This window comes from Sander lucioperca, chromosome 6 (genome assembly GCF_008315115.2).
Source record: "Sander lucioperca isolate FBNREF2018 chromosome 6, SLUC_FBN_1.2, whole genome shotgun sequence".
Lineage (NCBI taxonomy): Eukaryota > Metazoa > Chordata > Actinopteri > Perciformes > Percidae > Sander > Sander lucioperca.
The window spans coordinates 18,614,151-18,821,650 of record NC_050178.1 but is presented as its reverse complement, the minus strand read 5'-3'; the positions used below and the strand labels follow the sequence as shown (position 1 = coordinate 18,821,650).

The following is a 207,500-nucleotide window of genomic DNA, read 5'->3' as shown; positions in this document are numbered from 1 at the left end:
TGAATGAATGATGAGACAAAACAGCAACAAACAGTAGATGCTTCCTCATTTTTGTCATTATTCATATAGGGTTCACCAAAATGTCAAATTATCAGGAGGCCCATGCACATCCATAAAAATGTTTTGCACAATTATCTGCACAAAACTACTATACTTTAGTAAGACCATTTGTGGTTGAAACATTGTCAATATGTCTATGTGGAAAAGAAGAATTGGGAACACAGAATTGACTTAAAGTGCTCATATTATGCTGTTTGGCTTTTTCCTTTTCCTTTATTGTGTTATATATCTTTTTTGTGCATGTAATAGGTTTACAAAGTGAGAAAGCCCAAAGTCCACCCCAAAGGGACTTACCATCTCCAACAGAAAACACTGTTCACAAACTGCTCCAAACAGCTCTATTGTAGTCCAGCCTTTACTTCAGAGACGAGTCACTTTGTAACACACGTTATAATGCTCGCCTAGCTTCTAGCGTGGCACGCCCTCATACTCTGCTTCTGACTGGCTAGTAGTCCTTACCTAGGTACTGCTCATGTGCAACTCCCAACAAAGATGGAACAGAAGTGAGATACCTCACAGTGCAGATCCATTTTTGCGACACGACTGAAGCGTGGTGTCGCGACGTCATACATCCATGGTTGATGCTCCTTGACCGGCAGCTGATTGGACGAACGCGTCACGTGGGTCTGGCTACTCCTGAATTTCAAAACGACCATCATGGCGGCTCGTTCAGAATACAATCTCGTATTTTACGAAAATAGTTCATCGAAACGTGTTTCTGAAAACATTTTAAGCGAGAAATAGGCCATGCAGTTGCTGAATCTGTCTTCATTTCAGATCGTCAAAGGTCAGTTTGAAAGATTTTCGTCTCCTTCTATTGGATAGTCGCATCGCATTCAACGGGTTCATTTGCATAAAGATGGGCATTGGCCAGCTTTTTTGACGCAGCGCTGCCTTCCCGGAATGCTTTGCGGGCTCGTTAAAGTCGACTGACATCACCCATAGGAATAAAGTGGAAGCGTCGCGCGGCCAGGTGGATCTGCACTGTCACTCTGTAGCTAAAACAGAGAGCTCAACACACAGGGTGAAAAGAGGAGCTGCAGCAATGTGCAGTACAACAAAAATATGGTGTTTTTTGAAAATTAAACCATGTAAACCTATTCTGGTACAACCTCTAAATACAATTATGACCCTGAAAATGAGCATAATATGAGCACTTTAAGACCAGGCTGCTTTGTTCTCCACTGCACTGCAAGGAATTAGTACATGTCTCCTGCAGACACATCTACATCTGTTGAACTGTGATATAAAAAGAAAACCTACTGTTTTCTTTTTATATTTTTTTGTTTGTTTTTTTTATCAGTTGGGTCTGGCTGTGGAACTTTCTTTGTTGCCATTTTCTGATTTTGATGTTCCTGTACATTAAAGTTTTTCCAGAAATGGTACTCTACTTAGAAGTGCGAGTGTCTCAGTACACACTCTGAAAACAAATCAAATGTAACTACCCGTATAAACCTGCATGTTTGCAATTTTCTGGTTGAAAGTTTGAACGCTGTTGCACTTCTGACCGAACAGAGTACACGCTTACATCACTTCACTGACCACTGGAGGTCAGCAAAAACAAGTTGTTTTTTTTGTGATAGTAAGCTGGTCTCTAATGTTATCATCTGTTCAGTTTTACCATTAGCCTGATACGTTGGGATCCAATTTCTGTCGGCATTATTTTGAGAAATAATATAACAGGTATTGAGCTCTTCCTTGTGTGTTTTCTGTGTTATTTCTGTGACCGTGTGTCTGTACTCTGTGTGTGTGTGTGTGTGTGTGTGTGTGTGTGTGTGTGTGTGTGTGTGTGTGTGTGTGTGTGTGTGTGTGTGTGTGTGTGTGTGTGTGTGTGTGTGTGTGTGTGTGTGTGTGTAGAACTCCGGCACACAGCAGGTGTCAGACTTGACGGTGAACATCAGCGATCACGTGGATGCTGATCAGTTGCACACATTTGACAGGTTGGTGTCTCATTTTTCCATAATGGTTCGGGGACTCATTTTATTAGACCTAGTTATGCGTTTGTCTTTTTTTCCATGCACATTCTGATCAAGTTTGTCTTCTGGCATTTTGATTATGATGCTGTTATTTTATGAACACTCGGTAGGGAAGGGAAACTAGTAGATGTCTCTTGGTTATACCTGACGTACCTGAGTGCTTTTAGTTTGTTTTGCTCCATCATCAACTATCAAAAGGACACTTGTGCCGTAGATCCAACTGTACAGACAATATTTTATATTACTTACATTATTTTATATACAAATTATTATCGTTATTATAATATTTCTTTTAACCAATCACAATCGTCTTGGGCAGAGCTAAGCTCCGGAGGCAGAGACGGTGATTCTGCAAAATAGTCTCTGGGAGGAACTTGTTTTGGTGGAACATTTGCTCTATTTAAATTAGCTGGATACATGGTTAAACCTAACTTGCTCTTACCAGTGTATCTCCGTGTGTACTTCGTCCACAGCAATTCCACCAATGAGTCCCAAAACGTCCCAGTTACAGAGGAAATGCCGTAAACGTATTCTTTTTAAATCTTTACAATCATTCCCCGAAAGAACCAAGCAGGCCTGCCTTGTTGCACCATCCAAATTTTCTTCAAAACTTAAACTTGCAGCATGTAGCTCGCTAGCTTGATTGTTTGTTGTTGTTTCCCGAAGCGAAGGGATTTTGAGAACGGCAACACACAGATTAGTCAGGTTAGGTCCATACATGTTGGATGTCAGGCTTTATCCTGAACATGTACTTCCATTGATCCAGACTATGTTAAAAGCAACCTATTCTTTGCAGTGTGTTCAAGGATGTAGACAGTCTGTCAGAGAAGGTGAAGACTCAGCTGCTGCCCCCCCAGGACAGACCGACAGGACAGAGGATGAGTCGGAGGGACACGGAGGATGAGGAGCAGAGACGGAGAAGAGAGGACAGCGATCCCCTCCGCATCCCCAACAGACAGCCTCGTCAGGGACCCCCACCACACTGGTCAGCCTCTGTCTAAACTGACCTGTACACACAAAGGATTCCCCTGTGGAAATATGCGCTTAAATATCTTTAAATATTTAATTACATCAATATTGTCCTATTTTAGAACAGTATGTTGGCAGTTTTCTCATTTGCATTAACCAAATAAAAAAAAAATAAGACTTAACAATAAGGAACTAAAGCATATCTGGATACAAAATAGAGAGAGAGAGAGAGAGAGAGAGAGAGAGAGAGAGAGAGCGAGAGAGAAAAAAAAAAAAAAACTTGATTATATCATCTTGGGCTTTTGGAAATCATGATGAGTATTTATTTTTTTTTTTTTTCAAACTGATTAAAAGATTAATCCAAAAAATAGTCTGGAGATTAATCAATCATGAAAAATATTCATTTGTTGCAGCCCGACGAATAAAATTGGACTTGTTTGGATAAAACTAAAATTATATTTTTGGGTGGATTCTCCCTTTAAATGTCATGTGTGATAAAGTGTGACAAGCACATGAAGGACGTGACACACACACACACAACACACTGTCAACAACAGCAAAGAGTAAATAAGGGCTGTGTGTGTGTGTGTGTGTGTGTGTGTGTGTGTGTGGATTCAATCACTCTGCTTTTCACTCCTTGTCTCATCTGCCTCCCCTCCTCCCCCGTCCTCTTAGCTGTGACCCGATCAGATGAGATGTGAGGTGATCTCAGCACTTTATCGACCTCACTGCTGTTGCCTCTTCGTCTCGGGGGGGATGGGGGGGGGGGGGTGTAAGGATGAGATCAAAACAATGACAGATGAAGTAAACCAACATCTGAGAGAGAGAAAAGACGTAAAGGGAGAGAAAACAAGAAACACAGATAAGAGGCAGAAAGATGGAGAAAGTAGTGAAATGGAGAGAGAAGAGGAACGATGAATGAGAAAGCAAAAACTGAGGCAGGGCTGCAGGGAGGAGGAGGAGGAGGAGGAAAATGGACAGAACGGAAGATGGAGAGATGGTGTGTTTCATCCAGAAAGCAGACTGTCTGTGTGATTCATTATGAATAATTAGAATTGCTAATGGGATAACTTGGGTTATAAATGGGATACGTAATGTATAATGTTAAGTTATAGGATTAGGTTTGTGATTCATTTCATTTGAGTGATATGTGCGCGGATTCAGGGTCGCTGCATCAGCAAAGAGCGTAAGAGGAGAATCCAATCCAACCGCTGCAACTAACGGTTATCTCCAGTAATTATTCATTGTTCCTCGATTTAATCGCGTGGTCAATGAAATGTGGCGTTTTCAAATGTCTTGTTTTGCCCGACCATCAGTCCAAAACTCAAAGATCTTCAGTTTATCATCACATAAAGGAAAGGGAAGCAGCGAGTCCTCACATTTGAGAAGCAGGAGACTGAGAATGTTAAGCATTTTTTACTGAGACAATGAATCCATTAGCAAAATAGTAGCCAAATTATGTTATATATTTCCTGCCAACATTTAGCATACAATTGATTTAGCTTTAGTTCTACCAAAGTCATTTTTAAGATATCAGTCTCTTAGTATTAATGCTCTTTCTACCAATTTATCAACTGCCTTTTTCCCCCCTCAAACTGCAACAAGATCCGAAATCCAACAAAAGTGTGCATCAAATGTTAGACTTTCATCGTATCTAAGGTCGGTTATACAGTCCTGTTATTTTCAATTAAGAAATCATTAACAAACTTACACCCTTTCTGATCTTTTAAACAGCAACAAATCATTGTTTTGTGTTCCCACGTCTCGACTATTGCAATGCCCTGGATTCTTGTCTAGGCCAAAAAGTTGCTGCATGATTAACATTTGCTGACTAAGACTTCACAGCGTTCCTATAGGATCTTATTTGTCTAAATAATAAAATTGTGAAAAATGCCCATAAATTATAGCCTGGTCCTACCAGACTCTGGTACATTTCATTTGTCCAGAGAGTCTGGCCACTCTCCATTGACAAGCATTAACTTCCTTGAAGGCGGGTACTCTGTTGAAGTTTAAAACTATTGGATCTGCCCAGAGCCACTCTGGATCTGTCCTAACCAATCGCTAACGTTGGGTCATGACGTCGGCTTAGCATCACTAGCGTTAGCCTTAGCCTATTCCTTCACCACTAACTGCTGGAAAATCAAACTGTTCCCGAACCCCGTGGGGATATTCTGCAGCGCTGGCACAACGGACCGAATGGCTTCGCTCGCATCTTTCTCCGCCGCCATTACGGAACTACAACTCAAACTAGCGCACGACCTCAACGTCATCGTTCTCAGCCTCTCCCTCTGTTCGCTGATTGGACCGATAAAGATTTGGCCGGAGACAACCCACGAATATACCGCAAACCCAGACGGAGTGCTGTAGGGATATGAAAATTGAGCGGAAGTACGTAGGAGGGCGGAGCCAGGCTACATAAATAACTCTTCAGTCTTTAAATTGCTTGTTTTGTTTGACCAACAATCCAAACACACAGATATTCCATTTACAGTGATTCAAAATAAAGAAAAGCAGCAAATATATTTACATTTGATAAACTGCTACTGTAAATAATCAATGAAAGAACTATTTTCCTTCCAGGGCCGACCCCATGGTTCCTCCGTTTGCAGCTGGAGGAGCAGATCTGGATCCCTTCGGGTCAGTCTCTCTCTCTCTCTCTCTCTCTCTCTCTCTCTCTCTCTCTCTCTCTCTCTCTCTCTCTCTCTCTCTCCTTCATACTAAATCCTTACAAATGATTTGTTTTATGGAAGTCATTTTGCAGATATATAGCGTGGTTTTTGTTCTAAGCTGGGATTTGGGGGATGAACAGTCTGTCCATGCAGTACCAGACCGACAGCAGAGGATTACTGGCGCTCGGCCAGCTGAATGTGAAGCTCTAAACACAATTATCACAACGTCACGATGAAGAGAAAAGCAATCGAGTAGCAGTCTTACTAGTGTTTAGTTTGAACATGATTTTTTTGTATTGCCCTTTAGTGGTCCTTCCCTATTGAAGTGTCCTGCACTACTTTTTAAATCACAGACAGTCAGGGTTGATTGTTTGCACGTGATTAAGTCAAAGATATTTCTTAACCTCATCACAATAAGTATTTTTTTTTCTTACATAAGTAAATGAAAGAATTATATTTTTCACTTCAAAACAGCTTTTTGTTGGCAGGTGGCACCAGGTGGTTCTTGGCCCCCCGCGCCCTCCATTATAATCATGGGACGTACAACCTTTTGTGTATTCAAGTCATTTTACATCCTTGAAAACAGGCGCAAACAATTGAGACAAATTAAAACCAATCTTCAATCCTCAATCCTTAGTCATGCCAAATAATAAAACACCCAATAACTGAAATTTAAGAGGTAAAAGCGAGGGAGAGAAAAGATAAAATACACATTACCTTCTCACGTATGGTCCCTCTCTGTCACTCTTTCAGGACCCGTGGCGGTGGCGGGATGATAGTTGACCCGCTGAGGTCGGGGTATCCTCGCTCTGGGTTGGATCCCTCCAGCGGGATACCGGACATTCTGCCTCCCGGAGCTGTTCCCCCTGGGGCTCGCTTCGACCCGTTTGGACCCCCCGGACGACGCAGGCCAGGGTGAGACGCACACACGCACACACAGACACACAGACAGACTTGTTTGGATAGAACTAAAATTATGTTTTTGGGTGGATTCTCCCTTTAAATGTCATGTGTGTGTTAAAGCGTGACAAACAAGAACACCACAAGCACATGAAGGACGTGACACACACACACACACGTTTGTTTCACTATCTTTGTGGGGACCCATCATTGACATAATGCATTCCCTAGCCCCTTACCCTAACCTTAACCATCACAACTAAATGCCTAACCTTAACCCTTACCCTCATCCTAACCATAACCTAATTCTATCCCTGATCCTACAATAAAGTCTTAACCCTCAAACAGCCCTTTAACCTTGTGGGGTCCAGCATTTTGGGCCCACAAAGCTGTCCGGACCCCACATGTATACTGTATTCCAGTTTTTGGACCCCACGAATATAGAACACACACACACACACACACACACACACACACACAGAATCCGGGGGCAGCTTTGAAGGACTGTTTCCCTGAAAAGAACACACGTGGTCTGTCCTCTTAAAGAAGTCTATACAAAATCTGTGGCCGTTCCATTGATTTCCTATGGGGAGAGCGGTGCTGCCCAACTGCTGCGCTACCCTTGGCGTTGCACAACGCTCGGAATTGCCGCCGAGCGCTGCGCTCAAGGTTCAAATTATTTCAACTTTGACCTCGTGGCTGCTGACCTTTTCAAGACTCAACCAATTCCAGAAGCAGTGATGACGTACTGTATACCCGCGCTGCTCTTTGCCTCCCCTACCTCGCCGTTTTACCACGGATCATGTGTAGGCGGCTTAAGAACCTCTTGAAGAACTAAAGAACATATTTTCTCAACAACACTTTTCTAGACTAAATAGTTATTCGATTAGAAAAAGAAAAAAGGACAAGATACCTAGATATGTATGTAATATTGTTACTTTTATGTAGGGATGTCCCGATCAAAGTCCTTTAATGTTGGCTGTCTGCTGATACAAAGTCTGATCTGATACTTATATGTACTTAAATGTTGATTCTGTGTCTGATACATAACGTGCACAGCTTTCTAAATCTGACACACATTATTTATCACAAGCTTCGTCATCCAAATACTTGAGTTTGAGAAAGTTTAAGAAAGTTTAAGTGGGAGAAATTGGCGTGAAGCGATCCCCTAGAGGGAAGATGTCTCACTCTGTTTCTGTAGTTCCAACAGTCTTTGGCAGCGTACAGACACACACAGACCTGCAGAGACACACAAACCCAACGACAGCCATGTTTAACGTTGGCCTGCCATCAAGTAACAATTAACATTAATTAGCGACAGCTGATGTTGACTTACGCATGTCATTTTAAACGGCAAAAGCAACGGCCACTGCCGGCTTACAGTTTTTCCTCAGTCGCTTTGCTCCATTTCTCAGATCAGAATTGAAATTCTCAAAACTACCTGTTCAATCTTCACATCATTGTGTCACTTGTGCACATCAAAAAAGCAGTTTCTCATTTCTTTGAACACGCTGCAAAATGCTTTGGTACATCCATGCAAACGATTATGTACAATTCTCTGCTGTTTCCTACATTATCAACTCCTTATGTCATGTTGATCAAAATGTATTATAATGGGTCTCTGTTGAATAGTCTCACCCCCCACAACATTTAGGTATTAGTTCATAGCATAAGTCTTTACATGCAAAATGGTTGAACAAGTTGTCATAATATGTCAAGCATATTTCTATACATTTCCATTAGACTTTTTTTTCTAATTCTGTCCTGAATTGGTAAATTGCTCCCCCTTGACTTTCTCTAACGAAGGTGTATCTCATGAACCATCAACTGGCGAGTGTGTGTGTATGTATATATATATATATATATATATCGCCAGAGCACAATGAACGTCAGGATGTGTAGGAAGACTGCACTGTAATTCCTACAGTACTGCATGTACAGTTTTCCCTAAGGAGATGTCCTATGTTCACATTTCTTTGTGCTATGCAGTGCTGTCTTTTCCTTTCTGTATCGCAACGACATGGTCTGTCAACAAATTACAGTACAAACCGTAAAAGCGTAAATGTGAATCTTGTCCAGTCTCTTGCAATCAAACTCCCACACACGCTAAGGTGTAACCTACAATTTACAATAATTGTCATCAAAACTTTAGCCATAGTTTACATCAGAACATCCAAGGACTTGTCATTCTGATGGCACTGACATGTTCATTGACACAGATATTTACTTTTGAGAGATGAACTAAGGATTTTGAGCAAGAGACTGGCTTTTGCAGGTAATCCATGGTGTTTTGCCATTTGTACGAATTGTTTTGAGAAATGCACTTACCCTTTTGCAAATGTCGAAGATGATTCGAGAAATGTACCAAAGCGATGAGAAAAACCGTAAGATGAGAAGCTACTGCTCTTACCAGTGTATCGCCCTGTGTAACGTTACTTCGTCCCAAGCGATCATGCGGCGCCGGATGTTCCATCCAATTATCCGGTAAATAAACGGTCGTTGATCCGGACTATATAGCAGCTAACCAGACGCAGTTGCTAATGGGACAGTTGTACTGGAAGAGTTGCCTAAAAGAGAGAGAGAAGTAACTAAATGAAAATATGACAATGACTTTCCGTGTGTGTGTTTTTCAGGCCGGACCCAGACCACATGCCCCCACCGGGCTATGACGACATGTTCATGTAGTACTTCCTGCTTTTCTACTTCCTGTTTGAAACTCACATCATCCTGTCCTCCAGCCAATAGGAGCCAGAAGGAAGTTCTCATATTCACCTCCTCGATGGTTTGATATCTGGTTTAGTGGCATGAAAATAAAAGAAACGTCTGCCTTTTGAATTTTCTCCTGTTTTTGAAAAAAATGCTTATTTCATATGTGTTTATTTCATATATGTATATAACTTATGTAGAAGTACCCCACTCTTGGTAAATATACATCAGCAAAACGCATTAGCGCGTACTTCCTCTGCTTCCTAAATGATAAAAAGCCAGTAGATTATTATCTTCCCATCAAACTGAATCTTTTAGTTATAATTTATTCATAAAAAGGACTTTAAATTCCTGTTGTGGATACCTCCGAAAAGCTTGACATATGGTTTTTTTTTTTTTTTTTTTATATTGATTTGTTTGGATTGTTGTTGATTAAACAACACAGTTGATAAAATATCTCATGTCCAAAATAAAAAATCTGACTTGACATTCCTTTTGTTTTTCTTGGAAAGGTGTTGGTGCAGAAAATAAGCCAGTACTGAAATTATTGTAGTGAGTGTATTATTATAGTGAACAATTTATTTCATGCCAGGTACAGCAAAGCCAATAAAATGTGGACCTTGGATGTAAAACATCAGCCTTGACATGATTTTATGAAAGTGCGTTCAGCAAAGCAAACATTTTCACATTGTGTTAATAATGCAAATTGGACTGCTATTTCTGCACTTTCTTCCACAATTTTGACAAGCAGCACTTTGTTTTTGTTTGTATCTTTAATAGAAAAAAAGAGGGATCCCAGAAAGTACAATAATGATCTCCACAGACACGCACACACATACAGAATTTGCATAGAAATGCTCACACCTGACATGCATACCTTCACACTGATGAAAGAAACCCACACAGGCTGCAGTGTGAAATTTGATGTAAACAAGATCATTTGAATTTATATGACCACATAAACATTCTCAACAGGCAGAAGATGAAGGGGAAATGTGGCGAATGGGATGAGAATAATGCTCACAACTCACTCGCAGATACACCTGGCATGTTTTCTTGCTACATTTCATTAGTGGTTCTGACAGAGGCATGCTAACGTGGCTGGCATGGAGGCAACTATTTTCAATCCAAATCTAACAAAACGACTGACCCTGATAATGACAGAGGGAAATAGTTTTTAAAAATGAGGATTTAAATAAGAGAAAAAGGGGGAAAAGTGAGAACTGTCAGTTTTAATAAAAAATATTCAGTATAGTACAGTGTAGTACAATTTTGAGGTACTTGGCTTCTGTTACTTTATACTTCTACTCCACTACATCTCAGAGGCACATATTGTACTTTTTACTGCATTACATTTACGTATATATTTATATTCGATATTCAATTGCAGATTCAGGTTATTATTACTTCATAATCAACAAATAAATGACGATGCATTAGTATGAGTTAAGTTGCCCCACTATATAAAGTCATTAGAATGAGTTCCTCCTTTACCAGCTGAAACAATGTGAACACATTAATGCATCAATACTTATAGTACAATAATATACATTTATCTGAAATGGGCCATTCTGCATGATGAGTACTTTTTTAAATTATTTTTTGGGGCGTTTGAGGTATTTAATTCCACAGGACAGCTGAAGATATGAAAGGGGAGAGAGAGGGGGGATGACCTGCAGCAAAGGGCCGCAGGTCAGAGTCGAACCCGCGGCCGCTGCGGTGAGGAGTAAACCTCTATATACGTGCGCCTGCTCTACCAACTGAGCTAACCCGGCCACATGATGAGTTCTACTTTTGGGACTTTAAGTACATATTTTGATGCTCATACTTTTATTTGAATGTCCTTCTTCCACCAGTGATCACAACCTACCCAGCACGAACAAACAGACGTTTAAAGGCCTGCGGCTCAATATAAAAACACACTACATAAAATAGTTTGTCCTATGTCAAAGTACCATATGTGATATTTGTGAAACAGAAAGACTAAAACAAGTCGACAGAGTGACCAAAACTAAACGACTGACAGATGGGGTGACAGGTGGGTTGAGGAGTACCTGTAATATCCTCCAGCTTTGTGTGTCTGTGTGGCTCGATGGTGTTTTAAGCCCCCAACGTCTCCTTCCAGGCAGCACTGCGACCGTTGACTTCAAGGCACCTAACCCTAACCATAACCATTGCCTAATCCTAGTGCCTTCCAGGCAGCGCTGCCTGGAAGGAGATGTTGGGGGCTTAAAACACCGATAAACATCTGTGTGCGTCTGTGTGTGTGCGTCCCAGCTGGATTATTGTTGTCCTCAAACACACTCTGATGTTGTTATGGATTAGTGCCATTAAACTATCTTTAAACACAGTGCTCTGTCTCTGGGGACTGCCGGCAGCTCCTTCCACCTAATGGCTGTGAGACCTTTATACACACAGGTGTGTGTCTGTTCCTAATCATGTCCAATCAAGTGAATTGACAACAGGTGGACTCCAATCAAGGTGTAGAAACACTGGGGTGCCTTGGTAGCTCACCTGATTGAGCGTGCGCCCATCTACAGAGGCTAAGTCCTTGCCGCAGCGGCTGCGGGTTGGATTCTGACCTGCGGCCCTTTGCTGCATGTCATTCCCCCCTCTCTCCCCTTTCAAGTCTTCAGCTGTCCAATCAAATGAAAACCTAAAATTCCCAAAAGAATTTCTTTAAAAAAAAAGGTGTACTAACATCTGCTCAAGACAACCCCACCATGCAGGTTCACATTGTTTTGAGTGAAATTAATTGTAATAACAGATCCTCTGGCGCCTCAGCTTTTGGGTTTAGTGCTAATTAGCTCATGTTAGCATGCTTACACACTAAAGATGGTGATATAGTAGGCTACCTGGTAAACATCAGCATGGCTGTAGACTCTTGTTAAACACTGGCTTTGTCTTTACTGCCGTGATAGAGGACAGAACTTTAAAAAACAGAAACATGGAGCCAGTTTACTTACACTTGATCAACAAAGAGTTAGTCCAATTCAAGATGACAATATACATATGTACACATATGATGTGATTTCTCATCCCAATATCAAGATGACTTCGGTCGCCCAAAGTAAATCCCCATTTTATAAAACACACTGGCTCCTTTTCATTAACCTGGGTGTAATATTTGATACTGACCTTTCGGTGGAAAACAAATTACAAAATACAAAATACAAAATACAAAATTTAATTCAATCATGTTTTTTATCAGCGGAGGAGCATCTAAAAAATCCAGGCTTTTCTCTGTCGAACCTGATTACCAGAAGGTCATTCGTGCTTTTATTTCATCTCCGGTAGATTATTATGATTCATTTTAATCAGAGTTCAACCGAAAAAAACTCTCACACCTTCTAAAAAAATGCCTAAAAATGACTAGACCTATTTGTATATGTTGTTGAGTTGTGCATTTTCCCAAATGTTTACAACAATGTTCAAACCCAGAGAAATGTGTACTTTTATTCAAGGTAACGATCCGTTACATTTGGTCTCCTGTCGATGTGGTCATAAATGGACTTTTTATCCAGTTTTAAGCCACATTTTTACAATACACTTTTTAGATCTTGGGGGAATTGTTGGATCTCTATAAATTATAGTGTCCCAAGATAACTTCTGTTATGATTTGACACTATAAATACAATTGAATTGACTCAGATCTTGGTCTTTTTTAACTATATATTTTAACCGGATGAAGGATTTCAGTCCTCAGACGTCTGGATCTAAAGTTATCAGAGAAACAAGCTGAGCAAATGTTAGCGGCAGCTCGGCTCACAGCCCCTCTGCATGCGTCCTTTGTTTGCCGAAGAAGCACAGACAGTTTTCTAACACTGACCGGCAGAAGCTGACACAGCAATGACTACAATGGTGGCGAAGACAACAACTCCCATGATCCAACGCTACGTCACCAAACTGCCTCTGTTGTGATTGTTCTGATTGAGAGACCCCTAGAGGTAGAAAATGACATAACGTATGTTTAAGTAGGCTAAAGGATCTAAATACTTCTTCTGATGTTTAGAATGTATTTAAGTTCAGCTGGAGTTTAAGAGACAAACAACCAGTGAGACACGTGGGCACAATAGGTTTAAAAACAACAAACAGGGATTTTATTGGTCACGTTAACAAAATCATACCTAAAAATCAGCATCATTGTTACTTACAGTATACAGCTCCTCAGTACAGGAACAAGGCATCTTTACATCTTTAGAGCGTCACACATAATAACATGCAGATTCACTGCCTCCACACAAAGCAGCCCGTTTCTCCAAACCATGACGTAAAAACTGTGTATTCAATGGATCAATTTCATTAGTGAGAACATATCATTACTTTTCTCGTTCTTCTGTTATAGAACATTTAAAACTCTCTACATTCATCTTTTATTTGATTCTTAATTTAGATGTTTTTAAAAGGAATTATAAGTAAGTTGAGTAGAATTAAAAAAATTGATATTGTGAGTTGCCAAAAATAAACACTGATGATATTGTAAGTGTTTATGATTATGATATGGTATGATCTTAACAACATACGCTGCAGTGACACACTAGTAACTGTGCTCTTCACAACACCAAAGAGCAAACCAGGGCTAAGTGCAACTCAAAGCATTTCATTTCCACTTTGATTGTTTCTGTTATCAGGAGGGAAAACTTCTTCGAATGAACACACAAGTTCACTCTTCACTCTTTGTGGAGCTGATGTTGTAATAACATGCTGTGTGTCTAATTGAAGGTATTCAATCTGTGCCACAAAAGGTAAGAATCTTATAAAGTCATTCTTAAAACATGGATTAAAACAAATGTTACAATTTGATATAATAATTCTGTAAGGAAAAGGATAAATTTGTGAAGAAGAAGCTTCACATTTTTTGTCTAAAAGTGCCGCCTTACAACTGCGTAAAGTTTCATACATCCAGTATACAAAGGGCTTCTGAATCAAGAAATATTTAAGGCTCATTATTTTACCAATTCACACAAGAAAAGGCTCCAATTCTTGTTAAAAAAAAGGGATGCCTTTTAACCAATTTGTCTTCAACATTTGCATTTTAGGACAGAATGTGTTAAAAAAATGGGAAGACAAAACCCTTTAACTAACTAATAAAACACTATTTCAAGACTAAAAAGTGAAAACACTGAGCCAAATTCTAAAACAACCCCTGTCTGCATTTTAACAGATTAGAGACCCTGGTTTTCACTTAGGTTAAAAGGATATGTCACTTTTCTCAAGTACTATTAAAATGTTGTTTCTACATTTCATCAAATATCTACGTATACTAATTCATATTTTCTGTACAACCGAATGAATCAGTTTCCTTCTAAGAACTATGTACTCTATAAACATTTCCAGCAGCTGACAGTAAAACTGCTGTAGAAAACCACTTTAAAATACAAGTGATATATCCCTTTAAAGTCCATTTTGCCACTAATTTTCTGTGCTAAATGTCACTTTCATTGTCATATATTGATTGAAAAAAGATTCACATCTTCACAAACACACAACTTCTTTCTCAGGCTACGTAGTCCTTTTTTTTGTCATACATTTCAAAGACTTTAATATGCATATCATTTCATTCTAATTTCTAAAAAGCGATATTTTACCTGGATGGAATAGTTTCTTTTTTTATATTATAAATGTTACATTTAAATTCAGCTGCTGTAACACATGGTGCCTTTCTGTTCTGCTTTTATTTTGAAGGCAAAAAAATGTTTAGTTCTGCTCGAGTACCCAAAAATGAATGAGTGAAATATCGCTTTATCTCATTAAATATACATCCAATAACTCGTTTAAGACAGAATAATAAAAGAAAGAGCAGGAATGTTTATACAATAGTGTTTCCAAGGCGACTGCACTGATATAATGTGACCGGCAGATACTGTGATATTGCGTGACACTGCTGCTGCTGCGACTACAGCATTCATTTGTACATTCATTGAGTCTCTAAGTGAAATGCTACTGCTGTGTGTGTTCCTTTTGTGTATATTGCGTCTGTACATAAAGGGAAGCATCCGGCTCCAGCCTGTGAGGAAGGAGCTTTCAGTCTTTTTTTGTTCTTCAGTGTTTAAGCGGAACAAAACTGGAGGGCTTTTTGGGTGTAAACTGTCATTTTGCTCTATTTTCAGTTGCTTGTAGTTATTCTTTTTTTACCAGGAGCTTGTTTTCACAGCGCTGGCAACCTTCTGTGGTTGTTTTTTCCGCAGCAGCACGCCGTGTATGATTAATGAGCCTGAGCTCGGGGTCAGAACCCTGCAAGCGGCTGCTCAAAGTGTCCTTGAGTAAAGCACTGAATCCCAAGCAGCTGCGGGAACCCTGTTGCTGTGACTGACCTTTGACCTCTCGAACCCCTCAGTGTGGAGAAGGGCGAGGCGGGGATGTTTTTGTTCAGAGGCGGCCACTCATTACGTGTGTGTAACTGCAAGAGGTTGCTCATCAGACGGATATATAACTACACGTATATGTGTATGCTTTGTATTCCTTTGGAGCAGAGGTTTTCAATCTGTAAGGATTTGCACTAAAACTCAAAAGTCATAACTCAGTCAATTCTGAACACACATACCGAATATCCTCGGAAAGTGTAAGTCACACTTACACTTTCCGAGGATATTCGCAGTGGACATTATCTTCAATGTGCACTGCAAATAAACTCCACTAAAATCCACTTAAAAAACAGACCAAAAAAGACACTCCTTATCCAATGTGGTATCATGACTTCGCGTAAATATACACGGCAACTTTCTTAAGCCAAGTGGCGTGTTATCTGTATGCTTTTTCAGCTATCCGCGTGTATGTCTGCGCTGTATAGAGCGGGCGTACACATACACGACACTTGGCGTGTTATCGGCACTTGGCGTGTTATCCCGAGAAGAACGTAATATCGCGAGAACAACGTGTTATCGTGAGAAGAAAGCTACGGTTGACTTTAGGAAAAGACGAACCGGTTGGGTTTAGGAAAAGAAGAACGGGGTTGCCTTTAGTAAAAGAAGAAAGCGACGGTTGAGTTTAGCAAAAGTCACACGCGGGACAAGGAAACGTCACACGCGGTCACACGCGGGACGCGATCCCCGGTCTCCTGAGGGCACGTCTTGTGTTTTACCCATCCTCCCTACGCAGATTTTCGCCCTTTCATACTACTCGCTACGGCGTAAATTCACACGCGATCGCAAGGTAATGTTAGTCAATGGAGGCCAAATGGCGTTGATAAACACGCTAAAAAGCAAGTATGAGTCTTTATAACACGCCAATAATGGCGTACGAATTGGCGTGTCATACATACGCCATTTCATGAGATCAGTTTGTCTTATCACTGAAGAACTTGCCTGAGAATCATCACATTTTCAATGTACTTCAGTATCAAAGTAATTCCGCGATAGTTGTCTGTACAACCATGGGTACACTGCAAACACCAACTGCTAATAGCTAATTCAGCTTACTTTCAATGGTGCCAGGGTTTTTTTGTTGTCTGCTTTGTCAGATTCCCTGCAGCAAGTTCTCACAACCCAGCGAAATGTTGCCCATGGCTTGGTGTGAAATAAAGCTTTGGTTCTTGGAAATCTTCCACCTGTAAATGATTTCTACTAAAAACGTGCTATTTATTCCCACAAAGGACTTCTGTTTCCCCTCCCCCCCAATCAGGTTTATATATTTCCCTCATTGGGGAATCAAGAGGTTATAAAGGTGTCTAACATTGTCTCCTCTGCCGTGCCTTCACAAGGACTTTCCATGACATCCGAGAACTGCTCTACCAACAGTCCTTGATATAAATAGACTATTTCTATGGTAACAGAGTCATCGTGCTGCCGACAGAATAAAGATTGATTTTCTTTGTCTATGGTCAAGGTGCTCGTGTTTGTGTCCTGACATTCAGATGCGTCACAGAAGAACAGAAACATAGTTTAGTTTCCTTTCAGACGCTCCAGACTTCCACGTCCTTACTCTCCTCCTTACAAAACGAGCATTTTAATTATGCCAACGTGGGCTTCTGGATTTTTCTTTTTACTATTTTACAACATTTTATGGACTAAACATTTCATCTACAAAGAAGACAATAAAAAAGCTGCACCCCTAGAGGAATCAATAATGAAAATAATTGTTAGCAACAGCCCTAATATGTCTACTGTATGTAACTAAATCAATGCTGCAGAACCAGAGATATCGTCTGTTTTACTCCACAGCTTCCTTGTCAAAACCTGGTGCCTATGTAACCCACAATGTAACTCAACCTGTTGACATTTGTGTGTGAGATTCAGGTGTGTTACGCTAGTAGCAGCTAATGTAGCCTGCAGCATCTAGCCTGCAGCAGAGAGGAGCAGCTATAGAGGTGTGGTAGGCTCACCGCTTTCTAACTCCATGTGACGTCACTTGAGGACATTTATCACTCCACACAGCTCCGGTCTCACGCCAGTTCGTAAATAGTCAAGTTATTTTGATTTATTAATTTGTGTACAGATCACAATTTTCTCGTTTATTTCGTGTACAGGTCACAATTTTTGAACGTTTTCAAATTTCCATTTCACGAACTGCCATGACACTGGGTTGCTCTGGGGGATGCAACAACGGGGAAATTAAACGCCACAACGGGGAAATTAAACGCCTCACGCCAGCGACAACAACGGGACGGACTGACACACGGGGACGCGATCCCCGGGCGCAGCGACGCGATCCGCGGGCTCTGTGGCATGCAACAACGAGGACATGAAACGCCACAACAACGGGACAGTTGAGGTTAGGAAAAGAAGAACTGGGAAAGGTACCATCACACGCAGGACACGCCGACAACAACGGGACGGTTGTGGTTAGGAAGAGAATAACGGAAAGGAACTACAACACGGCGGACGTGATCCCCGGTCTCCGGGGTGAAAGTCCTTTATTGTTTGACCCAGCTATCACCCCGACCAACCTCCCTACGCAGATTTTTTTTTTTGCTTTTCATACTACTCCCTACCGTTGTCGTGCTGTGATTACGAAACATGCTTCCCATTTAAATACATTAAATTAAAATTCGTAATCACCACACGAAAAAAACGACATAATCGTGTCCTGTTCACGAATCAATAGAATCAATAACGTAACAATTTCACGAACTGCCATGAGACTGGGCTGACAATCTGTAAACAGACTTTGATGTGTAAAATCGTCTTTCTTCCCCTTTAAGTTTTTACACAAAGGCAATCAACAATCTCTCAGCTTCATCCTGACCTGATTCAATCCATCCGTCTCACTCAACTCAGTCTAAAACCCTTCCAGACATCTTTTCTTCCAGCCGGATGCGCCCGACCTGCAGCAGCAATCATTCCCTCTATCATGTTGTGTTCCTGCTGCTGTGTTGTTTCCCCACCACTAATGAGGACCTGCAGGTTGAACCCGATCCCTCGACAAGAATCAGTGTAAAAGGGCTTTTTCATGCTCCTTAAAACCATAAGATGAGTTGTGCCTGTCTGTGTATGCCTATGGTAATTATTCTTGGAAACCCTGAATGTGTCGTAGAAAGTGTTTTAGCGTCATGCAGAGTCACTCCCTGTCTTCCTCCGCAAGCTGAAAATCCATCTTTTTAAGAATCCCCTCACGTCATGCAGCGTCTCTGCTGCATACTATCAGCTCTCCCACATCTTTTTATCTCCTTCCCTCTTACACAGAAACGTCTTCTGCATGAGTTTACTTACTCATTTCTGTTTCTTTTCCTAAACAATACAAATGTATTACGCTCAAACCATAGACTGAAGAAAAACATGGATGTATCGCTCACAGGTTTTTTATTAATGGAACAATGTTTTTTAGCTCACTTCCAAAACAGACATGAGAAGTGGAATTAGGAAGTGAAGCTCTACCAAATAATCATTTTTTCTAAAGACAATTTCAACTCTGAAGGGTCAGTTTACCCAAACATCTTTTCACTCACTTCTAACGGTACATATTTATCTATCATGATGACAGTTTTGGTTTCATTTGCTGAGATTTTGAGCCACTGACAATTCTGCTGCTGCTGCAGCAGCAGCCAATCCCAATGGGGGTAAATGTAATTTGGTTTGTCTGTCATGGATATTAAAGACAACCTTAGTTTACTACTTCAGGTTGGCTTGTTTGGGCAGGTAAGAGTAACGCATCAGACACTTGAAAATAAACCTGCAGTTCATTAGTGTAGTAGAAAACTAGAAAACAACACCAGCACACAGGTAGTTGTGGGCATTAATGCCTAAACTGCTAGATGTTACTAGTGTATGTTTTAGAAAGCATTAAATAAGAAATATAAAGCTATTTCTAAAGTTCAGCGTGAGCTCACAGTTTTCGTTATAGTTAGACATAAGTAGATGTGAAAGTGAGAAGGTGAGAAAACTGCTGGCATGACTCAGGGAGATTTAAAGGTAACAGGCCAACAATCACCTCAGGTTCCTATAGATAACAGAGCTTAAAGACTCGGCATCGTTCCTTCACTTATATACAGCAGGATTACCTTGACGGTACAAAAACTATTAAAAACATTTCAACATGTCCTTCAAATTTAAAGGACATATCCGGCGCAACATCAACCTAGGGGTTAATAACATGTGTACTGAGTCGACCGTTCTTTGGGATATGTTTACATGCTAATCGAATGTGACCAGTTTTGGCGCAAACCGCTAATTAGCTTACAACGCTAGTCGTCGGGGCATGCGAAAGTAAAAATAAATTGCTGTTTCTATACTACTAACAAGGCTCAAAATAGCACCACACTTCCACTGTAGCATAATGAGGGTCCCTACATAAGTGTACAGACAGTTCATTAAAACGATAGTTTATAAAGACTGTAGTGTACCGTTCACTATACAGGCAGGCGCCATCTTGGGTCACGATCAGTCAAACGATGAATGCCGTGCTTGAGCTATTTTAATGGTTACTGGTTGCACAGCGTTCGCCGGATTTCTCCTTTAAAGACAAAATGCATCGTTTGTAACTGCATTTCAGAACGACACGCGTTTTCAGATTTTACGCAGCTGTGGTTAAGGTTTGGTTAGGTTAAGGGAAAGATCATGAGTTGGGTTGAAATAAACTGTACTGCCTTACAGTTTTGGAGCGACCGCGGTTACGGTTAAAAGAAACCAATGTTGACTGTCGGTACGGCGAACATTTTCAAACATTTCCACCCCTTTCTCCAAAGGTCCTGCCTGCAAGTCTTTATAATTCCCAAACATAAGGCTGATGTTTCCTTTCTAAGATTTAGTCACGGAGCGGCCTCACATAAATGCACGTTCCACCAGAAGCCTGTAGAATGAGTATTTTCTTACTCAAGGACACCTCAGCAGTAACGGGCGAAGTCATTGAAATCAACCAGAGATTATAGAACAGTACTGACCAATATGGATCATGTCATTATATTGTTTAACATCTTTAACAGACACTCCTGTTGTTAGTTGCTTTTATCTCAAAATAAATGAATTTGAATTATTTCTTAATTACCTGCAGAACATTTTAGTGAAGCTTGGTGTGCTTTCTTTTTAATCGTCAGTCATCATATATTTTAAAGTTAGCAATTGATCTATTGTATATCTACTAGAACTGCAACGATTAGTCCATTAATTGATTAGTCAATCGAAAGAAAATGTATCAGCAACTAATTGATTTAGAAAATCCAATATTTGTTTACATCATTTTTTTAAGAAGAAAAGCCAAAAATTCACTGGTTCCAGCCACTAAAATAGGAATATTTGCTGGTTTTCTTTCATTTTGGATGGTTAGTCAGACAAAACAAGACATTTAATTTATTTTTCTACTATTTTCTGACATATAAATCTACAATTAATAAAATCATTAGTTTCAGCCCTGATAGGTTCTAACTATTACATATACCTCAGAGTCGTTTGTTATTGAATTCATCTGAATGTTAAATATTGCCCAATATAAGCCCAATTGTTCAGCTGTTCACGGCTCGGTTTCGTATGTTTCCATTAAACTGTTGCTGCTGACAGAAATAAATTGATCAAACTGTGACGAGGTTTTGCATACCTGCGTTGCGTATTTTGGTTTTTGAGCATTTTAGCTTTTGCTGGTCCTCTACATCAGACACGTCTACACGTAGTATTTACAGTATATTTGTACTGTGAAATAAAAATGTGGTACATATTTTAATAAACAGCTTGAGATTAGTATGTTGGTGTGTGTTACACTTGAGATGTCCTTACAAGTACAGAGCCACAAACTCGCTTGTGAGGTCAGTTGACAAGTGAGGACATTTTGTGTGTGTGTTTGTGTGTGTGTGTGTGTGTGTGTGTGTGTGTGTGTGTGTGTGTGTGTGTGTGTGTGTTTGGCTACATTGCCCTTGGCTAATTGGCTCACTATACAGACCTTAATACATTAGCATAATAATATTTGTGTATACACAATTTACAGTGTGTGTGTTTACTCATTAAGGCATATAGTATCCTTACATGACATAAATAACATCTGATTACATATAATACAAAGGAGTAGGCGCTGTGTCATTAAAGGTTCATTCCACTCAAAACCAGCTTCTTCTCCCCGGGCTGCAGTCAGTCACAAGACACCTTGATGTTTGTTTTTCTGAATTCAATTTGTTATTTTAAGCACATTTCTGAATTATTATTATTATTATTTTTATAGATTTAATGGGCTGAGTACCTTAGGTGAAATTGTGAGGTTTCCTTATGACAGCAGCGACCAGCATGTAGCACGGTAGCTAGTTTTATTGTCCACTCAACACTCAGGACCTTTAAATATCAGATAAATATAATCGTTCGCACAACGGAGCGGAGAATAGTGGATATTTACTTGCAACATGATACAAAGACTCCCTCTCTGATGCTGTTGGAAAGTGATGCGAGCATTAAAAAAAAAAATGCTTATTAGTAAACATGAGGCAACAGTTTTTGGGTGATGCAGCATGAGACATTAGAGATGTGACATGATACTTTTGAGATCTGGGTTGTAATTATTTCAATGTAATGTTTGACTAATGATTTACTGAAAGGAACATTCATTTATTCAGCCACCAGAAGTGAAAGTGTTGATCACTTGCAGAATGACATGTCTTTTCCAGCTGTTCCTTCAAACACATGTCCAATCCCTAAACTAAACTACCCAATAATCGATTTAGCCTGGTGGAGACATTGCTGTGATGAAAACTCTCATGTTGTTGTTGAGGAGGTCAAAACACACAAAGGTTTTTTAAAAAAAAAAAAGAACTTAAAGTCAAGGAAGAAGATTATCACTGACTAACAAATCCTGTAAGAAGACCTTTTGGGCTGCTGATGCAATGCTTTCTGGGTAATGTGTGTCAGCCTCTCAACAGTGACTCATGTCTGTTCTCATTCTAACACCTCCTCCTATTCTGTACTTTATTGTATTTCCTTATGAAACATGTCTATTTTTTATTGTGCAGCTCTGTCCTTTTTGGTGAATTAAAGCCAATCAAAAATGTTGCACTAAGAATATTTTGAAAATGGAAATATTAAAGCTGTGTTATTAACTGGGTAGAGAGTCTCAGAAAGCAGCAGTTTGTTCAGTCAACAGTAAACACAAAGAAGCAAGCTGTGTGCATGTGTTCAACTTATCACCTTTTTTGTGCAGTCTAGTTATGCTTAAAGGCAGACTGATTCTGGGTTTTTGAGGCCAATACTTGGCTTAGAAATGTAATAATGATATATCGACGGGTGTTTTAACATAAAGCCATAACTTAAACTTAAACCAGGGATATCGATCAGTGGCCAATTTATCTGTCAGGCTCTAGTTGTCATAACGTTTATGTCCATTTATTGCAGATGTTGGTGGTGAGTGTAAATGAGTGAAATATTACTTTAAAAAATGTTGCCTCTGTTTATTTGTGCGAGAACTAGCATCACACTTCCATTCACACTTTATTTAGACAGTCCAGTAACGCTTTTCTATCAAATGACTAATGTATAATAGATTTCCAGTGATGTTCACAGCAGCATGATGAGTCAGATAGTATGTGTTGTGATTGGGGGCTTAAAATAAGGCTAGGTTTAAACGTTGAACATCTTTTGATCGCCTGATAGATGAGCATCGACACTGGACTTCATAAATAAAGTATTAATCTTGCTTTCTGCAGCGACGAGAAACCTCCTGGGCTGTCGGACACAATGTGCTTTCTCTTGTAAAACTCTGATAAACGTACTATGATTTATATCAAAACTGTAATCTTTGATACAACCATTCACCTCCAAATGTGCTCTTTCCCACACTAACATAAGCTTACCTCTCTTCTTCTACCAGTTGAGCCCTCTTTTCTTTTTAATACATCCTTTATGATTGGTTGGAATAAATATCCCAGAAACTTATCTGTCCCAAAATGCTGGGCCAAAGCTGGGTCATTCCAGCAGAGAGCCTTGTGCTCAACATGTGCTTCTTCTGTTAGCACAAATGGGGCGACCTGCACCATTTTGTAAACCCACATTTTGCAACTCACTCAGAGGAGGCAGATTGCAGAGTGAAAATCAAGGACAGCTAGTTCACTCCATGTACAGCAGGTGAAGAAGAAGAGGACGAAGCAGCAGCAGCAGCAGCAGCAGGAGGAGGATTTCTGCTTGGTCCTGGTTCTGATTTGGAGTCCCGGCTCGGGCCCGGCTGTATGTTATTCCGTGTCTCTGCATGTTCTGCCAAACACTCCTCCACTCCGTCCCCGCCCTCGCCGCCTCCTTCTGCCTCTCCAGTCGCCAGCTGTTTCATCCTCAGGTTGATGGAGCCGTAAGTCCTCTTGGGTCGAACAAACGCTGCCCTGCGTCGGTACATCTCTCCCCGGCAGATGGACACCATGAGCAGCACGGACAGGAACATCCCCCCCAGTGTCAGCAGGCCAAGGCCCGCGATGATGCACTTGTCCAGGTGGGAGCCCAGCTGGGCGTAGTACATCTCCAGCTTCTCCATCTGGCGGGCCGACACCGAGTCCGGGTCGACTTTGGCCTCTCGCGGGATGGTGTAGGCGATGACCACCAGGACGATCCCGCTCACCAGGAACACCAGGGCGAAGATGAAGCCGTAGTCGGCAGTGTGGTCATCAGCGGGGTTGAACTCGGTAAAGTCCAGGCCGTCCTCCTGCCCGCCACCTCCTTCCTCCTCATCGTACGGCCGCGGAGAGAGCTCCTGATGCTGCTGCTCCCGCTGAAAGAAGAACACAAAGTAAAGAAGACAAAAAAGGATAAACGAAAGCAGCTTATGACCAAGAAGAAACCCAATATGATGAAGACATTAAAGTGGCCATATTATGCTCATTTTCAGCTTCATAATTGTAATTTGATATTGTATCAGAATAGGTTTACATGGTTTAATTTTCAAAAAACACCATATTTTTGTTGTACTGCACATTGCTGCAGCTCCTCTTTTCACCCTGTGTTCAGGTTTCTGTTTTAGCTACAGAGTGAGACCTCTCACTGCTGTAACATCTTTGTTGGCAGTCGCACATGCGCAGTAGCTAGCTAAGGATTATATGAGCTAGCTAGCTGTTTCTCCAACTTCGGTCTGTACAAGGCAGGATTAGCCGGGAGACTTCTTCTAAACGAGGGCGCACTTCCAACTTTGCGTGGAATACCTGCAGAACAGGGACATGTAAGTAGTTCTATACAATTTATTTTGTAGATTAGGATGAATTTGTGTGTGTTGTAGCAGTGTTTTGCCATTGAGAATGAGCTAACATGCTAGTGCTATGCTACTGGTTAGCTCCCTAGGCTCCTCGTTTCGGCTAGTTTCGTAGAAAGCCGTGCAGATTTTGAACAGCTCACCCGGAGACTGAAGGCAGGACACATTCAGAAACCGTATCTCACTCTAAACAGCATGGATGGTTTTTTTTTCAAAGTTTGTATGCGTGTGGAAGCACCAGAGACACAAAATAACATCCCAAATCCCAGAAAAAGTGTTTTTTTCATAATATGTGCACTTTAAAGACAGGGCCTTAGCGTCAATATTTAAAGAGTCTCTATTATGCTTTTGGGGATTTTTCCTGTCTTTTAGTGTATTATAGTTACAGATATGTTATAGATATAGTTTTTTTGTGTGTATGTAATAGATGTATAAAGTACAAAAACACACATTTCAAGCGTAGTTTCTGTCTCCCCCATGAGGAATTCTAAGTAATGACAACAAAACTGTTGGCGCATCCACATGATACAAGCCTTCCGTGATCGCGAGTCCTCCATTTGCCTCCCTTCCTCACACGGGAGAGACGTGAGGAAATCATGGGAGGAGAGAGGCAATGAGAAATTGTGTTGTAGAGGGATGAGACGTCCTTTCCTCTGAAGCATCACATGAATTTGTCAGCTGTGTGGACGGAGTTAGCAACTCCTTCAGCTGCACGGCTTCCGGGAAGGCTGCTCTCGTGTATCCTCGCCTATAGCTCCTCAATGATCCTTCCTCGATGCTTGCTCCTCGGGGCAGAAATAAGAGCTTTGAGACGGCCTTCACTAAGGAGGGACAGAACAACTTCCAGTTCAGCTGAGGACCGAGGAGTCGAGGCGCTATTAAACTAGGGTTATGAGATGCAGCCAGAGTGTTTCAGGCAGAGGAGCTACAGCAATGGGCAGTATGTTTTTGAACATCAAGCATGTAAACCTATTCTAGTAGACCCCAAGAGTACAAATATGACGCTGAAAAGGAGTATATTAGGGGCTCTTTAAGTCACATTGTGGAGTAAGTAAATAGCTCATTAGACCGCTGCCATGAATACAAAACATGCAAATCCCTTAATTTAGAAAAAAGGTTTCTTTGTAAATAATAATTGTTAGAATCATTAATGACAAAAGACAATTAAAATGTAAAAGTGCTACAGTACTATTTCAGAAAAGGTAAATATTGAGCCAAGGACCAGATGTCAGATGGCTTTCAAAGCATATCATGTTTTCTGTTAATGTTTCTGCTTGAATCTTGTGTAACCAAACTCTTCAGTGTTTTTTTCCCCACTAAGTGAATTTCTGATATGTAATGACTTCCCTGTGTAACCTTCAATGTTGTCCTGTTTGGTTGTAAATCACTACTTTGGTAGGAGTATATATTTTGATCGATATGAGGCTTGAGAGCTTGAGGCTTTTCAGCGACACGTTGGCTCCACAATCTGCTGCTGTCCTGGTTTATCCTGTCCATAATGCTTTGTTTAACTTGGGATTCAGCGTTAGCTTGTACTTAGGATTCCGGTCTGCTTCCAGCAGTGCAGAGTCATGGAGAGAGAGCACTGTTATGTATTTGCGGTCATGTTTTCTAAGTATGAAAGACTGCCGTTGCGTTGTGGCTTTTCCAGTGGTGGAAGAAGTACTCCGATATTTTAAGTAAAAGAATCAATAGCACTAAGTATAAAAAAAATACGGTGTTACAAGTAAAAGTCATGCATTCAAAAAGTTTACTAGCATTACAGCAACACTAAAGCACTTTTCCCGCTTCAGTCCCCCTACAGGTTGGAAGAGGAATTGTCCAAGTTAAACCACTCATTATGCAGAATAATATCACTGTTAAATAGTGGAGTAGGAGGCTACTGTACTAAAGCAGTAATACTGTTGTTGCTATGGTTACCAGCAGTTTAAAATGTGAAAATGGAGGTTAAATTGTTGACCAAGCTACGTTTGAGGCCAGTTTTTAAATTGTAAATGTGTAGCGTAAATAACTAGCTATTCACTTGTCAAATTTGTATTTCGACCGGCTCATTTTGAGGTTGCTACAGTTAGCTGCTAACGTTAGCTACTTTGCTAGCCCCTCCACAGTCCACCCTGCTCTTCTTCTTCAATTTTTAACGTTCGTAGATGGGTTTGCCCGGGAAAACATTTTATAATGACAGAAGACATCTAAATCACAAAAATACTTCTAAATATACAACCAACGGCTGGTAACAACACTAAACTTACCTTACTGTTGTCTGAAGTTGAGGGCGGACAACCATGTGGTTCAGTCACCCCCTGCTGGCAGTGCTCATGCTCCTCGTCCTGCTGGTAGGAGGCGTTCTCGAAGCCCCGGGCGACGCAGCCCACTGTGGCCGCTGTCCAGGATGCTGAGGCCGGCGTCGGAGACACGCCTCGGCGGACTCCTCCACCCCGCAGCTCCCGGAGCTCTACGCCGTTGAAAGAGGACTCCATCGAAATCTGTTGGATTTGCTCATGTCTTCACCATCCCTCCGCTCTGCATTATCCTCACTGAATAGAGACAAAATAATGACAGAAGGGACAAGAGAAATAAATATAGGCTACTTTTAATTTTTAAAACTAAGTAAAAGCCTGCTACTACTATACTGGGGTATAAATCTATACAATAGTGATCAGCAGCCTGATATTTTATATGCAGCCGTGAGTAATCTTATTATATTTATCGTTTGTAACTGAGGCCATATCTGTATTTTGTGTATGAAATGTGATGCCATACACAAAATTATTAGTATTATTTGTAGCCTATTAATGATAGTATTAGACTATCTTTGTATCTATCTATTTTACAATGGTTTACTTTAAAATATTGTACTTTATACTCCACTACATTTATTCTAAAGCTAGCCTATAGTTTTCATATCAAGATTTAATAGGCTAACATATCATTAGTCTATAAAATCTTCATTGTACCATCTTGACAGCATTAATAGAACAGTAATATTCTTTCTTTTTTTTTTAAACCACTCTCAATGGGACACTTTTGCACACACAGGTAACAGTGAGACAGATGTTACATCTCATCAACACTTTAAAAATTCCAATTCCAACACAAACACACAAACACACACACACACACACACACACACACACACACACACACACACAGGTAACAGTGAGACAGATGTTACATCTCATCAACACTTTAAAAATTCCAATTCCAACACACACACACACACACACAGGTAACAGTGAGACAGATGTTACATCTCATCAACACTTTAAAAATTCCAATTCCAACACACACACACACACACACACACACACACACACACACACACACACACACACACACACACGTAACAGTGCGACAGATGTTAACATCTCATCAACACTTTAAAAACATGCATGTAGTGATTTCCTTTAAAATGTTCACAACAAAATGAAGTAAGTCTGTGAATGTTAACACCTGGGCTGGGTGTAAACCTCGTGCAAGCGATTTTCAGCCGCCTATGTGTTCACACAGCGGTTTCACACCCGGTTTTAACCTACAGTCAGAAGCCTGAGTGAATATTAAAGCAGAATTAAAGCTGCATTACAAGACTAGCCTATATCATCCTGACACTGTTAGCCTTTACTATAGCAGCTATCATTTAATATACCCTGAGGTTTTATTTCATCAAAAAAAAATTGTTTAGGCTAATTTCTACCCTCCCGGAAAACATTTTTTGTTTCTACAGCCGGTTAATCTCCGGGGAGCTCCAGGCTAAAGTAGCCCACTGACACAGATACCATTTATCAGCACATCAAGCCCCGTGGCCCGCAGAGGAAGACAGCCTGAGTGCCCATGGGCAAGCTGTCCGGCCGATACCACCGTGACCTTGTCATGCGCCACACAGCCCAAAACAAGGACCTGTGTGTGTGTGTGTGTGTGTGTGTGTGTGTGTGTGTGTGTGAGAGAGAGAGAGAGAGAAAGAGAGAGATAGATATGATCAACCGGGACTGATAAGCACCACACCGACTGACACGTATTATTATCCCGATCTGATGGCAGACAACACGGACCGAGAGGGGAGGGAGAGTCCGGGTCAAAGGGGGATCTAATTCTGACTGAAATTATGCAACCGAGCAACATAGTCTAAGTGCCGATTAGCGTACTCTCCGGAGGGAAACACCGGGGATGGATTCGGTATCAAGGCTATAGGCAGCATCCAGCCCGCTCCCCTGAGCCGAATCCGAATAATCATCGCGGATATAGCATCGATCATCTGCTGGGATATCCATCAGAGGTTTTCGCGTAAAGTGATCGGGATGACAGCGCGGGGTCTTACCTGGTGCTGATGCCGCGAAGAGGCGGGAATCAAGACGCATCCGGAGAGATGGATGCTGCTGGATCATGTGTGAGGAGGAGGATGCAGTGAGAGGGAGAGAGAGGGAGGAAGGGAGGGAGGGAGTGAGGACCGAGGTGAGACTGACCATGCGCAAAAGCAGCCTGTGGTTCTCTGTGCTGGTGTCCGGGGAGCTGGTGGAGAGAGGTGTGGTGGGGAATATTAACAAATAAATACATTGTGCAATGCAAGTGTGACATCAATTAATCAGAAGATAAAACGAGTATATTAAAAGTAATATCTGTCTGGAACAGAGCCAGGGTTGTGGAAAGTGCAAATAGGCTATAATAAAAGGCAATTGTTTTACTACATTTCCTAATTTTGTTATGGCCCCAAATAATTATGAAGGCTTATGAATGTGGAATCTCTATAGCCTAAATCATTTTACAAGTGTATGTGTTTTTTTCTCTCTCATTTATTCTGTTTTTATCACTAACAGATTGATGTAAAAGTATATTAATGTTGTAGTTGGTCAATGTGGAGCCATGTTTTAGCTTCTTTGTAGATGAGCAGTATAATACTGCATTATATTATATTAAATTATATAAGCATAACATAAAAAATTTTTTATGGAAAAAATAAAAAGTAACTTTGAGTCTCAGATAAATGTAGTGGAGTAAAAGGTACAGTATTCCGCTCTGAGATGTAGTAGAAGCATAAAATGGAATATTTATATAAAGTATTTCAAAATTGTACTCATTCAAGTAGGCCTACTTGAGTAAATAACTAGGTACACTCCACCACTGCTAACTACCATGAGATAATAAATAGTTAAAATTACCACAAAGTGTGACATCTTCTTGTGTCTTGTCAAATCTATTTTGCAGGTAAAAGCAACGTTTAACTGTTCAGTTCAACATAGGAAACAGTTGGGATGAAGACAGTGGACGCCCCTCTGATTTGAACAGAAATAACATCTGTCCAACAGTTTGAATGAAAATCCTGTGAAACACAGAGAAAATGTCCCTTTAGAATAAACATATCAACATATACAGTAGGCCTACTGCTTTGAACTCCACATAATAAAATGAAGGGTAGTGGTTTTGGTTGTTTAATCTCACAGCGAAAAAATGTGAAAGATTTTTTGGAAGATTCATAAAAAACCTGCTCCGTCTTGGTGTGTGTAAAAGAAGAAACCATGCCGGTTACCATGGCAACACATACCTAGTGCAGCAGCATGGACATGTTGTTATAGATACCAAATAATGTTTAACAATAGTCATACGGAGAGAAATCCATCATAGAAGGGACAGCTAGTCTCGGTGTAGGCCTAAATCATTTAAAGATGTAACTTTTCTGCATTAAAATGTCAATAAACAACTAGACCTATGTGCTATATGCTGTTGAGTTGTGTACTTATACCTCCTCCCAAATGTTTCCAGAGAAATCTGTAGGCTACTTTTATTCAAGGTAACCGGCCATTACATTTGGTCTCCTGTTAATGGCGTCATATCCTCTCTATGCATCATGCGTTGTGGTTGTCAGCCAGAATCTGTCATAAATGGACTTTTTTTCCAGTTTTAAGCCACATTTTTAGTATACACTTTTGAGACCTTGGTTCCTTTTTAACTATATATTTTAACCGGATGAAGGATTAAAGTCATCAGATGTCTGTATCTAAAGTTATCAAGCTGAGCAAATGTAAGCGACAGCTCGGCTCATAACCCCTCTGCCGACAAGCTGGACAGAATCGGAAAAAAAAATAGACTGAAACTGTTTTATTTTGTGTTTTACTGGTTTTAATCAGCAGTCCGTTAGTTTTGTAGCCTGGTTGATACCAGATCCTTCTCAGTTGTAACTGAGAGTGGGTCTGGACAAGCTTTATTCGCAGCCCATTTCCAAAGGGCCATCACATAGCAGCGACAGCGGCATCAACGGGTTGCTGCGCTACGGTGGCCGTCATAGTTGAATGTAAACAAAAAGCTGCTCGCCGTCGCTGCGCTATCGTCATCGTGTAAAGCCCGCCTCAACGGTTTTTCTGGTGTCTCGATTTGGAAAAATTGCAAATGGGCTTGAATGGGCTCTTGGCCAGACTGACTTGCAGAGCAAATCTCAAATTTGCCGGAAGTTCGTCAGGGTTTTCCCAGGCTATTAGTTTTGGAGAGGAGGAAACCTCTGTGGATAATAACCTCTTGAACAGTGAACACTAAAGGAATCCTAATCGGAAGAAAGCTGACTGCAATGATGACAATGGTGCTGAAGACAACAACTCCCATGATCCCACGCTACATCACCACATCACTATTCAATTCAATTCAATTCAATTCAATTCAATTTTATTTATAGTATCAAATCATAACACGAGTTATCTCGAGACACTTTACAGATAGAGTAGGTCTAGACCACACTCTATAAAGCCCCAACAATTCCAATAGTTCCCCCAAGAGCAAGCATTAGCAGTGGCTATTGCGACAGTGGCGAGGAAAAACTCCCTTTTAGGAAGAAATCTCGGCAGACCCAGACTCTTGGTGGGCGGTGTCTGACGGTTGGGGTTATGACGGTACAGGATGTAGCGTGGCACAGCAGAGCATGGGTGGACGCGGTGGACGCAGCAGGACGTAGCCGGGCATTGCAGGGAATCGCAGAGCGTAGCAGGGTGTAGCAGGTCCATAGCCACAGCTGCACCCAAGACCCAGGTCTTGGTGTCGCCCTAATCCGAGGCGATGTTCTGGGCGAAGAAGAAACATAAGGACTCCGGGGAGTAAACTCCCCAGAGCTAGGTGAGTAACAAGCACTTCTGAGACAGGATGTGCATAAAAGGAAACAAAAGAAAAGAGCGTGTCATAAGAAGGAACTTCCTCGGCAGTCTAGAATTATAACAGCATAACTAGGAGAGGCACTATATTATTGATTATACGATAGGTAAATCTGATGACTGTAAAGAGAAGCAGAGAAAAGCAGGGGTGCTGTGTCTGCAGCTATACACCCTGCCCCGCCAGTCTAGGCGTTCACTGCAACTCCTCACTCCCTAACTATAAGCTTTATCAAAGAGGAGAGTTTTCAGTTTAGTCTTAAATGTAGTGATGGTGTCTGCCCCCCGAACCCAGATTGGGAGCTGGTTCCACAGGAGAGGAGCCTGATAGCTGAAGGCTCTGCCTCCCATTCTACTTTTAGAGACTCTAGGAACCACAAGTAACTCTGCATTCTGGGAGCGTAGTGCTCTAGTGGGACAATAAGGTACTAAGAGGTCCTCAAGATATGAAGGAGCTTGACCATTTAGAGCTTTATAGGTCAGAAGAAGGATTTTAAATTCAATCCTGGATTTTACAGGAAGCCAATGGAGAGAAGCTAATACAGGAGAAATATGATCTCTTTTCTTAGTTCTTGTCAGAACACGCGCTGCAGCATTCTGGATCAGCTGGAGAGTCTTAAGGGACTTATTTGAGCATCCTGATAATAAGGAATTACAGTAGTCCAGCCTGGAAGTAACGAATGCATGGACTAGTTTTTCTGCATCGTTTTGAGACAGGATGTTCCTAATTTTAGCAATGTTACGAAGGTGAAAAAAGGCTGTTCTAGAGGTTTGTTTTAGATGGGCGTTAAAGGATAGATCCTGATCAAAAATAACTCCTAGATTTCTGACAGTAGTACTGGAGGCCAGGGCAATGCCATCCAGAGTAATTATATCTTCGGCTAATGAGGTTCGTAGGGGTTTGGAGGCCAGCACAATAACTTCGGTTTTGTTTGAGTTTAACATCAGGAAATTGTAGGCCATCCATGATTTTATATCTTTAATGCAAGCTTGAAGTTTAGCTAGCTGGCTGGTTTCGTCTGGCTTGATTGACAGATATAATTGGGTGTCATCCGCATAACAGTGAAAGTTAATTGAGTGTTTCCTAATAATATTGCCTAGAGGAAGCATATATAAGGAGAATAGAATTGGTCCAAGCACTGAGCCTTGAGGAACGCCATGGTTAATTTTAGCGTAATTGGAGGGTTTATTGTTAACATTAACAAATTGCGATCGATCAGAGAAGTAGGACTTTCCAGTCTCTGTAAGAGGATGGTATGGTCAATAGTATCGAATGCAGCACTAAGATCTAATAAGACAAGTACGGAGACAAGTCCTTTGTCTGATGCAGTTAGAAGATCGTTAGTGATTTTCACCAGTGCCGTCTCTGTGCTATGATGCTTTCTAAATCCTGACTGAAAGTCCTCAAATAAGCTATTGCTATGTAGAAAATCACATAACTGATTAGCGACTACTTTCTCAAGGATCTTGGAGAGAAAGGGAAGGTTAGATATAGGTCTATAGTTGGCTAAGACCTCAGGATCTAGGGTGGGTTTTTTCAGTAGAGGTTTTATCACAGCTACTTTAAATGACTGCGGTACATAACCTGTCAATAAAGACATATTTATCATATCTAGCAATGAAGTGTTAACCACGGGTAATGCTTCTTTAAGTAGCCTCGTTGGGATGGGGTCCAAGAGACAGGTAGATGGCTTTGCTGAAGAGACCTTTAGCATTAATTGTTGAGGGTTTATAGGATAAAAGCAATCTAAGTATATGTCAGGTCTAGTCGTTCTTTCTAGCAGTCTGTCAGTTAAAGGTGACCCATTAGAGGTTGGGGGCAAGAGGTGATGAATAGTATCTCTAATTGTTATAATTTTATCGTTAAAGAAACTCATGAAGTCGTCACTACTCAGAGCTATAGGAATAGATGGCTCAATAGAGCTGTGGCTATCTGTCAGCCTGGCTACAGTGCTGAAAAGAAACCTTGGGTTGTTCTTATTTTCTTCTATTAGTGATGAATAGTAGTCTGATCTGGCCTTTCTTAGGGTCTTCCTATAGGTTTTCAGACTGTCTTGCCAGTCTAAACGAGATTCTTCCAGTTTGGTGGAACGCCATTTATTTTCAAGTTTGCGCGAGATTTGCTTTAATTTACGAGTTTGGGAGTTATACCAAGGTGCTAGTTTCCTTTGCTTCATCGTCTTCTTTTTAAGGGGAGCAACAGAGTCTAAAGTCGTCCGTAGGCAGGCCGTAGCACCGTCTACGAAATTATCAATTTGAGAGGGACTAAAGTTTACATAAAGATCCTCTGTTATATTACGGCACGGTAATGAGTTTAGTGCTGTTGGAATATCTTCCTTGAATTTAGCTATAGCACTGTCAGATAGGCTTCTAGCGTAGAAGCTTTTATCTAATTTCGTATAGTCGGGTAGTAAGAATTCGAAAGTTATTAAGAAGTGGTCTGATAAAATATATAATAGGATTTTGCGGGAATACTATTACGTCTTCAATTTTGATGCCATATGCCAGCACAAGGTCAAGGGTGTGGTTAAAACAGTGCGTGGCCTCATGCACACTCTGACTGAAACCAATTGAATCTAGTAGTGAGTTGAAAGCAGTACTAAGGCTATTGCTGTCAACGTCCACATGGATATTAAAATCACCTACAATATAAGTACTTTGTCTGATTTTAGGACTACACATGATAAAAACTCTGAGAATTCCGATAAAAATTCAGAATATGGACCTGGTGCTCGGTAGACAACAACAAATATAATTGGCTGTACTGTTTTCCATGTTGGATGCTGAAGGTTAAGAACGAGATTTTTTCAAAAGAGTTATAATTTAGTTTAGGTTTAGGATTAATTAACAGGTTTGAGTCAAATATGGCTGCAACTCCCCCTCCTCGGCCTGAGCCTCTAGAAATTTGAGTATTAATATGAGTGGGAGGAGTGGCTTCATTTAGACTGACATACTCTTCATGGCCCAGCCATGTTTCAGTTAGACAGAATAGATCAATTTGATTATCGGATATCAATTCGTTTACTAGTATTGCTTTAGAAGACAGAGATCTGATATTTAGTAGACCGCATCTAATTTTCCTATCCTGTTCTATCATTGCAGTGGTAGTTGTAATTCCAATTAGGTTGTCAAGTATTGCCCCTTTTTTGGTTACCTGTGATTTAACTGATCTGAGTCGAGTTACAGACACTGTCTCGTTTTTTGGGGCAGGTTGTGGCTGACGTGAACTGGATGCTAAATTGACTATGTTTGTAGTCAACTTCTTATTACTTAGGGGATTCAACACTTTGTATGGTCTATTGTTGATTATAACTGGAATAGTACTAGTACTACATGTTACCCTGCAGAAAACATTTTTAGATTCATTCACTTGTAAAGTGCCATTAGGATCAATACCTGGGGGGCATGAATCTGTGATATTTTCAACAGAATGTCAATACTTAACTTTCAGTGTGGTCGTTATGTTGTCAGATAGCAGCCTGGCTCCATGTCGGTTTGGGTGGAGACCATCATCCACTAGTCTTGCATTGTCAGACCTTCCTCCACAGCGCTGCGAAGGAGGGTCTGGCTAGTCCACACAGCATTCCGGGATGGGAGAAAAACATGCTCTGGTTTATTGGCATTTCTTTAAACCAATCACAATCGTCTTGGGGCGGTGCTAAACGCCGGACCGAGCAACGATGCCGCTGCAAAATAGCCTCGGGAAGGAAATTGTTTTGGTGGAACGTGTATGTTGAAAAGTTGTTTTAGTCGTGCAACAGAAAACTCAGATTGGACAGATAGTCTAACTAGCTGTCTGGATTTACCCTGCAGAGATCTGAGGAGCAGTTAACCATAGTCCTCATAAACCCACCAGAGTTTAGAATGCCAACACAAAGAAAGAGGAAGGTGAGGGACATCCGGCCTAAAAAGAGTGACATCCGGAGGAATTTCCGGCGGCACCTGAACAATCCTGGAAATGAAACGTCGTCGGTATGGACTACCATGTCACCCCGCATCTTTTCTTATTGTTTTGATGGCGAGACCCATAGATTTTAAAACACAACAATTTTATTATTTTGTTAAGTAATCAGCTGATTATGTTGACTAATTAAAGAGTAAAACCATCTCTACCTAACAAAGAGCTTAACAACCCTTAAATAGCCTATATGTAGCAAATTTCATAAATTGTGAATATATTTCACTCAGAACCTAAAATGTCAGAGCGGCAGGCTCCTGGTTAGGATGCAGACCACATAACAGCAACATCCACGGGTCGATTCCTTTGTTGTTTCTCATACCCCTCTCATCAAAGGCAACAATGACCCAAAGATGTCCACCTCATGGTGGCGCTTATATTCAAGAGATCTTGAATATCTGAATCAAATTTCATGGAAATTGACATTGTTTTCAGTCAAAGTTTTGTACAAAACGTATAATAATGTGTACAGGATTAGACCAACACTGGTACACAAGGTTTTGCTGTTAGACGGATGGCTTGCGTGCATTGGAAAAACCTGGGAGCCCTGAACAAACATTTAGAGTGTGGCACCAACAGGAGAGTTTAAATAAAAAAGAGGAGTGGAAACTCAAAAAATGTAATCAGAAAACATGAAAGATGCCAGACTGGCAGGGTTTCTCTGTATCTAACAGATACTGATCTCACAGCTCTGTCTCTCTCTCTCTCTCTCTCAGAGAAGGAAACACCGGCTGTCGGCTCGAAGTCATCCTCCGTGTAAAAGGCAGCGGCGCGTGAAATGTTGAATAATCTCATGTCACGGCGGCTGGGATGGTTTTCTCCCCAGCCTCGGGCACATTATCAGCCTCTCACCTTGTGGAGACGTAAGGTCAGAGGAAGTGTGGCGGCACAGAGAAACCACTGAGAGGCTTCTCTTCCACAGCTGGCCTCTATACTCAGCCGGGCTAATTTTAGATCAGGCCCTTGTATTCAGTTTAACAGGATGGAGAGATGGTATTGTATTCATGAAGCATTATGGGGTTCTTTTCTTCCTCACAGTGTTCAATTACTAAGAACCTGCTTCAGGATTCTCTGAGTCTTCTTTGCTATTACAGTCGAGGATTCAGGGATCTGTATTACATGCACACCACTGGAAGTGACACGCATGATAAACACAAAGTACAAACACTGCCACAGATACAAACTATGCACTACACTACAACCCAAACCTTAGTAAAACTATGCTTATATTTAAAATTATGTTCAGTTTAAATCAGACTTAAGTTTTTCTGTGATGACAATAATGTAAAAGTGTATATTCTCTAAACAGCTTCCCTCTAAAGTCACTCTGTCGATGGAAACTGATCCTGGTATTGGTATTCTATGGTACAGAGGCTATTCTGTAAGTACGTATAAAGTACTGTGTACTGTGGAGTTGGTACTTACTACAAGTATTATGGACAAGAGCCCAAGAGCCAAGTTCAGGTGGAGTAACAGATTCATGTGTTTGAAGGTTTATCAGACGCCAAAATAATGCAACTATTTGATCTTTTGTTGCGACAATCCTGAGATGAACGGCAGAAATACAATGTTCACGTTACAAAGTCATCTACTAGTAATACGTGCAATTGCATGTATTGGCCAACACATTGCTGTGCCTGATGACAAAAACCTAATGACACTGAATGACAGAAGCGTTATGTCATAAATGTTTATGACTTGTTTATAATGTTTATGACACGTTCATGACAGTGTCATGTCACTCTTATGTAGATACCTTCAAGTAAAGTGTAACCATTCTCAGTCTAATAAATCACAGGTGAATGTATGTAAAGACTTATGCACAACAATTCCTATGATACCCTACGGCATTACAGCTACCTCCAGTGCCAACGTGACAACTGGTCATATGACAAAGTTTAGCAGTCTTTACAGTTAAATCTAGCCGAGAAAAGGTGACTGTGAGCCGGGTACAGAGCACCGTGAGGTCGGTCGTTTCAGAGGCCGTTGCGGTTAAGTTTAGCCAACAAAAGGTGACTGTCCTGTGGCGACGACAGTTAAAGGGGAACTATGCAGTTTTTTTTTAGCTTAATTTACCTTAACTGAACAGCTTCGGAGTCATTGGAATGGTTATTTGACATTTTTTCGAGTTGAATGGTGGTCGTCTCGCTCCCCCCTAGTGCCTGTGAGCGGAAAAACCACCCTTGCAACTTTGGTCCGGTGAGTTGCAGGCCTCAGCGTCGGGAAGTATCGCAATATATCAGGTGTCGCGATGCAATGAATTGCTTCACGGCACTGCACACATACGCCCATTCAGGAACCGGCTAACAAGGTAGCAATGGAGTTTTTCACGCTATCGTCATGGCTGAGCCGGCAAAAAAGAATCAGAAAGCTAGGAAAGCATTGTCGGAGGAACAGAGAAAGAGGAAACGGCAGACTGACCGAGCGAGGAGTCAGACACAAGTAAACATAGGAGCTGACAAATATCTCTTCCAAAGCTGTAGGGGGAGCTCTATAGAGAAACCTGCGAGAAAACAGCGAAGAATTGCCAAAACTGCATAGCAACCCTTTAACTTTGTGCACCAAAACGACTAGTTAAGATTTAAAAAAAAAAAAAAAAGATTGTGGTGTGGATTAAAACAATTTAAGTAGTACTCCCAGGACAAGAACACACGTTTGGGTGAAAGTCGTATGTTTTAGGACCCACCCATCAACCCCTACCGCCTCCCTACGCAGATCTTCATGGTCTTATACAGCAGCAGTCAATGTGATGCATACAGTGATAAAAATGTGAAAAACATTTTTTCGTAGCAATACATGAGAACAGCCTAATTTTCACAATATGCCACGTTTCCTGAACTCACTCTGAATTAAATGGTTATTAAGTTTAATTATTACATATTTTACTCCGTCATCCCGTAAGTCCCCGGACCTCATGTTGAGAACCACTGGGTTTCTTTTCAACAGCAGCATAATAACAAGGCCACTGGTGACGTCTGATCATCTCTTTGGTATTCATTCAACGGCCTGAGAAGAAACACTTTGCACCTCCACGTGTCTCGTCCCTGAGTGAGTCATCTCAAAAGGGACGCATTACTTTTATTCACTGAATGTGTTGAAAGAGGTGTATAGTCATGGTAACAAGCAGGTAGAGGACCAATGGGAGCTCGACTGACGTCCCACTCACACAAAACAGGGAGGAAACACCACATTTACAATAGAAGTAGAGGTACTTTAGGTATTTTAGTAAGCAACTGAGATGCTAATAGTCCAGATGTTGCGTAAAGAGTCACAATCAGAGCTTCTGTAGCTCTGATTGTGACTCTCAAAATGGCCATACCTGTTCTATTAACATGACCTGAAATTAGTTTTTGGGCCAAACAACTAAGAATTAAATGTGAAATTTCATATTAACGTGTAACCCACGTTCTGTATTTGAAGGCCAGATTCATAAATAAAGAAAAACGGTCCTGATTTTTTTAGGACAAATAAAATGTCTACAGAGAAATTAACTCAGAGATTCAGGGGGATGGAAACTGACAGGATTGCCATGGTAACGCGGGTGATCAAGGCCCAGGAGGATGCATAATGTATGGGACCTCGGTCACTCTCCCTCCCTCTGAGGCTCCTCAACAGGAGGAACACACCTTTCCTCTGAGCTCAGGTTCAACTTCAGTCAGACATTTACCTGGCAACAAGGTTTAAAGCTGCTAAAATCACTATTTTTATAAACAATGGAGGAGTTCTTGTGATGTGAACGTGTGGCTTGGGGTGCTATCTGACTCAGAGAGGGGGACAGATGTTTCCCTCTGGAGTTAGTTGAGATTAAAAACAGAGCTTAGAGTAAAATCTTAAAATGAGGTGTATAATCTAGTCTGAATTTGGACCAAATAAAATCAATGAATGCAGGTTTTTAACTACCAAAACAGTATATATGCTATATATGCAATATGTTAAACATATTACAATACTTAAAACAAATAAATAAGTTATTAAGTTCTCCGGGAACCATCACCTTATCGTGGTGGAGAGGTTTGTGTGTCCCTATGAACCTGAGGGCTGTGTTGCCTGGAGCTTTGTGCTCCTGGTAGGGTCTCCCAAGGCAAAGTGGTCTCAGGTGAGGGGCCAGACAAAGAATGGTTCAAAAACCCTATGAAAAAACGAGGTAGAGATGATGTGACCCTGCCCGGAGGAAGCCCGGGGCCCCCGTCTGGAGCCAGGCCCAGATGGAGGGCCCGTCAGCGAGCGCCTGGTGGCCGGGTTTGCCACGGAGCCCGGTCGGGCACAGCCCGAAAAAGCTACGTGGCACCTCTCTCTCCAACCCATGGGCCCACCACCTGTGGGAGGAACCGCTGGGGTCGGGTGCGCTGCCACATGGGTGGCAGTGAAGGTCAGGGGCCTCGACGGACCAGACCCGGGCAGCAGACGCTGGCTCTGGGGACGTGGAACGTCACCTCTCTGTGGGGGAAGGAACCGGAACTTGTGCGGGAGGTGGAGCGCTACCAGTTGGATCTGGTGGGGCTTACCTCTACGCACAGTCTCGGTTCTGGAACCATACTCCTGGATAGGGGTTGGACTCTTTTCTTCTCCGGAGTTGCCCAGGGTGTGAGGCGCCGGGCGGGTGTGGGGATACTCACAAGCCCCCGGCTGAGCGCCGCTACGTTGGAGTTTACCCCGGTGGACGAGAGGGTCGCCTCCCTACGCCTGCGGGTTGTGGGGGGGAAAACTCTGACTATTGTTTGTGCGTATGCACCAAACAAGAGCTCGGAGTATTCGGCCTTCTTGGAGACCTTGAATGGAGTCCTGCATGGGGCTCCAGTGGGGGACTCCATAGTTCTGCTGGGGGACTTCAACGCGCACGTGGGCAATGATGGAGACACATGGAGAGGCGTGATTGGGAGGAACGGCCTCCCTGATCTAAACCAGAGTGGTTGTTTGTTGTTGGACTTCTGTGCTAGTCATGGATTGTCTATAACGAACACCATGTTCGAACATAGGGATGCTCATAAGTGTACTTGGTACCAGAGCACCCTAGGCCAAAGGTCAATGATCGATTTTATAATCGTTTCATCTGATCTGAGGCCGTATGTTTTGGACACTCGGGTGAAGAGAGGGGCAGAGCTGTCAACTGATCACCATCTGGTGGTGAGTTGGGTCAGAGGGTGGGGGAAGACTCTGGACAGACCTGGTAAACCCAAACGGGTAGTGCGGGTGAACTGGGAACGTCTGGAGGAGGCCCCTGTCCGACAGACTTTCAACTCACACCTCCGGCGGAGCTTTTCGTGCATCCCTGTGGAGGCTGGGGGCATTGAACCCGAGTGGACAATGTTCAAAGTTTCCATTGCTGAAGCTGCGGCGGGGAGCTGTGGTCTTAGGGTCTTAGGTGCCTCAAGGGGCGGCAACCCACGAACACCGTGGTGGACACCGGTGGTCAGGGAAGCCGTCCGACTGAAGAAGGAGTCTTTCTGGGATATGTTATCCCAGGGGACTCCGGAGGCAGTTGCAAGGTACCGAAGGGCCCGAAGGGCTGCAGCCTCTGCCGTGAAAGAGGCAAAGCAGCGGGTGTGGGAGAAGTTCGGAGAAGACATGGAGAAGGACTTTCGGTCGGCACCAAGGTGCTTCTGGAAAACCGTTCGCCACCTCAGGAGGGGGAAGCGGGGAAACATCCAAGCTGTGTACAGTAAGGATGGAACGCTGTTGACCTCAACTGAGGAGGTAATAGGGCGGTGGAAGGAGCACTTTGAGGAACTCCTAAATCCGACTAATACGCCCTCTATGGTAGAGGCAGAGCTGGAGGATGATGGGGGATTGTCGTCAATTTCCCTGGTGGAAGTTGCTGAGGTAGTTAAACAACTCCACAGTGGCAAAGCCCCAGGGATTGATGAGATCCGTCCAGAAATGCTTAAAGCTCTGGGTGTGGAGGGGTTGTCTTGGTTGACACGCCTCTTCAACATTGCGTGGAAGTCGGGGACGGTGCCTAAGGAGTGGCAGACTGGGGTGGTGGTTCCCCTTTTCAAAAAGGGGGACCAGAGGGTGTGTGCCAATTACAGGGGTATCACACTTCTCAGCCTCCCCGGTAAAGTCTACTCCAAGGTGCTGGAAAGGAGGGTTCGGTCGATAGTCGAACCTCAGGTTGAAGAGGAACAATGCGGATTCCGTCCTGGTCGTGGAACAACGGACCAGGTCTTTACTCTTGCAAGGATCCTGGAGGGAGCCTGGGAGTATGCCCAACCGGTCTACATGTGTTTTGTGGATCTGGAGAAGGCGTATGACCGGGTCCCCCGGGAGATACTGTGGGAGGTGCTGCGGGAGTATGGGGTGAGGGGGTCCCTTCTCAGGGCCATCCAATCTCTGTACGACCAAAGCGAGAGCTGTGTCCGGGTTCTCGGCAGTAAGTCGGACTCGTTTCAGGTGAGGGTTGGCCTCCGCCAGGGCTGCGCTTTGTCACCAATCCTGTTTGTAGTATTTATGGACAGGATATCGAGGCGTAGTCGGGGTGGAGAGGGGTTGCAGTTCGGTGAGCTGGGGATCTCATCGCTGCTTTTTGCGGATGATGTGGTCCTGATGGCATCATCGGCCTGTGACCTTCAGCACTCACTGGATCGGTTCGCAGCCGAGTGTGAAGCGGCTGGGATGAGGATCAGCACCTCTAAATCGGAGGCCATGGTTCTCAGCAGGAAACCGATGGAGTGCTTTCTCCAGGTAGGGAATGAGTCCTTACCCCAAGTGAAGGAGTTCAAGTACCTTGGGGTCTTGTTTGCGAGTGAGGGGACAATGGAGCAGGAGATTGGTCGGAGAATCGGCGCAGCGGGTGCGGTATTACATTCAATTTATCGCACCGTTGTGACGAAAAGAGAGCTGAGCCAGAAGGCAAAGCTCTCGATCTACCGGTCAGTTTTCGTTCCTACCCTCACCTATGGTCATGAAAGCTGGGTCATGACCGAAAGAACGAGATCCAGGGTACAAGCGGCCGAAATGGGTTTCCTCAGGAGGGTGGCTGGCGTCTCCCTTAGAGATAGGGTGAGAAGCTCAGTCATCCGTGAGGAGCTCGGAGTAGAGCCGCTGCTCCTTCGCGTCGAAAGGAGCCAGTTGAGGTGGTTCGGGCATCTGGTAAGGATGCCCCCTGGGCGCCTCCCTAGGGAGGTGTTCCAGGCACGTCCAGCTGGGAGGAGGCCTCGGGGAAGACCCAGGACTAGGTGGAGGGATTATATCTCCAACCTGGCCTGGGAACGCCTCGGGATCCCCCAGTCGGAGTTGGTTAATGTGGCTCGGGAAAGGGAAGTTTGGGGTCCCCTGCTGGAGCTGCTACCCCCGCGACCCGTTACCGGATAAGCGGACGAAGATGGAAGTTATTAAGTGAGTGGAATACTTTAGTGGATGGAATTATTAATTTGGTATAACATCATCTTTAGAACTACAAGAAATAATAACTCGGAAATAAATAATTCATACGTACTAAGTAAAACATTTCTTCAGTCAGTGAGGAACCAGTGAGGACAATAACAATTTCATAATAAGCTCCAGAGTTTTATCATAAAACCTACTAACTACCTATCAAAGCCTACTTTGTTAAATGTAAACTTCACATTTTATAATTAAAATGCTGGGTATTTTATAATCAGACTGTAGTTTTTTTTAAGACATAGAGACTCACATTTTACTTATTTACACTTATTTCTTCATTTAAATGAATCGAGTTCATTGATAGCATGTGCAGCTGGTTTTATACATTTTGGAGCATAGACATGTATATTTTTCATTTTATTGAAAATGATTGGTCGTTAGTATCTGTTGGGTATTTTCAGGATTTGACATATCTGCACTTACTATGAATCAGTTATTATTATGCATTATTGTAGATTCACATTCTGTGGTAAGTAGGGTCCCATGCTAAGGTTCCAGCACCCTCCAGTGGTTATGAACTAGACCCCATGAGTTGGATAGAAGCCACCCACGGATGGTATGTCCTTCAGACTGATGAGGGGCCTTTCAGACCCTGATTGGTCGGTTCGATTGCCTATATGCTCTAAGAATACATTCATAAAACAAATTCATTTGAAACATGAGTAATTTTAGGCAACGGAAAAAGTAATTTTTTTTAAATATACAAAGTTGAGAAAACAAGGTCCATTTAGTGTCTTTTCTGGAGCTTTCGATCACATCACGTTTCCAAGATTAAGAATAAACTTTGAAACGGGAGGGGTTTTGAAACAACATTCAGAAAAAGAAAAAAAAAAATTATATTTAAAGATATGTGTGCCGAAATGAGGAAGTCAAATGAAAGGATAAGAAGTCAGATGAATGAACACAAGTACATTTTATTGTACAAAACCTTTGACTGTCTGTAGAAAAAATACAAATTTGTGTTTTGAACGGAGGTCAGAAAAGCACTGAAGTGACACAAATTTGTTCCCTGGTTACAGATTTGTGTTCATAATTGTATTTTTTTTAGGCTGATTAATTAGCATTTTTACAACAAGTGGTTAGTTTTTTTACCATGTGCTTTCCTTGTGTGCTTTTAGCGAACCAGGTGTGAACAGAACAGTACATAATAAAGCATTAGATTAAATTCAATAAAACATCAAGTGTAGATACTACACACTCAAGGTACACAATTTCTTCTTCTTTTTTACAGCATTGTATAACATTAAATGGTTTATAACCACAAACGGGGATGATTAAAGGAGACAGTAAAACTAAATGTTAAAAGAATCCTTTTCCCTCAGCAGTTAAAAGCTCTGAGAACTCTGCAGATATACTGGAAGACGGGTTTGATGCTTGAGAATGTACAATAGAGCGTGATTTATCACATCCTGGTTAAGAAAACTATTTACACAAGTTTAAGTTTGAAACCACTGACATTTTTTTAAATATATTTTGAGCTGACGTGAAGAATGACGGGCTGCTTCTGTATGTGAATCGAACCGACAACTTCAGGATTTTCAGTCCCCAATATCTGAAGATCAACCTCAGGTAAAAACTTTTTTTCCCTTTTTCCACTACTTGTATATATTTATTTGTGTGAGCAAAAAACACCAAACGCGGCCAGGGTGAGAGGTTAGATTTTCAGCCAGGCTAAAAAAAAAAAAAAAAAAGCGCTCCATGTTGTCACGGCGAGTAAAATGATTAGGAAAAATTAAACTTCCTGATGAAGGTTGTCTGACTCAAAGCTCACAATAAATTGATTGAAAGAGTGTTTACTTCTTTGTGTACCGCTGTGAAATACTTGATTCATGAAAAAAAACAAACATGTATTTTATAAAAAGTTGTATACCGTATTGGCCCGAATAAAAGACAACCTATTTTTTCTGAAAATTACATATGAAAAAGGGTTGTATTATATAAGAGGACTAAACATTGATGTAATTCACAGCAGCAGATATTCTCCTTACATCTACAGAGTAACACCAACTACTGCACAGTGTTGAATTATGGGTTGTTTGGAGCCTTAATGTTGCTCGACTAGACAGTTTCTTCAAGTTTGTCAGAGTTAGTCCTAAAAGTGTTCAACCTATGAAAGTTTCAGCGTTTTGCTGCAACAGAGGAAATCCCTTCCCGCAGAGTGAAAACGAGTCACGAGTGTCTCCTGGCGTTTTTACTGCGGAAACGGACGAGACCAAATAATCCGTCCAGCTGCCAAAACTTACTGCTGGCAATGGATGAGGAGCTCAAAAAGACTCAAGACTTCTAAACGCCAACTGCCGTGGAAAACAATTCAGACAGCACGGAGAGATTTACATCCTTTTCACATTTTACTTTCACAAGAGAAAAGACTTCAAACGCGAGGACTCTCTTCTTCTTGGACCAACGTGAAAACTTTCATATCTTCAAAAAGTTTTATTTTGAACTTTTCGGCACCGTGTAATAAAGATTGAGCGATTGGAAGCTACCCTTTAGGTTCCCCCTTGAAGAGAAACAGCTGATTGTGCTGTCATCTAGCAGCTGCCAATGTTTAGCAACCTGTGAATTCAAGCACTCAGGATATTGCAACAGTAGTGCAATGCTGAGATGGGTGCGTCAGGTGCAGTTATCCCACAGAGGTGCAACAGTGACTGAAGATGCTCAAACTGTTGAGCTACTTGACAGAACTACAGAGTGAAAAGGTCAAACAAGTGAAGGCTGTCGGTGATTGTGTGTTCTGATTCCTGATGTGGCTCATATATCACATTCTAGATATTATTATATCTACTATATCAAAGTCAAACTGTTTTTGGGGGGTTGTGACACCAGAAGTGGGATTATTTGGATAAAACTAAATGGCATGATTTGTGCCATTATGTGCTGCTCCGGTTCTATGACCCTCAGGTCATAATATATTTAAAGAAATGTCACAATCAGTGATGAAAAAAAGTTTAGCTTTTTAAAGTGAGGAAGAGTTCTGTAATGAAAGTTAATTCATTACTTTAATGTTTTTACGTGTTTCGCCACCCGTCGGGCCCGTCAGTGACTCTGGCGCTCGGACACGACGTCCTGCAGTCTCTTCAGCAGCACGTCGGGACTGTTGCCGTTCTCCGGACACGCCCTCTTACTGGGGGAGTCGCACGCTGATGACATCATCACGTCCCCTTCCATGGTGAAGGCCCTCTTCCGGCTCACCGAGCCCTGCCGTATCATCCGGTTGATGTCGGATAGCTCCTGGACGGAGGGACCAGACCAAGGAGGAAGAAGCAGAAAGAGAGAGAGTTTATTAACTGTATATTTTGGATAAGCGCCTTATTGATATTTTATATATGTACTCTCTTACTCTGAACTGCAACACAAAAAATGTCCCTCAGGATGAATGAAGATCTATCTTGTGAGAACACATGCACCTTCGCTGAAACCTTCCTATTCACAACACTAGTAAGGTTTAGCAAAAATGCATGTGATGCATGGAGGAACTAGACTTGGATCATACTGAACGAGTTATGTGAGTTTGTAAACATGTTTTGATATAGTTTTGCTGTTGTTAACTGCGGCCTCCTATCACTTTAAGTCATCAAGAATTTTCTCTGTTGTTGGATTCTTTGTTTGAGGTGGAGGCTTGCAACAAACACGTTTTCTTCACGATTTCATGGCAACGCAGGGTTAGTAATTGATAGGGTTGGGTACCGAAAGCCGGTGCTAATACGGCACCGGTGCCTAAACGACCGCTATCTACCGAAACCGAATAGCTACGCAGATTTCGGTGCCTCATTTTGGTGCCAATTAAATGCCTTTTGCGCTGCTCTCTGATGCCCCGAAACAGACGTTAGAGGCAACAGAAGCATCGCTGCACGTGATGCTAGTTAACACTTCACTTGACAGCAGCTAACGTTAGCCTACTGTTAGCTAGCAGCTGGAGTAAACACGGTTAAAATGCTGACAGCTAAACGGTGTAAAAGTGTGACTGTATTTCACTGTAGAGGATTCCAACAGCGGGACGTAACAGTCGTAGTCGGAAAAACAACACAGACGGTGCGTTCACTTGAAACTAGTAAGCCTGGTGGTGCATTCAAAGTTATTGTAAAATACCCTATTCCCTTATTTTTTTAAAGTATCTGTTCACGCACCGTTTAGACACCGGCACCGTTTTAAAAGTATCGTTTTAGCACCGGTATCGGAAAAAACCCAAGCGATACCAAACCCTAGTAATTGATATACAAATGATCATTTTGCAGGTGAACTGTTCAGTAAATGCGCCACACGCCACACTCCCTACAGGTTTTTGTCTGCTACAGATTTCTGTTAGAGAAGAGAAACTCTGCAGAAATGCAAAGCACACAGAATTTATCCAGGCAACTGGTGAACATGGAGGAGGTGCATTAATAGCTTGCCTTACCAAGCAATTGTATTACAAAAAAAAGACTAGCTCTCTCTGCTGCTGTTGGTATCTTTAATTTCTAACCAGCCAAGCATACATGAAGCCTGCAGCTCAATTTAATAATCCAAATGCTGGACTTCTCTTTTCAGGACAATTACATATATGGCCTTTAGACAACATAACTTCAGGCTTGGCAGAACTTGCAGGAGAATAGAGTCAGCTGTGTGTTTGAAATGTCAACGTATCAAATGTGAGGAACACAATTTTCCCAGCTTGCAATAAAACACTCATATGTGTGTGTGTGTGTGTGTGTGTGTGTGTGTGTGTGTGTGTGTGTGTGCTTGCCTTGGACGGGCTGCTGTTGATCCTGTAGGTGTAGGAGTTTGGTGTGAGGCAGCCTGCAGAGTTCTTGTGAGGGGAAACGTACAGCGAGTGTCTCTGAGAAACCCGACGAGGAGAGAGAGGCTGAGCCCGAACCGATGGGAACGGAGAGAGAGGAGGGGCGTCCGCCTGGAGGATCAAACACACACACGCATTCACAGTCAGATTATGTAAGCGTTTGTTAAGTGGATTGTGCTAATTGTATTATACCGAACAGATTCCTGCAGGTTATCGTGTCGTACCCGGTTATCGTGGGTGGCGTAACGCAGCGCGAAGCCTTTCATCTTAAGGACGAAGACGTTGTTGTAGAACTGGATGAGGTCACCACGCTGCTCCTCCTCTGATTGGTCCGAGTTTGCTTCTCCTGAGACCGGATTGGGTTTCTCTGCAGCTGTTCAGACACACAGACACACACACTTGTTTTAAGTGATTTATCAAAAAAGAAAAAACCAAACATTTGTAGGCTCCAGCCGCTCTGATGTCAGGATGTCATCATTAGCTGAATCCTGTTGGGTTTTCTAATAATTAGTCAATTAATCAATCCAATGAAAGTTCCTCTGCAACTATTTTAATAGACCTCAATTTCCCGCCCCTCCTCCGAGAGACCTTGGGTTTCGGAAGTTAATTTCCCATTCATTTCTCCCATTGGCGTCTGGAAAAATCCGTATATAAAGAGTTAGTTTAGGGTTTAACCAAATCAGAGGCATCACTGTGGGATTGTGCGATTGTTCAGGATTGTGGGTAATGAAGTACTTAGCCAAGACATCGCGAATAAAAGACATTTATCTCAAAACAAGGTTGGTGCCCCATGAACTTTTGTCGTAGATGGTTTTAAGTCTACCATCGACGATTACGATTTTATGGCTTATACTCCAATTGTCAATGGAGAAATTGCATTGTATTTTTGTGGTTCCAGGTTCCTCTAACGGGAGAAATTGCTGCTTTTCTTAATCTTACATGAAAGTTAATTGAATATTTGAAGGACCACTTCAATGTAAAACTGAGTGGCTGCTCGATGATGAATGGGACAGGAAAGATGAAAGATTATCGTTGCATTAGATCGTACAAATTCAAATAAAAAATTATTCAAATTATTTTTGGTGTTGCTACTTTAAGTTGCCCACATGCCAACATCCTAATAGTCAGTGTGTTTATGAAGCATTCGTGTCTGAGATCTTACATTCGCCGCCCGAAACAGGATCCACCTCCATGTTCTCATCGGTTACCTGCTCCATGGGAGTGCGACGCAGTAACACACTGCGGTACACCTACACACACAAACACACACAGAGTAAGCTTCAATAAAATCAATTTAAAAGTCCAACTTTCTTTAAAAATATTTCAGTGTAGTTTTTCCATCTAGTCGAAAAACTAACTTTCTATAGCGAGCCAATCACAACTCAAACATTGTTGCACTTCTTACAACGACGTCATGATCACAGGGTTAGTTCACAGGTAGAAACTAAATCAATACCATTATTACCAACTTTTTACTATTAATTGTATGTTTTTATCACAATCTGTTTTTGACTCAGCACTTTGTAATTATAAAATGAAAGCACCACATAAATAGTTTTTATTATTGTCGGTTTTGTTGTTGTATGATGTTTTTCAGTGGTTTGTAAATTGCGTGTGTGTGCGTCTCTTACATGGCTGCTGGCCTGTGGTTGGCTGCGATAACACTTCATGATGTCGTGGAAGGTGTGCGTCTCTTTGGTGATCTGCAAGGAAAGAACAGAAATCACAGGATTACAACCAGTATGTTTGGCTTTCTTAAACGTCAACGAGAAAACGAGACACCTGGTTTCTGTAATCCGGGTGGAGGATTAGAGAGGACTTCTCCAGCTAGACTGCTCCCGGAGAATGCAGATTTCTTGTGAAAGGTAACCGGGTTTCTGATAGCCGTTTTACAAGTGTACATTTGCAGGACTGCAGACAGGAGGCCTGCACTATGAACCAAGATTTGGGGTTACCGAGGTAGCTTCAGATTCAACCCAGGGTTTTGTGTATCATGACGGTGTGTCACTTGTTACCGGGTTAAATCGCCGTGGTAACTTATGCTGAACACCTAACCTGGTCGGGAGCAGGTTATGTTGGAGATTAGAGATCAACTGGTGTTAAAGCACCGCCTACTGACCAATCAATACTCGATTGATAACGGCGTCACCGTTCTTAGAAGATCGGTGCAGGGGGGGGGGGAGGGGGGAGAGAGAGAGAGAGAGAGAGCGAGAGAGAGCGAGAGCGAGAGCGAGAGCGAGAGCGAGAGCGAGAGAGAGGTGCCTTCATAAAAGTTCAACCATTTACAGATGGACAAACCCGTTTACATTCCCTGATGGGTATCTTTATGAAAGATACAGATTTTAAGCGTAGGGAATTACGTATCTTTGTTAGCTTCTTCAGCCGTATGTTGCCGAATGCGACACAGGACAGTTAGGTGAGAAAAGCGAGAGAGAGAGGGGGGAGACATACAGGAAATCGTCACAGGTTTCAGAACCTTGGACCTCTGCGTTGAGGCATAAACCTCTCAGTATATGTGTGCCTGCTCTACCCACTGAACCAACCCGGCCACTGAATTATGTTTTTTTTTTATTTATATTTATATATATTTTGTTTTTGCTCCCACGGTCACTTAACTGCCAGGGTTGCAACTGAAAGAATTTTGGCTACAGCACAACAGTTTATGGAATGCCCAAGTGTAATCATGGTCAGATCTTGTTGTGCCTGACTGATGAGGAAGTGATATTGATAAGTCTTGGAATTTACGCATTTACAGCATCAGCAATTATTTGCCAGCTATCCTTCCTGGGTTAGGAAGCAGCGACTGAATTGCTTTTTGCCTGTATTACGTGCCTGTGTCCTTCATATTTCTGTAGGATTACCGTTTGCTCTTCTTGTGTAAAATATGCGGCTTTGATAGACTTGTCCATGTTTGCGATTGGTCATATGGAGCAAACCCCGCCTCTTTTATCATATTTTATGTGATATTACAGTTTACATTGTGGTAGAGGTGGAAACCTGTCAAGGATTCTGTTTATAAAGTGATTTTATTCCTCTGGCAGGTCCGTAATTACAGTCAGGGTTTCTGCACAACACAGAAACAGTGTTCAGGGAAGCTGCCTGAAAACACATTTCCCTCCAAGAACAACATATTCATTCAGAAATTTAAATCTTGTTAAGCTGCCATAAACATACTATATTTGCCTGTGAGGCGACAACGTTGCCTCGCATATGTTATTAATTCAAGCTGAAGCTTTCTCACTTTGGATATGATGTAGACGCTGCACAGCAGCAGCTGGTCGATGTGTCTGTCCCGCATCAGACCCGTGCAGTGGACCAGAGAGTGCTCAAAACACGTCCAAATTTTCCCTCGCAGCTCCGACGAGATGTCCAACTTCACACACAGATCCCTCAGACGTACACTGGCCAGGTGGTACACCTGCAGACAGACACACGCGGCTCAGAGGAATGGAACGCGTGGAGGAAAAACAACACAGACGGCAAAGGTGTATATTCTATCAGACAAACTGGAGGACCTGACATGGATATAATCTCCGATTTTATTTAATTAGGTCACGAACAACAAATACAAAACATAACAACAAGAAAATCTTATACCAGAGTCTTAGAAGTCCTAAAAAATAAACTTTTGAGTACACAAGTTTAAACAAACATTACCTTTTGGGACTCACAGAAAAAGCTACACTGGTTGGTAAAGGCATGAACACTGACAGGGTTTTTAAATGCCTCATTTTAGGAAATCTTTTATTGCGATGAACGACAACGTTGCTGCAAGTTTTATCAAAGATGCACCAGAGAAGTTTTGGGATGCTGAAATACTGAATCATACAAGGTAGATGGACCTTTGAAATTGTTGAATTTCTGACACCAAAAACTACTTTGAAATGTCTGTAGGACAGCACTGGCCTCAACATGTGCGAATACACTGCTTGGTTCCAATCATAATACTGTAACCACAAGCGTTATTAATGTGGAAAAACAAACTCCGACCAAGTTCAGAAATGTTTTTTCCCCCCACCATTTCAGTTCTAGCAGTGGAGAATAGAGCTGGAGCGTTTAATCAATTAGTCAATCATCAAGAAATGAATCTATTAATAAAGTATTTTGATAATTTTGAAATAATTTCAGTCATTTTTCAAGCCAAATTTTCCTCTCTTTTTTCCATACCTTCCTGAAGAACAGAGCGAGTGAGCCGGTACGTCGCGGCCGACTGATGCCTGCCTGGGGGTCGGAGGCTGGGGGAGCCGCAGAGGCGATGGGAGCGCGGCTCGGCGAGGCGGTCAGCAGGAACTGAGCAGTGATGGTACCAGAGGAGTCGCACGGCTGAACCGGGATCAGTGTGATAGTGCGGTCGCTATTCAAACCTGGAAACACACACACACACACACACACACACACACACACACACACACACACACACACACACACACACACACACACACACACACACACACACACACACACACACACACACACACACACACACACACACACACACACACACACACACACACACACACACACACACACACCACACACACACACACACACACACACACACACACACCTTGTTTCAGCTGATCCGTTTCATTGCTAAGCAGACGTGATAAGGAGTATGAGAATCAAGCAGCTGATGAGCCGTTGTGCAGCACCTCCTTCGTATTCTTGGTGTTCAGTTATGTAAACCTGCGTGTGTGCGGTCTACCTTGCAGTGGGAAACTGAGGACGGTGGCCTGGGCGCCCTGAGCTCCGATCCTCAGGGTGCTGCTTGAGCCGTACGTCAACCTTTTGGCCGGTGACGTCATCGGGCTCCCGATGGGGGCCACCCCTGGTGTCGGGGCGGCCGGGGGGTCGTCGCCGAAAAGCCGTCGTTTAGCGCTGCCAGCTGCCGGGGAGCTGTACCGGTCGTGGACCGAGAGCGGAGAGGGAGGCACATCTGAAAGAAGAAAAAAAAACAGATATTAAAGCTGATAGCTCATGGTAGGGCTGCAAGATATGCATTTGTGGTATTCTGCCAAAATACCACAAATTGCTTGTTGAATTTAAAACAAACGAAAGGAAATCATTTCCAACGTTCTCCTATATCGAACAAATTGAACATTGAAGTGAATATAAAAAAGGCACCACTAGAAGAAGACTGACGGTTACATTTAAAATGCAGTAGTCTGTGGCCAGGTTGGCTCAGTGGGTAGAGCAGGCGCACATATACTGAGAGGTTTATGCATGCATTCCTGCATGTCTTCCCCCTCTCTCTCCCCTTTCTCACCTAGCTGACCTGTCAAAAATTATGGGCGGAAAAGCCCAAAAAATAATCTTAAAAAGAAAATGCAGTAGTCTACGGATTTTTCGCAGCCTTTCGCGATATGGGCCAGTTAATATTGCGATGACGATAAAAAAAAAAAAACGATCTATTGTGCAGCCCTAGCTCATATGTTCCTACACAAACCATGTAGCTAAACAGCTGAACACCCACCTTTGCGTGCGCTGCCCAGGCCTGATCTGAACTCCCTGATGCGGGGGTGGATGATGGGGGAGAGGGCGACCAGAGGCAGGTGGGACTGACCTCCGCTGGTAGAACCAGAGCCAGAGTCCAGACTGGAGGAAAAATTCACCTAGAGAGAGATGAGGGAAGAGAGTTAATAAGTGGAGGGAGACAGGAAGCAAGACATTTGGAGCACTTCCCTGCTGTATATAAAAATGTGTGTGCGTTTCTCTGATGTGTGTGTGTGTGTGTGTGTGTGTTTCCTGCCCACCTCCTCGACGGTGGGGACCTTGTTCCCAGCAGCCTGCAAGACGCTCCACAGGGCAGAGTCTGCGCTCCACGCTCTGCTCTCCAGAACCTGCTCCTCGATCAGGTTCAGATGCTTCACCATGTCTCTGGACAGGCCTTCCTCTGAGCGGATAAACACCTCGATCACCTGAACACCCAATACATCCAGTTATATTCATATACTGACTATTCCGTAAATGGAGGCAAACAGATACAACTTGGTTCCAGGTGGCACAATGAGGAGGGTCAGTGAAATGACTTCATCGGCAGTTTAAAGATGTAAAAGTATGTATGTTTTTGTGTGTGTGTGTGTGTGTGTGTGTGTGTGTGTGTGTGTGTGTGTGACCTTAAAAAAGTAGAATGGGGTCAGCTTGAAGATGTTGATGATCCAGGGGAAAGTTCTCTGGGAGCTGTAGGAGAACAACACCACCTCCAGACAACATGCCATCAGGGAACAGTGGAAGATATCCTGCTCCAATAACACCTTAACACACACACACACACACACACACAGATTTATATTTAATTAAAGTACAAATAAAAAATCCCACCTCCATATGGCAGCCAACAAATAAAACACACCTGGAGACATCTTATGAAATGAGGGAGGGAAAGCAGAATTTGGGGCAATTTTTATGAAATATTTACAGTAGACATAAAAGCAAATGAAAGACTCCTGCACGGAAGTTCTTCGGAAAAAGTTCATGTAACAGAATAGCCTCATTATTGCTTTTAACCACATCTGATTGAAATAATAATGAGAATAGATACACTTAAAATAGCTGGTAAATGGAACTTTGAGTTCAGACTATGAAAGACTTTTCTGTGGCTGCTGCTTACACTCATGTCTTTGCCTTGCAGCCGTTTGGTCTCCTGCACCATGACGTTCTCCAGGATCTTGTGGTAGAGGATCTCAGCCAGCTTTAGACGGTTCTCTGCAAAGTCTGAAATAAAAGAACCTTTATTTATATACTGCAAAGACGCAGCTATGTACCGTTACATATACACATATATAATTTGTCCCAGGTTGTCCCAAGTGAGGCAGTAAGGTAGAAGTGTGTGCTGCGTGTGTGTGTGTTGTACCTATATGAGAGCCGGGCATGTCTTCTGAGTCCTTGGTGTAATGTTCTTTGAAGATCTGTCCCAGTGCCTTGACTCTGCCCAGGATGGACTCTGTGGGATTTCTGGAGCAAGACCTTCAAAACAGCACAGGACACACTGTTACTATGGAGACTGTATGATTATGTACCCAATCGCAACGTTTGTTTACAATAACTTCCAGGTAGAAAACCCCCGCGTCCCGTACAAACAATTTAACGGCGCTGAGCAAACCGGGACGAGAAACAGCTGGATATACTCTCATCTCCTTCGTCTAAAATGCATGCTTGATGCTTTCATTTGTTAACACTTTCACTGACGTTAGGCTGAAGGTCTAATTCACCTGTTGGGCCACAGACTAAAGAAAATGACACCACCCAAACTAGCAGTCAGTCCGACCGGAGGTGAGATGTTGCTGTTCCTAACGTTAGATTTGGTTTATCAAAGACCCGAGCAGAGCAACAGTACAGAAAATAAGCAATATAATGGGTTCTTTATACTTTCCTCTGATCTTGCACTACATTTGATTAGAATTTAAAACTGCTTGGTTCCTCAAATCTACAGGTGTCTTATCTACTCCATTGTTTTTCCACTCTGGTCTAATGATGTTCCGCGCAGCTCGACTGCAACAAACAAGACGAGGTGCAGAAGCAGGAAGCAAAGAGACAAAAAGAGGAACTGACTTGAAGATGTGAATCAGGTTTTCGCTGGGGGCCGTCCTCAACCCGGCCACCATGCTCTGCAGCCGGCTGACACTCTGCGTCGCCGAGGAGACGGGCGTGACCAGCAGGTCCTTCTCCTTCAGGTAGACTCGTCCCGTCAGAGGGGTGGAGGGAGCGAGGGAGCCCGACTGCAGACACACACAGAGTACTTTTTTTTTCTCTCCCAATTTTCACGTCTTCCTCTGTGCCATAAAAACACATCAGTGAGCCACACTGCTGCACTGGGTGACATGTTTCATTAGTAACAGTTTATTTTTGACTCCATTCCACACACACACACACACACACACACACTCTTTAGAGCAGTGTTTCTCAAATGGGAGTACGTGTAACCCCTAGGGGTACTTTGGAGTACTGCAGGGGGTCTGTGGAATTTTTGCAAAAATGCTAATTTCAAAATATGTCATGCATAATTCCTAAAATAATTATACTATAATAATGAATGAATTAAGTGATGGATTCTAAACATTTGAAATGTAGCATTTAAATGTTTTTGTTTAAAAAAAGGTTGTTGTTTAGTGAATCTATCACTGCCGGCGCTGTATTGTACTTCTTTATATAGACTTTTTTTTTTCTACCAAAAATGTCTTGCGCTGGTCAGGGGGTACTTGGCTTAAAAAAGCAATTCAAAAGGGGGTACAATATTGAAAAAAGTTTGAGAACCACTGCTCTAGAGCACCAGATGTGGATTCATCTGACGCTAGAAATAGTCCCAAACAAATGCACTATTTCCTCCTATTTGTTTAATAAAAAACTACAGTAACCTGACTATTTTAATAATGAAACTATATATTTGTGTATAAATTTGTGTAATATAAAGATTTACATCTTCAGTTGTGCCTAGAGCCAAGTGTTTGTATGTTGGTATATTCTGTGCATGTTGTTAACAGTGTGTGTGTGTGTGTGTGTGTGTGTGTGTGTGTGTGTGTGTACCTTCTCTACATGTTGCTGCAGCTGGCTCTGAGCGTTTGCCTGGCTGGCAGAAGATTCCTGAACAATCTTCCTCGGAGTCCCGATTTCCTCGTCGGCATCGGCTCCCAGAAACACCCGCTCATCAAAATCTCCCACTGTCAACACGTACTCCTCATACTCCCTGTTTATGGCTTTACTGCACGCAACACACACACATATGGACAGAGGGACAGTTAAACACAGCAATATCTCTAGTAGGTACTCAAATATAATACTTAATTCTGCAGCACAGATGAGGAGACAGAGTGAGGGGAAAGTGGGACAGGATAAGGACAGTAACTTTTTCCCTGAAAGCGACTCTTGACCTTTTGTCCCAGAGTAGCTTACTTGTTATCAATGAAGCTCTGAGGATCCAACAGTTCTGTCAAATGCTCCTCGTTGCCTTTCAGGATCTGATCGGGAAAAGAAGTTAAGACCAAGGTGAGTTTACAGTAACGGCTAGATGGAAGTAGTTTGTTGGCTTACACAGGTCAAAATCGGGGTTGGAAATCATTTTAAAAACTCAAGTACAAAATAGAAATGTGTAGATAGGAATAAAGTGAGTATGAAAGAAAGGAGGGCACTTTAAAAAACACAGGAAACAAACCTGAATGGATATATGCATGTGTGAGAGAACGTGTACCTGCTTCTGATACAGTTTCTGTATGTAGGGTTTGAAGTAGTGCTGCTTGATGCCTTTGGCCTCCACCACCAGCCCGTCGTGCAGCTCGCATAACCTCTCCAACACACACGGAGGAGGCTCGTCCGGCGAAACGTGGCCGTCGGCGCGGTACAGAGCCGGCAGACCTACACACACACACACACACATAAATGAGCATACATGCCAGTAGTACACAAACAGACTAGTGCATCTCAACGTGCTTAAAGAGGACTCCTGCCCACTCCGATCTTTATTTTGCAAATTAATGAGGCAGAGCTGGCAGACTTGTCAACAACCCCAGTGTGTCCCTAGAAAAGCAATGCCATTTCATTCACTTTTTGTGTGGAAAGACTTTACAGCTACTGCTGCTACTTGTAGCTTTTGCTGGACTTGTTGGAGCTGGCAGGAAGAGGCAGAATTAGGCGGCATTTCAAATTGTTGGGCGGATGTTTTCTTGAGAATATGGTCACGCTGTACGGATGTCATTTAACCTGGCTGGCATCTGATCACAATGCGGTGTGTGTATTTGCATGTATGTATACCTGCATCGACATACGTTATACCACGGTCTGGGTGAATACTCGATTCAGATTGGCGGCCGGGTGTTCATAAAAAAAGTGTTATAGGACACCTACTAAAGGAGTTCCCATCAAACGGTTAATTATGTCCAGTCTAAGTACACTTTTACACACAGACAGACACACACACAGTACCTCTGAACGTGGGGTTGATGAGGTCCTTCCTGTTGGAGCAGAGCAGAGCATTTCCAAACACCAGGTCCAGACAGCAGAGCAGCAGGTGGTACGAGTTGACTAGGTCATCACCGATCATACTGAAGTTACCTGTACAAACACACAGTGGATATACACACACATCATAAATACATATAAATGTGATAATACAATTAATCAGCAACTTTTTGGATAACTGATCCATCTGTTTGTATTGGGTTAATTATTTTCAAGAAAAAAAGGCCTACATTTAGCTTGTTCTAGATCTTTAGATGTGAGGATTTTTTTTTTTTTCTTTTTCTTTAAACACTATATTGAGATGCAACGTGGTTCATTTAGTGCTTAATTCAAACTAAAAACTGTATCGGAGACTTTACAGTAGATATCTTCACTGCTGTCAGTAAAAACCTTACAACGTTGGTTGTGTTTCTTGGTACCTTTGGTGTAGACAAACAGAGTCCAACAGAACTTGAACACATCGCTGATGTGACACGGCAGTCGCCTGCAGAGCCAAAGAGAGCACACACACACACACACACACTGTTAGACTGGACTGAGTGAGAGACTTTGTGTGTGGGGGGGAAATAAGAGACAACACAGTATTTGATGAGAGGAAGTATAGGCCCTAGTGTGTGTGTGTGTGTGTGTGTGTGTGTGTGTGTGTGTGTGTGTGTGTGTGTGTGTGTGTGTGTGTGTGTGTGTGTGTGTGTGTGTGTGTCGTGCCTGTGCTTCCTGCTGCGTGGTTGCCGTGGCGGCTCCCCTCCCTGCGGGTTCTGAAACATGTCCATGAAGATGGGCTCAAACTTGCGGAAAATCACCGTAGAAACCTCAAAGTTGCGCTCCAGCCGCTCCATGCGCAGCCTGAAGTTCTGGGAGAGGCTGGCCATGTCGGCCCACTTCCTCATCTTAGAGAAGAACTGGATCAGACTGGGGGGTGGGGGGGGGGAGTGTCAGGAGCAACAAACCAAAGCCAAAACATAACATATCAACACGGTTTCTAAGATTCTTCTTTTTGGGGCTTTTCCACCTTTAATTTTTTTTGACAAGACAGCTAGGTGAGAAACGAGAGAGAGAGAGGGGGGAGACATGCAGGAAATTGTCACAGGTCGGATTCGAACCCTGGACCTCTGCGTCGAGGCATAAGCCTCTCAGTATATGTGCGCCTGCTCTACCACTGAGCCAGCCCGGCCACGTATCAACACGGTTTCTGCAGGTTCCAGAGATTCAAATGTAAAAGCATTTAAAATCTCCTTCAATGGGCGCCCGGATAGCTCAGTTGGTAGAGCAGGCGCCCATATATAGGGGGCCAGGGGTTTGAATCCTACCTGCGGCCCTTTGCTGCATGTCATCCCCCCTCTCTCTCCCCTTTCATTTCTTCAGCTGTCCTGTCATTAAAGGCCTAAAAATGCCCCAAAAAAATCATAAAAGAAAAGAAAAAAGAAATCTCCTTTAATACCACCTGGAAAGACCTTTAAGGCCACAATAAAGAAACAAAGCAGGGTGTTTGGGAATGAAAGGTCTAAAAATGAAAGGTTAGAAAAAGAAAAGCATTAAAGGGTGATAAAGAAATCCCATTATTAAATCCTAACTGATGCAGATCTACTAAGCAGGCAGATGCATATGGGGTTAATTTAGTCAAATAAGTGGAACCATTTCATTTCTATCCATGATATGAAAAGCATTTAATTGAATCAAAAAAATGGTGGAACCCAAAATATCAGATATACTGTAATGTCTCATATTACAATAGAAAATAATGTGAATTTTTCACCCAGCTTTACTAATCCTTAAAATGTGAGCTTTCTCAACTGGTACTTTCACTAGACAGTGAACTGTTTTTGCATCCTCGGTCACAGATCAGACATTTGTGAAGCTGTAAATACAATGTATTCCATATTGGACTTTTTAAATACAGCTTTAGTTTGTAGGTTATGACGCAGTTCTTTGGATGTTCTACAGCTTTTGTTTCACTCCAGTAAACAAGAGGATTACCTCGGTACGCTTTCGCCTCACCAAGTCGTTTAAAACAGTGGTTCCCAACCTTTTTTCTTTGGCGCCCCCCCTACTCATGTCTAAGAAAAGTTGAGCCCCCCCCTGAAACCGAAGTTGAGGTAACTCTCGAGATAGAGCCTTACTTTCTTTTTTGATATAGAGGAGTTATCAGCACTTTTACGTTTCTCCGCCATGTTTCATTCATAAAATAGTGATGCCGTGGCGGCAGGACAAACGAGAATGATAGCAGCTAGCAGCTGACCTGATGACAGCAGGGTCCCAGGTTAAGAGGTCCCGGAGGTTTGCCTACTAAGTAGCCTGCCTACAATTTTAAGCGAGAACAAAAACATATAGTTTTTATACAGACTTTTGTATTAATTATATATTCTAGTGTATTATCCTAATTTGTTTAACATGTGCAAATTTTTTTTTACCTCAACCTCAAACCAGATAAAGACTTGCGCCCCCCCTGTGATCTTTGCCGCCCCCCTAAGGGGTGCCCGGACCCCAGGTTGGGAACCACTGGTTTAAAACATAAGCTCACATTTTTTCGAGTCCATCTTAACACAGTATTGGCATGCTTATATGCATATCCCTTCCTAAAGCAATGTCAAAGTAAGTGATAGGAAGTGCTGCTTGTTCTGAGCAAACATGAATGGTTAATCAGCCAATCAAATAGATATCTAGATATCTTCCAGTTTCAGACTTTTAGTACAAACGTCTTTCATTCTCAATCAAATGCAGCTCAGTAAGAAACACATTTGGAACTGTATTTTAAAGACATTTGTCATTTTGGAAGATACTGACTAGACATTACCTTTAGCTGAGTTTAAGACTGAAAGGTGAACCTATCCGTTACATTATCAACTAACCCCTTTAAAAAGGTTCACATGGTACGTGAACGTCTTTAACACAAGGTGGTGCAGCGTCGACAGAGACTGACCTGAGTTTGGCGGTGCGGAGGATCCTGGTGAGAGAAACACAGTTTCCCTCCATCAACCCTTTCCCCACTGTGGGAGTGGAGCCCTTTCTACAGGCCGCATACAGCGAACAGGCCAGCCAGTGGACCACCTCTCCCTACATACACACACACACACACACACACACACACACACACACACACACACACGTTATCTTTATTGTGCATGAACAGAAAGCTCGCCAGTTACTGATCCACTTTAAGCGATCAAACACACACACACAACAAGAGCATGAAAATCTGCAGACAACAGCAGCAAAACAGTATTATGTCTAAGTATTAAGGAAAAACACAATGTCTTGTATAGTTAAAGTCACTGTACAAATTCAACAAAAGGAAAACAGCTTCAAAATGTTTGGTTGCTTTGTGCTAAAATAATTTTATTTATAATATATATATATATATACAATTTAATTTTAATTTATTTGATTTATTGCAGAAAATACAGCTGGTTGTTTTCAATGAGGCTCAATAAGGAGCCAGTAAGTCATCATTTTGCTGCATTTGAATGTTAATGAAAACCGTAACAAAAAAGATCATAATAAGAACAATTAGACTGCACAACATCTACTGCAGGGGGCATTAATTATGTGCCACAATATCAGCAAATTATTAGTGTTTGTCTGACAAGTTTCAAAAAAGAGATACTGATTAATGTCAACGTTAATGTGTTTGGGTTTAAGACTGTTGATTGGACAAGCAATGTGCATATACTACCATGGGTAATGGTACATTTTGATTACATTTTTTCCTGTGTTCTGACATATTATAACCCTACATTTGATACGTGTCGAACAGCAACAGAATACATTTATTATTTTCTTCTTTTTAAACCATTTAATTACCACCCAATAGGCATATCTGATGTGCATCTTTTCTTTTCTTTTGCACAACTGACATAATCCGTAATGCTATTGGTATCAGCTACTTTGAAACTGAAAATATCAGATATTACAGGTAGGTCTAGGTAACAAAAAAACATGAATTCTTAATGAAAATAGCATTCTTTTTTCTGCCACCACAGTGACCAATGATATTTTATGACAATTCAAACTGGTAAATGTCACATTGTAGATTGATACAGGACCAAAGCAGCTGTGAACTGAGTGCATAAATAAAGGGCTATTTAACCAGTGTGTGGCTGCTGCTACTTCAACTATTATCACCTCAACAATAAACTGGACTGGTCTAAAAACACAGACGTCCTGTACAAAAAAGGGCCAAAGCCGTCTCCACCTGCTGAGGAGGCTGAGGTCCTTTGGTGTGTGCAAGAAGGAGCGCTACCGCAGGTCCTTCATTCCAGCAGCAGTCAAGACTCTTTAATGCAACATCAGAATGTAGCACTGCTAACTGTCTCTGCAATATGAGCCATCACTGGACAATATTCTGCACTATACACATTTATTTATCACTCTTTGTCACCTCCAACTGTGCAAAATGTCATTTCTATTCATCCGCACCTTACTCATCTGTATATCTGTGTTTATATACTGTCTGTTTATATAAGGGTTTTTATTGTGTACATAGGTTTGTTTTATTACTATTATTATAATTATAACTAATTCTATTTTTTTTTATTTCTTATACTTTGTATATTTTCTCCCATGTCTACTTAATGTGTATTTGTGTTATTCTGATGTGTGTACATTTTTTTCTTTCGAGCTGCTGTAAGCACATGATTTTCCCCAGTGTGGGATTAATAAAGTCTATCTTATCTTCACTCTATTATCTGACACCATGGAAGTGGTAATGCTGTTTCTGTAGTATCTTTGATCCCTGCTTTCGATAATGATGATGATGTAATCACTGGATGAAGGTCTTATAGGGGGAAGTGCAGACAGACATCCTGACAGTGACATGTCAAGTTTTACTATTTTCTGGCATAAAAAAATTGAAAAGAGCAATTACACAGTATAGAAATATGCCCTTGCAAGTGAAAGTCCTGCATTCAAAATCTTACTTGAGTAAAAGTAGAAAAGTACCCAAAGTAAAAGTACTCACTGGGATAATGCCGATTTCAGACTATTATATATTATTGGATTATAATTATTGATGCATTAATGTGTTCATCATTGCAGCTGGTAAAGGTGGGACTCATTTTAATTATTTAGTATACTGCCATGGGAACTTTCAATCTATAAAGAAAGTTCACAAACTAATTGAAAGTGTATAAAATAATTAGAATTAGCCCCACCTGAATGGAGTCACTTTGCATAACAAGAAGTTTTACTTTTGATACTTACATTTTGCTGATAATACTCCTGTACCTTTACATAAGTAACATTTCGAATTCGGGACTTTTTCTTGCGTATTTTTAGACCCTGGTTTAAGGTTTTAAAGTATGTTAAATGTTGATTACATTTTATCATTAATCTTAAAATGCAAAGTAACGTTGACTAAAGTTAGCCAATAAATTAAATGAAGTAAAAACGTACAATAGTTGCCCCATTTAGTGTAGCGGAGTAGTATAATAAAGCAGGAAAACAAAAAAAAACAAAAAAAGTGAGTAACGGTTACCTCCAAATTGTACTGAGGTACTGTGCAGCACTAGAGTAAATGTACTTAGTTACGATCCAGCGCTGGAAGTAAACAATCTTCAGTAACCATATTAAGCTTGGGGAACATGTGACTATATACTTACTGAGTAATACATGATTAAACCTTATTGAGAAGGATCATCAATGAATAATATAAAGATTAGCGTTAGATCATGAAAACACTCGTTAGTTGAAGCCCCTTTAACCCAGTGTTTGTGTCCCACGCTGCTCCTGTGAGTAGTTAACAGCACGATGAAAGTTAGTGATATTTCATTAGCTAAAGCTGTAGCTGTGAGTTAACAGCAGGTTGGACCATTACACAGCCGCGGAGGATGTCAGTTAGAAGACAGAGAGGACATAGTCAGAGGACATTCACGTTATTTACCTCCAGTGTGTATGTGTTCCAGATGGCAGTGAAGTTCTCCATGGTTTCAGTGGCAGTCTGCTCGTCCATGTTCAGCTCCTGACACAACGTCTCCAAACTCCTCCGGACCGAATTCTCCTCCATTCTCCCCGACTCAGAATCTGACGACTCTTCGCCCCGCATTCGTACAAACTTGCAGTTTTAAAAGATTAAAAATCCCCCAGAGTTTACATTCAAAACACGACCCCAACTTAAGCTTCCACCATGGATGACTGGCGTACTTCCGCTAACCATACCCACAATGCAGCGCGTTGGCGCGAAAACCGCTGAGCAGCGACCAATCAGAAGAGAGGCTAGCGTCGGACTCCGGGAGCTGTTCACCCAACCCCCTTCGCCTACCCCAACCATAGACAGTCAAGACAGGTCCTGCTTATTTCTGCAATATCCCTTCTCTTAACCCATCCGTGGTAATATCAGATGTGATCACAAACATGATCTGTTTATGTTTCTTCTGCTCTTCCCTGAAAGCTAATGAAGATGTTTATTATTATTATTATTATTATTATTATTATTATTATTATTAAACCTTTGTGTAAGTCCCATTAACATTACAAAATCTCTTTTTCAAAGTGTTGCAGGTCAGGTGGGGCCAGTGGATTGTCTAAGAAATTGACCAAGAAGGTAAATCACTTTTATTCCTTAAAGTTTTAACTGAACAAACATCCACACCACCAATAATAATGTCAGCATGTTTTATTCAATAAAATAGTAATATTTGAAGACTGATGGAAAGTATACATCAGCAGGATCAGTCAACAACATAAACAGTGCAAGACCACACTTTTTAACTCCAAAAAGAAACATAGTGTACAGTAGGCTACTATACTATATAGCAGATTTTCCAGAATTAAAGGAATTGAAGGGAGATCGATAATTATGTTGGGAAAACTGTAACTATTTTATTAGAATGACATGAATAAACGTTACTAAACGTAACATGAATAAACTTGAATGGGTAAACTTGTCCGTGAACAGATGCATTCTAATCGGCGATGGCGTATAACAATAAAAACTACAACTCCCATAATTCCACGCAACTTCCCAACGTCATCAAAAATCTGTGTTTACCATCCATTGTTTTGGTTGAGAGACCCCTAGCTACAGAAAGTTACATATTATAGGTTTAAAGCGACTTGTACAGAAATAAATCAAGAGTACAAATATAAAGTGCAAAATAGATACATGAATAATAATAATAAAAAAAACGCTATAGGAAAGAAAAACAAAAAAGAATTATTGCTGCTGTGAGTCTGGCCTGGGCATTTTGATGAGGAAGAAGACAAATGACAAATACAGTATATCATTAAACCCTGAAACTTAAGTCTTGTATCCACACAACCCAATTCCTGAGTATGCATTGGCATGTTTGTTCTGCATCACCAGGGATCAAAGTCATGATCTTGTTGAGCTAAATGGTCAGTGAACTACCACGCACAGCCTCACACTTCACACTATCACTGTGGCAATCACAAGAGTTGCTTGTAGAGGCAGATTTCAAACTACTGCCAAAAAATCAGTTATTAAGACAAAATTCTGAGAATTTGTGTACTTCCTCTAAACAACATAGAGATGTCTGTAATTTATTCTTACAAAGATTGATTGCTCCATTTGTATTGAAATAGAACAAACTGAGTAGGATGGTGCGATCTAGTTTCCATCAGCTGATAGCAAAGTTGGAAAAGTAGTTTACCTGTTAAAAAAAGAAAAAATCCAAATATTTAGACAAACCCTACACTTACAAAACTGCAAATGAAGTACAGTATAGTGATTAAAAAAGGGCATTAAACTCTCACCAGTATACTGTACGTCAGAGCTGCTTGTCAGACAACGGATTCGGGGGTGGGGGGGGCTACTGCGTCTGAGCCATCGATTTCTTGGTCTGAGCCATGTGCATCCTCAATCAGTGGCTGATTTTCATTTTCCTTTGGAGTCATTGAACCTGCAGGAAATAACACAAAATAATATTTAAGAAAATCCAAACTTTGTTTATCATATTCAGGCTGTTAACCCTCACAAACATTTTTTAAAGTATTATACATTTTTTCTGCTTGAAAAGACTTAACGCTCAGTTTGGAATTGATAATCAAATTTAATTGATCACTTTTAGGTTACTCATGTCTCAGCCCTGGTTACACTGCAGCTCCTGACCAGGGGCGTAGCACCAAATTCCAGACCCTGTACATAGGCATTCTCTAAGGGCCCGTATTTATATTATGTTTATGTTAGCCACAAAGGTTTTGGTCTGAGATGTACAGTTAAGGCCTAAAACATCTCTACCTTAGGCCGCTAACATTTGTGAATCATTTTATTATATATTCCTGTGATATGCCTTTTACGGAACCAGTTATTGCGTTACGCAAAAGATTTATAATATAATTTGGTTCAATAATAATCAGGACCAGAACAGGTCTGAACAGGTCAAAACATGAAAATCTCTTGAACTTGTGCTAACCACACACCTTATTTCAGGCATCTAACCAACAAGCCATTCAAAAACCCTTTTGGGGCGGCCTCTAGCACACCCAGTAAGAGCGTTTGCCCCATTTTGGCCTGCAGCGGCTCAGGTTCGAATCCGACCTGCTGCCCTTTGCTGCGTGTCATCCCCCATCCCTCTCTCCTTTTTCTCTCTAAAAAATAATCTTTAAAAAAAAACAAAAAACATTGGTTTGGAGTTGAGGGAACTGAAAGTGCAAAAATGCTAACTCATTTCTGGGTTTTAGGACTCATTCCTACATGCAGTCATAACGTTGCTATATATCTTTTGATGTATTCTTTATTAGAACCAGAGGCATTATATATAAATGGGATTTTGCATAAATCTAAATACCAACAGAATGGTTCATATCTGAGAAGACAAACAACTGTCAAGACTGGACGGATATGTTGTACAATATTATTTAAACTTACCTATAGTTCTTCGAAAGTATATCAGTACAACTGTTACCATAGCTCCCAACATGAATAGTATTATACCAGTTACTACATGTGATACTATCCTGGCCCTAATGGTCGTGTTGATGTCTGAAACACATCACAAAAAGTTAATGTAACACTCAGAATGTAACATATCATGTTCAGTTGATTAGTCTAAACAATCAGAAAAATAAAATGTGCTGCAAAAACACATGAACAGCTCACGGAGGAATCTTACCACAAACAGGCACATAAGTCATAGCATCAGTCTCGTGGTTTATTTCCTCTTGTGTGACAACACAGCGATAGTGGTCGGTCTTGGTTACAGTAGTTTGGAGGATGATGTAGAAGTGGCCTCCTCTTTCTGAGACCAGTGTCTCCTCAGCAGGAAGGATGTTTCCAGCACTGTCCTGCCACTCTACTCTAGGTTTTGGAGAAGCACCTCGAACTTCACACTGCAGCAGCACCCCATCCTCTCTTTGACCAAGCATTGGGACCATAGACTGTGCTGTGACCATAGACTGTAGTGTGACGTATGGCTCCGGAGATGCAGCTATAAACAAAGTACAATCAATCACTTTTGGAGGTATATAACTTTCCATTACATGTTATGAATATGATTAGAACCATGTATAAAAAGTACAAAAGTACAATCACTTATAAAGTACAATTACAGGATTAGATATGTAACACTGCCATTTTTTGCTCCCCCCTTTCTCTCATTTTTTCTTTCATACAGTATATAAGCATATTTTAATGGGAGGAAAAACAGAGAAACAGAGAGAAAGCACCCTTAAGTACACAAATCAATCAATGAATGTTTGTAATTAAGAGGCTGCTGCGGCACGCCGTACGGGTTGAGCAGAGGCTGCACAGTTTGACCAGTGGGCAGCAGCTGGGCAGCGGACAGCGGCCGATCAGACCGGCCTTCGCGGCCTTTAAACACTACCAGCCCACCAGGAAAAGTCCCGACTCCCGATTTCCACTCCGCTACTGCCAGGACCCATATTTTGCCATGACACACACGGTGAAAACAATACCAGCTCTGCTGCCGCTGCTAGTACTCATGGTTGTTCAGATGTAGGCCTATAGTTGCAGCTTGCCACCTGCAGCAGCCAGACAACAAGGTGGGGACGGGGCTCAGGTCATTAAATGGGTGGTCATGTCTTTAACTGTTTTAAGATGTACTTACCAACAACAAGCTTAATGTGGATTTTGTCTCTTTTCTGCTGAAGTGGAAACTCACAGGTGTAGTCTCCACTGTCAGCCACCTTCACATTTCTGATGCGTATGGAGGCGTTGCCGTACTTCAGTTCATCTGGAAAATGAAAGACTCGAACTTTGAACTGCTCACTCTGACCCGAACGGCCGTTATTGTAATGAAAGCCTCGATCATACGTGAACACCTCCATCTGATCATCTTTCCTCCAGTCAAACAGGTTTAACTCAATGTTGTCTTTGGTGCTGAGGGAACAGGGTAACGTAACATCTCTCCCTTCGTCCACGTAGATAACCGCTGACCCTGGAAAATAAAAAAGCTGATTGGACAAACGCGTCACATGGATCTGGCTGCTGCTTCCGGATTTTGGATTTTTCGAACAACCATTACTGGCGACTCATTCAGAATACGATCTCATATTGTAGTAAAATAGTTCACCGAAACGTGTTTCTGAAAACATTTTAAGCGAGATATAGGCCATGCAGTTGCTGAATCTGTCTTCATTTCAGATCGACAAAGGTCAGTTTGAAAGATTTTCGTCAGATTTTTACAGGCTTAGTCACGCTCATTCCGCTCGCCGTCTCCAACTGAACACGTCAGGTCGGCCAAAATGAAGGCCGACGGCCCCTCGGACGGACGACGGCACGGAACACACCAAACAGATTCGAGTCACCGACCTCGCCAGAGTGTCCAACAGCCGATTATCGATCCGGTGTGTAGCTGCCTTAACTGCTTAGAGCAGAGATCTTCAACAGGGGTTCCAGGGCCCCTAGGTGGTCCTCAGAGTTACTGCAGGGGCCACCAAAGTATTGTTAATCTTTTGAAAGTTTTTCATTACAAAAAATACTATATATTTATGTCTATAACATGAGACAGGTGTGTCGGAGGGGGATAAGCATAGATATAAAACGTTGTATATCTATGGGGATAAGTAAGTCAAAAGTTGCAAAGAAACTCACACACTGTCTAACTTATTTCTTTGCAACTTTTGAAAGTTCTTTCAAAAATGAAAATGTCTTAACATGAATCCAACAAGTTATTAGCAAATATAAATCAGCTTAATTGTGAGGAAAAAAAACATATTGATGATAGGCTTACTGGCTACTAAGGTAGCCATCCACAGATACAGTTCATCCTAAGGATTCACTGTCCAACATAAAAACATGATTTATAAAATTATACCAACAATTGCTTTAATAGCTTAGTATTCTATGCACTAAAAAGGTATGTGGAAAGGCTTTAGGCTGCCCACACGTTATTGTAGGCCCAGTTTAATATACAACTTAATTTTATACAATTAAATTAATGTTGAACCCAAAGTTATGCCCTTGAATTCTACCTTATGCCTATCACAAGACTAAAAGAGGAATTATAACTGCTGCGTAGCAGTAAGTCCGAGCCGGGCATTTTGAGAAAGAATAAGCAGAAGGAGGAAAATTAAAATAAAAAGAGCATGAATACAAAATGAGAAACACAGGAGAGTCTGTCACCAGAACTGCCTGGACCAAAATTATTCACAGTATTAACCCACAACCTCAGATACAAAGGGCAAGTCATCATGATCTTGTTTAGCTACATATCAAGTGAGAAACCATAGACGGCTTCACACTTCACACTAGGACTCAGGCAATCACCAGGGTTGCATGTAAAGGCAGATTTCAAACTATTATTTACTAGCCTACTCAAATTCTGAGAATTTGTGTCTGTCATCTAGGCATTGTAGAGATGTCTGTAACTTATTCTTACAAAGATTGATTGCTCCATAAGTGACATACTGATGTTTAAAGACACACTACATCTATGACATCAACATTTCTTCATTAGTTTTTATGAACATTGGAGATTTATTTAATTGTTTACAGTAGGCTACTCTATATAGTAGAAGATGCAGTGGAACAATTTTGGTGTTAAGTGAGCATAAATGAGAGTGATGGACTTCATAATGTCCCACAAAGCAATTTGAGGAAGTTTGTCACTGGACCTTTATGCAAAGTTTGGTGACTTTATAACATTTTATTATACAATTTTATAATAGCCTAATCAATATTAAACAATTTATAATAACAATTTAAATGATATATAGCCTATATACATATGACAAATATAGCCTATACATATTAAAGCTTTTTATTTATTTTTTTATATATTATTAGCTTTTTAAGACACAGTTTCTTTAGAGTTTTTTATTAGCCTACCTAATTAAAAAAGCTGTGCCTTCATAAACTACAAAGTTAATAATTCTTACCTTTTTCATCACAAAATGTTTTTCCAAACAAACACAGAAGACACAAACACAGCAGCTCCGGTAGAAACTTCATATTGTCGATTTAATAATTGCATGAATTATTGTAGCCCCTAACAGTCTCCTCTCTTATGTGTGTTTAATAGCGGGTAGAATGTATGGATGTATTAAGAGAACATGCATTTACTTTCGGTTTTTTTCTGATGAAATTAGCAGCAGGCTAGAAGCATCAAAGGCGGACTGCTGCTCTCCACAGGCCATCTGTAGAACTGCATTGACTGAGGATCCTTTAGGGCGATGGAGCAATGTCGTTTATCAGTGTTTTAAGTCTTGAAGTCAACGGTCACAGCGCTGCCTGGAAGGAGACGTTGGGGGCTTAAAACACCACCGAGCAGAAATGTTTCTGCTTCACAATCTTCCGCGATGAGAATTGATTTCAATGAATGATCTAACTCCAGTTTCTGGCAACTCTGCTTGCATGAGGCTTCTCTATTTGTGAAAATTGGTGCATTCAATTAAAGCCTCCTAAAAAAATAAAATATCTCGGTTTTCCTCCTTTCATTCTTTTTGCCATAACTTTTTGCTATTCCTGGTGTTATTAAGCTCTTACACTTGGCCGTTTCGTGCATCCATATATTGATAGCTCCTTTTGCTGTCCTATCAGCCTCTTCATTCCCCTGTACTCCTAGATGAGCTGAGGTAACTTCAGGTTCAACCCAGGGTTTTGTGTATCACGACAGTGGATCACTTGTTACCGGGTTAAATCGTCCTGGTAACACCTAACCTGGTCGGGAGCAGGTTATGTTGGAGATTAGAGATCAACCGGTGTTAAAGCACCGGAGCTCTGTGCGCGGAGAGAGAGAGAGAGAGAGAGAGAGAGAGAGAGAGAGAGAGAGAGAGAGAGAGAGAGAGAGAGAGAGAGAGAGAGAGAGAGAGAGAGAGAGAGGTGCGCTAATAAAAGTTAAAGCATTTAGAGACAGACAACCCCGTTAACATTCCCTGATGGGTATCTTTATGAAATATATAGATTTTCAGCGGAGGGAATTACGTATCTTTGTCGGCTTCTTGAGCCGTGTGTTGCCAATGCCAAAAAACATCGGTTTGAATTATGTTTTTATATTTGCTCTCATGATCGCTTCCCACTGCCGGGGCTGCAACTGATAATATAATAGGCTAAAGCAACGACAGTTTATGGAAAGCACAAGTGTAATTATGGTCAGATCTCGTGCCTGACTGATGGGGAAGTGATATTGATAAACGTTATGATTTTACGCATTTAAATTACAAGCGTCGGCTTTTTTTTGCCAGCGTTCCTTCCTGTTTTAGGAAGCAGCGACTGTATTGCTTTTTGCCTGTTAAACCGTGTCTGTGTTCTTCATATTTATGTAGAAGTATAGTTTGTTCTTCTTATGTAAAATATGCGGCTCTGGTAGATGACCAATCTGGTAGGCGATTGGTCATTTTGGAGCAAACACCGCCTCTTTTATGTGAACGCGCGCGCCGCTGGATTGGGAACTAGTGAATTGAAAAAGATGGATCATCTTGTATTCCAGCCAATACAGAAAAATAACTTGTTTCTTTCATCAAAGTTCAAACAAATAGAAACATCCAAAACAGTCACGACATGTTTGACATTTTTCATGTTTTATTCAAACGTTTGGACACAAATGATAAAGAGCTGCCTGGAATTACATGACACTCTGCAATTGTGTAACATCAGTGAACAACATGAACATACATGAACCATATTCATTCACAGTCAACAGTAAACAATCAGTGTCCAGTTTATTAGGTACACAGAACTAAAACTGTGTACCCAAACAGCTCTGCAGAAAAATTAAGCTTTTATAGTTCAGTTTGTGTTGAAACCGTTTAAAAAGGGTGTCAGGGCAACATAACAGAAAAAAAACTGACATCATCTTCATTAAGGAGGATTTACTGCAGAGCCGTTGCATAGACTTCATTAGTTTTAGCTCAGTGTACCTAATAAACTGGACACTCAGTGTATAGTTAAGTGAATAACTGTACCTGATACACTCTGGCCTAGCACCTTTAGGGATTAAAATAAGCAGTGCATTCTTGTCCCAAATGTAAACATAAACACAATATCAGAATAATAATAATAATAAAAAAAAGGCACATTGTATTTTACTTCAGCTTCAAAATTATTCACATTTCTTTCACAGCGTTACAGCAGGCTTTAACTACAAGCAGCAGGATAAGCAGGTAAGATTATGATCATGGTAATGTTTCCATATGAAAGCAGAATGAGCTACATGCACGTTCGACCACCACAAAAAGCTCACTTTTCACCTTTCTACCACCTGCCTAACTACAACCCTGATCTCAAACGGATTTTAACTTTGACCTTTAAACCAGGTGTTGCTGCCTCAAATAAGTGAGGTCCAGCCAAAATGTCCTCCGCTATAATACAGCAGACCCTAAACCTCAAACTGATTCTCACTGAATTTAGCCACTACAACACAGGCCCCATGTCCACCTGGTAAATGTGTCTTCATATGCGTCCTGAGTGACCACGTGATCGTGTCTCTTTCCCTGCTCCATATGCAAATACACATGTGCATAATCTCCGTTTGGGAGAGAAAGATGTTTTTTTTTTGGTTTTTTTTTAGAAGTCTATTAGTATGATTGTTGCTTCTAACTCAATCTCTGGTTTGAAGTTTAGTTTCTATATTATATCTGCTGTATTTTACGTTTAATTTACGCTTATATGAGTTGTGTGGCCTTGCTGCTAATGAAAACCCATCATTTTCAAATTGGTGCTGCTTCATAATAAAGCATTTAAAAAGACAAAATAACGGGAGACTTCTATTGTGAAGAATTTATAGGAAATTAAACCGTTTTACAGGCACTGCTTTGACAACTGAGTTCGCCACATACTGTGAGGTATGTCTGGTAATGTGAGACTAATAAATAAGAAAACGACATGACGTAAGAGCAGGAATGTTTGTAGTAGTATCCTACATATTGGTAATTCGGGGACGTTTTATCCAACTTAAAATAATGTTATTGTATACCAGCGGCTGCCATTTCCAGACATTGGGGATCAGAGCTCCGGAGAGATGGGGGATATAAGAGCAAGCAGTACAAAAACTAAACATCAACACATAACAGAGTATGATAACATCAGTGGTGTCTGTAACAAATACTTTGAACAGCAGCTGTAAAGCAAGTTATGTTTATGATCAGTTGGCTGCTCTAAAGGTCTCTGAGAGGACATGCAGCGCCTGTCTTTTCTGCTGGTGATTCTACAGGAAGGGAAAAAAAAAAGTTATATTCAAGAAAAGCCCAACTGACTTGATCCTACCCTGGTGTAAATACCAACAGATTGCTCGATGACTAAGAAGATAAAACAACTGCAAAGGCCCTAAACACGAGATCGGTATAAATAACCTATTATGTTGTCTGCTTATCGTGTACATGTTATACAAAAACAGGATTTAAACTTACCTTCATTACGTCTTCGTGGGATGTAACCCTTGAATACCAGCACAGCAAGAAGAACACCAACGCCAATGCCGATGAAAAGAGCGAGGCAAACTAAGCCAACAATCAGTCCAACACTTGGAGACCCTGAAACAGAAGACAAAAAGTTATTGTAAAACTCAGAATGTAACTTTAGATCACACACACAGCAGATTAGACATGAGGGTCTACATAAAGAGAACAAATAAAAAAAGGTGTTCATCAACTTGGCAGAGACGTAACACTGTGAAAACATCTGAAATTGGTTTCCCCTGTTTATTGAAGACAATTTTTTTCACGGTCTAAATCGGACGGGACAAAAAAACAAAGTAAGAAGCCAGTCTCAGATTTAACAATCGTTCTTATTTAAGCTGCCCGGAGACACCGTTTGATGAGCCGATATCAGTCACTATATCGCCCAGATGAGGAAGATAGAGAGAAACCCGCCTAAACCCAATCATCATGTTCCCCAGGAATTTCTAACAAATCAAATTCAGACTCTGACCGTCATGGTCAGAGTCTGAATCAGTTTTATCATCAGTGTCTGGACCTTCTGCACCTAGGAGAGACGTACTATACGGGGGTGGGGAATTTTCTTTAGAAAGGGCTGTAATAATCAGTCGATTGAGGAGAGTCCTAAAACAAGGGATGCAGCAGCACTCGCAACAAACCAGAACTGAAACAAAAGTGGCAACTGATATAAACAGTGATGTCATTAAAACGTGATACTTGCCAAAGGGATTGTTGACTCCAGAGTTTTGGGCCATTTTTCTGGACAGCCTTTTTAAGCCTGCTAGGGCTTTGGTGAAGCTGCCGTCTGGTCCGGTGTTGTCTGGAATCATACCCATGTAGTTATTGTATAATTCTTGGGTGCTCAAAGGCACACGCCCTTTAAAAGAAAAAGAAAAAAGTAGTCAAAAAATGTTTGCATTTCAGAACCTTAATAGTTAATAGGCGTGTACGCCTATTAACTCGATCATAAAGCCGTAAAGTAGGCTAACTTTCAACTCAGGACAGCGCCACTTCTCACAAATACAGATAGGATTGGAGATGAAAAGTTTAACTGACACGTAAGCGTGATCAGCTTGGTGGGAAATTAAGAATCAATGACACCTGTCTAGCACTGGTGGAACTCTCTGTACTGGTGGTGGATGTTGATGCACCTGCATCATTAGGTTTTGCTTTTTTAATATCAAATATGTCCATTTTAGTCTAACTTTGATTACCTAATGCACATGCACGCACTGTATAGTGGGAGGATGGAGGGGGGGGGGGGGGTCACGCTGTGATTGGTGGATAGGATATGGAGCAGTGGACTGACAGCGACATAACCAATCACACTATGACAGGCGCTCCACTTAGTTCCAACTGCAATGTTACATTTTTAATGAATGTAGCCTACTGGCAGTCTGGCACACGTGGGTGCTCAGTATTTTCCGTGGGTGCTCGAGCTCCGGAGCACCCACGGTATCGGCGCCTATGTTGGGAATGAACGTGCAGCAGTGATCTGAGAATTTGTGTATGCCATCTAGGCAACATAGAGATGTCTGTAACTTATTCTTACAAAGACTGATTGCTCCATAAGTGACAAACTGATGTTTAAAGACACACTCTATGACATCAACATTTCTTCATTAGTTTTTATGAACATTGAAGATTTATATATGGAGAATTTGCAGTAACTTAGTTGTTTACAGTAGGCTACTCTATATAGTAGAAGATGCAGTGGAACAATGTTGGTGTTAATTGAGCATAAATGAGATTGATGGATTTCATAATGTCCCACAAAGCAATTTGAGGAAGTTTGTCTTTGGACTAATATATATATATATATATATAGGCCAGAATCTGCCTTGCCCTGGAGGGGGGGTGGGGTCTGGGTGTCCTCCCCTCCCCCAAGGGAATTTTGAGCATCAACGAATTCATTTCCTGTATTCGGATACCCTTTTATGCACCAATTTACGGTGGAAATACCTTTATTTAACCTATGTGAAGAAGAAAATAACAGATGATAATTCAAAATATATGAAAAATATAATGGAAAGTACGTTGTTGCGTGTCACTGGGCATTTTTAACCCTCCTGTTGTCCTCGGGTCAAGTCTGACGCCTTTTCAAAGTTTTCTGTATCAGAAATGTGGGTTTCTTTCAACTAAATTGCCCAAAAATAACATGGGTGGTTCCACGCAGCGCTCTTCTCAATTAAAATGTCAAAGAATGTTGACTAAAATGATATAAAAAGTGACAAAAGCGCCAAAAACATTTTTTTTTTTTTTAAAAGCGACTAAAGGCATTGAAAGCATAGAAAACAGGAAAATAAAGCTTTGAAAAAAGCGTCAAACAAGGCACTAACAATGTTTAAAAAAGCGACAAAAATGTTTTTAAAAAAACCCGCCAAAAGTTTTTTAAAAAAAGCATCGAAAAAAAGTGTTGATATATTCACTTTTGAGGACAACACGAGGGTTAAGTGGGTATATGGAAATCCTGGAGCTTTCCTAGTAGTATACTGCGTATTACGTCGAGTACACCACTGATATTGACTATATATATATGACAAAAAGCTCTGTATAGCTTTCTAAGACCCAGTTCGTGTTTTTCTTTAGACGATAATGTTAACCATGTGGTCCCTGCAGGGACAGTAAGACCTACGGTACTTAATAAAAAATAAAAAAAGCCTCTCATAAAGTACAAAGTTAATAATTCTTACCTTTCTCATCACACAATGTGTTTCCAAACAAACACAGAAGATACAAACACAGCAGCTCCGGTACAAACTTCATATTGTCGATTTAGTAACTGTATTAATTATTGTAGCCTAACTGTCTTCTTCTTCTTCTTCTTTTTATTTCCGGCAGACTAGACGCATCTATGGCGTATTGCTGCCCTCCGCTGTTCTCTAATCGCTATTCACAACTTAATTAAAAGTCGTTCTCTAATCGCTATTCACAACTAGATTAAAAGTAATTATCTATATATTTTTATATACTCCAATACGTCGCAAGTACTCCATCAGTTTCTTCAATTTGTTCCAACTGTCCAAATTCAATAAAGTGCATAAAGTAAAAACAGTTTCTCCAGTTGCACCCAGTTCTCTGAACAGTTTCTTCCTCTGAGGAGAGTACTTCCTGCCCTGCACTAATACATGCTTCACTGTTTCCTTGTCTCCACATTCACACTTTCCATCAGGATGTTTACTAATCAGAGCCAGCTCACTCCTCAGCCCACAATGCCCAAGCCTCAATCTGGATAAAACTACTGCATCTCTTCTTTTACATCTATAAGCACCTCTTTCTTTCTCTACCATGCTTTGTACTGAATAATAAGTTCTCCCCTTCCTTTCACAATCCCATAAATTTTGCCACATTTCTTTTACTGACCTATTAATTATTTCTGCATAATCTGGTGACCCATACTGCACATTGATTTGAACTCTTTCCTCCTGCACTGCTTTCTTTGCCACCTCATCTACCTCCTCATTACCCTCCACACCCATGTGCGCCGGAACCCACATAAACCCACCTCATACCCTGCTTTATGAATTCTATACAACACTTGCATAATTTCAACAAGCAAATCAGGTCTGGACTTAGATTTGGTACCTTTAATTGTAATTAGGGATGCAGCTGAATCACTACATATGACAGAATGTTCCTGTTTGTTATCTTCAACCCACCTTACTGCCCATAGAGCTGCCACCAACTCTGCAGTAAATACTGATAAGTGATCTGGAATCCTACAGCCTTTTTTATAACCCTATTTCAGGTATACTAATACCAAAAGCCACTTTACCCAATGCTGACTCAACAGGTTTTGTGTTGGTAATTTTCCAGTCTGTCCTTTTAGTTTCATTAAATACTTCAACCCCAGTTTACGTCTTCTTATATCTAACGGCATCTCCCCTGTTTCTATTATTAGCGCTGGTATTGGAGTTGTACGAAACGCCCCACTACACACTCTAAGGGCTTTTGCTTGGACTATATCAAGTTGACTAATCACTGAAGGGGCTGCTGACCCATATACCATACAACCATAATCAATACTTGATCTTATCATTGCTCTGTATATCGAATCAGACCCAGCCACACACCTTAGAACATTAATTATTTTCCCACATTTAGACGAAACCATCTCAATATGTGATACGTCAGTTTTTCATCTAACCACATCCCCAAAAATTTAACTCTTTCAATAGTTGTATTATATATTTGTAACAGCCGTGTTGGCATTTTCTTCTTATGTCCAAATACCATGTATTTTGTTTTTTCTATTGATATTTTAAAACCCCAATCATTAGCCCATTCAGATACCCTCTCCAGCCTAACAGTCTCCTCTCTTCTGTGTTGAAAAGCGGGTCGGCCGAATGCACGGATGTTGTCTTGCCCTGCGACCATGCTACTTCCGGTTCTTTTCCTGATGAAATTTGCAGCAGACTAAGAGCAGCAAAGGCGGACTGCTCCTCTCCACAGGCCATCTGTAGAACTGCATTGACTGAGGATCCATCAGGGTGATGGAGAAATTGATTTCAATGATTGATCTAACTCCAGTTTCTGACAACTCTGCTTGCATGAGGCTTCTCTATTTGTAAAAATATGTGTACATTCAATTAAAGCCTCCTAAAAAATAAAATATCTCTATTTTCCTCTTTTCATTCTTTTTGCCATAACTTTTTGCTATTCCTGGTGTTATTAAGCTCTTACACTTGGCCGTTTCATGCATCCATATCTATAGCTCCTTTTGCTGTCCTATCAGCCTCTTCATTCCCCTGTACTCCTAGATGAGCTGCTACCCAGAAGAAGCAAACATTGCTCCCCAACCTAGATACTCGATTATAGCCTACACCGTCAACTCAAAATGTCTACTAATTAAGAGAACCTACATACCTAATACATACATACATAACCTAATACTGATGTAAACAAATATTTAACAGCAAACATTAACATTATTGCTGGTTTAGTTGTTGACAATAATTTTGGGAGTGATAGTTGATTTGATTTCAATTCAATCTGATCCACATGTGAGATTCTTATTTAACGTGTTAAGACCGTTTTGCATTGTGGTGTGGATGGGAAGAAAGGTTTCTTAAACAATGGTTAGATCATAAAACCACAGCTTTACCCTGAATATGAGCATACTGCAGCTGTTGAGGTAAAAGAAAACTTGATTGTTTTTAATGTTTTGTAAAAGTACATTTCAGTACCCAAATCATTTACCTACTGTTCCTGTGTGTTGAAGTGCACATAGATGATATACCCACTAGAGGACAGTGCTCAGCCAGAACTGTGAGCACTCCAATGTAAAACTATGTATTTTTGACAGACCTCTGGGTACTTATATTATGTAGTAATTCACATGGTGTGAACATGGTTTCTCCATTATATTGAAAGAAACTGCAAAATTACAATACCATCAAATTTTCCTTTTAATTACAAAATATATTGTATGCCAATGTTACATTTTGTGTAATAGGATTCAATTCACTCAATATTACTCAGGTATATTTTGCATTCACTTAATTGATTCAGAATCACAGCTTGTTTCTGTAACATATGTTGAAAAGTAATGCAAATGTGAATCATATCCAATATGATACAGATATACAATAAAATATGGATATAAAAACAGGAATTGCATGTTTGATAACAGGCCCAAAAATAGAATTTAATTCATACTACAAAGGTGCAAAAACAATCATTATGATTATGAAATTAAATGTGTATTAGCCTACTCATAAATAGCATTGCACATTGTATTACCCTCACAGTTAAATTAAAGCATTTGAATTGTACACTTAAAGGTCCAATATGTAACATATTTACTGTAACAAATCCAAAAATGAACCCAATGTGCCATCAGATATTAAGGAAACATGCTAAGTTGAAATACTATCTTTTCTGACAACAATGCTAATGCCAGTATTTTCACCTTTTGAAATTTCCATTACGTGACGGAATTTCTGTTTGTGTTTTGGCCTGTGTTGTTTTCAACTGCCCAGTTTGATAGCCAGGCCAGGTTGCCAGATATATCTGTAAAAACGTAAACCCAGCGCTACAGCTGTAATGTTAGTAAAGCCATGAAAGCAGCAAACAAACAAACAGGATCAACGGAGATAAATTCTGCCCAACCTGAGACAGTAACAAACCCCGGGTAAATATTGGAGTGTATGTATTTGAAAGATGGAGACAGCTTAGAGCCCAAAAGGACACTGAGTTGGCTAATTTCCTCCTGAATAGGTAAGCATTAGCTTCAGGCTAATTTATCACGGCTACAAGGGGCGGGCATTTTATGTCATTTCAACATTCGTGTACTCACATTGAATTATATAGCTAGAGTACCCGAGTTGGTTACTCGCAAAAACAATTGAGACATGGCCAGTGAAGTGAGTCCTGGCTAATGCTGCCATGCTAACCGTGCTAATCGTGCTAACTGCTAACGTTTCTGGAGGACCAGGCAAGTGGACCATGGCTGTTTACAATGTGTAGCCTGTTCAGTGGCTGTAGTCGAGAACGGTGAGTTATTTTAAGCCAAGAGAGGGAGGCTGTAAATTGGGAAGAGAAGACCGTGAGTTTGCAGTGTGTTTAGCGATTGTTGTCGTAATTCTGAGCCAATAAAGTGTGTCCAGTTGGCTGGAGAGGACGGCAAGGTAGTGTTATTTTTAGTTGTTCGTACTGTAATTCTAAGCCTAGGAAGTGTGTCTGTCCGTCAGGGTGGAGAGGACGTTGTGTTGTTAGTGGTTCCAGTACCGTAATTCTAAGCCGAAAAAGTGTGCCTGTCAGTTGTGTACAGAGTTCAGGGTGTGCACGGGCTAACATTAGCTACTCCACTGTGCTGTGAAGTAATGTCTGGCTATGTGAGACAAGCGTCTAGCAACATTGTTGTGGATGCTGCGGTCTCAGCCTGTCAACCAACATGAACTTCACGTCTGGGGAGGAGGGGGTGGGGGAAACGACTCTCTCCAGTATTTTGAATTTGTACTGCAGTAACTATTTTAAACACCAGCTGTCAGTATTACATATTGCACCTTTAATCTTGTTTTTATAATAACAAAAACTCCAGAGCCTTTTTTGTTTATGTTTATTTTATTTGTGGAAGCAACAGCAGAAAAGTAATAAAGGAACTTAAACCCAACGACCACAGCTGTAGCTAAAGACCAGCAGTTTATCTGATAATAGCATCAAGAAAATGTTCACGAAAGACCTTCAGAGTAAAAGTCTGAACTGGCACAAAACTCTTTGTTGGATATAAAATGCATATCTAAGCACACCTATAACAGGATATCCCCTAAATAAACTTTAAGACTACAATATTTTTATAATCTCCCCCCAGATGAATTGATCATAGAAACTAATTGAGCAGTTTACTACAGTGTTTGTTAGAAACCAAAAAGACCCGATGCTACTGAGTTCAATTAAGGTCTGAATCAAAATGCTCCCAACAGACAACAGTAAATACATTAAAGCTCTTTATATAATGTAAATTACACTAGAAACAACAATTCCCACTACTTAAATTTTCATGTTTAGATGATTTCCCCCATTATTCTACAATAAGTAAAAGTTAGAAATGAACCTGCACCGCTCACATTTAGAGACAACTGTTAATGAAGTGTGTGTGTGTGTGTGTGTGTGTGTGTGTGTGTGTGTGTGTGTGTGTGTGCGTGCGTGCGTGCGTGCGTGCGTGCGTGCGTGCGTGCGTGCGTGCGTGCGTGTGTATCCACATGTTTCTTGTGGGTGTATAGTAGTACCTGCATGCAGTGGTGGCGAAAGTAAAAGTACTAATACCAAACTAAAAATACATATAAAGTAAAAGTCCTGCAGTGAAAATGGAAGGCTTGTATCATGTGGACGCGCCGACAGTTTTGTTGTCATTATTTAGAATTCCTAACTAAAGCTGTCAGATGAATGTAATGGAGTAAAAAGTACTATATTTCTCTCTGAAATGTAGTGAAGTAGAAGTATAAAGTAGCACGAAAAGAAAAGTAAAGTAGCTCAAAGTTGTACTATTGTATAGTACTTGAGTAAATGTATTTAGTTACATCCCACCACTGCCTGCATGCTGTGTGTCCTTTCAGTGACTGCTGTATCTGTGAGAGTGATCTCTGTTCTCAGTTGTCTTTATCAGCAGTTTTGGAGCAGGAGAGCTGCTGTTGCTGTGGTAGCCATTAGTACTTTTGGTACCTGGAGAGAGAGAGAGAGAGAGAGAGAGAGAGAGAGAGAGAGAGAGAGAGAGAGAGAGAGAGAGAGAGAGAGAGGAAAAGAAGGACAGGATGATGGTGGGAGGGAAAACAAACAGGGAGGAGGAGACAGAGAGGAAGACAAAGATTAAGAGAGACGTGTATCAGTAAAGTATTTGACATTGCGGTTGTGATACCCCAAAAGACTTAATTTTCTAACTTCTCTAAAAAAAGTGGAATATGTCATTTAGAAGGCAGACAGTTGAACACAAACCCAAAAGAAAACTATCTGGCATTTACACTGCGTTTACTTTATAATTGTGTGCCAGTACAGAACGATTGTGAAGGTTATGGACAGGTTTAGGAGTCTACACCCTCCTCAGTGTAAGTGGAGCTCCATATAGTTACATACTGTAGTTGGAGATGGTCTGGATGTTGAGGATGGACTGATGTCCAATTCTGCAGAAAAACAAACAGAGAGGTTAGTTGGTGTGTTGTTTTGAAGAAGTAACTTCCTGTGTTCCAATACCCATACTACTATCTGGTATGCCAGAAAAAAGATTTAATATGTCTCAATTAGGGCTGCCCCTCTTAGTCGTGTCGTCGACTAATCGGTCATTTTGGTCTTAGTCGACTAAGATTTCGTTAGTCCCTTAGTCATTTTTTTAATGCTTTTTCATGCTGAATGACTTATTTCCAAGAAACGTGTAAGCAATCTAGTAAATACAAGATTTAAAGCGGTGTTTTTGCATAATTCTTTGTGAAGAAACTCTGTTTTACAGATGTTTCGATTAAATCAACTAACTAGTTGACAAAATCATACAGCATGAGTGTTAGTCGACTAAGAATTTCTTTAGTCTAGGATAGCCCTTGTCCCAAATTAATCATTGCATCGCGATGTAGTATGTCCCTATTGTATGCATATGCAACAGTGCATACTCTTGGCGCTTTTCCATTACATGGTACCTGCTCGACTCGCCTCGACTCTACTCGCCTTTTTTGGTTTTCCATTACGAAAAAAAGTACCTGATACCTGCTAACAGGTACTTTTTTTAGTACCTCCTCAGTCGAGGTTCCAAGCGAGCCGAGGCGAGCCGAAAAGGTGACGTGAAAGCGACAGACGGGGGTGTCCTGAACAAACACGCTATTTTTAAACAGTTTAGCCAGCTTTTCTTTTTTTTTTTTTCTGCCTCCAGCTTCTTTAGAAACTAAATGTGTCTTCTGGCAACAACACACACCTTCAACGTTCTATGTGTGTCGCGTTAGGTCACGGCAGTTTACTACGGCGCCGCTTGTTTACAGTTCTGCGGAGGCTCCAGGCAGAGCTTTCACCGTATCCTACGTACACACACATGCTGGCTCGACGCACACACCAGCTGACAAATGTATACATCAGGCCACATATTACATAGGCTACGGTGAAAGCTCTGCGTGGAGCCTCCACAGAACTGTAAAACAAGCTCAAGTGGCCTGATGTTATACTTGTGCGCAGGTGTGTGCGTCGAGCCGGCAAGACGACCAGCCACGCTGAGGCCGTACTAAAATATGCAATGGAAAACGGACGCACAGTGTGCCGAGTCGAGTCGAGGCGAGTCGAGCAGGTACCATGTAATGGAAAAACGCCATAAGTAAGGGCTGCTGCAGTACGTACTAAAAGTTAAAAGAAAAAATATGTGCTCACTTCTTCTTCTTCTCTTACCTGTCCTCCTCTCCCTCCAGCAGCTTCCTGTAGGTGGCGATCTCAATGTCCAGAGCCAGTTTCAGGTTCATCAGGTCCTGCAAGTGAAGAAAAATAATTTTTAGACCAATATGACTTCATATAACTGGAGAGTTATCTAGGGAAGGTTTAAGCTCAAGGCCAACTGGACTTGGAAAGGTGCTCTGAGGACGTTTCATCTCTCATCCGAGAGACTCCTACAGTTCTGACTGAACAATAGAGAAACTGTTTAATCTCAGTGGGGTTGCTGTCAAGATGATCGATACCACTTTGTTTGTTAGTGCTCAACACCACTTACCATGACCCCCTTACCATACTGTTCTATCATCTCTTCCCAGGAAACTAGACAAACACTCACATCTGGCCTGATGTGAGAATGCCAATGATGGTGGTTGAGACTTGGCCTTGGGTGTCTCCAACGACCACAACGACTGTCTGATGAACCAAGCAGTATCGATCATCTTGACACTGACCCAGAGGTTACACAGCTTGGAGGGATTTTTGCAGTTCCTAGAACATAACGTTCCTACAACCCTGTTTTTCTCATGTTCCTACTGGACCAATTTGGGGATTATTAAGTTCCTCTGGCCACAGTTCCTGTAACTCTTTCAGCTCCTACTTCAGGGCAGGGTCTTTTCCGTTTTCCCTTTTACGCATAGTGGTGGTTAGATGGCTGTGATTATAATAACAAAAGGTCAGTTCCTATGGCCACTTGGCCAGTGTGCAAATGGTAAAACCGGTTTTGGGGGAGAGTAGTTAGTAGAACTGTTTAGAAGTGGATTGTTCCTATAACTACGTTCCTGTAACTACTTGGTCGGAAAGAGGCTTATAAAGCTTGACCTTTTATTCTGCTCCTTCCTGTATATTCTCTGTCATCTTTTCTTTCGACCCCCACTCTCTCTCTCTGGCTCACCTGGTACTCTCGGAGCTGTCTGGCCATGTCTTGTTTGGCCCTCTGCAGAGCGTCCTCCAGGTCTCTGGTCCGGGCCTTGGCTTCTTTTACAGCCAGCTCTCCACGCTCCTCGGCCTCAGCCAGCTGGTTCTCCAGATTGCCACGCTGAGGGGGGACGGGGAAAACAAATCATCCATGCTGGATGTAATTCAATCTACAAAATCAAGTTATGAAGGGCTGCATATTTCCTGTTGCTGTACCTGAGCCTTGACAGCCTCGATCTCGCTCTGCAGCCGGCTGATCAGGCGGTTGACCTCGGCCACCTCTCCCTTCACCACGCGGAGCTCGTCTCCGTACTGACTCGCCTGCACCGACATCTGGTCGAACTACAGACAGAGGAGAGTCAACATTTAGCGGCATCACTGCCATCTCTCTTTGAACAAAAAAATTATAGTTTATTATGAGAATCTCAAAAATCTGAGAGATGGATATGTTTGGATATTACTCAAAAGTTAATGAGAAAATGTGTTATTTTGTAATTTGGATGATCTGAAACTTATAAAAACAGAGGAGAGGTCGTCAGTGGTCAAGAGTATATATACTTAACTACTGTACTTAAGTGCTAATTTGAAGTACTTAACTTTAGTATTTCCTATACTTTATACATCGACTGCACCACATTTCAGAGGGAAATATTGTACCTTTTTACACATTTATTTAACACTAAAAGTTACGAGCTACTTCTCAGTTTAAGATTTTGTAAACAAAACATACAATCAGTTTATAAAAGATGACGCACATTATAGATGAAACTGCAAAACAGTATATAAAGTATTTATAATTAGCTCCAACTCCAATTAACTACAACATTGAAGTACGGATTATATATCACTAATAATACGATACACCACTGAGGGGGGATTCTGCATAATGAGAACTTTTGATCTTGTTGCTAATACTCCTATACTTTTACTTAATGTTTGAACTTTTAATGAAGTATTTTCACAGTGTGGTATTGCTACTTGTACTTAACTAAATTAACTAAATACTTCCTCCAACACCAATCATCTCAAATGTCTTCTGTGTCTGCTTGTGTTTTATTTAGGACAGTTTTGGATTTCACTCTCAAATAACAACTTGTCGCCTCTCAGTGGATCGAATATTTAATATCTCTGTTGCAGCACATGCTGTAGGCTGATATAATAGATTACAACGCATTCTGGATATCTTTTCCTGTGCTCTGTTCCTGGGCGCTTATACTCAGCTTCCTGTTTCCTGGTCTTTACTTTGGTCTTGTACCAGGCCTCGGCCTCCTCTCGGCTGCGGGCTGCGATCTCCTCGTACTGGGCTTTGACCTCAGCTACGATCTGCTCCATGTTCAGGCTGCGACTGTTGTCCATCTGCAACACCACCGACGTGTCTTTAATGCTGGCCTGCAGCTCACGCAGCTCCTGGGGCAGGAAACATAACATGTTGTCACCGATGAGCCACGTAGAAATAAGACTTTGAGACAATATTGGATCAAATCTGTTTAAATTGACTATTTATTCAGATTTTTAAAATGTTGTTTCAAATTGGATATTGTTGTGTGGTTCTTTGTTGAACCGTTACAAAGATTTGGTGAGTACGGCATTATGATGTCACTTTTAAGATGACGGTATCAGTTCACTTGTAGTTTTTTGACTATTCAGACGTGTTAGGTATTGAAACGTTATAACCATGAACAAAAAGGAACAAAAAAACTACGAAATGTTTTATTTCTTCGCTAGGGCTGCAACTAACGATTATTTTTTTATTGTTGCTTATTCTGTGATTAGTTGTTTGGTCTATAAAATGTCAAAAAATGGTGAAAAATGTTGATCAGTGTTTCCCAAAGCCCAAGATGACGTCCTTAAATGTCTTGTTTTGTCCACAACTCAAAGATATTCAGTTTACTGTCACAGAGGAGTGAAGAAACTAATATTCACATTTAAAGCGATAGTGCGTAGTTTCTGTCTCGCCCATGAGGAATTCTAAGTAATGACAACAACACTGCCGTTGCATCCACATGATACAAGCCTTTGGTTATCGCGCACCGCCCCCACCTCTCCTCCACGCAGTTGCTAGTAGCCAAGGAGGACACAGGGGATTAAAATAACATGATGGACTCTTCAGAAGAGGTAGTTATCTTGTAATTATTATGTCCTCTTTGTCTCCAAAGCTGAACGCTGCTGTTGTTCTTTCTCAGCGATGACGTAAAACGCATCGCTCGAGCTTCTATGAGCGAAAGTTGCCGGACGACACCATTTTGTAAACATAGCCATGTTGAGAAATACAGAGATAGTTTGGTTGAGGTGGCTACATTGCTTTGTATTAGCTCATTTGGCAATGGCTTGAATGTAACCAACGTTCATTAATATATAAAAAAACCCATTACGCACTAAAGCTTTAAGAAGCTAAAAAAATGTAATAAAAAATGACTCAAACTGATTAATCAAATATTAAAATATATATATATATATATAAAAATGTAATAGCTGACAACTAATTGATTAATCGATTAATCTTTGCAGCTCTAGTCTTCACTGAGAAGTCAACACATTGTAACTTATGCAGTTGAAAAAAAAACAGCAAATACACACAAAACTGTGTACTGGGTAACAACACAACAGAAGTTTCTGAGCGCCTACATAAACTGACTAACACGCTAGTAATTAGTAAAAATGAACTTATAACAAATATCTCCAGCAATATCAGAATCCTGCAATCACAAAGGCCAAACTGAAATGAACATTGTTAGGTCATCAACAAACTACATGTCCAGGTGTGTTTCTGTGCAGCTGCAGAGCATCAAGCTCTTTAGGGGATACTATGAACAGTTTTCCTGTTAAGGGTTTTTGTGTTCCAAGAAGCCTGACAATACGTAACAACAACAAAAGAAGAAAGATTTCTGTTTAGCATCCCAGAGGCAGTTAGTGTTTGAAGTCAACTGTCCAATGAGTCGAGAGACAGAGACAACGAACCAAAGGAAAGTGTGGCACAGAAGGAAATAACTGGATACCAGAGTGCGCAAATAAAGAAAAAAAGGAAGGTGACTGTTTTGATAAAATCAGCTTCAATGTTTCAAAGCATTAAAAATGACCAGTACCTCCTCATAGACGTTGCGCAGGAAGTTGATTTCATCTGTCAGAGCTCCCACCTTATCCTCCAGATCGGCCTTCACCAGATAGGCCGAGTCTACATCCTGAACACACACACACAAACAAACACCACACACAGATGTAACAGCAGCTCGGAGAGCCTGCCAGTGGTGGAATGTAACTAAGTACATTTACTCAAGCACTGTACTTAAATACAAATTTAAGATACTTGTACTTAACTTGAGTATTTTTTTTTCATGCTACTTTCTACTTCTACTCCACTACATTTCAGAGAGAAATATTGTACTTTTTACTCCACTCCATTCATCTGACAGCTTTAGTTACTACTTTACACATTAAGATTTTTGCACACAAAACACATATAGTTTATAAAATACAATGTTCTATTATAAATCAAACTACTACATATACCCAACGATGTAACGACCTACACGTCCAGCTGAAATGATCAGCTGATCATTTAGTTGAATGACAGAACAGTTTGGATCATTTCCAGTTTCTAAAATGTGAGGATTTTTCTGCATTGAGTACTTTTACTTTTAGTACCTTTAAGTACATTTTCTGATGATACTTACATACTTTTACTTAAGCAACATATTCATTGCAGGACTTCTTACTTATTTATAAGTATTTTTACAATAGTGCTTTTACTTAAGTAAAGGATCTGAATACTTCCTCCACTATTGGAGCCTGCTAACTCCTGCTAAATGCTGATGTGTAGCAGGTATGATGAATGCGTTACCACTAACATTTGCCGCTAGCATACCTCAAAATAATCCAATAGCAAAGAAATGATTTTATAAAGTTTAAGTCATGGTACATTTTCCAACCGATAGTCGGGCCATGAAACCAGATTTGTCTTACATGGACTCTGCTGCTGTTTTCATGTGACACTGACATGACATAGATTTTGATGAATGAATGTAGAGAGGGAGACAATAAGTACAATAGAGTGGTTCATCTTACTCACCACACCTGTAAAGTAAGAATGAATGTGTGTGTATGCTGACCTTCTTTAGGATTACAAAGTCGTTCTCCAGGTTGTTTCTCTTGTTAATCTCGTCCTCATATCTGTAACAGAGACAGGACACAGATACAGTGAAATACCATGAGATATTACAGAACTCACGTTGACTTTATTTACCACCACAGTGACTTTATTCACTTGTGTTTGTAGTCCTCCACCAGGCCCTGCATGTTCCTCAGCTCCCCGTCCAGTTTGGTCTTGTCGTTGTTGACCAGGTCCATCTGGCGCCTCAGCCCCGCCATGTAGGCCTCGAACAGGGGCTCCACGTTGGACCGGCCCACCCCCTGGCCCTGCAGCAGCTCCAGCTTGGTCTCAAGCATCTTATTCTGCTGCTCCAGGAAGCGTACCTGAATGATGGAGGTGGGAAATAAATTAGATAGAAAGAGCTGTTTAAGGGTTTCCAGATCCCAAAATGCATCTTCTAACGGGCATACTGCATGTTTTGACATGATACATCTGGTCAGATTTGTGCTTGTTAGCTAGCTATCCATAGTTACTTATGAAATAATCATCTTTGACTTGTTAAAAAACTTTAATTAGCAGTGGGAAAGGTATGACAGAAATACAAAGCAACTGCCATTTAATGTCTGTTTCTGAAACAAGGCAGCCGTCCCGGTTTCTGGTCACCTGTTGATGTTAATCTGGTTCAATCCATCGTGCTAAAACGTAACAACATTGCTCAGTTGCTCATTTTTGTTTATGTCATTCAGTGAATTATGGGTCCAATTGCTTTGGACTGTTGGTCGAAGAAAATAAGAAATTTGAAGATGTCATTTTTAGGTCTAGGAAATTATAATGGACATTTGTCCCTGTTGTCTGACATTTTATAGACCAAATGATTGAAAACTTCTGGTCAATCTTCACTTTGATTAATAATAGAACACAATGAGCCTTAGGCCTCATTCACATGTACATGGGTATTTTGTAAACAGGGTTTTTATCTCCTTTGCTTTAAAGAAATCCCATCTACACAAGCACTGTTTTATTAAAAGAAATCTCCATCCTATGTAAATGCAAAAACACATTAAAGTGCTGTCTAGAGCATGCTAAACCAACAGCCGGAGATAAAACCCTAACCATAAAGCCATGTTGGCCAATAAGAGGCCTGAAAAATTACCAGAAGGCGACATGGCAGCAATGGAACACCTCGGTTCCTCAATATAGTGGAAAATTAACAGTACATTATGTGTACATCAGGGGCATAGCACAAAATTCTGGGCCCCTCCCTGCATCCACAGCTATTCATTCTAGCATCTTTTTTGGCTCTCCTACATGAGGGCCCTGGGTACTCAGTCCCATTTCCACTCCCAGTCCGACACCCCTGGTAAACATGTAAAAAGTCCTGTACGGTAAGCGGTAAGCATTATTCTAGCCATGTCCGCCGTTGCACAAAATATCGCCTCATTTGTGACAAAAGGTGGTCATTGCATTTCTGTGAGTGATATTTATTTTTATTTTTATTCTTATGTATGTGTGATATATGTGTGTATATGTGTTTGTTGTGTTATGGTTGCGTAAGCTACTGGATGCCTAAAATTTTCTTCGGGATGAATAAAGTATCTATCTATCTATCTAAAAGAGATACGCGTGCACACTCTGACGTTACAAGACAAAATCTATGTTTTCGCTGTCTACACGTCAACACTGGAAATAGAGTTTCTGTACATTTTCACCCTAGAAAGAGTTCAAAAGATCAATTATTAGTGACCTAAATGCAGTTTGCGTCCACAAAACCCAAAGAATACTTGTGTATGTGTGGACTAGGCTTCAGTTGTCCTTTCTTGAATATATGTTTATTCCAACACAAATTTAATGTCAGAGAAGATCTTGGTACAGCATGTGTGCATGGACATAGAGTCATATCAAAAATTGAAATAACATTACAGTCACTCAGCCCTATACAGTATGTCCCATGTTATACAGAATGACATAATCCCGCCACCAGGGAGGAGGCAAAACTATGTGTAACCCTTGCTTAAGACTATTTATCATGAGAGACAGCCTGCCCGAAGCAGTAACATCATCATCAACATCCTCATCTTTATCTTTTACCTCTAGACACATGGAGCCTCTTTACATACAGCCTGCCAAGTGTGAAAAATTCCTCGTAAGTGTCCTCATACCTGGCAAATAAAGCTGATGATTTTGATTCTGATTCATGTGACAAACATCATTCGATTTCCATGAAAGTGGTCCACACTTGATATAGAGCATCAAAATGCATGTTGCCATTTTGTGCATTTAGCCAATTAACAGGAAGTAGTTGCAATTCATCGTATCCATCGCCCCGCACTCTGCACACTGTTCAATTAGCATGCAAATGCGTGGCTGTGTCGACCTGGCGTCCTGCCAGTACCCCAGACATGCCAGGAGGTGCGAGGGCCCGTTCATCGCTGCTTGTAGCTTTAATTCAAATATATAATTAAAATAAAAGTTAGTTGCAGCAGTAGATTAATGTCCTTCCTTGGATAAACAGAGGTTAAAGAAACGGCATCATTCCAGCAAGATAAGCAGCTCGATCTCAACACCTGACTGTATCTGCACAGCTCGTGTTTCCTGCCTGCGGACGGGTATATCCACCACCTATTATACCTCCTTCCCTTTGACACAAAGCCCGTGTTCTGTTCAGAACAGAATAATCTCCCTCGGAGACACAACCACACCACGCTGACCTGGTTTATCAGGTAACAACACAACAACTCAATGGGACGGAAATGGGACAAGTAGCTTCAATATCCAGTGGTTAAATACCACTGATTCTGGGGTTTAAATGGCTTTTTAAATCCCAGATGCATTCACTGAATTATTGGCTCTTTTTTTTTTTTTTAAGTTTCTGTGTTTTAGTCAACTGATCAGGCTCATTTCTGCAACAATCCGTATCAATAAATGCTATCACATTTCCCTGTGATTTAAACTGGGTAATCATCCTGCAACAAATACAACTTTGTCTTCCATGTTGCATCAGGCTAATGACTTCTCTGCAAGAGGGGAGCAGCTCTTTAATGTTTAATGGTGGGGCCAGGCGGGTTGGATTACACTGGTAATTGATGGGTTTGTTTATTAGTCAGATTACTTGACTTTGCCTTTGAACAGTTCTGAAGAGTAGAAGAAGAGGTCTTACTGCCTCATTGTTCATCATTTCATTCATAGACCAGCCAAGGCGTAACTTTGGGTTCAACATTGGGGGGGCTGAGATCTCCAACTATATAGGGAGGTCTCGGGACATGTCTGCATGTATTGAGTAAAGCGGAAAAAACATTGAAAACGCAACAAAAATTTCCAAAAAAACACCAAAAACTTTGGAAAAAGCTCAGAATGGGTTATTGGGGGGGTTGTAAATTACACCTATGGTACCAACTAGGAAAATCTAGAGTGTCAACTGCTCTCTTGCATTTAATTGATTCTTGCCCAAACGTAGCTGCACCAAGCAGGTTCCAGGTTTGAATTTATTTCAATGAGTTCAGTCCAAAAGAGTCCAGGTTAAAGTCACTTCACCTCTCCTGCAGCTTAGAGCTCATACAAACAAAGACTCTTTTGTGAGTCACCTGACGTCACAACATCAGTCTCACTGACAGAGACGGATGGAGACGAGCTTCAAATGTTTCTGGGAGGTTTCACAATATTTTGTCTTAGAACACTGAAATGGATTTGGGGTTAACTTTTTCTGCAAAATTGATCAGGGTTTTAGACCACATATGTTTTTACTGCAAACACATTGGCAATCTGAAATGGATAACACCCTTGTGAGCATTTAAAATAAAAAATAAAAATTCCAGACCTATTTTAATCTCTTTGCAACCAATGCATGTGTGCAAACTCAGACATTTACACCACTCCTGTACTTTGAATGTAATTTAAGGATCTTTAGCTGCTCAAAATTAAAATGTAGTTTTCTACAGGCAGTTTAAATGGGAGGCAATGATATGAGGTCAAACATATATTTTCTATAAGATATTACCAGCTGGTTTGATCATTTATGCTACCTTTAACACTATTTTAATATACATTGTTTTAATTTCTCATATCATCAGTGATATTGTAAAAGGATACAATATCACTGTATTGTGACTAGTACTTTTATCTTTATTATGGTTATTATGATTGGTATTTCTAATATATGCACATTATATTTCTATTGTATTGTAATGGATGTATTTTATATGGCTTGTGTAATATTTGTCATCATTATATATTATTTCATTCAAATAGTTATACATTTTGTTACCTCTCAGCCTGTTTCTGTGCTGCTGTAACATGTGAGTTTCCAGCTTTGCACGTTGAATGAATAACATTCTGCATATTTTGCTCTGAACCAGAAACTCGGTGTAACGATCACAGGACATATCTTTATCCTTCCAGACCAATACTAAGTGTTTGAAAAAAAAAAATGTAAATTAGCACTCAGAAAAGCAGAGGTTAGTTTTGGACATTTGGACCTCCGCCCAGCCCAGCCCAGCCCAGCACTCTGTCTCTGTACGCCTGAAGTGTATCTCTGCTAATGTGAGAAGCCAACAATGGCTCTATTGTAAAAGTGTGTTACCGACTCCGTGAGAAAGCAGAGATGTTACCTAAGTACGCTATCAATGTCCGGCTCTATCACAGAGCGGCTCACTGCTTCTGCTTCTGTTGGAAATGGGTTCTCCAGCTACTTCTCACATTTCCTTCCCCAGTTAACAGCGAGGGTTTTACCCTTTCTACTCGCCTGAGGACTGTACTGTAGTTATTCGCCCATTCAGGCTCTTATACATGAGCTTAGCTTGTGTTATTATTGGGACCTTTTATAGGTCTTCACGTACTGTAGGTCAGATTGAGTTCTTAAATCGGCTATAATCAACATTTTTTAATCATAACAATGTGTGAAATGATGTGACAATGTGAAAGGGATTGCCTGTGGTACACATACTTTTACAAGGTTGGATACAGATGCTGTTTGAACAATGTTTAATTTTTATTTTATTTTAAGAAAAATGTGTCAACATTTTGGGGCTTATGAACACATTTCATAAAAACACATCAAATGCAAATAATCGGCAGAGACTGAGGTAATTTTATAGAGAGATTATGTAACTTTAGCTGGCCACTGTCTCCACAAGTGGCAGGTAGGTATAAAAGGAAGTGCTAAAACATTGTACAACAGTCATATAGACAGCAAACTCAGTAATATCAGCTAAATAGCTAAATCCGTCTAAAGTTTGGTCAAACCAGACCAAGACATGCTGTAGCAGCAATCAGGGGGTTGATTGTATGAGGTTGAGCGAACGCGTTTCATTGCTCAAGAATTCAACCTTTTTAAAAAATAAAGAATGTGTTATTTCTTCTTTTAACAGTTTCCAGTGAATTCAATTTATAAGTTGAAGTAGAAACAGGTCAATCTATAAAATGTGAGAAAATAGTGGAAAATTGCAACATCTTACAATCACAAATTCCTAAAGCCTAACGTGATGTTTTCAAATCACTTCTTTGGTCTGACCAACATCTCAATCTACAACAATATAATAGAGGAAAGCAGCAAATCCTCACATTTTAGGGGCTGGAATCAGAATGTTTGGCTTTTTTTGGCTTGAAATATACCATCATTTATCAATTATCAAAAATAGTTGCTGTTTAAGTTTCTGCAGTGGTGGCCGAAGTACTCAGATCTAATACCACAGTGTAGAAATACGGCAAGTAAAAGTCCTGCATTCAAGTATTTACTTAAGTAAAGGTACAAAATGATTAGCGTCAAAATACGCTTAAAATACCAAAAGTAAAAGTACTAGTCATGCAGAATGGCCCTTTTCAGAATGTATATTAAATTATTGGATTGTAATTATTGGTGCATTAATGTGTTCATCACTTTAATGTTGCAGCATGTAAAGGTGAAGCTGATTTTAAATACTTCATACACTGCTGGTAGTAGAATTTCAACAAGGGATCAATAAAGTTGGATTTTAATCTATAACATTGCACCTTACATCTAACACATTTGACTCTCGAGTACAATACAAAGTGGCAGGAAATAGAAGTACTCAAATAAAGTACACGTACTTTATGTTACTCTCCACCACTGATTTTCTGTAATTGATTAATTGGCTTCCTCCTCAGGTTTCTTTACCTTATCTATGAAGGTTGCGAAGCGGTTGTTGAGGCTCTTGATCTGCTCCTTCTCGTGGGCCCGGCTCATGGACAGGCTGGGGTCGATCTCCAGGTTCAGGGGGGCCAGCAGGCTCTTGTTAACCGACAGGGCGGCCAGCGGGGACCCGAGGCCGTGGTGGTGCCCGTTGGCCCCCGCGCAGAGAGAGCTGCTGCTCAGGGAGAGGCCACTGAAACCTCCCAGACCCGGACTGAAGCCGCTCAGCCTCCTGGACCCGCTGCTGCTCCGGACCGAGTTACTGGAGCTGATTCTCTTGGTACGACTCAGACTCATTGTGGAGGCAGAGGTGGTGGTAGGATGCAGGAATAAAGGGAGCGTGAAAGGTGGTTAGACACAAAGATGGAGGTATAAAAGCAGAGAAGCAGATGGAAAGACTGAGACAGATGGAATGGAAAACAGACAGCTAGAGGAAGGAGAGATTGGGAAGAGTGGGGAAAAGAGAGGGTTATTAAGAAGATGCAAGACTTGCAGAAAACAGGCAGAGGTGAGAACAACGGAGTCAACGAGACGCAAAGAAAAGTGTAGCAGGTAGGTACTAATGTCAGACCACAGTGGGGCGTCTCAGGTGTCTCGTGATCTTTTAAACCCCGGGGGGAGGGAGTCGATGGAGGAGAAGAGAAGCTGGAGCACCACAGAGCTGTGGTGTCAGATATCTAAGGACTTTTCAGACTTTCTGAGGGGGGGAATGTCAAGTTACTGTTCTTTTTTCACAAACAGGTGATGGAAGATGTTTTTATGCTAAAAAACAGAAAAAGGTCATCATTTACCATGGGTGATTTTAGACCCTTTTTAGGGGGGCTCAAGCCTCAGCCCCCCTAAAAATTATAATAATAAAAAAAGTTGTTTTTTTAATCAATTTTGGTGCTTCAAGTTAGAGTTGCAAACGTGTCTGTTAGTGACAGAGGACAAACAATTACAGGTTCAAAGGGCTTGAAACTTTTTGGTTTAGTATCCTGTGTGTCTGTGCACCTGTAACCCAGTCAAGGAAAGAGTTAACAGAAACGTAGTGTTGACCAATCGGAGGTGGTTGTGCCAGTCTCTATCTAATCTGTCAGAGGGAGAGCAGGAGTGCGGTTGTGAAGTTTAACGTTGGTAGTCCCAAGAGAAGAAGTTGGTAATTTCTTGGCGCAGATTAGAACCCAAATTGAAACGTAAACACTAAAGTTGCTGGACTCCATCATAATATCCAGGATATCACTCTGTACGGCTTCAGAGCATAAATACTGATCAACCTCTGTCTGCTGATGAAGACTGTGAGATGCAGTTGAAAGCTCAGGAAATACAAGTACACAGACTTTGAGTTGATACAGTACTTAGATTCTTTTTTGTCAAATTCAACCATTTTTGTCAAAGATATACAGTACAGTACATTTTTAGCACATTTGTATCAGAAAGACTTGCAGAATTATTTGGTAAGGTTGTAAAGACATGTTTTATAAGAAATAAAAAATACTCGTTAAAAATTATTAAACTTAAATATACTTCTCCCTCATTAACAAAACTGATTTTCAATATATATATATTTTCATTTTATATATATTTTAAATTCTGGACACAAGATGTCTCCTATTTCACTGTAAAGTCAAGTCTCTGTGATGTCGAGGTTTCAAGTTTCCACGTCACAAAATCAAAATCTGCAGATAAACGATTCTGCTCAGTGAAGCTCAAACATCTGAGCGAAGAAATAAAACACATTTTTGAGGGCTTTCACTTTTACACATAAGGGAAACCTGAGCAGTAAAACAAGCTTTTTGCAGTTCATCAAGACATTCCAGAATCCAGCCAATTAAAAGCTGGTCATGTGTACAAAAAAGTAACAAAGTAAGTAAGAAATAAAATAAAATATACAGTGAGATTCCTGGTAATCTTCTGTAATCTGCCAACTTTTTGTATTTTTATGTAAGTTCTAAAGATAGTGGTGTAACACGCTTCTAGTGAAGCCCTGTCCTGGTCAATCAAAGTGACAGATTCTAATAACACGACGATGATTGATGAAAGATCTTTAAAGTGTGTTCATTTGTCATTTGTTTGAACGTCTTCTCTTGGCTGGTGTGTCTGATGATGGTCCACTCTTCCTTTTTGCTCTAGTAGTCTCCTTCTTCTGTTTTCCTGTTAGTGTTCAATAGACATTAACAGAACAAAACTGAAATGTGTGGTTGGCCCAGTAAAACATATTAAAAAGGATTGGTTCACACTTTTTCCAGTCAGTGTTGAAACAATATATTTATGCTGAGCTGTCACGATAGCAACAAAAACAAGACATTGCATATACTAGAAACACTGTGACTGTAACTCTGCTGAAGCTATTAATTAGCTTCTTCTTGGCGTCGTAACTTTTTGGAATTCATCTTTGCACAAAAAGAGAACTGTGGATTTTGTCTTCCATCACTTTTATAAAAATTGCTTAAGCAGCCAGTGTGGACAGGAGTAGTCTCGCTTTGCCAGACCCTCCTCCAAAGCGCGCTGAAGGAGGGTCTGGCTGGCTACTCCACATAGCATTCGGGAATGGGATGAAAACGTGCTCTGGTTTAATGACATTTCTTTAAACCAATCAGAATCGTCATGGGTGGTGCTAAACTTGGCACAGAGCCGCTGCAAAATAGTCTTATGAGAGAAAACTCAGATTGGACAGATAGTCTAGCTAGCTGTCTGGATTTACCCTGCAGAGATCTGAGGAGCAGTTAACCATAGTCCTCATAAATCCACCAAATTTACAAATTCCAACACAAAGAAAGCAGAAGGAAACAGAAAATACATGCATCCGGTGGAATTTCCTGCAGCGCCGGAGCAATCCCTGAAGTGGAACGCGAAGGACATATACTAGGACAGGAGAGACCATTTAAGCTCCATTGTACAGACTGTGACGACAGGAAATTTTCAGTAATGAGAACGCATCATGGACAATTTATTGTTGTGTGCTACATGTGTGAAAGGGAAACTTTGGACAATCTCCGGAGTTCATATGCAAAACGGATCAATATTTCACAATAATATTTGAAATTTGTGTTTCAGAATTTTGTTTTTCTTCTTTTTCTCTCTCCCATTAATCATATCACGACCCCTGAGATTAATCAGATGACCCTTTGGAGGGGCCGGACTCCTAGGTTGGGAACCCCTGGACTAAACTAGCTAACTCTGTATAAAGTAGTTAAAACTAGCTCTACCTCCAGCAGCTACAACAGTACAACAGATAGAATCACTTATTAGTCATAGAAGATATATTCTTCTGCAGGACGAGTACTTTTACTTTTGATACTTTAAAGCAGTGGTGTAGTCTATCACTAGTATGTGATATGCAGGTATACGCTGTATACCCATTAGGAAAGGTCAAATATTTTCCGTATATCCACTTACAAAAGCCCGAGGATACGTAACGATGATTGTTTTGTGACAGAACTTTTACACTTCATAAATTCACCCCGTCTGTGTTGCGAGTCGTGTAGTAACAACAACAAAGTTGCTTGGCGGTCACTCACTGCGCAAATGTGAACTGAACTAATGTGAATGACTATAGACTATAGGAGATATAAAACGAAAGCGAACTCAAACTATACTCTATCAGTGTTTTCACAGAAAATGAGCCAGATGAGGCAGATGCTATACGCGGCAACGTTACAAAATACGCATGCGGTGTCTAAGGCATGGATACCCGACCCGAGCCCGACGGGTCCCGACAGGTCCCGACGGTACCCGACGGGCCGGGCTGGGTTCGGACAGATATTTAGAAATGATGGTCGGGTTCGGGCCGGGCTCGGTCACATCAGCGTGATAAGGCATTTGTTGTAAAATGGTGCTGCGGCTCCTTTAAGAGAGTTCAGTGTGTGTGTAAAGTGGGCAGAAGAGAGATAGAGAAAAGAGGAAGCAGACGTGTAGATGCGACTGGAGCAGAGTTGGTGAAATAAGTTTAAGTTTTGTACACAGTGTGTGCGGTGTCCGAGATAAACCCCAGACTGAAAACCAAGTTCATTCATCTGCTCACCAGAAACGGGATTTTAACCCCCTGGAGTAACGAGTCTCCCCTGGTTTTCTGATCACGGTCGGAATCGAAGCAAGCAGGAAAGGTTAACACATTGAACATTTTAAATTAAACAGCTTATTAACGTGCGCTTGTTCCCCCGTGTGCGCTGATGCGCTCATCTGTTGACATTTCCGAATGCCTTCCAGTTGCTTAATAAAAGCATGCTTTCCACACAAACAAACGTACATGTGTCATTAGTATGAGAAAAAAAACAACGAGATTTTAACTGTGTCGGGCTCTGACATAAATATCATAATGCCTGATGGGCTTGGGTCGGGTTCGGTCACGGCTCTGTCGGGCTCGGGCCGGGTTCGGACGGAAAAATTTGGCCCGATCAAGGCTCTAGCGGTGTCGCTCTGGGACGTGCTGTTCTGGGATGGGAGAGTATGAAGCTGGGATGGAAAAATCACATTATACTCACTACAAAAAACAAGACTACACCACTGCTTTAAACCTGATGTACTCGAAATACTGAAAAAAAAACAAAAAAAAACTGCGGGCTGGGATTGCCTCCATACAGCTCTCACAGACCGTTTCCCAATTAGAGCATGTGAGCCGAGTCGGGTGGTGAAAATACTCTGCTCAATATCACTCCACGCTCAACTCAGATTTCCCTATTCAAATTGCTCCAAAAAAAGAAAAATAAGCTGCATAGTATTAATCAGATGAACGGTGCCATGGTGGCATGGAGAGGGAGGGCGGGCGGGCGCCGTTCACTTGCATGTACTGTGCTGCAGTAACACAGAGACGGACTCCGGCATGCTTTCTTTAAACTCATGGTGTGAGCGCAACCGGAGCGAATTTTGGAGCAGGGGGGGAGGCGACGCTCCAACATTTTTAACTGCGCTCCATCTAAAATCCTCCCGCACGCTCGCGCTCTAGATGCTATGTCCCCAATACTTGAAATACCTAGGTTTTTTTTACGGCCACAAATAATTCAAGATTGTGATTGATCAAATTGAAATGATCTTTGAGTTCCACTCTAAAGCATAAATACAGTATACAGTATGTGTCACTGATGTCAATAAATCAAAATACCTTTCTTCTGAGGCGTCTTCCCTTGTCTCGATGCTTTCTGTTTCTGACTGGTTTTCAGCTCCACCTCCACAGGGTAGTGGTCGCTGATACTCAGAGCCTAGGAAACCAAAAACAGTTTAAATAGTGACATTATTAGTGTTCTCCTTTAAAATACAATAAGCTGTCAGTCAGTCGAACACAAACAGTAGTCTCACTTCGTTATCCGTCAGTTTGAACTCTGTCTGGAAGTTGAAGGCCTTGGCCGAGCCGGGGACGATGGTGTCCAGCATGCTCTGGCCGTACACCACGATCCTGTTGGTAGGAAGTGCATCACAATCTTTTAAAAATATTAAACAGGCAAAAAAAAAAAATCTGCTTAGATAGTACTGTAGCACTGAGATGTGCATTACCTGTCGTATGTGTTGTCATTACAGTTACTAGAGGTCGTGTCGACATCATCGGCTATCAGCCAATGATAGGGAGCAGAGGAGATGCGGATCTTGTCCTTCTTCTTCTTGGAGAGATAACGGCCATCTGCATTAAAGTCTCCCAAAATCATTATGTTCTGCAAAAGAATTAACAACACAACCAAAACTTCACGTTAATCATACTGTAGGTATCCAAAGATGTAACAATACAGTTGTTCTAAAGACGCCTATAACTAAAGTTCACCTATTACTTATTTATTAAAAGTATAAAAAGTATTACCAGCAAAATGTATCCACAGTAAAAAAGTACTGATTATGCAGAACGGCTCCTTTCAAAGTGTTATATTGTTATAGAACATATTATTATATTATTCTGTTATGAATACATTTAAGAGCATTTCAATTTTCTAGTTCATCAAAGTGTTAAATAAATGTAGTGGAGTAAAAAGTACAATACTTTCCTCCGAGATGTAGCGGAGTAGAAGTATAATGTTTCAGAAAATAAAAATACAAAAGTGAAGTACATATAACTGTTTATCACTCCCTACAGTCTACGATCCATCCACATGATGTTCACTACAATTTCATACAAGGTCACGCCCATTTAGAAATGTAAGACACTTGCTGCTTGAAATGCGGAAATTAATGAAATTAACCATGGAGTATCTTTGGCTAGGGTTAGTAAAACATTAAGGATTGGCTTAAAATAAGTACCCTGGTTTCCTGAGCGAAAGTCATGTATTTGTTTTAGGGATGCACCGAATAAATATTTTTGGGGTTCGGCCGAATACCGAATCCACTGGTTAAGATTCTGCCGAATCCGAAACCGAATACCGAATCCTACTCCCATCCTCAGTCCATTAACACAGTAAACACATTAACACATAAACACATTAATGTATGTAATGTACCTGAAGTTGCTGCATTTTGGCTGCTGTCTGTAGATTCCTTCATGCACAACTCATATTCTACGCAAATGTTTTAACAGCGGCGATGTTGTGTATTGTTTAGGGTCTTTGCCACCACGAGACAAATCGGCATTGCAAATTGAACATGTAGCTGGACTTGACTTCTTTTGACTGAAAGTACTGCCAAACAACACTTTTTCTGCTCACAAGTTCCATTTTCACTTTCTCACAGCCTTTGCATTGAACGGTCCACCTACGTAAAGACCTTCCCGTAATCAACGGAGCGCGTGTAGTGCAAGCGTAGGGTTCAGTTCGGTGGAAAAAAATTCTACGGTTTGGCAGAAACCGAACCCAGTCAAAAAGCCCAATATTTGGCCGAATCCAAAGCCGAATCCTGGATTCGGTGCATCCCTGATTTGTTTGACCCATCCACTACCCAAACCTGCCTCCTTACGCTGTATTTGGCGCTCCAATTCTTTGTCACTTCCTTGTTTGCTCTTGCGATAATGCTACGACCAAGAGAGGTCCGCGCCTAACAAGAAACGTAATTATGAGTCATTAGGAGCTGCTCGCACAATTGATGGTCGATTTCTGGGTGATGAAATTCTGCAGATGAAGTATTTGAATACATGTACTTAGTTACATTCCACAAGTAGAATGTGACTGTGGTTTACCAAATCCAAATAATTTAGGCTCAATATAACAAATTTGGAAATTCAGGAAGTGTAAGTAAAGTAAAAAAACGTAATCATATTCTTGATGCATTATTGTGTCTTCAGTCGTAAAGACATTAAAGACAAATTAAACTAAACAGTCTTTTCTTTTTTTTTCCATCAGACCCAGAGCAGCATTGGCTTTGACAGTATCAGTGATCATTCCTTGATATAAACAGCCATAGACTGATTAAAGGCTGAACTGTCAGAGAGCAGAACATTAAAGAAAGAAAACACCTCTGTCTCATAGGAACTAAGGTTCAATAACTAATTATAAATTCTGGACCAAACAATAGTGTATTACAATATCCTGGCCTATGGATTATTTCACTCACCCAAATAACTTCAAAATCAACATGAAGACAATGTTTGCTGCAACATGAAAAATTGTTCTGTTCAGTTGGAATAAGAGGACCTCTGTGTCAGGCAGTAAATTTCAGAGTTAGGAAGGCAACATTCTCACATATTTGCATTTATGTGGCACTTTCTAACAGAGTCAAGCAATCAAACCTACATCAGTTTTCCACTTCTTCCTGATAGCATCGACCACATCATGCAGCTCGTCCAGCTCCTTCAGCGAGTCGTCTGGTTTGGTGTGGACTGGGATCAGAACCAGGTCTTTCACCACTGGAATACACCGGTACAGTAAACAGACATTTAGACACATTTAGACTAAAAGTATATAATACTTATAGAAACATACAGTATGTAACACATACGCGTAGATGGACAGCTGAAGCGCAGGACGAAGGGCTCTCTGGCGAAGGCGTCCAAATCTCCAACTTGATTATCTTCATACTGGTAACAATCTTTCAGTGTCACATCAGCCTCTCTGAGACGCACACATATAAACACACACATAAGACATTGATGTGTTTGTATGCATGCTACACTTGGACTGTAAAAACAATGGACAAAGATTCCAGGTCTGAAAAGTGAAGCCAGTGCTGAAGCTCCTTAAACTTGCATTGTATCTAATTTCCAGCAGAGGGCGACTCCACTGGCTCCAAAAAAAAGTCTGTTTCTATAGAAGTCTAAGGGGAAATATCCTACTTCTCTCTTGATGTATTACCTCAGCAAACAATTTCATAACAAGTTTATGACCTCAACGGCTAGCTTCAAGTCTTCTTCAATACAGCATGATGTTTATTTGGTAAATTATGGTCCCATTTATTTTAAAATAGACGATAAAGCAGGGCATGCTTTAGGGGCGTGGCTACACACCGACCTGTCAATCAGGACAGAGGCTTAGCAATGCTAAACATGGCACGGTGGGCATTCAAATAGACCTGAACTTGTTTTGGGGTGTTGCCCATGTTTTCATCTCAAACTTTGACCCTCTCACTGTGTGTTTTCACTTCATCAAAGTGAATTGGAAAGTTTTGGTCACCTAAAAACTGCTTGTTCAGGGTTCTGCCAACTGAGCTAGCTAGTTACCGCTAGCATTAGCTGGTAACTTATGGGAAAGTTTGCAGATTGTCTGTACTGTCGTACATGCAGGTGAATGGCGGCAGTACCTAGAGGTCTGCGTTTACCCGCCGGTAAATCTTGCTTCAGAAGGGTTCAAAAGACATTGATGGCAACGGCCAAAATGCCAAACTCGAAGCATAAAAACAGCAGTCTGCAAACCAATGAGTGACATCACTGCTGCTACGTCCATTCCTTTTACAGTCTATGGTGCTACATGAACCTCTTTCTGATTCTGCAAGCTACATGTACCACAAACTGCATGTTAAACCCATATATTTACATCACAACAATTCATAATAGCTTTAATTTGAGAGTGATGGTTCACCTGAGCTGTCTTACCTGTAGAAACAAACAAAGCGCTCCTTGTAGGTGTCTCGTCCAAGCTGGCCACTGGCCTTCATGGAGTAAGGACGGTCTCTGTTGGAGCTGAGGGAAACAGAAACATCATAAAAGTTAAGTTACAAGAAGTTTGCTAGTGTCTCAGGTGTGATGCTAAGAGTAGGCCTAGCTAAATCATCAGTAAGTTCTTTGGGGGCTGTAGTAACACAGCCTCTCGTTTTTTGCTTAATGCTGTCCGTCAACTTCTTTCAAACAAATCGACTGCACTTTTAGATGCTTAACTTGCTCAATTATAATATTCTGAGTTGGTAAAAATTGAATTGTAGAAGAAGGAAATGAAGCTCAGTATAAGTTCATTCAGGAAGACTTCTATGCTTCACATTCCTCTCTCTCCCAACCTAATCAGCTGCATTGTCATCAGCTGAATGTCGGCGTTTACTCTTCCAGTTAAACCAACCAGATTTTGCCACAATCTCTGTGAGCTATCGTGTTGTTGCATTCAAACTTTAAATGTGTTCTACTCTATGCTGCTGTCAGTTGTCATTTCAGGCAACATATCAACCTATCATAGACCATGTTTATAAAGCTATAGTGAGTAGTTTCTGTCTCCCACATGAGGAATTCTAAGTAATGACAACAAAACTGTCGGCGCATCCACATGATACAAGCCTTCTGTTACAGCGCACCACCCCCACCCCTCCCCCACGCAGTTGCTAGTAGCCAAGGAGGACACGGAGGATCAAAAACACATGATGGACTCTTCAGAAGAGGTCATTATCTTCACTCGAGTTTCTGTGTGCGAAAGTCGCCAGACGACACAATCTTCTGAACATAGCCATACTGAAAAATACAGATTTGGCAATGGCTTGAATGTAACAGACGTCCATTAATATAACCAAAGTTACGCACTAAACTTACTAGTTACTTTAAACTTATTTCACTTTTAAATAAAGTCTCTCCCAGTTGAACTGTGTTACATGTCAGTCCTTCCAGAAAAATGCGGAGTTTTTTTTGTGATTGTTGCGGGCAAAAATCCTTGATTATGCAGCACGTTTTCTTAAAAAATGCGATGGAATATGCGGGATATTTATGCAATTTTATGCGATGATTTTATTGTGGGAACTTGCAAAAATTATGGGAACTTGCAAAAACTGCAGTTTCATCATGGCTTCATCGCGGGGTTTGCAGCTTTTTGATGATGTTCACGCCACGTAATTACGTCACTTCATAACATTCCCATGGCAACAGGGGAAAATGGCTGCTCTTGTGTGAAGTAAACGCAACATTTTTCAACTTTCTGCTAAGATATATGTGACTTTTTTGCAACGAAAATGCGGGGATTATGAAATCATGCAAGCCCTGCATATTTTGTGCGGTAATCGGCAATTTATGCGGCGAAAGCATGGCGTATTTGAAAAAATGCGGCCCCCACATAAATATGCAGACTTTGGCTGATTATGCATTGAATTATGCGATCGCATAATCACGTTTTTCTGGAGGGACTGACATGTAAGACATTTAACTCACCTGTTCTTGTTGAGTTCTTTCAGTAACTTCTCCATCGCTTTACCGCTCGTATCCATCACCTCCAGTATCACCACCACACTGTACCGAGACATGATCTACAGGAAACACATCCACAGTCAACATGTTAAAATAGAACATACTGTACTGTATGTTGTTATTATCATCTGTATTCTCTGGATAAAATCAGAATGAAGGAGTTACCTTGGTAAGGTGTTTAACGACCAGCTTGTCTGTGACCTTTTTCATTCCCAGGTTTTTGGCATTGAAGGCTGCGATCTTCATTTTGACTTCAGATGATTGCAAACGTTTTAGAGGATGAATGAACTAAATAAGTAGGGACAGAAAATAAATGTGGAACAGAAATTGCGGTAAATGCAATATGTGAAACCAAGAAATAAGCTTTGGAGAAAAAACAGCACGAGGGCGAAAACACCGTGATTGGCGTGGAAGAAAATATTCTTTCAGGTCCAAATTTGCGCTGGTTCAGATGAGTTTTATTCACTGCTCAGTGGAGACAGAAGTCCACAAGACGGCTGTAGAATTCTCTCTGAAGATCAACATTCAGAGCAAGGTTTCATACTGTCACATCAAGGCTAAAACAATGGGTTTTGGGCTTGTGTATTTAAGATGTCTGAGTAACAACAAGGGTGAATAGAACTCAGGAAAAGCAATATCTCTGTCTGCAGTGGGGGTGTGACAGGTCTGGTAAATGTAATTCCCATGTTCTCAAGGACTATCATCCTGGATGAGTAGGTCAACAAAAGAGCAACAAAATGTTCTCACTTAAAGGTAAAAACACAAGTAAACGTATTAATTCAGAGTGGCACATTTATGGAGATTTATATTATATGTTACATTATAGGATTATTTCATTATAACATAAGCAGCATTTTAATGTTGGAGATAGTTGAGCTTTATTGAAATTTCTAACTATTTCTTTTTTTTATCTATAATAATGGGTCATATTGTATAAGATGATGACATGTTTTGTACAAAATGTCTTCAGATGTCAAGTAGCCTTACTAACTACAGTAGTAGTGCAGTAAAATAACAATATTTCCCTCCGATATGTAGAGTAGAAGTGTGAAGTGTAAAATGGAAATACTCGAGTAAAGTACAAGTAGGCCTGCTATGCATAAAATGCACTAGAGCTGGGCGATATGGAAAAAATCTAATATCACGATATTGTTGACCAAATACCTCAATATCGATATTGCGGAGATTATTGTAGGGTTGACAATTGGTGCTTACAAAGAAATATTTACACAATGAGATTTTTGATAAATAATCATCATTAATGTGTATATAATAATTAAGTGGGTAAAGGCAAATAATAGAAAAACTAGAACAGTCTGGTAAGTTCAAATTTTACTGTAATCCAGCCATTAAAACCATATTGTGTCATATTACGATATCCAAAATCTAAGATGATATCCAGTCTCATATCACGATATCAATATAATATGGATATATTGTCCAGCCCTAAAATGCACACACAAAAACATGCAACTATTTTAACTGTCAGGACTCCCACGATCTAAATGCTTCATATGTTACCGTTACACATTCATTTAATGTTACACTTAATAAATTATACAAATATACATTATGTTATAGGACAACTTAGTATCAAGTATATAGTATCAACGTTAATGTTGCTGTGGTGTCATCAGCGACTGTAAAAAAAAAAAAAATAGGGTGCCACACGGTCCACAAACAGCAGTTTAGTTTCATTTTGGACATTTTAAGTTTAAGCCAGACCTTAGTATTCAGGTTTTAGTAAGAGCATGAGTTCCAGTGCTTTACTTTAGAGAGGTTTTTAGTCCATAAAAAAACTAAAACAAACAAGATTAACTCACCGGTTTGGTTGAAACACGCAAAGTTGCTACTGACTCTTCAAACAAACTGCACTCTGCAGAAAACTGATAAGACGTGTTTTGACAGGAAGTGTCTGTCTGTGTTGACCACAAAGCGCACACACACACGCACACACACACACACACACACACACACAGTATGCAAACTATTACCAAAGGCGTTTAAAACCGAAACACGGAAGACGCTCAAGGATGTATCTATTATATTAACCTTTTAATCTTAAAAAAAAGAAAAGAAAATCCCCACTTCGCCACTAAATGAAATGTTTTAATTATTCATAGCGTCTCTGGCACAGGCAGTCTTTTGCGATGTGTTCACATCGCATGTTCATCAAAATAACTATTTATCCGTCAGCAATACTTCCTCGTTTGTTCCTGCTTGCACAATGGGATGTTTTTTAGGTGGGCGCGGTCTGCCCCCAGGCCATGCCCCCCCCCCCTCCCCCACTCCGCCCCTCTGGTCGCAGGTAGCCTACAGGTGGTAGGCTACAGACAGACACTACTCGAGAGTAAAGAGAAGAAAAAAAAAACTCGCTTTGGGAGGAGTTTTGTGCCCGCAGCCATGCTTAAACATACCTCACATTAACAAAAGAGCACACATCATCACCTGTTGTAGCAGCACTTCACTGGTTACCAGTCCAGTATAGAATTCAGTTTCAAATCCTGGTCCTTACTTTTAGAGCCCTGCACGGTCAAGTTCCTCCCTACATCTCTGACTTGATACAGCTTCATACTCCCACCCGTAGTCTGAGATCATTAGGTCAGAGGCTATAAGTTTATATAGTTATAGTTTATTATTTATTAGCTACTAAAGGGGGTCGGTCATTCATTCCAATCAGTGGCTCCTAGGCTGTGGAATGACTTTCCTCCCTTTCTGCGTTGTGTGAATTCTGTCGAATCTTTTAAAAAGCAATCGAAGACGCTGCTATTCAAGCAGGCTTTTAGTTAGTAGAGAGGTCTTTATGGTTGTTTGTTATGTGTTCTATTTGTATTTAAATGTACTTGTATTTTTATTTGTTGTATTGTATTACATCTTATTGTGAAGCACGTTGCGATTTTTATCTGTGAAAGGTGCTATACAAATAAACTTACACATAAGAGATTTGTGTTATAGCATGGATTGAAATTTCCAAACAGTGGCAACACTATTGGGATAGTGGAAAAAAGGGAGACGCTTGCATGCAATACAAGCAAGTACTGTACATTATCAGTAAATTGAGAATTGGTCACTGTTACGGACTCCCTGCCCTGCTCTCTTTGTCCTCTGTTCATCTCAGGTGTTCCTGATATCTGATTGAGGGTGGATATAAAAGGCTGGGAGACAGAATGGAGCAGCTCTGATCACCATTGTCTTCTGTTGTTTTCTGTTATCTTCTTTTGTGTTTCATTGCTTTGAGGATGGAGGTCTGGTAGTCTAGTTTTTGTGGTTTTTGTTTCCGTTAGTTGGTCACTACTCTTTAGTTTAGGGGGGGGGGGAGTTCTGGGTCTGACGGCCCTTGATGGTTTGGCTCAGGCTTCTTCCCTTCTTTTGTTCTCCAGACTCCCATAGTTTTGTTTTAATCAATAATAGGCTAGTTAATTTGTGAATAACCTTTCATTTACTTTAACTATCCTCGGGTTTGGTGTTATTAGATATATTGACGGTCACATTTAAATTGTGCTTGTTTGCTGTGGCTGTAACAGTCACAGTACATTGATCAGTACACTTTTTATAATAGGAAAACACCCAACGGGGCACTGCAGTCTGTATGAGGAAAAGGATACTGTGGATCATGTCCTGATTTCATGCAGGAAATCCAATCAAGTAAGAGGGGTCATGTTCGCAAGATTCCATAAATTAGGACCAGTGGAAATCAGGTTCAAAGAGGGCCTTGAAAGTGGGGTTTCCGTAAATGGAGGCAAACATATATTAATTATCATTGCAGAGATGGGGAACAGGACCTACCTTTTGTCTTCTGCATTCTCCTTACCCTTGTCTCCTGTTCTTCCCTCAGACTCATCCCCCAGAAACAGTCCCACAGACCCAGCCCCCAAACCCCATCTCTGCAATAATAATTAATAAACGCTGGTTTAAAGTACTTCTTCCCGCCTCTATGTATTAATGCTCATGGGTAGCCTAAATGGGTTCCATTCAGACCTTAACATTAAGTATTTTACTGTTATATGTCAACAAGATTCAACAAGACATTTTCACCTGGCTATACCCAGTGTTTAGACCCGTTGTGGTATTTATGCAAATTACATACGTAATTAGATTATGCACCGTTTGCCCATGTAAACAAACTATTTCAAAAGACTTGTAATACATTTTTTGTTTGTCTTGATGTAAATAATCAACTCAGTAATTTTCATGGTGCTATCTAAAGGTTAACATCTTTACCCTATTCACGTGAATAGGGTAAAGATGAAATGAATGAATAGGCGTATGAATAGGCTATATTTGTGTCTTTTTCAAAACTTTCCCCTAATGGGATTCTTCGGGGCTTTTTTTCCCCCTTACTCAGGACATATTGAGGATACAAATTCAGTTGAGGTTGCCTCTGTTGCAATTTGTCCTAGGTTGACCTCCATTTTGGCTTAAAATGACTGGACTAATGGGGTCCTCCGGAAGGGGAGGGACGTCGCATCTCTATTAGACCATACAGGGTCAAAAAATGTTGAGCTAAATGATCCAGATTTAGCTAGCATTCTACACTTTTAGAACTGTATCAAATTATGTTTTTCAATATACATACTGTATATGTTTGAAATATGTGTGAACATTTCAATGACAAATAAAGCACAAAAAAATACAGTTTTGTGATTGGTTTATTTTAGATAACATAAAGCTGAAGCCATAAGCGTTGTAAGTAAATGCGTAATGATATCATATGTGTAAATAAGCTCTGGCATTCATCTATAATTTGTGATGAGCCATCGGGACATCCTTCTTCTTCTTCAAACGTCCTGTTAGAGGTTCATGTACAAACAAGGGACACAAACAGGAAACAGGATATGGAGTTGAGACAGAAGTTCTTGATATCAGTCAACATCAGCTTTCAGCATTCATCATTAAAAACTCTATTGGTTTGATTTAACCGTTTTCAAGTAAATTGATGAAAAATGATTTTCTTGCACAATCCCACAAAAAACGGTTTACCTCTTTGTTTAAAAAAATATATTGTAGATATATATATTTTTTATCATGTTTTTTATTGTCAATTTGTGTTAGTTTATGTTTCTTGACTGTTTGCAGTACTTGCTTTTATCTTTTATTTCCTCTTACTATGTGTATTGTTATGCACCAAAACACCAAGGCAAATTCCTCGTACGTATGTGAAAATCTACTTGGCAATAAACCTGATTCTGTCACCCACTAGTAGCAGAATAAAATCAGACAACGTGGCTGACAGCAGAGCATCATAATTCCCCAATATGCAGTAGAGTACTGGTACTGTGTTTAAAGGGGAACTATGCAGTTTTTTTTAAACTCAGTTTACCTTAACTGCACAGCTTCGGAGTCATTGGAATGGTTATATGACTTTTTTCGAGTTGTATGGTGGTCGTCCCGCTCCCCCCCTAGTACCTGTGAGCGGAAAAACCAGCCTTGCAACTTTGGGCTGGCGAGCTACCTGCCTCAGCATCAGGAAGTATTGCGTGATATCAGGTCTCGCGATGTAACAAATTGCTTCACGGCACTGCAAACATACACTTATTCAGGAATTTACCGGCTAACAAGGTAGCGATGGAGTTTTTCACGCTATCGTCATGGCTGAGCCGGCCAAAAAGAAGCAGAAAGCTAGGAAAGCATTGTGGGAGGAACAGAGAGAGGAAACGGCAAGACTGACCGAGCGAGGAGTCAGACACGAGTAAACATCGGAGCTGCCGAAATATCTATTCCAAAGCTGTAGGGGGAGCTCTATAGAGAAACCTGCCAGCAAAAAGCGAGAAAACAGCGAAGAAATGGCCAAAACTGCATAGCGCCCCTTTAACCTAGGTACTGTACTTAATACAATTTTAAAGTGTTTGTACGTAACATGAGTAATTCCATTTTACTTATTCTCCAGTGCATTTCAGAGGGAAATAGGGAGTTTTACTCTACTACATTTCTGTATCACTGCATTACATTACTGACACAGTGTCAGTAAAACAAGTAAAAATGTGTACTTTTCTCCTTTGTTGATGTTAATTATTCCAAAGCTCCACCTCCACAGGGTAGTGGTCACTGATGGCTGCCGCCTGGAAGAAAACCAGTCATAAATCTTTTTGAAGATCAACGTGTTGAAGAACTTTATCGTATAAAAGTTTTCTAACTGATCTCGGACTAAAACAGTCTTACATTGGCATCAGACAGGCGGTAAGCTCTCTGGAAGTTGAAAGGTTGAGCTGAGTTAGGGACGACCCCTTTAAGCATCTTATGATACACCACAATCCTGTTGGCAGAAAATGCACAATCAGACATTTATTTGTCCATGTGAAAAACCTTTACACAATGTTTTAACATGCAGACAAAACCTGTTCTTCTTAGAACTTCCTCCAGTAAAAGGTAAGTTCAAGCAAAATTTGTTTTATTCATTTACGCTGTAGGCTACCTCTAGTGGTATGTAGCCATGCAGATGTGGAGCCATGGAGGTGCAAGGAATTGTGTTCGGCATTCACAATATCAAACTATTAAGTACTACTTTCTACCAAATGAATGTTCCCCATGAAGACAGTTGGCCTGTCTCATCCACTGTGTTTGTCGTGGAGGCAGACATTCTAGCAAAACTGACTGTATTTCCTCAACATTAAAACTACAAAACATGATGTGATGATACCTGTCGTAGGTGTGATCATTAGAGTTGCTCGTCGTGGTGTCGACATCATCACCTATCAGCCAACAGTAGTAGGCAGAGCGGATGCGGATCTTTTTCTTCTTTTCATCTAAAAGATAACGTCCATCTGCATTAAAGTCCCCTAAAATCATAATGTTCTGCAGAACAAAAACAACATAATATATCATTAACAACCAACCAGCTCTGTGTAAGTCCTACAAAAATAGGTAATAATATTGGGCCTTAAGCAATGCACATTATCCACACAGAGGTGAGAACTAAAGTCTTCAGCAAAACTGAACAAGAATGATTGAGTACTGATTTGTTTTGTAGCTCAGTATGTAGCAGAACTGCAGTAGTAGGCTACTGTTTCCAGTAAATACCCACAGCCGAGTAGGCTCACCTTCCCCCATAGCTGCAGTTCCCCTCAGCTCTATAGAGCTTTAACCAGCGTCTCATGTTATTGTTTTGGTTCAAAAAAAATAGCTGGTGAACAGAGTTGAGCATTTAGCAGCTAAAGAGACAGATATTTCCCTCAGGAGTTGGTGGAGAGCAAAAACAACAAAGAGAGAGAGAATGACATTCATCAACACAAAGACTCATAATGAATCATCATGTTGCTCTATACATGCTGAAAGTAGAAACTGTTTACCATATTATATTTAAATATGACTAAGAATATGACTAAAGATTAAAGAAGCGAGCTTGTGACCGGGAGGTTGCCGGTTCAATCCCCAGACCGTCAGGATAAAATCTGGGTGGGGAAAGTGAAAGAGCAGCGCTTGTCTCTCCCTCATTACCACCACTGAGGTGCCCTTGAGCAAGGCCCTTAACCCCAAATGCTCCAGTGGAGCTGCACAGTGGTCAGCAAATCAGACTGTGGTTGTACTGGGCAGCTTCCAGGTAGGAATGTGGAACTGTGTGAATGTGACAGGTCGTCGTTGCAAATGAGAAGTTGTTCTCAATCGACTTACCTGGATAAATAAAGGTTAAATAAAAAATGATAAGTCGATAATAAGCCAATGTTGTGTTCACAGCATGTTCCGCTGCCCTGAAGTGGCCAAAAGAGTAAATCTTTTTTACATCATGTACAGTTAAAAAAAAAAGGTTATTGTTAACTGTAAAAATGGCCACCTCTCGCAAATTGCACTCAAACCAATCAAATAATATTTGTGAACCTACATTATATACGTTATACATTTCCAACCCACATAATTTCTCCATCTTTTCTTCACAGCAGTGACCACATCATGCAGAGCGTTCAGCACTGCCTCTGCATCCCCTTGGTTTGGTGTGGACTGGGATCAGCACCAGATTCTGTACAACTGTAAGCACAAACACACCTAGTAAGAAACACATACACACACACACACACACACACACACACACACACCTGTATTTGGGCACTCAAACTGCAGGATGTAAGGTTCTCTGGCGAGCACGTCCGTTCTTTCTTCGTACTGGTAGGACTTGATCATCTTCACCTCATCCCCTCTGAGACACACACACACACACACACACACACACACACACACACACACACACACACACACACACACCCCAATCCAATAGCACCACTATGTCATCATTCCTAAAGAATTTCATGTTTTGGCTCATAACTCCTGACATGTATAAAGATGCTCATCAGAATACTAATCCCCCTTAAACAAAACAAAATTTACAAAACATTTTTGGATGTGAATATTTGATTTTGGGCTTTCTATTATCAGTAAAAAAGAAAAATGTAACGGCATTTCACCTCTAGGTAGCTCACAGCAACACGATCAAATTTAAATGGCTGTAACTCTTAACTCACAATTTTGCACTCTTCATCCATTTTGATGCAGAACCAGGGGCAGATTAAATGTTTCTAAAAAATTTATTTCTTTTAAATGTTTTACTAAATTAAGAGATTTAGAGGATTGTGCAGCCTTGGCAGAAGTGAGCTGTTATTTTGTCAGACATTAGTGACACTTATTACACGGCCTAGGTAAAAATGTAATTATGATTGGTCAATCACGGCATTCCACGGTCTGTTATTTCTGTATAACAGACCATTATTAAGTTTAAGAACTAGAGATACTCTATAGCTTAAGATAGAATACAAGAGGCGTATGAAACAGTACACACTTCCTGTCTCCTAAATGGGCATGGCCTCATTTGAAAGTGTAGTGAATGTTGTGTGAATAGATGAAAAGTTATTTGTTGTTATTTGTATAATTTATTTATATTTCCCTTTTGCTAACATTAGATATTTACAAAGCTAAAAGCCATATTAAGCATTTTGGAAATTTCTTCTTTATTTTTTTTTTTTTACAGCATTTGCAAAAGTTGTGTTGCCAGATAACCTCTGTATGAGTAGTCGTGTGATAAGCAGGATAATGTAGAGCTAGCCGGTCATTTTTGTGAATTAGAACCCCAACAGGATGATGCATGGACCCCCATGTGAATGACTGGCTCACTCTATATTGTCACGGCCTTACGTACTCAGTTTTCATTCACAGTGAATTATTCACTTCATACCTGTAGAAGTAGACAAACTTCTCCCTGTGAGTTCTTCGTCCCAGAGATTCACTGCATTCCATTAGGTACGGGTGATTTCTGTCAGAAAACCACTGACACTCACACGGTCATTACATCATTATTATCCTAATCTTTTTTTCCACTTTCAGCTACTTCTGAGTTAGAGCACTGTGATAGGTTTGACAAATACTGTCCATAGACATCCCAGAGGAATCATTGTGTATTTATCCATGTGTACAGAACTCACCCGTGCTTGTTGAGTTCTGTAAGGAACATATTCATGGCTTTACCGCTCTTATCCATCACCTCCAGTAGCACCACCACACTGTACCGAGACACAATCTGCAAGAAACACAGCCACAGAGAAAAGAGCAAACGCAATGAAATTGGTTCAAGAGAAATGTACAACACAATGAATTGTCATATTAGGAAAAGCATCTGTTACTTGTAACATTAACAATGGCTATTTTTCCTATTCAAGTGTGACAGTAAGCCCAATGCACAATACGTGGATCCTAAACTGACGATGCTAAATGGAATTCATTAATTTGATGATGTGTCAACATGTCAATAGAAAATAATCAACACTAGTATTTGAGATTTAAAACCAAATTAATGTGTTTGTAACTGTGGGTGTCCCACCAAATCTGACCTGATGTCTGTCACTAAGTGTAAAATACTAAACAAAGGTCTAAAACTGAATGTGGTCATCATCCTAAATCTGAGTTACATAATTAACAGCTCCTTTCTTTGTATTTCCACACCGTATAGGCATCACAAAAATATGAAATAAATGAAATTGTTATACTGAATGAACTTATGTGAACATTCACACTGGTCCAGCAGAGTGAGTTACCTTGATAAGATTGTTCCTCACGTCGGCATTGTTGACTTTTTTCCATCCCAGTCTCTTGACGTTGAACGCTGCAATCTTCATTTTGACTAAAAATCATTTCAGAGGTTTAAACAAGACTACATCCCTGTTAGCAGCTCTGTGAGCTAAATGCTAACATTAGCATGCTAACATGCTGATGCTTAGCAGGTGTAATGTTTAGCGGGTTCACTAACTTAGTTTAGCATTTAGCATAGAGCCAATTAGCATGCATAACAAAATACAGCACAGGCTGATGCAAATCAGATATTTGTTCATAACATTCACATTCTCATTCACAAGTAATGGACACTAAAATTTGACCTGAAAGGTCAGATGGTTACCAAACTTATGCTACTGTTCATCCTGAGGGGAACATGAATATTTGAATCAAATTTCTTGGCAATCCACCTAATAGTTGTTGACATATTTGACTCAAAAATACAAATGTGAACCTCATGGTGGCACTACAGGAGAAATCACGGCATCACCAAGAAATTGGGATTCATCCTCTGGCAGAGTTGGGAATAATGCGTAACGCAATTACAGTAATGTATTCCTTGCTGTAACGCAGTAATGTAACACATTACTGATTACATTTCAGTAATAGTATACCCATTACAATCACAGTAACGCGAGTTACAACGCATTTTAACGCAACATTTAGTGGTGCTTTGTTTTTTTTAAGAATTCATAAGAATTCGGTTAATCATAACTTAACTGAGAGAAAACATGGATCAGCACTTTTCTGCAAAACATTCAATGACCATATGGTCATAACAATAGTGTATCTATGGCTACCATAAGACAAAAATCGAGTTTGACTTTTATTTATCCCACACATAATTTGTTGGCCTACTTTGACGACAACATGGTCATTATGGTATATGATTACAAAACGTCGATGTACTGACAGAGTTTGATAACATTCAGATATGTTGCAGATTCAGATTCCTAATATGGGTCTAATGAAATTAAACACAACTATAATCAGTTGACTTGTGGCACAGGTTGAAAGAGACCGTTTGTTCTGAGATAGACCTACACATTCTTTGTCTGAGATGGCCCACAACAACAATGATAAATTATCACGTTTGCGCATGACTGACGTGTTTAATTTTTATATGGTATTTACCCCCAAAACGGAATAAAGTGTTAAGTGGGGTCATGCCTGTTTGTTGTACATCAGTTAGGTTTTGGTATGTGAGGCAAAGATAAACCTACTTCACTGTTTCGAGGCTTGCATTTGCCCATGTTAAATTGTGATATTACCAGTTAACATGGACGTATTTCTCTCATATGTTAACCTGTGTTAACTTAGACTAAAAATCCAATATAGAAATCACAAAACCATTTCAGTGGTCTGTAGTGTAGTGGTATAAATGACATATAAGCTAGTCTGTTAACTTTTTTTGTCCATGACATCCAAGGTTCTAGATCTCTAGTGCGTTGATTCGTTTTATTTTTTTCCGTTCATACAGTATGTGTCGTATTTGTGTGGATAATGCTTAAACGGACATGTATTACACATAAACTGGTGATGTTTTCAGCGATATCCAATATTTTGTCTCACTTGCAAACACTTGGTGAAAATGTGAGCCTCTGGCACTCCAGGGGCGGAGGCAGAGCAGAACGCAGGGCAGGGCCTTGTTGAATATTCACTGATTTCATGCAAATATCACCAGTTAATATGATCACCAGCTCAACTGGCACACCGGCAGTCGGAAAAACAATGTAATCACGGGGGCGGTCCCTGATATTCCTAGGTGGCATGAACGCAGCGTAGACGGGTTTCCTTGTAGGCTATGTGTTGTTTGTAACTGCAAATGTTCTCAATAAATTAATTGAAAAAAAATAATACTAATAATAATAAATGTAGACGAGCTTCCCCGTCCTCTCGTATCCTCTCTCTCTGTGTCGGAGTTTTTTCAAATGACTGCTGCTCTCCCCGTGCTACAGTGGCACTTTTTGTTTTGTTGCGATGTTGCGAAACAACGGTAACTTTCTTTCTGCAGCATTTATTCAGAGATGAACGGAAACCTACATTGTAGCCTACATTTATTTACTACCACTTAACAAGTAAACTGCTGATGTATTCTCAGCTCTGACAGCCGACAGCTGTCTGCTCTGAGCGCATTTATGTCACCGTCACTCACTCTCTCATGTATCCTACACACTAAGCACTGAGCCGTTCCTTAATAAAGGAGCTTCCCAGGTCTTATAACACGATGAGAGCCTGCCAGAGCTTCCTGTAGGCTATTTGGTCCGAACGGTCCGAACCATCCAAAAAATGCGTTCACACTCTAAACAAACCGGTCCGTGGTTCAGTTTGATCCGGACCGAGACTAGACTTTTGGTCCGGGGGAGGTTTCACACCTGTAATTTAGATTCGGATCAAACTGAAAAGTCCGAAGGTCCGGATAATGAGGTAGGTGTGAAAGACCCCTACACAAAATCCGGAATAGGCTATCACACCTTACACTGTTCAAGTACATGCACATCTGAAAAGACAGACAGAAGAGAGAGGAAATAAATACATGGATAGGCCTAGGTAGATAGAGATGAGAGAAGTGAAGCACGGAAAAGAAGGAAACATGTTTAATAAAAATATATTTAACATATTAATATGCCTAAACACCTGAACATTATGTTTTCATCATTAATCAATCACTATTGACCTGACATTACACAATGGAAAATGATACCCAGCATAAAGTCAGATCAAATGAATAGCTGTGAAATTAACACTTAAATGGTGCTGGAAGTATTTTTAGTCACTGAAAAGAAGAAAACTAGTAAGAAACATACAGAAACCTCACCAATCAGTTTGAGTCAAATCAAATGACTGTAACAGTAGCAGAGGTTGTTTCTGTGTCAGCAGACAGACGTGACTGATTGTCTCTCTCTGCAGTAAACAGCCGGGATAGGCTAAACCTGACAGACAGGATGTTTCTCTGCCAGCCAAAAAAGTTTGCTCGCAAACAATCAAATGATTGCTGTTAAATTCATGTAAATACCTGACAAAAAAGTTGCTGAGGAAATACTGTAAATCCCTTTTCTTTCCTGCCAGCAGCGGTGGGATGTAACTGAGTAGGACCTACTGTATACTGAAACTGTTCAGAAGAACAATTTTAAAGGGCAACTATTATATAGCATTATACTTGCAGTTTGTAATAGAACATGTTTACATGCTTTAATGTTAAAAAAAAACAAAAAAACTTTATTTTTCTCATACTTCCCATGGCTGCTGCACCTGTATTCACCCTCTGTATGAGACGCTATGTAGGAGCGCCTGTCTCTTTAATCCCTCCTCCCGAAAAAGCCCAGTCTGCTCTTATTGGCCAGCTCGCTTCCTGGAAACTCCGAAGCCTCGATCCACTCCGAGTTTCACTAGTTGAAGCTGGAGATACTGCAACGGAGTATTTAGCAGGACTTTGTACCGCGAAAAAAAACACTCCAGACTCCGGATTAATTTGCATAAAGATGGGCATCGGCCAGTTTTTGGACGCGCAGCATTTTTTCGAATGCAGCGCCGCCTTCCCGGAATGCTTTGCGTGCACGCTGAAGTCGCTAGACGTCACCATGGATGTATTAAGAGAACGTCACCCATAGGAATAGAGTGGAGCGCGGCGCGACAGAAGCGTCCCATGGTCAAATGGATCTGCACCGTTAGAGTTAGCCGAGAGTAGAAAAAACTGTTGAAACCGGAGTGTTCAGAATAGTTGGGAAGCGGAGCATTTTAGCTCACAGGGATTTAGCTAAAATACGTTTACCTCATTATTTTCGCATATTTGTTTTGGGCACGTTTAACATGAAAATCCAACATAACATTGTAGATATGACTGAAAACACGGAAAAGCATAATATGTGACGAATAAGCACATGTATTTTACTTGAGCATTTAACATTTTCTGCTTCTTTATACTTGTACTCCACTACATTTTAGAGGAAAATATTGTAGTTTCCAAGCCTATAAAATACAATCCATTGTTAACGATTAAACCAGTGGTTTCCCTTTTGGCTCGTGACCTGTTGCACTTTTGGGGCTCCTTGTCATATTTAGTCTCATCAGACACATTTCCTCTCCAAACTTCTTACTTGGTTTTATTTAAAAACCTTGTTTAGGCTCAAAGAGGTCAAATTAATTAATATTAATGAATTAAAACAGATGTGTATCAGTACTTAGTATCTTCTCTCCTACTAATCATCTCACAGCCACTCAGACCCTTTAGAGGGGCCCGACCCCTAGGTTGGGAACCACTTGGCTAAACTAGCTAACTGTATGTAAAGTAGTTAAAAGTAGCAGCTACAACAGTAACATGCAGCTCTAACGTTGATGCATCAATATGAACTGTCATATAGAATCAGGTATCAGTCACAGAGGCATTTCACTGCAGAATGAGGATACTTTTACTGCTGATACTTTAAGTACATTTTGCCTATAATACTGCTGTACTTTTATTTAAGTAAAATTTTGATTTAATGAATGCATTACTTGTATTGGGAGTGTTTTTTTGGTTTTTAGTCGGTTTAATCTTGAACAATGCATTTTCTAAGCTTGCTTATCATATGTATCCTGATTTTAATGTGTACTCTTATTCTCTAAAGTGACTAGTACATCAACAATATTTCCCTCTTTAATCTGATGCAGTATAAAGTGGCCAAAAATGGAAACATTAACACAAATACAATTCATGCAAAAAATGAAAAAAAAAAAAAAGTTTCTAAACAACTTTATTTAATGAGTGAAATATTTGTCATTTTCAGTTATAGGGCTTCTGAATTTCTCAAAAGAAGACAATTAAACATATGCAGTTCCAAAAAAATTATTGATAAAAGATGACTTGATTGAATTAAACTAATTATGAGATTTCACAATGATGGATGACTCACTGATCCTCAGGTGGTCAGTGAGTCATGGCGGGTAAAAAGTGGCGGGAGGAAACCACACCTGCTGTTACTGCTGTTTAGAATAAAAGTGCATTAATATTATAGACAGATGGCTGGTAGATTGTGGAGGTCATCTAGTCTGCATGAATCTGCCAATTTACTGTAAATGAAATACTATATTGTTAAACGATAAGCTCAAACTTTATTGATCACAGGATACTGATACATGGATGTGAAAGCAGCTTTTTACTGTTGTATATGGTCGAAGTGGAGCTAGTTTTAAATATCGTATATGCTTTTGGTGGTTTGATTTAGAACTAATCATGTTTTATTAACACAACATATGTTCGTATGTAAACAAAATCTGTAGTCAATTGTTGTCTCTTTCTGCCTTTTCAATTGTCCGTGTGGTTAAACTTTATGTACAAAACAAACCCTTCTTACTAAATAACATCTATTTGTAAAAAGGGTTTTCTGCAGCCTGAAGTCATCAAAGACCATTCACACTCACGTGATTTTGTCAACTAATCGATAATTTAATAGTTGATTTAATCTAATGATCTGTGCACTTTGAGTGGTCGTTACAACTATAAGCACAATATCATAGGTGTGATTGGCAAAGGACAAAAAAGCAGGAAAATATACGGCGCACCCATGACGCTGCGACAGCCCCCTCCCCCCCCTCATTTAAAAAAAAAAAATAAACCATTAAATGGCACTTTCTGGAGTTTTGTGCAAAGAAATGGAGAAATTGAGTCTTACATGATATGTAGGTATTAGGGTATTTAGCATTTACATTACTGTTAATCAGTCATCACTTGATCACACATTTCATTACCTTGTTATAATATAAATAATAATAGTGCCACATGAAGAGACAGTGCAGCATATGATAGTAGCAACAGCTGAGAAGATTTGGGTCTGTGGTGACCAGGTCCACCTCACACAAACTTCCTTCTCCCATTCTCTCTCCTTACTACCACACCCACACCAGCCCACATTACCACGCCCGTGCAGCCCCACCCACGGACATTTACGGATTTTTAAACATTTAATGTAACTGGCAAACAATGCTTTCTACTTTTTAAAGAGCACACGTTTATAACAAATTTTTATTTATGCCGTTTGTATGCTGTTACTGTCATTCTCTACAGTATGTAGGTATGTAGTATGTATGTTGTCTGTTCAATTGTCCGTGTTTCTCTCTGTTGACACTGTACATATTAAGTTATAACTAACTCTGCAATTTAAATGTTAAATGTTTTTTTATGGCTGTCTGTGATTATACTTCAGGGTTTTTCCTTGCTCAGAATTTGTCTTTGCGGGAACACACAAAGCAGGGGGGGAGGGGGTCTGGGGGTCCTCCCCCAGGAAATTCTGAGAGTAAAAGACTTCAATTCCTGCATTCTGATACATTTTTAGGCACCAATTTATGGTAAAAATGTCAATATTTATTGCAAGGAAATCACAAAATTCTGGTGGCAGGTAACAATTCAAAATATAATGGAATATTATTATATTCAGTAGTCCACAGTGTTGGGAGTAACGCGTTACAAAAATAACGCAATTACAGTAATGTATTCCTTTTTGCTGTAATGCAGTAATATAACGCATTACTAATTAAATTTCGGTAATATTATACTCGTTACAATCTCAGTAACGCGAGTTACAACGCATTTTAACGCAACATTTAGTGGTGCATTGTTTTTTTAAAGAATTCACCAATACCGTGACACATTTCTTCACAGGAAAAAAAAGCCGTATTATTTTCCTGTCGCTGTATTCAATGGTTGAGATGACTGCAGAGACAGATACATTTGCGAGATGGATATTATTTTCAGGAGTTATTACACTGCGTTGAAGTGAGCTGTCCTGTTTCTGTTCCCTTGGTCAGAGCCAGAACCAGAGACGGTACGGACAGCATGTATGTCCCAACAGGTGACGGTACGTCAGCGGCTGACAGATATAAACATGTCGGGAATTAATGTTGAGGCTTGCTACACGTAAATATCGTTGCATTTTTATCAGCCGTGGAGAGTAACTGCCTGTAGTGGAATCGCTTCGAATGACGACCAAAAACGCTTGTCTTTTACTGTGACCATTTACTGTTCAATATGTTGCAGTTTTACAAACAAGAAAGTGAACAACTTGAGTTCTTGACGGACACGTTGCATCTCAGTAAGCTAGCAAGAGTAGGCTACACAACAGACAACTTCCGTGTAGCCTACTTCAAAATAAAAGCACTTCCTGTGACGGTTCGCGGTAAAACTAAATTACTGTTAAATAAGGTTGTGTAGGCTACCTTTTCACAAATCAGCTGTAAATCAAGTACTGTAAATAATGTAAATAGTGAGTTTTAATCACACTATAACTGAACATTTCCTTTAGAGTGTTTTAACCTAAACATGAATTTCTTATTGAAGTGCTATAAACAAACATTTGACAACAATGCCATACTTTTGAGTATTTTCATTTTCTCCTACTTCCCTATTATATGTTTTACTTATCTATTTTGTATAGCTTTAGTTACTTTTCATATTTATATTAATTATACAAAATATGAATAATCTATGATTAAAGTGGATAAAGAGGAGACTTTATTGATCCGGTGGTGAAATTCACAAGCTAGCTCCAAATCAAACTTCCCCTGTTATTTTGGTGAAAGTAACTCAAAAGTAATGCAAAAGTAGTGTAACGCATTACAATTCAGAGACAGTAATATTGTAATATAACTAATTACTCTCAAATGACAGTAACTAGTAATCTATAATGTATTACATTTTGGAAGTAACTTGCCCAACACTGGTAGTCCAGTAAGGAGGCTTTCACATCCGGGACATGGGCCGGATACAACAACACTTGACCCTAAAGTCCAGTTGTTTGTAGGATTGACTTAGGCTACTTAATCAGTGATGTTGAATATAGCCTAGAGTGTAACGGACCACCACAGTTCATACATACATGTGAACCGCGGATTAATTGCAGAGTTTAATCTACATAGTGTAAAACTACTACGTGAATGGGGCACAGCAGAAAGACAGAGCACAGCGACGCTGCTTGTTCAGGGTTTTCATGTGTACTCCTATAGGCCTACACTTTGCATCAGGCGTTAAAACCAACTGTACCGAAATAGACTACTATTTAACGTGAGACGTTTTTAACCGCTAATAAAACTGTCTCAATTTAATACTGATGCCGTCAGACGGCCGCACGGACAGACAGCAGTCGGAGTTCCGGCAGAGCTCTGCGCCGGTCAGCAGCGGCTTCTCACTGTACAGCCGGTCCCCCAGCGCAGCATGATCACCGGGAGGGTCCGGTACAGCCTGAACCCTGCAAACAGAGATCCCGTTCGAAGGTGACATGATTGATTTTGACTGAACGTCTCAATTTAAGTAACCTCTGATCGGGTCGTAGCAAATTAAGTAGCTACAGTAAGTTTAAGATTAGGTGTTGGTCATTCTCAACACCTTTCTAACCCCCCCCCCCCACCCCAACACTTATCAACTCTGGACTCTGTGCTGCTGCCAGCCTGTGTAACGTACGTTACTCACCATCGATCGACTGTTCAGCTGGCTAACGTTAGCTGTCAACCTCCTGACTAGCTAGTGATCTAGCAAGGATTAGCCCTTCAGACCACAGTGGACTTCAGTGGACTCTCCATCCAATCTCCTGACTGGACCTTCATCTACCACAACTGCCGGACTCTTTCAAATACATGTACTCCCTGTCTCCGCCGATCACTTGGTAGCGTTGGTCAGCTGTCAGCTTACGCCAGCTAGCTTCTGTTAGCTTCGACCGACTGACGGCTCGCCCAGCACATCTTTTCGCTGTAGAGCTCTTTTAGCCATGTTTCCCGGCTCAACACTAAGTTAGTGTGGGCCACTACCTTTCTGCACTGCCGAAAATGGTGCTCCTAAAATATTCCTCACTGCAACTTCTCAACGTCATCTGTCAATCAAAAATTTGATTTTAACTGTGTCGGGCTCAGACACAAACTTCTTAATGCCTGTCGGACGCGGGCCGGGCTCGCACAGAAAAATTTGGCCCGATCCAGACTCTAGTGTGTGTGCATAACGTTATGAGCAGTTTGCAGTTCACTGTGCCGCAAACTGCTCGCATCATCTGTACCGATGATCTAACATGTCCAGGGATACCATATATCGTCTGCAAAAACTCCCACAGTTGTGCACAAGGTCTAGGATACTGTACATCAAAAACATAAAAAGCCTTAAAGCAGGCATCTACTGCCCCAAGAAGAGATGGGTGCTCCAAGGCATGTCCATGCACTATAACAAAGGCTTGCGATAACTGATGCCTGTCCCCAAGAAGAAGCACATGTGGGACTCTGTGCTTGTCCTTTTTGTAAGGTATTCAGCGATGTTTGTTCCAACCTGTAGAGAGAAAAAACAATTTATAAGACACCTTTACTTCAGATATTAACCCTCGTTACAGGCATAAGCTTGAGTGATAAAATGAAGGCCAAAATTATATATAATCTATGTGGATTTAAATTATGTATCAAGTAATGGGTTAACAACTGGAAAACTATGTCTTTCTGTGTTTGCTCTAACAACATTTTGTTTTAATAATGATAACAATAAACTGAAACAGATCATTGTTGTGCAGTGGTTTGGTCTGACACATTTGTGTGACAGGTCTGAGAGATGTAGGTAGTAGAGGATGGATACCCCAACTGAGCCCGACTGGACCCTATGGGCCAGGCCGGGTTCGGGCAGATATTTGATATCTGGTTAGTTCGGGTTCAGTCACATCAACCAACCAATTTTAAGCGGGAAATAAAGGAAAATGTATTGAGGTCTGCAAATCTTGAGACAATCTTTTACAATACTTGCTGGCGATTGTTTTATTTGTTACATCAGAATCAGAATCAGAATCAGTAAGGGCTTTATTGCCAAGTACGTTGCACATACGAGGAATTTGTCATGGTGTTGTTGGAGCATGTCACACATACAAATATAAGAAGGATAAAAAGATATAAACAATATAAGTATAAACATATACACACAGTAAGTATTAATAACGGTAAAATAAATTTAAATAAATAGTAAAATAAGTTACGCTACAGCAGAGAACATTTGTATTAACTCACAGGCTGCTCACCTATGAAAGCTTTTGTAGATTCGGCGTAGCTGGGGCGGACCGATTTTGTAAGTGCCGGGGGGGAATCACCACAGGTAGCAGAAGCAAAGCCATGTGTCCTCGCCTGTCTGCAATATTGCAAGCAAAAGTCAAATGTAAAATTCTACAACTTTGTATCACATTCTGGCGACTACATTTCAAAATGCAAAAAAGATTCCCTGACCTTGCTCTGACTTTACTACAAAATGCTCAAATTCCTTGATTTTCCATGCCTGGTATAGACCCTCTTAAATGTCACGGCATTACAGAAATGTAGTATAGTGCATGCAGAGCAATGCATTATATTGTTCTTTTCTTGTTTCTTCTTTTTATCATTATTCTTCTTCCAGGCCCTAATTTGACTAGAACCGCTTGCTGTAGAAATTCCGTTCAAAATATTGATGAGTTGGTCCTTGTGCAAATTTTGGGTCTATGTCTTCTCATGTGATTTATACTTTGAGATACTGAATAAGAACTAATAAGCTCTTTGTGACATCAGTGAAACTTCATTAAACTCAATCTAACTTAATTACATTTGCAGCACCTGATCATTGATTAAAATGTGTGAAGTCCAGAGAAAATTTAACTCAGGTTCTTTTTTTCTGCATGGAAACTGGTCAAATACTAAGCCGTCCAGAGACATGTTTCGTTGATCGGACCAGTACCGGTATTATACTAAAATATCAGTGATCATAAAGACATTTATTTGTAACAGCAGGCCTAGGCTATTTTCAGAATATTTGTTGATTTACAGCAGGATTGTTAAGTGCTGCATCAAAACCAAACCTACAGGATATATTGTTGCATTTCGGGGCAGTGGTATCAGAAAATATTACCGGAAGATCAGCCAGGTGTGTGAACATTTTCTACAAGTGCAAATTTCAATTTACAAGTTCAGATTTTTTTTACAAGCTCTCATGTTTTTTTTCTTTGTATGACTTCAAATTCAGATCACATGTGTGTGAATATTTTTTACAAGTGCAAATAAAATTTTTACAAGTGCAAATTTTAACATACAAGTTCAGATTTTTTGTTCTGCAAGTTCTCACATTGTATTCTACAAGCTCTCCCTTTTTGCACCATATTTACCTTCATAGTTACCGGTGAAAAAATTTTGCCGCGCATTTTAACACTTCTAAATTAAAATATCCAAAACTAATTTATCATTGGCAATGTCCGTACGTTACTAACGGTCGGTGGATTAGCTAACGTTAGTAACGTTTTATTCATAAACCGCTCCTTAAACCGAGCTAGCTACCAAGCCAATGTAGCATACAATGACTCAGATATATCTTAATAAAAAAGAAAACCGATAGACAACGTAACTTTGAATGTGTAAACAGACATAGAAGATAACGATACAGCCTTGAAATGTCTCCATTAACGACTCCTTTGAAATAACGTTAATTAAGTTAAATGTCACACTTCATAAGCTAGCTAGCTAGCAGCTGGCTAGCTTATGTGAGTCATTGTATGCTACATTGGCTTGCTAGCTAGCTAGCTAGGTTAGTGCCATGACAAATGTTAGCACGCTAAAACGTAGCTAACGTTAATTTAGCTCGGTTTAAGGAGCGGTTTATGAATAAAACTTTACTAACGATAGGTAATCCACCGACCGTTGGTAACATTCGGACATTGCCAATGGTAAATTAGTTAAAGTATTTTAATTTAGAAGTCTAAAAATGGGCGGCATTTTTTTTACAGCTAGCAGCTAACTAGCTAAGTTACGTTAGCTAATGTAACATTAGAGTGTATTCTAGAAGCACTGTTTAACAAAACACATTTTCAGCAACAAACTACCGGTAAAATGAGAATGCTTACCTCGCCTCCCTGCCCCAGGAACCAGATGTGGTTTTTAAGAAAATGAGTTGCTGCTGTTCCGGCTCATCGAGAGCGAGAGACGACGATGTGGGGTGACTGGGGGTTACGTCAGTTGAAGAGGTGCGCTTGTTTTTCCCTATGTGAAGATCCAGCGGGCGGTGTGCCAGATAGAGCGATCTCTTCAATGTGTTTCTGTCTTCGCCCGCCGTAGTTCTTTGCTGGTATTTATTTGTAACGCAAATCGTGATAGAATTTATATTTAATAACGTTACTTGAATAAAACGAAGCTAAAACATAAAGTTATTATTCTAATATCGTTAGACTGTTTTTAAACTAAGCTAAACCTATACACATGATCTGATCTAATCTACGAAACAAACGTTTTTTTATACGTCTTTTATGTCACGTTTTTTATTCTTCCCATACAATGTCATGACTCATATGTGTGTGTGTGTGTGTGTGTGTGTGTGTGTGTGTGTGTGTGTGCGTGCGTGCGTGTTAAAACAATGTCATCCAAAATAAGGCGGATCAGCAGTGTTGAAAAACTGAAGCCTGGATTTCGTTCAACGTCATCAACCCAATGCAATGGGTTATAATATGTTTAACCATTTTGTAACCCAATTATGGGTAAATTTATTGCTGAGACACTAACGAAGTGTCTTTAATGAATGATTAGCGGTAACTTTAACGTTAACGTTACCACTCAACGGGACTTTTAGTTAACTTATAGCTAGCTAGCTTTAGTTGATACCATTAGCTAGCTAGCTTTCCCAAACGATCAAAAAAAATCAACTGGGCAGTACAAACAGTGAGTGTAATGAAGAATTAATTATTTCAGGCTTAGTAAAAATATAAGCAGTGAGTGTTATAAAGAATTATTTCATTCAGATTTATCAGAAATATTGTAGGCTACGATCACCGGAGACCTCCGTTGATCGCAGCGGCAGGTTCAGCTTTGAGTGTCGGCGTGTGATTGGTAGTCTGCGGACGGCGAATCCTACGTTTCCAATTGGTAGTCTACAGTCAAACGGAGCGATTTAATTGGGGGAGTCCACGGTCAGTCGACGAATCAGAACGCGTAACTGAACGTAGACTTTGCACAACGGTAGACTCAACATCTGCTTTTATTTAAAAAAACAAAAACAAAACAAAACAACAGAACTAGAACGCCGATAGTCTATTGGACAGCCGCACACAGAGTTCCAGTCCTTTTCCACACAACCCTTTGGCAAGGTAAGTCGCACTTTACAGCAGAGCTAAACTTTACTTTTACTAAACTTTTAGAACTACTTTTTTACTCAACTCTTTCTGTTTAGTAGAGCCGTATTGTGTTGGGGAAGGAGTACATTTACTTTCCTCGCATGTTTCTGTCAAATAAATATCTTTTTTTATCAGTTATATTCCAGCTATCAGATGTGCTGTGTGTCTGTGATCAGGATATGCAAATGCACTTTGTCTCTTGCACAAAACAATTTTAATTATTAAATGTTGCATTACCTGTTGCCTAAATTGCATGTGCACAAAGTTGACTGCATGTGTAGTGTTTCCTTGCCCTCGAGGACACTTAAATTAAATTGACTAAGAAGTTTGCAGTCCCAGCACTTGTGACATTTTGCAGTTTCTATCACAGATCACATGTGAATTAAAGATTATTTCTCAAACGTATGACTAAACACGTCCTGTTTTAAAATTATCTGTGGGTTGTTGATCTAAAACAAAACTGTCTTGTTGTGTTACAGTGAAGGTGTCTTTTGAGCTAGTCGTAGAACTTTCATTGTAGTGTTTTTATTATATATATATATATATATATATATATATATATATATATATATATATATATATATATATATATATAATAATAATCAAATAATAACAATAATTTGTCTTGTTATTTTTCAAAAAGTTATTTTTATTCGCGATCATATGGAGAAAAACGACACTACCCACAATCCGAAGCGTTACAACGACGTCATTGTTTGGTCCAAGTTGCTGTTGCCATGGAAATGTTTACAGTACCGTGTACCTGTGAACGGCGAGAGCGAGCAACTACAATAGAAGTCTATGATAGTTTAAAAATGTTTTTTTTTTAGCGCCGAATCCATTATCACTGACCACCACCACGATAAAAGACAATGAATCGCGGCACAAAACAACCAAAGGGGGGAGCCGAGAAAAAGAGAGAGAAAACAAAGATAGCACGGTTGGCTTCCAGTGAAAAATATGCTAAATTAAGTGATTTATTTTCCAAACAAAGAGAGTGTCTTGCTTAAGCTAATATTAACGTTAGCAGCTGTATATTTTGTTGAAACTGTTGTAATTTGAACTATGGCCGTGCATTGCTCTTTCCGTGTTTTGGTGGAGCTGTTGTATGATGTAGCTAGCTAGCTACTGTGCTTTAACGTCGAGCCGTTGTATTTGTGCTGGATGTGCCTTTAGTGGAGCGGATCATGTCGTAGCACCGCCACCTAGTGGTCTGCAGATGCTTTAAGATGTTTAACTGTTGTCGGCACATTTTTGCTTTTTATGTTGTTTTTTTTGTATGTTTTATGACATTTGTGTAACGTTGGTGCATAGAAATATAATGGCATGAAACTAATTTGACTTTTGATTGATTTTACCATGGCAATGGTACACCTTTCTGCTACGTTGATTTTTTTTTATTTCTATGGGTCGGTGTGGTTTGATAATAGGGTCTGTGTGTTTCAAATGCCAGGGCCGTTTTTTGATCCGTCGTCCGTCACTGCTGTAGCCTGCTAGCTGCAGCTATAGTATGTCAATGGATATATGTACTGTATATGTGTCTGACATACATTCATACTTGATTGATTTATTTGAAAGTACATTATACTGTAGTCAGAAGTCTATATAGTATAGGTCTAATTATTATTATTATTCTGATGTTTGTGGCAGACCTTTTGCATTTTGTTTAATCAAGCAGAGTGCAATAATGATGTGTGACCAGATACATATTTCTCAGTTTATTTAAGTTCAGTTAGAAGGTTTAGTTAAAGCCCATGTTGCAGGGTTTATTTTCTAATGAATTTGTGCAATTCGTTAGCCTAGACTGCTAGCTAGGTAAATATTACGACTGCCTTCAGAGTTTCCTATATCTGCGACCACGTTGTCAACATAAGACATGTTGCGTTAGTGCTCCTTTTGTACCATCATTTTATTGAATGAAATGTTAAGCATTGCTCCTACTAGATGGGTGGGTTTTTGTTAGCTACATACGAAGTTAACTGGCTATAGTTAGCCTGTATACTAGCGGAATTAACTAACGTTGCATAACCAGCCAGCAACTTCGGCAATCAGCAGTAGTTTCGGTAAGCTAACCACGACAGTTATTGTCGCCCACAATCAACCTCTCCTGCTAAAAGCAGTCAATCTGCAGTGCTGTTTGAAATAGAGACGCTTGTGGATGTGTTAGCTGTCGTGGTTAGCTCGCCGGAACTACTGCCGAAGCTGCTGGCTGGCTACACAACATTAGCTAATTCCGCTAGCACAGGCTAACTATAGCCAGTTAACTTTGTGTGTAACGTAGCTAACAAAAACCCACCCATCTCGTAGGAGCGAAGCTTAACATTTCATTCAATACAATTATGGTACAAAAGGAGCACTAACGCCACATGTCTTATGTTGACAACGTGGACGGAGATAAAGGAAACAACGAAGGCAGTCGTAATATTTACCTAGCCGTCTAGGCTAACGCTGTTGCGCTAACGTTAGCAAAACGTCGGCGTAGCTTTAGCTAGCTGTCTAAACTTGTGAAAAGCTGAACATCATCCCCATCCAAGTAATAAATAAACACTAGGCAAATATGTTATTACTGGAGCTAGTAGGGTCCATCAAAACGTGAGATATCTAATCGAAAATGTGTTTACAACGTCGGGGGATTTCACAGGTGGGACTGACTGGCAAGTTAACAATGATATACGTATGTTGAGTGCTTTATGTACCCATTAATCAACAGTGGTGGTTAACCTGCAACATGGGCTTTAAGTGAAATAACCTGCTTAGTGTGCTGCTTGAAACAATAATGTGATCAGTGAAGTAATTGCTGTGTCTGTTTGTGTGTTTGTACTTGCAGTTTCACAACGCCAGTATACAAACGAGAAATCATCGAGAAAATGTTTAGATCCATTTTTGGACTAAAATTCTTTGCAAGACCTCGGTCTTCAGGAAATATGGACTCTTCTTCGAAGAAGTCCAAACGAAGGAGTGAGAGACCTTCATCTCCTGAAGACCTCAACCCTCCCACCATCTTGAGGGAGCACGGACGACGGGGTGAGAGACCTTCGTCTAGTGGAGGCACCAACCCTTCTACCATCATGAAGGAGCACAGGCAAAGGGGTGAGAGCCCTTTGTCTTGTGCAGAAAACAAGCCCTCTACCACCAGGCAGCAAATACGAAGGCGTGAGAGCCTTTCCTCTTCATCCTCTGAAGACGACCAGCCTTCTTCCACCAGGCAGCGAGTACGAAGGTTTGACAGCCCTTCCTCTTCATCCTCTGAAGATGACCAGCCTTCTACTCCAAGGCGGAAGCAAGCATGGAGAGGTGAGAGCCCTCCGTCTTCATCTTCTGAAGACGACCAGCCTTCTTCCACCAGGCAGCGAGTACGAAGGTTTGAGAGCCCTTCCTCTTCATCCTCTGAAGACGACCAGCCTTCTACTCCAAGGCGGAAGCAAGCATGGAGAGGTGAGAGCCCTCCGTCTTCATCTTCTGAAGACGACCAGCCTTCTTCCACCAGGCAGCGAGTACGAAGGTTTGAGAGCCCTTCGTCTTCATCCTCTGAAGACGACCAGCCTTCTACTCCAAGGCGGCAGCAAGAAAAAAGGGCTGAGAGCTCTTCGTCTTCATTTTCTGAAGACGACGAGCCTTCTACCACAAGGAGGCAGCAACAACAAAGTAATTTGTACATCGTAGACTTCAACCTTTCTACCACCTTTAGGCAGGATGAAGGAATTGGTGAGAACCATCTGCCCTGCGTTGACATTGACCACCCTAGCATCTGGTGGGAGCGCGTACGAAGGGTCAACCCTTCAAACACCTTGAGGCAGGACGGAAGTGGTGACAGCCCTTCCTCTACATTTTCATCTTCTGAAGACGACGAGCCTTCTACCACATGGAGTCAGCAAGAAAGAAAGGCTGATAGCCTGAGTGCGAGAAAGGAGAGGGAGCTCGTTGAAATACAAAAGCAGCATTATTCTGATTTGAGGTGTGAAAAGATGAAGATAAAGAAGGAGAGGAAAACGTTTGGTCTGCTTTCAAGAATATACATTTGGTGGCTCGAATGGAGGATAGACCGCTGTGCCAGGGAAATCCAATCAACCTGTGAGGATGCGTGCTACCTCCAGGTTCATGGTAAGAAAGTAAACTTACATTTTGTCAATTTTTCAATTTATTTTTATCTTACAGTGGGCACATATCCCTTTCATGAGTTAATTTATGTATCTTATTTAATTATCATGGAGAACAGAGGAAACATACTCAGTTAAGCTAAGATAGCTCTTATCTCACTTATGGCGCCAGGCCAACATATATTTTTAACAACTTGCAACCATACAAATCTGTTGACTATTTCCTTTTGGGAGGGGTGCGAGTGTACAACTGGACTACAGACTTAACCTTTCATATATGCTGTTGGTTACAGGTTACTTCAGACAGCAAGAGATAATAGCCAAGATCCAAAAAGAGCTGCTTGACCGAAGGAATGAGCTGGCCGTTTCATATCGCAGACAAGTATTTAAGTTGGAGATGGAAGTGAGGAAGCAAAGACTGAAGGTAGAGAGGAAAAAATAGATATGAAGAAGATGGAGAATATCTCTGAGTTATGCCACAACTCAGAAAGCCCAGATATGTTAAATCTTCGCTACGGGCCAATGCCAGTCAGGTCACGCAAACTCGGACTTGCTAACATATATCATTTAAGAGAATAGGAGAGCAATCAGAAAAATGGCACCAAATAGAGAGAGGTAATTGAGGTAAACGGCAAACATTTCAGATTTGACAAAACTGAAGTAAAGAAACGTAAAATATTCTTTTACAACATTAGCAACCACCATCAAATATCCTTGCAACCACTTGATAACACCCTAGAGTCAAAAAGCATTGTGCAAATAACAGTGTCCTAACTTAACGCCACCTGACCCAATCTAATTCATCCTAACCTAGCCTAATTAAACCAAGGGTAGCCCAACACATATCCTAATTTAGCTTCGGTTAGGTTCTGGCAGATTCCTTAGGGTTAGGGTTAGGGTTAGACCCTAAAAGACAGTAGAAAGAAGAAAATAAGGCAAGAATAGGTTGAAAAAAGTGACAAAAACTTTGAAAAAAGCAGAAAAAAACTTTGAAGAAGGGCGCCCGGATAGCTCAGTTGGTAGAGCGGGCGCCCATATTTAGAGGTTTACTCCTCGACGTGGCGGGCCTGGGTTCGACTCTGACCTGCAGCCCTTTGCTGCATGTCATTCCCCCCTCTCTCTCCCCTTTCATGTCTTCATCTGTCCTGTAGAAATAAAGGCTGAAAATGCCCCAAAAAATGATCTTTAAAAAATAACTTTGAAGAAAAAAAGACAGAAGAAAAAAGTAAGGAAGAAAGGCAAGAATAGGTCAAAACAAACGACAAAACCTTCAAAAAAAAGCGACAGACTTGGAGAAAAAAAAGTAGAAGTAACTACAGTCTTGTAACTGAAAAACATTTAGCAGAAAATGTCACGTACCCCCTGCAGTTCTTTTGATCAATGGATCACAGGTGGAGTGGGTCCTGAGTCCCGAGGAGACTTAATAGTAGATTTAATAATATATTTTATTTGTAATGCACTTTACATTTGGAGCAAATCTCAAAGTGCTACAGTTAAGATCGTAAAAGCATGGTAAAAACATCAATATAAAATACAAATAGACAGCGCAACGACTTGCAGGGTTAATTAAAACTCATAAGTTCTGCTAAATAGAAATGTTTTTAGTCGGTTTTTAAAAGTCTCAATAGTTTGAGGTGCTCTCAGATGGTCGGGGAGGGCGTTCCAAATCTGAGGAGCGGCAGAACAGAAAGCCCGATCACCCACTATCACCCGCTACTCCAGCCCACCTGCTGCTGCTGAATGTTCCTTTTTTTGGTTCATGCTTCATGATGATGATGATAACAGGTAAACAGCCTAACCCATTTTATTGTTTCATTGCACTGATTCAGATGTAGATTGTATTCATCTTTTGTTTAGAAGTTTTTTTTTTATCATAACAAGCTTTTTATACTTATCTTTTAAGTTAAAAGCATACTATGTAACTTTTCCTGTTTCGGTCCTCCTACAGGTTGTTACACCACAACCTGTAGGGGGACCGAAGAGGGAAAAGTTACATAGTATGCCTTTAAAGTAGCAATACCACAGTGTAAAAATACTCCATTAGAAGTAAAAGTACTCATTATGAAAAGTTGACAATATATGAAACATTATGAAAGTTAATTATTATTGCAGATGGTGAGTAAGCAGCATTGTATTGTTGTAGCTAGTCGAGAGGCAGCTCATGTCACGCCCCCACCTGCCGTGACTTCTGCACGGTGACAGTCTGGTGTGTGTGTGTGTGTGAATGTCTTTTGGTTTATTTCTTCATTTTGTTATGGCTGCTGTGTGTTTGGTGTGTTTTTTGTTCTTTTTGTCTGTCTGTGTGTGTTTCTGTTCCCGCCTACATTTTCCACAGTGTGAGGACACGCCCCCCCCCCTGTTGATTCTCCCCACACCTGGTACCAACTCCAATCAGCGCACCTGCAGAGGAAACATACTCAGTTAAGCTAAGATAGCTCTTATCTCACTTATGGCGCCAGGCCAACATATTTTTAACAACTTGCAACAAAACAAATCTGTTGACTATTTCCTTTTGGGAGGGGTGCGAGTGTACAACTGGACTACAGCCTTAACCTTTCATATATGCTGTTGGTTACAGGTCACCTCAGAAATCCAGAGACAATGGCCAAGATCCAAAAAGAGCTGCTTGACCGAAGGAATGAGCTGGCCGTTTCATATCGCAGACAAGTATTTAAGTTGGAGATGGAAGTGAGGAAGCAAAGACTGAAGGTAGAGAGGAAAAAATAGATATGAAGATGTGTGTGAATGTCTTTTGGTTTATTTCTTCATTTTGTTATGCCTGCTGTGTGTTTGGTGTGTTTTTTTGTTCTTTTTGTCTGTCTGTGTGTGTTTCTGTTCCCGCCTACATTTTCCACAGAGTGAGGACACGCCCCCCCCCTGTTGATTCTCCCCACACCTGGTACAAACTCCAATCAGCGCACCTGCTGCTCATCCTGCTCCATCACCTGCCTTCAAATGCCAGTCGGACTTTCCTCTCCCTGCCAGATTGTTGCTTACCACTGAGTATGCTTTTTCACCAGCCTTCGAGATTTGTATCTAAACTAGTTTCTTGTTTTTGTACTTACCTGTCTGCTCCGCTCCCTCACGTTACTAACTGGAAGATCTCTGTTCTCAGAAATAACCCACCTTGCTGCCAATAGCCACGCCACGCACTGGAACATCAAGTCTGCAGCCCCACTTAGGAACACAGCCCAGCACCCTCTCTGCCAGTCCGGCCATCTTCGGACCCAGCACCCCCACTGCAGGCCCACACTCACAGCTTCAATAAAATAAGATTCCTTACCACCTACTCCAGTCTGCGCCTGAGTTCTGATCCTCCTTCCTGACAGCTCATTGTGTTTAATTTACAACATTGCATCATATTTTATAAAATGATCATGTGAGGAGGAATAAAGTGTCATAAAATTAAAATGCTAAGGTGCAACAACTCAAAATTATACTTCAGTATTTGAGTATATTCAGTCTTCCACTGGTGAAGAGGATGAAGAAGGAAACGAGGCTGGAGAAGAAGGTAAAGGAGATAATTAGTCCTGACATCATCCTAAGACATCCAGGTTCTGTATCCATCCACCAAGTCTGGCCCTGACTGAAGTATAGAGACGGACCAGTGTTTTACTCAAAGAAACGTGACACAAATTCTGTTTCTAAGGCAAAAGTCAACTGCAACTTTTTTGAAGTAACTATACCAACAACTGAGAATTTTTGGGACACTAAATATAAATAAGGTCCCTTGGGAGCTCAGTAGTGAATATGGGACAAAAGAAACATCTGGAAAATCTTCAAGAAGATATCTGAAGTCATCACATTTTACAGAATAGTTCCACTCAACTTTGCATACAAAAAAAGTGAGATTAGCTTCTAAAGTATATGCATTACCGAATGTACAAGTAGAGATGAAACAATGAGTCAATTCATCAATAAAACCGAATTGGCACCTATTTTGATTATTGTTTAGGTAATTTTCTAAGCATACATGCCATGTCATGATTCCAAGTTTTCAGCTTTTAACAAGGCTATTTCAATGATCTGATTCATCTTGAATGATTTTGAGGTTTGAACTGGTGGTTGGACAAAATAAGGGTAATTGTGCTATTTTACAAACCAAACAATCAATTGATTAATGGAGAAAATAATCAGCAGATTAGTTAGTCCATAATGAAATTAATTTTTAGTTGCAGTCTGATACAAAATAGTTATAAATGAGCTGCTCCTTAACTACAACAGTAAGATTTTGCTTTTACATCAATGCATGAGTAATAATAAGGTAACAATATATTATATAGTATTACAGTCACAGGGGGCATTTATCTGCATCTAAATACTTTAGGTAGCCTATGTTTTAACTTAAGTAACATGTTTCAATGCAGATCTTTTACTTGTGACATACAAGTATTTCCACAGTGTAGCTAATAGAATTGGTACTTTTTCTCAAGTAAAGGATCTGAATACTTCCTCCACCGCTGCTTCCAAACTGTCCTGATCAGCGCAGGTGAAGTTGTGTAAGTTTGTGTGGTTGTTTCCTTTTTAAGTTCGCCAACTAGGTCATCTATTTGATCCAAACTACATAATCACCCCTTTACATCACTCATACTAGTGCTAAATTTTTTTTTTTTGTAATGTAGGTTTCTTTGGAAAGTTATTTTAATGCCAATAATAGTTGACTTTTAACTGAACAGATAAAAAAAGCAAACGCTGCGCACACGGAGGGGAGTGGAGAGAAAAGGAGGGGACGGGTGGAGAAAGTGGAGGAGTGGAGAGAGAAGGAGGGAGGAGTGGAGAGCACGAGAGAGGGAGGGGAGCGGAGAGGCGGGTGGTGGGAAGCCAGGAGGAAAAACATTAGCCCTCATTTCTCTTCACTTAGGGGAGATTTCTTGTTTCTTTCCAGGACTGCAGCTGGCGACGCGCAGCCCGGCCGCAGGACGCACGCCCAGATAGCAATTTATCTTTGGCCCAAATGTGGCCCACATATGCAGTTCTCTTATGGCCCACATTTGGCCTTGAATGACGGCGCTGACCTCAGGTGAGTGTGGCTCCCGAAACTCAGCCACAGGCCCCCCTAATGTGGCCCAAATATGCAGTTCTCTTATGGCCCACGTTTGGTTTAGTTTGAAATGTAAACAGACTACAGATAACTAGTTACCCAGTTTAAAAAGTAACCATTTTAATTACTTTATCAAAGTAGTGAAATTTATTACATCTGATTACTTTTTGATTAGTATTCTTAACATGTTTATAACTGGGCTATACAGCTGAATAACCGTGAATTTAAACCAGGCAGTTTGAACCTCACAGTAGTACCAACATAGTCAGACTTATAAAATGCAATATCTACATAAAGCTACATATAAGCTTTTTAATTGAAAAGAATTTTTCAGATGTAACCCCATTGTAATACTAAATTAATTACATTTTTCCTCAGTGACTAGTTACATGCAGTTTCTTGCTCCCAAACCTATAGAAACACAGTGAACCAGCAGCTATCAGGGTGCGGCAGCTGACTGATGTGCATTCGCAGACTCAAACAGTTTAGAATTACAAATTTACAAATGTTCCCTAAATACCTCAATTGCCTCAGAAATGCCATGGTAGATGCTTGCTAGCCCTAACCCTGCACCCAGAGAACCTCTAGTGCATACCCAGTTACTGCAGTAAGGAAAGTCAGACGGGTGTATGGTAAAAGTTAGCTTGAAAATAAAGTTTTTAGGCAGCTTGGACTGAATTTTGTAATGATTTTTATTTGCACATGTGCTCCTCATACATTTAACAGTTAAGACTGGTCCTGGCTGGTTTCTGTCTCAAGTTCTCTGGCTGTTTGTCTTTTTAACTCTGGAACTTGGAGATTGTTTCAAGCTACAAATTGCCTTGAACCTTTTCAAACTCAAAAGTGGGCCTATGTTGACAACACCTGACCAATTTGGTGTTCCTAGCTTCATGTTTAGGTTAAGTGTGTTCAGTATTATATATATACTATATATATAGTTTTGTCATTTTAAGAAAAAAGGAACACATACCAATATTGAACATTTGAAAACACACTAAAAGAAAATGAATCTTAACATTTACTAAAATAGAACATGTTAATAGTATAAAATGAATCTTAACCAATCTATAAAACAACTATTTATATGTGTGTGTGTGTGTGTGTGTGTGTGTGTGTGTGTGTGTGTGTGTGTGTGTGTGTGTGTGAGGGTACCCCCAGGATCCTCCAACTTAAATTCAAGGCTTTTTAAGACCTTTTTAATACCATTTCAAATTAAATTCAATGCCAACTTCGTACCCATTCCGACAGAAGTATGAGGGGAAAATGTAAAATCTGTATACATTTTTCAACCCTAGAAAATAATGATGTACAAGTAGGCTACTTGAATTAAATAAAACATTTTATTTAAATTATCAGTCATTTAATACAATTTACTGGATAATAATATAATCGAATTAAATAAGATATATTACACTGCATAATTTTACTTTTGGTACTTTAAGTATATTTTGATAATACTTTTGTACTTTAACTTAAGGGAGATGTTGAATGCAGGACTTGTAACTGACAAGTAACTTGTAACTCTACAACACAGTTTTTTCTACTTTTACTGCAATACATGATCTGAGTAAGTCTTCCACCTCTGTAAATCACCTGTAACAGTCATGCATGAAAACCTGCAGCAATGTTAAACACTGAAAACACAGCTCAGTTCAGCGTTTACTTGCAGCTCTGCTACAGTAGCAGATAGTCGTAAACATTACCTGCCGGTCACATCGTCTCTAAATAGTCCACTCACACTGAAGTCCTGCACAGATCAAGAGATGTTAGAGTCCGATGACTGCTCGATACGCTGCCCTTCTCGCCCTCTCCGAAATCTTTTTAGACAGGTTGAGTTGAGCCTCGAGCGCAGTCAGCACCACCAGCCTGCCGTACTGGCTCGTCCTGAGGGCCTTCTCTGGTGTCTGTTGAGGAAAACAAACACAAAACACAGAGTGAGGTCTGATGTAACAGACATAAAATGGACTGAGTCTTTAAAGTACATATCTTAGAGTTTTACTTACATTTTGTAGCCTCGCTATAAACTCCCTCTCCTCCTCCAGTCCCGAGGTCCCTGACTCCTGGTAGGGGACAGGGGTTTCGTCCTCGGAACTGGAGGAGGAATCAGGATTGCGGGACCTCTTCCTGGTGGTGGAGGCTTCTGGTGACTCTGGTGATGGTACAGTGGGGGTGAGGGCCTGGCGGAAATCCCTCATCCTCTTTGACTGGGCCACGTTCAGGCTGAGGGCGTAGAAGCAGTCAGCTGTGGCCGTGTTGTGGCACAAAGGTGGCCACCATCTTCTGCTGCTCGGCAGACAGGTTGTTCTTTGCCTTAAAACAGTAGAAGAGAAAAGATTGCTACAGCCAGCAGAGTTTTAATGAAATCCAGCATTAACAGATGAGTGACTGAGGAGAACTCACATGAGCAGACACAGCAGTCCTTAGGTCGGTGAAATTGGGGGACCCTTTAAGGCCCATCTCCGCCCATGCGTCCTGCAGGTGGTGCAAGAAGTTTTAGCATGGGCCCTTCTTAGCCGTGAAAAAAAACATCTGGTTCAGTGGCTTGCTGGCCGTCCGCAGCTGCAGCCACCTCTCCAGCCAGCGAAACTCAGTCTCCAAGAACATTTGGGCCGCCCCAAATGACTTGTCTTGTGTTCCCTGACACAGAAAACAGACTCTTTCAGAGGAAACAATAACAAAAACAGACTCACAAGCAGTGATGACAACAGTACACAAGTCGAGATTTTAATACTTACAGAGATCACAAAGAGAGGGAGAGAAGACAAAAAAGTATTTCAGTACACGGAGGGGAAGATAAACACACACAAAGACATCACTTTGCATGGCAGGCTTTCGTTGGAGATGGACTATTTTGGCTATTTTCGAAAAAGGGATGCACACTTACCAAGCAGCTTTGGGACCCCCAGTTTGGCTCCCTCCTGGCACCACTTCAGGTCCTCGCAGGATATTATCCTGGCCATCTTGCGGCTTTTCACTGCCAGCTGGTGCAGGACAACGTTCCTGGTTATGTCTGTGAGGCACTTTGTGACGGTGCGTAGCACGCTCACCACATCCATCGCAGTGAGGCAAAACTGGGCAGTGAAAATAAAGTTTGGTTATTTGGTGGCAACTTTGGTTTGAGTAAAGCTGCAAACTTTTTGAAGTCAATCGACTCACACAGTTGTGTAGACATCCCAGTATCAATCCACATATTAACCCACGCTTCCTCCTGATTTTGGTGTTTCTGTCCATAACTAGCAAAGAAAGATTGTTCTTGCTCGGGCTTTAACTTCTGGATATTCGGCAGCGTTGCCACAACGGACCAAATGGCTTCACTCGCATCTTTCTCCGTCGCCATTACAGAACTACAACTCTAGCGCATGACCTCAACGTCATCGTTCTCAACCACTCCCTCTGTTTGCTGAATGGACCGGTAAAGATTTGGCTGGAGAAAACCCAAGACTATACCACAAACCCAGACGTAGTACTGAAAGGAAATGAAAATTGAGCGGAAGTACGTAGGAGGGCAGAGCCAGGTTACAATTTTATAGCATTTGAAAAAAAAAAAAAAAAAAATGTAATGGTTTCAAAACAGTGTCAAGACTAAAGTTTGACAGTTTGTTGTTCACTCAACATCCTCTGATCTGAACTATTAGTCAAAAAAATGCATAATTTCTGCTTTTTTTTTAACTCAAAAATTAGGTATAATGTCATTTAAATTAGGTTTAAAGACCATGAATTTAAAAAAATTGAGAAAAATTACAAAAACATGTATGTGATGTGCTACCGCATCATCTGTATAATAGGTGTGATTGGCAAAGGACAAAAAGCAGGAAAATATACGGCGCACCCATGACGCTGTGACAGCCCCCTCCCTCCCCTCACTTTTTTTTTTTTTTAAATAAACCATTAAATGGCACTTTCTGGAGAGTTTTGTGCAAAGAAATGGAGAAATTGAGTCTTACATGATATGTAGGTATTAGGGTATTTAGCATTTACATTACTGTTTATCAGTCATCACTTGATCACACATTGCATTACCTTGTTATAATATAAATAATAATAGTGCCACATGAAGAGACAGTGCAGCATATGATAGTAGCAACAGCTGAGAAGATTTGGGTCTGTGGTGACCAGGTCCACCTCACACAAACTTCCTTCTCCCATTCTCTCTCCTTACTACCACACCCACACCAGCCCACATTACCACGCCCATGCAGCCCCACCCACGGACATTTACGGATTTTTAAACATTTAATGTAACTGGCAAACAATGCTTTCTACTTTTTAAAGAGCACACGTTTATAACAAATTTTTATTTATGCCGTTTGTATGCTGTTACTGTCATTCTCTACAGTATGTAGGTATGTAGTATGTGTCTGTTCAATTGTCCGTGTTTCTCTCTGTTGACACTGTACATATTAAGTTATAACTCTAACTCTGCAATTTAAATGTTTTTTTATGGCCGTCTGTGATTATACTTCAGGGTTTTTCCTTGCTCAGAATTTGTCTTTGCGGGAACACACAAAGCGGGGGGGGGGGGGAATCCAGAAATCACAAAATTCTGGTGGCAGGTAACAATTCAAAATACAAAATATAATGGAATATTATTATATTCAGTAGTCCAGTAAGGAGGCTTTCACATCCGGGACACTTGACCCTAAAGTCCAGTTGTTTGTAGGATTGACTTAGGCTACTTAATCAGTGATGTTGAATATAGCCTAGAGTGTAACGGACCACCACAGTTCATACATACATGTGAACCGCGGATTAATTGCAGAGTTTAATCTACATAGTGTAAAACTACTACGTGAATGGGGCACAGCAGAAAGACAGAGCACAGCGACGCTGCTTGTTCAGGGTTTTCATGTGTACTCCTATAGGCCTACACTTTGCATCAGGCGTTAAAATCAATTACTCAATTTAAGTAACCTCTGATCGGGTCGTAGCAAATTAAGTAGCTACACTAAGTTCAAGATTACGTGTTGGTCATTCTCAACACCTTTCTACCCCTGCCAAAAATGGTGCTCCTAAAATATTCCTCACTGCAACTTCTCAACGTCATCTGCTGCGTCGCTTCAGCTTGCATTGCCAACATAAAATAAAAATATTGTCCCGTTGTCGGCTTCAGCTAAGAAGATAGTTCGCCCCCACATGTCCAAAATTCGTATTCAAATAACCTTCCGCAACGATTGCAGGCTCTTTGGTGGAGCTCTGCTTTGAATGAAGTTACATTGTGACAAATTAATGGACCACTTGCGGAGTGATATGAAGACATGAGTCAGAGGCACAAAAAACGCTGACAGCAGTGACCGGTCATTATGTTTACCAATACCCCCGACCCGTGCCTTGCGACACCCCGCCCCCCCCCAAAAAAAAGCGGATTTGCATGATTTACGAGAGCTTCATTTTCAGGTCAGAAAAGCCGGATTTCCGGAATTATCCGGAAGAATCACACCCCTGAAAATGCAATCCATTTACCATCTGTAAAACAGAGTTTCTTCACAAAGAATAATGTGAAAGCACTGCTTTAAATTTTGTGTTTACCAGAAATGTGCTCAAAATGTTCTTGGAAATAATCAATTTAGGATGAATAAGCATTAAAAAAAATGACAAATTGACTAAAGAAATGTAAAGAAATCACACTAACTCAAGATAACTACATCCATGATTAACAAATCCATCTTTAAACCGCTTTCAAATAACCACAGAAACAAAACATAATTTCAACATTATAGTTATTTAATTACATCAAATATGAAAAACACATCCATGGTTTTCTGTTCTCACAATTGAAAGAAAATCAAAAGCTCACCGAAACTTTGCCTCATTCTTAGTTGTCTTGGCAACGTATTGATTTATTCAGGTTGCCGTAGAAATGTAATTCTGATGCTGATTATTTAAGGCAAATTCTAAATTCACAAACACCCATTGACAACCAGCCTCTTACTCATCAATAGATTACTAAATAAATCATTTATTTACTTATTTTTTATTAAATTTACCGGCTGAAGTTGGGGACGTATTTCTTTTTTGGATTTGTTTCGCTGTGAGAACACGGGGATTTGTTTACCGCTGAGCAGTGACGCTAGTTTTGCACCAAATACATTACACATAATGGAGAGAACAGTTTTATAGTTGCACGTGGGGGCTTTTGTGCTCAATGCAGAGCTTGTTTAGCAGGACTGCTGCGTCCCAGGATGCTGGGATACTTCTCCGCTCATCTGCTGGTGGAGGTGGAATGTTTTAGGAGCAAAGCATCATGGGACGGGATGGAGGGCCGGTGTCAGGCTGTGTACTAACTTGTGTTTGGACCAACATTAACGTACATGTAGAAACGCGATGGGAGTGCATCTGATAAAAAAAAAAAAAGATCAGTCATGTTTGCATTTTCAGAGTTTCTCCATCTTTCAACTGTAAAGGTTTCCTTCACTTCTCATAAAATTTGGAACGCTTATCCCGGACAAACTGTGCAGCTGAGCTCCTTTAACTCATCATGTCATCATCAAGAAGCTGAGCTGAAGCCCAAACCAAAACATTGCAAAAATTGCTCAATCGGTGTGGACAATGTTCTGTTTGTTCAAATGTCCGGCGTGTGTATTAACGCTTAATTCATCTTTGAAGAGTGGGGTCATCCTTGTAGAGTCAGGGGTCAATGCTATGTATGAGTGTGTGTGGTTTGTGTCACTGCTCGTTCTGCTGCGTGTCTGTGATGGTGGAGACGGCACCCTGGCCCTTGCTGACGTCACTGATACACGCCCACTGACCGTCCATCGACTCCTTCCACAGCGTCACCTATGACAAGCAAACGCAATATTTGGTGCATCCATTTTGAGAAATACATCAGTGCAACGAGAAATACATCAGAAAAACACATTAAGAGCAAAAAAAAAAAAAAAACCCTCCTAATTCTCAGAATCACATTTACATTAGGGGGGGGGGGGGGGGACGTAAACAAGGTACAGGTCCAGTACACGTGCCTGTATTACAATGTATACGCTACCTTGTTGTCTCCTCCTGACACAGCCAGTATATTTCCAGTGATAGACCAGCTGACGTGCCAAACAACATCACTGAATTTATGGAGCAGTTTGGCCGTCCAGGTGTTGCCTGCTGGGTCGTCACACGTCCAGATGAACACGCGTCCGTCCTGAGGGAAGGAGCAAAGGAAACCAAAACCTCAAAAAGATTATCGCCCACTTAACTGTGGTGGTATGGGACCAAGCAGACAGTGTTTGGTTTTGTTCATCAGCTGCATATAAACGTTTATTCCAAAATGACTACAATTGCTTTATAAAAAGCAGCAAAGAAGTTCAACGCAGCCCATTGAGATGTTCTGTGGGTTTGATTATCCGCTTCACCTTTAATCATGCACCAAGTTATTTGAGAAATGACTGAACTGTTATCTCTGGCTCCGCCTTGTGGTACAGATTTAAAAAAAAATCCCCAACATGTTGAACATCTGCCAGAGAAATCAAATCTCAATTTAGTTTTTCTAAATAACCTGCGGATAATAAGTGGTAGTTTCATCGTTTGGACGGCGATTTCCTGGAGATTATTTTAGGACACATTTAGACACATGATGATGCCTTTAATCCCAATAATTCTCACCTGGGAGCAGCTGGCGATGGTGCTGGTGGGAAGGCCAATAGAAGGAGCCCAGCCGACGTCCCTCACCCAATCACTGTGAGCCTCCAGCTTCTGGTCCTCCTTCCACTGACCGTCCTCCTCTCTGGAGGCAAGAAGTGACAATCAATGACAGTTACGTAAGACATAAACCGTCAGCTCCTTGGGCCTTTACTTTAAAAAAATAACTATTTTGGTGACAAGAGTCAGAGACAATTTAGCGTTGCTCTCCTCTAACGTCGTGTGACTCACGATCGAATGTTTAAAACTAAAAAGGACCAAAATTTGCATTTGTTACATGCATTCATTTTTTTTTTTTTTTTTTTTTAAACCCTGCACCTACATGATCCACAATGCAACTTGACTACAGACAAAAGTCTTTTTACAACTTTTTTTCAACTTTGTTTTAGCTTCTGCGAAAACTCTATATTTAAACACCTAATTCTAATTAAACAGTGTGGGTGATTCTGCTTTACAAACCATGTGATTATGCTCTGCCCCTTATGTGTCTCCATCTCAGGTCACTAGACACAACACAGAAAAACACGAAACGCCGTAGAAAGCCTATTAAACCACAACTTACTTCCAGAGTTTGACCAGGTTGTCGCAGCCTCCGGAGACAAAGCGTTTGATGTAGTTTGGTTTCTGACCCGATGGCTGATCAATCAGGCTGCCGGGAACTACAGCAGGAGCCCAACTCACTGCGTTACAGCCAATCTGCATGAAAAATACCAGTTTATTAAACAGGCACATCTGAAAATCAGCATGACCGAGTGAAGAACAGTAGGATAAGCAGAGTTAGGTAGATACTTAAATATTAGCTCTGCAGTAAAAAGAGTCCCAAACTCACAGTGTGTGCGTTGCTGATCTTCTTGACGTCCCACTGCTGATCCCCGGTAAACGTGAGAAGGGAAATGGCTCCGTCTGAGCTGCCGCAGGCCAGGATCAGACCAAAGTCATAGGGACCCCAGCAGACAGAGTTCACTGCAGAGACACAGAAGTAGATTTACAAACACGACCAAAGTCGCAAGAAACACCCAACGCACTCTGTGGCTGTTACCAAAACCCTGCAGTTTGAAATTGATTTTACTGGAGGGAGGGAGAGGAATAAACAATCAAAAGTAGGGCTGTCATCGACTAAAGAAATTCTTAGTCGACTAACACTTGTATGATTTTGTCGATTAATCGATTAGTTGATGTAATCGACAGAGCTGTGCTCTTTGAGAGGTGGTTAAGACTAGAAAAGCACAATATAAATGTAGTTAATTAACCATCTGTAAAACTGAGTTTCTCCACAATTAATCCTGCAAAAGCACCACTTTAAATCTTGTGTTTACCAGAAATGTGCTCCTAAGTTTCTTGGAAATGAGTAATTAAGCATGAATAAGCATAAAAAAATGACTCATCAACTAAAGAAATCTTAGTCGACTAAGACCAAAACGACCGATGAGTCGACTAATCGCCTAAGAGGTGGCAGCCCTAATCAAAAGGCTAACATTTAATATATAAAACAACTAGAGACTCCAACACATGGATCATTCACTGATTTTACTGGAGGAGACACAGAGACAAATTGACAAATATAAGTAGGGTTGGGTACCGAAACCCGGTTCCACTATGGAACCGGTTCCTATGCAAGCGGTAGTATTCGGACCGGATTAGAACGCAAATTTCGGTTCCGAAAGCGTGTCCACGCTATTCTCCAACATGCACTCTACCATCACAGCTGATAGACGGCTTTTTGTACACGCTCCGAAACGGACGTAAAAAGAATCACACTTTCTCTGTAGTCTACCATTCGTAAATGTAGGCTGCTTTTAAAATGCCATATTTTCCCTCTGGGCTCACCAAAACGGACGTAAAAGCATATTAACCATTCATTGCACGTGATCGCTAGTAAACATATTACACTTGCTCTGCTAGTCTATCGTTCAGGACAAGACTCTGGAGCCTAGTGGTGGGGGAGGCGGGACAGCCTCCCCAAATTGTCTGCCCTTTCAAACTCATACCTGTGTGTCCAGGCCTCTTGGACACCATCTGAGAGAGTTTTCTCCTGTGCAGGACATGCCATAAGTCAGGAGAGGTGTCTTATCTCGCCAGAGAAGGCAAATATGGTCATTATTCTGCAAAAGAACTGCTAAAGTTTGAAGCTGGTTGGCATACCAACTCAACATTTATTTTGTTGGTACTCGTTAATAGTTATTTGTTAAATTATTGTAGTTATGTGTTACGTGACTTAGGTTTACTTATTATATAGTTAAGTACTTTAAAACGTTAATATAATGTTAAATTTAAATCATTTTCGATAAAAAAAAATTCATAAAAAAAACTCCATAAAAGAGCCTTTCTTTGATGTCATTTTTCAGTTTTTCAATAATCGGTTTAGGAATCGGAATCGTTTTAAAAGTACCGGATCGGCATCGGAATCGTAAAAATCCAAACGGTACCCAACCCTAAATATAAGGTACATAAAAAACAACTTCTACAATGTTATTTCACCTGGACGCACAGTAGAGCTACTGACCTGATGACTCGTGGCCGCAGTATTCATACATCTTGTCCCAGGCTCCGTTCTCCTCCTTCCAGATGATGACTTTACGGTCGTAGGAACAGGAAGCCAGAATGTTGCCGAACATCGGGTGAGCCCACGCTACCTGCCACACGGGACCCTCGTGGCTACACAAATACAGAGACCCAAATTTTGTTCAAATGCACGGTGAACTCTAAGTGCGTTAAACTAATTATGTAATAATACAAATAAGTCAACAATAGAAGGACGAGCTCACATGGGATGTCAGTCTTACAGCCCAGATTAAAGAACGGATTTACCAAAATGTCTAATCTGACAAAAGAATTCAGTTTTACAGGAGACAAACTTTCGAATAGAACATTCATTTACCACTACTTATTAAGTGGCTCCAGTTAAGTGTGCTGCGTTTATCTATGTGAAGTGACTTAGGCTCCCTGGTTTGGTTGTGGAACGATGGTATCTTACCCTCTGAGGTCTGCTACCAAGATCTGCCCTCCATTTTTGACATCGAAGATCTTTACGGTGCGATCAGAGGAGCAGGTAGCGAGTCGTGTACCGTAGTAGTCCATCTGGGCATCGTGCTGAAACAGACAAAACAAGACATAAAGGCCTGAAGTGAGAAAATAATTCTTCGCCCGCATCTTTCATCATTTTACGTTTTCAGAAGACAGACAGTGTCAAAAGTTATCAACAAAAGAATCTATGACTGCAACATGCTAATGGGAGCAGATGGCGCTCTGACAGTATACACACAATGAACTGTTGAATAGCCCCTATCAACAGTTTCTGTTATTAACCAACAGTCCTCTGATGCGATGTTTAAATGTAGGTTTGGATAGTTTCCTAAACTTTAGCCATCATACCAAAAAATGTGGCACAATCAGCATAACTAGTGGGGGTGCACGATTCAGAAAATGTCACGATTCGATATCGATTTGAAGGCTTAAGATTCGAAAACGATTCTCGATTCAAAAGAAATGATTCACAGTATGTAAATGTAGCTACTCTTCCCATTTGATTGCAGTAGACATACAAAAAAAATTAATAATAATAATGTAAAAAAAAAAAAAAAAAAAAAAAAAGAATTGCTTTTTGGAATTCTATGAATCGATTTTGAATGGGTAGAGCTTGAATCGCGATTTGAACGTCAATCGATTTTTTTGCACGCCCCTAATAACTAGACTGCGGCTGTAAATCACAATGTTGTCATCTGACGGTGTGTATTAAAACGGTGGAATGTAACTAAGTACATTTACTCAAGAACTGTACTAGATTATAAATTTGAGATTCTTTTACATTACTTGATTCTGTTTTCATGCTTTCTACTTCTCTACATTTCAGAGGAAAGTAGTGTCCTTTTTACTTTACAATATTTGACGGCTTTAGTTACGTTGCAGAAGCCTATAAAATATGTTTTGCTGAATGAAAAATGACCCAACAGTATTCATACCGCTGAAACAATTAGTCAATTTATCAATTAATCGATCGGACAGAAAATGAACTGGCAACTATTTTGATCGTTTAAGTCATTTTTCATGTAAAAACATTTGATGTTTACAGATTTACAAATGTGAAGATTTGCTGCTTTTACTATTTTTTAATGATGTTGACGTTTGGTTGGTTTGGTTGTACAAAACAACCATCATGAAGGTGTCACTTTGGGAATTCTTCTGACTTTTTACAAGCTAAACAATCAATCAATTATTGGAGAAAACAATCCGCAGATTAATCCGTAGCGAAAATAATCATTAGTTTATGGTTCAAAATTAGCTCCAGCTCAACCAACTCCAAAAGTAACATCCTGCTTTTACATTAATGCACCAGTAACAATCATTTAATGACAGAATATATAATAGTGGTCATTTTTATCCTTTTACATTTTCATGATTACAGTTACATACTTTTACTGAAAGAACATTTCCAATGCAGGACTTTTCCTTGTAACTGAGTATTTTTACAGTATGCTATCTATGGTGGTATTAGTACTTTCACTTAAAAAGGTACACTGTGTAGGAATTTCTCCCATCTAGTGGTGAAATTGTATTTTGCATTCAAACGAATAGTGCTCTCTAGCACCTCGCTTTTTCAAAAGCGTGTTGCAACTAGAGATGGCCCGATACCATTTTTGGCTTCCCGATACCGATTCTGATACCCTGAACTTGCGTATCGGCCGATACCGAGTACTGATCCGATACCAGTGTCATATATTTTATTATGTTTTAACAACTTTATACTACTATCCCTGTATGGATGTGATATGATTTATATCTTTGTTGTCACTCTGGCTCAGGTTAAACTCTTTGTGAAACATGAACAAACACAAAGAATGAACGCCACAGAACTTTCTTTTATTATGCAGTTTGACAGTCAGTTATAACGGAAAAAGAACATAATTAAACTACTTTAACGTAGATTTTCTTTAGGGCTTTATTACGTGGTATCGGATCGGTGCATAAACTCCGGTACTTCCCGATACCAGCGTTTTAAGCAGTATCAGAGCCGATACCGATACTGGTATCGGTATCGGAACATCTCTAGTTGCAACTACGGTAGCCATTACGTACCAAGAAGCTATAATTCCATTTTTCGCGACGAGGATTCCTTTTCCTGTGGCTCGGCATAAGTATGATCCTCCATTATGAACTAAAGTGCAGTGCAGGCTTTCAAATTTGCCGGGGCAGTGACAAGCGCATCTCACTGATCTCCTTCTCCGTTTCAGCTGGTTTCAGTCACGTGACGCTGGCTCTGAACGAAAACGCGTTGTGGATTCGCTAGACGGGTAGGCTAGTGCTTTATCTACCTCTCAGCGATTAAAGTTTTTCAAAACGGCGGGACGAGATGGAAGCCTCCTTGGACTTGCCCATCCAATGTAAATACAGCTTCGCTTACGAGGATAAGTCCGATCATTGGAAGAGGTAATTTTACACCAATGAGGACATATTTATGAATGACGACATCGATTTAAGCTAATAAAATACTACACTAGATAGTTGTTAGAAAAATTATGATACGTACTTTTCCCCTGATTAGTATTAAAACTGTTTGCATTATAACAAGACAAAACACTGTTGCTGCTGTCGCCATCTGGTATCTGGGAGCCACTGTCTTGTCCTTGTCTGGAGCACGGTGTGATGCGGAGGAAAGAACAGGCGTTCCTTGACTGAGATAACTGACGACATTGACTATGGACTATAGAGTTTTATCACATTCCACTTGGTATAATAAAAAGCGGCTGTAGAGAGCTATTCGTTAGGTCACTTCTGTACTCATGAGAGTACTGTAACTGCCTCCTTGTGTTCACAAGTAAAAATGAACTTTGATATATCTTCAGTGGTCCTGTCTAATATTTGATAATGTAAATTATTCTAACAATAGTTTACCTTTAAGTAACATTTTCAATGCTGGACTCTACTACAATTTGGAGGCAAATATGGTACCTTGTACCTGCACTACATTTATTTGATAACTCTGCTGATTCAGATTGATAATACAAAATATACTTAACAAATACATTCTGATGTATTACTAGAGGTTAAGATAAAACTTTACTGATCGCTTGGTGAAATGTACAAGCTACCCAGCAGTAGAGCTGGGCAATATATCAATATTATATGGATATCGTGACATGAGACTAGATATCGTCTTATATTTTAAGTGTTGTCTTTTCCTGGTTTTAAAGGCTGCATTACAGTAAAGTGATGTCATTTTCTGAACTTACCAGACTGTTCTATCTGTCCTATGATTTGCCTTTACCCACTTAGTCATTATATCCACATTACTGATGATTATTTATCAAAATTCTCCAAAAATAATCTACCAATAGTCAACCCTACAATATCGTTGCGGTGTCGTCATCGAGGTATTTGGTCAAGAATATCGTGATATTTGATTTTCTCCATATCGCCCAGCCCTACCCAGCAGCATACAAAGTAATTACAATGAGCTCCGTCTTCACCAGCCTTAAAGTGATGAACACCTTAATGAATCAATAATTATATTTCCAATAATATAACATATTATGGGTCATTCTACATAATGTGTACTTTTACTTTTGGTACTTTAAGTATATTTTGATGCAAATACTTGTACTTTTACTAGTACGCTTACACCTACCTCAATACTTCCTCCACCACAGTGTATTGATATTGACTTAAAGCAGCAGCAGCAGCCACCCTGTCAGCTTGGACTACCGGTCTGTCAAAGTCTGTTTCCTCTTACATTAACATGAACCTAACCCCGAAATTAATGACACGTTAAAGTGGAAACACTGACTGACAAACATGCAACATGTCAAGATTTACGTTATTGCTGTATGTGCTATTTTGGAATAAACCCCTGTCTCTTTAGCTAACGTTAGCTTCAATTACCAGCTGACGTTAGTTAGCTAACTAGGCTAAAATGAAAAAAAGGAAAACTTACGATCATGTCCTCGTGAGAGGTGTCCACCGTGTTGATAACGGAAACCTGAAATTCACAAACAAATAAATCAGCATTTAAATAGCACGGAAATATTGATATTATTGCTTTAAGGGTTAGCTAGCTCTCTAGCATTAACCTGTCTGCTAACGAGCTAGCTAGCTAGCTACTTGGGCACGTCAGCAACTAAACGGTCAACGTTAAAACAACACTAAAGTCAGCAAACGGCTTCACCTGCCGCTTTAATGAAACGCAATTACACTCACCATGACTGCAGCTAAAGCAGACAACACTGCAGAAAAGTATTCCTTGTTTTGTTGTGAATTAATAAACCAGGTTCAACAACTATTCCGACGTGGCAACAAGTACAGAAGCCGCTTCCCACACGGGGTCCGACAACTGTTTCGACCGGCTGAAACTGGCAAACTGGCAAACAAAGGTTCCACATACCAAAACTTGAATTTGCATTAGATAGCTATCTTAGAGCAGTAAATAACAAATAAAATAAATATACAAAGTGTTGCAAATGTTAAACGAAGACTGTAAATGTTAAACAAAGACTGCCAAAAACTCCTAAAACGGAAAACGAATCAACTTTTTAGCTAAGGGGAAGACGCAAATGTAACGCTGTTCAGAGGACGAGAGGGCTCTCTAATCGGCTCTGACTAAGTGGCAGGACTCCATTTATCCACACGGTGGCGCCATAACCCCGAAACACTTTCCCCTTCATATCTATTTTTATCTGAACCCACCAAGTGTCAAGTTCTCCGCCGGTTCGCTCTCCGGTGTTACTTCTCTCTGTCCCCTCCAGACTCGCCATGTTGTTGTCGGTTTAAGTCCGTCGCCCCAGTTTTCTCTTTTTAACCGTACATTCACTTGTCATAGCGCCGCTGACTTACTGTCAAAGTACCGAGATGTCGAACGTGTCCTACTACATCTCCAACTTGTTGGAGAAAATGACATCAACTGACAAAGATTTTAGGTAAGAAATAGTTAATGAACAGCTTGTGTGTCCCACAGTGAGATGACACTTTTTTAGTCCTGGCTCATTATTGTTGTCTGTCATTTTACTTTTTAAACATTTAATCTCTCTTTTGTTAAAGAGAGACAGATGTAATCTCACTGAAAGTCTACTTTTAACTAATATAATAAGTGTGTCAGCGTGTGTGGTGAGATAAGCAGAGGTGGAAGAAGTACTTTAACTGAAGTAAAAGTAGTAGGCTAATACTACAGTGTAAAAATACTCCATTACAAGTAAAGTCCTGCATTCAAAAGTTTACTTAATTAAAAGTACAAACGTTTTAGCATTAAAATATACTTAGCCTACTACAAAAGTAAAAGTAGGCTTACTCAGTCTCTTTGCAGGAAAGACTATATAATATTTTTGTATTATAACTATTGATGCATTAATGTGTGGATCTAATTTGAACTACTTTATATTCTGTTGGGTAGCTTGGGATTTTCAACAATCAATAGAGTCTTTAATAATTAATTTATAATACATCAGAATTGATTAGTTGGTTATTTTTAGTATCATATAATCTAAATCAGATAAAAGTGGAATCAAAAGTACAATATTTGCCTCCAAATTGTAGAGGAGTAGAAGTATAAAGTAGTGGAAAATTGGGAGTAAAGAAAGGTCCAAGTACCTTAAAATTCTACTTAAGTACAGTACTTAGTTACTTTCTACCGCTGGAGATAAGAGTACCTATGCCTACAAACAACAACCTGATAATACAGATTTCACTCAACTGATCACCTTAATTCATTGAGGAGTCTCTCTTTGCTGCCTATCTTTCAACTTATCTGCTCTTGGGGGGGAATTTCACCACAACAGTCACAACAACATCAAATCAGGCATTTTAATGAGTTTATAATGTATTTATAGCCAGTTTATTTATTTATAGCCAGGTCATTTAGATGTGTTTGCGTCTTTGTATTTACTTTCAACTAAATCTGTTCTGTACCTCCATCTTTGTGTGTGTTTGGTGTGTTTATGTGTGCACCTTTGTGTGTGTGTGTGTGTGTGTGTGTGTGTGTGTGTTTGTGTGTGTGTGTGTGCTGTGTTAAACACCAGGTTCATGGCCACTAATGACCTGATGCTGGAGCTCCAGAAGGACAGCATTAAGCTGGACGAGGACAGTGAGAGGAAGGTGGTGACCATGCTGCTCAAACTGCTGGAGGACAAGAACGGGGAGGTGCAGAACCTGGCTGTAAAATGGTAACAACAACACAGAGGATGGGAATGCTCTTCAGTCTATGGCGATGAAGAAGCAGTGCAGCCTGTGTTTTCTTATGTGGCTCTAATATTAATTCATTTATCTTTTCCTTTTTTTTACTTGTTCATTTCTATTCAGAGTGAATGGGGGTTTGATCATGGACAACACTGCATTTTCACATGAAATGATTTTGGCATTTGTGCAGAATATTCCAAATCAAATTTCATGTTGAAATTCATCGTTTGGAGATGGTAAAAAATGCATAGAAGCAATACAAAAATAAAGAAGTTAGTAATTCAGAAACAATCAATCTAAAGGCAGTGACACACCAACCCGATAATCGGCCGGCGAGGTCAGTGACCCGAGTCTGTTCGGTGTGTTCCGTGCCGTCGTCCATCCGAGGAACTGTCGGCCTTCATTTTGGCCGACCTGACTAGTTGCGTCGGAGGGCGGGCAGTCGGACTCCATGACCAATCTGATTTGGTGGAGTGCTAACCCAGAAATGCAGAGTGGGATGAGCGTGAATAAGCCTCTCAAAATCTGACGAAAATCTTTTAAACTGACCTTTGTCGAGCTGAAATGAAGACAGATTCAGCAACTGCATGGCCTATTTCTCGCTTAAAATGTTTTCAGAAACACGTTTCGGTGAACTATTTTAGTACAATATGAGATTGTATTCCGAACGAGCCGCCGTTATGATCTGGGAGCAGCCAGACCAACGTGACACGTTCGTCCAATCAGCTGCCGGTTTTCATTTTTTGGGCCACAATACAGATAAGCGCCACCTGCTGTTATGGAGATGTATTACACGCTCAAGTCAGCGTCGCTTTGGTGTGTTCTGAGGCACTTTTTGGACCTCGGGGAGCCGACTGATCAGTCCGACAGCCTTTTCTGCCGACGGTCGGCCGTCGGGTTGGTGTGTCAGGGGCTTAAGAAACAATATCACAACACCTAAATAATGCTACTGTAATACTGTATGTGTGCATCATCTCAGGGTGCTGTGTCCTGACTGTTCTCCCTCCCTAACTGTTTTTGGTTGTGGTTCGAAACTTCTCTCTCTCAACACACACATCAAACCAAACATTACCATCAACGTGTTCAATAAAATGAATGGAGACAATGATCCGTTCTAAGCTTATTTTTACTGAGTCATTTTTTGCTGCACGTGTGGTCCCAGATGCTGCCCAACCAGTAAATGGATGATTGTTATTCTCTAAAAAAAATTAAATAAAAAAATACAAATTCAGAAACAATCAATTTAAGAAACCGTACCTATATTACCTGTAACAATGCCTAAATAATTATACTTAAAGCTATAGTGAGTAGTTTCTGTCTCCCACATGAGGAATTCTAAGTAACGACAACAAAACTGTCGGCGCGTCCGCATGATACAAGCCTTCCGTGATCGCCCCCCCCCCCTCCACACAGTTGCTTGTAACCATGGATTAGCTTTAAGTACTTGTGCATCATCTTAAGGTGCTGTGTCCTCCTGATCTCTCTCTCTCTCTCTCTCTCTCTCTCTCTCTCTCTCTCTCTCTCTCTCTCTCTCTCTCTCTCTCTCTCTCTCTCTCTCTCTCTCTCTCTCTGGGGTGTATTTATTCTGAAACTCTGACATGGGCTGTAATGTTCTGATGAGGATCACCTGATATAGAGAACGATTGACATATTGTATGGGTGTGTTTGATTTTTTTTTTTTAGCCTGGCCCCTCTGGTGAGTAAGGTGAAAGAGCCTCAGGTGGAGACGATGGTGGACACGCTGTGTTCCAACATGATGTCAGACAAAGAGCTGCTGAGAGACATTTCCAGCATGGGACTGAAGACCGTGATTGCTGAGCTGCCGCTGTCTTCATCAGGTGAGGGCTGAAATACTCTCCTCACTGTTGTCATGATTTGTCTAAGGCTGGAAACCCAAAAGCAGCAAGGTAAGTAGGAATTACAAGGTGAGTATTTATTTGGAATATGAATATTGAAGCGGGTTGGTCCAGATGGTGGCAGCGAGGTGAAGAAGGAAGGCTGGAGGTTTTTGTGCTGATCCAAAAATGCAACAGTGAAGTAGACAGCCAAGCAGGTGTGAGTGACAATCCAGGTGAGTAACTGCAGACAGAGGAACAGGCGGCAGATTAGCGACAGGCAAAACGACAAAACAGCAAAAATACTTTCCAAAACTTGAAGCTTGATACGAGAGCTAAACATACTGGTGACAATCAGGACCGGGTGTGCAGATAGCAGCATGTGTGCGTAGTTGGGAAATCAGCAGGGATGCGTTCAGGAAACTTGGGGAAAATAGACTTCAGGTTAGAGCAAAAGCAAAACACAGGCAAAAACAGGCTCAAGATGCTGGAGTCATGACGACTGTCAGCTTTCCTCTTATTTTACATATGGTGACAACCTGCTTCTGATGCCATCTTTCCATCTCACATTAGAGATGCTGCTGGGCTTTAATTCAGAACCCAATTTTAACCTTTAAATAAATACAAAATATGGATGGATGTTTTAGGTGTGTTATTCCACGCAGCACATGGAGAAGACTAAAATGTGCATTAGATGTGTAATTTATATTTTAATGAATTGCCTAGTAAAGTTGCATATTGTTTGGTTTTGTTATTGAAAAGGGACATCCTGTAAATAATATGCCAACCACATGTCAAACAAAGAGAAAGAGTACTGTATACATGAAGCTGCACTTTTTATTTTCACCAAATACCCAACAATAACATCATTGTTTTTATATATAATTGTCTTCTACTTATATCATCAACTGATAAAGGTAGATTTTCTGTCTCCTTTTCGCCTTAAATCTTTTTATGAAGCAATACATTGAGCATTATTAAACTTTAAACATTAAAATTTTTCTGACTGCACTTGAAGGCAACAGAAGCTTAACTTTTCTCATCACCTTAAACAGAAAAATCATCACAATAAAACAGTCAGAGCTAACCTTGTTTTAAGGTGCTGACACACCAACACGATAATCGGCCGTCGGACAGTCTGGCGAGGTCGGTGACTCGAGTCTGTTTGGTGTATTTCGTACCGTCGTCGGTCGGAGGAGCCGTCGGCGTTCATTTGGGCCGATTTGACTTGTTGAATCGGCCAGTGGCCAGTCGGACTCAATGACCAATCTGATTGGTGGTGTGCTAGCCCTTGACTAGCGAATCAGTGCACTTATGTTAAAACACTTACCGGAAATTACGAGCGGGATGAGCGTGACGAATGCCTCTCAGCTCTTGTCGAGCTGAAATGAAGACAGATTCAGCAACTGCATGGCCTATTTCTCGCTTAAAATGTTTTCAGAAACATGTTTCGGTGAACTATTTTTGTAAAATACGAGATCGTATTCCGAACGAGCCGCCATTATGGTCGGCTTTGAAATTCGGGAAACACAGACCCATGTGACGCTTTCGTCATTTCCGGTTTTCATTTTTGGGGCGACAATACAGATTAGCGCCGCCTTCTGTTACGGAGATGTATTACGTCCCGCGCACGCGCAGAACGTACACTCAAGTCAGCGTCGCTTTGGTGTGTTCCGAGGCACTTTTTTGACCAACTCGGGGAGACTGATCGTTCCGACTGCCTTTTCTGCCGACGGTCGGCCGTCTGGTTGGTGTGTCAGAGCCTTTAAATGTCCCCTCTGGGTTCTTGTGTTTATGTGGGTTGCCAGGTTTGAGCCTGACAGTCAGTGTGTGTAAGAAGATTACCTCCCAGCTGATTGGTGCCATGGGGAAACAAGAAGACGTCTCAGTTCAGTTGGAGGCCCTGGACATCTTGTCGGACATGTTGGGAAGGTAACAACAAAACAATGTAAAACATAAATCAAACACCAAAACCATGGATGTTAGGTTAGTGCTGCTGTCAGGGCCCTATGACCAAAAGGCAAAAAGTCTGGAGTTGGTCACTGGGCGCCAGCGGCTGCGCACTGTGCCTATATAGGCCTATAATAGGACGGCTTTAATGCAGATGACAGAACAGAAAAATACTTTGCCGTCTGTAACGTGAGAAAGGTGTGTAGGAGGAGGACTATTAGGTCAAACGTTGCAAAGAAACTCTTTATTTGGCAAAAATAAATGTAATAGCTGGCAATGTTTCGGTACCAGACCATCATCAGGCAAATGGTGTTACATACTGAGAAACCATCTTTTATACGAAGTGACTGTTTGTCTGCACCAATCACAAACTTCCACATGAAATAAGGCATTCCATCATACATGGAAACAGACATTGATTGATTGAAATTTTGACATAGACTGATCAACAGTAAAAAAAAAAAAAATCTAATCTCTAAAATGGAACACAAACTAGTTGATTGTTCGAGTATTCAGCCACTGATCAACAACGTGTCACGATAGGAGCTCAGATTGAGAGAAGAAGAAGTCAGAGATGATGTTAGCGTTGATTGTTGTTGGGTTTTTATTTATTTTATTTATCTTTTTATATTTCATTCTCCAGGCTGAGTGGTGCCCTGGTCAGTTTTCACAGCTCTCTTCTCTCCAGTCTGCTCCCTCAGGTAAGATACTGCAACGCCAAATGACCAAAAACACACATGAATGTATTTGATCTTTTCTCATACACAGGACACAGAATAGTAGTCGCAGTAGTAGTAATTATACAATAGCTTTTTTTTCAGTGCTAATATACTAAATACAATTTGTAAATATGTATTTTTACATACAGAAATAATAAACTTTAAAGGTGCCCTGCCACATAAAACTGTACTTGTATTTTTTTTTAAATACGTTAGGTCCATATGTGTTTGTGTTATGTCGTGAATGTGAAAATGATCTGCTACCTCCTCTGTCAGCTCTAGCCACTGAAAAGAAATAAGCGGAGAAATCAGGCCAGTTACAAAAGCTGGTCAGTCTGACGTGGTGTTGCCTGAGCTCATTACTATTCGTGAGCTCGCCCAGTTGCGCTGGGTAAAGGATGCTGATAGCCAGGCTCTCATTGGCTAGCTGTTAGCCAATCAGAGTCAAGCAGATTAGCTCGTTGAATGTTAATGAGAACTGGCACAAATCTTCCTGCAGGCTTTCTATACCACGCTAGAATGGCCTGAAACAAGGTAACCAAGGCATTTTTTCCACAAAAAATGTTAAGAGTCCATGGTAGAACTTCAGACATTACCACAAAGTAATGAAATATGTGTGGCAGGGCACCTTTAACCAACTAAGTCACTGTTAAATATTGATTAACTGTAACATTTCATTGTGAAAGTTTTGTTATATATTAATTAAGTAATGAATTACAGTCACAAACATTATTAACCTCCGTTGTATTTATAAATTACATATTGTTTGTAATCTGTGTTGCTGTTTTAAGATTATTAGTGGAGGAATATTAACATTGTTTATCAAATGATATTAATAGCTAATATACAGTATATTATGAGTGATAGATTATACAGTATGTCTGTGAATGGATGAATGAATCATGAATGAACATTTTCACGCAAAACGCGTGCACAGTGTACACTGTTTTTTTATTCTTTTCTTTTTCAGCCGTTGTGGCATATTGTGCTATATTTTATTTTATTGTATTATACATGTATTTATTTTGTATCCATCCATCTTTCCTCCTGTCCGTGCGTGCGTGTTAATTCATTCATTACTTCCCTGTTCTCCGTGGCTCCCCGTCAGTTAACAAGCCCCAGGATGGCGGTCAGGAAGCGCTCCATCTTGGCTCTCGGCCACCTGGTGCCCTGCTGTAGCCCCGCCCTCTTCTCCCAGCTGACCGAACACCTGCTGACGGAGTTGGCCAAGGGCCCGCCCACTTCTGTGACGAGGACGTACATCCAGTGCCTAGCAACCATCAGTCGTCAGGGCGGCCATCGAGTCGGTGAGATCTGTAGCTGCGTTCATGTCTGCTGACGACCCATTTTAGAGTCATTACATCGGTTACCTGTCTGTGTATAAAGCACCTCAGGGTCCTGCACCATGCTTGAATTCACTCTCAGTGACTTGGTTGATACATTTTTCGGATGTAATTTGTATGTATTGGATGTAATTTTTTTTTTTTTTTTAAGATTATTTTTTTGGGCATTTGTAGGCCTTTATTTTGGATAGGACAGCTTAGACTTGAAAGTGGAGAGAGAAGGGGAATGACCTGCAGCAAAGGGCCGCAGGTCGGAGTCGAACCTGCGTCGAGGAGTAAACCTCTGTGTGTGTGTATGTGTGTGTGTGTGTGTGTGTGCGCGCGCGTGTGCGTGCGTGCGTGCGTGCGTGCGTGCGTGCGTGTGTGTGTTCTGTAGGTGAACATTTAGAGAAGCTGATCCCGATGGTGGTAAAGTTTACCGGTGTGGAGGACGACGAGCTGAGAGAGTATTGTTTCCAGGCCTTTGAAGCCTTCATACGAAGGTACACACACACACACACACACACACACACACACACACACACACATTGTCCTTTATGTTGTGTCCATTGATTGACAGGTGCCCAAAGGAGATGTCCCCCCATGTTGCCACGGTAACACAGCTTTGTCTCAAGTTCATGACCTTTGACCCGAACTACAACTATGATGACGAGGAGCAGCAGGAAGAAGACAGCATGGACGTAGAGGAGGGGCTGGATGAAGGTTTGTGTGTCTTTGCTTTCTGTTATCTTCTATTAGTTCGTCAATGTGTTTTGTGCTCATGTTCTAACTTTGCAAATGCTACTTTGTTGTACTACGACTTTAAAAAATTAAGTGGGAGTTGTTAAATTAATGCAAGCTATAAGTTGAAGTTCAGTTTGCATGCCAGTTGTTTTGGTGTCACCTTTTTCTTTGGAAGAATTATTCCAATCATTTACTTCAGTAAAATCCACTTCAAGTACAAGTGCAATCATAACCTTACTGAAGTAAAAGTACGTAAGTATTATCAGTAAGATGTACTTAAAGTATGAAAAGTAAAAGTCAGAATTTTCCTCTTCTATCTGATGTTTCTGGATTAATATTCCTGCTGCATTAATGTGTGTGTTCCATTTTACTGCTGTAGATGTTTAAGGGTGTGCTCATTTTAACTCCTTTATATACTGTTGGCTAGTTTAATCTACAGCCATGCATCATATTCTATAAGATCATCATATGCTTGTAGCGTTGCTGTCGTGTGAGAACCATGTATCTCTAAAGTCAACTTCTCATGGTGTCAGAAAAACAGCCCTGTTTTCAGCTTTGTGACGATGCATTTTCCAGCTGATCCAAGAGGCTTTTTAAAGACTTCATTTAGCTTAAGAAGGAGGAGAGTTTTCTCAACACATAAAGGAACGCGTCATCCTTCAGTTCATCACAAACATTCAACATCAACACATCTGAAGACACGTGGTTTTCACTGGACAGGAAGGGGAGGAAAAACGGTCACCTGAAAAGTACCTGAAGCTATCAGACAAATTTAGTGGAGTAAAAAGTACAATACTTACCTCTAGGATGTACAAGTAGAAAGTAGCGTACAGTGGAAATACTCAGGTAAAGTACAAGTACCTTAAATTTGTACTTAAGTAAAGTTCTTGAGTAAATTAATGTATTACATTCCACCACTGTTTTTGTTCAGTCTTAACCCTTGTGTTGTCTTCCCGTCGAGCTGCAACTTTGTGTTTTTATGGGTTGAAATTTCAACATTTTGTTGTTCATTTTCTACACTTTTCTCAACGTTTTTGTCGATGTTATTCTTTCCAATTTATTTCACTTTTTTAGCGTTTTTTTAAATTATGTTTTTGTCAATTTTTTAACAAGTTTTTTTGTCACTTTTTCCGATATTTTTTCTCTCACTTTTTTCCAATTTTTTTGTCAGTTTTTCAACAAGTTTTTGTCACCTTTGGCGATGTTTTTGATGTTTTCTTTGTCACTTTTTCCGATTTTTTTGGTCACTTTTTTCAGCATTTTTTCCTGTGTTTTTGTAGCTTTTTCCAACATTTGTCACTTTTTTCAACGTTCTTTTGTCATAGTTGGGGCTTTGTAAACTATAGAGTGTGGTCTAGACCTACTGTATCTGTAAAGTGTCTCGAGATAACTCCTGTTATGATTTGATACTATAAATAAAATTGAATTGAATAGTTCTGATATAGAAAGTTTTTGTAAACGGGTCAAATTTGACCCGAGGACAACAGGAGGGTTAAGCATCACCCTCCAGGGATGTCAGATTTTTACTTCAGATTGAGATTTTTTTTAAGATTACTTTTTTGGGACAGGAAAGGGGGAGAGAGAGATGGGGGATGACAGGTAGCAAAGGGCAGCAGGTCGGATTCGAACCCGCACCGCTGCAAAGGACTCAGCCTATATGGGGCGAACGCTCTTACTGGGTGAGCTAAAGGCTGCTCCATTGACATTTCTTTTAAAATTTAGCGTCTCTTAGCATCCTAATCAGTTTTTATGACTTTAGAGATATAAATTCGGTGATTATTTCTAACAGAGAGAGATGATTAGTAACGTGAACAGAGTCAGAGTGAATATTTGCTGAAGTCCGTCTACTTCCAGTAGGAAATAACGACTGTCTCATCCCACGACTCCAGAGTCAGACGATGAGTACAGCGACGACGACGACATGAGCTGGAAGGTGCGGCGCTCCTCGATCAAGTGTCTGGAGGCGTTGATCCACACTCGCCGGGACCTCCTGCTCTCCTTCTACTCCTCCATCTGCCCTGCTCTGCTGGCCCGGTTCAAGGAGCGCGAGGAGAACGTGAGGGCGGACGTCTTCGCTGCCTTTTCAACGCTGCTGAGACAAACGCGAGTGGGATCCAGTCACCACGGCAACATCAAGGCCGGCTCAGACTCGGCGCTGAGCAGGGAGGAAGAGCCGGCCGTCGCCATGCTGGAGACACAGGTGCAGAAGGATTTTACTACCAGTACAGAGTCAGTCACTCCCAGAATGTGAAGGTGTTCCAGTAGCTTTAACAGTGGATTTATTTTAGAATCGGCTTTATAGGCCAAGTATGTGAACATATATATATATATATATATATATATATATATATATATATAAGCTGGACAAAGGTAAAACATAAACATTTAACTACTATGTACAGGTAAAAAATATATTCTTAAAAAAAAAGAAAAGATATATATATATATATATATTAAAAAACAACAACAATGTGACTAATGTGGCTTTATAAGCTGCAAAAACCTAATTATCCTTAAGAAAAACATTAACAGAAAAGTAAATAATAGGTTAAAATAAAAACTCAAATGCAAGATTGTGTGTGTGTGTGTGTGTGTATGTGTGTGTGTGTGTGTGTGTGTGTGTGTGTGTGTGTGTGTGTGGTCTGTCCAGGTGCCGGTGATAGTGAAGACGCTCCACAGACAGCTGAAGGAGAAGAGCATTAAGTCTCGACAGGGCTGCTTCTGTTTGCTCACTGAGCTGTCTCACACAGTACCTGGAGCTCTGGAGCAGCACATACCTGCTCTAATACCTGGTATACACACACACACACACACACACACACACACACACACACACACACACACACACAAACACACGTACACCCACGCACACTCATTTATTTTACACGGCCTTTTTCCTGCTCTTTATTTCTCGCTCTTCCCTCCTAACATCTGTCTGTCTTTTCATCTGCTTCATTTTCTCCTCCCCCTGCTCTCTTTTTCCTCTACTTCCTCCCATCCTCCCTCCTCCAGGCATCGTCTTCTCCCTGACAGACAAGTCCACCTCCTCCAACATGAGGATCGATGCTCTCTCCTTCTTCCACGTCCTCCTCCTCTCCCACCCTCCTCAAGCCTTTCAGCCACACATGCAGGTTCTTTAAACATCTTTATAAGCTTTGCTTCAGGATATGCTATATGTGAAACGTGCATATTGTTTAAAAACATATGATTTGCTGTTATGAATAATGTAAACCTGCAGACTTACCGTTTAGTTTTCATATCTTGATGTTGTGGCTCAGTCAGTTAATTTCAGTAATCTGATTCTTCTCCGTTTTTGCATTTTAGATATAATACGTAAAAAAAAACACACAAGAAGTTTGTTTATAGATGTGTACACACTTGTCACACTGGTCAGAATCAGTCAGACTTGATCTGTTTTTGTCTGATATCGTATCCTGATTATCCATATCCTGAGAAATAATGAAAATGTCCCTAATGTTTGCATTAATGAAATTGCACATCAGTGTTCCTTATACAACTTTGGAAAGATCTTTGATAAAAGTTGTGACATTTCCGTTCCCTTTGAATTCTTTACCATAAAATAATGATTTTGCAAAAAGGCTAAAATTAGGCTGTAAAGGGTCTAATTTCCTCAAATCCTTCATTTGAGGAAATTAGACTTTTTACAGCCTAATTTTAGGAATTTTTATGCTCTGTCTAGAGATCGCAGAGACACAACATATATAAAAAAATTAAACTACGACTCGCCACGCTAACTAAAACAAACAGAAGAAAACAAGATTAACAAATCTGGCAGTCGTAGCATGTAGACCAATCACTTCCTCGGTCTGGTAACTATTAACATACATTAACATACATTCTCACTAACTCACCCACACACACTTGTCACACAAGCATTTCATCTTGGTTGTATTCATGACTTAATAAAAATAAAAAGTCTGAACATATAAAGACTTCTTTTCTTCCCCTGTGCTGTGCTTCCTGCAGGTGCTGCTGCCTCCGGTGGTGGCGTGTGTAGAAGATACTTTCTATAAGATCACCTCGGAGGCTCTGCTGGTCGCCCAGCAGCTGGTCAGAGTGATGCGACCGCAGGGACAGAGCGCCACAGCCGGACGATTCGACCCTAAACCGTTTGTCAAAGAGGTGGGAAGGCTCGGTTCGACCCATCTGTTTGGCTCCTCTGATCTGTCGAGCGTCAGTCATTTTGCTCTGATCTATACTTTCCCGACTGTTCATTACTTTCAACTATGGCTTTTATTCATTCATTCATTCATTCAATCTTTATTGATGCTCGAGAGATCATTGAGGGGCAGCCCTCATTTGCAATGACATTAAGTCAGTTACAAAGACAAGTAAAAAACACAGAAAAGAAAGAGACAGTCTCATAAGAACATACAATGGAAAAACAATGTCAGCGTCGAGTTCCAGTATACAGAGATACAGTAACATCCTGTTTTCATTATTAACACGCAGAAATGTAAGCAGCCTAAAGTCGGCCAGACACTGTGTGGATTCTGCCAGATCAGTTGTGTGAAGTGCAGTTTGAAGGGGGTAATGACTAATGTTTACAGAATTCTGGGAAAGTTCAAGGTGGAAATGAGTGGTATGTAAAATGTTGAAAACTGCAGTCTTGTCACTTCTGTGATATAAAAACTGAACATCACTGCAGAACAGACACCACATTGTAGGGCTGGGCGATAAGGGAGAAAATCAGATATCACGATATTCTTGACCAAATACCTCGATATCGATATTGCGGCGATATTCTAGGGTTGAAAATTGGTGCTTTAACAAAATATCTTCACACTTAGATTTTAGATAAATAATCATCAGTAATGTGGACATAATGTCTAAGTGGGGAAAAGTCAAATAATAGAACAGCTAGAACTCTGTTAAGTAGAAAGAAAGAAAAGTACATCACTTAACTGTAATGCAGCCTTTAAAACCAGTAAAAGACAACACTTAGTTATATCAGGATATTACGATATCCAAAATCGAAGACGATATCTAGTCTCATATCACGATATTGATATAATATCAATATATTGCCCAGCCCTACGACATTGTCTGCATCTTCTAGTTATCTGCATCTCTCTCTCTCTCTCTCTCTCTCTATCTCTCTCTCTCTCTCTCTATCTCTATATATATATATATATATATATATTTTTTTTTTTTTTTTTTAAACGTATTACTTTCCGTTCATAATAGAACTGCACAAGTCATGCTGCCTTTCTCTATTTATGTCAACATTGTGGACGCAGCTACCTTTGCATAAACTTTATTGAAATTGTCACTGGACACAACCGACCGGGGATTCCATGCAGCGTTGGCTGATACAGTGTTAGCATAAAAGGTGCAGGTTCTGGCGTGCAGAAAGGGCAGAATAAAATGTGCAGTTTGAACAAAACGTACACAAGCTCAGTAAAGGGTCAACAAGCCATCTCGTGGAGTCACAACAGGTTCTCTCTCCAAGGTGTTTTCTGCAACCCTGAAGAGGCTGAAGGCAACAGACATCGACCAGGAAGTGAAAGAGAGGGCTATTTCCTGTATGGGTCACATGGTGTGTCACCTTGGCGACCACCTGGGGGCGGAGCTACAAGGTGTTTTGGCGATCTTCCTGGAGAGGTTGAAGAATGAGATCACAAGACTGACAGCAGTTAGGACCATCACCCTCATCTCTGCGTCTCCATTAAAGGTTCAGTAGGAAACACACGTTATTTGACTTCTAGTTATTGATATAAAAGTACTTATTAAAAAGACTTTTGGAATGTAACAATTACAAGTACAAATTTGAGGCACTTTACTTGAGTATTTCCATTTTCTGCCATTTTATACCTGCACTCCACTACATCTCAGAGGTGAGTATTGTACTTTTTACTCCACTAAATTTGTCTGATAGCTTCAGGTACTTTTCAGGTGACCGTTTTCCCTCCCCTTCCTGTTCAGTGAAAACCACGTGTCTCCAGATGCGTTGATGTTAAATGTTTGTGATAAACAGGATGACGTGTTTCTTTATGTGTTGTGAAAACTCTCCTCCTTCTTAAGCTAAACAAAGTCTTTAAAAAGCCTCTTGGATCAGCTGGAAAATGCATCGTCCGAAAGCTGAAAACAGGGCTGTTTTTCTGACACCATGAGAAGTTGACTGTAGAGATACGTGGTTCCGGGCGCACGGATAGCTCAGTTGGTAGAGCGGGCGCCCATATATAGAGGTTTACTCCTCGACGCAGCAGCCGCGGGTTCCACTCCGACTTGCGGCCCTTTGCTGCATGTCATTCCCCCCCTCTCTCTCCCCTTTCACGTCTTCAGATGTCCTGTTGAATAAAGGCCTAAAAATAATTAAAAAAAAAGAGATACGTGGTTCTCACAGGACAGTAACGCTACAAACATATGATGATCTTATAGAATATGATGCATGGCTGTAGATTAAACTAGCCAACAGTATATAAAGGAGTTAAAATGAGCACACCCTTAAACATCTACAGCAGTAAAATGGAACACACACATTAATGCAGCAGGAATATTAATCCAGAAACATCAGATAGAAGAGGAAAACTCTGACAGGGAACATTTTACTGCACAGTCAGTACTTTTACTGCTGATAATACTTACATACTTTTACTTAAAAAAAACTACCGTATGTTATTACTTTTATTAAGTAAAGGTTCTGAAACCTTCTTCCGACACTGAAAAATAACCAGACTTTCTTCTGTCTTTCCTTCCTCCATCTCGTCCAGATCAACTTGTCGTCCATCCTGCCAGAGACTCTATCTGTGTTGGGATCTTTCTTGCGGAAGAACCAGCGAGCTCTGAAGCTCGGCACGCTGGCGTGTCTGACAGCGCTGGTCACGCATCATGCAGGAAGCATCAAGCCTGCAGCGCTGGAGCCCATTCTGAGCGAGCTTCCTGCTCTGGTGGACGAGGGCGACATGCACGTATCACAGGTAGGTACTGCACTGAGTTCAACACAAACACTCATTAACGCTTGTGTTGTCCCCGAGTCAAATTTGACCCCTAAAATAAGTGGATGCATGGACGTACATTGTATGGAACCCATACAACATTCTTCACAGGTAAAATGAATGATTACTTTCATTGGATTTTGGGTGTTTTATTCAATTGTATAGAATTTGAAAAAAACATTTAAATGGTTTCAAAACAGTGTCAAGACTATACTTTGACAGATGCCCATCTGTGATCCACTCAACAACCTAATTATTAGTCAAAACAATTCATCATTTCTGCTTTGTTTTGACTCAAAAATTAGGTATAATGTCATTAAAATTAGGTTTATTGAACATGACTATATAAAGCATCCAAAAAAGTGACAAAAACGTCGGAAAAAGCACCAAATATTCAATTTTGACACGGATGGGCAACGAGTGGATGGGATGACAACACAAGGGTTATTCATGCTCCTCCCACCATGTACAGTGTTAACATTTAGAGAAGAAATGATGCTGGCGTTGTCCTCTGTAGCCCGCTGCTCATCTCTGCTCCAGGTTACATTAGCTGCTGCTAGCTTAACGAACACATTTCCAACTGAACTGTTGGCGGTAGTTGCATTGTGGGTAATGTAGGAAGCAGGTTTTGACAAGGGAGTGGAATAAAATAGACCAGTGGTTCCCAAACATTTTCACGTGAAGGACCCATAAACTGACACAAATTAGTCCACGGGCCCCCTTTTGATAAGATTTTGATCCCAGTGTCCCCTGTCTGGTAGGATCTTAGCGTTCACATGTTTTATTACAGAAAGTGTATGAAACCAATGACCAAAGTAGGTATGGGTTACTTATGGATGGCATTATAGTGAAAATAAATGATTCCTCATTTTACTGGGGACCCCCTCCAGATCCCCTGGGGGTCCCCGGACCCTACTTTGGGAACCAGCGAAGTAGACAATATCTCTAATTCTGCTGCATCAATTTTGAACACTTTTGAAATTTTGAGTACTACTTCAAGTAGATTTTGAGCTATCCTGCAACATGTAAAAAACTAATTCCTGTATTCCAGCCCTGTTGTCTGACGACCCCAGCTGCGTCTAGCGCGCACCTGTCTCTCTGACTCGTCAGGAGCTCGTTAGAGTAACCTGGAACACCTGAGGGTGCCCAGCTTATTTAAGCCTGGCTGCAGTGCAGCCAAGCAGGAAAAACATCTTTGTGGCTGAGGAAACTGTTACGTCTTCTATGCAAGACCTGTCAATCCATCAATCAATCAATCAATCAATCAATCAATCAATCAATCAATCAATCAAGTATATACCAGCGGAGCAGCCGTTGAGCAGTAAACACCAATTTCCAAATGATCCTGGGAAGAAAAGAGGAAACGCTTACTTCTGCACGATCCCTGGCCTGTCAAACGTCAAGAGTGCTGAGGGTCTCCTCTAGAGTAGCGGGAGTGATGGTGCAGATGATGACTGTTTTAGTGTTCCCAGTCAAGGAGTTCTGTAGAAATGCGGGTTAGCCTGTCTATGTAAGAGTAGTAGTATTATTGCAACCTTCTTTGAGACGTGCGCCTTCAGCCCCTGTTTGACTTGCTCTCTCAGATCCAGCTAGATCAACTAAATTAAAATTCGACAAGTGTGGCTCCTTCAGCATTTTCACCTGATGCTGGGTCGCTCCGTTCTCAATCTTTCCAGGATCATTTGGAAATTGGTGTTTGAACGGCTGCTCCGCTGGTTCATACTTGTCTTTTTATAGTGACGGTTCTTTTCTCCTTTCCCAAATCCAGGCCAAGTCTTGCATAGAAGAAGTAAGTTTCCTCAGTTAAGTCAGCCACAAAGATGTTTTTACTGCTTGGCTGCACTGCAGCCAGGCTTGAATAACCTGGGCACCCTCAGGTGTTCCTGGTTACTCTGACTTAGCTCCTGCAGAGTCAGAGAGACAGGTGAACAGCCAGAAAGCAGGGGGTTGTCACATGTGAGTCAGTTTCCCTTCACATAGAGTGCTGTATAGAGATATTGTTGTATGAAACGTGTTGTAGTTGACGTGGTGTATGTCTCTGTTTAGGTATCCGTCACCTTGCTGACCTGCATGGCCAAATGGTGCCCCTCCTCTCTGGCTAAGATCAGCTCCTCCGTGCTGCCGGGAGTCTTCAGACTCGTCCACTCTCCACTGCTGCAGGGTGCAGCGCTGGCAGCCATACTGGACTTCCTACAGGCACTGGTGCTGTCCAAAACCAGTAACCTGGGCTACAGGTAAGCTGGTGTGTGTGTGTGACAACTATGTGCTGGATCTGTTTAGGCCCAAATGTCCCCCACAACAATAGAAAACTAGGAAAAGTGTATACTCTGTCAGTTATCTGGTGGGAAAAGTGTTTAGTGTAGACAATTGCTAATAGTTTGTTTCTGTTGGCCCACATGAGGTTTTTAATATGGATAGTTCTTTTTGCCAATATTTAAAGACGACCATTTTTTAGGGTTAGGTAAGGGTAAGGCAAAAACTCCAGTTTCCCTCAGGCTTGTTAACAACACTTATAAAGTGAAATGGAAAACTTTCCAAAAAACACAATGTTGAAACTATTTTGTGATTAGAAGCCCATTAAAAGGCATTACAAAAATAGAACTGCATATTTAGGCTTTTACGAGTCTGTACGCAAGTCTCAAGTTTCAAGAGTTAAGAAGTTGATATCCAGCTGATTGCAAATTAACTCTTACAAGTTTAATTCTACAGATTGTACACATAAATATCAGCTGTGATATGTCTTCTGTAGTTCAGAAGGAGCTTTGTCAAGTCTGAGAAAATTACTTCTGATTATGCCATCAGAGGTTATTTCAGCTTCAGCTGAGAATGAATAAACCCAGGATACATCTTTTGGTTTGATCACTGTTATGTGACCCAGATAATGTAATAACACAGGTACACAGCGTGTGTGTGTGATGGCGGACCTCATTATTTGCACCAGCAAGCGTTGCAAATGGTTTCAAATTTCCTCCAGTGGCATTTTTTGTGGTTAGATTGTGGTTTTATTCGTCTCTCCTTGTTTTCCTCTCGTTTTCTTTTCTCTCGTTTCCCCTCTCAGTCAGTTGCTGAAGTCTCTCACAGATCCGTTCCACCGCTCCCAGTCTTCAGACAGCACCATCATCCACAGACAGTCGTACCAGTCTGTGGCTCGCTGCGTGGCCGCTCTGTCCGCCTCCTGCTCCAAAGAAACTCCCGCCACGGTGGCCGGCCTCATGCAGGAGGTGTGTGCGAGTTTGTACATGTACATGGGTAAAATACAACACCCTGTGTGTCAGTTTCACTGTATCTCCTCTCTTCTCCTCAGGTGAAGAACCCCGGTTCTCCAGAGTCTGCCCGTGTCCTGGCTCTGTTGTGTCTGGGGGAGCTGGGGAGGAGCGGCAGCCTGGGGCGGAGTAAAGAGGTGCAGGGAGTCATCCTGGAGGCCATCTCCTCCACCAATGAGGAGGTAGGACATATTGCACATGGCTCCCAGGCTGCAAATAACCATTACTTTTATTGGTGAATTTTCAGTGTTGACAGATGTGAGCAGCCATGTCTGTAGTAATATCCCACATATTTTGGGGACATTTTATAAAACTAAAAATAACATTCTTGTATACCGGTGGTTGCAGAGGGCTCCAGCCAGCCAGGGATATAAGAGCAGACAGCACAGAAACAAAAACACGGACACATCACCACAGTATTAAAATAACATCAAAACACACAATACACGATAAATACTTTTGAATGAGTAGTAATTCTGCTCACAGTTGAGTAGGCGGTCCTTAATGTGGCCCAGGACGTGAATTTTTGTTGTTGCAGGATGGTAAGGGAAGACTCATCCCTGATTGGCTCGCCCTGACATTCTTACCCTAACCATAACCAATCCCGCTCCTCTTGCCTAAACATAACCAAAGCAGGCAACGAGTACTAGTCATTCAGGGATGAGTTCCCTAATGAATATTCATGAGTCTTCCCCTACCATCCTGCAAAAACATTTCATGCCCAGGACACATTCCTGCTATTAGAATGTGGACACGTGGTTTAGACCAGCGTTTCTCGAATGGGGGTACGTGTACCCCTAGGGGTACTTTGGAGGACTGCAGGGGGTACGTGACATTTTTTGATAAATGTTTTTCAGTTACAAGGCTGTAGTTCTTCTACATTTTTTTTTTTAAGTCTGTCGCTTATCTGAATTTGTTAAAGTTTGTAAAAGTTTTTTTATTACTATTTTCGACCTATTGTCTTTCTACTTTCTACAGTCTTTTTCCAAGGTTTTGTCATTTTTTTAAAAAGTTTGTCGCCTTTTTTATTAGCATTTCAATGTTTTCCAGGTACAAGGCTGTTTAGTAAATCTATTCTGACATCGCTGAATTGTTCCTCTTTATATCAACTTTTTAAAACATTTTTTTATTTGAGCTGGTTAGGGGGTACATGGCTTAAAAAAAATTTTCAAAGGGGGTACATTATTGAAAAAAGCTTGAACCACTGGTTCAGACCACCTCTAAATGTGGTCTGAGTGATCGGATCCCAATGAGTACTGGGTGCGTTTTCACCTGCACTTAAGCTGTCCACTTGTGATCCGACCACCTAGATGGGATCTTACCAGGTCAAAAGGGGTGTAGGATGCAGTTTTCAGTTAAACCATTTTTTTTAAACAAGAACAACTTTCTACATTTGCATATTTTTTGAATATGAATAGTATCTAGTTTGTGGTTTCAGGTGAAGACGGCAGCATCCTGCGCTTTAGGCAGCATGGCGGTCGGCAGCCTGGACGAATACCTGCCCTTCCTCCTGAAAGAGATCTCGGCCCAGCCGCGGAGACAATACCTGCTGCTGCACTCCCTCAAAGAGGTCATCAGGTGCGTGGGTGTTCACGGTTGGTTGTCTGCGTTTTTTATTTCACTTTTCCTCTTTCTCGCCTCAGTGTTACCTGCTCATATCTTTCCGAATTAAGTTATTTTACAAAGCAATTAAAGACAAATGTTCTACTTTATAGAAGAGTATAAAAAAAAATCATGCAGATTAACCTTCAAACTACATTTTGAAATTTTGGGAAAAATAAATGCGACCTCACGATATGTCAACCATGTTTACACACTGCCTCCGAAAATTTCTTCAGTCTTAAAAAAAAAAAAAAAATCGAACAGGTTAATTTCCTGTGTTTTTTGCATCCATAGAAAGTATTTTGGTGTGGTTTGACAAGGAGAAGGAATGAGTCTATCCAGAAATGAGGCACAGAAAACGCTTTCTTTTTATGAAGACGGATACAAGAAAACGCATGAAGATTTCGGACTCAGTGTGAAGGACCTTTAGTGTACAGAAGTAGCATAAGGATTCTTTTTTTTTTTAAACCAGATGGTGAATAATTTTGGCTAAATTTGTGAACTTAAAGGTTGTTTTTTTAAGTGAGGATGTGATTCTTTACTGCACCCCCACGTGTTTTATTTAAACTGGTAAAACAGACTTTTTTTTTTTGTTTTAAAAAGTCTTTCCCAAGTGCAGCGTTAACCGGATTGTCTTTCAAGTTGGGTGACAGGTTTGTCCCTCTGGTCTCAGTGCCTGTCCAGCCTCTAGTCTCTCGGCCCATGTGGAGTCTATCTGGGCCTTGCTGTTTGACAACTGTGAGTGTCAGGAGGAGGGGACCAGGAACCTGGTGGCTGAATGTCTGGGAAAACTGACTTTAGTCAACGCTGCCCAGCTGTTACCCCGACTCAAACAGCTGCTTAGAGCCGGTACGGTGTGTGTGTGTTTTGGTCAATATTGAAATCATGATTATTTAACACGGTTACTTGTCGACTTTTGGAAAGATGTTGCAATTATTGAACATAAAAAATAGTGAAAAAGTGAAAACGCCTTGAACTGAGAAATTTCCCCTAATACTTTTCCCATTTGAAATTTCTTTTTCATGCAGAACACAAGACAAAGTTTACTTTGAAAACGTAATGTGCAAAATAATTCTTCTCAATTACTTTTTTTGTGATCGTTAGGATCCAATAATTGTAATCACAATTGCAATTTTGATTAATTGCACAGCCCTAATATGTTGGTTTTTCGCCTGATCACTGTAATAACGACTGCACCAAAGATATTTGTGACGATTGAGATTTTGGTGGCCAGTTAGTCTCCCTCTCTCTTTATCCCTCCAATATTTTGTTCCCAGAGCTCTAAAAATACTGTTCAGATTGTCAGATTTACTTTTAGGTTTTGTTAGTTCTTATAGGAACAGTTTCAGTGCTATAAGCATTAGAAGGATTGCAACAAAGTTAGTCAATAATTGCTTTTTCTATCATCTAATAGTGTGAAGTTATTGTTGCTGCCCTTGGGACACCTTTTCTTCTTCTTTGGTTGTTGAAAGAAATCTCCTCCTGCCCCTCGCAGGTTCTCCTCTGGCTCGCAGCACGGTGGTGACAGCTATCAAGTTCACTATTGTTGACCAACCTGCTCCCATAGACTCACTGCTGAAAGAGAGCATAGGTAGGACGCACAGGCACAGAAACTCACTTATTTAAACTGACTTTTGAGGACAAACCTGAACCAAATCTTCTAGGGTCATCAAAGTATACCTTTTGTCATATTCAATATCTCTACACATAGAAGTCATTTACAAAACTGTCAATGCAACCCCCCGCCAAAAAAATAAAACCCTATTATAATTTCCCTAACATAAAAACATTTGCACCATAACTTGTTGCAGAAAAAATTACCAGAATGCAGAAAATGAAGTGTAGACGCTTAAAATTTCAATTTTGCTCAAAAGATCTCATGGAGATTTTTTAAAATGCCTTCATTTCATATTCCACACATTTTATTACATGTTCACAAAAAAATATATTTTTATGTGGATTATGATGATGTATTCACTTTTCCAATGTACATATGAACACATAGGGGTTTCTTGTAAGACAGACTTTAGTGACCCGATCATCCAACCTTGACCTTAAATCTAAACCTGTCCGGTTAGGAGAGCAGCTCAGTTCTACTCCAAACTTTTCCAGCTGAAATGGGCTCTGATGAAAAGTGCGCGCACACACACACACACACACACACACACACACACACACACACACACACACACGTTCTATTGGATAACAGTAATCTGATCAAATCATCTCTGTTGGGCAGGCGACTTCCTGAAGACCCTGCAGGATGAGGACATCAACGTGCGGCGCGTCGCTTTGGTGATGTTTAACTCTGCTGCTCACAACAAACCATCTCTGATCCGTGGTCTCCTAGCAACAGTGCTGCCTCACCTCTACAAGGAGACCCAGATCCGGAAGGACCTCATCAGAGAAGTGGGTTGGGAAGCCGGGGAAATTTAAACCTCCGTCTGTGTATTAATGCTAACAGATGTTTAATTCTGCGTGTGTACTGCAGGTGGAGATGGGTCCATTCAAACACACTGTGGATGATGGTTTGGATGTGCGTAAAGCAGCGTTTGAGTGTATGTACACTCTGCTGGACAGCTGCCTGGAGGGGCTGAACGTTCTGCAGTTCCTGGATCATGTGGAGGAAGGACTCAAAGATCACTATGATATCAGGGTGGGTAAAAAAGTAGAATCGCATTAGAGTTATGTGCAACGCTGTCTATATCGATTATATATTTCTGGGATTGTTCAGGTGCTGCTGGAGCTGCTTGATGTCCCTCATTTTCAGACAGAGGTCTGACACCTTCCTCTTTCGTTTGTGTTGGTATTCTAAACTCTGGATTTCTGAGGACTATGGTTAACTGCTCCTCAGATCTCTGCAGGGTAAATCCAGACAGCTAGCTAGACTATCTGTCCAATCTGAGTTTTCTGTCGCACAACTAAAACTTGCTTTAGAACGTACACACGTTCCACCAAAACAAGTTCCTTCCCGAGGCTGTTTTGCAGAGGCACCGTTGCTCCAAGGCAATTGTGATTGGTTAAAAGAAATGCCAATAAACCAGTGCACATTCTCCCATCCCTGAATGCTGTGTGGACTAGCCAGACCCTCCTCCGCTGTGGAGGCAATGCAAGACTGTGTGCAGCTTTCTTCTCCTTAAGCCCCGATCAGACAGAGCACGTTTGAGCACCTTGGGGCGACTCTTTGTAATTTTCAATAAATAACCTCAGGTTAAAAAAGATTTGATTTCATCTAGAAACCAGAACCACGTCAACACAGATGACGTCCTTTCATCCTCAATCGTCACTCTGAGATTTAAGTCAGGAAGTCATACAGTATACAGTCACACACAGATCAGTCAATCAGTTAATTAATTGCCAAAACACTGAATCAAAACTCACAAACAACCTTTTTAGCTTTTAGTTAACATTTATAGTATGTTTCAATAGCTGCATCATGTTATTTCTTATCTTAATATTGTTTAAAGATTTTGTAGATTTGGACATTGTTGCTAAAACGTTGCGTTTTCCAGTTTGACAAACAGCAAGTGTCGTCATTCATCTTCTTGACTTGATTCTCCCACTTTCTTTATTCTTGTGTTGGTGTGTGTGTTCGCGCTGTAGATGCTGACTTTCCTGATGTTAGCTCGACTGGCGTCTCTGTGTCCGGCAGCTGTTCTCCAAAGACTGGACAGACTGATAGAGCCTCTTAAAGCTACCTGCACTACCAAGGTACCAGCGCTCTTTAGAAGTCAATAATTCATACTGCGATTAGGATTCATATAAACGCTAATGTATGGCACTGCTGTCTATGCAGTGCCAATTGGCACAGCTGTACAGTACGTCACAAGTCCAATGGGCTTTGGAAACATGACTCGTATTAAAGACTATTTTGTCTGTTTTTATAGATTTCTATTCACCTTTCTTAACTTCAAATTAAGTAGCTTATAAATTACAAACTGCCCCTTTCTAGTGTCTTCTCTCCTCTGTGACAGTAAACTGAATATCTTTGAGTAGTGGACAAAACAAGACCATTGGAGGATGTCATCTTGGGCTTTGGGAGACACTGATCCAAATTTTTCACCATTTTCTGACATTTTATAGACCAAATCGATTTAATCGAAAATATTCGACAGATTAATCGGCAACGAAAATAATCAATAGCTGCAGCCCTAGTTTTGTGTGCACGCAGTTGTCATTGTAAACTAAGTACAATGCAAGAATGCAAAGCTCGGAACGGCAGTAACAAGATAAAGTCAAAGTTGTTACAGCTCAATATCACAAATTTGGCTCGAGGTGGTTGGAGCGTTGCCTAAATTCCATTATACAACTGCTAAATTACAGTGATGCAAACTACTGTAGATACTAAGATACTTAATTAGATACTTACTTAGATAGCTGCTTAGATGGATATGACCAAAACTGGGTGTATTACTTTTGTCATTTACATAATCAACCTAGTATTAAGGAGTACATTGTGAATCAGCGTGTGATGCTAGTCCCAGCACACTGCCCTGAATCTCCACCTTCCCTCCTCCTGCAGGTGAAGGCCGGTTCTGTGAAGCAGGAGTTTGAGAAGCAGGAGGAGCTGCGGCGCTCGGCCATGCGCGCTGTCGCCGCCCTGCTGGCCGTGCCCGAGGTGGAGAGGAGCCCCAGCATGACCGACTTCGCCGACCAGATCAGAACCAACGCTGACATGGCGTCCATCTACCAGAGCATCCAGGGAGGGGAGGGGGGTGGCTCAGGGCCAGCAGAGAGCATGGATATCAGCTAGACTCCCCATGTTTTCTTTTTTTTGTTTTGTTTTTCTTTCAAAGGCCTTTTTAAAGAAGCACAATGCTGTTCCACTTTCATACACAATCACAGCTGTATTTTGAAAACGGGACTTTTTAGTGTGAATTTCCTCTCTAGCAAAAATAAATGTAATTGACACGGTTTCTTTTTGTCCATGGTGTTCTTCTCTGCATAACACTGCTCCTCCTCCTTTTGAACTCTTTCATAACCCAACGTAACAGCAGTCCGATCACTAGAAGCACCGCACGAGGTGACCTTGTAATTCCATTCAGGAGAAGTACATTTGGCCAATTACAATTTTCTGTTACGGCATTACAAAACTGGAATTCATTGCCCACTACAATCAAAGATATACATACATATTCCACTGTTACAACACACCTTAAAACATGGCAGTCCGATAACTATTACTGCACGCATTAATCTGTCAGATGTGGTGTGTATGTTCGATGTGACAGTCATTGTTGCTGTCGCTCCATCTCTGCTGCCTGCCTCCGTTGTGTCTTGTATGTGCTTTTATGTGGCCTGAGACTTTTCTCCTTTCTCTTGTCTCCTTAGTATTGTATTAACTGCATGGTCTGCTTTAATGTCATTGCCATTATCTGTGTTTGTTTGTGTACCACTTCTTTGTATGTTTTAACCTTTTTTTGCTGAGGCCTGCTGTTATTATAGATGTAATGTAACTTATTTTAATGTTAACCATTGTATTTCAGGATGCCTATTGTCAGCTGGCCAAAGGGCTAAAGCTGCTCCTTTTACTGTATAGTTAATTAAAGGGGACTGTCCACGACATTATAAACCAAAACTAAACTAAAGGAACACGCCGACTTATTGGGACTTTAGCTTATTCACCGTATCCCCAGAGTTAAATAACTCCATACATACCCTTCTCATCTCGTGTGTGTCGTATCTCTGACGCACCCACCGCTAGCCTAGCTTAGCACAGATCCTGGAGGTAACCGGCTCCAACTAGCCTATTTTCCTATTTACATGTTGTGATTTGTATAATCACAGCGTGTACAAATAACAAGGTCACATGAGACACAGCCATCTTCTAACCGTATACATGCTACTTGGGCAGAGTGATTAGTGCAACACCTGAAAAGCAATCACTCCGCCCAAGTAGCAGAAGTAGCAGTGACCTGAGGCCTGTACTACGAATCAAGATCAACACGCCCTGGATTTATTTCAGTTACCTGGCTTCACCTAACCTAACAACCGTGGTCCCGCATAAGCTGTGTTATGACTTTATGTAGGCTTATTGTGTTAAATCTATTAGTCTTTCCACCTAGTTACAACATGAATGTTGTGATCCATCTCATATAAAATTACGGACTTGGTATGTGTCCTTCCTAACCACTGATGTAATGGGCATAAAGCTAATGTAGTGTGACATGTAATGATGTAATGGGCATAAGCTGACTTATTACCTACCTCTAATAAGTGCTATTAGCCATGCATAAAGGTGTCTCTTGTATGTATAGTGATAATACAAAACCCCTCTTTGACCAGTATTGGAACATACACATCACACATGTTAAGCGATATTAAAGCGACACATTTATCTTTATCAACAGGATGAAGCTTTAACTATGTCTTTGAAAAGAGTCTTCCACATGGTCGGCAATTTATAACATACTGTGGAGTTTAAAAAAAAAGACTATTTTAGTTTGTAAAATCAGAGTAAAATTTAGCATAATTATATTTTTAACTAGGGTGCTTAATTTGAGAAAGTTGATTAACACATTTTTATTACGTTTTTACCAATAAAATACAGAAAATCAGTTTTATCATGATGCTTTAAATTACACAAAATAATGACAATATATGACACGTGGATGATAACAGATATACTCGATGCCATACATAATATTTATATGTTTATTTTATTTATCTACTCATACTTGTCACTGAGTGAAAGTTATACAGTTAAATCACAATAAAAAAGCAAATTACACTTAGCAAACAATGTACAAAAGGTGTAAACTATAGCAATGGAATATAAGCAATATGATAAGTGAAAAATAAGGTTCTAATTTCAGATGTATTGGTATAAGCATCATTTCAATATTGTAGTTGGTCATATGGAAGCCGATTTTAGACAAATTAATAGACTAGTCCTATATTTTATTAGCTGATTGTATCTAGGCCTATGTAACATTAATGTAACTAAAGCTGTCAAATACATATTTAAAAACAGTATTTCTCTATGAGATGTATAGGGGTTATAAAGTAGCATAAAATGGAAAATCTCAAGTAAAGTCCAATTACCTTGAATTTGTACTTTAATAGTAACTTAGTAACTTATGTCGAATATTTTCTCTCTGTATGGTTCAATCTATTATTACTCTCTCCGTGCATGTCCAACAGGGGGCGCTAGCTGCACGCAGAGAAGAGAAGACACCGGAGAGACCGAGGGAGATAGGAAGATAGATGCAAGTTAGCAAAAATAATTATGAGTAAAAGTTGATACATTACTTCAAGTTACACAGCAAAGGAAGTTTATATTGTTTGGGGGATCCTGTGCTTCATATTGAGTTTAATAATTCGTCTAGTTTCGGTGAAGTTATTTGGTGGTGACTGACTGGTGAGTCTTTTTTGTGTGCTAAACCCTAATGTTAGCTTAATCGGGATGTTAGCTTAACCGAGATGTTAGCTTAACATTAGCTCTGTTGTCATATATTTGAGAAACGTCATGTTAACAAAAACGACTTAAGTCATCGAAATGAGATTTTGCCAGCAAAAAATACTCTTGAATTATTTTATTTTCTAGTCGCAGCCATGTGGGATACTTACATTTACTTTGAAATGGTAGCTAATTTAACGGCTGTTGAGGCGCAGCTGTTTCACTTCACTTCACCCTGAAACTAGAGGCATATTGTCTCATTCTCCTACATGTCAGTTAGAAAGTAGAACTATACATTATTGTTAGTGCAATAGACCTTTTTCACGGCAGACATGTTGACATGTCATAGTAGGGAAAGCACAGATGTATTCAAAACCATTAATGATGGCTGCATTCCACCAAAGAATTTCTAATATGGGAAGAAGTTCCACTCTCTCGTTACTTCCGGCTTCTGAACTGGTTGCAGTTCCACCAGAGTTCCATATAGGGGGCGCTCACAGGCCAGTGCAGAATGAATGGGACTCTATGGAGCTATACCCCTCAAAATCCACTTTTCTCAGAATATAATTTTTTGTCTAGTAATTTGAATGTTGCATTTGAAAGGGGAGGCTAAGAAAATACACACTGCTGGGTGTTAGATTTTTTTAAAGTGGCTTTTTTGTTCTAAAAAGCCTTTTAAAATGTCAATGACGTCATACACATATATGGCCAGAGATTCTGCTTTACGGCAAGCTCTGAGTCTCTTCCTTTTTTCTCTCGAGGCATCGACAACACAGCTGACAGATTAGACTCTCCTTGTTAATACACGTGCTAGAAAGAGGTTTGCTAATGTTTTATTAAAGACCACGCCGAAATATTCACTCTGGCATTCTGGTTCTGCTTCGGATGCTGTCAAGCGGGATCTCCGATCGTAATCAGTCCTTCACTGACCAATCAGCATTCATTAGCAGAATGCTAGCGTGTTATGGGCAACAACGACTCAACCTGTAACAAATCGAAAGGGCATAAGTACTCGTTCATTCAACTTTTGACCTATAATCCAGGTTGAACTTGCAAAAACTACAATCAAATCTGAGATTTCTCAACGACAATCACACGAAAGAGACAAATTTAGCCGTCTAGCTCCATAGGGTCCCATTAATTTTGCACTGGACCGTGATCACCACCAGTGGAACTCTGGTGGAACTGCAACCAAAGTAGGTACAATGGGGCTAAATAGGGAGTGGAACGGCTTTCCGTAGACGGGCTTTGATTCCACTTAGGAGAGGCCCTGGTATAGAGGGTTTTCACCGACGTCACATTCTGGGCGGTAACCTGGATGCGCGGCCATGTTGGAGGCACTCGGTGCAAACCAAGGGGGTAAGCTTCGCTCCAGAGCTCGAATCTCCTATGGCGCCATTTTGATGCTACAAAGCGATCACCTCCCGTTAGCATCCCATTGACTGCCATTCATTTTGGCGTCACTTTGACAGCGAATAACTTTACATCTGAAGCGTTTAAAGACTTTATTTGTCCATTGTTTATTTCTAAAGAAACACGACAGTGTATAAAAGGCTCCATTACCTTGTACCTCACGTTATGGCTCCGTAGCAGACGTTTTTGTAAAAATAGGCTAACGATTGTGTCATAACCACACGACTTACTGTCGCATAGTAGAGGAATTACCGTATAGTACAGGAGAAGCTCGCAGGCAGTTTGGACTTACATTAGCTGTTTAAGTGTAATTACTAATGTTAACTAGCATTTTAGTTAGCAATAATTAGCCTGTGTCCACGTTATCTCCTTACATATACCTACGCTCTCCGTCTCTGCAAGATTCGGAATGATTGAGATTTCTCTTGGCACAGCTACCAGAAGACTTCCAACTTTCAGACACGTTGCTCACGTCACATTTACGTCGTTTCTCTCAGTTGGAGGCTGCGCAGTAACGCTCAACGCTCACCGGAAAAGTGCTTCTAAAGGCCTTCACTGGTCTCCGTCCAGAGCAACGGGATCTGTTGGTCCATTCTTATATACAGTCTATGGTGTAAACAACTGAATGGAGTAATGGAGTATTGTGCACTTTGGATGCTTTAATAATTTATATCTAAACAACAGAAAAGCTCATCAAAACACGTCCAAGATGCAAAGGCATATAGGGAAGGACTTAGACCACAAAAAAGGCGTGATATTTTGAGAAATTACAGTTTACTGGCGGTGCAGATCCCTACAAGTTGGCTCCCTCTTCTTGGATCCATGGCGACCCGGTGATTCTTCCTTCAGTTGCATATCCCGATATAGTCAACTACCTGGTTTTCTCGCCGAGCCCATACACAGCGGAAGACCTTAAATCCTACAAAAGTTTGGAGGCCTATAACCAAATGGTGTGTGGATGGGTGAGGGAGACGCAGTACCAAGTCATTAATGACAGTTATGTTGTGAAGGCCTGAGTAAGTAATGCAATAACGTCTTTAATCAACCTAACCTTAACTGTATGATATCATTGCGATATAGGTGTAGCCAAGTGACTCTCAATCGTTTATTTTCATTTCAAAGACCGAACAAGACAGATTTTTCCCTCGTAGATCCTGGTTGAGCTTTGCCAACCACAAGCGCCTCCTTTCCTCTGATAACTTCTGGCATTCCTCTCCCTGGTTTTTAATAACTTTTGGAAGTAGATAATATTCCAAATGTTTTTCTTGGTCTGACCTATTGGTACAACCTAAAACACGGCAATAATTAACCATTTTCCTTGACGTCGTTTGGGATCTACTTCAGTGCCTGTGCTTTGTTGTGATGCGGAGTACCTCCAACATGGCGACTTCGGGTCTGATGACGCGTCTGATGACGCGTCGTGAAAACCCTCTATTGTGCATGCTGACTCACTGAAATAGCTTACTGGGACACTTGATGGAATTGAGCCATCGTTAAGGTTATCAATTTCAGCTGTGCTTTTCCTTCTATGACATGTCAAAATGTCTGCTGTGAAAAAGGTCCATATCTAATTTTATCTGCGTAAAGTAGAAGTGGATATTAATTGTAGTTATACTTTACAGTATGCGTGTTGTTCTCTCCATGGTCAAACTCTGTGAGAGAGAGACTTCAGTGGGCAGGAGGCCAGAGGAACTCTGCTGCTGCTTGTGGAGGAGCCGAGGAGCCATCCCATCATTTGGATTCGGACGTGCTGCCGTACTTGGATTTCAGGTAAGCTTTAACAAAGGGGGCCCTTGTTGAACTATCACTAAGTGGTTGTAACTAAACGTTTCTGACTTGACTGAACTAAATTAAAATACTGCATATGTGTTTTTGTAGCCACCTACGCATTTTACACCACCCACAGTCACTAGCTAGGCTACATATTACATTAACACACATCCTGGACTTTTATTCCTGACTGCTGTATACGGTATATGCTATGACATTTTGAACATCCAGATTGATATTTCGCACACCCTGCATATAAAACGGTACATCCTCTAAAACAGTTATATTGTACATACTTGTTATTGTGTCTTTAGCACATTTCTTTCTTATATCACTTCTGTTCTATATTTCTGTTTTTAACTGTTGCTGTACCTTACTCTATTGTTCATTGTTCATTCCATTGTTATTATTACAGTTTATTATATTCACCAAAAATAGCAAGGCAAATTCCATTAAAGCAGGTGTCTTCAACGTTTTTTATGCTAAGGACCCCTTAGCTGAAAGAGAGAAGAGCAGGGACCCCCTACTTATATTGTAAAATTGAGTTCAAAATAAAAAGCCACATTACAATAATGTGTAGGGTGGCCTAAGGTCTTTACACATAGCTTTTTATAGTGCATACAGTACTAAGCCATTAAATTCACAGAATTGAAATTCTGTCATTTGTAGCTCACTCCTGGAATGCACCCAAAGTACAAACGGCCAATCACTGTAAGTCAGCATGTGGTTGCATAATTTGTGTGGGTTCCAAACAGAGGAACTTGACGTTGTTGCATGTTTGGGGACTCTGGTGTCACGCTGATAGAGGAAATGACTTAAATGTGGAAGAAAATGCAGCTGAGAAAGAGCTGGTATAGAAAGAATGATGGTGATGTTCATGTTGACAAAACCCAGCTAAATCGAAATACTGTTGAAAAATAGTTGTTTCCTGAGGAAGCACAAACTTCTAATTGTTTCCTTACAACCATATCATACAGGAAGACAAGTAGCCTACATATCAAAGAGCAAGCTTTGTTAATCGGATAAAACGTCTATATCCTTGAAGTTTAGGGGTATCACGATTCTCCAAATCCTCGATTCGCTTACATTTTCGATTCTAAGGTCACAATTCGATTCTTAATTTTTAGTTTTTTTTAAAGCACAGGTTGCTATGCCATTTTTAGACTAGACTTGTATATAATATAATATCTGACCTTTGTTCGCAATGTACCACACTACATTGTCAAATTTAAAACATTTATTAACAACATAATGTAACAATAACATATCTTCAGTCAATTGGAAACTTGACAATTTTATCAATAAAGTAAAAAGAAAAAAAAAGTTTACCGACAATCCTGAGGGCAGACACTTTGCACCACACGGAGTTTGGTGTTTGAAGCCCTCAACGTCGTCTTCCAGGGAGCACTGCCTGGAAGGATCTAGGAACGGTCAATGGTTATGGTTGAAGATGACGGTCGCAGCGCTGCCTTGAAGGTTTAGTGGGGGCTTAAAACACAATCGACCCAGCACAGCAGCCGAGGAGACCGATAGCAAAGAGCGCTAACTTGTTGCTCTCTCTAATATAACCAGTATAAGCTGCTCTGTTTAGGCTACAAAACGTGCATGCAGGCTGAAATTCAACCGTGCGGTTTTGTTGGGATAAAGCTATAAACAGAAGGAATATCCGCTAGCAACGCGAACGTTGTCAACATAACTCGGACTTGGAAATCCAAAATACTTTCATACACTTCAGTGAAAGAGGAGCAGTCAAGTTCTGTCAATGGGTCTCTGTATCTGCAGTTGCCATGCTATCTTTTGACTGGCTGTAGTTAAGTTACAGGAGGTTGACTGACTCGCAGCACTCCAACACGTGCGTTTTTTTCCGCTTGACAAGCCGACCGGAAGTGACATGGTGTTTGAAGCCTGCGTGGCGGTATCGATGATTCCATTTTTTATTCGATATTCAAGATTGTGACTTAATTTCGATCGATTTCGATTTAAAATCAAAATCGTGACACCCTTATTGACGTTCCACTTCCGGGATTGCTCCGGTGCTGCTGGAAAAGCCGCCAGATTTCACTCATTTAGGCCGGATGTCCGTTGCCTTGGGCTTCCTTGTGTTGGTGTTTTAAACTCCGGTAGATTTCTGAGGACTATGGTTAACTGCTCCTCAGATCTCTGCAGGGTAAATCCAGACAGCTAGCTAGACTATCTGTCCAATCTGAGTTTTCTGTTGCACGACTAAAACTACTTTTAAACGTACACATGTTCCACCAAAACAAGTTCCTTTCCGAGCCTATTTTGCAGCGGCAAAGTAGGCTCTCTGGTGCTTAGCACCGCCCAAGACGATTGTGATTGGTTTTCCTCCCATCCTGGATGCTGTGTGGAGTAGCCAGACTCTCCTCCAGCGTGCTTTGGAGGAGGGTCTGGCAAAGCGAGACTAGATAAAATGAGACATTTGGTGACATCACCTTGGGCTTTGGGAAACTGTGGTTGGCATTTTCACTGTTTTCTGATGTTTCATAGACAAATGATGAATCAACTAACCGAGAAAGCGGTTTAATCGATGACAATTATTTTGTAATGCTTTTTTTAAAATCTTTACTTAATGTGTGACCTTGTTTTTTTAACCGCAAAAAAAATAGCTATATGAGGTATAGTATTTGTATTGAGTATATTAAAGCAAAAGCAGACAACGAAACATGAAAAATAACTTTGGTGTTATGTTATACCGTTGTTGCAGGCAACATATACTGTACAAAATAAAGGAGAATAATTCTGACCACTGAGTAGTTGTATTGGTGATGAGTACATTGGATTTGTCAGAGTTGTTGTTGTGGAAGTTGAAGATGTTGCGGCGCCGTCGTAGAGCTAGAGGGGCTTGTTGGATCAGTGATGTCATTCAAGTGATGCTCCTCAATCTGGCTTGTGGGTTTGTTCCTGTTTCTTCTCATATATTTGATTCCACCTGGATAAGAATATAAAATGTAAAGTCTCAGTAGCACATATGTAATAGTGACAATAATCTCTAATCATACTGACTGAATGATGTAGTTTTCAGTAAACAAACAAACAGCCCAGCATCATACTGGACCGATCCGCTACCACAATTATTATTTATTATGTCTTAATCTAATCTGGACTTGATCCGTGTCTCTTTGTGTGTGGCTTGAGGTGTTTGGTGGTGTGTAAACCAGTGAAGAAATCTCTTACGTCTGCAGGCAAAATATGTGGTGAACATGAGCACCACCAGCAGCACATCCAAAGAGAGAGCCACAGCAATCGTCAACACAGAGTGTCGCTCTGCATTAAAAAAGCAGACATCAAAATGACATCCAACATTAAGAAAATGACATCAAGAGCATCAACACGTAGCATTAGCATCCACATCTGCCACTGTAAAGGGATTTGACCTCTTAGTGACCAAGATTTAGGCCTTAGGGTTTAAAAAACAACCAACTTTCTTACCAAAACCTTCATAGGAAACAGTAGCAGGCTGTGTTAAAGATGGTGGTGAGGTTGTAGGGGGAATTGTAGGCACTGAAAACAAATAGAAATGCATTTAAATTGTGACTGCAAGCAACAAGTGAATTCAATTTTTTAAACAATGGACTTACAAACTAAGAAGGACTAAATAAATCAAAAGAGGGAATCTGAAAGATAAAACTTCTTTTTGAAATGTTAAATTATATTTCAGCGAGTTGGTCATTTCTCTTTTACCTGTCAGTTGCATTAGTATTCAGTCATTTAAAAGTGTCACTTAGTCACAAAATGATAACACAAAATATTAATTTTACAGTTAAATATATTTTAACATAAACTACTGCTATATAAGACGCATATCGTGAACTCACTATTGAGTAAGCTACAATGGAACACATGATGTGATGAAGTGAAATAAATGCAAATTTGAAGTTATATGGAGTTCAGTGACACAGTTTCTTAGACATCCGTGTGTCTCGGCTCAACAAAGATAAAGGAGAAATATCATTATAATGGCTAAGCCTAAAACTTAAAGCCACTGAGGGGCTGCTATGCGGACTTAAAACAAACAATCAAACAAACAAACAAACAGTCTATGGCTAGTAGACTACCTGACGCGCTCTCTTGTACCTGACACCGCTCAATAGTCTCTTGTTGATCTCACAGACTCCAAAGTCATCGTTGCGTTTTGCTGGGCATTTATTGATCACAAAGTTCTTAATATCAACGTACAAGAAATCATGTGTCCATCAAGCTCAAGCTCCAAACATTTCATCATACACATGAGCGTTGCGCACTGTAGCAATTTGATGCGGTCAAAAACTGTTTGTGCTCCTTCACCCCTAGTTGCCTGATGAAGGTTCCTACCTATATAGACTTCACTCATATGCCTACCAGTGCCACCAGTGGACAATCTGTGTCCTACACCCAAACCAATGAAAATGGCTCTTACAATAATTTTGGTAAAGTCACTCTTGACTACTTTTTTAAATGTTTCGAGTAAGGTGGAGATGTCTAAACAGGTTTTGTTGGCTGAGAAGGCAGCGGTCAAGAATTGTTGTAGCTTTCTCTTCAAATAGATGAGTTACTCCCTCACAATCTGAACCAGGGTCAGATAGCATCCACAAAATAAAATAACTCGACTCACCAACAGTCATCATGAGCCTGTGGAAGAATGGGTTGCTCTGTTTTGGGTCATTTGTTTCTGCTCCACACCAGTATGTCCCAGTGTCTTCTGTTGTTACGTTTCTCACTGTTATGGTGATATTTCTCTTCACTTTGTCATCCATCATAGAAAACTTTCCAGCGTTGCTCTGTGCGGTGCTTACTATCTGTATACATATAGATGGATCTTCTCCTTTACAGATGATTTTTTTTATCGTAGTACCCTCTGGATATTTACACCAGTATGTGAGATTCTGTCCAACAGTTAGAGACTTAGTGGAGTTAGTAATAGTATCTGTAGGCAGACAGAAAGACAGTGTTGTTCAGTAACTGTATTTAACATCATATTTCAGAGACACCTTCATTATATGTGTGAGTAAATCAAACCTAAAAGTGTTGAATGTTTGTTTCTCACCTTTAACCTCCAGCTGTATTTTTCTGAGTGCAGCTCTGTTACTTCCATTATCTGTTTCCACTCCACACCAGTAGACACCAGCATGCTCTGAGGACACATTACTGATGGACATGTTGAAGCTACTGCTGGTCTCTGTGAGAGTGAAGGACCCGTTTGACTTCGGAGAAGATTTTGTTGATAAAATATCCTCACAGATTGAACCATTCTCTTTGCAGAAAAACATGACTTCAGAGTTTCTTTTGTCACATGAGATGGTGGTGTTAGCTGTTCTGTACGCAGTTTGATGAAATGGTGTCTGACAGCCGCCATCTGTAAATAAACAAGAAAGGTAAAACGTGTGAAATCTTTCCATCATGTCTAGTACTATGTGCTTTGTGTCAAAATTATTTCCATTTTTTGTAACTTGGTTAGTAGATGATGACTTGATATAGAAGAGTATATCCATAGGCGTTGATTGGTGGGTACGCGTACCAGATTTTGTCATGAGTCATTTTGTACCCACCACTGTTTTGAAAACCTCGAGCTCAATTTAGTTTAAAAAAAAAAAAAAAAGTCCATAACACATAATTCTTGAGCGACAGATGCCAAAACATCCACAACAATCTCTATCCCCACAGGGCAGGCACAGACACAGCTGCTCTGCTGCTGCGCTGGCTGCACGCTTCTCTGTTCACTACACTGCCTGTCGGGACATTCTGCTTAACGTGAGAAAAAGCTTAATGTGGTTTAATGTACCTAAACAACAATCAATGATCACCAAATTTCTCACATTAGCGTTGTCTTCTTCATTGGCGCCTATGGCGAGGAAAAAGCTTGTACCTATAAACAATGATCAGTGATTACCAAATTTCTCTCTCATATTGCTCCTCATAACCACTGAAAAGTGGAAAAGTAGATGATTGGTCGTTGTTTAGGTACATTGCGCTGAAAATGTGTAGAAGAAAAATTTAAAAAATGTAAACATTGGAAAAAGCAAAAACAAACGGGCGTCAACAACGTTGAAAAAAATGTTTTTTTTTTTCAAGGTTGAAGGGAAGACAACACAAGGGTTAATGTCAGCTAACGTCCATAATAATAGGACTTTGGGTTAGATGACAGTTTTCAGTGGTTATGAGGAGCAATATGAGAGAGAAATTTGGTAATCATTGATCGTTGTTTACGTACATTAAACCACGTGTTTATTCATTAGTAAGCTACAGGACAGCGTCTTTCAAAACATGACCTGCGCGAAAGAGAAAAAAAAATGAATGCGTCATTGTACCCAGCACTTCTGGAAATGTACTTCCGAATGCATCTCTTTTTCAAACCAAACTGACGCCCATGAGTATATCTGAGTTTGCATCTATGATTCCTTAGTTATCTGAGGGTGTAGTTACTCTTTAACACAGTTACAAAGTGTTTTAACAAAGGACATGAGAGACAGTGATGAAAAGAGGCAGCATTTCTTACCAACTATCAAGTCCACTTCATCATTGCCAGATTTCTGTTCAAATATAAATTTACACTTGTAACCCTCAAAGTCCCCACGTTGAAGTTGTTTGATGACCACTCTGAGCTTTTTATTTTCTCTATCATAGTAAACAGAAAATCTGCCCTTGGTCTGCCACACATTGTTTTCAGTACTTTGTATGATTGTTTGCTTGTCCTTAACTACATCAACTCTTTGATATTGATGACTTGTTTTATGCTGGCAGGTGAATTCCACCCATCCGTCTGTGCATCCCTTCACATCAGATGAGGCCTCCCAGCCTGTAGATCAGAGAGAAAAGTTCACATCATGTCAGATTCTGAAACAATCTCAGAGCTGCAGTCTGAATATGATCTCTATCAACAAAACATACACTGTCTGTCTGGAACATGATCGGAAACACACTCTCAGGATTAATCAATAGATCACAGATTAGTCCTATTAAACTGGTTGATTGTATATTTTTCTAAATCGCATTCAGTATAGCTTTAATAAAATAAATATAGATAATTTACAATATTTCTTTGTATTTCTTACTCGACAGAGGTTGTGACTACCTGTAAATGTCTTGTGTAACATGCAGATTTTTATGAAATAGTGGTGTGTTAATAATCATCCATGGCACCCTTGTATTGTATCCTTTACAAATATTGTGAATTTTTATTTTTATTTTTTTTAGTTGTGAAAAAAACAACCAAAAATGTTACTGCCAGTTCACCAAAGGGGTTTTTAATCTAAAATAATATTTCTTTAACTGCTGTGTTACATATAAATGAGTTATAGTAAAAGTGAAACAGATAAAAAATATAGTACACTGTGTTTTTACTCTGTATTTTTTTTGCAATTACTGGAGTTATGGAGCAGTACAGTACAGTAGTACAGTAGCAGTACAGTATGTTACTGTTGAATTTCTTATATGGATTTAATAATGCATTGTAAAGCACTAAACAATTAGCTCAAACTGAACTAAACTGTTTTTCATTTGAAGTATTGTATCTATCAGTGAGGAGGTATTAGTTGTACCTGTTATCATCAGTGAGAGGATGAGTAGAAGAAAGCTCTTCATTATGTTGCTGTTGGATGCTGAGGTCCTCCGTCAGATTATTAAACTCCAGCTGGTTATTTCACTTCTGTCTGATCGCTGCGTCTCTACAGTTGGTCGGTCTCAAGAGTTGGGTTTCCTTAAAAACGTACCGCCCCCATCTGTCCATTCTATCCTTCCCCTTCTTCTTCTTCCTAGTTATAACTTACTTATCATACGTTGCTTCTTGGCAATGACAGTAAACAGGAACTACATTGTGAGAAAGAGAGAGGGTTGAAGAAAGAAAATACTTTTTGGATCAATAGGAAGTCCCTGACACAAACACAACATGTCAGAAATAGTAGAATAGTCGTATAATAGAAGCCTCATCATTGTTCATTATTTGGCTTTTATTTAATAAGTAAATCATATCAACATCTGCATCCACTGACTGGAGAAAATAAAATTAAAATAGAAGCAATAGATTTTATTAATCCATAAATGGGGAGCTGCAGATTTCAGCAGTGTTAATGTCAGAAGATATCAGCCTTTTTAAAAACATTACCTGTTATAACAACACCAGTGGTTATGACTATGATAATAATAGTTATGATGATACATCCCCCACTGTCTACAAGTTTCACAGCGTTACATCATCAATCTTGCAAAACTATTTAAAGCCATTAGGATGTGACACATTGAATTTCCAGCTAACAGCACAACACCACAAGAAACTGCTGCTGATGACGTGGTGTCATATACTTCACTTTTCATATTCCATTACGTACGGGATAATGTAAAGCGAGCTGGTAATTATAGGGAATATAACCCTGACAGGGTGATGCAGGACCCCGACGCCAAGGGGTGTTAATCATTATAATGACCTGCTCGCTCTACATGATCCCACTTATTACACGGCTACTTACCAAATAAATCAATAATTTGACGCAAAATATTGATTCAAAAAGATTTTATTGATTCAAACACGATTGTATTGCTTCTGCTAAAGAAAATAGTCCGTTCCGTCTCTACCGTTTGAAAGCTGCGTCCATAGCAACGTAAACTCTGTAGCGTACTTAGTCTGCTTTTAATTCACATTAAACTGAACAAACTGAACATTCCGATTAAACTGGTGGATTGTATATGTTCTTCTACTGGTATTTCCTGCTCTTAAAATCATATAATTTATAATAGAGATGCACAATTAATCGCGGTTTTATCGAAATCGCAATATGGACAAGTGCAATATCCCAACTGCGGGGGGGGGCACAATATTTGTTAAAGGCAAATATGTGTCAAACCATTCTGAATGAAGTATTGTGGTGCTGGTGCGAGTCCCGGCCTATCCTACAGACTAAATTCTCGCAAAAATCACACTATAATCATTGTAATTTTAATATTTTTCAATGGAAATGAGAATGATACAAAAATGATCATTCCCTCCAATACCGTGAATCATATCGCAATCGCAATATCAGTCAAAATAATCGCAATTACATATTTTCCGTGCTGTATCGTGCAGCCCTAATTTATAATATTTTACGTTACAGGAGATGCTTCGGCAGATAGAGAGAATATGGCGAATCAATTCTATGCCATACATCAAGTTGATAATTACAGACGTGTTTTTTTTTGTGCGTATTTTCCTTGTTTTGGTAAGAGCAGGTTTGCTGATACAGGCACCAGCTGAGCCAGCCAGCGGTTCATGACCAGAGGGGTATTTCAGAAAGCAGGTTTAAAGGAACACGCCGACTTATTGGGACTTTAGCTTATTCACCGTAACCCCCAGAGTTAGATAAGTCCATACATTCCCTTCTCGTCTCCGTGCGCGTTGTAACTCTGTCGGACGGCTCCACCGGTAGCTTAGCCTAGCACGGATCCTGAAGGTAATCGGTTCCAACTAGCCTACTGCTCCGAATAAGTAACAAAATAACACCAACATTTTCCTATTTACATGTTGTGATTTGTATGGTCACAGCATGTACTAATAACAAGGTCATATGAGACACAGCCATCTTCTAACCGTATATGAACTGGGAACTATATTCTCAGAAAGGCGAAGCATTGCTGATCTGCTCGGGGCTTCTCAGGTGCTGCAAAGCATATCACTCCGCCCAAGTAGCAGAAGTAGCTGTGTGTGTGTGTGTGTGTGTGTGTGTGTGTGTGTAAAATAAGTATTTGAACACCCTGTTATTTTGCAAGTTCTCCCACTTAGAAATCATGGAGGGGTCTGAAATTGTCATCGTAGGTGCATGTCCACTGTGAGAGACATAATCTAAAAAAAAAATCCAGAAATCACAATGTATGATTTTTTTTAACTATTTATTTGTATGATACAGCTGCAAATAAGTATTTGAACACCTGAGAAAATCAATGTTAATATTTGGTACAGTAGCCTTTGTTCGCAATTACAGAGGTCAAACGTTTGCTGTAGTTTTTCACCAGGTTTGCACACACTGCAGGAGGGATTTTGGCCCACTCCTCCACACAGATCTTCTCTAGATCAGTCAGGTTTCTGGGCTGTCGCTGAGAAACACGGAGTTTGAGCTCCCTCCAAAGATTCTCTATTGGGTTTAGGTCTGGAGACTGGCTAGGCCACGCCAGAACCTTGATATGCTTCTTACAGAGCCACTCCTTGGTTATCCTGGCTGTGTGCTTCGGGTCATTGTCATGTTGGAAGACCCAGCCTCGACCCATCTTCAATGCTCTAACTGAGGGAAGGAGGTTGTTCCCCAAAATCTCGCAATACATGGCCCTGGTCATCCTCTCCTTAATACAGTGCAGTCGCCCTGTCCCATGTGCAGAAAAACACCCCCAAAGCATGATGCTACCACCCCCATGCTTCACAGTAGGGATGGTGTTCTTGGGATGGTACTCATCATTCTTCTTCCTCCAAACACTTTTGGTCTCATCTGACCACATGACTTTCTCCCATGACTCCTCTGGATCATCCAAATGGTCATTGGCAAACTTAAGACGGGCCTTGACATGTGCTGGTTTAAGCAGGGGAACCTTCCGTGCCATGCATGATTTCAAACCATGACGTCTTAGTGTATTACCAACAGTAACCTTGGAAACGGTGGTCCCAGCTCTTTTCAGGTCATTGACCAGCTCCTCCCGTGTAGTTCTGGGCTGATTTCTCACCTTTCTTAGGATCATTGAGACCCCACGAGGTGAGATCTTGCATGGAGCCCCAGTCCGAGGGAGATTGACAGTCATGTTTAGCTTCTTCCATTTTCTAATGATTGCTCCAACAGTGGACCTTTTTTCACCAAGCTGCTTGGCAATTTCCCCGTAGCCCTTTCCAGCCTTGTGGAGGTGTACAATTTTGTCTCTAGTGTCTTTGGACAGCTCTTTGGTCTTGGCCATGTTAGTAGTTGGATTCTTACTGATTGTATGGGGTGGACAGGTGTCTTTATGCAGCTAACGACCTCAAACAGGTGCATCTAATTTAGGATAATAAATGGAGTGGAGGTGGACATTTTAAAGGCAGACTAACAGGTCTTTGAGGGTCAGAATTCTAGCTGATAGACAGGTGTTCAAATACTTATTTGCAGCTGTATCATACAAATAAATAGTTAAAAAAATCATACATTGTGATTTCTGGATTTTTTTTTTTTAGATTATGTCTCTCACAGTGGACATGCACCTACGATGACAATTTCAGACCCCTCCATGATTTCTAAGTGTGAGAACTTGCAAAATAGCAGGGTGTTCAAATACTTATTTTCCTCACTGTATGTGTGTGTGTGTGTGTGTATATATATATATATATATATATATATATATATATATATATATATACACACACACACACACACACACACACACACATTCAGGGAGTTTGACACCGTAGCCCCAGTTAGGTTACGTTTAGGCAATAGAAGAACTTTTATAAAGGTTAGGGAAAGCTCACTGCGATCTTGCTCGATACTGGTGTCATCAGTCTATTAGACACAAATGCATGGGGAAATGGAGTCCAGGTTGAAAAAAAAAAACTAAATTACCCTTTTTTTTTAAATGTTTCCTTTGTATTCAAGTGTTCCAGTGCGAGTGACAGTGAGCCAGCATGCACGATGCCAGGACCCTGACATCAGAGCAGCTAAATGGAATTCAGCCATCATTCATGTTATTATGTACACCTATGCTTTTCCTCCTGTGACAAGTCAAAATGTCTTCCGTGAAAAAGGCCTATTGCTGTCTTCCACCACCAGATGGCACCAAGGTAGAAAGTAAAAAAGTCAAACACAGCATACATTTAATGCTGTGTTAAGATTAAATGAGGAGACTGTTGTACCGGTTAGTTGTGCAGCTATTTGGTCATAAAGTATTAGGGTTAAGGGTTCGAATCCAGCTGATCACTAAAGTTATTACATTCTGAACAGTTCCTCCAATCCATACAAATTGTACTCAACATTGTAGACAGAATTCAACAAACTTCCTTATAATTCTAATGCAAACATCAGAGCGGGTATGTACAAAGCCAGGAGTAAATTATTTAAATGTGTCAAATGTATATAAACTTCTACAGTATAAAATAACTTTATTTCATATCCGTAAATTTCTGGTAGCCTAATTACTGAAGTCTGAGAAGGATTTCATTGTTAACAAAAGCATGTGGTTTTTGACTAGAATAACCTGTTGAAGTCTGACATATTTAATCTCTCTAGACATAATGTCCAGTGAAAGTTATTCCCCCTAAACTGCATGCTTCACTGGTGCAAAAAAAGCGGAAGAAGTAAAATGGTATGTGCCAGCAATAGTTTATGGTTAATATTTTTGTTTCGAAGATTTTAAATTCTATATTTCATCTAAGAAAATGTCTATAGTGAACACAAATGATTTGATTTGAAGTTGGCGGCAGAAAGCTAAAGCAAGATAGGCAGTCGCCAAGAGTGTCATAATGAACACCAAAATATTTGTACACTTCTTTTGGGTGATTCAACTTGCCAGATCATGGCATAATTATAAAAATAACAATTTTAAAAAGAAATTTACCAGGACTAATAGATGACGTTGACCATAGTAATTAAAAACAAGCAGTCTAGCAAAAAAAAGGAGCGCCAACAGCCTCTCTCTCTCTCTCTCTCTCTCTCTCTCTCTCTCTCTCTCTCTCTCTCTCTCCTCCCCAGCACACACTCAGACAGAAGCAGCAGCTTAGGCACATTTGCACATAGTACAATCCAACTCTAGACACTCATACATACACGAATACACACACACACACACACACACACTCACTCACACACTCACATATACAGTATCTTATAGGTGCAAACTTGCTTTCTCAACAACCAACTCTTTGTTAGGCATGAAAACGTGTGGGAATTTGTACATAAGATATATTCCGTGGGAAGGGCATTCCACTGCCTCAAACAGAAAGGGCCGGGGTGAAGGTGGCTCACCCGGACCTCGCTGTGGACTAGTACTCGCTGCGTTCTCTGTCCGTGTGCGGACTGTCCTCAGTGTGTCAGGGGTCTGTGTCGATGTCAGAAACCCACCCGACCTGTCTTAAACATGGACCCTGTCTCGTTTCCATGCTTTGTGGGTATGGATATTTCTTTGTCAACACTACGTAAAATTTCGTTTATTTTTAAAATACCGTTATTTTGCACTTAAAGCGTAACTCAAGCCAAAATGCAACCTAGGGTCTTTTTGTGAATGTACCCGAGTCAAACTTTCGTTTAAAAGCATATTTAGGACGGAAGCGCCACTTTTAAGATTTACTGTATTCTCGTTTTTCGGTCAAATGGACTTTTGAATGAGAGAGCTTGGGAGGGCACTACTATGATAGCATCAAAATCACTATTTTTAAAACACTAAGAAGGCTCGACATAACATGAAACTTTGCTCCAAGTATCACCAGGGACTCTACACATGAACTCGAGCATTGAGAACATTGGGCCTCATTCACCAATATCTTCTGTTGTTTTCTCTTAAATATGTTCTTAAGAAAGTCCCTAAGAAAAGTCTACGTCAGATTCATGACGTGTTCTTAAACAACAGAATTGTTCGCACCTGTGTTCTTAGGATCGATGAATCCCACGTTTCCGTAATTTAAAGCGCGTGCCAGTTGTTCCTAATTAGCATAAGAAAACGCCCCGCAAATTCCCATATAAGGACATGACACTTTGCAGATGACTTGTACATTGCAGTGGTGGAGGAAGTACTGAATCTCAGTACTTAAGTAAAAGTACAAATAACCAGAGACATATTTACTTTAGTAAAAGTAGAAGATGTCCACTATAACAAACAAGGACTGGCTTTTGAAGTTCCTATCCTAACCAGCATAAAACGGAAATATGTTGTTAGAATCGGAATGCGGTTGGTTTTATTCATGGATGTATTTTAAGACGGTTTTATTTTCTTTAACCATGCAAGTAAGCAAATAAAGTGTGTGAAGCAGCGAACATGGGAAGGCGATGTGAAGAGGTCCAGCCAAATAAATAAGATATGAGTAAACAACGCTGTGGAGAGAAATAGATGGCAACTATGATTTAAAAACGGGAATAATAAAAAACAAACCTTTTCATTTTCACTTTTACCGGAGGCTGTATTACCGAGGGTCAGCAGCGCTGCGCCCAGGCTCTGGAGCACCGGAGCTGGCTTGGAAGCCAACGAAGGATTGGCGGTGCCCCATATCTATGGTAACCAAACTTCACTGGTGAGACAAACGTGGGACGGTCAGGAAGACGTTTTGGCAGGGGAAAAAACTGATCAGAAAATGTAACGGAACGTTGTAGAAATGTAGTGGAGTAGAAAGTATAGATAATAGCTGCAAAATGTAACTGCACTTTTGACTTTTACTTAAAGGGATACTTCACCGATTTAGCATTTAGGTAGTATTTTTGAATGACCGTGCTTCCCTCCCTCATGTCCCCCTGAGACTAGAGATCTCTGTATTGTGGGTCTGGAAAAATGCCTCCGATGACGCAAAATGACGATTTTTGCATCATCGGAGGCATTTTTGCCCAGAGGGTATGGACTACAGCCAGTAGTAGGACCTACTTCCGCAGATCGGAGATCGCCTATTTTTGACAGGGAAAATGGCGGATAGCGTAAACAACAACAACTGCTAACGCGAGTTGCTCAAAACCTTTCTTTTTAGTAAACTCTGGGTACACAAACAATGTTCTCAATGTTCGAGTTCATGTGTAGAGCCCCTGGTGATACATGGAGAAAATATTCATGTTGTGTCGAGCCTTCTTAGTGTTTTAAACATAGCTATTTTGAGGCTATCATAGTAGTGCTCCTAGCACTCCCATTCAAAAGGCCATTTGACCGAAAAACAAGAATACGGTAAATCTTAAAAGTGGCGTTTCTGGCCTAAATATGCTTTTAAATGAAAATCTGACTCGGGTACATTCACAAAAAGACCCTAGGTTGCATTTTGGCGAGAGTTATGCTTTAAGTCTATTGACGAGACTGATTTTATTTGGAATATAATACATGCAATTGTCGCATTTTAAAACAACGTATCTATCTGCCTTTATGATGCCATTCTTTATTTAGCCTGCTTGTCAATTGTTTTTAAGCTGTATAAACACAGATACTATTTGATCAGAATTTCTCCCATTTGTCCAAGACATGGACATCTTCCACTGTAAAACCCCAGACTGATCTTTCCTCATTGCTGCCGTGACTTGTTGACTGTTGAGTAGAGAGGATCCTCTGAAGATGGCTGGTTGACAGTAGAGGAGGTTTGACTTTGGCTGTTTTTCACAGTCGAATATTCACAGGCAGAGGAGCTGGGTTTGGTGAGCAGTATCTCAGCACCAGCTTTGTCTGAGCGGTTTTTAAAATTGACGGTCGAGTAATGCAGCGAGGCAGAGGGGCTCGTGGGAAAGTTGGCAGTGGCATACATCGTGTTCATTGCATTTCCTGAGTCTGGGTTATGGGGCTGCTCCTGTATCTCCTCGTAGATATATTCCTTTCAGGGAAGAATGAAAAATACATTATGAACAGTTCATCCAATCCAAACAATAAGCACTGACCATACACACTGTACTAAAAAATGTAGACAGAATTTAATTACAACTGTTTAATTGTAGTGCAAATATGAGAGCAGGTACAGTTTGTACAAAGCCAGGAGTAAATGATTTTAAAAGCTGTCTCGGATAAAATTAAATAATAAATAAAACCTTTTGCTGTGTTGGTTGTCACCTATATATAAACTTTCACAGTTTAAAATAACTATTACAGATCTGTACATTTTAAGTTTCCTTGTGCATATCAAATAAAAACTTGTGTTAAATTTTCATTTATTATATTTCTTTGTTGTGAAAACAAGATCAATTTAGCAGACCTATATACAAAAATTTATTTAGTATTTTAAAGAATTCCCATGTCTTCTAACACATTTTCAGTTGTAGCCACTCAGTGAGTTTACAATATTTATTTCACATTGGAACAGTATAATACAATATGGGGTAGACAAGTATTGTTTTGTATATTATTATACAAATAATATAGGTATTCTGGGTTTTATTTATGCACTAACCTCTTTGTGCTGTGCTGCTGCTGCATTTCTTTTGTTTTTTGAATGTCCTGGCAGAAAGAAAAGGCAGAGAACAAAAAAATAAACCAGCAGAAGGCCATAAAGTGGATAGATTTCACCACTTTCCATCAGGTTGAGACACAGTTGCTACAGCCACCAAATGTACAACCAGCGCCTGATGCACTGTTCAGTTAAAAACTGACAAGAGTTGCACATGTTGATGGTTTAGTATTTTCCAGTTTGGTTTCATTGAGTAGGACACCTAACTACCACTGTGTATCCCCAGGAGTGGTATAGTCTAGTCTTGTATTTGTCTGCTTTGGCTTTTCTACACACCACATCCATACAGGATGGAGATATCGTCCATGTGGTTTTGTGTGTACCATATGTGCGTGTGTTTGGTGTTCCGCAAACCAGTAATAACTCTTACGTTTGTAGATAAGAATCAAAATGAGTACAAACAGCAGCAGCAGCACCACCACGGATACACAGACAGTCACAGTGATGATTTCCTCACCTGCAAGATAAAGCACACAACAAAGAACATATCCAGACACATGTCATTACTACAGCTGTCTCTGATTCTGATACATTGAATTTGATCTATATTAGTGCTGTCAAACGATTAAAATATTTAATCGCGATTAATCGCATTATTGTCATAGTTAACTTGCAATTAATCGCACATTTGTCTCTATTTTAAATGTCCCCCTAAATGTCTTTTTGTCCCATTATTTTTTCTCATTTTAATGCTCTTAACATGATACAATACTTTTAAAACGGTGCCTGAACCGATAGATAGATAGATAGATAGATAGATAGATAGATAGATCGATAGATAGATCGATAGAATGATATATATATATATAAAAAACGAGCACCTTGTTCAATTGTATTTGTCTGTTCTGTATGTTCAAAAATATAAAACAATAAAAAGAGCACAAAACGGCGAAAACAACCACGGGATGGGAAAAGGGTATTTTACAACAACTTTGAATGTACCACGAGGCTGGCGAGGCTGAGTCTGTGTTTTTCAGACAACGGCAGCTACAGTGTGGTGTTAGAATCCTCTACAGTGAAATACAGTCACACTGTACACCGTTTAGCTGTCAGCATTTTAACCGTGTTTACTCCAGCTGCTAGCTAACAGTAGGTTAACGTTAGCTGCTGCTAGCGTCCCGTGCGGCGATGTTTCAGTTCCCTGTAACGTCTGTTTTCGGAGCATCAGAGAGAAGCGCAGGCATTTAAGTGGCACTAAATAAGGCACAGAAATCAGTGTTGCTATTCGGTCCGGTAGATAACAGTCGTTAAGGCACCGGTGCCGTATTAGCACCGGGTCTCGGACCCCCCCCCCCAAAAAAATTAAAACGCCGATTTTCGCCGAAAAGCGACTAGTTTGCAGGTATGTACTACTCTTTGGCTGCCTCACAAGCCCAAACAAGTGTATCTGTCTGTTTTGTTTCCGGTCTAGCTAGATCCGGTGTGGTGTTGTAGTTTTTCTAACGTTACTAGTTGTTGCTAGGTTTGCTAGGCCAAAAAGAACGTTAATCTCGCGATAAAAAAATTGACGGTGTTAAAATGGGCTTGCGTTAACGCCGTTAATAACGCATTTAGCTGACAGCACTAATCTATATATATATATCGATTCAATGATCAACGATCCAATATAATCAATGCCAAGTGAAAATATAGATTTTTTTTTTTTTTATTAGATAGTGCAGATAGACAGGAATAAAGGGAAAGGGATGGGGATGACGCACAGCAAAGGGCATCTATAAGATGCGGTGCCTTTATTTTGAAATTCCCACTTTATATTTTTTATTAAAACAAAAAAGTTTACTTTTCATTAGGGCTGTTAAAAAAAATAACGCAGATTAATCCATTCCATATTGAACTTTGACCCGGAGCCGTTCTAGCCACCATTCGACTGTAAAATGAAGGAGGGAGATGAGAAAGCACTGCCTGGATCATTGTTTGGAACATTTACTTATAAAAATCTTCTTCCTGATTAGGGTTGGGTACCGAAATCCGGTGCTAATATGGCACCGGTGCCTTAACGACCGGTATCTACCGGACCGAATAGCAAACGCAAATTCGGCTCCTCATTTCGGCGCCACTTATATGTCTGTGCTGCTCTCTGATGGTCTGAAAACGGACGTCACAGGGAACAGAAACATCGCTGCACGTGACGCTAGTTAACATTATACTCGACAGCAGCTAACGTTAGCCTACCGCTAGCTAGTAGCTGGATTAAACCATGGATGTATTAAGAGGATTAAACAGGGAAAATGCTGACAGCTAACGCTAAATGGTGTAAAGTGTGACTGTATTTCACTGTAGAGGATTCAACACCAGGATGTAACAGTCTGCAGCTGCTGTTGTCAGAAAAAAGAACCAACAGATGGTGCGTTCAATGAAACTGGTAACCTACAGCTTCGTGGTGCATTTAAAGTTATTGTTAAATGCCCTTCTCCCATCTGGTGGTTGTTTTTGTCATTCAACAGCAATTTACTAGTGAAATAAGTTATTGTTATAGTTATTACATTATTATTATTATTAAATCATTTAATTGTGACCATGTGGCCTAGAAATAAACAAGCTGTTACTTAATGTCGCCAACTGTTGTTTAGTACCCTTTTTTCTTTTCTTTTTTAACTTTCTTAAAGAGAATTGGTTCAGGCATCGTTAAGGCACCAGGCAAAAATTATGTATGCGATTAATTTAGATTAATTAATCACAGAGTATGTAATTAATTCGATTAAATGTTTTAATCGATTGACAGCCCTACTTTTCATTTAAATTGCTGAAAGAGCTCTGTGATAAAATGGTCAAATCCTAATTGAGTTGCTTTTTGTGATCGCAGGCCCCTGAATTGCATCAAATCAAATTGTTACCATGGCAGACTTGGACTGGATAACGATACAATTGTTAATATCACAAAGAATTGATATAATATTGTATCGTAATAAAAGTTGTGAGTTACACCTCTAGTCATTTTATCCAGGAGTATCTGTGTTAATGTATCTAAGAGGAATTTTCAGAACTTAAATGATAAAAATGCTCATCTGCAGCAGACATTCCACCTCTTACCATGTCTCCCAGCAGGTGCAGGAGTTGTTGTAGTTGACTGGGTTGAAGAAACAGGAAATGTGGGTGGGGTTGGTCTTGGTGGTTTTTTTGCTGGTACTGAAAGCAAACAAAAGTGCTTTCAAGTTGTGCACGAAAGCATAGAGATTAACATCTCATCAAAAGAAAGAAAAATGGAAAGAAAAACTTTTAGACTGAACATACATTAATACAACCAGCAAGCACAAATGTGCGTGCCCAGTCTCTATTTCTAACTCTTTTTCTTCGTTACAGAGACAAAGGCACACACATAAATCTTATTGAACATTTTCGAATAAACTTTATGAGTGAAGTTGAGTGAACCTAACGTTATTGAATAAAGAGATTTTGACACGTCGTCACAGTAGTAAAAACCCAGGTGTAAATAATAAAATGAATGAGACTAGGGCTGGGCGATACGGAGCAAATCAGATATCACAATATTCTTGACCAAATACATTGATATTGCAAATATATTGTAGGGTTGCTTTCACTAAATATGTTTTACAATGAGATTTTTAGATAAATAATCAATGATGTGGTAAACAGTTTCAAGTGAAATTATAAAGAAAAAATAAATATTTGTTGCCCCAGCCATATACTGACTATGTTTACATGCACGCACAAAAATACTGTGATGTTAAATCAAATCTTTATTGCAATCTGCAATAAAGATATTCCCTCAAAATGTTTCACAACAGACGTTCTGAGACAATTGAGTTAGTATGTGCTTGTTATTATGAATTTAGACAAAAGAATTGTATGTCACCATATCTCGATATATGATTTAATCACGATATGATTCCATTGAAAGACGATAAATTATCATATTGTATTATTGCCCAGCCCTAAATGAGACTGAATTCCATTTAGCTGCTTCAGCTTCAGGGCCCTAATATTGTTCACATTGTGGTGACTTGCTGGGTCACTTTCAGCCATTGTTAATGCTATTACTTAGTGTTTTTCCTACTTGGCAAGTCAAACTATATCTGCTGTGTAAAAGGTTTAAATAGCCTTTTTTTTGTTTAAGAATATTTTTGGGGCATTTTCAACCTTTATTTTTGACAGGACAGATGAAGACTTGAAAGGGGAGAGAGAGGGGGAATGACATGCAGCAAAGGGCTACAGGTCGGAGTTGAACCCACGGCCGCTGCGTCGAGGAGTAAACCTCTACACATGGGCGCCTGCTCTACCAACTGAGCTACCTGGGCGCCCTTATATAGCCTTTTAATGGAATACTTTAACACTGTGGGGAATGTGTTTATTTGCTTTTCGGCAGAGAGGAGATTGATACCACTCTCACATCTCTCTGATACATTTGAAGCTACAGCCAGCAGCCGGTTAGCTTAGCTTAGCAAAACGACTGCAAACAGGGAAACAGCTAGCTTGGCTCTGTCCAACGTTTACAAAATCAGCCTAGCAGCACCTCTAAAGCTCACTGATTAACATGTTATAACATGTTTGGAAAAAAAACCTCTGTATTATTAAAATAAAAAATTTGATGGTTTTTGGAGGTTATGTCTTGGAATATTTCTTGGCCTGGAGTCTTCGCTGGTTGCCTGGCAACTGCTCTGAACAAAAAAATAGTCCAGCACATAGCCTCATATGAGCTTCAGTTAAACTTCAGTGTTTTTTTACAACCTACTGTACAGTGTGGGTGACAATTACAGTGACCGATAACACTTTCAAAAAGGAATAAATAGGAATGTCAGTATTTAGATAAAAAAAAATAATGTGAATTAACATAAAAGATAATGAAAAACTCGTTTTAAAATGAAGACACTACATCTGTGGGGATAAAATCAGTAGAAACTTGAAAGTGTATCAGTTGTTAAAGTTGTTGCTGATACAGTCTGTCACATCACTGCAGCACTCTCCTCTGAATGTGAAAGGGAAGAACAGGAAATGAACACAAGAACATAAATAGCAACAAGCTCAAGTATCCGTCAGCATCAGGATATCACAGCTCACTGCCATTTGAAAAAAAAGTCTTTCTCAAAGTGGCTGATCACAGAAAGCATATTACAGTGACTGTCCTCAGTAAATGATGCATGTCTGTAGAGGAAATGGAATCATTTACAGTTCTGGCAGCATGTTTATAAAAGGAACACACGCCCTGCAATGAAGAATAAATGTTGTGGCAGCAGCTAATGCAATTACTATTAGTTATTATTATTATTATTATTATTATTATTATTATTATTATTACTATTATATACATTTATCATCTGTGGTTATTGTGTAAAGAGTAAATGTTCAGTTTACAGCTGATATAAAGGATTTTAAATAAGTTGTGGACATAGATTATAGTAACATTAAGATCATAATCTTTGGTTACAAAGATTTGGTGTAAATCATTAAAGCTTTGGTTAAGTTTGACAAGTGTTTTTAACATGATACATTTTATGATTATAAAATGAGAACTTCTCCAAGTATAACAGTTGTTAGGACTGAGTAGACGCACATCACACCTTTTTATCTCACCCACCCTCACATAACTTAATAAACCACTTCCTTTTCTTGTTTTGCTCTTGTGTAACGCCTTTAATGGTTTAGAGATGTATTTGCTTCTTCAAATACAGTATGAAGGGGCTCATTACTTCTACTGTTAGTAGTCATTTTGGAAGAATTGTGTTGGCTGAAACTCAACAGATCAAAAACACACAGTTATTAAATAACTTCATAAAATTAAAATATAAGTCCAGCACTGATCAAGAATTGTTGTAGCTTTCTCTTCAAATAGATGAGTTACTCCCTCACAATCTGAACCAGGGTCAGATAACATCCACAAAATAAAATAACTTGACTCACCGACCGTCATCATGAGCCTGTGGAAGAATGGGTTGCTCTGTTTTGGGTCATTTCTTTCTGCTCCACACCAGTATGTCCCAGTGTCTTCTGTTGTTACGTTTCTCACTGTTATGGTGATATTTCTCTTCACGTTGTCATCCATCATAGAAAACTTTCCAACGTTGCTCTGTGCGGTGCTTACTATCTGTATACATATAGATGGATCTTCTCCTTTACAGATGATTTTTTTTATCGTAGTACCCTCTGGATATTTACACCAGTATGTGAGATTCTGTCCAACAGTTAGAGACTTAGTGGAGTTAGTAATAGTATCTGTAGGCAGACAGAAAGACAGCGTTGCCTATCAGTTACTGTATTTAACATCATATTTCAGAGACACCTTCATTATATGTGTGAGTAAATCAAACCTAAAAGTGTTGAATGTTTGTTTCTCACCTTTAACCTCCAGCTGTATTTTTCTGAGTGCAGCTCTGTTACTTCCATTATCTGTTTCCACTCCACACCAGTAGACACCAGCATGCTCTGAGGACACATTACTGATGGACATGTTGAAGCTACTGCTGGTCTCTGTGAGAGTGAAGGACCCGTTTGACTTCGGAGGAGATTTTGTTAATAAAATATCCTCACAGATTGAACCCTTCTCTTTGCAGAAAAACATGACTTCAGAGTTTCTTTTGTCACATGAGATGGTGGTGTTAGCTGTTCTGTACGCAGTTTGATGAAATGGTGTCTGACAGCCGCCATCTGTAAATAAACAAGAAAGGTAAAACGTGTGAAATCTTTCCATCATGTCTAGTACTATGTGCTTTGTGTCAAAATTATTTCCATTTTTTGTAACTTGGTTAGTAGATGATGACTTGATATAGAAGAGTATATCCATAGGCGTTGATTGGTGGGTACGCGTACCAGATTTTGTCATGAGTCATTTTGTACCCACCACTGTTTTGAAAACCTCGAGCTCAATTTAGTTTAAAAAAAAAAAAAAAAGTCCATAACACATAATTCTTGAGCGACAGATGCCAAAACATCCACAACAATCTCTATCCCCACAGGGCAGGCACAGACACAGCTGCTCTGCTGCTGCGCTGGCTGCACGCTTCTCTGTTCACTACACTGCCTGTCGGGACATTCTGCTTAACGTGAGAAAAAGCTTAATGTGGTTTAATGTACCTAAACAACAATCAATGATCACCAAATTTCTCACATTAGCGTTGTCTTCTTCATTGGCGCCTATGGCGAGGAAAAAGCTTGTACCTATAAACAATGATCAGTGATTACCAAATTTCTCTCTCATATTGCTCCTCATAACCACTGAAAAGTGGAAAAGTAGATGATTGGTCGTTGTTTAGGTACATTGCGCTGAAAATGTGTAGAAGAAAAATTTAAAAAATGTAAACATTGGAAAAAGCAAAAACAAACGGGCGTCAACAACGTTGAAAAAAATGTTTTTTTTTTTCAAGGTTGAAGGGAAGACAACACAAGGGTTAATGTCAGCTAACGTCCATAATAATAGGACTTTGGGTTAGATTTTTTTTTTTTTGACAGTTTTCAGTGGTTATGAGGAGCAATATGAGAGAGAAATTTGGTAATCATTGATCGTTGTTTACGTACATTAAACCACGTGTTTATTCATTAGTAAGCTACAGGACAGCGTCTTTCAAAACATGACCTGCGCGAAAGAGAAAAAAAAATGAATGCGTCATTGTACCCAGCACTTCTGGAAATGTACTTCCGAATGCATCTCTTTTTCAAACCAAACTGACGCCCATGAGTATATCTGAGTTTGCATCTATGATTCCTTAGTTATCTGAGGGTGTAGTTACTCTTTAACACAGTTACAAAGTGTTTTAACAAAGGACATGAGAGACAGTGATGAAAAGAGGCAGCATTTCTTACCAACTATCAAGTCCACTTCATCATTGCCAGATTTCTGTTCAAATATAAATTTACACTTGTAACCCTCAAAGTCCCCACGTTGAAGTTGTTTGATGACCACTCTGAGCTTTTTATTTTCTCTATCATAGTAAACAGAAAATCTGCCCTTGGTCTGCCACACATTGTTTTCAGTACTTTGTATGATTGTTTGCTTGTCCTTAACTACATCAACTCTTTGATATTGATGACTTGTTTTATGCTGGCAGGTGAATTCCACCCATCCGTCTGTGCA

The 207,500-nt window shown here is 40.5% G+C and overlaps 11 protein-coding genes and 2 long non-coding RNA genes across 22 annotated transcripts in view; 4 read left to right on the top strand and 9 right to left on the bottom strand.

Moving 5' to 3' along the window:
• Window positions 1-9,767, top strand: part of psmf1 (proteasome inhibitor subunit 1) — an 11,744-nt gene extending 1,977 nt beyond the window's left edge. The window contains exons 3-7 of the mRNA XM_031277224.2: window positions 1,918-2,000; window positions 2,833-3,021; window positions 5,586-5,642; window positions 6,428-6,589; window positions 9,208-9,767. Of these exons, the coding sequence (XP_031133084.1) occupies window positions 1,918-2,000; window positions 2,833-3,021; window positions 5,586-5,642; window positions 6,428-6,589; window positions 9,208-9,259 (543 nt within the window). The 3' untranslated portion in view covers window positions 9,260-9,767. The remainder of the gene's footprint in view (window positions 1-1,917; window positions 2,001-2,832; window positions 3,022-5,585; window positions 5,643-6,427; window positions 6,590-9,207) is intronic.
• Window positions 2,924-6,473, bottom strand: LOC116034529. The gene is made up of 2 exons (XR_004101129.1): window positions 6,392-6,473; window positions 2,924-3,043 (listed from the first exon to the last, which is right to left on the bottom strand). It is a non-coding gene; the product is annotated as an uncharacterized LOC116034529 (long non-coding RNA).
• Window positions 9,768-21,855: 12,088 nt separating the features above from the next.
• tmem74b (transmembrane protein 74B) lies at window positions 21,856-29,301 on the bottom strand. Its single transcript, XM_031277223.2, has 3 exons — window positions 29,163-29,301; window positions 27,100-27,384; window positions 21,856-24,376 (listed from the first exon to the last, which is right to left on the bottom strand). The coding sequence occupies exons 2-3, from the start codon at window positions 27,325-27,327 to the stop codon at window positions 23,723-23,725; spliced, it is 882 nt and encodes a 293-aa protein (XP_031133083.1). The 5' UTR covers window positions 27,328-27,384; window positions 29,163-29,301; the 3' UTR covers window positions 21,856-23,722.
• Window positions 29,302-44,208: 14,907 nt separating this feature from the next.
• On the bottom strand, window positions 44,209-64,210 carry rbl1 (retinoblastoma-like 1 (p107)). Its single transcript, XM_031277253.2, has 22 exons — window positions 63,916-64,210; window positions 60,958-61,091; window positions 58,746-58,949; window positions 58,460-58,524; window positions 58,005-58,133; window positions 57,274-57,437; window positions 56,979-57,043; window positions 56,613-56,787; window positions 55,641-55,807; window positions 54,943-55,055; window positions 54,700-54,803; window positions 54,206-54,343; window positions 53,843-54,007; window positions 53,563-53,701; window positions 52,795-53,025; window positions 52,257-52,453; window positions 51,331-51,507; window positions 49,721-49,792; window positions 49,252-49,339; window positions 48,314-48,462; window positions 48,036-48,200; window positions 44,209-46,543 (listed from the first exon to the last, which is right to left on the bottom strand). The coding sequence occupies exons 1-22, from the start codon at window positions 64,075-64,077 to the stop codon at window positions 46,349-46,351; spliced, it is 3,198 nt and encodes a 1,065-aa protein (XP_031133113.1). The 5' UTR covers window positions 64,078-64,210; the 3' UTR covers window positions 44,209-46,348.
• Window positions 64,211-64,984: 774 nt separating this feature from the next.
• LOC116034532 (butyrophilin subfamily 2 member A2-like) lies at window positions 64,985-78,147 on the bottom strand. 2 transcript variants are annotated; one of them, XM_031277234.2, is made up of 6 exons: window positions 78,130-78,147; window positions 76,520-76,627; window positions 68,060-68,389; window positions 67,106-67,420; window positions 66,862-66,975; window positions 64,985-65,893 (listed from the first exon to the last, which is right to left on the bottom strand). In XM_031277234.2, exons 2-6 carry the CDS (start codon window positions 76,590-76,592, stop codon window positions 65,775-65,777), a joined length of 951 nt encoding a protein of 316 aa, XP_031133094.2. In that variant the 5' UTR covers window positions 76,593-76,627; window positions 78,130-78,147; the 3' UTR covers window positions 64,985-65,774. The 2 variants fall into 2 exon arrangements, with proteins under 2 accessions (XP_031133094.2, XP_031133096.2); XM_031277236.2 differs by lacking the exons at window positions 66,862-66,975; window positions 78,130-78,147 and having other exon boundaries at window positions 64,987-65,893; window positions 76,520-76,730.
• A 3,570-nt stretch (window positions 78,148-81,717) lies between these two features.
• si:dkey-222f2.1 (intermediate filament protein ON3) lies at window positions 81,718-95,648 on the bottom strand. 4 transcript variants are annotated; one of them, XM_031277225.2, is made up of 10 exons: window positions 94,856-95,648; window positions 88,900-89,108; window positions 88,745-88,805; window positions 87,722-87,817; window positions 85,881-86,045; window positions 84,855-84,980; window positions 84,616-84,759; window positions 83,685-83,761; window positions 82,398-82,444; window positions 81,718-81,989 (listed from the first exon to the last, which is right to left on the bottom strand). In XM_031277225.2, exons 1-10 carry the CDS (start codon window positions 95,165-95,167, stop codon window positions 81,880-81,882), a joined length of 1,347 nt encoding a protein of 448 aa, XP_031133085.1. In that variant the 5' UTR covers window positions 95,168-95,648; the 3' UTR covers window positions 81,718-81,879. The 4 variants fall into 4 exon arrangements, with proteins under 4 accessions (XP_031133085.1, XP_031133087.1, XP_031133086.1 ...); XM_031277227.2 differs by lacking the exon at window positions 94,856-95,648 and adding an exon at window positions 92,987-93,010; XM_031277226.2 differs by lacking the exon at window positions 94,856-95,648 and adding an exon at window positions 89,839-90,000.
• A 545-nt stretch (window positions 95,649-96,193) lies between these two features.
• Window positions 96,194-107,643, bottom strand: LOC116034531 (deoxyribonuclease gamma-like). Of its 3 annotated transcripts, none has more exons than XM_031277232.2 (11): window positions 107,553-107,643; window positions 107,174-107,226; window positions 105,516-105,601; window positions 105,315-105,409; window positions 103,788-103,874; window positions 102,701-102,810; window positions 102,493-102,608; window positions 100,340-100,494; window positions 100,145-100,241; window positions 99,951-100,047; window positions 96,194-97,003 (listed from the first exon to the last, which is right to left on the bottom strand). In XM_031277232.2, exons 3-11 carry the CDS (start codon window positions 105,594-105,596, stop codon window positions 96,915-96,917), a joined length of 927 nt encoding a protein of 308 aa, XP_031133092.1. In that variant the 5' UTR covers window positions 105,597-105,601; window positions 107,174-107,226; window positions 107,553-107,643; the 3' UTR covers window positions 96,194-96,914. The 3 variants fall into 3 exon arrangements, with proteins under 3 accessions (XP_031133092.1, XP_031133090.1, XP_031133093.1); XM_031277230.2 differs by having other exon boundaries at window positions 105,516-105,861; window positions 107,553-107,642; XM_031277233.2 differs by lacking the exon at window positions 107,553-107,643 and adding an exon at window positions 107,345-107,362.
• Window positions 107,644-111,203: 3,560 nt separating this feature from the next.
• On the bottom strand, window positions 111,204-118,559 carry LOC116034533 (deoxyribonuclease-1-like). The gene is given in 10 exon segments (XM_031277237.2): window positions 111,204-111,409; window positions 111,510-111,603; window positions 111,988-112,142; window positions 113,196-113,267; window positions 113,269-113,309; window positions 113,378-113,478; window positions 114,508-114,585; window positions 114,755-114,849; window positions 115,364-115,449; window positions 118,198-118,559. Coding segments are annotated over 9 exon segments (771 nt in total). The 5' UTR covers window positions 115,445-115,449; window positions 118,198-118,559; the 3' UTR covers window positions 111,204-111,355.
• A 9,836-nt stretch (window positions 118,560-128,395) lies between these two features.
• On the top strand, window positions 128,396-135,947 carry LOC116034603 (TRIO and F-actin-binding protein-like). Its single transcript, XM_031277317.2, has 5 exons — window positions 128,396-128,461; window positions 131,316-132,589; window positions 135,164-135,294; window positions 135,443-135,588; window positions 135,701-135,947. The coding sequence occupies exons 2-4, from the start codon at window positions 131,356-131,358 to the stop codon at window positions 135,467-135,469; spliced, it is 1,392 nt and encodes a 463-aa protein (XP_031133177.1). The 5' UTR covers window positions 128,396-128,461; window positions 131,316-131,355; the 3' UTR covers window positions 135,470-135,588; window positions 135,701-135,947.
• A 2,767-nt stretch (window positions 135,948-138,714) lies between these two features.
• Window positions 138,715-152,667, bottom strand: sec13 (SEC13 homolog, nuclear pore and COPII coat complex component). 3 transcript variants are annotated; one of them, XM_031277325.2, is made up of 10 exons: window positions 152,444-152,667; window positions 152,181-152,225; window positions 148,227-148,342; window positions 147,756-147,907; window positions 146,082-146,215; window positions 145,815-145,948; window positions 145,217-145,337; window positions 144,609-144,755; window positions 144,291-144,400; window positions 138,715-138,744 (listed from the first exon to the last, which is right to left on the bottom strand). In XM_031277325.2, coding segments are annotated over exons 1-10 (963 nt in total). In that variant the 5' UTR covers window positions 152,447-152,667; the 3' UTR covers window positions 138,715-138,743. The 3 variants fall into 3 exon arrangements, with proteins under 3 accessions (XP_031133185.1, XP_031133184.1, XP_031133183.1); XM_031277324.2 differs by lacking the exon at window positions 138,715-138,744 and adding an exon at window positions 138,753-138,771 and having other exon boundaries at window positions 144,286-144,400; XM_031277323.2 differs by lacking the exon at window positions 138,715-138,744 and having other exon boundaries at window positions 143,327-144,400.
• Window positions 152,668-152,880: 213 nt separating this feature from the next.
• Window positions 152,881-177,721, top strand: cand2 (cullin-associated and neddylation-dissociated 2 (putative)). Its single transcript, XM_031277316.2, has 24 exons — window positions 152,881-153,159; window positions 154,255-154,398; window positions 156,095-156,249; window positions 158,055-158,178; window positions 158,840-158,897; window positions 160,024-160,222; window positions 160,635-160,740; window positions 160,818-160,960; window positions 162,871-163,181; window positions 163,632-163,773; window positions 163,994-164,112; window positions 164,969-165,124; window positions 166,455-166,676; window positions 167,716-167,922; window positions 169,987-170,174; window positions 170,999-171,161; window positions 171,245-171,385; window positions 172,642-172,781; window positions 173,479-173,654; window positions 174,301-174,396; window positions 175,045-175,214; window positions 175,297-175,461; window positions 176,409-176,516; window positions 177,328-177,721. The coding sequence occupies exons 1-24, from the start codon at window positions 153,092-153,094 to the stop codon at window positions 177,556-177,558; spliced, it is 3,732 nt and encodes a 1,243-aa protein (XP_031133176.1). The 5' UTR covers window positions 152,881-153,091; the 3' UTR covers window positions 177,559-177,721.
• Window positions 177,722-179,808: 2,087 nt separating this feature from the next.
• LOC118495245 lies at window positions 179,809-188,834 on the top strand. Of its 2 annotated transcripts, none has more exons than XR_004897573.1 (3): window positions 179,809-180,165; window positions 183,240-183,387; window positions 188,503-188,834. It is a non-coding gene; the product is annotated as an uncharacterized LOC118495245 (long non-coding RNA). The 2 variants fall into 2 exon arrangements; XR_004897572.1 differs by having other exon boundaries at window positions 179,814-180,151.
• A 9,498-nt stretch (window positions 188,835-198,332) lies between these two features.
• Window positions 198,333-206,162, bottom strand: LOC116034519 (CMRF35-like molecule 8). The gene is made up of 6 exons (XM_036002211.1): window positions 205,769-206,162; window positions 205,334-205,645; window positions 202,508-202,603; window positions 199,801-199,934; window positions 199,421-199,564; window positions 198,333-198,850 (listed from the first exon to the last, which is right to left on the bottom strand). The coding sequence occupies exons 1-6, from the start codon at window positions 206,121-206,123 to the stop codon at window positions 198,548-198,550; spliced, it is 1,344 nt and encodes a 447-aa protein (XP_035858104.1). The 5' UTR covers window positions 206,124-206,162; the 3' UTR covers window positions 198,333-198,547.
• Between the last annotated feature and the right edge of the window lie 1,338 nt (window positions 206,163-207,500).

Bases quoted from the DNA above. Each gene is read 5' to 3' on its own strand.
- tmem74b (XM_031277223.2), bottom strand. From the start codon at position 27,327: ATGGAGTCCTCTTTCAACGGCGTAGAGCTCCGGGAGCTGCGGGGTGGA. The intron at 24,377-27,099 runs GTAAGTTTAGTG...TTCTTCTTTCAG, and splicing joins CAACTTCAGACAACAGTAAG to CGGGAGCAGCAGCATCAGGA.
- rbl1 (XM_031277253.2), bottom strand. From the start codon at position 64,077: ATGCGGGGCGAAGAGTCGTCAGATTCTGAGTCGGGGAGAATGGAGGAG. The intron at 57,044-57,273 runs GTACACGTTCTC...TTTCCCGATCAG, and splicing joins AGAAACTGTATCAGAAGCAG to ATCCTGAAAGGCAACGAGGA. The intron at 46,544-48,035 runs GCAAGCACACAC...CCCTCCGTCCAG, and splicing joins TCAACAGCAGCCCGTCCAAG to GAGCTATCCGACATCAACCG.
- LOC116034532 (XM_031277234.2), bottom strand. From the start codon at position 76,592: ATGAAGTTTGTACCGGAGCTGCTGTGTTTGTATCTTCTGTGTTTGTTT. The intron at 66,976-67,105 runs GTAAGATTCCTC...GATGTGTTTCAG, and splicing joins GACTTATGTGCCTGTTTGTG to ACATCAACACGACCATTAGG. The intron at 65,894-66,861 runs GTAAGTTTAAAT...TATTTCCTGCAG, and splicing joins ATACTTTCGAAGAACTATAG to GTTCAATGACTCCAAAGGAA.
- si:dkey-222f2.1 (XM_031277225.2), bottom strand. From the start codon at position 95,167: ATGAGTCTGAGTCGTACCAAGAGAATCAGCTCCAGTAACTCGGTCCGG. The intron at 86,046-87,721 runs GTACTGGTCATT...TTCCTGCCCCAG, and splicing joins TGCGCAACGTCTATGAGGAG to GAGCTGCGTGAGCTGCAGGC. The intron at 84,760-84,854 runs GTACAGCAACAG...GTCCCCCCTCAG, and splicing joins TCGAGGCTGTCAAGGCTCAG to CGTGGCAATCTGGAGAACCA.
- LOC116034531 (XM_031277232.2), bottom strand. From the start codon at position 105,596: ATGAAGATCGCAGCCTTCAATGCCAAAAACCTGGGAATGAAAAAGGTC. The intron at 100,495-102,492 runs GTAGGTTTGATT...ATTCTTTTGCAG, and splicing joins GGAAGAAGTGGAAAACTGAT to AACATAATGATTTTGGGAGA. The intron at 97,004-99,950 runs GTATTTTGATTT...GAACACTAACAG, and splicing joins GAAGACGCCTCAGAAGAAAG to GAAAACAGAAGAAGGAGACT.
- LOC116034603 (XM_031277317.2), top strand. From the start codon at position 131,356: ATGTTTAGATCCATTTTTGGACTAAAATTCTTTGCAAGACCTCGGTCT. The intron at 132,590-135,163 runs GTAAGAAAGTAA...TGTTGGTTACAG, and splicing joins GTGCTACCTCCAGGTTCATG to GTCACCTCAGAAATCCAGAG. The intron at 135,295-135,442 runs GTAGAGAGGAAA...CATTTTCCACAG, and splicing joins TGAGGAAGCAAAGACTGAAG to AGTGAGGACACGCCCCCCCC.
- sec13 (XM_031277325.2), bottom strand. The intron at 145,338-145,814 runs GTAAGTTGTGGT...TCTTGCCTCCAG, and splicing joins AACCTGGTCAAACTCTGGAA to AGAGGAGGACGGTCAGTGGA. The intron at 144,401-144,608 runs GTAGCGTATACA...TGCTTGTCATAG, and splicing joins TGTCAGGAGGAGACAACAAG to GTGACGCTGTGGAAGGAGTC.
- cand2 (XM_031277316.2), top strand. From the start codon at position 153,092: ATGTCGAACGTGTCCTACTACATCTCCAACTTGTTGGAGAAAATGACA. The intron at 160,961-162,870 runs GTTTGTGTGTCT...CCACGACTCCAG, and splicing joins AGAGGAGGGGCTGGATGAAG to AGTCAGACGATGAGTACAGC. The intron at 173,655-174,300 runs GTACGGTGTGTG...TGCCCCTCGCAG, and splicing joins CAAACAGCTGCTTAGAGCCG to GTTCTCCTCTGGCTCGCAGC.
- LOC116034519 (XM_036002211.1), bottom strand. From the start codon at position 206,123: ATGATGGAAAGATTTCACACGTTTTACCTTTCTTGTTTATTTACAGAT. The intron at 202,604-205,333 runs GTGAGTCAAGTT...GTTTGCTTTCAG, and splicing joins CAGGCTCATGATGACGGTCG to TACCAGCAAAAAAACCACCA. The intron at 199,565-199,800 runs GTACACACAAAA...TGGTGGCTGTAG, and splicing joins ACCAAACACACGCACATATG to CAACTGTGTCTCAACCTGAT.